The sequence below is a fragment of the Prunus mume genome, linkage group LG3, assembly GCF_029339155.1.
Source record: "Prunus mume cultivar Tortuosa linkage group LG3, ASM2933915v1, whole genome shotgun sequence".
Lineage (NCBI taxonomy): Eukaryota > Viridiplantae > Streptophyta > Magnoliopsida > Rosales > Rosaceae > Prunus > Prunus mume.
Window position 1 is genome coordinate 1,334,235 of NC_142700.1, and position 205,286 is coordinate 1,539,520.

General features: G+C 38.1%; 34 protein-coding genes, 1 long non-coding RNA gene and 7 pseudogenes across 56 annotated transcripts; 24 read left to right on the forward strand and 18 right to left on the reverse strand.

Moving 5' to 3' along the window:
- Positions 1–1,013: 1,013 nt before the first annotated feature.
- Positions 1,014–6,689, reverse strand: LOC103324503 (homeobox-leucine zipper protein PROTODERMAL FACTOR 2-like). Of its 4 annotated transcripts, none has more exons than XM_089048926.1 (12): positions 6,465–6,689; positions 4,758–5,096; positions 4,536–4,653; positions 4,091–4,279; positions 3,528–3,986; positions 3,328–3,429; positions 3,001–3,201; positions 2,741–2,915; positions 2,357–2,628; positions 2,165–2,260; positions 1,545–1,952; positions 1,014–1,459 (listed from the first exon to the last, which is right to left on the reverse strand). In XM_089048926.1, the coding sequence occupies exons 2-11, from the start codon at positions 5,015–5,017 to the stop codon at positions 1,572–1,574; spliced, it is 2,253 nt and encodes a 750-aa protein (XP_088905052.1). In that variant the 5' UTR covers positions 5,018–5,096; positions 6,465–6,689; the 3' UTR covers positions 1,014–1,459; positions 1,545–1,571. The 4 variants fall into 4 exon arrangements, with proteins under 4 accessions (XP_088905052.1, XP_008224792.2, XP_088905054.1 ...); XM_008226570.2 differs by having other exon boundaries at positions 5,767–6,689; XM_089048928.1 differs by lacking the exon at positions 6,465–6,689 and adding an exon at positions 5,357–5,730.
- A 3,705-nt stretch (positions 6,690–10,394) lies between these two features.
- On the reverse strand, positions 10,395–10,970 carry LOC103324556 (uncharacterized). Its single transcript, XM_008226628.2, has one exon. The coding sequence runs from the start codon at positions 10,968–10,970 to the stop codon at positions 10,395–10,397; it is 576 nt and encodes a 191-aa protein (XP_008224850.1).
- A 678-nt stretch (positions 10,971–11,648) lies between these two features.
- LOC103324555 (COBRA-like protein 10 pseudogene) lies at positions 11,649–14,005 on the reverse strand (annotated as a pseudogene).
- Positions 14,006–15,080: 1,075 nt separating this feature from the next.
- Positions 15,081–17,984, reverse strand: LOC103324502 (CRIB domain-containing protein RIC10-like). Its single transcript, XM_008226568.3, has 5 exons — positions 17,465–17,984; positions 17,029–17,171; positions 16,791–16,888; positions 16,519–16,630; positions 15,081–15,641 (listed from the first exon to the last, which is right to left on the reverse strand). Exons 2-5 carry the CDS (start codon positions 17,066–17,068, stop codon positions 15,439–15,441), a joined length of 453 nt encoding a protein of 150 aa, XP_008224790.1. The 5' UTR covers positions 17,069–17,171; positions 17,465–17,984; the 3' UTR covers positions 15,081–15,438.
- A 1,207-nt stretch (positions 17,985–19,191) lies between these two features.
- On the reverse strand, positions 19,192–21,193 carry PMEPCRA (methylesterase PCR A). The gene is made up of 2 exons (XM_008226567.3): positions 20,173–21,193; positions 19,192–20,035 (listed from the first exon to the last, which is right to left on the reverse strand). Exons 1-2 carry the CDS (start codon positions 20,762–20,764, stop codon positions 19,344–19,346), a joined length of 1,284 nt encoding a protein of 427 aa, XP_008224789.2. The 5' UTR covers positions 20,765–21,193; the 3' UTR covers positions 19,192–19,343.
- A 1,114-nt stretch (positions 21,194–22,307) lies between these two features.
- NTL (NTF2-like protein) lies at positions 22,308–24,681 on the reverse strand. The gene is made up of 2 exons (XM_008226566.3): positions 22,614–24,681; positions 22,308–22,504 (listed from the first exon to the last, which is right to left on the reverse strand). Exons 1-2 carry the CDS (start codon positions 23,022–23,024, stop codon positions 22,430–22,432), a joined length of 486 nt encoding a protein of 161 aa, XP_008224788.2. The 5' UTR covers positions 23,025–24,681; the 3' UTR covers positions 22,308–22,429.
- Positions 24,682–24,829: 148 nt separating this feature from the next.
- On the reverse strand, positions 24,830–26,060 carry LOC103324499 (putative dolichyl-diphosphooligosaccharide--protein glycosyltransferase subunit 3B). The gene has a single exon (XM_008226565.2). The coding sequence runs from the start codon at positions 26,058–26,060 to the stop codon at positions 25,023–25,025; it is 1,038 nt and encodes a 345-aa protein (XP_008224787.2). The 3' UTR covers positions 24,830–25,022.
- A 227-nt stretch (positions 26,061–26,287) lies between these two features.
- LOC103324554 (Tetratricopeptide repeat (TPR)-like superfamily protein) lies at positions 26,288–28,261 on the reverse strand. Its single transcript, XM_008226626.3, has one exon. The coding sequence runs from the start codon at positions 28,101–28,103 to the stop codon at positions 26,343–26,345; it is 1,761 nt and encodes a 586-aa protein (XP_008224848.2). The 5' UTR covers positions 28,104–28,261; the 3' UTR covers positions 26,288–26,342.
- Positions 28,262–29,733: 1,472 nt separating this feature from the next.
- XTH8 (xyloglucan endotransglucosylase/hydrolase 8) lies at positions 29,734–31,861 on the forward strand. The gene is made up of 4 exons (XM_008226564.3): positions 29,734–30,392; positions 30,549–30,649; positions 30,757–30,959; positions 31,318–31,861. Exons 1-4 carry the CDS (start codon positions 30,197–30,199, stop codon positions 31,718–31,720), a joined length of 903 nt encoding a protein of 300 aa, XP_008224786.2. The 5' UTR covers positions 29,734–30,196; the 3' UTR covers positions 31,721–31,861.
- A 571-nt stretch (positions 31,862–32,432) lies between these two features.
- On the forward strand, positions 32,433–33,945 carry LOC103324497 (postsynaptic protein-like protein). Its single transcript, XM_008226563.2, has 4 exons — positions 32,433–32,591; positions 32,777–32,894; positions 33,439–33,530; positions 33,612–33,945. The coding sequence occupies exons 1-4, from the start codon at positions 32,576–32,578 to the stop codon at positions 33,674–33,676; spliced, it is 291 nt and encodes a 96-aa protein (XP_008224785.1). The 5' UTR covers positions 32,433–32,575; the 3' UTR covers positions 33,677–33,945.
- A 372-nt stretch (positions 33,946–34,317) lies between these two features.
- Positions 34,318–35,384, reverse strand: LOC103324496 (MYB-like transcription factor ETC1). Its single transcript, XM_008226562.3, has 3 exons — positions 35,063–35,384; positions 34,725–34,809; positions 34,318–34,573 (listed from the first exon to the last, which is right to left on the reverse strand). The coding sequence occupies exons 1-3, from the start codon at positions 35,118–35,120 to the stop codon at positions 34,486–34,488; spliced, it is 231 nt and encodes a 76-aa protein (XP_008224784.2). The 5' UTR covers positions 35,121–35,384; the 3' UTR covers positions 34,318–34,485.
- A 1,796-nt stretch (positions 35,385–37,180) lies between these two features.
- LOC103324495 (ubiquitin) lies at positions 37,181–39,358 on the reverse strand. Its single transcript, XM_089048614.1, has 2 exons — positions 39,316–39,358; positions 37,181–38,728 (listed from the first exon to the last, which is right to left on the reverse strand). The coding sequence occupies exon 2, from the start codon at positions 37,587–37,589 to the stop codon at positions 37,356–37,358; it is 234 nt and encodes a 77-aa protein (XP_088904740.1). The 5' UTR covers positions 37,590–38,728; positions 39,316–39,358; the 3' UTR covers positions 37,181–37,355.
- Positions 37,181–39,358, reverse strand: LOC148918369 (polyubiquitin-like). The gene is made up of 2 exons (XM_089048615.1): positions 39,316–39,358; positions 37,181–38,728 (listed from the first exon to the last, which is right to left on the reverse strand). The coding sequence occupies exon 2, from the start codon at positions 38,726–38,728 to the stop codon at positions 37,688–37,690; it is 1,041 nt and encodes a 346-aa protein (XP_088904741.1). The 5' UTR covers positions 39,316–39,358; the 3' UTR covers positions 37,181–37,687.
- A 2,698-nt stretch (positions 39,359–42,056) lies between these two features.
- Positions 42,057–43,096, reverse strand: LOC103324494 (ubiquitin-like protein-NEDD8-like protein RUB3). The gene has a single exon (XM_008226559.2). The coding sequence runs from the start codon at positions 42,977–42,979 to the stop codon at positions 42,125–42,127; it is 855 nt and encodes a 284-aa protein (XP_008224781.2). The 5' UTR covers positions 42,980–43,096; the 3' UTR covers positions 42,057–42,124.
- A 504-nt stretch (positions 43,097–43,600) lies between these two features.
- On the reverse strand, positions 43,601–48,541 carry TDP1 (tyrosyl-DNA phosphodiesterase-like protein). 3 transcript variants are annotated; one of them, XR_513590.2, is made up of 16 exons: positions 48,303–48,540; positions 48,033–48,215; positions 47,666–47,950; positions 47,352–47,549; positions 47,054–47,114; positions 46,793–46,869; positions 46,446–46,703; positions 46,199–46,288; positions 45,961–46,095; positions 45,445–45,604; positions 44,976–45,079; positions 44,734–44,787; positions 44,518–44,608; positions 44,168–44,242; positions 43,884–44,034; positions 43,601–43,792 (listed from the first exon to the last, which is right to left on the reverse strand). XR_513590.2 is itself a non-coding variant. In XM_008226558.2 (16 exons), the coding sequence occupies exons 1-16, from the start codon at positions 48,315–48,317 to the stop codon at positions 43,695–43,697; spliced, it is 2,025 nt and encodes a 674-aa protein (XP_008224780.2). In that variant the 5' UTR covers positions 48,318–48,541; the 3' UTR covers positions 43,601–43,694. The 3 variants fall into 3 exon arrangements, 2 of the variants coding, with proteins under 2 accessions (XP_008224780.2, XP_008224779.2); XM_008226558.2 differs by having other exon boundaries at positions 45,455–45,604; positions 48,303–48,541; XM_008226557.2 differs by having other exon boundaries at positions 43,601–43,795; positions 45,455–45,604; positions 48,303–48,541.
- A 1,849-nt stretch (positions 48,542–50,390) lies between these two features.
- LOC103324492 (Chaperone DnaJ-domain superfamily protein) lies at positions 50,391–53,405 on the reverse strand. Its single transcript, XM_008226556.3, has 10 exons — positions 53,183–53,405; positions 53,022–53,084; positions 52,860–52,926; positions 52,669–52,728; positions 52,374–52,424; positions 52,162–52,242; positions 51,734–51,846; positions 51,464–51,581; positions 51,174–51,300; positions 50,391–50,789 (listed from the first exon to the last, which is right to left on the reverse strand). The coding sequence occupies exons 1-10, from the start codon at positions 53,299–53,301 to the stop codon at positions 50,686–50,688; spliced, it is 903 nt and encodes a 300-aa protein (XP_008224778.1). The 5' UTR covers positions 53,302–53,405; the 3' UTR covers positions 50,391–50,685.
- Positions 53,406–54,201: 796 nt separating this feature from the next.
- On the reverse strand, positions 54,202–59,317 carry GA2OX8 (gibberellin 2-oxidase 8). 9 transcript variants are annotated; one of them, XM_008226555.3, is made up of 6 exons: positions 59,025–59,317; positions 57,366–57,481; positions 56,871–56,921; positions 55,747–56,253; positions 54,668–54,989; positions 54,202–54,527 (listed from the first exon to the last, which is right to left on the reverse strand). In XM_008226555.3, the coding sequence occupies exons 4-6, from the start codon at positions 56,247–56,249 to the stop codon at positions 54,297–54,299; spliced, it is 1,056 nt and encodes a 351-aa protein (XP_008224777.2). In that variant the 5' UTR covers positions 56,250–56,253; positions 56,871–56,921; positions 57,366–57,481; positions 59,025–59,317; the 3' UTR covers positions 54,202–54,296. The 9 variants fall into 9 exon arrangements, with proteins under 9 accessions (XP_008224777.2, XP_008224774.2, XP_088904743.1 ...); XM_008226552.3 differs by having other exon boundaries at positions 57,354–57,481; XM_089048617.1 differs by lacking the exon at positions 59,025–59,317 and adding an exon at positions 58,704–58,751 and having other exon boundaries at positions 57,354–57,481.
- A 2,444-nt stretch (positions 59,318–61,761) lies between these two features.
- LOC103324490 (putative pyruvate, phosphate dikinase regulatory protein, chloroplastic) lies at positions 61,762–63,592 on the forward strand. The gene is made up of 3 exons (XM_008226551.3): positions 61,762–62,248; positions 62,334–62,973; positions 63,102–63,592. The coding sequence occupies exons 1-3, from the start codon at positions 61,790–61,792 to the stop codon at positions 63,203–63,205; spliced, it is 1,203 nt and encodes a 400-aa protein (XP_008224773.2). The 5' UTR covers positions 61,762–61,789; the 3' UTR covers positions 63,206–63,592.
- Positions 63,593–64,435: 843 nt separating this feature from the next.
- LOC103324488 (uncharacterized) lies at positions 64,436–67,653 on the reverse strand. The gene is given in 7 exon segments (XM_008226549.3): positions 64,436–64,904; positions 65,006–65,219; positions 65,985–66,003; positions 66,006–66,098; positions 66,535–66,717; positions 66,914–67,070; positions 67,218–67,653. Coding segments are annotated over 6 exon segments (618 nt in total). The 5' UTR covers positions 66,935–67,070; positions 67,218–67,653; the 3' UTR covers positions 64,436–64,816.
- Positions 67,654–75,366: 7,713 nt separating this feature from the next.
- On the forward strand, positions 75,367–76,799 carry LOC103324487 (peroxidase 27). Its single transcript, XM_008226547.2, has 4 exons — positions 75,367–75,615; positions 75,695–75,880; positions 75,974–76,139; positions 76,251–76,799. The coding sequence occupies exons 1-4, from the start codon at positions 75,391–75,393 to the stop codon at positions 76,658–76,660; spliced, it is 987 nt and encodes a 328-aa protein (XP_008224769.1). The 5' UTR covers positions 75,367–75,390; the 3' UTR covers positions 76,661–76,799.
- Positions 76,800–77,230: 431 nt separating this feature from the next.
- LOC103324486 (NDR1/HIN1-like protein 26) lies at positions 77,231–78,108 on the forward strand. Its single transcript, XM_008226546.3, has one exon. The coding sequence runs from the start codon at positions 77,264–77,266 to the stop codon at positions 77,942–77,944; it is 681 nt and encodes a 226-aa protein (XP_008224768.1). The 5' UTR covers positions 77,231–77,263; the 3' UTR covers positions 77,945–78,108.
- A 1,101-nt stretch (positions 78,109–79,209) lies between these two features.
- On the forward strand, positions 79,210–79,922 carry LOC103324553 (protein NDR1-like; annotated as a pseudogene).
- A 1,621-nt stretch (positions 79,923–81,543) lies between these two features.
- Positions 81,544–82,257, forward strand: LOC103324552 (protein NDR1-like). Its single transcript, XM_008226623.3, has one exon. The coding sequence runs from the start codon at positions 81,628–81,630 to the stop codon at positions 82,204–82,206; it is 579 nt and encodes a 192-aa protein (XP_008224845.1). The 5' UTR covers positions 81,544–81,627; the 3' UTR covers positions 82,207–82,257.
- A 349-nt stretch (positions 82,258–82,606) lies between these two features.
- On the reverse strand, positions 82,607–85,276 carry LOC103324485 (putative UDP-3-O-acylglucosamine N-acyltransferase 2, mitochondrial). Of its 3 annotated transcripts, none has more exons than XM_089047670.1 (10): positions 85,091–85,275; positions 84,791–84,998; positions 84,603–84,679; positions 84,325–84,374; positions 83,947–84,008; positions 83,768–83,819; positions 83,624–83,694; positions 83,390–83,456; positions 83,078–83,149; positions 82,607–82,942 (listed from the first exon to the last, which is right to left on the reverse strand). In XM_089047670.1, the coding sequence occupies exons 1-10, from the start codon at positions 85,215–85,217 to the stop codon at positions 82,874–82,876; spliced, it is 855 nt and encodes a 284-aa protein (XP_088903796.1). In that variant the 5' UTR covers positions 85,218–85,275; the 3' UTR covers positions 82,607–82,873. The 3 variants fall into 3 exon arrangements, with proteins under 3 accessions (XP_088903796.1, XP_008224766.2, XP_088903797.1); XM_008226544.2 differs by having other exon boundaries at positions 83,947–84,011; positions 85,091–85,274; XM_089047671.1 differs by lacking the exon at positions 83,390–83,456 and having other exon boundaries at positions 83,947–84,011; positions 85,091–85,276.
- Positions 85,277–86,053: 777 nt separating this feature from the next.
- Positions 86,054–88,973, forward strand: LOC107880091 (cysteine-rich receptor-like protein kinase 10). Of its 2 annotated transcripts, XM_016793318.2 has the most exons (8): positions 86,054–86,232; positions 86,333–87,016; positions 87,105–87,206; positions 87,296–87,468; positions 87,594–87,804; positions 87,891–88,128; positions 88,236–88,386; positions 88,478–88,973. In XM_016793318.2, exons 1-8 carry the CDS (start codon positions 86,193–86,195, stop codon positions 88,775–88,777), a joined length of 1,899 nt encoding a protein of 632 aa, XP_016648804.2. In that variant the 5' UTR covers positions 86,054–86,192; the 3' UTR covers positions 88,778–88,973. The 2 variants fall into 2 exon arrangements, with proteins under 2 accessions (XP_016648804.2, XP_016648803.2); XM_016793317.2 differs by having other exon boundaries at positions 86,054–87,016.
- An 805-nt stretch (positions 88,974–89,778) lies between these two features.
- LOC103324551 (cysteine-rich receptor-like protein kinase 15) lies at positions 89,779–92,783 on the forward strand. The gene is made up of 7 exons (XM_016792920.2): positions 89,779–90,655; positions 90,865–90,981; positions 91,068–91,258; positions 91,351–91,561; positions 91,685–91,922; positions 92,057–92,207; positions 92,310–92,783. The coding sequence occupies exons 1-7, from the start codon at positions 89,872–89,874 to the stop codon at positions 92,604–92,606; spliced, it is 1,989 nt and encodes a 662-aa protein (XP_016648406.2). The 5' UTR covers positions 89,779–89,871; the 3' UTR covers positions 92,607–92,783.
- A 5,888-nt stretch (positions 92,784–98,671) lies between these two features.
- Positions 98,672–102,079, forward strand: LOC148918370 (G-type lectin S-receptor-like serine/threonine-protein kinase At1g67520). Its single transcript, XM_089048622.1, is given in 8 exon segments — positions 98,672–99,975; positions 100,104–100,214; positions 100,325–100,533; positions 100,660–100,870; positions 101,002–101,057; positions 101,059–101,237; positions 101,362–101,512; positions 101,612–102,079. Coding segments are annotated over 8 exon segments (2,430 nt in total). The 5' UTR covers positions 98,672–98,771; the 3' UTR covers positions 101,921–102,079.
- Positions 102,080–102,865: 786 nt separating this feature from the next.
- LOC148918371 (G-type lectin S-receptor-like serine/threonine-protein kinase At1g67520) lies at positions 102,866–106,381 on the forward strand (annotated as a pseudogene).
- Positions 106,382–107,430: 1,049 nt separating this feature from the next.
- LOC103325783 (G-type lectin S-receptor-like serine/threonine-protein kinase CES101) lies at positions 107,431–110,486 on the forward strand (annotated as a pseudogene).
- A 2,785-nt stretch (positions 110,487–113,271) lies between these two features.
- On the forward strand, positions 113,272–117,280 carry LOC103324564 (cysteine-rich receptor-like protein kinase 10). Its single transcript, XM_089048013.1, has 6 exons — positions 113,272–113,640; positions 115,273–115,429; positions 115,541–115,915; positions 116,033–116,270; positions 116,578–116,728; positions 116,813–117,280. The coding sequence occupies exons 1-6, from the start codon at positions 113,272–113,274 to the stop codon at positions 117,140–117,142; spliced, it is 1,620 nt and encodes a 539-aa protein (XP_088904139.1). The 3' UTR covers positions 117,143–117,280.
- Positions 117,281–119,712: 2,432 nt separating this feature from the next.
- On the forward strand, positions 119,713–123,172 carry LOC103324566 (cysteine-rich receptor-like protein kinase 25; annotated as a pseudogene). The gene is made up of 7 exons (XR_016125293.1): positions 119,713–121,029; positions 121,190–121,271; positions 121,352–121,480; positions 121,615–121,825; positions 121,923–122,163; positions 122,256–122,409; positions 122,524–123,172. The product of XR_016125293.1 is annotated as a cysteine-rich receptor-like protein kinase 25 (transcript).
- A 3,558-nt stretch (positions 123,173–126,730) lies between these two features.
- Positions 126,731–135,164, forward strand: LOC103324571 (uncharacterized). The gene is made up of 14 exons (XM_016792843.2): positions 126,731–127,767; positions 127,960–128,094; positions 128,202–128,323; positions 128,472–128,682; positions 128,800–129,037; positions 129,351–129,501; positions 129,586–129,914; positions 131,660–132,654; positions 133,371–133,508; positions 133,615–133,742; positions 133,911–134,121; positions 134,214–134,454; positions 134,543–134,696; positions 134,786–135,164. Exons 1-14 carry the CDS (start codon positions 126,924–126,926, stop codon positions 135,086–135,088), a joined length of 4,200 nt encoding a protein of 1,399 aa, XP_016648329.2. The 5' UTR covers positions 126,731–126,923; the 3' UTR covers positions 135,089–135,164.
- A 2,678-nt stretch (positions 135,165–137,842) lies between these two features.
- LOC107880641 (cysteine-rich receptor-like protein kinase 10) lies at positions 137,843–139,958 on the forward strand (the record flags this gene model as incomplete). The annotated part of the gene is made up of 6 exons (XM_016792656.2): positions 137,843–137,967; positions 138,100–138,220; positions 138,379–138,589; positions 138,795–139,032; positions 139,332–139,482; positions 139,585–139,958. Coding segments are annotated over 6 exons (1,053 nt in total), but the record flags the coding sequence as incomplete, so codon positions are not given.
- A 1,767-nt stretch (positions 139,959–141,725) lies between these two features.
- LOC103324572 (cysteine-rich receptor-like protein kinase 29) lies at positions 141,726–144,559 on the forward strand. Its single transcript, XM_016793045.2, has 7 exons — positions 141,726–142,659; positions 142,738–142,872; positions 142,977–143,107; positions 143,197–143,407; positions 143,519–143,756; positions 143,848–143,998; positions 144,112–144,559. Exons 1-7 carry the CDS (start codon positions 141,846–141,848, stop codon positions 144,427–144,429), a joined length of 1,998 nt encoding a protein of 665 aa, XP_016648531.2. The 5' UTR covers positions 141,726–141,845; the 3' UTR covers positions 144,430–144,559.
- A 979-nt stretch (positions 144,560–145,538) lies between these two features.
- Positions 145,539–145,943, forward strand: LOC103324573 (putative cysteine-rich receptor-like protein kinase 9). Its single transcript, XM_008226643.1, has one exon. The coding sequence runs from the start codon at positions 145,539–145,541 to the stop codon at positions 145,941–145,943; it is 405 nt and encodes a 134-aa protein (XP_008224865.1).
- Positions 145,944–153,094: 7,151 nt separating this feature from the next.
- Positions 153,095–158,581, reverse strand: LOC103324568 (cysteine-rich receptor-like protein kinase 15; annotated as a pseudogene). Its single transcript, XR_016125292.1, has 6 exons — positions 156,635–158,581; positions 156,398–156,526; positions 156,195–156,322; positions 153,925–154,455; positions 153,653–153,803; positions 153,095–153,566 (listed from the first exon to the last, which is right to left on the reverse strand). The product of XR_016125292.1 is annotated as a cysteine-rich receptor-like protein kinase 15 (transcript).
- Positions 158,582–162,897: 4,316 nt separating this feature from the next.
- On the forward strand, positions 162,898–165,751 carry LOC103324579 (cysteine-rich receptor-like protein kinase 26). Its single transcript, XM_089048625.1, has 7 exons — positions 162,898–163,871; positions 163,980–164,108; positions 164,184–164,311; positions 164,392–164,602; positions 164,684–164,921; positions 165,043–165,193; positions 165,280–165,751. Exons 1-7 carry the CDS (start codon positions 163,046–163,048, stop codon positions 165,607–165,609), a joined length of 2,013 nt encoding a protein of 670 aa, XP_088904751.1. The 5' UTR covers positions 162,898–163,045; the 3' UTR covers positions 165,610–165,751.
- Positions 165,752–173,355: 7,604 nt separating this feature from the next.
- On the forward strand, positions 173,356–174,080 carry LOC103324576 (uncharacterized). Its single transcript, XR_001677537.2, has 3 exons — positions 173,356–173,454; positions 173,493–173,647; positions 173,756–174,080. It is a non-coding gene; the product is annotated as an uncharacterized LOC103324576 (long non-coding RNA).
- A 3,300-nt stretch (positions 174,081–177,380) lies between these two features.
- Positions 177,381–178,610, forward strand: LOC103324569 (cysteine-rich repeat secretory protein 38-like). 2 transcript variants are annotated; one of them, XM_089048628.1, is made up of 2 exons: positions 177,381–178,237; positions 178,310–178,610. In XM_089048628.1, exon 1 carries the CDS (start codon positions 177,412–177,414, stop codon positions 178,222–178,224), a length of 813 nt encoding a protein of 270 aa, XP_088904754.1. In that variant the 5' UTR covers positions 177,381–177,411; the 3' UTR covers positions 178,225–178,237; positions 178,310–178,610. The 2 variants fall into 2 exon arrangements, with proteins under 2 accessions (XP_088904754.1, XP_008224861.2); XM_008226639.3 differs by having other exon boundaries at positions 177,382–178,237; positions 178,329–178,610.
- Positions 178,611–183,206: 4,596 nt separating this feature from the next.
- LOC103324570 (cysteine-rich receptor-like protein kinase 29) lies at positions 183,207–186,040 on the forward strand. The gene is made up of 7 exons (XM_089048624.1): positions 183,207–184,160; positions 184,269–184,397; positions 184,473–184,600; positions 184,681–184,891; positions 184,973–185,210; positions 185,332–185,482; positions 185,569–186,040. Exons 1-7 carry the CDS (start codon positions 183,335–183,337, stop codon positions 185,896–185,898), a joined length of 2,013 nt encoding a protein of 670 aa, XP_088904750.1. The 5' UTR covers positions 183,207–183,334; the 3' UTR covers positions 185,899–186,040.
- LOC107880642 (cysteine-rich receptor-like protein kinase 10) lies at positions 186,016–194,297 on the forward strand (annotated as a pseudogene). The gene is made up of 9 exons (XR_016125090.1): positions 186,016–186,067; positions 187,108–187,325; positions 192,230–192,548; positions 192,656–192,784; positions 192,859–192,985; positions 193,073–193,283; positions 193,394–193,631; positions 193,723–193,873; positions 193,985–194,297. The product of XR_016125090.1 is annotated as a cysteine-rich receptor-like protein kinase 10 (transcript).
- Positions 194,298–198,303: 4,006 nt separating this feature from the next.
- LOC103324577 (cysteine-rich repeat secretory protein 38-like) lies at positions 198,304–200,344 on the forward strand. Of its 2 annotated transcripts, XM_089048629.1 has the most exons (3): positions 198,304–198,441; positions 198,582–199,990; positions 200,089–200,344. In XM_089048629.1, the coding sequence occupies exon 2, from the start codon at positions 199,187–199,189 to the stop codon at positions 199,955–199,957; it is 771 nt and encodes a 256-aa protein (XP_088904755.1). In that variant the 5' UTR covers positions 198,304–198,441; positions 198,582–199,186; the 3' UTR covers positions 199,958–199,990; positions 200,089–200,344. The 2 variants fall into 2 exon arrangements, with proteins under 2 accessions (XP_088904755.1, XP_008224867.2); XM_008226645.3 differs by lacking the exon at positions 198,304–198,441 and having other exon boundaries at positions 198,456–199,990.
- The last annotated feature ends 4,942 nt before the right edge of the window (positions 200,345–205,286 follow it).

A 205,286-nucleotide genomic window follows, 5' to 3' on the forward strand; every position in this document is an offset into this window, starting at 1 on the left:
CTTCTACATTTTAAAGGGGATGCGCTGGGCGCTGCCCCGGGGGTGGGGAGACCTGGTGTGGTTGTAGATGGCCCTTGAAATTTTCTGCTACGCATTGAATGATCTCAACAACCATTAGGTTGGGTTAAAACTATAAATTTATTTGGCCTCATAAAAATCGAGTTCGTACGTGATTTCAGTGAACTTTTATAGTCATTAGGTTAAAAACCATAAATTGTAATAATATTGAACATCTCTGAAACTTCCAATTTCAGTCATTTCTGCGAATATATAGAGAGTGAGTGAGGAGATGATGCTGTGATTTTATTACTCGAAATATCTCAACACAAACAAGCAATTTATATATGGCATCAAAAAGGCAAGCTATAACCGATGTTGCTGTCACTTCCTAAAACGTACGCGGTTGCATTAGTAAAATATTGCTGTATATATATTGTTAATCAATCAAATCAGCAAGTACACAGCCTTTTCAGCACGTGGACGTTTTCTTGCAAAAACACTCACTTATAATAGGAATATCATTGTTTTGCTATTTCCAACTAATAATACACTAATACGTGAAAAAGTTCTCTTATATGTCATTGCGTTATTGGCCGATGATAGAAAAAAGTGATATCCCGTTGCATGAGAGCTTCTCTCATTGACTTGGAGAACTCAGCTTTATTTATTATTTTTTTCACATACAACGAAGGATGCGCTTGCTTGTCTTATCCCCAAGGAACTTGAACTAAAACTCATGGGCATTTGCGGATAATTTATTTGTGTAGGTAACTTAAGGGGCTGGTTAAGATATTATGAGTGTTCAAGAATCAAATTGATCTTTCATTAATTCATATCCGAAGTAATTGGAGTTGGCAACGATGATCATGATACGATGTCGTGCCCCAAATAAAATCTTAGCAAGAAGATTATATGCTCATTTTTCCTTAATCCAGCATCCATGATTTCTGGATATGATAATTAATTACCACATAAACAAAAATAACCCTAACAACTCTGGAAGTTACAAAACATGTGAAATTGAAACCATTGTTAATGTGATATCAAAAATCCAACTAAACATTACCTCTTTTAAACACATACATGACAAGGAAAGTAAGACGCTTAAACAGTTATAAACTTACCACCCTACTACAATGAACCCTAATCTCCTAACCCTACCCCCCTAATCCTAGGGCAAAACAGTAAATTTAAGGTGAACAGAGTTATTCTGAACTTTATAAACTAACAATTAACAAGGGATGAGAGTTTACTTTCCTCTTTGTTTAGGGAAAGTCAATACCCGAACCCACTACCCTTGTGAGGTGGTGATTTGCGTCTTTTTGGCTTCTGCCTCACCAAAACACCACGACACAAGGATATTACAAAGGTGCGTTCTTGACTTCTTCCCCTTGTAACGTTCAATTTCTGAGTAAACCCACCACACCATTCTTTCCTTTCCTTTTCTACCTCTTTCCCACTGCAAAGACAAAGAAATTTAAATGTAATTAGTCAAGTGAAATTCCTTAAAAACCAAAAATTAACTAATAAATAAGTGAGCTCACCATCTATAAAGGCTATCTAGCTAATTGTCATGCGTTCTGTTCACATGTGACCGCAGCCCTAATCCGCTCAACCGTGCACTTAATTAGATTGTTAACAGTGGCCACAGATCCCAGAGAGAGTTTGGCAGTAGGAACTGAATCTACCAAGATCTGAAATGCGACGGTGAGTAGGGACCCACCAGACCCAACATCAAGAATTCCTCCTCCTCCTCCTCCTAAGGGCCCAGTAGGCCCGTCTGGTAGGATGGCAAAACCAGATGGCAGAAGTGCAACATAATCTGGATCTCCACCACTCAACACAACATTCATGGCCACAATATCAACTGGAGCATAAATCACGTATGACCCTGTTGAATCTGTGCAGCTCTCCTGAAGTATCAGCATGTTGCTTTGGCTTGAATTTGCACTCTGCAACACGAAATTAATTAGCTTGGTCACTATTGTTTTTAATTAAATACTAAGGTTAGGAGGATATTTATATATTTATGATGATATTTATACTATCACACGTATATTTATCATGTCATACTATAAATTTGAACCGCACAATCATTCAATAATTAACTTGACCAATAGTTTAAATTCACACTCTCGATGCATATATGTTCTAGGAGACTTACATTAACCCTCAGTAGGGAGACACTGTTGCCTGGATCACGACCATTAGCTATATGTGCCATCTCTTGCACTAGGCCACCGTTTGAAAGTATATCCCACTGAAGATTGTATGACACAAATTAAATGAATATGTATGTTTAATCGGAAATGCCCTAATATTTGGGATGCATATCATGTTTAATTAATATCTATACCTCAGTACGAGAGTTCTCATCTCGCAGGAAATCAAAAACTCTCTTGGGAGGGACTGGAATCCAGAAGGAAGTTGCAGCACTAAGCACAATCCCAGGAGGCCTGCCAGGATCATCCATACTTTTTCTGGTCATGACCCTCACATCATCTGAACCTGTTGCTGATAATGTTGTCCATGCATGGGCAGTAGAAGCACCCACACCAGTGCAGAAGCTCATCACCATTCTTTGTGCCAGCTTCAGCATACTTTTCCTCCCTTCTGGACTAGTTATCACTGTATATATATAATTTTATAAGAACTGGAAACCCATGAAGTTGATATAAAGGAAAATATATACCATTAGTTAACAAAGGGAAGTAAATTATTAAGATTAATGTGTGTGTACCACAGAGATCTCCAGCAGGAATGTTACTGGCCATTGAACTCGCAAGACGTTCGCATTGCCTATCAAGTGTAGCCACCCAACGCTTTGCCCCAAAAGCAAGACCAGAGTTAACTAGAGGCCTGTATATGTTGTGAACAGACCTATCATCCACTTCAACGTGTTCCACCCATATAACCTACACAATCATACAAAGTAAACCATGAGGAAAAAAAACACATGAACTATATAACTTAATCAGAATAGTAGGAAACATTGTGCACCTTGGAGTAACCATTTGGCAATTCTTGGATTAAGCAACCGGATGGCCTTCTTCGACTCCTTGAAATTGGACTTGGGCGTAGGTTGTCCAAGGAAACATCAACCACTGCCCAAGTTCCATCAACATGCTGCTTGCAGTACCTTACAAAGTAATTCTCACGGGTCGGAACCAGTGGCGAGGGCACTTGGAACTCAGCTGTCATCTATACATTATAGAAAGAAAATGTAGCCTTTTAGCATACATAATATATATGACTTTTGCTTTGAGGATGTTTTACAAGTTAATTGTTTGAGTCATTGCAAATTCAGATTAATTAGTGTGTACTAACCACTTGTAAGGCTCCATTGTAGTTCCCAGCTACTCCAGTTGATAGGATATCGAGGGTCATTGCTCTTGAAACAATACCACAAAAGACAGTAGACCATTGGTTCTGAAACGCATCATGGATCATGAAAAATTTAGAGATATATAGTCAAATTCCAATTAAATTAGAAGTTCAGTTAATGTTCAATTATATATGTTAATTACCACATCCATGAGAATCTCAACAAGGTTAACATGATTCATGATGACCAGAGCTGATTCTCTTGAAGCTTCAGACTTCAAACCCAATGGTGTGGGGCCAATTCCCCTAGGAAACGTCCTCAAGTATTCATCTTCATTCAAAATTTCATGATTATGAGATGAGTTATGGTCACCAGGAACCCATAAAGGCTCTCCAGCCTGAGCCATTCTAATGAGTTCTTCCATGGCTGCCACGGCAAGCTCAACAATCATCGGCTTATCTGCGTCGGTGGGTACTGAAACTGACCTGAGAAGATCACTTGATGATCCATACATCTCTCCCACAAAACCCGATTGAGCCCCGAAACTGCCAACCCCGAGATCAAGGGAGCGGGAAGGCACATGAGGTGGAATGTGAGAAGAAAATGAGCTTGACAAAGGCTTGCCAACATATTTGGCAGCAATTGAAGATATCCTATCAATCTGTATAGGTCAGGCAATAAACCGAAGTCATTTATAGTGAAAAAGGATTATAAAAAAAAAAAATAATTGAAAATGGAATCAATTAATTGTGTTTTGAGCATCACCTCTTCACGCAAACGAGCATTTTCGATCCTCAAATGCTGCTCATCAAATGACATCTCACCAAGAGCAGCTGGTCCTCCACAGTTGGGGCATGTGGCATTGCCGAGGGCTTCCTTGTACCTGTTGTTCTCGGCGCGAAGCTTGTCGTTCTCTGATTTCAAAATTGAATTCTCATGGCGTTCATGTTGAGCCTAAGAATAAATATTATAGTTAATGTCAAAACATATACACAAAAGTAAACCAAGTTATTGGAGAGAGCTTAATGTGTACAGAGATTGCATAAAATTAAAGTCCTTAGTAACTATTACAAAGTCAAATAAAGTCTCAAAGATAATAAAGGATAATTCCTCGTCTGTGGAACATTAGTTTGGAACTAAATGACTTTAAGGAAACGCATATTGAATTGTTTTTTTTTCTACATACATAAGTGTGTCTGTAATTTTCTACCTTCATTTGGGTGCGCTTGTTTTGGAACCAAAATTTGACTTGCAAAGGCTCTAACCCTAGTTCACGGCTCAGCTCCTTCCTTTGCTTGTCGTCTGGGTGAGGACACTCCTTGAAGAATCTGATAATTTTGATAGACAAAAATTGTGTTCACGATGAAGTTGATGATCTCAAAAACCCTAAAAGCAAGATTGAAAAAACAACACAACACAACAAAACGCTTACGCTTCCATCTCTTGGATTTGGCGCTGGGTGTGGCGATGGTAACGTTTTCGTTTGGGGCGTGGACCGGTGTTGTTAGGATCTTGCTCATCGCCGGAGGGAGCATCAGTAGTCGTTTCGGTGCCGGATTTGGTCTCGAAATCATCGTCCAGCAGTCTGCTCTTTCCTAGTACTTCAGTACTTTCCGAGGTTTTGTGGGTGCTGCTGGTCGTCATATGATCTAGGATATGGTGGTGATTCTCGAACATGCTTGGCTGATACATTTTTCTCTCCTCGTCGAATCCCTAAAATTTAGGAATATTGTTCTAGATATATACTTATCTCTCTTGTCTTAATTTCAATCTGCCAACACAAAGAATTTATCATTAAAAAAATAAAAGGCACCGCACACTGAGAAACATGTTAAAGAACTCAGACCAACACTCAGAGAGGTTTTTTTGGAATTAAGACTCTTACACTAGTTAAAAATATATATAAGAAACAGTGAAGAAAAAGAAAAACATTTACAAAAAATAAGAAAATATAAATAAACCATCTTACTTCGACCCAATCCATAGAAAGAAAAAACTTAGAGGAAGAGAAAATTAATTTGTAAGAAATACCGAAGCTAAAAATCTGAGAGCTACAGCATAATAAATGGTAGGTAAGTTTATAGGGCAAGTGATCTGTATTTCCATTCTGGAAGTATAAATAAATTTCTGTACAGGATAAAGCTGTAAACCATGTATCTACATACATTCAAGTCTTCCCCCCAGCCCCACCTCTCTCTCTCTCTCTCTCTCTCTCTCTCTGAAGATTTACCGTTTCGACCTAAAAGGATTTTGCTTCAAATGCATCCCATAAAAACCTATATATGCTAATATATTTATGATCCCTATATAGAATGAAGGCTTGGGATGACAAAATACACGCATATATACTCGTGAATGTACATGTATCTAGAAAAAAAATAATTCCCAAAATCTCAAAAGTTATATTATACAAACCCCACACCGCCTAAAAGAATACTGACCTGAGATGCGATGATATTAGCTGGGAAGGTTACAACTTTCTTCCCCTAAATGAAAGTTTCATGCACTTATCCCTTGCCGGAAGCATGTTTCCGGCTGCCATATACATATCTCACTCTCAAAGAAACCCTAGACTAGACCACACACCATTCATCTCTCTCTCTCTCTCTCTCTCTCTCTCTCTCTCTCTCTCTCTTTGACTCTGAGGAGGTAAGAGGTAGTTGCTGGATATGGTGTTATTGGGGGTTGACTCTTTGTGCGGGGTTGTTGGGTTTTTGAACTTTTAATAGATTGTCTGGCAGTGTCTGAGCAAAGCTAAATAGGATTAGTTCAAGTAACAAGCGGGCAGAAAGGACTAGAACTACGGTTTTGGGCCTTCAGAAAGTCATTAGCCTTTTTGTTCTTACGTGCTAAATGACTGGGATAATACTTAATGAGTTTTCAAACACGCTAAACAAGGATTATAACGCCCACTAAACTCGATCTCGGTTTTCCCAACCCCACCCCTCTCTCTCTCTCTCTCTCTCTCTCTCTCTCTCTCTCTCTGTGCTGAAAATAACGGAAGTTTTTTTTTTCTTCTAGAAATTAAAAACGGGGACTTAGGAAAGAATATGACAAAATCCGTTCGACTAAAGCATATATATTACTTAGGAAAAAAAAATGGTGACTTAATGGAAGCTTAAGGGTCAAAGCAGCTGACCCTCTGATCTAGCTAGGCTACGGGGAAGAAAGATCTCCGTTCCCGTTGTGATTGTTTTGAGGTTTGGGGAGCAGATTGAAGATTTCTGTAGAGTTTGTAAAGGGGTTTAAGAATATGAATGCGGTGATGAAGAAGAGAGAGAGAGAGAAAGAGAAAGAAACGGACGAGAAAAAAGAGGAGATAGAATCCAAATAGCGAAAGAGAGAGAGAGACTTTAGGGAAGGGGAGAAGAAAGAGGAACAGGTGGAGAGGATGTGACAGCGAAGGAGTTAATGCAGAGCGTATTGAGAGGGTGCGATAGCATTTATGGAGGGAAGGAGAGGTGTAAATGCGAAGCATGCATGAGAGAGAGAGAGAGAGAGAGAGAGAGAGAGAGATATCGTCAGGGTTTGGCACCTCATCGTCCTCATGTTTTAAATTTCGTATAGGGAGTATGGTGAAATGAATTACGTCTTCTTAACTGCCCTAACTTAAGTTTCAACGTTCACTCCCTCTGCCATTCCCTCTGTATTGTAATTTTTATTTCTTCTTCTTTTCTTTTAGATGAACAGCTTCCTATGTTGGATATATACTCAACTAATGCCATTCTAATCAGTAATCATGTTGATATCGAGTTCGGCTCATCTGAGTTTGATGGCTTCGTAAAAGAAATAAAATTTATTCGGATTGTTAAGAAACAAGTCAAATTTGAACTTTGGTATGCACAATTTGTAAACAAGTCGAGTTTGAAAGAGATAACAAGCTTTTCATTGAAGTATTGATTTCCAAGAACATCTTTGTGATTAGAAAACAAGGTTATAATTTTTAGTTAAATTAATTTCCAATAACATGTCTACAATATGCATATGAGTTTGTATTTGCCTAAGAAAGCAAGCAACACGTAGATTACAAATGATTCATTGTACATAGTCATTTTCATTTCTTATCTCACTGAAAATTGAAATCTTAACATTTCAAATACATTGCATTCATAAACCAAGTCAGGTTTATTATGATATTCTTCTAACCAAATGGACCCTAAATAAATTTATAGGACATAATATTGAGTGCTGCTAAACGAACTCTAAAATTATCTGAGTACATCCTACAACCAAACTATTTATTGAATTACTAATTTATCCTCATATAAAATAACCAAAAAGAATATATTGATGTGAAATAAATATAATTTTAGTAAGTACACCCTACTTACCATATTCTGCTTAATCAAATGTCAGCCATCATTATCAATTGAAGAATAAACTTGGTTGTCTCGTCCCAAACAAAAAAAAAACATGGATGGACTCACTGTTTACTCCTTTGTTCAACACAAAGAGAAGAAAACAATATTTGGTGTCATAAAAGAAAACAAAATTGGGATGATTCATACAAAAATTGCATATAGAATCTTTGTATGGACATTGAAACATTTTCTTTGTTTTTATTTTTCCCCCTACTATGAAGTTGCCCTATTAAATCTACTCCCACAACAACTTAAGAAATTAAAGATTTTGATGCAAAATCAAAATCTAAAAAAGAGCACGAATTCATATAAAAAGACAAACATGGTTTAAGATTGGTATTAGAGTGTTGTGTGATAGAGTGTATTAGGGTGTACTATGGGTATTTTTGATAGTTAAATAGGGTGTACTTAGTGAATTTTACGATTTGATTAAAATATTAGGATGTACTTAGATCATAGGGTGTACTCAGTTAATTTTAGGGTTCGTTTAGCAGTACCTTGTTAAATTTAATTGATGTGAAATGTACTCTTTTATATTATTTGTTTCTTAAATTGTTTCAACTTATCTATCTATTTTCATTTTTCAAAGTGCAATACATAAGAGTAAATTTCACAATCTCTCCATAAATGGTAAATTGACTTGAATTGAAGAAAATCAAATGGTTCTAAGTTTATTTTTTGTTGTTGATAAGAACAAATTCCTCAAATTGGATATGTCAAATCATCACACTTGTATTTACATGACAACATCAATTGTCGAGTACGTCTAGCTTCCAAGTTATCAAATATTAAATTATTAATATTGGTAATGTACTGATGTGAAACACATACACACATATACATACACACTCACACACACATATATATATATACTATATACACACAGTTAACTTTGTTGATGAATTTTTTAAATAAGCTTATCTAAAGGACACCTTTGTAGAGCCTACCACACATTGTATTCCATTAATCCAAACAATCTATTTTGTAGATATTTATTCGAAGATCATCTCTGCAAAAAAATCCATTGAATCTGATATCATTTAGCCACTCAATTAAATTATTGAAATTTTAGTACTTTCTTGAAGCATCGTGTTCATTGATTTTGTATGACACAATTGGATGTTTAAATGGTTTCCGATTTGTCTTTTTTTTTTTTTTTTTGGTAAGGATTTTTAAATGAAGACCTAAAAAATAGATGGTTTGGATCATTGGGGAAAAAATAAAAATTATAAAATACCCTAAAGGGCGTCTTTCAAATAAAATTATTAGAGTGATATATATATATATATATATATATATATATATATATATATACACTCCTATTGAGAGATCTCTAAAATATTAATGTATTATTGTTGTTGAATCGTTGATGTGAATTGTTCCAGATCGAATTATTCCAGATCAAAGGAATAATGTCCTGTCTAACCCTCTCTGGCCCATTGTTTAATTTGTTCTTAATTGAATATATCCTTCAGATTTTCTGGTTTGGTAGGATGAAGGAAAAGTTGGAGGGAAGGGGATTCTTCATGGTTGATCAGTTAATTGAAAAGGATAATTAAAAAGGAAATACAAATTAATAGTCTAAATGAGTTGTCTTAGTGGGAGAGTTTTCAATAAGTATTTTATTTTAAGGATTAGTTTCATATATATTTCTAATTTTGGCCGTTGGATTGTATTCATTAAATGTGTTGGTAGTCTTTTAAATGCAATCCAACAACCGAAATTAGAAGTATGTAACCAATCCTTAACTTAAATACTTATTGAAGAATGCCCCGTGAACTTCTAGACTTACAAAATTTTCTATTATTATTTTGATTGTGTTGGGTGGGGTTGGGTTATCAATCAAAAAAGAACAATCAAAATTCGAACAAGAATAATATTTACTTTTGCAAGGCTAGCTATCTGTGGCAGGTGATTTGTTGACAATAGCAAGAATTTACATTCCTTGTTTTTAAATGTTCACCCACCATATTATTATAAATTCAAATTTGCATTTATTACATTTTTCAGTTTTAGTGAAAATTAATATGGTGGGTCACAAATTTTACTTCTGCTTGATATTGTTTTAAAGATCATGTGTCACTGATCAACTAGGGCCTTAGCCAACATTAATATTGGGAATCCCTCGTCTTGTTTGATTTGCTTGGTGGAACAATAAATCTTCATCATCATAGGCCCTACAGTTAGCTTTTATGTAAGGAACATTGCAATCTGGATGTGTCGAGAGCAATCGCAAAGGAATAAATATTCCAATAGCATGTAACTTTCAATGAATTAGTTTTGCATTAATATATCATACATACATTATAAAACTGCTCAACCTTCTTCAAGGTGGCATCGTCCTTAGTTGGGGAGAATCACCAATTGGGAGTTGAAAAGATAAGTGCTTAGAATAAATTTACACCAATACTTATATTAAGGGGTTCATCTAATAAATAATATTGAAAGCAATACAACAACTTCCTTTATTTCCATGGCAACAATCAGTTGGTAAATTCCACAACACTAATTTTTATAAATCAAGTTCAAGACCCAAAATAAAAAAAACAAACAAATGAATCATTGGTGTGTAGTACACAAACTACATATTTATCATCATTTATAATCTCCATAAATATATATTATCCTATACCTAGAATACTACATAAGTTGATTGTAAATTTATTCATCATAATGTGTGGTTTACATTAACAGTTTGTCAACGAACTTTATTTCTTCAATTCTACCCTGGATTTACAAACGGAGTCAGCGCTCTGGGTTTTGATCGTGATAGAGATGTTGCATTCGCTATAACTAGTTGCCTTCATCTTAAAGACCTTCAACAAGCTCACCTTGCCATGCAGGGTGGTTTCTGAAGTAAAATTCAATACCCCAACCAAAATCACATCACCCATAAAATGGGTATCAGTAACCAATTTATCAGCTAAAATACTCACAGAAGAGGTGATGTTATGAGTCGCACGAGCTGGAATTGTGTCTTCTTCGATCGGAGCTTCAGCGACGACATTCCCACGATAACTGATATGAGCTGTGCTGTTTTCATACTTAAAGCCTCCATAGTTTGGATTTTTCACTGTGATCAATATTCCAATTGATACATTCAACCTTACCACTGGAGTAACTACCAATTCAAAGCTTTCTAGGGTCACCGGCTTGGTGAAGATCGAAGGTTCTTTGGGTTTAAAGATTGTAACGAACAGAACAACTAGAACAACTAAGATGACAATGAGGAGAATGCCAGTGACAGCAGCAAAGATTTTTAAACCTTTGCGAGAGCCTGCCATGGTGAAGGAGTTTAGATTAATGTCTAGTTTGATTTGGATGGATGAAATCAAGACATGTGTTTATGTTTGCTACAAATCTTTGTTTCACATGGTAACGGTGTTGTTAAGGCCGGTGGTTGTGATTAAAACAAGAAAAAAAGGCATTATTGTTTTTTGTTTGAGTTGTATGTTTTTTATTGATGGAGACAACAATGGAGGAGTTTGTTACAATGAGTTTGGAAGACGGTTGTTGCCATCACTTTCGTTCTTGTTTATGTGAATACTATAGATACAATCGAGGGTCTTTTTGTTTTGTTTAAATAATATGGAAAATAGTTTGGGCCATAAGCCATAACATATAACAAGAATTGGGCTGGGCTATTTTGAGCTTTGGAGAGTAGGGCCATGCCCAAGTCACCCTTCTTTTTTCCTTTTCCTTTTTTTGGTCTGAAGTCTCCCACAAAATTATAATATTTCCCAAGTTTTGGACTCGATACGAAATCAATTAGTGAAAGAAGTGGGTCACATTAAGTTTCTACACAAAACGGGAGTTGTAGGAAATTGCATAGTTTCTTTGACCCTTTTTCTTTCTTTCTTTTATCTTCTTGGTAAATTTAGACAAAGATCTTGGTAAATACTTCTACTACTGTTCCTACTACTACAAAATTAGATAGAAATTATATCATACAAGGAAGTACTCTAGATTTCTGCAGCTAACTTAATTTGTGTCCTAGGGCATAAATGAAGAACAATATGTTTTAGCCTAAGATTAATTAATTACATAACAAAACTCAGAAGTGAAAGGAAAATTGCAACTACAAAATTTACATGAAGACAGTTTCCGTGTGATAGTGGAAGTTGAGTAGGAAGAGAACATTCTTCTCCATTGAAAAACACCCTTGTAGGAAACCCATCTCCTTTAGCTACTTCTATGTCTGGTGTATGCTTCTTTTTAAAGGAAATCACAGATTGTTGCTTTCCAGGTACCTTGGGATCTTTTTCCGGCTTCGTTCCATTTTTCTGAGCCACCAAAAAATTCAAGCCCTTCAAGCCTTGGAGGAAGATGATGTTGTCCAGCTTGGGAATTTTGGTCCCATTGAAAGAGTACGCCTTTTCATAACCAGCGGTAGCTTTCTTGAGCTGCACGGCAGTAAACCAATCTTCAAAGTTGGTTTTGTCCCAATTGAATAATGTGATTCTAGCTGTCCAGCCATCCTTGTAATCTGATAAGAGATGCCAATTTACACTAACTGAACAATGGTCACCACAAGGCAGTGGCTTGGGCACATGATGGTGCTTTATGCTTGCCCAAGCTATGGCCTTCTTTGTCCTATTTTCAAAGGGAACAAGAAGTGTTTCTGGAGGGAGAAGAAGGGCAGGGGCTTTTGGGTTGCATTTTTTTGTGTCACTGCAACCACAGGCACATGTGTTGCAGGGGATCACAGACTCATTGTAATAAGCAGAGAATGAAACACAACACTTTGGCTTCCTGGTTTTGGCCCTTGTTATGTTGCATACTATTTGCCAGCTTGCAATGGCTAAGCTTGTAGCCTGAAGACCACTTGGGTCTGGAAATTGAGCAGGATCTACCCTTATAGGTTGCCCACATTTGTATTCTGGATTGAGCACCCCATCCACTTTAAATCTTTCGGGTGGATACAGAGCGGTTCGATTCAAATCAGGAGGTAATTTGAACACCTGCATTTGGAAAGCAGATTTGGTCTTGCTTTGGTCCATTATAGGAGGCAAAATGCTACCATTTCTGCAGCAGTTGGGTATCTTCCCAACTTGAGTATCGTTTGCTTTCTCTCTAGGTAGGTCTCCGATGACCGGTTTCTTTTCACAGTTCAAGACCTTGGAAAAATCCATCTGTTGATAGTATTTTCCAGCATCACCATATATACAATTCAAATAATCAATTGTACGCGGATAAGCGCCTTTCATGTTGTATATGAATTCCCCTCTCATCCATTCCCAGGTCAAGTTCCAATGGTCCAAACGTCCCAAAGGGCTGCAGTTCTCCATTGTTACCTGAGCAAGGTAATTATTTTCGTAGGCTTGAATAACATCATATGCTATTGTGAGATCGCCCTTCTGCCGAGGCAAGAACTTGGTTTTTGTTACATTGGCCTTAAACTTTGGGTTCCTAACACAACATACATACATAGACCCCTCTGTATAGCCATGACCAAATTAAGAAAGAACAGAAAACCAAAAACCAAATATTAGAATGGTAAACATATATGTTCATGTAAGAATCAACGCAACGAATGATTCAGATTGACAATATGACAAGAGAACATTTCTCAATGAATTAGCACTTACTGCGATTGGTCGGTGAGGGGCACTTGTATCCATCGTTAACAAGCCGTATTGTTTTAGGCATGGGGACCCCAGATGGCTTGACACCAAACATGGTTCCACTGAATTGAATTTTGGCTTGAATTTGGGTGTAATCTCCTGCAGTGCTAATTGAGGTTTTCAAATCTGTCTGTCCTGATCCAGAGAGGTAAGTCCCATTCCCAACATCAGCCGGGAAATCATCACCGTTCATCAAAACTGCACCAGTTGCACCAACTAGAATCTCCTTGTGTTGAAACCCAACATAAATCTTCCAGGCCTTGAGCTCGTATGTGCCTGTGTTGACTATGTGTGCGGTGGATTTGAAGGCCCATGCCTGCTTCTCCGCATTCTTGAGGAAAGGGTAGATTTTGCGCCGAGATTCAAAGTCATAGCTCATGTAAATCCCATCACAATCTTGTTGTGCTGGGGTTGGTGCAGCTGGTTGTTGATCTCCTCCATCGCCATTATCTTGAGCACTGGTTAACGAAAATGCAAAACCAAACAAGGCAAACATGAGTGTAATTACAACCCACCAAGCCCTTTTCATGTCTTTTGTTCACAATTACAGGGAAGATGTTACAGGGTGGTATGTTTTTTAATATGAAAATGTGACATGGGTTGATTTCAAATTAGCTAACTAGCTCTCTCTGATTAATGGAGGATATTTGATTTGATTGATGAAACTTGGTTGGATTGCTAAGTTTTTGTTTGAAATTGTGGAGTGAATGGTGAACAGAGCAAAGGGAGCAATTGAGAAATGGGTGCCAAAAGATAAAACTCAAAAAAGTTGAGAGAGTGATAAACTTGTGGAGGATAAGTCGGACGAAACCTCATCCCCTGACCTTACCGCTGTATTAGGCAAGGTAACGGTTAACGGTCATTTGAATTTTGCAACTCTCGAAATAATTGAATGACACTAATATCTCCAGGGAATTTTTTTTTGGGAAGAATACAGTGTTTTCCCGCCAACATCTCATTGTCTTTATTTTGTATTTTTATATAAAAAATTATCTAAATTACCCTAAATTAATCTAAATCAACAAAGGAATGACTCGAGCTTGAGTGTAAAGGGGTGGACTCACTGCCTGGCTAACCCGCGTATGCCACATCTCAATGTTTGTTACACAAAAAATTTGTATCTTTTTATTGTTTTGTTTATATTTATTTTGGTCAAGAAACAAGATACATAAAGCCGAAAAAGGTGAAGGCCCAAAGGGTAGCTAAAACCCAAATTGCCAAAGGAAGAAAGGCCGAAGGCAAGACAACAAACGGAGAACAAAAAACCCATCAAGTTTTTAGCTAAGAGCATCATGTCTGCCCACTAAATTGGTTGAGTTCAAAACCCTATGTCCTAAACCTTATGTCTTCCCACTAACCAGGAAATTGAATCCTTTTCCTTGATGGTTTGGTGTGAAACCGATTATAATTAAATTGGATTGGATTGAATTGATCGACTTAGGCGGACTAGATTGGATTTTGCACACCGCTATAAAAAGGTAATTAGTGAGCAAGAATTATTGACAACTACTCCCAAAACACATGATCAGTTTGCTGGTAATTTGGTTTCCCTTTTTTAATCCAATAGTTTTCGGATCATGATAAAAAAAAGGCCCAATTTGCTTGCTGGTGTACAGAAAAGCTTTCCTTTACCTTCACATTGCTTTATTTTTATTTTTATAATAATAGTCACAATTTGCTGGTATAACATTTTTTTTATTATAAAAAAAACTTGAGAATCGTTAGTAAAAGTGAACATCTTGTATTCTTGTTAAAGTTCAATAATCTGAATGAGCAAACCATCCACCAGCACAACTAAATTCTTAACCTGACTGCATGTTTTATTACATTCATGTCAAAACAAAAACTTGGTGTCTTCCTAAATTGGCTGTCACCCTTTGCACAATGATCATCCACTTTTCAAATTCACATAAGTTCCAGAGTTTCTCCGACCACATAATTTCCATCATGCTTTTCTAAAAATTTACATAAGCCATGTCCAAATATTTGGATCTTAACTCCTTCTTGGCCTTGTGGACATTGCAGAGCAAGCACAAAATATGGGCACCCAGAATCCTTTTCTATGCACATTGACAGTTTATCTTTAACTTTGATTGACCAAATTTCATAATCTTGCATACCACTCTTTCTATATTAGCAGGTTTTGTGTTGCCTCCATTTGGGTGTATGCAGTCGCCTTTGACTTTGTTGCTCTTGAGGATCTTGATGCCGAGGGAGACGAAGACTTGACCTTTTTCCGCTTTGGTTTCTTGGGCACATTAGGAAGTTCACTACGAGGAAGGTCTCTGAATATGTCTGGGGACGGTTGGTGTCCCATCGAATGCTCAAAATCTGTCACAAAAGATTACAGAAACAAAAGCAAAAGAGAGGTTAAAGTGTCTTCTTCAATCATGGAAAGCGCCACAATCTAAAATAAATTGGTGAAAGCAACACACCACAGCAAGATTTGACCACTTCAACCACACCACAATACCACGGGAAATGATAGGCACACACAAACCTAACAATCCTAAAACCTCTGTAAGATGAAATTATTGCTCGATTTAAGACAATTGATATAATAATCCCAATGATAATGTTCAAGCAACCTTCAAAATGCCTTGACCATCATCGAAAGTAGCTAAAACAATCACACCAGACCAAAGATCAAAATATTGACAGTGAAGTAGTATTTTATCAACCAAATTAAAGTAATGGTACAAATCTCAAACTTAGCAAAGCCCTGTGGACCACCAAGAACAAGCTAGCGTTTCCTTTCTAGAAGGCCAAGGCCCACGAGCTATCATATTTCTTCTAGGTAGGAAAGTGTGTTGCCTCGTGACAGAAGAGCCAAAACCTTGCAGTTGGGGCAAAGAATCTTGAAAACTTTTGCGCACCTCATAAATTTATACCAATAAACTAAAACAGACATTAATCACATATCTCCTAAACCTATTGACCCCGTGAAAAGACCCTGCTCAAACTTGTCTGGTTAGAACGATACTGTTGCACAACTGCACATGATACAAGGCGTAGTTTAATGGAACAAATTGACAAGCTAAGCTAGCCTTAAAATCATTCATATGACACTCAGGTCCCAGCTATCAGTTCTGCATTATTTTACCTAGTACGCACGCATGTTCTGGCCTAAGCATGCATAAATTATTTCATACATACATACATAAATGAAAATCTGCATTATAGTGATGATCAAAGGCTCAAAGCATACCTTGAGAGGACCAAGGAGAATAAGCCATAGGATTAGAGGAACCCATCCGATCACCAGCGTTACTACCAAGCGAGCTGGTTGAGAAATCTGGTCCATTTTTAAATTCGTTCATCTGCATAATTACTCATAATTAACAAACAATTAAGTAAATCAGCACATGTTTTGGTTGGTAGGTTTGAATAATCAAACATGGGAGCCACGAAAAGACAAATTAATAACAAGAGGGATAGAAGAACATTGTTTTGCAGGTTAGCCTAGCTAGCTATACGCACCCAAGTGGGAGCGCTATCAGATGGGCCTTCCCAGCCAATGTGTGCTACATGTTTCACATCTGTTGGGTACCCAATTTCCATTTCACGCTCTTTCACAACTGCAGCAACCAAAAAAAAAAAAAAAAAAAACCCATTTTACAGCTTAGCCATCAAATCATCAAAATCCAAATTGATTTGATATACAAGGTAAATAAACAATAGATATTGATACATCAGACAGAAAGTGAGAGATAATTACCAAACATTTGAGAGAAGTACTTGAAAATCTTGGTTGCCATGGTGGTAGAAACTACAAACCCAATGAAACAGCCTCTTTGGAGAGTGCAAACAACAGGGAAGCAAACACCAAAGCTAAAGATTGGGAGATATGGATCCTTTTGCCTGCCAGAAAGTAAATATGTACTTAGACGGAATTTTTTCTTAAAATATTTCCAAAGGAGAAAAAAGGGCAAGAGCAGTGTGAAATAAGGCTCTCATTGCATGTGATTTGGGAACTTTTCTTTTTCCCTGTGAATGAAGATTGGTATCTGACTACGGATTTTGTAAAATATTAATACATTTATAGAAGATACACGATTCTAAGAGTTCCACAAAATAAAAAGCAGTTACAAGCCCTATTGTTATTGATTATATAAGAAATCGTTTCACCAAAGAAACAATGAAAAGGAGCGCACCTTCAGAGGATGATTATGAAGGTACGAAGAGGTAGCCAAGTTTCATGCTTCATTTTTGCACAGCAACTCTTGATGGATTGCAGAACATGTAAAGCTCTTTATGGAATGAAGAGCTCTTGGTGTAATAACAAAAACCCAGAAACCACTGATTGAAACAAATTAAACAACCAAAAACAATGATAGGAGAAATTTAAAAGGGGCAAAAAAGAAGAAAAAAACTGGAAAGAATGGTGTAATGGGATTTATCTACAAATGTGGGCAGGCAGAGAAAAGAGAGTCAGAGAGACACAGAGAAAGAGAAGAGACGGCTCAAGAGGAAAGGAGGAAAGGTGGACGAAAAATGAAAACAGCCAAAAAAACGAAAGGTGAGAGAAGGGTGTGAAAGACGGGACAAATTAAGATGGAGAGAGTGGAAGACAATACAAAAGAAATTGGGTGGTGCTGGTTTTACTTGGTTTCTTTCAGAGGCTCTCTGAAAAATGCAAGAGGCCAGAGCCCTCCACACAATAATGCAAGAAAGAAATACTTAAATTGCGGGCTAAATATCTGATACACACAGAAAGAGAAGCTGTGTTTGTTTGTGCAGTGTGTTTGACTAGACTGACTTTTAAGCCTCTCTGTTTAGGCCAATAGAGTATCGCTCAGCGGAAAATGATATTGACTTGCAAATCAAAAATGATATTGACTTGCAAATTAAAGGTTTCATGTTCGTACTCCCATGACATTATAATTATGTATGTGAAATAAATTCAACCCCCATTTTGGGTGTTTTAGTGAAACTCCCTTATAATTATGTATGTGAAATTCCCTCATTTATAGTTTAGACTATTGATTGTACATATACAAAAGCGCCTATGTTCAGATTTTAGTATTAATTAAGCCAATTGGTAGATTAAGAGTGAAAGGGGAAACTCTATTTTTTAATGACAAAATGGCCCTGTGACTCTGTGATTTAAGGCCTGCTTTCATGACGAGCCTCCAGGATATTTTAGTATTTTGGCCAATACCCTAAGCAAACTTGGTAAGAGAGTATCATTTTGTTTATTTATATCTAGTAAAAAAAAACCATTAATTAAAAAACAGAAATAGAATTTTAAGACAGCAACAGGTTAACCCATTTCCCCAATTGAATTGAATCCTTCTCTATGCAGACATTATTTAATTCAAATTTGCAATCCAGCTCTCATTAATTTTTCAGCCAGCTGGTATGAGCCCTTCCCTTTCTATCAAAGCTAGCTAAAATGAATACAGATTACGTATGACATATGTATGGTTATAACAAGCAACAGTGACCTTTTCTTCAGCCTCTCATGCCAACTGTTGGACATGGATGATTTCTTATTGATGAAAAAGGCTTCAGCATTTGACATATGGTTAGAAGGACTAGTTTTCATGTATTAGTTTATATGTCAACTACTTTTTGTAGCGTATCATCTTGCAATCATGCTGCTCTGGCTTAGCTGTTTTCAGACATGACATGTAATTAGAGCTTTTGATCATTGTTGGAAGCACGTTTTGTTGCTTCTTTCTAGGTCTGCAAATTATGCAGCAAAATCTTATTTCCTTGTTTGCCTCATATGGGAATGTGCTGCTCACCTAGAGACCACTTTTGGGGTGGGAATTTGCAATGAAGATCCTAACATTATCCTCCAGATGCTTTGTATATTCAAAACATGGATTGCATACAACATTTTTTTTAAAACATTTTCTGATTGGTTGACAACTAATTATAAAATGATTAAAGTCAATACTGATTGGTTGACACCTCAATAAATTAAAACAGAGCAGAAACAGAGAGAAGTCCACAGCAACACGTTTATTGAAACAGAGCATAAACAGAGAGAAGAGGCCCAAGTCATGTTATAATGGCCCCAAATGATCACAGCCCTTCTGTATAAGCAACCCCTGTAGACTTTAACCATGACCCTCCTTGGATGAGCTGAGCAACAGTGAAATTTTGGGCCTCAGTTGGGCTTGTGATGACATGGTAACCAGCCCATTTGACTCTCTTGCTGGTCCCAGCACCAGCTCCACTATTTGCGTATTCTCCATAGTACAATGTCTTCAATGCAAAATCCCCACTCCAAATAGACCACCCAGTTGGGTCAATGTGGTCACCAATCTTCGACTGCATCACAACAGTCCTAGAATACTCCTTCCATGGCCGACCTAAGTAGGATCGGATCGTCCCTTTCACAGGCTCCAAGTCCGAGCTTGCGATTATGTCGCATTTTTGAATAGAAGTTCCAGTGTTTTGGTTCGGGTCTATGCGTCCTTGGGCGGTGACCATGTTATTTTGTCCAGTCATGGGCTTTCTGGCCACAAGTTGGCAGTTTTGAAACACAACAGCTGCGTTTCCAAATATGAAGTCCACTGTGCCTGTTATGTAGGAATCTCTGTAGAATTGCCTGTTGGAATGGGTATAGAGAGTGTCTTGGTAAGCGTCGATACGACACCGGTTTATCACTGACTGGTCTGCCCCAACACGCAGTGCAACAGCCTGGTGCTTTACTGCCCCGGCTGTGTTTTGGAACCACATGTCCTGGGCTATAAACCCATCACCAACGGCAGCTGCATTGGCACAACAAATTCAATGGAAACACCCACAAATTATTTTTGATGCTAGAATATAAAATAAATATAATTAAGATCGTCTTTTTTAGTACAAGCAATAATTTAGACTACTTTAAATTAAGCTTGTTAATTACCTAGAGTTGCAGATTTGAAAGTGGTTGATCCATCAACAACATTGAGGCTGCCAGTGATGACAGTGTTATCCATGCCATCTCCAACAATCATCAAATTCTTCTTGTTCTTTCCAACTTCAACATTTTCCTTATAGGTGCCTTTTTTCACATAAATAATGTACCTGGTTTTGCTATTGTTTGGGGCAGCTGCCACTGCTTCCTTCACAGTCTTGTAGTTTCCACTCCCATCCTTCGCCACCACAATATTGGCCTTAACTTCCTTTGCCAAATTATAATCCTGCAAAAGCCTTCTGTCCCTGCTTGTGACCCAACTTGGAAACTCCCCATTCAGTGGCTCATGGATCTCTGCTTTCAGTTTCGATGGGTTCGAAATTGCAACCATGATGGCTAGGGAGGCTCTTGACCTTGAGATCAAGTCATTGAGCCTTGGCTCCATAATGGTCCTGGCTGGTCCTTGTAGACCATCCAAGCATGTGACATGGTTAGTGAGTATGCTACTAAGCCAAGCATGAGCATCTTCAAGAGAATTCTGCAGAGTAAAATTTTGGAGAGCTATTGTAGAGTGCATAACTCTGTCTATGGACACATCCATTAGCTCCACACAATCAGCAATAGCTGCTTGATCTTTGGGATTGTTAATCCTAGAAGAAGCATCTTTGGCAATCTCAAGGGCTTTTTCTATGCGTGGTGTGGATTTTTCTAGGAGCGTAGCAGATCAACATCACTCACTGGCTTGGTTTTGTCCCCTGCTACTTCAGTGACCATGGCTAAGCATGATTTCTGATCATGGGCATGGTCACATATGTGGGTTGGTGGAGGATAAGAAGATGATGAGGATATTTTGGTCATCACTTGGATGCCTACAAGTGTGGTGGAGCTAAGAATAGCAGCTAAGCATAGAATTAGATAGAGGGGTTTGCAGTGAGAAGTAGAAGTTTTGGGAGATTCAAGGAGAGGCTGTTGGATTGCCATATTCTAGTAGCTAAGTAAAGATCTCTCTCTTGCTGCTTGCTTTAGTTTCTCTTGTCCTATAGTTCTTAAATAGACCAGAACTTGTACTAGAATAATAAATTAAGCAATGATGATAATGTATTTTAAAGTCAAGAAGTTGCATCATGATTCTGATAAACCTCATATTTATTAATTACCTAATAGTCATTAGCATCTCAATTTCAATTTTTGTACGTTTAACATCATTAACCTAGCATGCGCTGTTAGGTCAAAAGACCGTGACTTACATTAAACGTGTATGAACAATGCTACTTTGTAGGACTCACAATACTCAATAGAAGAGTTAAAATTGTGCAGAACCTGTGACTAATTGTAGCAAAATCATTCCATCCAATGTGAAACTGACTCCAATTTAGAATTGTACAGTGACTGACGGCTAGATTGAAGAGGTAGTAGTGAAACTCTTTTTGTTTTACAAGTTGACTCTGTTTGGATAAGGGTTTGGGTTGGAAAGCATGGTCATGATTCATGGGTGTTGTTTTTGGGTCATAATTATGGTGAGGATATCTTTGCCTTTGAGACTTTAGAGGACATTCTAACAGTCTTTTCTCATGGGTGTTGATGAAAAGACGAAAGTGATGCTCATCATTTGTAGAAAAAGCAACAAACCAAACCAGTGCGCATTCTTTTTTCGAAGAAACAATGAAACAGTGGGATCTCATTCTTTAATCTTCAACACTAGTGGGAGGAGGGGAGTCCCCACAAGTCATTCAATAGAGAGGGGCACTTAGGCGGGGCTTTCAAAACGCGTATGATTAAGACAATGACACTATTCTCTCACCCTTAAACAAAGAAAACAAAACCATTATTCTCACCCAAAGATTGGCCCAAATTTCATTTCTTGGGCCGTTACATTAATGGTTAAAACGGGGCCCAAAAACCAAAACCAAACTGAAATATAAAACAAATGGAGCCTAGCAACTCGGGTTTCGTCTATTTGATTTCCGTCCGTTAGGTGCATAGATAAATGCTCTGAATTACTACGAGTCTCTTGTTTTTGGTATTTTTCTTCTCGGGTTTGTGGTTTAATAATTAAGGTCATTGGATTTAAATTTAATTCAATAGTTATGTTAAAAAGCTGGTAAAGAAACTGAAAAACCATATGACGATTATACATCAAGGAATGGAAAATTAACAAGAGAGAAGCATATTTATTATTCCGTCAAGACTCAAAGAGTCACAAGTACAACAATATTTAAGCAAATATTTGGGAAGGCCGACCAGAGCTTGAGTAATAATTTAGAAATTAACCATAATTGAGACGAAATATGTCATTCTGCAAAAAGAAGCTTCCTTGTGGCGTGGGAATCAAGTGGAACATCTGCAACACGACAAGAGCATTTCAAAGTGATCGATCTCCCTTTCTTATTTTTCTTTCCATGTAATTGCAAACAAACTAAATAATGTGAATGTTTCCATTAAATAATTACCTGGCTGAATCTTAGGTGGTGTTCTTCCCCTGGTAATTGGAGGCTGCCACTGACAAAGACCACAATGCCACCAGTTGGGGATGATGGCTGTGAATCAACGGTGCTGATCAAATGTTTGCATTGATCAAACGGCAACTGGTTAAGCTTTGAAGTTATATCATCCACCCCAAATATCTTCTGTCCCTCAAAGCTCAACATAGAGGTTGGTTGGTAGAGAGAAGAGAGGGAAGCTCTTTCGGTGTCAAAAAGATGGTAATAATGATCCACAAATGCCCTTCCCACCATTTCAGCTTGTTCTTCCATTTCTGCTTTCCTCTGTTTGATCTCGCTCTCTCTCTCTCTCTCTCTCCTCACATTCCAATTCTGGCTACGAATATAAGGAAGCTGGGTTTGGCAAAAGGTGCCTAACATGTGCACTAACACATAAAAGAAAGAGACGACACAAGATTTGTTTGCTTAATTAGCACTAGATGGGCCATCATGCCCCTGAGCATTTTAGCCTCCAGAAAGGGATGCTCATAAAAAATTGAGGGATACAAGGGTAATTAGCCAATCCAAAATGGGGAATCAAAGACTGCTGCAATTTTACGGTTTGTGGGGTTCTTTTTTGTAGTGCCGAAAGTATATGGAATATATACTTTCCTCGGCGACCACCCATTCCAACAGGGGTAAGCTTTACCGTCTCTGGATTCTAATTCAAGAAATATAACCCAAGAACGTATTTTCCAATAAATTACAACTACACCGATTATGGATCTGCCTGCATCATTCAACTTTAAGTCGCATATAATTATCATGTTACATTTCCTTTTACAAGGCACGTCACATGGGAAGTTGGGAGTGCAATATTTGATGTCACATGGTCAATACATACACTACAGAAACAAATATGCATGGATATTTTGACTCACCAATGCACACATTCAACCCAGCATCCTCGGCAGGCCAGTGTCAAGGTTAAAGATGCACAAAAGGTTGCAGAGGTTTCGAATGTGCGTGATTCAATCCACAAGCCTGTGAAATTGATTGAGGGACTAATATGACCAGATTATGAATGTTGGCATATTACAGAGAACATTTTGCCTTCTGCCTGCACCACAACATGCTTGGCTAAACAGAGTGCAGGTTCAGTTTCATGAATGAGAAACTTTACTAGACAATACCTGGGTAAGCAGGGGTCCTTCAACTTAACCTACGAACCTAGTCAGAAGCCACTGGGCATCCCTTCCTGGCTTCAGATTCTAACCACTCAAGCCAAGAGCTTCTCTCTTCACATTGTCTTTCATACAAGAGCTGAAAGCATCTCTTCACTAGTGCCCTTGGCATTTAACAAACCTGTCCTTCAGCTTGAGTAAAGATTTTATCCTACCATAAACTCCATACCGGCAATTCCCACAGATTGCAATACGAATACCAGTATTTCCATTTGCTATCGTTAATCTTGATGCCTAGTCATAGTCAGCCAGTGGATAGGGGTATTCATGCACATCAAAATGTGAATACCCACCATATACTGAACACTAAGTTTAATAATCAACCAGTATGAGTAAACAGACGATTGACAAAATGAATACATAATGTCTTCATCCATGAACCAAAATGTCACTTCACATGTAGACCAAGTCGCAGAAAGACTAAGGCATCAGCTACTTGCAAACCCTGTATATATTCTTAAGCATGAAATCATCTGATGCTCACAGGTAAAGACTAACAACTGAGAAATATGACAGTAAGGATATATTGTCATCGAGCACAGCCAGTAACACAATTCATCAAGTTTTTGCATACATTGTCCAACAACATAAATTGTTCTCTTTATGACATATGATGGCACTGATTGTTTCCCACAAATCCTAAAGCAAAACTGACTTTTCAAACATCTTGGCAAACACAGGTCATGCGGTTGACATTTCAGTACATAGTTACATACAAAAACTTATGCACCAAAATAAAATTGCATACAACTAGTTAAGTTATAACCAGGGGTAGAAAGATCTGGATGACAGTGTTCATAAGGAGAGGAGATTGCAGCTTGCAATGGTCTCCAGAAGTAGCAACAAGCATACTTGTAACTCGTCCAACACAGAAACAAGATATTGACTAAAATACTTGCTTTAACAAGGAAGGCATACAGCTTGGTTGCAATGAGGAGCTTAATATAACATAAATAACTTGGTGTGCCCACGAAAGCTCCAAACCAGATATAACCAACATCATAAACACAAAGCATGTAATCATAATAGAAATTTTCTAACACATAGTTCTCAATTTTCAAACATAATATAAGCCAACTGTCAAAAAGTACACATCTTTCTCAGGATAAATTCATTATCAAAGTTTTCACTAACACAGATCTATCACCTTTATAGAAGCTCAAGTGGTGAGTTGGCATCCTCATCCTCACCAAGCTCAGTTCCAACTCGAAGGCCAAAAAGCATGCACTCCATAACCGGTCTTCCAATTATCCAAGTAGACCACCTTCTTCACCGCCCAAAACGAAACAAGGAGCGCGATAATCATAACAATACGCTGCACCTTGACATTGCGGACGGTAACAAGCACGCGGGTGAGGAATGCCAACAACAACCCAACAATGGTGTACAAGAACCCAACTGTGAAGCCTTCTGTTCCAAGCTGCATTCCGGAGCCCTGGTAGAAAAATATGAGCTTTGAAGGGTCATTTCTATCAACCAAGAACATGGGCATTTTTCTAATGATGTTATGCATAGCGCCCGAGACGCTAAAGAAGTAAATGAAGACAGCCCCAGATAACCAAATTCTTGTGTCGTGAAGCAAAGTCTTGCCACTGATGATCTTCCTCCCAATAAAGGGTAACCAAATCAACCACGCGATGGTAGCGAACATAACTTGCTTCTTGGATAGCATCGGAGGGCGCTGAATCGGACCCACGACGAGTTTGGTCTTGGACTCGATGAACTCGGACATTGACTCAGCCAATCTCGAGAAATCGCCCTGGTCCATTTGCTGGGATTCTTTGAGGCTGTGGTTGGGTCCGATGAGGCGAATGTGAGGCAACGAGTTGACTCCGAATTGGGCAAAGCTGTGCTGCGAGTCTTGAAACTCGATGTCGCAGAAGAACAACTTGGCGTGAGAAGAAGACGATGGGTCTTCATTGTTCTCGATGAAAGACGAAGCGACGAGAGCGAACTCGCTGCGGAGCTCCTTGAGATGGAGCTCATGCTTGTCGTGGAGCTTTGCGGCGTCGAAGAAGATGAGAACCCAGTAGGGCCTTGGGGTTTTGACGGAGGTCAGAAATCGAGAGAGTGAGTGGTCGTCGAGGCGGATCACGCCAGATTTGGATCGGGCTTGGAGGGAAAGGAGTTCGGCGACCTGGTCCGAGTTGGATTCGGATAACCCAATGAATGTGGTGAGAAAGAGGAGGGTGGTGATGAGGAAGACAAGGGGCAGTTTCGGAATTGGGCCCATTTTCACTTCTTACAGAGAGCAAGGGGTTTTGCTTTGTGGGAAGAGGAAGAAGAAGCCTCAAGGGCAAAGAGTTGATTTTGAGTCTTGAGTGTTGACCTTTTCGTGTGGAGGACGAGAAGCCTATTGGACGTTAAAATGAACGACATGTCGTTTTGTCCAATTGTATTTGTACATCTTTTGTTCAGTTGGCTCGAGCCACATTGATAGAACGAATTGGAAATTGCCACAGAGATTGAAAGATTCTCTTTTTAATGTCCAAAATTGGGAATACAAAAACAAAACTCACTTTGCTTCATCACCCTCATTTCTAGTTTCTAAGTTTGATAAGGTTACTTGGAACCCAGATATCAAACGCTTATAAGTTGCTGCATCAGGTTTCAGCCTCATCTTCAACATTTCATCATGAATTTTCATTGCCTTTCTCAACTCCTTCACACCACAGAGCCCACGGATCATGATTGTGAAGCTTGCACTGCTCATCAAGTTGTGTCTTCTCATGTAATCAAACACTCTCATTGCTTCTTCAATCCTCCTTGCTGCAAACAGCCCACTGAGAAGTACATTGTAGGTTGTTACATCCAAGCTGCCATTCAATTTTTCCATCTTATTATGCAATGCAATAGCTGAATCAATCTGTCTTCCAGAGCAGTATCGCCCCACTAATGGGGAACAGCAAATCAAATCCGGTAGCAGCCCCTTGTCTAGAACAACATTCAACAGATACTCTGCTTCTCTCCATCTACCCCTACGACACAGAAATGATATAAAACTGGACAGCTCCGATGCAGAAGGACTACACCCTCTACTTATAACATCCATTAACAACTCAAACCCTTCCTCAGACCGCTCTTCCTTGCAAAGAACATCTGCAAATGCATGATAACTACTGCCATCCACTACAATACCCCTTTCAGAAATCAGACGATAAACCGAAATTGCTTCTTTTGTTCTCACTTCATTAGTCAATGCCTTCAACATGAGCCCATAGGTACCATCTTGGAGTCCAATTTTTTCATGACATGCTTTCTTAAAGAACATTTCCGCGGCATGTGTTTTGCCCAAGTCACAAAGCTTCTCAACTACTGAATCATACTCAGATAAAGGGCAATTGGGAAGCAATTTCTTCTCTACCATAACACTTGTTACCCTTTCAACCACTTCCACATTCCCAAGTTTACATGCTCCATCAAGAATAGAGCTATAAGTACTAAAATCAGGATCCACTTTTCTATCACACATCTCGTTTAAGTGGGAAAATGCAGCATCAAAGTTGCCACTTTTGCTATAACCATCAACAAGAAGATTATACACCATAGAATTATAAATGTTCAAATCCAAAAGTCTAAGAATTCTTTCAAATTTCCCATCTTTACAAAGAATTTGAGCAACCAGTGACCATGTAAATCGATCTGGTAAAACCCCATTCCGGATCATAAGGCCATAGAAACACCACGCTAATCTAATCTCATTTTCTCGTTGTATAGCATTAAGCAGAGCATTGCAGGCAACAACTGAAGGAACACAACCAAGAACATTCATTTTCCTAAATACTTCCAAGCCTTCCCTAAACAAACCCTTTCTTGAATAGCATCCAAGAACAAGACTTAACGTAGTGGATTGAGAATCTGTACCTTTACATGCTAGAGTAATGCACTGTACAAGCTCTGATACAGGATGAGTTTGAATTAGAGAATCCAAGATGGGTTTCACGGGTCGAACAAGGCCCGACCCAAGTGAGACTCGGATGATTTGGCAGTTGGATTTGAGGTCCGGTTCAAACCTCAAATTTACTTTGGCCCAATTGAAGAACTCCAAAGAGACTTGTGGGTTGTTCTGGGTTTTATGGAGGATTTGGAGAAAGAAAGAAGGCGACAGTTTGGGGAAGAGACTGAGGTTTCGGAGGAGTGGTACCCAGTTGCGTCTTTGTAAGAGAGCGTAGGAGATTTGGGAAGCTAGCTGAGCTTGTTTGATATTGGCTCTCCAACACAGAGATGAAGCTGTTGAATACGCTCTGCGAAATTGGTGAGCTTTGTGAAGAAGCATTTGGTGCTGAAGTGGTTTTCCTCTGTTTCAACATTTTCCGGCAAAGAGGTGTGAATTTGACATTGTTTAAAATTGGTTTTTGCTCGAGGGTAACAAACGAGTCGAGTTTTGGGCTTCTGGTTCTAACAGCAGGAGACTGTTGGGTTGGGTTGGCTTCAGTGGAAAGGTAAAACCATAAAATAAAAATACAAAAGGGAAACCCGGTATGCCTCAAAAATATTATAGCCGACCGGCTATACTATTTATAATTAAAAATATATAAAAAGGATGGCCCAGAGCTGGCCACGTGTAAAACTAGTATAGCCGGGCGGCTATACTCTTCATCTTTTTTAAAATCTGTATTATATAATTACAAATAAAAAATTAGCGGCGATACTCTTTTTAAAAAAAAAAAAACCGTAGTACAGCCGATCGGCTATACTATTTAAAATTAAAAAAATTAAAAAGACCCTCTAGCTCCTACGTGTCAAAAATAGTATAGCGCGTGGCGATACTCGTTTTAAAAAGTTGTATCGCAGCTATACTATTTATAATTTAAAAATAAAAAGGAGGCCCGCTTGTTTAAAGGGCTGTAGTATAGCCTGGCTATACTATTTATAATTTAATATCGCCGTTCGGCTATACTATTTTTTAAAAACCATAGTATAGCCGCACGGCGGTACTCTTTTTTGCCAGGTTTCTTTGCAGACTTCCCAGTTTCCCTTTAACCTGTAGAACCATTGGCTGGCTCCTGTTTTTGTTGCTCATATTTGCTTCTTGGGGCCTTTTGTAATAAATGCATATGATGTGTTCCTGGGGTGGCTTTTGCAGACTTGTTAGTTCTTTTTGGTTCTCACCAATTTTTGCTTACCAGAAAAAAAAAAGCCAAACTTTTGTCTCCAATGTCAATGTAAAAGTCAGATATTCAAAAATACCCAGTAAAAGAGAAAGGAGTGCTCGGGGGAAATGGAGAAAAGTGATGTTGCTGCTGACCCACATGCATATTCCTACGTCGACTGGTCCATAGGAGACCCAGTAAGACACCGGAAAAAAGGTATTTCCTATTTTTCTACCATTCAAATTTAGCAGATCAATCCAAAAATAAGATGGCATTGCTTTGCTGATAAACAAATGAAAAGCTTGACTTATTGCTAGCCCTTGATATCACCATCAATCCATTAATAATCTCCTCAATTATTCAATTGGTGGGTTCCTCATGACCACATGATCTGGCTGCATCTCAGTTGCCTGGCATATGGATGCAGCTCAATGTTTCAAGTTTTTACTCAAAAATCTAATGTTAATTATTATAAAACTTCTTGCTTGGCTGCCCACAGGACTCATGAGAGAGAGATGGGTACATTGTTTTATTCCTGGTTTATTGTTGTTTTTAATTTTCCATGTCTTTTTCTAGGATATCTTCCTTCTTTATTGGTTATGGTGTTTAGCATGTTGGTCATGTTTTATTACCAAGAAAAAGCAACCATTGTTTTGGGGGAAGGAAACTAGACTGGAGAAATCTCAGGCTTTACAAGGTACTTTTTCTTTGTTTGATTGACCAAAGCAAGTTTAAGTTAACTTTAACCTTGTTTAATCCTTTATGCTCACTCTTAATTACAGACACAATACTAAATAATTTGCTGCATTTCTCGACAACCAAATCCAGTTGTCTAGATCCAAGAACTTCCGATTATTGTAAGACCAATCACAATCTATCACGTTCCCACAGGCAACACATGGACCCCACCCCACCTCATCTCTGTTTTCTGCCAATTGCCAAAGACCATTGGAGGGCAGCCTGGCTTCTTCAGTCCTAATTCTGAGCTTCTTATTTTAGTCATTTTCATCTAGACATATTCCCCAATGACCCTGTCTTGAAAATTTATAAGTCATAAGCAGGACTGTGCTGTGCAGAAGTGATATAAATAATAACCAAATAAATTAACCAGACACGGAAATGTGACTCGGTTCCAGTCTTAGCCTTTCCCAAGTCATTTTCATATTCTGATCATTTAATGCACACCTCCTCCTCCTCCTGGAGATCCAGCTGAAACAAGCTCCCATCCATTCTCACTTTCTTCAGATTCTCTGCCTCCAAAAGTCTTCCACCCAAAATGGAAAGAATGGCATCTCTGATGCCTATTCTTCTTTACATTGCACTACTCATTGCTGCTTGCTCTTCTTCTTCATCTGAAGCGGCTGCCCCAGCCACTTCTTTCGAAGACAATTTCGACATAATGTGGTCTGAGAACCATTTTAAAACCTCTGCAGATGGGGAGATCTGGTATCTTTCCCTGGACAAAGAAACAGGTGAACATGAACAAGATTTATCAGCAACAAAGATTGATTTCTGTTCAATACTTATGTGTGAATCTTACTTGAGAATTTGCATCAGTTTCAGTACTACTTGAAACTTTGCTAGCAATCACATAACTTTCTTTTCTTGGTTTCTTTGTAATTGAATAGGTTGCGGGTTTCAGACAAAACAGAAGTACAGATTTGGATGGTTCAGCATGAAGCTCAAGTTGGTTGGAGGTGACTCTGCTGGTGTAGTGACAGCTTATTATGTAAGTCTTTAAGCTTTCATGAAAGCCAATCACAATCCCATGTCTGTCTTTTAGTTTCTTTTTTGTACTAAGTTACATGTCTAAGATTGAAATCGTACTTGTTGCAGATGTGCACAGAAAATGGAGCAGGGCCAGAGAGGGATGAGTTAGATTTTGAGTTCTTGGGAAATAGGAGCGGGCAACCTTATCTCATTCAGACAAATGTTTACAAGAATGGAACTGGAGGCCGTGAGATGAGGCACATGCTTTGGTTCGACCCCACCGAGGACTTTCATACCTATTCAATTCTTTGGAACAATCATCAGATTGTGTAAGTTTAGTATATATCTTCCTTTTGGCTCTTGGTGTATGACCTGAGTTACCAAGTCTCTCTTTTATATCCATCTTCCTTTTATTTTATATCTGCTGACACATACTGATTGATCCCTCATGCTAAAGAGATGTCATTTGCCACATTGTCACATGCTTCTGGTTCCATGAGACAGCAAAGTACGGCATACGGACGAATCGTTAGATCAGCAAAACAATTGGTGATCTAACGGACAACTGTATGTCATACTTAGTTGTACAACATAATTTCCCAAATTCTATTTATGTAACACCATTGCTCTTAGCATGAACAATACTGAAAACTTACCAATCTTGCACTTGATTTTTGTTGCATACAGGTTTTTTGTGGACAAAGTTCCCATAAGAGTGTTCAAGAACAATGGGGAAGCAAACAACTTCTTCCCCAATGAGAAGCCAATGTACTTGTTCTCCAGCATATGGAATGCAGATGAGTGGGCAACCAGAGGTGGGCTTGAGAAGACAGACTGGAAGAAAGCCCCATTTGTGTCCTCTTACAGAGACTTCAATGTTGATGGGTGCCAATGGGAAGACCCTTACCCTGCATGCGTCTCCACCACAACAAAGAATTGGTGGGACCAATATGATGCTTGGCACCTCTCTGATGCTCAGAAAATGGACTATGCTTGGATACAGAGAAATCTCGTTATTTATGATTATTGCAAGGATTCCGAACGCTACCCAACTTTGCCAGTGGAGTGCCCATTGAGTCCATGGGAATGAATATAGTAATGTAAAGTTTTGTAATCACAATTTGGGAACACACCAAGATGTGTTTTTGTAGGTCATCATTGTCTTTGGCTATTGGGTTTTTATTAAATTTATTAAATCAATTTTGTTCAATAAAAGGTTTAATTTAATGTATTCATAAACATATATAAAATAATCAACGAATTCCGAATCTTTATATTTAGAAATTTTGCATATATTCAAATTTCACAATATCTAAAGCATTTAATTAATCTAACAGTTAAACACATGAGCAAACTTCGGAAAAATACTTACAATTTATCCTCTTTCACTCTTTATGAAACCCTCTCTCATTCGTTGACCAAAAAAAAAAAACCCCTCTTTCATTCTTTAATTCAAAACAAAAATCCTCAATTTTTTTGGTTGGAAAAACAAAATAATAATCCACTAATAAGTTAATAACAACGTTACCATATGTCAATATAATAATATTTCCTATTAAAAAAAGTAATAACATACTAAACTCACACCGACACGAATATTGAGACTCAAACCATGAGATTTCCTATTAGCTTTTGAATAATCTTTTAATGTCATAAGCTTTTAAACGTCGAGATCAGCGAAAGTTTCTATTTGATGAGCCAGCTCAAATCCAACGGTGGATATCGGCCAACTCAAATCCAACGGTTTGAATGACTTTTTTAGTCGGTGGATGGATGGTATTAGTCAATTAATAAATTCACGAGGTGTCAAAGAAAACACCAAAACGGTACGTTGAAACGCCAGACCAACGAACAGAAGACTCCCAATCCAAACCCAAACCCAAAGGTACAATTAGGGTTTTTCTTTTCCAGAGTGAAATCGCAATTCATAGAACAAGAATAAAGAATGGTGTGCGAGAAGTGTAAGTTTCTTTGAATTCATTATCAACTTTCTGCAAAATTCTTTTCTTTTCTTAAAAATAGGCGAAAATAGAGATTGGACGCAGTTTCTGAACTCTGATTGATACTTTTTGCCTCAAAGAATTCGGATTTTTAATATTTTTGATAATTTTCTGAATTTCTTTAAGTGAATTTGTTAAATACATAGGTGAGAAGAAGCTTTCGAAGGTGATTGTGCCAGACAAGTGGAAGGAAGGTGCCAGTAACACCACCGAGGGCGGTGGCCGTAAAATCAACGAGAACAAGCTCCTCTCCAAGAAGAAAAGGTCCGCTTTTTTTAAATTTATATAAATATATTTTTTGTATATGTGTATTCAGTGAGGTTTTTACTTGATTTTAGCATTTGAAGTAGAATTTTTGTTTGATTTCAGCATACCGTTTTTTATCAAATTTCTATGTTGGCTTTTGCTTGTGTTACTTCTTGGCATACGGTCATGAGTTTTTTATTTATTTACTAAATTATAAGAGTAGACTGCGATCAAACTTTAGATTAGATAATATAGAGAAGGGAATTAGACTTGAAGAAATTTTCTATTTACTTACCTGATAAAGAATAAACAGAGGTTTTTCGTAGTATATTTTGAAATTGAGGTATTGCAATAGAGGAGTTGTGTGGGTTATTGCAGAGACCAGAGATACAGAACATATGTACAGCTTCTAAATCATATAGTTGCAATGAGTTGTTATGTCAGTTGATGATTCATGTGTACAATAGCATTGCCATTTATTGAGTTTTTTGTGTGATGTATCACATGTGATCGCATCTCGCACGTAAGTTGTTAACTTCAATCTCATTTGTTTTGCTTGTAGGTGGACTCCTTATGGAACTACCAAGTGCATGATTTGCAAGCAGCAAGTGCATCAGGATGGAAAATACTGTCACACCTGTGCTTACTCCAAAGGTATTATTTCTAATTGTTGATCTAGCTGGTTTGTTACCTTTGGTTATTGCTGGAAAGTCTAATGTATGTGATGTTATGCAGGAGTTTGCGCGATGTGCGGTAAGCAAGTACTCGACACCAAGTTCTACAAGCAAAGCAATGTATAATGCAAGTCAGATGTTGTTGGTTGGCATTGTCTATTTGGTGTGCTGACTCATAGCTAAACTGTTGATTCATATATTTGGTCCCTCATCCCTGGACCCCTGGTCATCAAGCCAGAGCATACCATATTTTTAATTCAGGCTGTGAATGTTAACCTTTTAGTTATAACATGTACTTTGTTTAGTTTTATTCTTTGATCATTGATATTTACTCAAAGAAGCTAAGCTAAATGATTACCTCTGAGCTTTTGAATGCAAGTTATTTATTCTGAACATGCTTTTTCTTTCAGTTTTTGGATACTGAGATTTTCTTGGACATTGATTGATTTGCTGGAATCTGAATCTTATGCTATGGTTCATAGCCTGTGGCTCCTGATCCTGGCCTGAAGGCTATGGTTTGTGGTTCGCGAGTCACAGGTAGTCACCGACATAGGGCGAGTCACAGGTGGTCATTGACAGAGGGTTATTATCCCAAAGCTGTCCTTGTTTTGGTTAACAAATGTCAATATCAAACAATTTTAGATTAGCCTTATACAGTTTACAAACATTCTAAAACATTCGTTTTCGGTTACGATTCTCATGGGTTAAATGGGTCATAACTCAATGAAGATTTCTTTTGAACGTAAATAAAATAAAGAACCAAGACAAGAATGGAATATGTCGAAGAATATTATTAGATTGGCAACTCTTGGAACATTACTTTGTACATTGATCTTATGTTCAATATTACAAATTGGTCCAGTTCCAACCGCAAATTCTGCAATGCAAGCTTGGGAAAGTTGAGATAGAGTCACACAACAGATTGACCTAATTGTTTATTGACTTGTCGAGTTTGTAGAGGACCAGTACTTCTCAATTTCTTCTGCTGTTCTTCCAGGAATCCTCCCAGCAATCAAAGCCCACCTATTCATAATGAGAAAAGAGAAGGAAAAAAACCTATTCATAATGAGAAAAGAGAAGGAAAAAAAAAAAAACTAACCTTGAGATATGCAAGCTCTTTGTTTTGTGCTCAGAAAGAAAATTACAATGCTAAAGAAGAAAAAGAAGAACCAACCTCTCTCCCACTAGATTGTACATTCTTATAATAAGTGCTTCCTCGTCCTCGGAGAATTGAAGCTCAGGTTCTTGTCTGCTTTTCTCTGAGATAAACAACTCAAAATCAACCACAGGAGTTCATGAAAGCCTTTCGTTTTCTCTTTCAAAACGAACTTGCAATAAACATCTGAAAAGCAGAGTCACAAAACCCTATTTGGCAGGCTACAAACAAAAGGAGAAACACAGATGGTAGGGAACAAATCGAAGGGAAAACAGTTTAAATCAAAACCCTTTGGTTAAAGAAAACACAGTCGAGAACATAAATGCCTATCCCAAACAGTTGAGACAAATAGGTACCTGTAGCTGGAGAGTCCGAGAAAGAGTCATCGGAAGAAGAGTGTTCGGAGTCGGCCATTTGTCATAGAATTCTGGGGAGGAAGTCAACAGGGTGCTGCTACTTTGAGGCAATGGAGCCCCTTAAGTAGTGATTTGCAATGCTAAGATATTTGGAAAGACAGGCTTGAGAGTTGAGACCAATAGTAGATAGATGGTGAATGGTTCTCAAGAAGCAAAGAATGGTAGTTGAAGGTAGGCATCTGTAGATGAATAGGAAATCCGAAGAATATTACGAGTCAAATTCATGACAGATAAATCCATATCTTCTCACTTTATTTTATCGGATGTCAATTCACCACATTATTTGCATGGTTCGAAATTAGCCTACCCTTGAATATTAAGTTGTCGGATTTGTATTAACAATTGGATGATCACTGTCATTACAGACCAGCAGGATTGGATCAGATTCAGAACGAAATCGGATCAAAATTGGATCCATTGACATACTAAATTGAATGGAAGTTGTGGCCGCAGAACTATAAAAGTATCTTAACCCGAATCCCTGACGTACGGTACGGAGAGAACGTGACAAGAAAAAACCAACACGGAACATGAGAGGGGAGGGTCCGGCAAAGCTTGCTTTGAAGTTGAACCAACGAAAGAGAGCCTTTCATTCCGATCTAGTTTCCAGAAAACATGTGGTTTCTGTTTGGAGCTTAGCAGGGCCGTCATTGTCTGACAAACAAAAAGGAACATGATGCCAGAGACTAAAATCGAATGACATTGACAACTTAATAGCTTGGTCCATTGCATTACTAGAATTCAGATTAGAAGAGAGTGAAAAGTAAGTAGCAAACAAACGGATTGAGGCTTCCTTGAAGCATAGATTAGTTGTAATTTGATGGATCATGGAACAAAATGCAGAGATAAAAAGGAAAAGACGCTTTATCTTGGATACACAGATGCAGCAGATAGCCAAAGCACTGTGTTCATAATCCAAGCTGATACCAAGTAATCAATGTGTTGTGGAGAAGTACAACGACATATTTATTTTCAAGTAATCAATGTGTTGTTGAAGAACAAAAAAACCACACAATTCGTCCAAATCGGATATGGATAATAGACATAGACGAGAGTTCCCAAGTGTAGAGAACCCACCCATTTTGTTTTCTGATCTGTCTAAGAATCATTTGGATCAAATACTCAAGATCCAATATGTGTATCTGTCATCCTCCTTCTATCGACTGTTATCTTACATGAATGGCAAGCAAGAAAAGACTTGTTGATCTCATAGGAAGTCAAATATATTATGAGGTGATATTGCAAACTACTATCAAATGATATGAGAACGGTGTTGACACACAGAACATACCCAAAAACATTACGAGTCTGCAAGTCGAGTTCATGCCTAAACCAAACCTTAAAAATTTGAAGTCCCCAAGTGGCTTATTGCGTAAAACTATTTAATCTATTAGATTGGACTTTTTCAAAAGATAACGGAAGGAAAACTACCAAATAATAATCAATGAACGAGAATACTACTATCAACGGAAGAGGAAGAGTGTATTGCCAGGCTAATCATAGCATAGTTACCAAACATAGCTACTTTTAGTAATCCTGCAGTAATATTTCAATCTTCTGATCCCTTCGCCATTCCTGTTTGCCCTGGGTGCATAGATAACCACTTCAAAGCAGAAAGCAATCTAAGCAATTTTGAAGGCAGCGTTACACATCGGTTTCGGTGGAGAATAAAGAAGGGTCAGGGCATTGCAGAGATGAGGAAACATTTTATCCAAATATTAGATGGATCATCAGCAACATCATCATTCGGATCAAATTCGTCGGGAAGTTCCCATCAGGCAACAACGGTTCTGCCTGACCTACTTAAGCACGCATATTATGTCAGTGAAGACTTGGTGTGAAGCCATCGAGCTTACGTTAGAAGAGCAAAAGGCACGAAACACTCGGACGCAACATTTCTGAAACAAATAACTCCCATAGTACGCATACAAACAAATAATTCAACCACTGCAAACGATAAACAGGAAACAACATGCTACCCAAGTAGCCTTACCATCTGCAAATAGATCATGCAAACAACAGATTTAACTCGGACAAACAACCACCACAGAGATCAAATTATTACGCAAGAACAAATTTATTTATTAAACAAAAAGTACCAGGAAACCAAACTAGATAAATGCCTCCCCAAGAGGCAGAAACAGTACCATGAAACTTAAAACTTAAAAACATTGTTTAAAGGGAACCACAGAAACATTCATAAAAGCAGGGTGACACCAGAGACTTCCACTTCCTAGAAACCACCACGGAGACGGAGGACAAGGTGAAGGGTAGACTCCTTCTGGATGTTATAGTCGGCCAGAGTCCTTCCATCCTCCAACTGCTTACCAGCAAAGATCAACCTCTGCTGGTCTGGGGGAATACCTTCCTTATCCTGGATCTTGGCCTTAACATTATCGATTGTGTCCGAGCTCTCCACCTCCAAAGTGATGGTCTTCCCAGTCAAGGTCTTCACAAAGATCTGCATACCACCCCTCAGACGCAGCACAAGGTGAAGGGTAGACTCCTTCTGAATATTGTAGTCAGCCAAAGTACGGCCGTCCTCCAGCTGCTTCCCTGCAAAGATCAACCTCTGCTGGTCTGGTGGGATCCCTCCTTGTCCTGGATCTTCGCCTTCACATTGTCAATGGTGTCCGAGCTCTCGACCTCCAAAGTGATAGTCTTTCCGGTCAGGGTCTTCACGAAGATCTGCATACCACCACGGAGACGAAGCACCAAATGGAGAGTGGACTCCTTCTGGATGTTGTAGTCAGCAAGGGTACGGCCATCCTCGAGCTGCTTCCCTGCAAAGATCAACCTTTGCTGGTCTGGTGGGATACCCTCCTTGTCCTGGATCTTCGCCTTGACATTGTCAATGGTGTCCGAGCTCTCGACCTCCAGAGTGATGGTCTTTCCCGTCAGGGTCTTGACAAAAATCTGCATACCACCACGGAGACGAAGCACCAAATGGAGAGTGGACTCCTTCTGGATGTTGTAGTCAGCAAGGGTACGGCCATCCTCGAGCTGCTTTCCGGCGAAGATCAGCCTCTGCTGGTCTGGTGGGATGCCCTCCTTATCTTGAATCTTAGCCTTGACGTTGTCAATGGTGTCGGAGCTCTCGACCTCCAGGGTGATAGTCTTGCCGGTGAGGGTCTTGACGAAGATCTGCATACCACCACGCAGACGGAGCACCAAGTGGAGGGTTGACTCCTTCTGGATGTTGTAATCTGCGAGGGTACGGCCATCCTCCAGCTGCTTGCCGGCGAAGATCAGCCTCTGCTGGTCTGGGGGGATACCTTCCTTATCTTGAATTTTGGCCTTGACGTTGTCAATGGTGTCGGAGCTTTCGACCTCAAGGGTGATGGTCTTGCCGGTGAGGGTCTTGACGAAGATCTGCATGCCACCACGCAGACGGAGCACCAGGTGGAGGGTTGACTCCTTCTGGATGTTGTAGTCAGCGAGGGTACGGCCGTCCTCGAGCTGCTTTCCAGCGAAGATGAGACGCTGCTGGTCTGGAGGGATGCCCTCCTTGTCCTGGATCTTAGCCTTGACATTGTCGATGGTGTCAGATGACTCCACCTCAAGGGTGATGGTCTTGCCGGTAAGGGTTTTCACGAAGATTTGCATCTACAGGAACCAAAATCACATAAGAATTGGCTTCACAGTTTAAATAAAAACTTTTAATTTCGGTAAACAACTAGCAAATCCGCAAATAGATGACGAAAAAACGCCCTAATTTGGAAATGAATAAATCATAAATAAAAGCACAATCGAATAAAACACAAATCAACGGCACAATTTTTGTTCCAAAATCAAAAGACTACCAGGAAAAAAGTAGAAACTTCAACATCATAAGTAAAATTGACACATGGGTTTCAAGTTCGATATATCAAAAATCTTACAAATCCCTAATTCGCTAAATCAATAGATCTAATCGCAAAGACTTCAAGATCCGTGAGACAGGATACAGAAAAACCCCTAATTTGTGAAACAGAAACATAGATCGTAGATTCAGGGCAAAATTATCATACCAAATTCCGATTTCCATTCCCAAATAGTCAAAAACTATAACTAAACACGCAAAACTATCAAAGGTATAAGGATCCAATCGATCGATCATAAATCTCAAAGATCAAACAAATGAAACACAAACTAAGCATTTAGATCTAAAATTTTAAAACAAATTAAACAGGGAAAGGAGAGAGAGACGATACCTTGACAGGCTGAAAAAGAGGCTTCGAGAGAATTGAAGGGAATTTCTTAGAATGTTGAGAAACGAAACAATTTCAATTGTGAAGAAAAGAAGAAGCGGAGGCCTCTTCTTTTATAGCAAAAGAGAAGGAGACTTCGTCACGGATCCGGACTAGGCGTGACGAGGAGGTCCACTGATTTGGCGACACGTATGGGAAAGGAAAAGATGTGCCGCTGGCGCGGTTTAGACGGCAAAGTTTGGTATCTAGTCTCCTTTTGTGAGCTAATTCTGAGGTCGATGATGACGTCAAATGACTGTATCATTGGCTTGTATTGGTGCGTCACGGGACCCTCACGGCGCTATCTTCCACATTAATTATTATTACTTTTTTAGCCCTATGTTTTCCGATTATTACGACGACTAAACCGCAATCATTCGGTAGGAGTATTTGTTTTTCTGTTTGCTTTCTCATCACGTAATTTTTCTTTTTCATTATCTCACCAATTCAATTTATTTCTGTTTACCAAAACAAATGGCGGCAATAACATACATTGTATAGAAACACTAAACATGATTATCAAAGTTATATTTTATTTGCTTAATTAATTAAAAATATATTAAACAACATTACCCATTTTTTTTTTCCAAGTTTACCCTTATTAAATGTATTATTATTATTTTAATAACAAGCTAATTTTTTTTTACAACTTTCTTACCACCTTGTTAAAAAAATAAAATAAGAAAATAAAAACTAATTTTTTTTTGCAAAGAGAACGTGTGTTTTGTTAAAAACAAAATAAAGATGATAACAACATCAAGTTGGGTGGCTAAAGAAGTGAAACAAAATTTGAATAAATTGAAGGAAATATAAAAGCTAATATATTTTAAAAGGGTAAACTTGGAAAACAAAAACTAACTTGTGTGATGCATTAATGACATTGTGGGGAAATATATTTTTATATTTCAAGTGGGGTGGGTGGCTCTTCGTTCTATGAAAGTGGGGAAATTATTCTCTTTTTTTGTTATGACTAATTTATTGTTTCATTCCTTGTAGTTGTAACTCAAGATTGCCCCTTCCACTTAACCATTTGGAACGAAAATTTCCTCACTCTTACCTCTTAAATTTTTAAAAATTGTTGAAAAATTTTCTCACTTTACCACTTGTATCCATTCCGTTCACAAAACCGTTAAGTGTGTTGAAGTAACATAAGCATTTTAGTAATTTTAGCCCCTTTATCTTCTATCTTTTCTCTCATCCCCTCCCCAACCCTCACCCCCTCCCATATTCTTTCTTCTCTATGGGCCTCTTTGTAATTCCATGAAGGGTTAGGTATGCGGTGAGGATTGGGTCTGGCAAGGAGAGAGGAGAGAAGAGAGAAGCGGAGAAAGTGAGAGTGGCAAAGATAAAGAGAGAAGCATAGGGAAGGAATGGGTTGGGTGCAATAGAGGTGCGTTGGGAGTTGGGTTGGTGAGGGGATGGGATAGAAGAGAGAGGTAGAGAGAAAATAAAAGATAGAAGAGAGGAGAGGGGAGGGGGTGTGGTGCAATGAGGGTTGGGTTGGGGAGAGAGAGAGGTCAGTTTAACGGGAAAATGAGACGGCGTTGGGGATGATGTAGATCCACAATGATGGCTAAATTTTGGCTAAGAATATAAGAAAGTTATTTTAGGAGCTCTCTAAAAAAATTTAACTCTAACCATACTCCATAATTTGGAGAGTCATAAATGTTTTAACTCTTTTAATTGGTCCATCTCTATTATAAAATAAAATAAAAAATAGTTAGCATTAAATAAAGGTTTGAAATACTCATTAAATAAAGCAGCATTAAATTATAAGAGTCATTAGAAATTTGAGTGGATTTAGTTGTTTTTACGATTCCTCCCTAAAATTTATCTAAGGAGATGGTTTAGGGAGCCCATTGTGGATGCTTTAACATTTGAGACGAAATGGAAGAATGAGGGATAAAGTGAGGAAATTTGAGTTCTAGGTGGTTCAGTGAGAGCGAATTCGAATTATATGGGTGAAACAATAAATAAGTGTTTTAATAATATTTGCCTTTTATTTTTTAGGAGCAAAGCCCTTTGGATTTTTTGGGCCTATACAACCCTTTATAAGTGGGCTTTTGTTCCTACGGTCCTACGGAGTTGGTATCGTTTTACGGTTTATTGTCTATATTGGTCCAACGGAAATGGAACAACACATAAGTTTTTTATTTTTGTTTTTGTTAGGGGTAATGAAATTTACAACAAATTACGAGTCTCCACACCCTAGAATGTTTAGTTAAACGCTGAATTTTCATTATTTCCAATTAAATTTGGATATATAAATACTTTAAAATCGAACTGAAAAAAAGGTTGCACATGAGGTGACACTATAGTGGAAAAGTAGGTCAAACTCTCCTCCTCCTCTAAGTGCACTCGAATTCGATTCACATAGGAGACAATTTTGAGGCAACCCAATATAGTACTCTCCATCCCCAGCGAATTACCCACACAAAAAAAACTAAAAAACTAAAAAAGATCAAGTTGTACAAAGCATTTTTTGTTGAAAGTACTTTTATTTTAAGTATGTTCAAGTTTTTATTAAAAATCCAAATGCACCAAGAAAGCATGCACTTCCAAGTTCTTTTGTAAAGTTAGAGACGCTTTTGATTATCTCAATGCAGTAAAATGGAAAAAGAAATATTAAGCAATGGGATTAGGAAACTCATACTTAAGATTAATTTGACATATAATCACAACTTATTCCCCATGCATAAAAATCATGCTACCTATCGAAATTGCACAAAAAAGATTACGAGACAAGTTAAGGAAACATGTTCTAACTAGCAATCTAGGATCCACCGGTAATACTCCCATTGAAAATCTCTATAGTATCACCCTGCCCAACTTGATGCCACCGAAACGACCTGTCGTCCTCCATCACATTCTGCTTATAGATGAAGAAGTAGCTCTCTTGTGGCAAATGAAAGTGTAGCCTTTGGTGCAACTTCTGAAGCTCCTTTCTTAGCTCCCCTACATTATCTGATGGGTTCATTTCCACCGGAATTTTCTTCGTCCCGCACTTGGGCAACACCATCAGCTTTAACTTATTCCTTGACACCGCCACACCCGCACCCCCGGTACCACCCATTGCCACCGGTGAAGCCACCGCTGCCACTGCCGTTGGGGACGGTCTCAAGCTCACCTCGATCTCCGCATTGTCTGAAAGCTCATAATCACGTAAGGAACGATGATCTTGCAACTCATTGCCAAGTGAATGGAGCACCAAACGACCAACTGGGACAGCTTGATCCATCGCTTGAATTTTTTCTTTTAGTTTTGTAACGGTGTCGTTTATGTCCATTTCAACAGGGACATGCATTTTGGATGTGGGGATCTTCACGTTGAGCTGGATTTTATTGGAGGGCGACGAGTCTTCCACCTTGACATTGTTGTTGTTGTTGGTGGTGGTGGGTTTTTCGGATTCGGAGGCAACGATGAGTTGAACGTGAGAGTTGTTGAGGATCTCACAGTAGGCAACGTCTTTGTCGTCTTCAAGGACTTGGCCATTGAAGACAAGGGTTTGGTGGGGAACAGAAATGCCTTGGTATTTCTGGACCTTTTCTTTGATCTCCAGGACTGTGTCAAAGTAACCCACTTCAATGGTGAAGGATCTTCCTCTTTGGGGCTCAAAGATCACATCCATTTTCAATTTGTTCTTCTGTTTGTGTGTGTATATATGTGTGCACGTAAAAGGGTGGCATAAATGAGTTGTAACTGTATCCGATTTGCATGTTGTTTTTAAAACTTAAAGGGATTCAAATTCTGGATTAATTAGAAAGAATCAAAGAACGTTATCCATTTATTATGCAATCTCGGATTTTCAGGTTTTAATCTTTCAAGGCTGTTGTTATCTACTTCCCCCCTCCTCCCTGCTCAAATCATTTCAAATTAAATTGTATCAATATAATTATTTCGGTTTAAATGCACTTAAAATATTATTAAAGACGGTCCTGCAAAAAATTAGAGTAAAAAACTTCGAAATTGAAAAATAAAAAATATATTTATATATATTGTGTACACGTGATTTTGAAGATTTATTCAGTCAAAGAAATTAATTACCTGTGGTTCCTTATTCCTCTTCTTTTCAACTTCTGATTACATTGATTTAAGGCAGATCATCGGAATAAACAGGTCGGTATAAGTTTGATGAGTAGATTAAGAACGTGTTTGGTATTTTCATTTTTATTTTTTTTAAACCGCGTCGTTGAAGCCTAAACCTGTTTCTGCAATTTTGTCAGCTATGAGCCTTAGAAAGGAAGAAGGGGAACACAAAAGCTCAACATGCTTGAAATTAGAATTAAACAGAATGAGCTGACGAAAAATAAATAAGTACATGGTAGTCAAATAAACACAAAACTTCATGACTCTTGAGTAGCATAGAGCTGAACATGTCGCGGCCAAACTTGACCATAAACATCTTTCTTGTTATACCGCCGGTCCCAAGACCAAGGCACATCTGCTAAGGAGATGAGATGAAAAGACATAAGATGAATGAAATATGCGAATGGAAGGGTAATATAAATGTAAGAAACAGCAAGTTGACTGACCTTCAGTGGTGTATGGTTGGGGAGGGAGTTCATAAGGCACAGGCAATTTGATTACTTCAGATGATGAATCTGAATTCCTGTTTCCATGCCAATTCAGAGTCACAAGTGTTGTTCTCGATGCTTCCGAAGACTCTGGCCGTCCGCATTTATCCTGAAACTCGAAGGAATTAATGTCTTTCTACTTTAATTTTGTTCCATTTTCTTCCTTTATGTTAATCTCTCAAGTGTGATACTAATAAAGTATTTAAGTAGCGTGTGTAAAACGGTCAGCATGTAGCTGTTACCTCTGACGGAACCCCATTACTGGTACAAGAAAATCCAGAACTGCATGTTTTAAACGGCAGAAACAGCACTCCAAGCTGTAATGAGCCACGCAAGGTGAATTAAACATACAGAACCAAAGCTTTGGTAGGAGCAGAGTATAGCCACAAGACAAATAATTTGTAGAGAATGGGCAATATATATAAAGACATATTCAATTGAAATATATCGTTTGATGTATTGACATCCTCTAGGTCCTCGTATGATTTAGGACCTGCAGTAGCTCGTATTTGAAAAGCTTGACAAATTTCCCAACTCGGATGAACATCTCGAGTAAACCTCACAACAATGTATCTTCAACTGAGAAACTAACCTCATAAGAACGGATCATCAACTGTGAATTATTCTTCTGGAGAGCTCCCCAGGCAGCCTTGCTAAGATTTGCTGAAGTTAGCAAGAACCAACTGTTGGGACAAGGTAGAAATTCACAGTTACTGCTCAAAATTGACTATGAAGGGTATGCTACTAAACATTCTAAAAACATAAACCCAGAAAAACACAATCAATAGGGTCGGAGATGAACTCTTACGCAAGTTTTTGACCATTGTAACGAGTGTATGTCTTTATATGTGGCATTGCACGACTGAAATGAAAAGGCAGAACTGTTAATATCAATTTATAGGATAACAGAAAAAAATGAAAATAAAAGACAATATGTGTGCGGGTCTTTCTGCACAACAATTAATCAGTTTCTTTAGTCAGATTTTCTAGAAATTTTCCACCTAAGCATTTCAGGGTCAAATATTTCACTAGAGAAAGAGAGAGCGAGACCAGCGGCCAGTATGGCGTGCCATCCATCTTGCCCAGTACTTTCTCAAGAAGTCTTTCTCCACATTCTTTTGTGGACTTGGAACCGCATTTCCAGCCGCATAACCCTGGCAAAGAGTGTAACCCACAAAAAAGCAGCATTCACTTATAAGGTGCACAAATGAAAGCAAGATGCAGAATATATAATCTAAGTTACAACGCACATTCAAAGATTACGTGATAGACAGATGACTCTTTTGCCAGTTAATTGCTGAATTACCCCTATATAGTATTTCATTTAAATATGTCCAACATTCCAACCGTTTTGAAGAAATTGTATATCCCAAACCCAACTACATGAGGTCTATTGAGATTTATCCAGGTAAGGTCTTTTGGATTTCTTGCCCATGGTAAAAACCTATAAACTTTGTGGAAGATGACCATATAATAGTAAAGCAAGGTCTATTGGAAAAGGTTCACAACAATGACCTACTTGATAGTACCTCTAGAGAGCATCTGACATCTTCTACTGTAGGCCATATTATAAGTGGCTCCCCAGGACCGAGGGGAGTTCTATCGTCTGATAAACCTGACGACATTGAAGACGCAAGCTCAGCCATCCACTTCTCATCCAAAGATCCTAGGGAGGAGAACTGCAAAAAAGCAAAGATCCAACATAATTAGAAAGCTAGCTCAAAATTAGATTTGCTTTACTACTATTTATTTTTACATTCCACAAAGCAAAGCACTCGACAGCATAAAGTTTACCGCATTAGTCATTATTCCATTCTATATATCATGCAAGTAAAGAGACCAATAGATGAAAATCAATCGAAAATGCTAAGTCACGAATCCCAAAAAATTGGACAGAAATCAAATGCAATATATCTATACTGATAGGTACAGAATCTTGGAGTAAACACATTGCTCAATTTTTGCACCTAATCAAAGAAAAGCACTCAGCATTGACATCATACATTATATGAGTCAACCGCTTGTGTCCCTGTACCTGATAAGCAAGAGGAGATTTCTGAAACTCTTTATCAAAAGTGCACTCCTGGAGAATAGTGCGTAGCTTCATGTGTCCCCACTTTTTCATGTTCGTACTCGTATGATATCCAGGGACAGATGCAATTAACCTCACCTGAAAATTATACACATGGACGAAGATACTAACTTTGACATTATACAATCCCCAACAAAACAAAACCAATATATATATAAAGTTCAAGGAATAGAAAACACACTGCTGCATTGCTGTAATCAAACTTCTTGAAAAATGACGGATTGATTTTGAAGCTTCCCAAGTTAGGAAAATTAACAGAAAACTCGGGCCACTGTTGACAGTCAACCAACAAGATGAAGATTATTACGTTAAATTTGAATTAGCATCTTTAAAAATCAAAACTAGAGATATAAGGTAACAAAAAGGCAAGAAAACCAAAACAATAAATAAAATCAACCAATGATCCACATAAATTGTTATATTAATACCTTAAGTGCACTGAGATAATCAATTAAGTCATTTTCAAATCCGCATCCTTTGCTTGGATTATTTTGATCTTTCCATGGAAAATCTTGCATCCACAAACCTTGGCTTTTGTTGTTCCAGTCAACAAATATTAAGTTTGCTGTGTGTACAATAATTCTCACTCCTCGAGGATACACAAGAAGCATGGCCTTGGAATGGTGCGTCCCAAATGAAATGGGCAATGGTGGTTTGTGTAGAATCCAATTTGCAGGCTTCTTTCTCTAAAATTAGAGGTAACAACTTAAGGTCCAGGTTCCGGAAGAAAGCATAACATAGACAGAGATTAGGCATAAATAGAAATAATTCAGACCTTCATATAATCCAGTGTACCATCACCCTCACCATGAATAACCAAGACATGCGGGACTTTTGCAATTTTTGGGCATGCTAAAGTGGGAAGGGAAAGAAAAATAAAACAATCAGAAGCAATCAGGGAAGAACAGAAAGGATGCAACCATGAAATAGCTTATGCATGACGCAAAAGTAATATGCCATCAACCAGATTCAGAATATGCACAAAACAAAAAATATTTCTACAGGAAACACAATCAAGATGACAAGAACAACATACCAGGTATCAACCAATCGATGTCTACCATGTAATTTGAAAGGATAGCCACGACAATATCCCCCTACATCAACAAAAATAAAAAATCGAAGTAAATTAAATTCCCATCCAAAACCAAATATTCATAAAGTCAATCAATTTCTTCCAGAACGTTTGCATGCTGAATATGAACCTCATGCGTGCACTATTCATGCTAAACATGAGCTAAAGCTTAAAAATACTTCCACAAACAAATTGCCGCATCGAGCACACTGCATATGGAACCAACAAGTTGTTCCTTACAACAGGGTACAATGGTTACCTGAATCACGTCCCCTATAGAAACACAAGAGGTATTTGCCCATTGGGGAAGTCCTTGCACATTCAAAAGCCGAAAGGTCTGTGTTATTTTATCATTAGGAACACGAAAATGCTGTATGGCCTCCACTTGACCGCCATCTCTCTCAGACTGCAAATTCCCACGATTCTCAGCCCGCAAGCTGCTTCCTTCCACTTCAGCCTTCAAAGTCCAAAGTCGATAAAGAAAGCATTTTGTTAGCCTCTCAAAATCACATTTTCCATAATCATCAACAGCAGTTTAATCAATCAAACTATTTAAAATCAAAAGAGGGACACCTTAAAACTTGTATTGGAACCTTTCTCTTGGAGCACTAGCTGACGTGACCGTTTTTGGCTCAGCTCCTCAACTTCAGCACCCTTTCCTCTATCGTTTGAACCCCTCTTATGGTTATGGACACCATGCGCATCTGCATTTTCGTTACCAGACAGTGTCTTATACTTGAAAAGATAATGCCCCGGAATTAGCTCTATAACATCACCATGGTGTATAGTCGCATTGTCTTTGGGAAACAATTTCTTCCTAGTATTCTCCGATTTAACAACAATGGGATTGGTTCCCTCCTATAATTGCAATATTAACGTTAGCAATCTATCTACTTCGGTTAAACAGTGGACTGGTTTGGAGGTTTAATTACGGAATTACCACGGCCAAAACGGCGGAAGCATCAGGAGACGCAGTGAGAGTGAGGTGCTTGCGGCTAAGTCTTTTGTCGGAGAGGGAAGCTGTGGTGTGGCGGCCGATGTAATTTGGACCTTGGTTGAGGGGTATATTGGGGATTGAAGTGTCTTCCTCTAGCTTGTCGTTGAGGGGAACCAAATATCCTATCTGCAAAGAGCAAACATAAACATCTGCATCAGTAAAAATAAAATGATAGGTGGGAATTAGAAAGGGGTAAAAGGGTAAGGGAGGGACCAGAAGGCGAGGCATTGGTGCATGAGAGTGGCGAGAGATATGTGGAGGAGCGAAGAGGAGATGGGTAGATTTTACCGTTCAAGTCTTGAAGACAATGGAAGTGGAAAGCTGAAGAACAGTGAGAAAAGCTTGAAGCTTGAGAGAGATCATTTTGACTCGGTGGGGAAGAAGAACTGAGAGAGAGAAGCACGAATGTTGGCAAATTTGGAGGCAGCTCTCGGAAAATTGTGTGCTGTTTCTGTTTAGAAATTCGTCACATGACACTGATGACTTGTTGTTGGGCTCTTTGTTCATAAGCCCAACTTCATTTTGGGCCCTCTTTGTCAGGTCTCATAGGACCAAATACATTTTGACCCAGCTTAATTATCAATAGTCTCGCCGGACGGCTATACTATTATTAAAACTCGTATAGCCGCACGGCTATACTATTTTTACACGGGGTCACCTATTCGCAAGGAGCGTTAGGCGGGTCCCATTTTTAATTTGTTTAAAATTATAAATCGTATAGCCGCACGGCTATACTACGTTTTTTATTTTTAAAATAGTATAGCCGGCGGCTCTACTTTTTTTACACGTGGGCTTCTATTCGCAAGGAGCTAGGCGGGTCCCCCTTTTTTATTTTTATAAAAATTATAAATAGTAGAGCCGGTTGGCTATACTATGGATTTTTTTAATAAAAAGCGTATCGCCGTGCTATACCATTTTGGACACGTGGGCGCTAACCACTAAGCGCTGGGCGGGTCGTCCTTTTTTAATTTTTTATAAATAGTACACGGTTTTTGTTGTTAAAAAATTGTATAGCCGCTTGGCTATACTACGACCTTTTTTTAAAAAATATTATAGCCGCCCGGCTATCCTATTTTTGACACGTAATCACTAGCGGATCTTTCTTTTTATTCAGTCTTTTAATTATAGGTATAGTTTTTTGTTTCTTTACTTTTATACAAATTTATAAATAAACTCCTGTTTATACCAAAATGAACAGCCAATAAACATTTGACACGTGGACCAAGCTGGAGCTATGGGAGCCTTCGGCATCTTACCTACCGATCGCTCTATTAGGGCAACCTTGGCATCCGGAACACGTGGCAGTCTCACAATCAATGTCCACAGTCTCCACATCGAAACTCTAAACAAAATGCACACCTCCCAAGGCCTATAAAAGAGGGCAACCATCTCAGCTTGGAGGTAATCAATCAGAACTAACGGCATACGCCTATTGATCTGTAGTTCAAACTTACTAAATCCGTACTTACTTAAGCATCGGAGAGCCTTCGGCCGGTATCACACCGGTACCTAGGACTTACCGAGTGTTTGCTATCTTACATGTATAACTTACTACCGAAGTCATAGCATACCGAAGGTAACGAAATCACTAAGTTGCGCGAGAAAGTGCAGAACCATTTTTCTGCGTCAACAAACCCAATCATAGACATGTATTTATAAAAAAGCCCAAACATTATTTAAACATAGAAACACACCCAAAATCTACAATTGTATATTTTTTGGGTGTGTTTATAAATGAGTTTTGAGTGTGTGTAATGATGAATTTTGGGTGTGTTTATAAAGTGTTTTGGGTGTTGAGTTTTTTTTATAATTTCAGCCCCCATTTTGGGTGTTTTAGTGAAACTCCCTAATAATAAAATGAAAGCATGCAATTCCCCTACTTGGTGGATATTCAACTTGACATTGGGTATAGCCGCTCGTTTTTTATTTTTATAAAAAGAGTATAGCCACCCGGCTATACTATTTTTGACACGTAATCACTAGCTGATCCTCCTTTTTTAGTTTTTTAATTATAGATTAGTATAGCCGCCCGGCTATACTACGGTTTTTTGTTTCTCTACTTTGTAAGTAGTATACTCGAGCGGCTATACCCAATGTCAAGTTGAATATCCGCCAAGTAGGGGAATTGCATGCTTTCATTTTATTATTATTATTTTTTTCAAACTTACTGTGTCTTCCAAGCTAATCGGAATTTCTACACAAAGAACGTTTGTTGTAACACCAACTATTACACAAATAATTAATCCATATACAATCAATGAGCATCAAATGGGAATTAAAAAGTCGTGAGTTCAACGATGATTTTACCTCAAAGTCGCATATACGTACGTAGTAGTGTTTGTTATATAAATTATCCATATAATGAATCCCAACAAAAGAATCCATATCAACTTCGCCTTATAACTTTCCTCTGTAAAGGTTACAGAATACAATTTGCTAATATTTTGCAACTAGAGTCCTAATACCCTGCCTTCCATCCACCACTCAGCTATTTCAACAAAAATATGGGTTAACTCTTCCATGTATTGGTCTAATTTACCAAAAAGTGTCTTGTCGGTATTTCGAGAACATGAGGTAGCATGGGCAACAAAATTTGCTACCTTCTGCGCTTGGATTCTTTTCGCATCTCAGCAAGGTAGTTCTCCAAGTTCGATTTTTCCCATAAACGTTTATGAATAAGATCTTCCTTTCTTGAGTCGTCTGAAAAACAAACCAATAAACAATTGGGAACAATAAGTATGAAGAACCTTTAGGGTGTGTGTGACTCTGCAGGAGAGCATGCAGAGTCTGGAACTCGCAACTCAAAACCATAATTACTTTATCAATTAAGATCTGAGGTTGCAGCATCTTGTATGGAAGGTTTTGTGTAGGTTCATGGTGAAAGGTTAAAGCTTAAAACAAATAAAGTATGAAATAGTTGGTGCTCAGACATCCATCCCCCTTCACCCCGCAGTGATCTAATGGGATCGAAAGTTAATGACCCTCTTTCTCTGTTAAATCCATATATCAAGCCCCATTAACCTTGACCAAATTCATAATGCCAATATAAGGAAAAAAAAACCCCTAAAATTTAAAGTTATATACCAAGATTTCTCCATGCATCAAGAGGCGCATTAAGGGATCTCTGTGTCAGGTAGGAGGCATCATCCCATGAATATGGTGCTTGTTTCACCTTGTATCTCCAGAACCAACAGCCACACCATAATAATAGCTGGATCAACAAGAAAAAGAGTTAACATTACAGTAATAGTTAACGTAAAATCATCAATTCCATACACTACTAGATAGACAAGAAAAAGAGTGGAATATATCAAGCATAAAGTACACCCATGGCCATTATTGGTTAGTACTGCTTATTTTAAACTTCAGCATACCTTGCCAATAGTGTAGGGTAGGAGTATGAAGCGGACAACAAGAAGATCCCACATGGAGGGCTGTTCAGCTCCCTTAATCTGCAACTCGAGTTCGTTGCCGAGATCTTCCCCCACTTTCCTATGAAAAAAACATCCGCCTTTCTTAACGACAAATTCAGAATCATAGAATGCAATTCCATGTACAATTGATTAATCCTCATGGATACATTATCAATTTTTTACAACCATGCATTTCATTATTTCTCTTTGAAAATGACTAAGAATTCATACTTGTTCATCTGCTTGTTACTCTTCTTCTTATTTGTAGTCCCCCCACTACGCTCAAGTTCCAAAGCCCGTAGTCTATTTTTGTAAGCAGGAGTCTTCTTGACCATGTCGACAGCCTACATAGACATGAAACATCAAAAGTGTCACGAATGATATGCATTAGCAAGTCCTGTAAGAATCCACTAGAGTATACATGAGTCCTTATCATACTAAAAACATTTGCCATTGCAATAGCTATAGTACACTCCAAGAATACAACAAGGTAGACAATAAAATCTAGATTTGGGAGTGATGTCGGCAGTCAGGACATGTGTACCAAAGGCATGTTGTGCAACTTGTTTAAGCCATAGAGTGACATCTGCATTTCAAACATTACTGCTTTGATACTCTTATAAATGTAATGTACACATTATATTGATCTGCCACAGTACCTGATTATACCTTGTCCACTGATTTAGATACTGAAATGCTGAAAGAATCAAAAGAAGGCCAACCAGGACAGCACGAGGATCCTAGAATGCAGATACACAAACAGTTTTAGAAACAAATACATGAAATTGGAGCTTAACCTATCAACTCGCAGAATTGTTTCTGAACCAGACAGAATATTAAGTTATGATTTGAACAATGAAAACTCTCTCACCGTCTTGTGACCGTAATATGCTTGATAGTAGCGGGCTGTATTGTAAAATACCTAACAAGCAAAATACACAGCAACCTTATTATCTTTCACAAATATCTAAGCTCAAAGAATATGGAATCTTAACAACTGGAAGCTCACATTACCCATATAAATTGAAAAATACAGCATAATACTTACAAGAATTTTCTTCTTTCATGCAATCTCAATTCTTAAGTCCACGAAAATCGATAGAAAGGTTTCCAATTTACTTTTTAGCCTTTAATTCAATGTTCACTCAGTAGTTTATATATTTTACCTCCTCCGGATGTGCAATGGCGTAATCATACTGCTCCCGAGTGGCCTCGTCCTTCAGAATCTACAATTTAGCAAATTAAACTCCATCATCACTAGCACATGACAGCAAATGAAAGTCTAAAATAGCAATTGCATTCGAATCAATTTCCAAATTTGGCATCATTTCCTACAAAATTACATGATCCCAAGTACCTCATAAGCATTGGCAACTTTAACAAACAGCTTTTTCGATTCCGGATCCGGATTTTTATCCGGGTGACTGAGAATAAAACACCAACATGTCAAAGAAATAATAAAAATCTTGATTTAATAATTTCAGAGTAATTTACAAAGTGAAAAATGGTGCAGACTCACTGTTTCAAGGAGAGCTTGTAATAAGCTTTCTTGATCTCCGAAGAATTCGCGCTCTGCGTAACCCTAGAGAAGCAGGTGAAAATGTTAAGTAAATATGCGATCAAGAGAGGGGTAATTTGGGAAGCAGTGGGAAACTTATGAGGGAGAGGAGCGGAGCTGACCCTAGGAGATCGTAGCAGTCATCCTCGTCGCAGTAGATGGCCGTCGACGTAGTGATGAGATGGCACAGCATTAGAGCTGAAACAACCGAGAACCACCGAATCGCTGCCGGTGGCGCCATGCTGTACCAACGGAGCTCTAGATTTCTCTGAAATCGTTTCCCGAGAATTGGAGGGTACTCTGCGTGAAGTGTTTTGAGGAAACCAACCAAAAAAACAAACAAACAAAAAAATATATGAAGGTGGTCAACAGATCTGCATTTCAAAAACTATTAGCCGTCGGATTTGCATAAACTCATCTTTGTATAGATGAGTAAACGACGTGTCGCTGTGTGAGAGTTGGCTCGGTTTGACCGCGACTTTGCTTTTCTTTTTGGAGAGTATTTTCCTTTTTGTTTTTGGCAATAGTGACATTCAAAATTTCAAATACAATACAACTTTTTTTTTCTTTTCCAAAGTTAGAAAGGTAAAGGGGGGAAATTCACACATATGAGTATCATAGGAGCTTGAACTCTCAGGACCATTTGGGCGTACACCAAAAATTTGGGCCAATTCAATTAACACTACATTGATATATACCATTAAATTGCAGCTACATGTTAAGAAAAAAAAACTATTTCTTAAAGCTTTCCTACCCGAGGTTCTATGTTTAGTTCCCTTTCTCTTAATATCACTTGTATATATTTCTTTTAGAAGATGGAATACTATTTCTAAAGTTCACTTGGAGTTGGAGCGAGTTAAGGCTTTTACAACATGCTTGTGTTTCTTCTTAAGATTTCGTTAATCAACCTCAATCGACAATAATCAATCCTTCATATACTATTATAGCTTAGGGTTTAGCAATGCTTGAGGTTGATGTCATTGGATAAAAAACAATAAAATGATGATAAACAAAACTTGTTATATACTTAAAACAAACCCTTAATTAAAAGCAGAATAAAAACTATAAACCCCTAAATAGCCAATCAAAATTGACTAATAAACGAGCTTAATTTCCATGCCTAATATAAGATTAAGCTTAATTTCCATTGCCCCCACCCCAAATATATTTAGATAACCCTAATGATGTACTAGCAAAACTCATCTGTGCGGTACTAATGGCTTACCTAATTATTAATTATACAACAAACCTAGGAAGACCTATTTTGGAACCCAGCATTTTAACATCCTCTTGGACTTGCCGCCTATACTCCCCGAAGCTGAATTTTCTATACACCGAAGGCTCACGGCAGCTTTGTATCACAGTCTCATACGAAGGGCATAGGAAATATGCTGTCGAGAATCGTTCCACTGCCAAATTCGTGACAACTCGATGTTGAACACTCTTGTACACATTGTTGCTCCATGCCTAGACCAAAAAATAAATAAATAATAAAAAATGAATAATATTAAGAAAAATGACACAAGTGGGATAAGAAATGAAATCTTGATATATGTTTGTGTTATGTTGTCAGACCGAAAATATAAGTAATTAAATTGAAAGTGGACCTGAAATAAATCTCCGATGTTGATGATTAGGGCCGCAGGATTAGGTTTAACTGCGATCCATCTCCCATCCTTGACCAACTGCAGTCCTCCAACCTGGTCTTGATGCAAAATTGTAAGGAAGTCGCTATCAGTGTGTGGCATCAACCCACACACCTCAGAAGGGATGGGACATGGTGGATATCGATTCAATCGGAGATAGCACGTGCTGGGCAAACAATTTGCTTGGAAAAATGTCGACTTGTGACCCAATTTCTCAGCTAAAATTTCAGCCAAGTTCAGTGCCAGACTTGAAACTGTTGTAGCAAACTGTTCCATTGTCGAGCTGGACACCCAAAATCACAAAGTGCCCACGTGGCATAAATGAGTATGATGATGGTGAAAACGAAAAAACAATGAGAGGCAGAGAGAGGGAGAGAGGCCATGCATGCATTACGTACAGGGATTTGATATCACAAATCAACAACACAAGGAGTGAGTTCAATAATTGGCACTTTTCTGCAACACAAGGAAAGGTATGGTAGCTAATTGGGACAGCAAGGCTATATAGCTATCTGTAATTTTGTCCCATGACAGCAAGGAAGCAATTCTAGCAGAGTGTCCCTGATGGTTCCTACAATCTAGAATAAATGAGATGATGCATTGCAGACTCTAGGACGTTTCACTACAAATTGCAAGTACTGAGATCACAAGATCTCTGCAACTCATTTTGTGGTTCCTAAACAACTGCATGTGAAGCAGAAGCTGACGCTTAGCTACTGAGCAGTCTGTTTCATCAACTTTTCCAATTTCCATGGACAACCGGTAACTAAATGTGCAAAAAACCAACAACACAACATAAATTACCGATGCCAAAATATTGACATACGCAACCGCTTAAGATATTGCAGTATCACACAATAATTTCTCTTCGAGATACAGATAGCTGTATAGTATCCAATTGTTTATTGGGTCGTTGGTTCCTATGGTTTTAGTGGATTCCTATTTTCCTACGGTAGTTTTGAGGTTGTAACAAGTAAAAAGCACGCATTACAGTAATTAACATATAATTATGTGAATTAGTAAGTAATAATTATATATACCTGAGATTATAATCGAGACCAGCTGCTGAGGAGGTGGAAATGTCTTTCAGTGGAATGTGAAACGCTTCAGACCAAGCCAATTGTCTTAGGCATGTGGCTGAAGGCGTTCCCCAACGGTAATAACTACCGGCAGAGAAATTCAAGTGCTTGTCCTCCTGACTCTTCTTATCAAACGACTGCTTGAACACCTTCTCTTGCTCAATCTTCATCTTCTGAAGCAGCCGACCAGAAACCCCATGGTTCACAACCTGAAAGAAACCCCACTCTTGAGAAGCCCTAGCTATCTCTGACTTGCACTCTTCCCTTTCCCTTTCTCCGAGCTCCAACCTCCGCAGATCGATCAGCGGCAGGTCGCATTCCTCGACGATGACAAGCTGCAGCATCTCCTCATGGTCCTTGTTGTTGTTGTTGCTGTTGCTGTTGATTATATTGGCGGTGGCCTTGTCCGCGGTTTTGTCGAAAAGGGTCTTGTAGGCCTTGTGAAATGGTGGGTCCGAGTCCATGATGCTAATTAGAAATTGAAAGACATGGACAAAGTGAGAGAGAGAGAGAGAGAGAAAAAGAATTGAAAGGGAATGTTATGAGAGCCGGGAAGAGATTAAAAAGAGAAAGATGGACAGCAATTAACAAGTGGAGGGTTTTAGGAGATGGAGACAATGAGAAAAGAGATTGAGACAACGCCGCGTTCTATTGTTTCTTATGTTCCCTTCGTCGTCGATGAAAACGTTATGGCGTTTCCTTTTCTAAGTTTTGGAGTCTACACTGGAATTCTGTGTCCGTGTCTTTTTGCTATAGGCACCAGACATGGAAGTTATCTATTTCATTTTAATAAACTTGGTCCTTCTCAATTGTCTTCTCTCTCGGACCCTCTTTAGATTAGAGAAATTAAAATGGTCATCAAACGAGCTCTAAAATTACCATGTGTTTCAACTTTATGGACTATGAGCTATGGACAATCATATCAGCAATATATCGACAATAATATTACTGACTAATATCGGCATTTAAAAACAGACAAAAAAATTGTAGTTAATTAAACTTTTAATCACTATTTTCTATTGATTAAGCATGTCCCTTGATATATAATAATATGATGATAATTAATCTGAAGAATTTCAGCTTACCTTATTAAAGGCTGTAGCCACAGGGAGCTGTCACGTGGATTTTCCTCAGACCTAGGATTTTCAATCTTCTCATCAGAAACGATCCTAAAAGAAAATTGAATGCAAATATACCTTCCGAATAGAAGAAAACAAGATTGTGGTCGTACTAATGCGTCGACCACCGACTATACCAAATTCCTTGGGCCCATATATTTAAGCGAGGCATAAATAATTTGCACAAGATAATACTTGTTATCCCTCACTGACTACAGGGATATGCCCATATCTGGTTCTAATTAAGCAGTACAAAACAGTAGAAACCTTGGAAAATAACACGGTGTGTGATGAAAACTAGCTATTAGCGAACCTTGCTAGGAAATTAATCCTATGAACTACTAGTATTTCAAGACATCATCAAGACCATCAATGTGTGGGAGCGTACTCCGAAAACGGGATGAGAGCTCATTTAAGCACCATCAAAATAAAAAATTCGAGTTTACAAACCCCATTCTGCACCTGTTCTGGAACCTTCAATAACATCTCAAGACTCTATTAATAATATTCCTCCTTTTATCATAAGCAATGCGCCACCTCAAGCTAGCTACGGGATTCAGTGATATATATGAAATTGCCTGCATAAAAAGAAAATCAAGATTCAAGAGTCAAAAAGCCCTTTTTCTTTTTCTTTTTTAATCTCGGAATGACAAAGTTTAAAAATAACAACACTATGCTTAGACCATAGTCACGTGATCTGATCTGTGACCAAGTCCCCTTGGCTGTGGCTAACATTAATATAGGCCAAAGGTATATCAGTGGCCTGAAGAGGTTTTCTAGTAGTGCGCTAAAAGATAAAATGGAGGTGACTTGCATGGCAATATTAGTGCAGGGAGATGTTGACATCCCACTTGTTTGATAGATTATATATCACATAAAGACTATGACAAACATGTTGAATACAGTGGTTAATTGGGATGCGAAGAAACCAAAAGCAAGAGTACAAGGACAGTGAAAGATCCAAGCAAGAAAGATAAGCTCAAACTTGTTAGAAAGAAAGATAAAACACATAAATAGCATTAAAACAAAATCTATGTGATGCTCTTCTTACATGTATGTAGGATGGAGACGAACGAATTGATGCAGACGTTGGCTTTGAGAGAAAGAGAGAGGCAAGAGCTAGTGGTTGGTCCTATACAATATATATACATATATATATATATATTAAACTTTAAATATTAATTAGTTGGGAAGAGATGGCTTTTATAAGGAGGAAATCCCATCAATCGTCCTCACTACTTTTGTATAGGCTGCTAAGAGGATTGAGAATTTATGCCTAAGAGAAGAACACGCGGCTCATAGTGGCATCAGATAAAATATGTTGGACGTCGGCCCTCCTTTTTTTCATGCATGTCACAACCTGGATTCTCAACCACACCAAATAAATCTAAATGCATGATCGTCAACCAGCTACTTGTTCTCTTGCTTGTTCATAAGTTATGATAATAATTAGCAAGTCATGATAATAATTATTCTATTACGGCATTTAAAAACTCTAAGAATTATTCTTTAATAATTAGTTAAGGTCCTTAAACGAGGATTCTTCACCGTTAGATTACAATTTCTCAACTAATTGTTGAGAAGATCACATGTCACGATCGGGAACTTAATAATCTAATTCAATTAAGGCGCATCTCAACTTACCTCGTTGTTTACTTATCTAATTAATCAGTCATCCGTATTAATACACTGGTATTTGCTAAGAAAGTGTATTAACAATATGCATATAGCACAAAGGATTCTAGTTCCTAAGTCCATACCTTTTAACAATATGCATATAGCGCATAAGATAAAACATACTTATCTGAAGGTTTTTGTGTGAGTATACATGACAAGAGAGAATAATGCAACCTCAATTGAATGTTGAGAAGCGAGGATTCAATTCAGATGTAACTAGATTAGAATTGTATATATCAAAATTAACCTCTGTTTTTGTCAAATTATTGAAAAGATGCATAGAATTTATCTTGTCAATCAAATTGAGGATAAACACATTTTTCTAATAAAATTGAGAATCGAATCGACAAGATTCTATGCATCTTTTCAACAAATTGACAAAAATTAGATAAATTTTCATACATGAGGCCAAATATATTGAAACCATGATGGAAAACTACTTACTTATTTTAGAGAACCAAGAACCGGTCTTGACTTGAGCTTCGAAATTGCTAGATATGATCACCAAAAATCAATTGTCTATATACGTCCTACATTGTTCCACGTTTGACCTCTAATTCCAAAGCAACATCTCCTAAACTGTGAATACACACATATGGAAATCTATGGTCTTTTCAAAAGCTCGTGCATAATTTAGCACACAAATCTCAAAAGGAAAAAGAGTGAGTTGTGTGATTTTGTGAAGGTCGATCACTTATAATAAGGAAGAGTGCAAAAAGCTAAGAATGGTGAAGTGGTAGCCATGGTGCTCAATGCATTTATATACCTAATATGAGGTGGTTTCATGAAATCATGTAACGCGTTTCAATCAACGGTTTAGAGTTGTCTACACAATTGTGGTTGATATAACTTATAATTAGTCGATGAAAGTGACGCTTGCGTGACGAAACATATCTTAAAGTTGCTTTATTACATATATTCCATTTCAAAAGTTAAATTAAAATGATATTTTATTTAATATACGGAACATAGTACTATATAAGCACATGGAGATTTTGGAGTATTATAAAGATATTTTCCATTTATAGCGCCTTGGTAAAGTGAAAGAAAACCTATTTATAGCGCCGACATGATTTAAAGGGAACTGTAGACGAAAGGGACATGGAAGGAGAGACTTGGAGGCAGGACAACCAGTAATCAATTGAGAGACAGAGAGAGAAAGACAGAGAGAGTCGATGGATGGATGGATGGATGGATGGATGGGTGGATAGGATGGATGGATGGATGGGTGGATGGATATACACCAATTGGATAGTTTGGCTTAATCTTTAAATTTAATATATTATAAGAAAAATATCTAACTCTCTTCTCTCAAAAAGAAAATGTATAATTAAAAAAGAAAAAGAAAAAGAAAAAAGGGATGGAAGTGTAACAAACAAGACAGGCAGAATCAACTGGACCCAACCGTTCAACTGTATTTAACCTCTGATGATCATGTCGGCAGAAACGTGGCAGAATCTAGAGTCACAAGCTTGATTTCACCATTATTTAACGTCGACATATATACAAATTAGAATGCAGGCAGGCAGAGCAAGGCCATGCATGTGCAGTGCCTAATTACATATATGAATCGAAAAGGACACAGAAGACATATGCATGCCCAGTTTCTCCTCTCTCTCTCTCTCTCTCTCTCTCTCTCTCTTAAATACATACGAATTTCCAAAAAAGAAATGCCCTTTCGGCTCCTCCAACGGATCCAACAGTGCAAGGACGGTGATGATGCTGCACTAAATATCATATCAGTAGTGTTTAGGTTTGCTTTGCAACTGTGCATGATATCATTTGTACGTAGACAGTGGGATCAACATCAAAGTGAGTGAGCCAGAGGTGGGATAGGGGGGTCAAACGTCATGTCGTTTTTGGAGGCATTTTACTATCTAAGATTCGCTTCATTTCTTTCAATCATTACGACTTTTTGAGGCACGCCCAGCCCTAGGGTCTCAGATTTTGATATGTGATGTTGACTTTCCGCCACGTGGCATCATCATGTGTAGAGAGAGACGGGGACCCATCCTCAACTGCCCCCCATTATTATTAATGTCATGTTTGTTTGCCGTTGCTCGCCCTACTGCATTATTGGACTCTTCCTGCCTCCTTCTGCATGTTGCAGCGCTTCTTCACTGCTCCTCATCAAGTGTTTCCTCTGCACTCTCTCTTTCTGAGTGACCCTTGGCTTATCATTGGGACAGACATATTAATGATGATTTGTTTGTGGAAATACAACCTCTCCTTTTAATCACCCAATCAATGAAAGATAAGAGGCGCATCAGCTCGTGGACTTCAAAACTTTCCATCCAATCCAATATCTATCAACTTGTTTATACCATATCTGACCGGCCACTAGTTTCCTGACACGTAAAACATAAGACTCACAAAAGAGGCCCACGAAACTCAATTCAGATACTGAGGCCCATAAACAACCATCAACAGTAAGTTAATCTTTGATAACCTAACCTACTAATCCGGCTCAAGAAGGCACTTGCCACACCAGTTGAGTAAAGACAGGTGGCAGCCTCTCAGACGATGCTCACAATCCCACATCAAAATAATAACTCAAGATCCATCACTTTGGTCCTCTATAAACAGGGCTTAAGTCCCAAGAAACAATGTAGCAATGATTTTGGCAAATTAGGTCTGACATCGTCCAATTCATTACTCATTTCGTTCTTAAGCCAACTTAAGCATCGGAGAGCCTTCGGTCAGTACATGAGATTTTACCGTTGCTCTTTGTCTTGCAAATTATACTATATTTGTCGAAGGGCCTACAAGACCAAAGGCATCACACTTCTAAGTTGGGTCCAATAATGATTATTAATTTTTGGGCATCAACACAACTCACTAACTATTATAGCTTTCCAATTATAAAATCATCAACTTTAATAAAAATAGGTATATCGCATGAGATATGTGAGTTAAACCAATTAATTAAGGTAACATGTCCTACTCATTCATTCGAATTAGATCCACTCCCTCGAACATTAAAATAGTTTCGAATATCGCATTGTTAAAAGAAAAAAAATTCATGGACTATGTTAACCAAAGTAGCTGACTGCTAAATGAGACCCAATCACTACATAATTTATTTTATAGTCCACACAGGATACCGGGCCTCAAGCCACCACGTCAGCAGCATATTATACCCGCACACCCAAACAAAAATAAAAATCCAAAATGGAGAACGAATTAAATAATAAAATAAAAATAAAATAATGATTGCTTCTTCCACATTGAGCGTTCCGAATCTCGGTCTCGCACCCAGAACCAGTTGTGCAAATCACCAACCAATACTCAAAACTCCAAACGCCTCCGCTTCCTCCTACGAGCCGCAGGCTCGAAAACCCAAGGGTAGCTCTCAACTGACTCGATGGTCCAGGGCGCGGGCCATACGCTCGGGTCGGAAATTGGACCGCGCGGGCCAGCGGACCCAGTTGCTGGAACCAAATTCTCCGGTGCAGCCGAGAGAGCGCGTCTCGCTAGACGTCAAGGATGATACTTCAACAGGAAACGACAGCGAGGATGACGTTGAGATGACGGCGGGGAAGTCGATATACATGGTTTCTGACGGAACTGGGTGGACGGTCGAGCACTCCGTGAACGCGGCGTTGGGCCAGTTCGAGCATTGCTTGGTCGATCGGGGCTGCGCTGTCAATACCTATTTGTTTTCTGGGGTAAAGTTCAATGCTTTTTGGTTTTTAATGTTTGCTATTGCCTTGTACTGAATCTAATGCAAAATTGTCATGTGAAATTGGTCAGATTGATGAAGTAGAGCGGTTAATGGAGATTGTAAAGCAAGCAGCCAAAGAAGGTGCCATGCTTGTGTACACATTAGCTGACCCATCAATGGCTGAGTCTGCTAGGCATGCCTGTAAGCATTGGGGCATACCAACCACAGATATGTTGGGTCCAATTACAGAGGCCATAGCAACCCATCTAGGCGTGTCACCCTCTGGCCTTCCTCGTGGGGCTCCTGGCAGGAGCTTTCCTCTTACAGATGACTACTTTCGTAGGATTGAAGCCATTGAATTCACTATCAAGCAAGATGATGGGGCATTGCCCCAGAACTTGCACAAGGCTGACATTATACTTGCTGGGGTCTCTCGTACTGGGAAGACCCCGCTGTCGATTTATCTGGCGCAGAAAGGTTACAAAGTGGCAAATGTGCCTATTGTGATGGGGGTTCCATTGCCAAAGACCCTTTTTGAGGTTGACCCAGAAAAGGTTTTTGGTCTCACTATCAATCCTCTAGTGTTGCAAACAATTAGAAGGGCAAGAGCTAAGACTCTGGGATTTAGTGAAGGAATGAAGAGTAACTATTCCGAGATGGATCATGTGAGACAGGAGCTGGAATTTGCTCGAAGGATTCTTGCACAGAATCCTGTCTGGCCAGTAATTGGTGAGAATATTGCACTTTTCACATCTGTGCTCATATCAGTTTGGTTTTAGTATGATCTTGTTGGCCTGTTTCTTTTAAGCTTCAATTTGGTTGAGTTAATCATCCTGCTCATATTTGGTTGATTGCAGAGGTAACAGGCAAAGCAATTGAAGAAACTGCTGCTGTTGTACTGAGGCTTTATCATGACCGGAAGCACAAGTGCTCAATGCCAAGAATATCAAAACGTTACTAATGATAGAGGAGAGTTGATGCTAAATGGTGAGAGAGCTATCTCATATTAAACCAAGTGCTATCTTTTGTTTGAATCAAGCATGCACATATGCGTCTGAAGCAAATGCAACAAGTCGTTTCAAAGTGTACATGTTTGTTTGTCACCGTTTGCATTGTATCCTGATGAATTTGCAGTAAATAAATAAATATTTCCCATTGTGGCTTTCATCACCGTTTGGAGGTTAGAGCCAGATGCCACTCTATTTGTTTATTCATTTGGGGGGGTTTGGGTTCAACCAAGTTTACATTTACATGATAATGTAATATCTGAGGAAGACTTTGTTTTGTTTTATATTTGGGCTGGATGTTTGGACCATGATTTGAGTACATAAGAATGTAATGTTTTTTATTTGTGGGCTTGAGCATCCAATTTCTAACGTTAGATCTCTTAGCAAACCACTGGATTTCCAATGTGCCATTGTTTTATTTGTATGTCCTTTTCAATGGAATGCCTTTTTGGGTTGGTTTGTTTTGTTATTATATTTGATTCTTCATCTTAAATTCTAGATTAACCTCTAAATATGTCATTTCTATGACAAATAATTTTGTAGTTTAATATATCCTTGACTTACTGGAATGAGGGAGAGGGGGAGAGGCGCAATAAAAGCTGTAACTGCTACCATTCCTAGATGGCCTAAACAAACCAAACTCTTTAAAGAGGAGGAGGGGAGGATGGGAGGATGGGAGGATGGGAAATTACCTATTACGGTACCTAGGGGTAGATGAGGGCGGGTAAAGAAATAGACTTTGAGGGGGCAGGGCAGATCAACAAATCAACAACTATAATAAAAGACGTATTGCGAACTTCACACTTCAATTTCAAAGGTGCGTGTGGAAATAAGACTTATTGCCAACTTCACAAATCCAATGCTTGATTCTGTGGAATTTGGGATGGATGACCCTTCCTGTTGTTCTCATGACATGACTTGTTTTTGGCTTATTGATATGGTTTTCATGTCAATGTTAGGGAAAGAGCCTTCCACAACAACCCAATGCACTCCTGGTCCTGGACTGCGAAACACTTCAAGCGCGCATGCGTGACCCACTAAGTTATTATTATTATTATTATTACTATTGCTTGCAATCTAATCTCACATGGAAGCCACGTACAACAAACAAAAAGGGGCGGTTGAAGTTGGATTGCCAAAAGAGCAAGCAAAATAAAAGGCAAAGGGGAATGAACGGAAACGGATGAGGAGGAGGCCAAAAAAGTGACTTTCTTATCATCCACTAAAGCTGTGTAGAGAAACAATATTTTACAAAATAACACATCGTGTGTTTTGATCTCACCCATCTACATTAAAAAAAGAAAAGGAAGGAAGATTCCTTCTCCTTGTCACAATGCAGTACGACGTTGTCATCACTACTAAAATTCTGCAAAAAGAAGTTTGGTTTCTGTATGAAGACAAGAGTGGTGGGAGGTTGTTAGCTTTTTCCATCCTTGGAACTAAATCATCATCTTTCTGTTGTGTAATCTTGTCCCAAATCTCTCATTAGAAAGAAGCCGCTTTTTCGAGTAGCTACTTTCCCATGTCTTCCATCTTAAATTCTACTACAAAGTGCACACATTATGTCACTGCTGCCAATCTAGACTTTCATCTGCATTGTACTTGGCAATTGAAAGGGTGAAGTATATCAACAAGATTGTTCCAATGCTTGACCTGTCACCACAAAAACATACTTGCGTCATTGAGCCGAAGAGGGGAAGCTTCCGTTGTAAGTTGTAACTATAGACTATTTAGAGAGAGATTAGAAAACTTACATGGTGGCAAAGAAGAAAAGAACCCTCTTGGGGTCGATGGCCCAAGATGAAGAGCGCCGGAAACTATTTCTCCGAACAACACATCTGCCATCAGTGGTGGTGCCGATGTTGGCTGCTGTGACGGTGATTTGATGATGGACTTGCGGGTTGCTCGAATGATCTATGGTCCCCATAGCCAGTGGGGACTTAGGCGTGCTAGATCCTACAGGAGCAGCTGCAACTCAATAATTCCATACCAAATTGTGCACACATAATATGTTAGCTAACTAGATTTTCACCACCAAATTTCCCATAATGCTGGTTCATAACTGCCTACGGCCCCAAACAAGGAATTAAAACAAAAGGGAAAAGATATACAGTAATATGTACTTTTACAAAACATCAAACTGCACCATCTAGTTGACCCAGCACTGGTTGTATCTCACTGTCATAACTGCAATTTGTGATAAGAGTGGGTTCTACTTTGAATTATGGCTGTGGGTTCATGTTTATCCCAACTAATTTCCAACTAACAAGTTTGAATTTTTTAAACAAATCAGTCAGAAAACTTAACCACCATTTAAGAAGATGCTCAAGGGCACTCACATACATCAGCACATCAGATACAGTAAAAATATTATTAATATAAATAAATAAGAATATTTGAATGATAAGGCAGGCCAGGTGTATGGGAGTCACCCACCTCAATGTGAGGCTGGTACAGGTTGGTGATAACAATTATATATTACAACAACAAATGTGGCACACACTAAGGTATGGTCAAAATTTCCATTTTGTTCTTATTGGTTTTATAAGTGTCTCGCATTTTGTTTCCAGAGTCTCATAGATTGCAGGACCATCAAGCCCAGATGGGCAATTGAGCAATCACTCTCACACACAAAAATTATCAATCTTTTACCAAGCTTGTGATAGTTTATTACCTATAGAAAAAAATTAAACAATTCATGGTTATAGGTGAAGGAAATTAAACTATTATTACCTAAGGGTGAAGATGCTCCCCAGCCAAAACATCTCTATCAGTTGAAATGGCGTTGTAATTTATCTTCTTCTCCACATCACGCTGAGACCATTTCCGAGAAAGATTTCTCTGCATCTTTATCATCATCATAAAGAAATTGTCAACAATTACTCACCACCATCATTTTCTATTGATCTTTTTTTTTTTTTTTGGTGGGGTGGTGTGGGGCGCTTTAAAAAGATAAATACAAAGAAGTGTAAAAGCAGAGTTGCAATGAAAATTTAAGAGACCAAACTTGCAATGATGATGCTTGCTTGAGAAAGTCATTCGATTACAATGGCCGCAAAGTTTAATGGAGGGGGTATTATTACAAGGTTATCTCAGACATATTGGTTTTCCATTTCAAGAAAACCATGAGTAACTGAGAGATTAGCCATTAAAAATTGTCACTTTTATGATGTTAATGGAATGTAGGAAATCAAAAAGAAATAAAAGAAATGCAGAAGGCGCAAACTCTTATGAAAATAAAGAAATTAAAAGAATCCCATTAGATAAATGAGGAAGAACGTACCGAGACTCTAGAATTTGGAGTAATATCTTTATCGGTGCCGTGGGAGAAGCTTTCCATATCAATGACAAAGCTGTCAGACTTATCTGCTGTGTAATGAAAGCCGTTTATATGATCGGAAACTGAGATTTTCTGGGTACCCATTTTTTCTTCTAATCCATAAATCTCTTCAGTGGCAGCCGAATCCTGAACAAAATCAAGAACCCAATACAGAAACAGAGGCTCTGTAATTCAAAATTGTTCTGGAAATTTGAAAACATATGCCGAACAGTTACGAAGGACTCAGAGAGCCCAATGGAACAGTTACAAGAATTGAATGGAGCAATTTACAAGAAAGAAACGGAAATGAAAAATAAAGAAAGCCCAGAGAGCTAGTGCTTACCAACTTTGGATTTTCCGCCATTTTCTGTCACTTTTATAGGAGAAGAAAGCAGCCCGAATGAGAAAGAAGCAACGCAACAGAGAAATGGAGAGAAGAAAAGGTCGTATCCACAGCGTTATAAAATTGCGTACCGAATGGGACAATCACCAGCAACCACCTGATTGTCATATAAGAAAATGAAAAAACAACAAAGAAACACCCAAATAAGTCAAAACTCGAAGATTTAACACCAATAAAGAAATACCATATGAAACAAAGCCCGTGAATTGTAAGAAAGAAACTAACTTGGTACATAAAGACTGACTTTTGTTTATTGGGTTTTTTTCCTCCAACTGCCCCACCAATTGGTTCAAAGAAAATAATGTCTCAGCACAGAGCAGACGACGTAAACTCCCAGAAGATAAAAAAATGACAGTCTTTTCTTCTTTCTTCAACAAACAAGACCTTGATGAGGAGGCGGCCTGAAGGGCTTCACAATAATACAATTCTGTTGCCAAAAGCGGAAGAGAGAGAAGAATTTTGGGTGAGAGGGAGTGGGAATGTGATCATGTGGGACTGTTCTTAAGAAACTGGCTGGTGCTTTTATTTTATACGATCATCAGCCTGAGTTGGTGTCTGATTATAATTTATAATTGTAGCAGGAGGATACGTTTTGAGGATGCAAAATAAAATTTCATTTTCTTGACCAATTTGGATTTACAGGGTGGTGGGGGAGATCACAAGGGGGCCAGTCCATGGTAAATCCCCTACACCCACCCCCAAATTAATAGAACAAACATCCTGTCATGTTCCGCTAATTCTGGCTGTGTGGATTGCTTCATCATTAATTAAACCGGACAAAATGGTTTTAATTTATAGTCCCTTGTAAAGCTATCCATCTTTGATTTCGAATTTCGATGGAGATTTGCTAAAATTATATCAATCTGATTGTCCCTCTCAGCTCAATCAGTTATACACGACAAGAATTGATGATCCGTATAGTAAAGGTCACATGGATTATCCCACATTAAAATCTAAACTTTGGAAAATTCTAAAAGCCATAACTAAAAATATAATGATGAGTGACTTTCAATGTTATAACACAGGTGGAGGTCTAGCCATTTTTTTTCAAAGAGTCGACATTCCTAAACTACCTCGTGGGGATTTTTTATTTTTATTTTTTTTTATCAAAGAATGAACATTTCATTGAAACATCATTGTCATAATACAATTAAACAAAAAAATGGGATTTCGGTGATAGAAGAAGTGTGGCATGATTAAAACATTCCAAACGGAGGAATATATAGTAAAATCTACAATTTAAATTTTGAAACTTACTAGGAGGCGAGGAAATTAATAATTCTTGATAATTCAATATGTGGACAGCTTTTAATTGTCTTCCCAAGCTATAAGTTGATTAGAATATGAATTTATTTCAAAATTTACGACAATTCAACACATATAATCATTTATTTATTTATAGAATAAAAATCATTGAGTATCAATTTGTAACGTGATTGTGTATATAAAGACCGTAGATAAGATCAACATTCTTCTTTCCAAATCGACACAAAAAGAAAAAGAAGAAGAAGAGAAAAAAAGGAAAGAAAAAAGTTGTCAATTTACATGTGATGACGTGAATGAGACTCTTTTGGCATTGCATCAAAGGGAAGAAAACAAAACTATGGCTCTATAGTTTTTGTTTTTATTATTTTCTTTCTTGTTTAATTTTTTTTATACCATTGATATTAAGGAAGTAAATTTGAATATTAAATTTTAAGATAAGAATAACTGTTGTTAACTACTTGTATACGAGGCGGCACAAGCCGCCAAGACCAACTCCTCAAGTAAATGTAAATGTAATACACAAAAGCCTCATGCCTTTTGCTTTTGGTTAGGAAAGACGAAAGAGCACATGAGGATCGACATGCAGGCAACCTTCCCTAATTAACAAATGCAAATTAAACATGAAAGTGCATATGATGAGGCAAGCACGGTGCGGCCCCATGTCAGGAAGGCTTAAAGCAGCAGTATTATCTATTTCTTTAATAGAAATATAAAGCAAAACAGTTTTTAACAACTTAATTATGTTCTTTTAAAATTGAGAAAAATGCTTGTTAGCCTTTTTATTTTTATGGTCAGAAAAAAGTCAAAAAAGACGCATATGTGTGAGCCCCAAATTGTTGTCTTGTTTCTTTTATGTTCTTTGGCTTCTGCTTTCGTTTCCTTTCAGTTATTATGAGTAGAAAAGGAAATCATCACCAATTTGAATTTTGTTTGTGCAAAACCAGTAATGATCACAACATACATTCTATTCTGTTCTATGTGATCTTAGACGAATTCTCAGCAAAATTTGACCCCATATGTTCCCATTGCTTTCAAGTTTTGTATACCAACTTGTAGCAGTTGAGATGACAACGTAAGATTTCAGTTTTCTGCGATGCTGGCAGCCTCAGATAAAACAAAAACGGCTTCAAAATTATGTACCAAAATTTGACATGGAGCTCTGCAAATTTGAAGCAAATATCTGTGGTGCCTATAAAGCTACCACTGTGGCTGAAATAAACCAGCTGTATGCATCCTCATGCAGCTTTCACATTTTGTCATTTGAGATTAAATTCGCTTTGATTCTTTTTTGACAACTTGTAAGACTTGAGAAGGACGACCTTGTGTTTTTCAGTTCCACAAACTGCAGGCAATGTCAGATAAAACAAACACAGGATAAATCCCCCTTTTTCTACTTTGACATTTTGGGCAGCTGAACTTGATCCCTTGGAAAAAAGACGACATGGTGGTCACTATCTAAATTTAGAAACGTGACCATGAGAGTAAAACCACTACTTGATATTTTTCAGTCACTCTCCTTTATTTATTCTTTAGTTTGGTCCCTATATCTCTCTAGCTAGCATAGCAACTATCATTGACGGTTGTGATTTGCACCAGAACAATCTGCTTTTGATTCACTCCGACTCGTTAAAAGAATCGAAGCAACGCGAGGCAGAGACCGAAAAAGGACGAGGCTCTCAAACGTTTATAGCCAGAAGTGCAGAATCAAGGTCTAGCCTTAGGCATGCTATCCTTATCTCATTCTAAGCCATGGTGATGGTTTTTCAAAAATGATGCACACAAAAAATAAAAAGGGAGTTTCACTAAAACATCCAAAATGAGGGCTGAAATTATAAAAAAAACCCAACACCCAAAACACTTTATAAACACACCTAAAACCCATTATTACACACACTCAAAATCCATTGATAAACACACCCAAAAAATATACAATCGTTGATTTTGGGTGTGTTTCTATGTTTAAATAGTGTTTGGGTTTTTTTATAAATACATGTCTAGAATTGGATTTATTTATAAATTTGTAAAATAAAAAATCTACACTGTATTGAATTAAGGTATAAAGTTGCTTGTCATTACTCAATACCCAAATTAAGAGAATGAGGAGGGCAGATATTGGCCAAATTAGGACAGATATTGGCTTCATTCTTATGTTACTAGCAATCAGGTCCCCATCAATTTAAATCTGTGGGAGTTCTTATTTCTCACCAAATGGTCCATTTTGCAGAATGTGAAAACCGGCACTGAACTGAAATCTACAGTATAATTGACAAAGAAAGAAAGAAAGAAAAAGAATCATGCCTTGTTTAATCATGCATGCCTTCATTCATAGGATCAGAAGTGTTGTCCAATAAATATTTTTAAGTCCAGAATCGTTCTCTCTGGATTATCTTCCTAATTAATTTGGTTCTGAATCATAATGTACCAGTGTCCAAATATTCATATATCCAGGCCAACTATCTAATTATATGTTATCCTCAATGGTTGGTGGTGGAAATCCACCACCTGTCTATTGCTTGGTGATCTTAGCCAATCACAAATACACACATGGGGTTTTCCATTTTCTTTCCCAATTCATTTCTTTGTACCCTTTGGAATCTCCTCATAATGTGAATGAATGAATCATATCAAATCTGCTTTGCTTGGTGGATGGTAGAGAAAAGAAAACTTGTGTAATAAAAAATGGTCCTTGGCTGGATAATATTGGATTGCTAGGGTACTTCCATAAGCAAAAGGTTAAAATTTACATGATGTGGTGGGGTACAAACAATATCAGCAATCAATCAAAGTAATCGATAATTACATGACCAAAAGCATATTTCTTTTTCCTTGCTATTTACACTCCTATAGTTTTAGTGAAAAAATTAATTTCTTCATGTTAAGGAAAGAGGAAAATTTTAGCTGATCATGAGTTCTAAAGAAACAACTCCGTAGAGATGAGAGGAGGAAGAAATGTAAAGTGTGCTGACGTGGTATGTACATTTTAGGGAAGATGAGAATATGGAGGTGGGGACTGGTGAGTTGACGGGAAGGGAAGAAAGAGAAGATGGGGTTTGTTAACCCTAATTTTTCTTTTTAAAAAAAAAAAAAATTTAAAATCTGTTTTTTTATTTAATTTGGATTTAAAGTTTTTAATAGCTAAAATTACCAAAATGCACATGTCGCGTCAGCATAATTAACATGTTTGTTGATGGAAATCGATTGAAGAATTTCTGTTTCAGGGGGTAAAGTGAGACAGAATGCTCGTTTCAGGGGATAAAACAGTAATTAAGCCTTAATTTAATACATATGTCAAATAATTTAATATAATATATACCTATAATTACTATATTTCCAGTAGACCTAAATACACATAACATTATTATTAGTAGGAACTTGTCGAACTCGATGATTACAAGCATCAATAATAATGGAGAAGAGAAAGAAGATGGCCAAGTTCCATAATAATTGTCAAATCTTCCATGAATATATTGTAGATATTATCAGTACCTGGATCATATAATATATATATATATATATATATATATATATGTGATCCAATAAAGCAAGATCTCTCAAAAGATAAGAGCTATAGCCGTGGCCCTGCCTGCTCTTGGCGCTCTGGCCATCAAGGAACAGACAAATGGCTGGCGGTTGACTGATGATGACTCTACCATCAGCAGCAGCAGCAGCAGACTACATAATCATCTTCTTCTATACAAATGGTGTGCATATATAGACGTTTTCATCAAAGCTTCTTTGAAGCAACCAACCATATGTTATCCGCTCAAGAAAAAGAAACGTTTATGTTTGAAGTTATGCAGAAAAAAACAGACAAAATCATAGTTAGCTAGTTACCGACTCAGAATATCATGTTGCATGCAGACAATAAAAGGGACAAACATTCAGAAGTGACAAAGTTCCAATGCATTTGAAAGAGAAAGGGTATAATATTGGTGGGCTCCCGTACGATTTGTATACTGTTGAGTTGTAGTAAATTGACAGCTCTCGTGCGTCATCTTGGACATAAATTAAGGCCTGGACAGTATCTCACTAGTGGAAGTTAATAATTACCAGAACTGAATGATGAGCTTATTACATCAAGTTCCTATTAAATCATGTTCATGGGCTACCTTGTTTTGATTGAGAGGAGTTTGCTTTTGCTTTATGTTTCTAAACACTTAGGTCTCATTGATCCTATCATTGATTCAATACTGTTGCAAGAAACAAATGATTAATTATGCTAAGCTAACTCATATATTTTTATTACTTGGATTGTTACCACCCACCCACCAATGATGCGTACGCCCTTTGTTTTCGTACTGACAAATCACTTTATAAAGTTTGGGAAATTGGTAGCCCCTCACCACCACACAAAGGCTCCCTATGTGTCTGAAATTTGTACGAGTCATTTGCATTGCATTATTTATGGCTCCATTGCATTTGTATTTGCATGCAATCCATTCCAAACATGCATTTGAATAAAGTTGAGATACATTAATTGATAGCCATGTCGACCAATCTGGATCTATCTCTCTCTCTCTCTCTCTCTCTCTCTCTCTCTCTCTGTTGTGTGTGGGGTTTTAAGTTAACATATCAAGCTCTGTCTTTTGTTGCTTGCTACTGATCCCAAATCAAAAGATTAGTTAGATACATCCATTCTTTGCGTGTGTTGATGTAGACGGGAAGAAGATGCTCTCCGATCCTATCCCATCCCATTTTCGTCTCCCTCTTTTTTGAGGACACACGTATTCAAACTATGACCCACGGGCCATGGCTAGGCCACGGGCAGATCAACTATATATGAATTATTCATTTTTAAATTTTTTTAAAATTAATTATATTATACTTGAGCTACAAATGAAAGTATCTCTGAAGTTAAGTCAAGTGACTGATTCAAGATATTATAACAGAGAATTGAAGATTTTGAAAAGAATATGGTCTTGGCTGAACTTTGTTGGGCTTAAGTGTGGACCAAGCTTACTACTTGCTCAATACTGGGTCTTGCCTGAACTTTGTTGGGCTAAACTCCAACGGGCTGATGGATGTGGTCACATGTTTTCAGTCCATCAACAATCAAACCAAGCCTATCCAATCCCAATTTTATAAGATGAACAACATTAACGTTAAACCATGGATTCTGAGCTCTTGCATTTAGATATTGTACATTTACTTGTATTTCGCGACAACAATGTTAAATTATAGTTGATTAAATGGATGAATGTTAAAAATCGAAGTGTCTTACCTTGGATCGTTGGATTATTAGAATGGTTTAGATTTCGTGAAATGTAGATAAATGTACAATATTTAAAGAGAGTTGATTTCCCTACTCTCATTTTCTCCACTTACACTCCTTTTTATTTTTTAATATTTTTTAATTAATTTTGTTTTTTTTGGTCCTCTCTCTTTCCTATGCTATCCCTTACTCGACATTATTTTCTTTTACTACTTTTATATTATTTCTTCTTTTCTTTCCCCCTTCAACTTTAAAAATCAAAATAAAAAAGAGAAAACAAAATATATATATATAAAAAACCCAGCCCCTCCAGTGTTGTACCCAACTTGTGCCCTCCCTCGCCACCATCCCCAGCCACCACCTCCTCTTCCTCCATTTATCTTTCTTTCTTTTTCCATACCCACCAATCTCTCCATCTCTCTTTGAGATTTGGGTTTGTTTTTCAATTTTTTTTTACTTATTGATTTTGATTAGTTACTATTGTGGGGGTTTGGATGGGGAGATTAATCTTGGGTGGGTTTGCGGTGATGGGGTGAGGGATTGGATGGGGGTGGCTTTGATGGTGGTTGGAAGGATGTTGTTCTTGAACTGGGGGTGGAGGCTGCGGTGAAACTGATGTTGGGTGTGTAGAGGAAGTTGGGTGGCTGAAGAATGGTTGGGTATGATTTGGTTTGGTGGGTTGGTTTTTGATATGATTCTTTTGATTTTATTTTTTGGAAGTTGATTTTCTTAGTTTGATTTGATCTATTGGGCGAAAAACCAGAAGAAGGTAGTGAGTTGGGATGACGTTGGCTTGGGCCTCGCCGGAATCCAAAGAAAGTGAGATATATATGTGTGAAAAAGGAAGTAAAGTGAGACAAAATGAATTTTAGGGGCCAAAGTGAGACTCAAAATACTTTCAGGAGGTATATCAAAAAATAAGCCAAAAAAATATTGAAAAATGAGGGCAAGTGAAAATAAAGTAAAAAGGAAAAAGAAATGATATAAAAGTGAAGTGAAAATAAATTAATATAAGGCAAGGGTAGGATAGGAAAGAAAAACAACAAAAAAGAACAAAATTGATTAAATGATATTAAAAAACAAAAAGAGAGTGTAAGTGGAGAAAAATGGAGTGGGAAAATCAACTACCTATTTAAATATAGAGGCTCGGAATCCGTCTTACTATGATTGGGTTTTGAATCTCAATCTCAACCCAGCATGGTTAATACTAGCTGGCGTGACAAGAAATGCAAAATTTAAATATTGAGGGACACATTCAAACTGATAATAGTTAACGACATTCTAACATCCAAACCATGTGATGTGCTACTGGTCGTAAATCATAGGTTATTAGTAGAATGTGTCTAACTAACATTAAGGCGCACTCCAAGCACTCTTACGTGTCCATAAACTTAATTATCTATGATTTTATCACACAACCTGTACATGTCCTATATAGATAATTTAAGCAATTCTCTAATATATATTATCTTTCAGGACTTCAACTAGAGCAGGATAATAAGTTTGCCTCAGCAGCACCACTACTTAATTACTAATTAAACAAAGAGATGGACTTTGTTTAGCAACATCACATGCTTTGTATTATGTTAGGGGTCAACTGTTTTTTCGAGCCCTCGAGGAAGGAGTCATCCATCATGCAGCTTGATGCTTTTATTCAATGACAATGGACGTGAACCAATAGGGGTTTAACAACTTAATCTTGAAATATTAAGAATTAACCTTTTGCTAATTATAATTTATATGTGATGTGAGGCCGAACCGGCAGACATGTGAGGCACCATATAATAAATCAGTGAAATTAAACAATCAAAAGTCAGAAGTATGCCAAGTAATATGACATGATTAGCGGGTTCGTTAGGACGTCAAAGCTTATATATATATGTATAAGTTGGTGTCTCTGTTTCAGCACAAGAAATAATCACAAACCCTTGAGCTTGACATGGCTACTTCAAAGCTTTTGTCATATCTCTTTCTCCAGCTGACCTTTTTACTTTTCGTCCTTGACCTTGCAAATGCGCAGGGAGGGCTCAACGTCGGGTTTTATGCAAAGTCATGCCCCAAAGCTGAGGACATTGTGAAGAAAGTCATCTTTCAAACCATATCAACTACACCTTCACTTGCTGCTCCTTTGTTGAGAATGCATTTTCATGATTGTTTTGTTAGGGTAAGTGTATATAACCAGAGAAAGAATGTTATCTATTTCTTTTCATGCAACTGATATATATCACTGGTTTTTTCTGCAGGGTTGCGAAGGTTCGATACTATTGAACTCTTCCACCAACCAAGCTGAAAAAGATGCAGTTCCAAACCTAAGTCTGCGAGGATTTCAGATCATCGACAAAGCTAAGTCTGCTTTAGAAAAGGCATGCCCTGGAGTGGTTTCATGTGCAGACGTCTTAGCCATAACAGCTAGAGATGTGGTTTCCGCGGTACTAAATCATATCATTTTCCCTTCATTACATTCCATTGAATTTGTAAATTTTGCTTTTAAAAAGCTAATGTTCATGATGTGATGACCTCAGCTCAATGGAGCACACTGGAACGTTGAAACAGGACGAAGAGATGGTAGAGTTTCCAATATAACAGAGGCCTTTATGAATCTACTACCACCCACTGCAAACATTACTATATTAAAAGCAGGCTTTGCGCGAAAGGGTCTAAGCGCCAAAGATCTTGTAGTGCTATCAGGTACCTAAACAACGCAACGTATATATGCATAAAACTTCAGTTTTTACTAACTATATTATGTTCATGAAACAAATTTAACTAAGATCTTCTATGTGCATGCACTTATATAAGGCGGGCACACTATTGGGACGTCTCACTGCACTGCCTTCAGCAACCGCCTTTACAACTTCACGGGGAAGGGCGATACCGATCCCACACTGGATCCCAACTACATTGCAAGATTGAAGTTGAAATGCAAACCCAATGATCAAAAGACTCTTGTGGAGATGGATCCGGGGAGTTTCAAGACATTCGACCAGACCTATTTCACTCTCGTGTCCAAGAGGAGGGGTCTCTTCCAATCCGATGCAGCTCTTCTTGATGACAGCGAGACAAAAGCTTATGTTCAAAGTCATGCTGCCGCCGTTGGAAAATCTAGTTTCTTTAAGGATTTCGGTGTTTCCATGGTGAACATGGGTAGGATTGGAGTTCTCACTGGTAACGCAGGGGAAATCAGGAAAGTTTGCAGCAAAATTAACTAAGGTTTTATTAATTTGAACACCAAGTAAGCCAAATAAAAGGATGTATCATGATTATTTTCTTTCTCAAATAAATGTCTAGTTAAGATTTGGTATTTGTGGTGTGAACTTCTCCGGATCCGGACGCCATTATAAAAATGCATAGATAACATGTCAGTTCCTTTTTTTTTTTTTGGTGATAACGGACATTGGCACATTTGCCATTGATCTCCAGGACCACAGCAAGACCAATATACAAAGATACCTAAAAAACAAAAAAAGAACCAAGTGCAAATAAACAATGGATCACCAGCTCACAAGATTCCTTATTAGTTCGTATCTATACTTTTCACAATCCGTAGGAAACCTTTATGCCTTCTTCGGATACAAGCCTTCGTATGTAATATGGTGATGGATGATGCATTATTTGTACGTACATTTCATAAACCGATTGATACAATACATACAACAATGTCCGTTATATTCTTTTCTTTCTCCCTCCTAAAAGACCCAAAATGCTTTAACCTCCCTTCACTCTTCCCCGCCACCTTCTTCACTACATAAACATTAACAAACCTCTCCCTCTATCCTATTCATCAAATCCTCCCCAAAACTTCCCTGCCAAAAATGCACAACTCCCCCGACCGGTTGCCGATCCAGTACCCCACCCCGGAGCCCCAACGCATGAAGCGTCAGCACACCCCCCGGTACTACGCCCACCGGGTCCGTGAAAGCCTCACCACCCGGGTCTCCAAGCTTTTCTGCACCATCTTCTTGGGCCTCCTCCTCATTCTTGGCATGGTAGCGTTCATACTATGGCTTAGTCTACGTCCACACCGCCCAAGATTTCATATCCATGCATTTACGGTTCCGGGCTTGAACCAAGAAACCGGGTTTGAAAATGCTGAGATCACATTCAATGCCACGGCCCGTAACGCCAACCATGATATTGGTATATACTATGACTCAATGGACGGGTCGGCTTATTATAAGGACCAGCGGATTGGGTCAATCTCCGGGTTACTGCCCCCGTTTTATCAAGGGCCTAAGAACACGACGATCGTGGCTGGGTCGTTTACTGGGGCTACCTTAACGGTGAATAGCCAGCGTTGGATGGAGTTCATCAATGATCGTTCGAGAGGAACGGTCGTGTTTCGACTTGAATTTTCGGCTACGATTAGGTTTAGGATTCAGTCGTGGGATAGTAAGCGCCATCGGATGCACGCCAACTGTGATGTCGATGTGGGCCAGGATGGCTTGATCTTGCCCGTTTCTAAAGATAGGAGATGCCCTGTCTATTTCACCTGAATTTGGAGAATTATTTTGATTTTTTTTTTTTTGCATTTTAACTTATGTTTTTATTTCGTATGCTTTTGGGGGTTATAAAGGGTTTGGGTTTGCTGTGATTTCCTTGATTTGTTGTATAATCTTTCTAAATTGAATGTTCAAAATTATTATTTTTTTTGTTTTTACACAGCGATAGTTTAATATACGACCCACAGTCATGGCCAACTAACCTAACTAGAGTCTGCACCTGCATCTTTTAGGCATTTAAAAATAGTATTCTTTTTTCTTTTTAACTTTTTCTTCCACATATGCTTTCCATGTTTCCTCGGATTTAATTGGAAAGAACACTTCTCCTTTTGATGTTAATCTTTTGGACAGAAAAAAGTTACAAATTCTCGAGCTTGTTTTGCCAAATCATGGTCTGCATAGTCCTACAGTACTGTTCAAACCAGGTCGTGATGAAGTTTCTACAAATGGTGATTGCGTGGGGTCGACTGGTTTTGGGTTGTGAAGTTCTGATGAATGAATGCTGACCATTTGATTAGTCGTCCTCGTCCATATACTATCTTAGCACAGTAGCACTAAAGGCTTAACGAAAAGCTCATTTCAAATGCAACAGCTTCTGGTTTAACAATCATGTGAGATCCAAAACCCTAGTATATCAGAATATAGATATGATTTGTTATGATGAGGGGAAATCAAGATGGTAATCTTAGACATGAAATCATAATCATGATCAAATCCAATTCGGGTGATGTTTATTAATTGGGTTGCGCCAAATGATCATGTCATTCTTTCTTTATACATATGGGATAAATGGGGGGAAATCAAGAAAGTAATCTTAGACATTAAATCATAATCATGATTAAATCGAATTCGGGTGATGTTTTGCACTACATGATCGTGCCATTCTTTCTTTATATACCTGAAAAACCTTCGCATTCTATCGTTTTATTTTCGGCTTCTCGGGTGGAAAGTGAAATTAACCTAGGTTTCCAAGGATCAACTCGTGGGCAATCAAATGTACGAAAATTTCACAAACTCTAGCCTACTGCTTTAGTTTCCCACTTATTATTTTCTGCTCCAACAGCAAAGGCTGAAACTCCATTGAACTCACTCTAGGAGAGAAAAAAAAAAATCCTCTTGTAACTTACTACACAACTTACCACTTTTGCTCCTTTCTTACTGCAGAATTCACCTCTTTTCTCCCTTCTTCTCCTTCTCAAAGTGCAGCCCAATTCATTTTAAAAAATCACAAGTCAATATTTTATCAACAATTGGAAAAAATGTGCGAGAGCAAGAACTTCTACTGCTGGCTCCTAGAAATTTCCGTACTCCTCCTGCTCTCTGTCTATGGCTGGCCATACGTCCAGAATCCCCTAAGTATACCATTGTGGATATCACCATCCCAAAGTCCGATATAGACAGTGGGGGTCAAAATGGCTCTATCATATACGCCCTTGAAATTGAAAATTCCAACAAAGTCTCTAGTATTTACCACGAGGACACAATTTTGAGATTCTATTATGGGTCAGAGACTGTTGGGGAGAAAACCATACCTTCTTTTCATCAAGGAAGAGGTAAAACCCGTCAAGTGACTGATTCTGTGGATGGCAACCCACAAGTTTGGAAAGCTATTCGCAATTCCATATCCAATGCAACTGCAGAAACTGAAGGTGGCAGTACTAACTCGGGTTCAATTTAGAACATGGGGAGTGAAGAGTAAGCATCATGGATTAGACTTGCAAAGTCAAATATCGATTGGTTCAAATGGTAAGATTTTTGGTAAGATGAAGAAAATTAAGCTACGCCGTGCTTCCAAGAAATGGAGGAGGAATGATAGACGACGATTGTTATACTAGATGTTGCAAATTTAAAATATAGCTGCCTAAATTTCATGATCTTGTTTATAATTTACCTGATTATTACTGTTACTGTAGCAGAATATCCAATTCGACAATTTGTCTATAATCTTTAGACTCTCTGCAGATGATAATGTACATTGCAAACTCATGCAAGGGATCAGTATTAAAAGGTTGAATAAGTTTTTGGCTTATGCTTTATTAATATAAACCAATAGACCTGGCGCAAACCCACTCTAAAATCCCTCCAGAATTCCAGAACTTTTACTTTTACTATATTTTATAAGGATTAAAGAATGAATCGACTTTACTTCATACTTATCTGTTTAAAATCTTCACAGCTGATAAAATAATGTGAAGAAGTATCAGGTTAAGGTTGTTTATTCATGTTCGTTTCACATTCACACTTCTGAAAGTAGGAGATGCCCTGTCGATTTCACTGAGATTGGGGAACTTTTATTTTTACATTAACCTGTGTTTATATTTTCGTATGCTTTTGGGGTTTATTGGCTTTGGATTTGCTTACTGACCACAAGAGCTGTGATTCACTTCATTTGTTGTATAATCTTTCTAAATTGATTGAGGAATTTTAGTGCGATCATGGCTGACTATAATATGTGGACATTGCTATCGTGTATTATGATAAACAAAAGTTTAACTTTATATCAGGGTGAGCTAGGAAGCCCTTTTAAGCTTTTATTTACAAATGATGGTCTAAACTACTATAAATTAATTTAATCTACGTGCATAGCAACTCGAACTTGAGTGCAAGGACGGTCCACTGCCCTGGCCAACTAACCTGACCCACGTATTCCATATATGCTTTCCATGTTTCCTCGGATGCAAATGGAAAGAACATTTTTAAATGTTAATGTTAATCTTTTGGACAAAAAAAATAACAGAATCTTGAGCTTCTTTTTCCAAATCATGGGGCCTCCTGCATAGTCCTACAGTAGTGTTCAAACCAATTATCAAGGATAGCGTATATCCTAAACATGAATCTGATCATGCACAATCTCGCAATCTCGCAATCTCAACTCTCGATCCTGTTTTGGTTTCTACGAGTGGTGATTGTGTGGGGGTCGACTGATTTGGGTTGTGAAGTTGCGATGATTGCTAACCATTCGCAACTACTAGCCCCAGGCACAGATTCTGTTTCATTGAACAAACAATGTCGGATCCAGACCATAATATGGATCCAAAATCTGATTAAATCGGAATATAGATATGATTTAATATGGGATAACTGAGGGGAAATCAAGATAGTAATCTCAGACATTAAACCATAATCATGATCAAACCCCAATTCAGGTGATGTTTATTAATTGGGTTGCACTAAATGATCGTGCCATTCTTTCTTTATACACCAGAAAAACCGTCGCATTCTATCATTTTATTTTTGGCTTCTCTGCTGGAAAGTGGAATTAACCTAGGTTGCAAAACTTTGGTTGCAGGTTAGTCTCCCAAAGGAAAACTAACTCCAGATAAGCATTAAAGCAATTACATCCTACACAAGTAAAGAATCATGTTCCTTCTCTTCCAAGGATCAACTCGTGGGGAATCAAATGTATGAAAGTTTCACAAACTTTAACCTAACGCTTTAGTTTCACACATATTACTTTCCGCTCCAACAGCAAAGGCTGATACCCCATTCAACTCACTCTAGAAGAAAAGAATATGTCCTCTTGTAACTTACATGACAACCAAACACCCTTTGATATTCCCACTTTTGCTCCTTTCTTACTGCATAATTCACCTCTTTTCTCCCTTCTCCTTCTCAATTAGTGCAACCAAATTCATTTAAACAATCAGAAGTCAATATTTTATGTTCAGTCCTAAAAGATGTGCGAGACAAAGAATTTCTACTTATGGGTTCTACAATTCTTTGGCCTCCTGGGTCTCCTAGCCCTCGTTCTATGGTTGGCCTTACGTCCAGAATCCCCTGAGTATACCATTGTGGATATCACCATCCCAAAGTCCGATATAGACAATGGGGGTCAAAATGGCTCTATCTTATACGTCCTTGAAATTAAAAATTCCAACAAAGACTCTAGTATTTACTATGATGACACCATTTTGAGATTCTATTATGGGTCAGATACGGTTGGGGAGAAAACCATACCTTCTTTTCATCAAGGAAGAGGTAAAACCCGTGAAGTGACTGATTCTGTGGATGTCAACCCACGAGTTTGGAAAGCTATTCGCAATTCCATATCCAATGCAACTGCAGAACTGAAGGTGGCAGTACTAACTCGGATTCGATATAGAACATGGGGAGTGAAGAGTAAGCATCATGGATTACACTTGCAAGGTAAATTATTGGTTGGTTCAGATGGTAAGATTTTTGGTAAGAAGAAGAAAATTAAGCTACGTCGTGCTTCCAAGAAATGGAGGAGTACTAGACAACGATTGTTATGCTAGATGTTGCAAATTTACAATATAGCTGCCTAAATTTCATGGTCTTGTTTATAATATACTGATTATTGTCCCTACTGTTACCGTAGCTGCCTAAATCTCTGCAAATGATAATGGTACATTGCAAACTCATGCAAGGGACCAGTATTACAAGGTTTTTGGCTTATGCTTTATTAATGTAAACTAAGAGCTAAGAGAGCTGGCGCAAACCCACTCCAAAATTCCGGAACTTTTACTTTTACTATTTTTTATAAGGATTAAAGAATGAATCAAATTTACTTCATACTTATCTGTTTAAAATCTTCACAGCTGCTAAAATAATGTAGATTCAATCTTATCAAACACTGTTAAGAAGTATCAGGTTAAGGTTGTTTGTTCGTGTTAATTTCACATCCACACCCTGATATTGTAAGTATTAAACGTAGAAGACTTATCGTTTCTACTTTTGGTTTCTGTTGTTTGATTACAACAGTTCAATGCATGAAGCAAAAGGTGCTATCAGCAGTTCATGAGTATAGGAACACATAGTAGAGCAGTGAACAAATTGCATTTATGTCTACATCACAATCCCTGAGTAGTTATCTTTGCTAAGCGCAGTCCCCAGCAAAGCTCATAATAACAGTGCAAGGGTTTAATAACATAAGAGTGAACCTGAGTTTCCTTTCTGATGATTCTAACGGTTCACCTTTTTTGATGTTCGACAGTAGTTTGCAACTTGTCTTCGCCACTCATGGACCGGAACCTGAAACACAACCGAATTAAGCTATTTAGAATATCAATTGGATATCAACCAAACATCCAACAATCACCCTGCACCAACTATTGGTATGCAATGCATGAAAATAATTTCAGAAGAAAGTACAAAGATGGCACTTACAGCTGGGAAGCCACCATAATCTCCAGGTTCTGTAATATCTTTCGTGACACAGCTAGTAGCGGCAAGTCGTACCTGCAAAGTCCATGCAATAAGATATTCAACCATACTCCTAGTCAATTAAAAAATGCGAGAGCATGAAAAGAATGAGATAAAATAACAATGGAAAAGTGAAAAAGAACGTAAGATTCTCGGGCTCTTCGAACCTTCAAAACCGAAATGATATTTAAATAGAAGACCGAGTTCTTTCACAAGTGACAAGTCATTACTAATTTAGGCTACTAGTAGATTGGGTCATTTTATGTAAGCAAACACCTTTGATACAATGGAGACATGGTCACGAACTGCTACCCTTCCCCCCATAGTTACATAGTCTCCTATCCTACAAGACAAAAAAGAGAATAAAATCATTAGACTGGCAGATTTTTTGGAACGTTGACAAATTCATTGAAGTGAAACTGAATCATATTCATATACCATGGTGAACTTTATAAATCCACAATAAAAAAGGAAAGGGAAAGGAGGGGGGAAGGGAGAGAGAGAACGTACGTCACTGAGCCTGCAATCCCAACTTGTCCACAAAGCATGCAACTCTTCCCAATAACTACATTATGACCGATCTGCAAACCCAAGCAAACAGATAACCATATATTCCAGGAAATTCAGCCAACAATGCAAAAGGCAAAAGCCAACCTGAACTAAATTATCGATCTTGGAATGATCCCCCACAACCGTTTCTCTCCAACTGCATAAACCAAATTATGTTTTAATTAGTAGTCAAACTTCAACAGTATTAGAGTACTAACTGATTCAGAAACTATAATCATGCATGAAACATCAGTGTAAAAGATATAAAAGGCTGTATGTCTCACCTGCCCCTGTCAATGCATGTATTTGCACCAATCTCCACATAGTTCCCTACCCTAGCATTCAGCATCTTGAGTATGGAATGAAGAACAAGAAAGACATACAATAAGATGCTTGCATTCTACAGTTGCATGCATATGCATAGATAACCTGTATGGTCATATAAGCCAAACATATGAAGACTCTCACACCTACATAATGCAATGTGACGACCCAGTATAAAAATAATTATGTTGATTTTCAAACACCAAAGTTCCATAATTTCATTCAGAAATTCAAATTACACGAGAGAAATATGCTCAAAAGCAAAATGAAAGAGAAAGAAAACTAAAATGGACTTCAATTGAAGTACAAAATAAATAAATAAATAAATAATCACTAACTTGAGGCTTCTTTAACATATTCCCATGCTCATCCACCGTAAATCCAAATCCTGTAGATAAACAACATCGCCTGAATACCAGATGCCAATAACAATCGGCTCACATCAAACAGTATTCATATTAACTCATGATTCATATCAATATTCCCAATATGCTGTTGGGCACACTTATAATTCAGAATAATTCATCAAGATCAGATTCTAACCGAACAGATTTATATTCCTTTAGCTTTCATTAGCTGCATCAAATGAATCAAAGCCTACATAAAGTGGCCTTACCATCTTGACCGATGCATACGCCATTGTGGATTATACACGAATCTCCTATACTGCAATTACTGAGTGCAACATTGTAGCTGCAGAGATCAGAAACGTGGTAACTCCATTAACATCAAATAAATTTCAAATTGGCAACTCTAAGTGTAAACTTTAACAAGACAATGTCAAGTAAAAGATTTGATCACTACCCTATTTTTGTTGATTGCCCAATAGTAACACAAGGTCCAACGACAGCTCCAGAACCAATATGAGCGTGCTCGCCCACCACGGATTTTGAATGAACAACAGCACCAAACTCAATGAAAACTGTTGGGTCAATGCAGGCAGACTTGTGGAACGACCCACCGCCATTATGCCACTTTCGGAATTCTGGATGATCAGCGCCAACGCCGTCCTCTAATCTTGAAATTCAGAGCATGTGCGAAAATGGCAGTTAATTCCAAACAGATTGTATAAGAGACATTTTCACAAGCAGGTTCGGGACTTACCGGACGAGTCACACGACAAGAAGCAACTGTAACTATTTGCAAAGCGCAACGGAGACAAGGCTCGAACGCATTGGAAATGTGGCGGGTAGCCGAATGAAGCTGCAAATCTTCTAAGAGCGAGTGCCATTCACTGAGGAGTGAGGAGGTAAAGCGCGCGGTGTTGGCGGTTTGTGTCTGAACCTGAAGCCAACTATATATCACCATTGCTGCTTTGTTTTCGCGTGGAGCGTATGTTTATTGGGCCTAGGGACAGCCTGCAACTTGATCTACGTTTGCTGGCTTAAGTTAGATCAACACAAAGATTGGGCTTAAAAATGCCAACCCAAGCCCAATTCTTGGAGCAAAATTGGTTACGGAGCTGGGCTAATGGGCTTGTATAATCACGAAAGTGCTTTCAAATAATTAAAAACGATTTTAGAAGACAAAAGCAAGTCAAAATGATTTTAAATAAGAAATTCAGTGTATTAAGCGATTATGAATAAAATCACTCTGTCTGAAACATGTTATAATTCAACAAAATTGGTTGATGTAGTGAGCTTGTCAGGGATGAAGTTTGTCACTAGTTTTAGAGAAGTTAAAAGCGCGTTTATGTAATTAAAAGTGTTTTTAAGAGCGTTTGACGTTTACAGAAGCACTCCAAAACATTTCGATGTTTAATTGTAATGGATTTATGTTATAGTTATTTTATAGATTTATGATGTCCTTGTCATTATCTATTAGTCTCGGTCAACAAATCTTTTAAACTGAACAAATTCCAGGACACTACAGCCAATTGATTTGTCCTGGCTTTATTTTGTTTATATGTGAAGGTTGTTTCCTGGGGTCAGAAGTCAAGAACCTCGTGCCGCACAAAAATAATGAAATTCAAAAAATATGTTTGCCATGTGGTTCAGTGGTAATTACGTCTTAGGACGTTCATTGATGTGATTTTAGCTACTTAATTAACAACTCTTCCAAGAAATTACCTCTTAATTCAGTTGTCAAACTTGAGAGATAGCACAAAACTAACGAATTGCTTCTGGTAGTTGTAGCCAAAAGGTCAAGCAGGAAGGAGAAGACAAAGCTATTTAAAAGTGGTACCAATCTTTTGCTATGATACTAGATGATTATTGGTAGTGCAAGCAGAGACATACCAAAATATGGTTCAATTTCTGAAAACCATTCTGCCAATTTTGCTTTGTTTTCTCATCTCCCTCCTTTATGATCTAGCTTTTGCTGACCCTCCTTATTGGAAATGCTCAGGTAACGTTAGCAACTATGCAGATAACAGTACTTTTCAGAAAAACCTCCACAGCCTACTCATTTCATTACCTTCAAATGCTTCTGTTTTCAAGATGTACAATACATCCACTGGAAATGACACTGCAGACAGAGTTTATGGTCTCTACATGTGCCTCAACTATGTTACAAATGAGACATGTCACGATTGCATCAACACCGCGCAGTCAGCCATTGTGACGCTTTGTCCCAGCTCAAAAGAAGCCGTTGTGTGGGAGGAAATGTGTCAGTTGCGTTACTCTGATGCGAATTTCTTTGGCAAGTTGAATGTAGCAGACAACATTCCCTTAGCTAACAAGAAAAATATTTCAGACCCTGAAAAGTTTAAGTCTCTGGTGAATGAGACACTGAGAGGCCTGGCCAAGCAAGCGGCTTATAATCTTTCGGCTAAGATGTATGCTACTCGAGATGTGCCCTTTGAAGATAAAGTGGTGTATGCTCTTGTGCAGTGCACTACAGACTTATCTGGAGATGACTGTGGTCAGTGCCTTCAGAAAGCCATAGTAGACGTTTTAAGGGAGTTCTATTTCTCCATTGGTGCAAGACTTTTGAGTCGTAGTTGCTACGTGAGGTATGAGTTATATGCCTTCTATGATGGTGCAACTGAAGCTTCTATTCCGAGGGATCCGAATAATAACAATGGGGACGGTAAGTACTTGTAAAGTTTGTGTCTACTTTGTGTGGCGTTCTCAAGGAAAATTAAATATATACTGCAAATGCTTGTTCCTAAATGCAGGCAGAGGAAGGAAAATATGGGTGATCACAATTGTGTCAGCATGTCTAGCCATACTACTTTTGGGTTCTTGTGTCTGTATTACAAAGAGAAGGAACCAAAGGGGTAATATTATTGCTTCTGCAAAAGTTTAATTCGAAGCTCACCCTAATTTGTTTTCTGAAAGCAGTATTTTTCTTTTTCTCTCTGTTCAGGGAATAGTGAGAATTTAGGACCAAATGCATTGTTACCTGATCAAAGTTTTAAAGGAAGAAACCCGAAAGCTCAGGAGTACCCCTATATCAGTTTGGCATCCATACATGTAGCAACCGACAAATTCTCTGATTCAAATAAGCTTGGAGAAGGTGGTTTTGGCCCTGTTTACAAGGTAAAAACATTTTTTAAACAATTATGTAAAACAGGTTCACATGTCTGAAAACTAAATTGTTATTTGTATCATCTGCTTGGTAATTTCTGTGATTTGAAAAAGGAAATCTGGTCTTAATTTCTCAGGGTATACTGAGTGACGGAAAAGAAGTGGCGATCAAGAGGCTTTCAAGCTGTTCTGAGCAAGGTGCAGAGGAGTTCACAAATGAAGTTCTGCTGATCTTGAAACTTCAACACAAAAATCTTGTCCGGCTATTGGGTTTTTGTGTTGATGGAGAGGAGAAACTGCTTGTTTATGAATACATGCCAAACAGCAGCCTAGATGTCTTTCTCTTTGGTATGTTTTCTTTTTACTCTGGGAAATTTCTGTGTCTTTGGGATCTGAATCAATTGTTTTATGACTTCTCCTTTTATGATGGTTAGATTCAAAGAAACGTGCGCAACTTGATTGGAGCAGACGTATAAACATCATTAGTGGAATTGCAAGGGGAATTCTTTATTTGCACGAGGACTCTCGACTTAGAATCATCCACAGAGACCTCAAAGCTAGCAATGTATTGTTGGACAATGACATGAACCCAAAGATTTCAGACTTTGGCATGGCAAGGATCTTTTCAGGAAGTGAAGGACAGGCCAATACTGCTATAATAGTTGGGACTTAGTAAGTGCTTCATATCTAAACCCTTTTCTTTTCCACTGTACAGAAACTCTCATGAGAGAATGCTTTTGATTCCAACCATCATTTAAGTCGGATTTTGTTTGGAATAGCGGATACATGGCACCAGAATATGCAATGGAGGGAATATATTCTGTCAAGTCTGACGTTTATGGCTTTGGAGTACTCTTGCTTGAGATCATAACTGGGAGAAGGAACGCTGGCTTTCATCGAATAAAACGCGTTCCTAGCCTTGTGGCATATGTAAGTTTATGCACTTTCTCAAAGTGATCACATTGCCATAGGCTAAAACCACTGCTTAATGGCGCTTATCCAATTGAGTGATGATATGCAGGCATGGCAAGTATGGAATGAAGGAAAAGGGTTGGAGCTACTTGATCCCTTACTGCTTGATTCATGTGATCCAGATGAGTTTCTAAGATATCTCCACATTGGATTGTTGTGTGTTCAAGAAGATGCACAAGACAGGCCGACAATGTCTTCTGTTGTTGTAATGTTGAAAAGTGAAACTGTAACTCTTAACCGGCCTGAAAAACCTGCCTTATCCATGGGAAGATTTACTGATCATAATGTGGCAGCTACTGATAATAACTCCATCAATGGACTAACAGTTTCTGATGTCATGCCGCGATAACAGAGCCGATTCAGGGTCCATGAAATTTGTGATGCCTGGCCAATGAGGCTTTGTATATCTGCTTGTTATTGACTTGGCATGATATGTGAGCAAGCACGATTGTTTAATACAGAGGTCACAATTGTGAATATTGAACTGATATAGATTCCAAATTCTGGATTACAACTGAAGAATACATTTGCTTTTCCATCTTGAACTTCAAATTTTGTCCATAATCAAGTTGTGGGAACTGCACAGACATTACAACTCCTCCAGTTTGAGGGACCAATAAAAAATAAATAAATAATACTTGATGAGAATATACATACATCCTTCCCAATGGAGGATGAACTTTCAGTTGGATGATTGGAGGCTAGGAAATCCAAAGCCTTCAATAAGATTACATCTATTGGCTGCACTGCATTTGTCTTTTGGTCATCGATTCACTATTCAGATTCAAAGTAAACATAATAGACAAAATTAGTAATTAAAAAACAATATTTCAGTGTCACACAAGTTGCTGTCAGATTATATAATAAAGGATTAAAATTAGGGGCTGCCTAAACGCACATGCTGTTATTTATTTGATGTCACCTCAAGGAAATTTCGTGTAAAGTAAGCTCAAATTCTGCAGGTTCATGATTCACCACCAATTCCCTGCCACATTCAGTGCAAAGTCCAAATCCTTTACTAGTAATTTCATGACTTCTTCCCTTCATGTAGAAGAGTCAAACAAATAGTGCTAGAAACATCGCCTACAAAATAATCACACTTTTTTTTAATCAAGTATTTTAAACATGACTTATATGTGACCCAGGTGCAAAAGTCTTTGATTAATCAAGAATTCAATAAAATCTTCCAAATACAACAATAATCCTGGTCTCTATCACCATATGCAGCAGCATGACTTTATTCAGCCAGTTTGCATCCTAGCAAGAAAGTTTCTGTGACATAGTCATCTGAAAACTAGTGGCCAAACTTCATTGTCAAAATTGACAGGTCAGAGAGGCCTATCTCATTGAAATAAACCATCAACAGCCATCTTTCTGTTTTTCCCTTTTCTATTGGCCTAAATTTGTGTAAATTGGTGTTCACTGTGAATCCATTTCAGGATAATGGAAATGGACAAAGATAGGCTTCCTGTGATGCTTTTCATAATTATAACACTATTGATGCCGGCTAGCCTTTCTGCTGTAGACCCTCTTTCAATCTTTTGTTCAACTGATGCCAGAAACTACACTCCCAATAGCCAATTTGAAAACAATCTCAAGCAGCTCCTTGAGTCATTGTCTTTCAACACTTCCATCTCAGGCGGCTTCTACAACGACACGATCGGAGATGGCTCTAGCATGGTCTATGGACAATCACTTTGTAGATGGGATGTTAACTCCACAGTTTGTCAAAACTGTGTCAATGAAGCAAGCCAAGAAATCTTCAAGAGCTGTAAAACAACAGATGCAATGATATGGTATGAACTCTGTCAAATTCAATATTCTTACCAGATATCCTTTTCATTGATGGTTTATACTGGAAAATATCCAGACAAGAATAATGAGGAGAAGACTGTATCAAATCCACATCATTTCAAGGATGTATTGATGTATTTAATGAGAAACCTCTCCGGAGAGGCTGCGTTTAATTCTTCAAAGCATATGTTTGCAACTGGGGAAGTTAAATATTCAGAAAAGAATACTATTTATGGTCTACAACAATGCACTAGAGACATCTCTGAAAGTAACTGCAATAATTGTTTGAATTCTGCTCTTGCTGATCTTTCGGAATGCTGCTCTTCTCACCAAGGTGGAACTGTTGTTAGTAGGAATTGTAATGTGAGGTTTGAACTGTACTCATTTTTTAACGACACCTCGAGTTCTCTGTTAAATTTCCCATATTCCAAAGGTTAGGGACTTCAAACGTTTTTCTTTCTTTCTTTGGTTAATCATCTTATGTATGCATATTGTTGAAACATTGAGTATATACCTCTAGTAAGAGCCTTACTACATTATAGAACTTGAATCAAAAGGAGGTCACTGAGTTCTAACAATCTAAAATTTGTTAATGTTCATGGTAAATTGTAACTCACGGAAGTTCTTCCTATTAAAAAGCAGGGGATAAATGGAAGACTTGGAAGGTGGTGGCTACATGTGCATCCATCATACTATTAATGGTCATTTCATTTTGCACTTTCCATCATCGGATGAAAAAGAGATTAGAAAACATCAAAGGTACATGGATCGAAACTGGGAAATTCTTCTGGACTTATATAGGAATACAAACTAATATTTACTTTTTTACTTTTTTCTTTCTGCAGATGAAGAAAAAAGTGAGCAAGTACTATTACATGATTTGGCAAGCCCCACTGGAGTCACAATCACAGAAGAAGGCAAATTCGTAAGTTCTGAGGAGCTAGCCTTCATAGATCTAGCTACTATAAAAATAGCAACTAATGACTTCTCAGATTCAAACAAGCTTGGACAAGGTGGGTTTGGTACTGTTTACAAGGTAATACTATGTCCTATGGTTCTAATTCTAAATGAGTTTAGTATTGATTCACAGGCCAATACTTGTATCTGATTTGGGAAATATTTTTTCAGGGTTTGCTACCAGATGGGAAAGAAGTAGCTGTTAAAAGACTGTCAAGGAAGTCATGGCAAGGCTTGGAGGAGTTTAAGAATGAGGTCATACTCATTGCAAAACTTCAACACAGAAACCTTGTGCGGCTCTTGGCATGTGGCTTTGAGGGAGAGGAAAAGCTTCTGTTGTATGAGTTCATGCCAAATAAAAGCCTAGATGTCTTCATCTTTGGTTGGTTCAACCTGGCCTACTCTTCTGCTATAAATGTTCTTTTATCCTTATATGATTTCATCATGCAGACACATTTCAACTTGATGGCATGTACTGAATTTGATTAGTACCATTGAATTTCAGATTCGGAAAGACGAGCTGAACTCAATTGGAAAACATATTACAGCATTATTGAAGGCATTGCCAGAGGACTTCTGTATCTCCATGAGGACTCGCGGCTCAAAATCATTCACAGGGATTTGAAGCCTAGCAATGTCCTGTTGGACCATGAAATGGTTGCCAAAATATCAGATTTTGGCATGGCAAGGATCTTTTGTGAAAACCAGAACACAGCTAACACTAAAAGAGTTGTAGGAACGTAGTGAGTTTGCTTCTTAAATTGACATCTCCTTTATTTATATCTAGAGTCCTATAACTTGCTTCCAGCAAGAGCATTTCAAATCTAATTGAGAAGAGAACTTGCTAACTACTGCTAGCTTATTCTGCATGAAACAGCGGCTACATGGCTCCGGAGTATGCAATGGAGGGTCTGTTTTCTGTAAAATCTGATGTTTACAGCTTTGGGGTAATCTTGCTGGAGATTATTAGTGGGAAAAGGAATAGCGGGTTCTATCTCACAGAACATGCCAAGACACTCGTTGCATATGTATGTTTCTTTGTCTATTTTGATAACAGTCTTAGTTCACTAAGTTTGATACATATTAATTTCTTGAAAAACAAACATATTTCTTTCTTAATTAATTGATAGGCATGGAGACTATGGAAAGATGGAAAAGAATTAGAATTTGTGGAACCTTTGTTGATGGAATCTTGGCGAAAAGCAGAGGTTTTGAAATGCATGCACATTGCGCTTTTATGTGTCCAGGAAGACCCTGAAGAGAGGCCTACCATGTCAGCTGTGGTTGTATTGCTTGGAAGTGAATCAATAGATCTTCCTGAACCAAAGCAACCGGCAATATTTTCTGTAGGTAGAATTCAAATTAGCGAGTCTACAACTGATCCTACTTCAAACGGGCTCACTCTTTCTATCGTTTCGCCACGGTGAACGCAGACAAGATTGCGAATTCGCTTGCTCTCATGCTGCAAGATTGTAAATTGAAAACTGTAGCATAAGTGTCTTTAACATAGGAGATAATATGTGATTTGTATATTCAAAGTAATGGGACATGGAAAGGGAAGGCTTTTTCTGCAAATAGAAGGGGAGATTGAAAAATTCAACATATATTTTATGATATTCATGCCCCGTTTGATATGCCTGATTGGACTAATTAGGATAAGACTTGGAGTGTTGGAATGGATTGATTAGGATAAATTGAAAGAAACATGAAAGTCAATACATATAATAAAAGTAAACTTGGAAAACAAAAGATGGTTTGTATGATGCATTAATGACATTGTTTTAAATGTAAGGAGAGTGACACATGTCATAAGAAAAAGGAAGAAGGTCCAAAAGAGAAGGTTTGAGAGAATATTGCTAGCATTCCTCTTTTTTTTTTTTTTTTTTTTTTTGAGAAATTCTATGATTGCATTCATAATTCAGCCAAAAAAGCCACTAGCCACAAATGGCCAATACAAACTAGCCACAAAAGGCTATTACAATAACGGAGCGGTCTAATATCAAAATTAAGACAATCTGGTGCGTCTCCACTAACGATCAGGCAGGATCGAAGAAACTCTAGCATAGGCATCCCAACTAAGATTGCAAACTTAGAATAATAAAAAGCTTGACAAAACCAAGCCATAACAATACAAATAAAACTCTCACAAAAGAGAGATGAAGAGCTCTCACAAAGGAGAGATGAAGAACTCTCACAAAAAGAGAGGTGAAAACTACACAGAGAACCCAAAGAGTCTCTGCAACTTATTTCAAACATAAAGAAATTGCAAAAAAGATGGTGGTGGAGATCCGACGCCGAAATGCAAGTGAAGATCCGACGCTGAGCCACAGCCGCCTATAATGGTTGAATAAAAATTATAACAAAACTAAGACAAATAGGGAAAACCCTTTGTCTCTGAAAATGGGGGAAGAGGTGAAAGGAGGAAGAGAAGAGGGGAGAGGGGGGAAGAACAATGGCTTCCTCCCCCCTCAAAGTGAAAAAAGCTCTCTAAGAGTGTTTTTTGGGAGAAAAGGGGCTAGGGTTTTTTTTTGCTCAACTAAGATGAGCTTGATAACAAACAATAAATTATTGGATAAAATAAGTAGATTTTTTTTTTCTTCTTTTTTTTCTTTTTTTTGGGTCGAATGGATAAAATAAGTAGCTCCACATATACTTTTTTAAGGGGATTCTTAGTAGCGGACAAGAAATAGCGGTAAAGAGGTTATCAGAAAGCTCAGGACAAGGTATACAAGAATTTAAGAATGAGGTTGTATTGGTAGCCAAGCTTCAACACAGAAACCTTGTGATGTGAGGCTTTTGGGATTTTGCTTGGAAGGAGAAGGAACTTTACTTGTGTATGAATATGTGCCTAACAAGAGTCTTGATTATTTTTCTATTTGGTATGTGAGTATCAACTCATGAATATACTTGGTTTCTTACTTGTGTCGGTAAAAATAGATTTATGTGTTTCTATTCTAACTGTAAATAAAACTACTTTAACTTGGTAAATGTAAGTGCAGAATTGGCTAGCAGGTTGGTGCCCTTTTACCCCCTCTATCACTTAAACCGCAAGAAACGCGCATGTCTAAACAGAGAAAAGCTTCAAGAGTCAACCAAAGAAAAGAAGAAAACTAGATCGAGTTTGTTTTTATGAAAAACAAAACAAAAGCCCCATGTCTTTGAAGTGTGATTTGCCCATACATTTACATTCTACGAAGCATGGTGTCCAAATTATTTTGGTAAACGAAGCAACAACCGCACGAGACGTGGGCCGGGGGTGCTTCTCGAGACCGGAACTTCCTTCCTATTTAGCTTCAAAAGCTTGGAGTTGAGGTGGAGTTCACACAACAGAAACACAGATGCTGATACAAGAACAAATATAAAAGCTTAAATGAATTAGATTTTTCACTTGAGGTGGTGTAATATTTCAATTTTTTTTTTTCTGTCCTTTGGTGCGTTGGGTTTGGGTTCCTATGCAACAGGAGGAGGAGCCAAATCTTTCTTCTTTTTTTTTTTCTCTCAGCAAACAAGAGGGCATGATCAAATGTCAAAATCTATAACAGAAATGCAATATCCAAAGAATGAAAAGCAGTCCAACCAAGAAGAAACTAGCAAATATTAGTGAATCAGCAAAACTTATGAATTTAGCAAATAAAGATCCTGAAGCCAGTTTCAAGCAGAAAAAACTTACTTGTGTAATATGAAGAGCCTGCTCAAGGCCCTGAATTTGAATCCACTGTTCTGTAACAATGTCAGCCATCTGAAAGCAAAGAGAAAGAAGCCAATGGCAAAATGAACACCACACTAACAACATCACACACTCATAGCCATAGACCAAAGATGGATTGAGTACATCAGTGCATGACCTTTTGAGCCTGAGAGGCAGCCGTTTCGATTCTATTCTCGGAATCTTGTGCTTTAGACTCTAAAAAATGGTCCTAGGCGGGCGGCTAGGCGGCTAGGCGGGCGGCGAGACGGCTAGGCGGGCGCCAGGCGGCTAGGCGGGTGCTAGGCGGCTGGGCGGGCCTCCTAGGCGGGTTGGGTCGTTTATCGTTGCCGAACCTGGAGGAGGAAGCAGCCGAAACCGAAGAAAACAAATCGAAGCTTGAGTTAAGAGAGAAGCGAAACTTCGACTGCAACCTCCGTCCCCTGCGAGTGCAAGCTTCGTGTTCGTTTTGAATATATTAAAATAGTATAGCCGCCCGGCTATACACTTAACATATTCGAATATATTAACATTTACACTTTTAAAATATTCAAATGTATTTAGAAAGTATAGCCGACCGGCTATACGTTTAAAATTTTCTAATATATTTTGGCGAGTATAGCCGCCCGGCTATACTCTTGAAATATACAATTTTGTAATGTCATTTTAAGGTTTGGGGCTGAAATACCACTTTAGTCCATTGGACTAGAGCTATTTCTTCAATTATTTTATTTGTACAAGCGATATTAGGGAATGAGAATTTAAATTCTTTCCAATACCTCTCATTCTAATGATTTCCAGCTATTAGCCCATTTAGCAAGAATAAAAAAAGTGGATTTTATTTATAACAAATAGCACGGTTTGACCCAAAAATTCAACAACAAAAAATAGGATGTCAATGAACTCGAGGTCAATCCTTCTTCTAAAGCATTTTCAGCTAATGATGTCATAGTCCTTTTACACTAAGGGAGGCTCAATAAACGATATATATTTCATGTTGGTGTGTTAATTTAGTGCTTTTGAAGTCAGTTTGAAAAGTTAAATACAATTAAGAGATTCCCAACCCACGTGTTAGCAAATGCACCCTCTAAAGAAAACCTAGGTTTTATGCCTAACTATTTCCCAAGTTTTATATCAACTAGCCTCTCCACACGCACTTCCGCCCCTACATGATGCTTTTTTAAAAAAAATTTAAATTTATTTTAGATTTATAAAAGATAATGGGTAGTTGTGTTCCATAAAAGTAGAATCTTTTATCGGATTTTTCTTTTAATTCTTTTCAATGTGAAAAAGAGCGAATTTACCATATTATCCTCATTTAATTAATAATTTCAATTCTTAATGTTTGCATTAACCAAGAGTATTTTCTGGTATTTTGAATGTTGTACCATTCTCTACATTTTGCTTTATATATTTTGATTATGGTACTTTATCATTGATATGTCCTTTTATTTTTCCATTACTTATGTATAAATTTATAATTTATAATACAAAATAATTATAAATAAATAAAACGCCTAGTCGATTACTCCTCTAGGCGCTAGGCCCGTGCCTACCGCGTAGCTATTTTTAGAACATTGGTTAATCGACGCAATCTTCAATTAGTTACAACTTACAACGTCATCGAGTGTACAGAAACGACATGTCAACGACTTTCGTATAGAATCCAATAGAAATGTATTCTAATAACCCAAACTCCTAAACCTTGATCCAGCCATCCTTATTCTATTCTATTTATAAGTATGTATATATGCTAATGTAAGAAGAATCCAAAATTGGTATATCAAATAATATATGTACAGTATATATGCTCTATGGTTGTCCTCATCCATTCCATGCTTGCAATTACCCATATAGAGTCTATTTGGAGAGAAAAATTCAAAACTAGTCAATTGTCATTTTCTAATTAGTTTTAGAAAATTGTAACAGACTAAGAACCAATTGGAGTAGTTTTGAGCTTTTTCCTCCAAATGATAAGTGACTAGTTTTGAGTTTTTCCCTCAAAATAGGCTCTATATGAGTAATTGTACAATATGTCATGCTGAAATAGGCCTATTAATAAAAAGCCGTATTTAATTTATGTAGGTTGGGCTTCTACAACTAAGCCTAGTCTCTAAAATCAGCACTGGGCTTGAGCCACTTCTGCCCAAAACGTGGTTCCGCTCTTGAATGTAGGGCTGTCATGGTTTGGTACAGCTCTGGATGCTTTGGTTTCTTGATCAATTGAACTGCTGCCGCTGCTTGGATCGGGTGTCTAGTCATGCTATTAACATTAACCACTCAGCACACCCACAAACCCATCAGTTTAGTGAACACTTGATGTACCGTGTGTTGAGCCGTTTGATGAGTGATGCTATTGGACCCCCCAAATTATTTGAAAAAACCTTATATTCATGTTTAGGTTCCAAAATTTGGAAAACGAACGTCTTTAGGAACAAGGGTTTTAGGACCACTTTATTTATTTATTTTTAACCTAATGTATTAACAATATTTATATAAAAATCGCTATATTCACAATAAGTATGTTATGAATAACGGTATTTGTATATTAATCGCCACATGCACATATATAATTATAAATCTAAAAATTTCACATATGTTCATACGGATGGTTATAGTTACACATAATTAAAACATTAAAATGATGGGAAAATTACTGGCTAGATTATCTGAAAAGGGCATTTTAGGAATATACAAAAATCTCGAACTTGCTGACTCATCATGTAATGTAAGGAAATTTGATGGAGTTGAACATAAAGTGAACATACTTAATGCATTAAGATCATTTAATTTGAAACAAACACAATTTACAATCCGGATCTGGACAATAATAAAAACCGCATGATGAAACTCGTGAATTATTTCATCATACTATAAAAATATATGATTCCCAACAATCTACCTTCTCATATATACAATGGAAATCAAAAGTGAACAGGCTGAAAAAAAAAAATTACCTCTCAGCAGGCTTGATGAAACAGAAGGCTGAGGAAAACAGAGAGAAGAGAAGGATTGGAGACTTTGGTGTGAATTTAATATCAAGGGTTGAAACTTGAAAGTTAGGATTAGTTGGGGCTAAACAAAATCATAATTTATAAACATGATAAAATAAATAAATCGTTGAAGTCTTTTCGTTTCCGACTATGTGTTTGGCATTTCTTCATGATCACTTTCATATATTTGCATGACATATATACAAGAGTTGTTTGATGGACAAAGCTATAATTTATTAATTATAATACCCTAATATATTTTTATGTTGTTGAAATCGTGGGATGGGTCATTGACTCGTCAGACCATGCATAGGGTCTCCTCCCTCCCAGCAGGCCTGGCTTTCCTTGGTATTGGAGTGAATTAATTAGGTACGTATGAGTTGAGTTTTCAATCCTGCATATATTTTATATATGTTCAAGCCAAGACATAGGCTGACGACGAAAAACACTTCAATTTTTATCATGTTTTAAAAGCATGATACTGTTTAGCACCAACCCAATTGATCGTAAACTCTCAAGTTTTTCAATCCTTCACACTAATTCACTCCAACCCTTCTGTCTCTGTTTCTCGCTCTCTGTCCCCAACTATTCTGTGAGATCATTGCAGTTTCATGAAGTAAGCTGAGACTTGAGAGGTATTTTTCTCAACCAACTTTCAAGAAATTTCGTATTGCCTCGTTCTTTTTGTTTTTTGTGGTTTTAAAACATATCACTGATGGGTAATTTTTTGAGTACTTAATGAACTAGTGAAAGAGATTTTCTTGGTGTTTTGCATTTTGGGTCAAGAGAAGACTTTTTTAGCCGTAAACATAATTAAAGAGGCAAAATACAGAGGAAGAAAGACAGGTTGTCATGATCATCTAGGAGAAGGTAAAGTACTGTTGGCCTTGTGATCATTCAAGACTGCAGGCTTGATGATGAAGCACACAATTATCTTGATCATTCTTGCATCTTTGTGGACTTGTTATGATGCAATAGACACACTGAAACCAGGGGACACTCTCAATTCCACAAGTTCCTTGGTATCAGCATTAGGCAAGTTCACTTTGAATTTCATTACAAAACCTGTCGGCAATTCGGAAATGAGCTTTCTTGCTATCCTGCGCATCAAAACTGAAGCAAACAAAGCATGGGTTGCGAACCCACACTCACCTGTTTTATCCTCTTCATCCCCACTTCTTACCTTGGACTTCAATAACACATTGAAAATTACTCACCGAAATGGACACCCTTTTATCCTTTCTGCTCCAAACACTACTAGTATTACTAGTGTTGTGGCTACCCTTTTGGATTCCGGCAATTTTGTCCTTCAAGAAGTGAGCCCTGTCAATGGATCCACGATCCAAATCTTGTGGCAAAGTTCTGATTATCCAATGGACACATTTTTACCAGGCATGAAATTGGGTGTTGACCATATAAATGAGCACGTTTGGTCTCTTTTATCATGGGGGTCTAGCGACAACCCTGTGTTGTCGGGGCCTTTCAGCCTTGATTGGGATACCAATGCACACCAATTGAAAATTAAGAAAAGTGGGGTTATTTTTTGGACTTGCGGGGTCTTTGCAGAGGGGAGATTCGAATATATTAAGCAGAGGTACAATTTTAGCATCGTTTCAAATCAAAACGAAGACTACCTCACTTATACTAGTCTAGATGATCCAAATGATCCTGAGCCAGAATGGGCGCTATACACCAGAGGTGCACTTTATGAGTATGGTGCCCAAGTTGATATTATACGAGCACAAAACTGTGATGGCTATAACACTGTCGGAGGGTGTGTGAGAAGGGACCGCCCAAGCGATTGTGTTGGGAAATTAGGTGATGATTTTGAGATTAAAAAAGGTAACTTCACGATCATCAATTCTGCTAATGCTTCGAGACCTGCGAACTGGATTGGTACTGGTAGCGAAGATTGTAAAGTTACTTGTTGGCAAAACTGTGACTGCCTTGGATTCGACTTTCCATTTGGAAATCAGACTACTGGTGCAGGATGCCGATTTTGGAGTGTGGACTGTGCATTCATTGAAGACCTCAGTACTGCAACTCATAGTTTTGTTGTGCCAAACTCAGTAACGCTGCCACCAAAATCACCAGATTCACCACCTCGCGGAAAGATTAGTGAGTCAAGCTATTTACTAATCTTATTAATCTTATTAATTAATCAGCTAGACTTGTTTAACTATCACATCAATAGGCTAATACAAGCTTAACTTACTATATAGAAAATTAATTAAATGTTTTCCTAGATGCAACGCATAAGGGGTTATGGATTGGCACTTCTATTGCCGCTCTACTGGTAATTGGGTTTTGCATATTGTGCTATCGACTAAGAGGAACAAAATTTATGCTTTCAGCAGGTAAATTCCTTAAGCATAATGAGAGCAGTTGTTAGCCAAAATTTCACTTCTTCGATTATTATTGTGCCATAATGAGAGCAGTTCTAACCTTTCAATACCAATTTAAATAGGCAAGAACGGGACAAAGATTCAGAAAATATTGCTTAAGTTCATGAAATCTGAAAGACCTGCTGATCATGTTATTGCGATTGAAAATGATCATGGAAATATTAGACACCCTGATTTAAGCGTATTTACCTATGAATCTGTCTTGGCTGCCACAAGCAACTTCTCTGAAGCAAACAAGCTCGGCCAAGGGGGCTTTGGTCCTGTTTATAAGGTAAGTCTCTAAATAATAGAAAGTGTACATGTTTTCTGCTTACATCAATAGCCAAAAGGGATATATAAAATAGTTTTTTTCCTTTTTTGGAATAACTGAGAAATATTTTATGGGTTATAAATTCAGGGGAAATTGGCAACAGGACGAGAAGTAGCTGTGAAGAGGCTTTCAAAATGTTCAGGACAAGGCACGGTGGAGTTTAAGAATGAATTGATACTCATATATGAACTCCAACATACGAACCTTGTTCAGCTATTTGGATTTTGCATTCATGAAGAAGAGAAGATGTTGATATATGAGTACATGCAGAACAAAAGCTTGGACTACTTTTTGTTTGGTTGGGAACTCAAGCTACTTTAATCTTAGCACATTTCATTTTCTCAATTAATTGTGTTTACATTATTCTCTAACCTTTGAAAATACAAAAATTACGAATAAGACTCTCACTTGAATCTCTATGTTGGACAGATTCCATTAGATGTCTGCAACTAGATTGGAAGAAGCGTTTCGGTATGATTGAAGGAAATCACTCAAGGAATGCTTTACTTGCACAAATACTCGCGAACGAAAGTAATTCATAGAGATCTAAAAGCTAGTAACATATTACTTGACGAAAATATGAACCCCAAAATTGCAGATTTTGGAATGGCAAGGATTTTCACCCAGGAACTAGAAGCAAATACTGTGAGGGTTGTTGGGACTCGGTAAGTAAACACTACAATACATACAAGCATTTTTATCACGTGTACTTTTTCCTTTGGGTGCAAACATGCATTTATGTATATAGATGTACTAAAGAAAGTTTTTTTTCTTTCTCATTTTGTAAAGTGGTTATATGCCCCCCGAGTACATCATGGGAGGAAATTTTTCCACAAAATCTGATGTCTACAGTTATGGAGTGTTAATGCTTGAAATTATAAGTGGGAGGAAAAACAACAGCTTCTACAATGAAGATCGTGTGCTCAACTTAGTAGGACATGTATGTCAAAGAAATCGCTGCAGACTGCAGTAACCATTATGTTTTTCTCTTTTCATGTTTTTTAGGTGCGTGATTCAATAATTTTAATGCTTTCTGCAGGCATGGGAGTTATGGAAAGAAGATAGAGGGGTAGAAATAATGGATCCAACACTAGTTGAAACATGTATTAGTCATCAATTGTTAAGATGCCTCCAAGTCGGTCTACTATGCGTGGAGGAAAATGCAGCCGTTCGCCCTGCCATGTCAGATGTTATATCTATGTTGACAAATGAAAGCATGCAGTTACCTCTACCAACAAAGCCAGCATTTTACACAGAAAGAAATCCAGCCACTACGGGTATAGATAGAAGGGGACCGCCAATTATATCAATAAATGATTTGTCCAATACAGATTTGGAAGGACGTTGAAGGTATAGATGACGTTGGCTGTGCAAAACATTATACTGCAAATAAGCTTATTATGGCAAGCAAAAAAATGTAGTGTTATATGAAATACTTCACTAATACTTGGGAGTAGCTTCTAACTTAATAATGACCAATTTAGTCATATTTTTTCTTTAAATTAAACGTCTTGTGTCAAATATATATATAGCTAGGAGGTCGGATCCACGTCAAATCTATATTTCCATTGCAAGAACGAGATCATCCTCATCATGTTTCCATTTCGCAACGGGATCCTCTTTAGTGGCATGTCTATAAGAGCACCAAAGCTCTGTGACTGGAACTGGTATACGTCCTCAAAGCCCTAAGACGGGTTTAGAGAGTGAATCTTATATAAGGTAGTTGATTTCTGCTGGTAAATAGTGCAAGATACAATTAGAAGACAAATATGAGGCCTTGCACTTGCATTTAGAGGAAAACAAAATTTTGAACCTTGGAGTTATGTACCATTGGGCGGGCCTTGCATCTTTATTACAATTGAGGAGGTCTTGACAAATGCAAATAATCATGTACAATATAGTACAATTGAGGAAACTACTTGATTTCTTCTAGTAATGAGTACAAGACATATAATTCAAAAACAAGTGAGAACTAGCCCTTGCATGCTGCAATTCTGCAATTAGTCTAAGGAAAACAAATTTTGAATTCTTTGAATATTAATAATATTGCTATCATTCCTCCGGCCTTGTGCATCAAGTGGTTGACTATTGGTGTGTGCCTCTTAGCCAGTAAAGAGGAAAAATTAAGGAGAGAGATTATGACTCAAAACGCCTCTTCCATTCCACAGATGGTTAGTGCATATGCAGTATGAGTGAGTCGAAGTCCGCTTCTTGTATACATTGACCTTAAAGAGATTGTGGTTTAATTCTCACGTCTTTTAATACTTTTGCTTCTCTGCTAAGTTTTCCATTCATGGCTATCATAAGAAACTTAACTTTCTTGATCACTTTCGGATGCTTGTGGACTTGTCACTACGCTGCAAGCTTAACTCAGGACACGCTCAAACCAGGGGAGACACTCAACTCCTCAAGGTCCTTGGTTTCAGCCTCGGGGAATTTCACCTTGGCTTTCTTTGTACCTAATGATGGTTCCAAAAACAGTCAACTCGCAATCCTTCGCAGTAAAAAAGGTGTGAATCATGCATGGATTGCAAACCGAAACACACCTATTTTATATCCTTCATCCCCATTTCTTACCTTGGACTCAAACAACACATTGAAAATTACACACCAAAGTGGAGATCCTATTGTCATTTACTCCCCTCCACAAAATAGTACTAGTACTAGTAGCGTTGTTTTGGCTACCCTTTTGGACAACGGAAATTTTGTACTACAAGAAGTGAAATCTGTGGATGGCTGAACGAGAAGGTTTTGTGGCAAAGTTTTGATTATCCAGTGGACACATTTTTACCAGGCATGAAATTAGGTGTGAACCATAGAAAGGCCACATTTGGTCTATTTCATCATGGTCAACTCACTCCAACCCAGCGCCAGGGCTTTTCACCCTTGATTGGGACCCCAATGGACAACAATTGAATATCAAGAAAAGTGGGGTGGTCTATTGGACAAGCGGAATTTTTACAACAATTAAGGGAAGATTTGATTTGATTTTGCCTGACGAACCCAAGGTGAGGTATAATTTCAGCATTGTCTCGAATGAGAATGAAGACTACCTCATTTACACCGCTGCAGATGATCAAATTAAGGACAAAACAGATGCTGATACAAGAACAAATATAAAAGCTTAAATGAATCAGATTTTTCACTTGAGGTGGTGTAATATTTCAATTTATTTTTTTTCTGTTCTTTGATGGGTTGGTTTTGGGTTCCTATGCAACAGGAGGAGGAGGCAAGAGGGCATGATCAAATGTCAAAATCTATAACAGAAATGCAATATCCAAAGAATGAAAGGCAGTCCAACCAAGAAGGAACTAGCAAATATTAGTGAATCAGCAAAACTTATGAATTTAGCAAATAAAGAACCTGAAGCCAGTTTCGAGCGGAAAAAACTTACTTGTGTAATGTGAAGAGCCTGCCCAAGCCGCTGAATTTGAATCCATTGTTCTGTAACAATGTCAGCCATCTGAAAGCAATGAGAAAGAAGCCAATGGCAAAATGAACACCACACTAACAACATCACACACTCATAGCCATAGACCAAAGATGGATTGAGTACATCAGTGCATAACCTTTTGAGACTGAGAGGCAGCCGTTTCGAGTCTATCCCCGGCATCTTGTGCTTTAGACTCTAAAAAATGGGCACAGGCGGGAGGCTAGGCGGCTAGGCGGGCGGCGAGACGGCTGGGCGGGCCTCCTAGGCAGGTTGGGTCTTTTGTCGTTGCCAAACCCAGAGGACGAAGCAGCCGAAACCGAAGAAAACAAATCGAAGCTTGAGTTGATAGAGAAGCGAAACTTCGACTGCAACCTCCGTCTAGGCGGGCGGTAGGCGGCTAGGCGGGCGGTAGGCGGCTGGGCTGGGCTGGCCTCCTAAGTGGGTTGGGTCTTTTTTCGTTGCCTAACCCGGAGGACAAAGCAGCCGAAACCGAAGAAAACAAATCGAAGCTTGAGTTGATAGAGAAGCGAAACTTCGACTGCAACCTCCGTCCTCTGCGAGTGCAAGCTTCGTTTTGAATATATGAAAACTGTATAGCCGCGCGGCTATACTTTTAAAATATTCAAATATATTAACATTTATACTTTTAATATATTCGGAAGTATGTAGAAAGTATAGCCGTCCGGCTATACGTTTAAAATTTTCTAATATATTTGGCGACTATACTCTTGAGATATCAAATTTTGTAAATACATTGCTGCGAGATGATTTGAATTTTATGAAATGTTGCCAATAAGAAAAAAAAAAAAAAAAAAAGAATTTTATTGATTATAAAATCAATTGTCTTTTTTCTCTTGGGTTGAAAGTAAGATCAGTGTTCTTCCAACTGAAGGCATCCCCAAAGCACACGTTACATCCCATGGTTGTTTATGCGAAACTCAATAAATTGTAAACGTGAAATTTACAGCTTAAAGTCTTCACTTGAGGCGATAGGTATACAGCCTCTAGTTATTACACTTTGAATTGATATAGAACTATATATGTATAGGGGGTGGATCCATGACACTACATTTTTGACACGAGTCCTAACTCACGTGGATGGACGACCATGCCCTCTAAGAAACTGAAGACAGAACAAGGGCCATAAGTCAGCTGTATTTTTTTTCGCTGCTCTGTTTTGGTTTATGTCTCCTGCTGTTCTGGTTTTGTTTTTTAAAATGAAAGAGGTTTGTTAAAAAAATTGAGCTTTTAGACCACAAGTCCAACTTCATACCACCTCACATATATTAATTTTCCAAAAAGACAATTACTGTACAAACAAAAAACGAACATTAACAGCAAATTATATTACCCCTATATCTGCATGTCTGATGAAATGAATTTAGGGGGCCTTCTGAAACCAAGGCTCACTCCAAAAGCTCATACAAGAGGATATTGATTGGCACTACTTTTGCCGGTGCTCTAGTACTAGTAATGGTGCTCTGCATCGGGTTCCATCTACAACGAAGAAAAAAGTTTGTACTTTCAGCTGGTATATTCTTTAAACTTTATGTGTACATGTTAAACATAATTTTCGCATCTTTAACAATTGTGTCAAATTTAAAATCTTAATTGTCTACACGATGAATCTAAACAGGCGATGGCAGGACAAACAGTCCGAACGAATTGCTCAACTTCATGATATATAATAGACCTACTGATGATTTTGATGGGCTTCAAAATGATCATGGAAACATGGGACGTCATGCTTTAAGCATATTTAGCTTTGCATCTGTCCTGGCTGCCACCTGTAACTTCTCTGATGATAACAAGCTTGGTGAAAGGGGCTTTGGACCTGATTATAAGGTAAGGCTTAAAGTGATTAAAAAAAAAGTATACCAATAGCAGAGAAATATCGTAGTTTTTAGGTTTTTTTGGGGACAACTGAAAAATATTATGAATTGCCGATTCAGGAAAAATTGGCGACAGGAAGAGAAATAGCTGTAAAGAGACTTTCCAAATGCTCAAGATAAGGAACATTGCAGTTTAAAAATGAATTACGACTTATATATGAACCCCAACATACAAACCTTGTTCAGCTCTTTGGATTTTGCATCCATGGCAAAGAGAGGATGGTGATATATGAGTACATGCCAAACAAAAGCTTGGACTACTTTTTATTTGGTTGGGAAATTTGCCTTCGTTAATCTTTGTACTGGATTTCATTTGTTCAATTTGTTATATGAATTTTAATAAACTGTCATATATTGGACAGAATCAACCAGAGGTTTGCTCCTAGTTTGGAAGAAGCGTTTAAGTATAATTGAAGGAATCGCTCAGGGGTTGCTTTACTTGTACAAGTACTTAGGAGATTCAGGCATGGGAGTTGTGGAATGAAGGTGGAGGGCTTGAATTAATGGATCCAAATCTAGGAGATTCATGTATCAATTCTTAAGATGCATGCTTGTTGCTCTCCTTTGCGTGGAAGAGAATGCAGCCGATAGACCAACTATGTCAGATGTCATATCTATGCTGACAAGTGAAAGCATGGAGTTAGCTATGCCAACAAAGCCAGCATTTTACACAGAAAGAAACGTGGCCACTGCTGCTATAGCTAGATAGAAAGGGACCACAAGTTATATTGATAAAATTATTTGTTCAATTCCAATCTGGTGATGAGTTACTTGTGTAGAATTATGAATCTAATATAAGGAAGTTGTTATTGTAATAGGATGACGTTTATATTACAGCAACTGTGTGTGAGTTCACTAAAACCCATTTCCAGCTAAGAATGATTGGACATTTATCAATATCTTACTGTCTTTTATCAGAAACTTGACTTGGGTTCTTTTTTAATGAGCATTCTTTTAAGGTTTAGCTAGTTTGAAACTTCAGCTGTGACTCATTACCTACCAGTATGAGAAAACGACAGTGCTTTCAAATTCAAATCTCTCCTTCCCCTCTACATTTTCAAACCTTCAGCAAATGGCTTTGCACCTCTTAACCAGAAAATTAATATTATTCATCATGATTAAGTACAAGTGTTCCCTTATATATTTTATTTATTCCTTTTAAATAACCCTCGATGGTACGAGGAATTTGTTTAGTTATTCTTTTTGTTACAATTTGGAATTATCGTCTTCCCACAAATACGACTCCAACCAGGAGCCAAGTGCCTTGTGAAGAAAGAAAAGCAAAGAGAAAAGAAAGGAAGATATAACCTTCTCTCCAAGAGCACAGATGGATGATGGATATGGTGTGTCCATAAGTATAAAAAAGAGTGAGTCAAACTATTTCCCTAATTTTAAAATCAAATAAAAGAAAACAAAGTCTTCATGTCGAATTGTAAGAACTTTATTTGATGCCTAAACTATTTCAGTTAAGTGTTCATGATCATCTTGAGAAATTAACTGCCTGACCTGTTGACATCCATGGCTACCGGTTTGATGATGATCAGCTCAATTATCTTCATCATTTTTGCTTCCTTGTGGACTTACCATGATGCTGCAAGTGACACACTCAAACCAGGGGACACTCTCAATTCCTCAAGTTCCTTAGTATCTGCATCGGGAAAGTTCAGTTTGTATTTCTATGTATATATTGATGGTTCCAACAACAACAGCTATCTAGCTATCCTGAACAAAGAAGCTCCAAACAATGTATGGATTGGCAACCGAGACACACCTATTGTATACCCTTCATCTGCAGTTCTGACCTTGGACTGGAATAATACATTGAAACTGACTCACCAAGGTGGAGACCCTATTGTCATTTCCTCTGCTCCACAAACTAGCAATATTAGTACTAGTGTTGTGGCTACCCTTTTGGATTCTGGCAATTTTATACTGCAAGAAGTGAACTCTACAGATGGATCGACAAAGCAGGTTTGGTGGCAAAGTTTTGACTATCCATTTGGCACATTTTTACCTGGCATGAAGTTAGGTATTAATCATAAGAGTGGCCATCTTTGGTCGATGTCATCATGGGCTACTTACAACAACCCAATGCCAGGGCCATTCACTCTTGATTGGGATCCCAATGGACACCAATTGCAAATCAGGCGACAGGGGGTGCTTTATTGGACTAGTGGAGTCTTTGCAAGCAGTAGAAAAACGTTTGAATTTATTTCGGCTGAGGAGTCCAAGCTGAGGTATAATTTTAGTGTAGTTTCAAATGAGAATGAAGACTACTTCACTTACACTGCTGTAGATCATGATCAAAGTGATCAGAAACCACAATGGGTGCTAACCTTTATGGGGAGCTTTCATGACGGATCCTTTAATTTCGCACAAGCAGAGGACTGTGATGGCTATAACACAGTTGGAGGGTGTGTGAGAGGATCGGCCAAGTGATTGCATGGCCAAATTCGATGATGAATTTGAGCTCAAAAATGGTTACTTCAAGATCAACAACTCTAGTAATAGTTCGAGATCCCCGTCCTGGTTTGGCACTAGTAGTAGTGATTGTAAGGCTACCTGTTGGCAAAATTGTGATTGCCTTGGATTTGACGTTCCTCTTGTTAATGGGACTAGCACCGGGTGCCGATTCTGGAGTGTAGACTGTCAATTCTTTGAAGACCTCACTGCAAGTTACAGTTTTGTCTTGTCAGGACAAGCAACACCAGTAAAACCACCATCTGCCAAAAAAAATGGTAAGTCTAGCTGCCAATTTTGATATCTGTGCTTCACAAGAGACAGTTAATGTGCAATTAAGCAACAGACTTTAACCAGAAACAAATGAGCCAAATAAATAATTAATATATGCAGCTAATTAAATATTAGTCTATAAATTATGCAGGACATAAGTGGTTGTGGGTTGGCATTGCTATTGCTGCTGCAGTACTTGTAGTGGTGTTCTGCATCTATATGCTAAGAAGAAGAATAGTTTCAGGTATAAATAATCTTTAAGCCTCGTGCATTTGTTAGACAGAATTTGCACGTTTGACATTGTTGACCTAAATTCAAATATTTTCTCCACCAATCTAAATAAATAGGCAAGAACAGAGCAAATATACAGGACAAAATGCTTAGCTTCTTGAAACATTCCAACAGACCTACTGATGAAGAAAATATGGGACAGCATGATTTAAACATATTTACCTATGAATCTGTTTTGGCTGCCACTTGCAACTTCTCTCAAGAAAACAAGCTCGGAGAAGGGGGAGTTGGACCTGTTTATAAGGTAAGGCCTTGCGTACTAAACTGTGTAGTGATTTCTTTTCTTTTTTGAAACAATTCAGGATATTGTTGAGAATCTATTCAGGGAAAATTAGCGAATGGAAGAGAAATAGCCGTGAAGAGGCTTTCAAAATGTTCCGGACAAGGAACGTCAGAGTTTAAGAATGAATTGATACTCATACATGAACTTCGACATAGAAACCTTGTTCAGCTCTTTGGATTTTGCATTCATGAAGAAGAGAGGATGTTGATATATTAGTACATGCCAAACAAAAGCTTGGACTACTTTTTATTTGGTTGGGAATTAAAACCATTTTAATCATAGTGCTTGATTTCATTTGTTATTTGATTTTTCATCACTGTCAAAATATGTAGATTACAAATAGTGTTCTTCCTTAACTCTATATGTGACAGTTTCAATCAGAGGTGTGCTACTAGATTGGAAGAAGCGTTTCAATATAATTGAAGGAATCGCTCAGGGATTGCTTTACTTGCACAAGTACTCGAGAACGCGAGTAATTCATAGAGATTTAAAAGCTAGTAACATACTACTTGATGAAAATATGAACCCTAAAATTTCCGATTTCGGTATGGCAAGAATTTTCTCCCACGATGAATTGGAAGAAAACACCAGCAGGATTGTCGGGACACGGTTAGTAAAATGTCTGTGTGTTCACATTATTATCATATGTTCTACTTTTGGTTGCTAAACATGCATGTTTGAAATATATGTATTATGTACTAATTAAAGCCTTTTCCTTTTCACTTGGTGCAGTGGTTACATGCCTCCTGAGTCTGTGGAGGGAATTGTTTCTGTAAAATCTGATGTCTACAGCTTTGGGGTGTTGATGCTTGAAATCATAAGCGGGAGGAAAAACAACAGCTTCTACAATGATGACCGCGCACTCAATTTAGTAGGATATGTATGTCAAACAAATCTTTGCATTTATAATTTCTTCTTCTCAAGGTGTGAATTCAACCATTCTGATATCCTAAATGCTTATATATTTCAGGCATGGGAGTTATGGAAACAAGGTTCAGGGCTAGAATTAATGGATCAAATGGTAGGTGATTCATCATGTATTGAAGATCAATTGTTAAGATGCATCCATATTGGTCTGTTATGTGTAGAGGAAGATGCAGCCGATCGGCCTACCATGTCAGATGTGATTTCTATGTTGACAAATGAAAACCCACCATTAGCCTTACCTACAAAGCCAGCATTTTTTGTTGGGAGGAAATTGGTGGAAGCTGGTATAGGTGAAAAGCAACATGAAATTACATCAGTGAATGACTTGTCCATTTCCAATTTTGATGCACGTTAAGTTTGATCTTCAGAGGGTGCTAGCTTGTGTGTTCCTGTATTAAAAAGATTATTATCCTCTTTACACATATTTCTTGCGTATTAAGTTTTTATAATTTATTAAATTGGCATTATGTATAACAACTTCACTAGTTATTCATGTGTGCATTACTATGTATAAATCTTTATATCGGTTGCCCATTGAGAATATATGTATCGATCATGATGTTGACAGATGAAGTGCTATAATAGAATTGGAGAGTGACTTTCTTTCAATTAAAATTTCCATTTTATGTTTTGTTAGATACAGAACGACTAAACGACACTAAGTTTATGGAAAGAAATTTGTCTCAAATGTTGAGGCCTCGTTTGGTGGCTCAGCTTGGACTGCCTTGCACTGGAATAATAATATTGCTAACATTGGGCAGGCCTTGCATTTAGAGGAAGGTTTTAACTAACAAGTGGATGTGTTCCTCCATAGCCAATTAAGTACAATCATTCATTAATTTATCACTCTTTATTTATTAGCATTGCAAATTATTGTTTTTTTTCCCACAAACACCTCCATCTCTTTCCAAGTCTTCCATCCGGATAATAGGATAATAACATATGAACGTCTCTTCCATGCCACGGATAGATGGTGTGCAGTAGACTAGTATGAGTATGAGGCAGTCAAAGTCAGCTTCCTGTAAACATGTTAGAAACTTGATTTTAAAAATATTCTCTAGTATTGTCAGCCACTTGACCTTAAAGAGATGGATTGTTGTGATTGCTTCCATGTTTCTCAGCTAAGCTTTCATGATCAACTTAATTTTCTTGATCACTATTGAAGCTTGTGGACCTGTCATGATGCTGCAGCAAGCAAAATTAGGGACACACTCAAACCAGGAGAGACACCATTGAAACATACAATTTCGTAACATCATTTTAAGGTTTGGGGCTGAACTACCACTTTAGTCCATTGGACTAGAGCTATTTCTTCAATTATTTTATTGGTACAAGCGATATTGGGGAATGAGAATTTAAATTCTTTCCAATACCTCTCATTCTAATGATTTCCAGCTATTAGCTCATTTGGCAAGAATTAAAAAAATGAATTTTATTTATAACAAATAACACGGGTTTAACCCATAAATTTAACAACAAAAAATAGGATGTCAATGAACTCGAGGTCTATCCTTCTTCTAAAGCATTTTCAGCTAATGAAGCACAGTCCTTTTACACTAATGGAGGCTCGATAAACGATATTTCATGTTGGTATGTTAATATGGTGCTTTTGAAATTAGTTTGAAAAGTTAAATATAGTTAAGAGATTCCCAACCCATGCGTTAGCAAATGCACCCTCTAATTTATTTATTTTTCTTTGGAGTTGAGGTGGAGTTCACACAACAGAAACACAGATATAAAAGCTTAAATGAATTAGATTTTTAACTTTAGGTGGTGTAATATTTCTTTTTTCTGTTCTTTGGTGGGTTGGTTTTGGGTTCCTATGCAACAAGAGGAGGAGACAAATCTTTCTTTCTTTTTTCTCTCAGCAAACAAGAGGACATGATCAAATGTCAAAATGTATAACAGAAATACAATATCCAAAGAATGAAAAGCAGTCCAACCAAGAAGAAACTAGCAAATATTAGTGAATCAGCAAAACTTATGAATTTAGCAAATAAAGAACCTGAAGCCAGTTTCAAGCAGAAAAAACTTACTTGTGTAATATGAAGAGCCTGCCGAGCCGCTGAATTTGAATCCATTGTTCTGTAACAATGTCAGCCATCTGAAAGCAAAGAGAAAGAAGCCAAAGGCAAGATGAACACCACACTAACAACATCAAACACTCATAGCCATAGACCAAAGATGGATTGAGTACATCGTGCATGACCTTTTGAGCACGAGAGGCAACCATTTTAGTCATGTCCCTCGGCATCTTGTGCTTTAGACTCTAAAATGTGAAGGTCGGTTGTACTTTCTTGATGCAGCCCACTGTAAGCCGTACCTAAAAAGCATTGCAAAGCCCATTTCTCAAATCCAACAAACCCTTTCTGTTACTTTTTCATTGAATTGAAAATTGCAAAAAATAAATTGAAAAATATGCGAACCTCTTCTTCTAGAGCATTAAGCCTCTCATAAGTAGCCAATGGGTCTCTCTGTGACATACAAATGCAACCAAATATTGCGGCCAAGACCCTGCTCAATGGCTGAGGCTAGTCTAGCTAGGGCATCGGCATGGCTATTCTCTGAGCGTGGTATCTGGCTTATGAGATAAGCATTGAAGGTTGCAAGCATATGGTGTGTATGTTGGAGGTAGGCTGTCATGGACACGTCCTTGGCAGTGAAGTCCTCGTTGACTTGGTGCACGACGAGCCGTGGAGTCGCTGAAAATCTGAATTTGCTTGGCGCCCATCTCCTTGGCTAACCGGAGGCCAGCTAAGAGTGCCGTATTCGGCCTCATTGTTGGAGGCGTGAATTGAAGCGGGCGTACCTCCAGGGACAACCTTGTCAGGGAGAATGAGCACAAGGCATACCTTGTTATCTCCATCGTCCATGGTTGCCGGAAATCGCCTTTGGCTCCCAAAAAGCACCTTTTCCCGCCTCGCCGAAATCGCTCCGCCTACTAGATCTTATCGAAATCGCCTCTCGTTTATTTAAATCTTCGGAAAAAATCTCAAGTGCTCACTCCTTCAGCCCTCCTCACCCTTTTAAAGGCATATGAAGGACCCTTCGATTCTTGCTCCAAGCAATAACTCATCGATCGTTGGGATGCCTCGATTTCCACGCCAGACGTTTCCTTCACCTTCCCTTCGGAAGGCATGATGACGTCACACCTTCCATTCGCAGCTCCTTCCGAGCGTGCAAGCGGACCCTCGCAACGCGGTGACGCGTCACCTTCCCTTGGAAGGCATGATGACGTCACACCTTCCCTTCAGCTCCCTTCCTCAAGCGTGGAAGGATCCCTCGCGACACGCGGTGACGCGTCACACCTTCCCGGAAGGCATGATGACGTCTACACCCTTCCCTTCGGCGCTCCGCCCGGCGGCGTGCGGACCCCTCGCGACACGCAGGTGGCGTCACCCTTCCTTCGCCGAAGGCATGATGACGTCACACCTTCCCGGCGGCTCCCTTCCGGCGTGGAAGGAATCCTCGCGACACGCGGTGACGCGTCACACCTTCCCTTTCGGAAGGCATGATGACGTCACACCTTCCCTTCCCGCAGCGAGCTCCTTCCGCGTGCAGCGACCCTCGCGACACGCAGGTGACGCGTCACACCTTCCCTTCGGCGAGCTCCCCGAGCGTGGAAGGATCCTCGCGACACGCTGGTGACGTCACACCTTCCTTCGGAAGGCATGATGATGTCACACCTTCCCGGCAAGCTCCTTCCAAGCGCGCAAGGACCCCTCGCAACACGGGTGACGCACACCTTCCTTCTCTGGAAGGCATGATGACGTCACACCTTCCCTAAGGCGCTCCTTCTTCAAGCGTGGGGACCCCTCGCAACACGCCGGTGACGTCACACCTTCCTTCTAGGCATGATGACGCGTCACACCTTCCTCCGGCTCCTTCCGGCGCAAGACCCCTCCGCGACACGCGGTGGCCACACCTTCCCTTCGGAAGGCATGATGACGTCCACACCTTCCTCGGCAGGTTCCTTTCCGGCGTGGAAGGACCCCTCGCGACACGCGGTGGCGTCACATCTTCCTTCGGAAGGTACGTGACGTCATACCTACCTTACGGGCTATCTTGGCAGGCCACCTTGCACCCCGACGACCGGAAAAAAAGGTGTCTTCTAGTTTTCAAACTTTGGGACTATGGGACTACTTCGCACTCCGCCATCGCTGACGCTTGGTTGAAATACACAACCTCTTCACAAGTTCCCAAACCGAAGCCACTTCTTGATTGACAACTTGGGGACTACTGTTTACACCATAATTAACTAAGCGTGATTGAACACCAAGGTAGACATGTCTTCCTCCCGCCAAAGGGAGATGCTCTTCCGAAGGGACAACCACCTGCCGAAGCTCCGCTGCCAAACCTAAAACACAGGAGACACGTGTCATCATCACAGCAACTTGCACAAAGTCCCACATCGGAACTTTGTGCAAACCTCCTACCTTTACTTCCCTATAAATAGGAACAGTAACCAAGAAAATGGTGACTTCTCTCTCTCACTATTACTGCTACTTTGCAATAGTCACTCACCCTAGCTGACTCAGGCATCGGAGAGCCTTCGGCCGGCACCACACCGGTGTCCGAAGCTTACGATTGCTTCTCCTATCTTTGTCTTTGCAGGCTAGCCTTCACCGAAGGCCCTGTGCCCTTCTCTTGCTAAAGACAACCCCCTCTCTCTAAGTTGACCCTCCCCGAAAAGGAGCATCAACAATATATTTGCTTTCAATTTAGCATATACTTGGAAGTGAAGATTTTAAGTCTGAAACGGGAAACAAACCTAAGAGTGAACAAAACAGATTGCAAATGATGGATCTTCTGCAAATGATGTATCTGGGTTTAACAGAAGTATGGAACTCAAGGAATGTGAGATGTTGTGCATGAAGAACTGCTCCCGCGACACTTGTGCAAACTTGGATACCAGGATGGAGGAAGTGGCGTCCTGCTGGGCCTCTACCTCCTCCTCTGCCGCCTAAAGGTCAAGTGAAGTGACCAGCTTTTCAATTCAAATTATGTCTTAAAATAGTTGGGAGGAATAGGTATCTATGCTAACTATGGTGGACTTTGGATTGGAACAGGGGAATATGGTTTTGGGATTTGGCTGTTCATTTTACTAATTTCTTCATATTTAGTTTGATGTATCAGTGTAGATTCTTATTGTTTATTATGCAGGAAAAAGCAAAATCCCTACAATTGTTGCCATTGTTGTCCCAATTGCCGTCTCTGTGCTACTTTCTGTTGTGGGCTGCTGTTTCATTACTAGGAGAGCAAGAAAGAAGCGCAATGCAGCAGCAGAGGCACCAAGCGGTAAAGAATATATATCTGAAATGAATTCTAGTCTGTCATACAAATCAAAAGCATACTTTTGTTTCCTCATCTTTATACATGAATGCTTTTCTTGTTTGTTTGTTTGTGTAGGTGTGAATGACATTACTAGTGTAGAGTCTTTGCAATTTGATTTTAGTACCATTGTAGTGGCCACGAACAATTTCTCTGATGATAATAAGTTAGGGGAAGGTGGATTTGGTCAAGTTTACAAGAATGTACATTCCATCGATTCATTGATTGAAGGTTGTTCTCAGGGTATACTTTCAAATGGTCAAGAAGTAGCTGTGAAGAGGCTTTCAAGGAACTCTGGCCAAGGTGCAGAGGAATTTAAGAATGAGATGGTATTGGTAGCCAAGCTTCAACACAGAAATCTGGTCAGGCTATATGGATTTTGCTTGGAAGGAGAAGAAAAGATACTTGTTTATGAATATGTCTCCAACAAAAGCCTTGACTATTTTCTATTTGGTTTGTGCCCTGGAACATCTGATAGTCTTTTCTACTGCAAAAACAATGTTACTTCAACATGTATTTGAATCTGTTTCCTTGATGATAACTTGATTGCTCAATTGTGATGATTTTCAGACCCTGAGAAACAAGGACAATTGGATTGGTCAAGACGTTATAAGATTATTGCAGGGATTGCTCGAGGAATAATGTACCTACACGAAGATTCCCGACTTAGAATTATACATCGTGATCTCAAGGCTAGCAATATATTGTTAGATGGGGAGATGCATCCAAAAATATCTGATTTTGGCATGGCCAGGATTTTTGGGGTTGATCAAACTCAAGCAAACACAAGTAGAATTGTTGGAACATAGTAAGTTCTCTCATTCATCTTTTCTTTTCTCATCACCACTTTTGTTCTGCATTATCTGGATTGATGAATTTGAGAAATGGTCCCATCTGCACTCAACAGAAAGTCCACTTTGACCCTTGATAATATCTGTATGAACTCAGACAGGGATGATGTAATTTTTTAATCATACTTCATGCTCTATAAATAATGAAAGCCACTTAGTCTTACACGAAATTGAATGGATTAAATTATTGACATGAATATGATAAGTTTACTCCTTAAATTTTGCTACAATTTCTATACCGATGAATGGTTGTGCTTCTTGCAGTGGCTATATGTCTCCAGAGTATGCAATGCACGGACAATTTTCTGTCAAGTCCGATGCATATAGTTTCGGTGTTTTACTGCTAGAAATCATAAGTGGCAAGAAGAATAGTTATTTCTTTCAAACTGATGCAGCTGAAGACCTCATGAGTCATGTAAGCTTAAACTGAAAACAATGTAGTTTTGTTCTTCTGCACTAACACCACCACAACATAAATAAAACTGTTCAATTTATGCAGGCTTGGAAACTATGGAGAGATGGGACGCCTTTGGAATTGTTGGATCCGAGTATGAGAGATTCTTATTCCCGGAGTGAAATTATAAGGTGTATGCATATCGGCTTACTTTGTGTTCAGGAAGATCCAGCGGACAGACCTACGATGCAGTCCGTAGTTCTCATGCTTAATAGCTACTCTGTGACTCTGCCATTACCTGAACAGCCAGCATTTTTCCTTCGAAGTCGAACGGAGGGGAACATGCCAAATATAACTTCGGAGTCTGATCTATCTATCAGTAAGTCAACTCCATCCGTTGATGAAGCATCTATCACTGCAGTATACCCTAGATAGCGTGAATGAACAAGATGTTATATCTTGTATTATCTGTTTATATTTGTAATCACAAATGTGAAACTTGTACTCTTGGTTTCATACGACTCTTGTTAGGATTGAAAACATCAAATGGTATTTCTGTCTTGTGAGTTTCAATATCTTTGATTTTGAGCATAGATTTACATCCACATATCGTGATTCACAAGGTTTTAAGTCTTCACATCTGTATCTTCACATCTTTATCTTGGAAAGATCTCTCCTTTGTGGGTCTGGGTTGAATCTTCTGCAGTTTTGTGACGTCAATACCAAATAAATTTACAACCGGCTTAATAAGGTAGTTGTGCTTGTGGTCGCATCACTCTCTTGTATTGATGAGTAAAGTTATGATGGATAGGATACCATCTTCTTTTCTGGTCAACCATGTTATCGATTGTTCTAATGTTCCCCGTTGAGTCAGATGACAATTTTAATCTTTGCATTATGAAGTTGGAGTTGGCCTTTGATAAAATGCTAATTTGTGGGTAATTAAAATTAAACCCACGTTTCAATCCTCCATTAAATTTCGTCAAACATTGTGTTAAGGCAAAAAGTCATTTTTGATCCTCAGTAATTTGTCACTTTTATCACTTGCTTCCTCGTGGTTTTCACTTTGGTGAATTTTGTCTTGTAGCTTTTGAATTTAAACAAGTAATTCAAGGACAATCTCTCATTTCTGTCAAATTAGAGTAACTTATATTACCCTTTGAGGGGCAATTCGGTCAAATTATTAAAAAAAATCATTCATTCTAAAAATAAACGATACAAAATGAAATTTTTAATTTATAAACATAAAAATTAAAAAAGGTCTCTTCTTCTCCCTCTCTCTCCCTGTCCTCCCCCTCCCTAACTTTACCATCAAACCATAACCACCCCCAACCTAAAGCTACCTTCACCCCACCATTCCAACCCCACCCAACAAGCCACTGGCCAACATCACCCACCCAGCAACCACTCTCTCTCTCTCTCCCAAGCCCAACCCCGACACCCACACAGTCACCTACTCCGCCAAGACCTCCCCTCCCTCGCCCCTGTTCCGAACGCACCCCTTCTTTCCCAGCACAACTCATCAACCCAAACCCTTCATCCACTCCTTCTAAACACGGATTCCATCAACGATGGATCTGGATCTGGCCATTTGGGAACCTCTGAAATGCATTTGTAATATCCATTTGAAATGTATTTGCAAACTGAAGGCAACCCTCTATTTATTTTTATTTTTTATTGAAGGAATTTAATTGGGTGAGATGATGAATTTTCAAAGCAGGTAGCTAGGTCATGAGTGATGTGATCCCAATATTGGTCAATAAATTCCATTTAAAAAGCAAAAAAAACTATAGAAGACACATGAAGATGCAGTCAGCAAGAGAGAGATGAGAGGGAAGGGGTTATGGGTGATTGGGGTGGCGTGAACGAATTGAAATGAAAAGTAGACGAGAGAGTACACGATCTTGACGCCATAGCAGATGTTGTAGAGTTGTAATGGGTTTGGAAGATTGGGGCGGAGTGTGGACAGGTTGTAGTTTCGGTGAGGGCTTCTCTCTCTTTTCTTTTTTCTTTTCTTTTTTTTGTTTTTCCAGCCTTTGTTTTAGGACCGAAATACCCCTCAAAATTGACAGAGGTTACTCTAATTTGACAGAAATGAGAGATAGTCCTTGAATTGCTTCAAATCAAACCACATATAAAATTGACCAAATCAAAATCCACATGAGGCCAAAATGATAAAAGTGACAACTATATGATTAAAAGTTGATTTTTGTCTTATATTAATATGCCTAGCTCTAGCTAATTACTAAAACGAAGCCCAACGGCACTTCACAAACTGTAACAGAATAGGGCTAAGCCCACAGAAAAAAAAAAAAAAACAAGTATCCAAAGCAAATGAACAAAAGTAGGCCCAATAGATACAGAACAACAAATTAAGACCCAGCAGACAAAAAAAGCCAGAAACTCAAACAACAAAATCACAGAATTATGGCCCCTTCTCCTCCTATATTATATTGTTTGTTTTCAGAATTGATTCGAGATGTATAAGTGATTACTCTTAGTCTTGAGAGCAGCATTGCTTATTTGGGGTGATAAGTGATTTTTAAAAATTTTGGAAGCCCAACCCTTTGTAACTTAAAATCACATTGTTAAAAATTACGAGAAAGTTGCTGAAAGAAGTGATTTTTTTCTCACATTATGTAAGAATGCCAGTTTGAGAAGTGTTGAGTTTAATAATTATACAGCAATCATTTTTACGACATGCGTAAAATCAATACCAACAACACTTTTAACAAAATTTTACCAAACGCAAACTGCTTCTCAAAGTGATTTCTCTGTAAATCTGACAATGATTATTTTAAAAGACAAAGAATACCAAACTTCTAATCATTTGAATTATAAATCGTTTACTATTATATTGTTTGATAAATTAAGTCCATCAATGTGATGCGTTCTTGTGGAACCTTCCGATGAACTGGGTGGAGAAATAAATAATCCCTTTGGGCACTTCCGTCTCCATCGTCTTATATTTGATAATATTTTTTATATTTTATATAGTTTCTTTGTCATTTCGTCTCCTTTCTTTTCTTCAACGAATTTGAGTAAGATGGTTTCATGGTGACAGACGGGTGAATTTATTCATGAAACCCAGGTCGATTTGTTAGAACTTTCTTCTTGTAATATTCTTGCGAATAATAATAATAATAATAATCAATATCAATATGATAATATCTCCCTCTCTCCCCAAACGAGACTGGCCTCACTCCCGTCCCCATTTTCCCCTGTTTCATACTTTTGTTTTTTGTCTTTTTTTCATTGCCTCTTCTTCCTCTTCTTTTTCTATGAATTTGATGATAAAGACAACCACCACTGAGATAATATAGTTGAGAAATAGAAACAGGGAGGCTACTAGCTAGCTTAATTAGCTAAGCATAGGGGATGGCCTGGGCTGGCTTCATCAAGATCAAAATGCTTCCCATGGCTAATCTCATGCTTGTTTCCATTCTCTCCTCCATATTTGTTGTTACTCTGCTCAGCTTTCCCAGCCCAGCTGAAGCTGATTATCTATACCATGTCTGCCCAAACACTACCACTTTCACCCCGAACTCCACCTTCCAGTCCAACCTCAACCGCCTCCTCTCCACCCTCTCCTCCAACGCCACCCGCCCTCCGCTTCTACAACGCCACCGCCTCCTCCTCCTCCCCAGAACGACCGCGTCTACGGCCTCTTCCTCTGCCGCGGCGACGTCGCCGCCACCGACGCTTGCAAAACCTGCGTCTCCAACGCAACCTCCGAGGCCGTCCAGCGCTGCCCCACCGAGAAACAGGTTGTCATCTGGTACGACGACTGCATGCTGCGCTATTCCAACGAGTCCTTCTTTTCCACTGCAGCCGAGTCTCCTGCCGTTTACATGTGGAACACACAGAACGCCACCGAACAGACCGATTTCAACTGGGTCCTGGCCACCGTTATGAGCGAGGTGGCCACCGAGGCTTCCAACGACGCCAACAAGTTCGCGACGAGTCAGACCAATGTTAGTAGGTTGATTTCGATTTACAGCCTGGGGCAGTGCACGCAGGACCTCTCCTCTGGGATTGCAACCGGTGTCTCAGGGGTGCCACGCCAAACCGACTTGTTGCACTGAAAGCAAGGGGGACGAGTGATTTGTCCCAGTTGTACCGTCAGGCGAAGTCTACCCCTTCTACCTCCTTCCACGTCCACCTCAGCCTTCACCGGGGCTCTACCTCCTCCTCCTCCTCCCCACCCCACCCCACCAGGATCCATCAAGGCCAGGCCTAAAGGTAAAGTCCCTCGCACTATCTTTTTTTTTTTTGCCAACCCCGCACTATCTAATTGAGTCTCACTAAATTCAATTCAAGTAGTTTTGAATTTTTCTCTGTAAAATAAAATTAAAATAAAATTCAACCAAAAGATCTTAATTGAAATTTAATAACGGTTCTAACTTTTAATTGTTCATACAGGAGGAAGAAGCAGAGTTCCACCTTCCATATTCATTGGCGGCAGCATTGCTATCTCTTTAGGTACTTGTTGCTTCGGGCTACTTCTTCGTACGCAGAAGATCAATAAGAAAGAAGTACAATACTGCCCCAAATCAAGAAAACGGTACAATCTAGATAACCTCATTATTTTGTCACCAAGTTTTTCGAGTTCTTTACATGTAACCTCATTATTTGCTTGCTTAGGTAGGAATGACTATGATACAAAAAGTGTTGAGTCCTTACAATTTGACTTGGGAACTATTGAAACTGCCACAAACAAGTTTTCTGAGGAATAACAAGTTAGGTGAAGGCGGATTTGGCGTAGTTTTCAAGGTATGAAGATATGAATTTATTTATACAGAGTGCTCACTGCTTTGTTCAATTTGTACAAGTCTAAACTTAACTTAATTAAGATGACAATTAACATGTCAGTGAGTGGATAAAGTATACCTCGTATACCTTTTCAGGGAACACTTGCTAATGGCCAGGAAATAGCAGTGAAGAGGTTGTCGAAGAGCTCCAAACAAGGTGTACAAGAATTTAAGAATGAGGTTGCATTGGTAGCCAAACTTCAACACAGAAATCTTGTCAGGCTTCTAGGATTTTGTTTGGAAGGAGAAGAAACCATACTCATCTATGAATATGTGCCAAACAGAAGTCTTGATTGTTTTCTTTTTGGTATGAATACATCATTTTAATAAAAACACTTTGCAATTTCTAACTCAAGTACAACAATATTTGTGCTTGTATTTACTGAATTGAAGGGCGTTTGCAGAATACAAAAAACGAGAACAACTAGATTGGTCGCACCGTTGCATGATAATAGGAGGAATTGCTCGAGGAATTCTGTATCTTCATGAAGATTCAAGGCTTAGAGTTATACATCGTGATTTGAAAGCAAGCAATATCTTGTTAGATGGTAATATGAATCCAAAAATATCAGATTTTGGCATGGCAAGAATGTTTGGAGTTGATGATCAAACTCAAGGAAACACCAAAAGAATTGTCGGCACCTAGTAAGTTCCATCCTCTATCTAATTAATATTTTACTTCTGTATATAGTTGGACTTTTAAACTGACATGTAAATCATTTTGGCCTTGCAATTAGCGGTTACATGGCTCCAGAATATGCTATGGAGGGATTGTATTCTGTAAAATCTGATGTCTTTAGCTTCGGAGTACTTTTGCTTGAGATCATAACGGGGAGAAGGAACTTTTTAGGCTTTCATCGAACAAATTCTGCACCTACTCTTATAGGCTATGTAAGGTCTTTATTTGGGTTAAGTTATACAAAAAGTTTCTCAAACTAGCTAATACATGTATGTAGCTATCAATGTAAGAGTTTTACTTACATGCTTAAAATCCACTTACTGCAGGGTTGGCAATTATGGAACGAAACGAAAGGGTTGGAGTTGATGGATCCGTTGTTGAAAGATTCGTGCAGTCCAAATGAATTTTTGAGATACCTCCATATTGGATTATTGTGTGTTCAAGAAGATGCAAACAACAGGCCAACCATGTCATCGATTGTTCGAATGTTAGACAGTGAAGCTATTAGTCTTCCCCGACCTGAGAGACCAGCCTTCTTTACAGGAAGATCTATTGAACAGCATGATCAAAAAAATGCTCCAAATTGCTCAACCAATAATTTTACAATTTCTATTGATGTTCCCCGTTGAGACAGATGACAATTTTCTAAATATAATCTTTACAATATGAAGTTGGCCTTTTTTTAAAATGGAAGAAAAAATTACATGGTGGAATCCTCCATCTAAATCCCTTTTGGCACTTCCGTCTCCATCGTCTTATTTTATATAGTTTCTTTGTCATTTCGTCTCCTTCCTTTTCTTCAACGAATTTGACTGAGATGGTGACAGACAGGTGAAGTGAGATATGCGCACTTCAACACACGGAAACATTAAAACTAGTTTGACTTTAGAGCCGTCGTGGTGACTTTTCTTTTGTTAAAACTTTCTACTTGTAATATTCTTGCGAATAATGATAAGTAAGAATAATCAATATCTATCACTGCAGTATACCCTCGATAGCGTGAATGAACAAGATGTTATATCTTGTATTATCTGTTTATATTTGTAATCACAAATGTGAAACTTGTACTCTTGGTTTCATGCGACTCTTGTTAGGATTGAAAACATCAAATGGTATTTCTGTCTTGTGAGTTTCAATATCTTTGATTTCGATTTGTGAGCATAGATTTATCATCCACATAACGTGATTGGCAAGGTTTTATGTCTTCACATCTGTATCTTGGAAAAGATCTCTCCTTTGTGGGTCTGGGTTGAATCTTCTGCAGTTTCGCGAAGTCAATACTTAATAAATTTACAGCCGGCGTAATTAGGTAGTTGTGGTCACATCACTGTCTTGGATTGATGAGTAGAGTTATGGATACCATCTTCTTTTCTGGTTATCTTCGTATCCACGTAGGAGATAATGTGTAAAACGTACAATTTGTGGAGCATACTAAATAATGATGGCCGCCATCGCGAGGAAGACATGAGGTGGTGGCAAGAAATGGAGAGGAACTTCCCTATTCCTGTTTCATTCTCCTTCTCTCCACATGTCACCTATAAGAGGAGGGGAGAGAGAGAGAGGAAGACAATTGGAGGAATTTTTCGAGGAATTTTATATCTCCATCATTAACCACTGAATTGTCTAATCAAACTGCTAGCAACTCGTCGCCATTTTCTGTTAACGAAGTATCAATTACTGAATTATATTCGCGTTAGTGTATGTATATTGAACAAAGCGTGATCAATCTTTCAGGACTGTACTTTGGAAGTACTATGATTTTGTTTCATTTCTCTATGCTTTTATGGTTGCACTAGCTGTTCTGTTTCTTATTAGTCTCTCCTCCATAAGGGCGGTTGTACCTTTTCCCACAATCAAGATTAAAGGCAAAGTTAATCCATCGGTTAAGATGTAATCAAATAGGTTTTTTTTTTTTTGGTTGAAAATTAGTGATAATCAAATTTATTAATTTGGGTTTTTTCTCACTCACCCAATCCCATGATATTATCACTTTTGCAATTTTTGTTTGAAATGTAATTTTTTTCTCTCCTCCCTCACTTGAGCCCCAAACAGCGTACACATTGCCATGAATGTGCAAGATGCATACCATCCTCATCCCATTTCTCTCTTGTTACGCCCAAACCTTTCTGAAATGATAAGAAGTTGCGGCCATTGACCCAAAAAATAAAAGGTCAAGTTCCAATGAAATAAAAAATGCTTTATAATTATTCTTACAAAAAATATTGTAAGCTCAAGCATTTAAAATTGCTTACCCCTACATCTATGGTCTTAGGTAGGGGTGGGTAAACCAGACCGGTTCAACTCAATTTCTATTTCAATTTAACATCTCAAAAACCTGGTCCACATCAAACCAGATCAATTGTGTAAATATATATTTTTTTTAAAAGCCTAATATTCAATCATTTAAGGTCCTATCCCAACTAAAAAGCCCAAATCAAACTCCAAGTTCACCTTCATTGGCCCATTCCACCAACTAAAAAGCCCAAACGTCCATAGCTGCCCAAACACAGCCACTTTCATCCCCGCCCAAGTGTGGGAATCCGACCCCGACTGCTGGAAGAAGCGAGCGGTCATCCATTAATATCATTTCGCTGCTCTTCTAGTGGTCTCTGTGGTGCTTGTAGCTTTGGGCTACTGCTTTCTACACAGGAGAGCAATAAATAAGTACGATGCGGCCCTAAGACAAGAAAATGGTAGATATATTTAGAATTAAAATGTTGGGATATACTTTCATGTCTCTGCCATATACCTTTTTGCGAAACTCTCATTAGTTGCCTTTTTTCTTTTGCAAAAGATATGAAGACTGCTGAATTCTTGTAATATGCTATGGAGAGACTGTATTCCGTAAAATCTGATGTCTTCAGTTTCGGAGTGCTTTTGCTTGAGATCATAACAGGAAGAAGGAGCTTTTTAGGCTTTCATCCCACAAAATGTGCACCTACTCTTATAGGCTATGTAAGGTTAAATCATACAAAAGTTTCTCAAGCTAATATCTCAATGTAAGACATACATACATGCTTAAAATGTAATAAATGCAGGCTTGGCAATTATGGAACGAAACCAAAGTGTTGGAGTTGATGGATCCGTTGTTGAAAGACTCATGCAGGGCGAATGAGTTTTTGCGATACATCCATATTGGATTATTGTGTGTTGATCGAATGTTCCCCGTTGAGTCAGATGACAATTTTAATCTTTGCATAATTTGTGGGCAATTAAAATTAAACCCACGTTTCAATCCTCCATTAAATTTCGTTAAACATTGTATTAATATGCTCAGCTCTAGCTAATTACTAAAACGAAGCCCAACGGCACTTCACAAACTCTAAACATAAATAGGGCCAAGCCCAAAAGAAAAGAAAAAGATATTGAGTGATATACCTATAATTTATACTAATATTATAAATAAACCATACACTATTGATTTCTATAAACAAATCCAAAAAAAAAACCCAAAAAATGATAGCTGGTATTATTGAATTTAATATTGATTATTAAATTACTTTGATGCCTATTGAGTGTTTTGAGTATTTTTATGAGATTTTGGGGTTGAGCTTATTTTAAGAAATTGATTGCAGTTTTGTAATTTATAAAAAGTTAAAAGCCTCTTTGTTATGTTGTAAATGGGCTTTGGGTGTGTTTCTAAAATCCATTTCATATAAAATTTTTATAATTTAAGTTCCTATATTAGATATAATAGTGAATCTCAACCAAAAAAAAAAAAAAAAAGTATCCAAAGAAAATGAACAAAAGTAGGCCCAATACATACACAACAACAAAATAAGACCCAGCAGACAACAACAACCCAAAAAACCAGAAACTCAAACAACAAAATCACTTTGGGCACTTCCGTCTCCATCGTCTTAAGTTTGATAATGTTTTTATTTTATATAGTTTTTTTTGTCATTTCGTCTCCTTCCTTTTCTTCAACGAATTTGAGTAAGATGGTTTCATGGCGACAGACAGGTGAAGTGAAATATGCCGTGAACACACGGAAACATTAAAACTAGTTTCACATTGGAGTCCTGCCGTGACTTTTCTTTTATGAATTTATTAATGAAACCCATTTCGATTTGGTAAAACTTTCTTCTTGTAATATTCTTGCGAATAATAATAATAATAATAATCAATATCAATATGATAACAACAAGAGATATTTAGTTAAATACCAATTCTTAACACTAAAATTATAAATAATCTTTATACCATCTAATTTTAATTTTTATAAACAAACTCAAAAAATGACAATTGGCCATATTGAATTTAATTTTAATTATTAAATTACTTTGATGTCCTATTGAGTGTTTTGGACTTTTTTATGAGGTTTTAGAGTTGGGTTCGTTTTAAAAAATCAATAGCAATTTTGTAATTTAAAAAAAGTTAAAAACCTTTTTGTTATGTTACAAATACACTTTAGTGTATTTCTAAAGTCTATTTTATATCAAATTTTTTTTTATTTGACTCTAATATATATTAGGTATAACAGTGAACCTCCTGAAGAAAAAAAAGGCCACTGCCCTCTCTCTCCTTCCCACTCCCGCCTGCCATTTTCTTCTGTTTCAAACTTTGTTTTTTTTGTCTTTTATTTCATTGTCTCTTCTTCCTCTTCTTTGTCTATGAATCTGATGATAAAGACAACCACCACTGAGATAATATATCTTTGAAGTTCAACTTGGCTTGAGAAATAAACAGGGAGGGATTTGCTAGCTTAATTACCTAAGGATAGGGGATGGCCTGGGCTGGCTTCATCAAGATCAAAATGCTTCCCATGACTAATCTCATGCTTGTTTCCATTCTCTCCTCCATATTTGTTGTTACTCTGCTTAGCTTTCCCAGCCCAGCTGAAGCTGATTATCTATACCATGTCTGCCCAAACACTACCACTTTCACCCCGAACTCCACCTTCCAGTCCAACCTCAACCGCCTCCTCTCCACCCTCTCCTCCAACGCCACCCGCCCCTCCGGCTTCTACAACGCCACCGCCTCCTCCCGAACCCCAAACGACGCCGTCTACGGCCTCTTCCTCTGCCGCGGCGACGTCGCCGCCACCGACGCTTGCAAATCCTGCGTCTCCACCGCAACCTCCGACGTCGTCCAGCGCTGCCCCACCGAGAAACAGGCCGTGATCTGGTACGACGACTGCATGCTACGCTACTCCAACGAGTCCTTCTTTTCCACCATGGCCGAGACACCTCGTCTGTTCATGTGGAACACCCAGAACGCCACCGAACAGACCCGCTTCAACCAGGTCCTGTCCACCGGTATGAACGAGGTGGCCACCGAGGCTGCCAACGACGCCGACAAGTTTGCGACGAGTCAGGGGAATGTTAGTGGGTTGGTTTCGATTTACAGCCTGGGGCAGTGCACGCAGGACCTGTCCTCAGCGGATTGCAACCGGTGTCTCAAGGGTGCCATAGCCCAATTTCCGAATTGTTGCAGTGGAAAGGAAGGGGCACGAGTGTTGTATCCGAGTTGTACCGTTAGGTACGAAGTCTACCCTTTCTACCAACAGAACTCCACGTCAGCACCTCAGCCTTCACCGGGGGCTCTACCTCCTCCTCTGCCGCCTAAAGGTAAAGTGAAGTGACCAGCTTTTCAATTCAAATTATGTCTTAAAATAGTTGGGGAATAGGTATCTATGCTAACTATAGTGGACTTTGGATTGGAACAGGGGAATATGGTTTTGGGATTTGGCTGTTCATTTTACTAATTTCTTCATATTTAGTTTGATGTATCAGTGTAGATTCTTATTGTTTATTATGCAGGAAAAAGCAAAATCCCTACAATTGTTGCCATTGTTGTCCCAATTGCCGTCTCTATGCTACTTTTTGTTGTGGGCTGTTGTTTCATTACTAGGAGAGCAAGAAAGAAGCGCAGTGCAGCAGCAGAGGCACCAAGCGGTAAAGAATATATATCTGAAATGAATTCTAGTTTGTCATACAAATCAAAAGCATACTTTTGTTTCCTCATCTTTATACATGAATGCTTTTCTTGTTTGTTTGTGTAGGTGAGAATGACATTAGTACTATAGAGTCTTTGCAATTTGATTTTAGTACCATTGTAGCGGCCACGAACAATTTCTCTGATGATAATAAGTTAGGGGAAGGTGGATTTGGTCAAGTTTACAAGGTATGTATGTATATCAACGTTTCTGCATTGGAAAATCTCAAGTCTTAATATTTTGAGAAACTAAGGAGGTTTTAATCAGTACTGGGAATTGTAAAAGTTGTGCAAGAATGTACATTCCATCGATTCATTGATTGAAGGTTGTTCTCAGGGTATACTTTCAAATGGTCAAGAAGTAGCTGTGAAGAGGCTTTCAAAGAACTCTGGCCAAGGTGCAGAGGAATTTAAGAACGAGATGGTATTGGTAGCCAAGCTTCAACACAGAAATCTGGTCAGGCTATATGGATTTTGCTTGGAAGGAGAAGAAAAGATACTTGTTTATGAATATGTCTCCAACAAAAGCCTTGACTATTTTCTATTTGGTTTGTGCCCTGAAACATCTGATAGTCTTTTCTACTGCAAAAACAATGTTACTTCAACATGTATTTGAATCTGTTTCCTTGATGATAACTTGATTGCTCAATTTTGATGATTTTCAGACCCTGAGAAACAAGGACAATTGGATTGGGCAAGACGTTACAAGATTATCGCAGGGATTGCTCGAGGAATAATGTATCTACATGAAGATTCCCGACTTAGAATTATACATCGTGATCTCAAGGCCAGCAATATATTGTTAGATAGGGAGATGCATCCAAAAATATCTGATTTTGGCATGGCCAGGATTTTTGGGGTTGATCAAACTCAAGCAAACACAAGTAGAATTGTTGGAACATAGTAAGTTCTCTCATTCATCTTTTCTTTTCTCACGACCACTTTTGTTCTGCATTATCTGGATTGATGAATTTGAGAAATGGTCCCATCTGCACTCAACGGAAAGTCCACTTTGACCCTTGATAATATCTGTATGAACTCAGACAGGGATGATGTAATTTTTGAATCATACTTCACGCTCTATAAATAATGAAAGCCACTTAGTCTTACACGAAATTGAATAGATTAAATTATTGACATGAATATCATAAGTTTATGTTTACTCCTTAAATTTTGCTACAATTTCTATACTGATGGATGGTTGTGCTTCTTGCAGTGGCTATATGTCTCCAGAGTATGCAATGCATGGACAATTTTCTGTCAAGTCCGATCTATATAGTTTCGGTGTTTTACTGCTAGAAATCATAAGTAGCAAGAAGAATAGTTATTTCTTTCAAACTGATGCAGCTGAAGACCTCGTGAGCCATGTAAGCTTAAACTGAAAACAACGTAGTTTTGTTCTTCTGCACCAACACCACCACAACATAAATAAAACTGTTCAATTTATGCAGGCTTGGAAACTATGGAGGGATGGGACGCCTTTGGAATTGTTGGATCCGAGTATGAGAGATTCTTATTCCAGGAGTGAAGTTATAAGGTGTATCCATATTGGCTTACTTTGTGTTCAGGAAGATCCAGCGGACAGACCTACAATGCAATCCGTAGTTCTCATGCTTAATAGCTACTCTGTGACTCTGCCATTACCTGAACAGCCAGCATTTTTCCTTCGAAGTCGAACGGAGGGGAACATGCCAAAGATAACTTTGGAGTCTGATCTATCTGTAAGTAAGTCAACTCCATCCGTTGATGAAGCATCAATCTCTGCAGTATACCCTCGATAGCGTGAATGAACAAGATGTTATATCTTGTATTATCTGTTTATATTTGTAATCACAAATGTGAAACTTGTACTCTTGGTTTCATACGACTGTCGTTAGGATTGAAAACATCAAATGGTATTTCTGTCTTGTGAGTTTCAATATCTTGATTTTGATTTTTGAGCATAGATTTATCATCCACATAACGTGATTGACTAGGTTTTAAGTCTTCACATCTGTATCTTGGAAAGATCTCTCCTTTGTGGGTCTGAGTTGAATCTTCTGCAGTTTCACGACGTCAATACCTAATAAATTTACAACCAGCCTAATTAGGTAGTTGAATCTTCTTTTCTGGTCATCTTCATCTCCGCGTAGGAGATAATGCGAAAAATGAAATACGTACAATGTGTGGGCCTGTAGCCTCGCTTGGTTGTATAAAACCGTACTCTTGTATTATTGCAGACTAAAAGTCTCAAAACCCTCTGTAGGTGTAAATATTGAAAAACTGACGAAAAAGAAAAAGAAAGAATGCGGTTGGGCTGAAAGTTCTACCCAAGTCTCGACCCCCTTTGTTGACTTTTAGATAAGCTTTTTAATTTCCACATGATTCAACTCTAAGGGACATAAGAAATTGGCTTTAGAAATAGAAACAGGGACTGGGCTGATCTGTGATCAAAAGATCATGAAAACCAAAATGTCTTCCGTGCATAATCTGATGCTTGTTTCCATTCTCTCCTCCATATTTGTTGTTGCTCTGCTCAGCTTTCCCAGCCCAGCTGAAGCTGATTATCTATACAATGTCTGCCCAAATTGGGATCTAACCACCCCAATTGGTGCATATCGCTCTCAAATATCTGGAAAATTTATCATCAAATTCGAGTCAAGTCTGCAGATTTACATGAATGGATCCCTAACCAAATTGGGATAATTATATCCTATCAGATTGGCCTCCCGCATGAGAAAAGTTCCTGCTTATATTCTGCTGGCACGGGCAAAAAGTGACACTATGAAGTTGGCCTGTGATAAAATGTTGGAAAAGATTACATTTCTTTTCTGGGTATACGTAGCTGTGGCAACGACTTATCATCCTACAGCGTAGCGGTCCCATGCATTAGGAACGTGATTGACGAGGCATTAAGTCTTCACACCAATGTCCTGGAAAAGGTTTTTCTCATTTGTGGGTCTGTCTGGGTTGAATCCTTCATGGTTTTGTGGTTACCTACTCCCTTTAAATTCTGGCTTACAAGGCACTAATTCAGTCTATACGAAATTAACAACCGGCTTAATTAGGTAGTTGTGGATACATCTTTATTTTTCTGGTCATCTTCGTATGTCTCTACGTACAAGAATATGTAAAATGAAATACGTACAATTTGTGGAATATTCTTAATAATGACGGCCACCATTGCGACGGCAACATGAAGTGGTGGCAGGAAGGAAATGGGGTCAGCTCAGCTCAGCTGGTTATACGAATCAATCAATGTGTGAGTGTAATATAACAATGACTCTTGCCATATTCTCGGTCAGTTGTATAAAACCATACTCTTCTATTATATCAAGATGTAAAATATTGGAAAATTATTGAGGAAAAAGAAAAGGCAAGAACACAGTTGGGCTGAAAATTCTACCCCTTCCCTCTCCAATTCATCAAAGTCTTTTCAATAACTCTACTTTCCACATGATTCAACATCACAGGGGCTTCTTCACACCTTCCTTCAATAAAGGACAAAAGTTGACTTCGACCTTAACACTCCTGTCAATTTATGAGTACATCACCAGTGCAAACACGCCAAACTCGGCCTAAAGGCATATTAGCTCACCTAAACCTGTCTTATTTACACATTGTAGAAGAAGGTGATCGTGATCATCAGGAAGAGGTTATTGATTTGATTATCAAAATGCCTTCCTTCAATCTCAATGTGTTGATGACCCTTGTGCTTGGCTTACTTAGCCTTAGCAGTTTGAGTGAAGCTGAATACCGCTACCACGTCTGTTATAACACAACCAGTTTCACTCCCAACAGCACCTACGAATTCAATCTTAAACTCCTCCTCTCTTCTCTCACCTCCAACGCCACCCGTGAACTCGGTTTCTACAACACCACTGCCGGCTCCCAAGATCCCAACGCTGCAGTTTACGGTTCCTTTCTATGCCGTGCTGATCTCACATCCGATGCATGCCAAGATTGTGTAGCCACCGCAGCCAGAGAAACGGTCCAAGAGTACTGCCCCTTAAGAAAAGTCACTATAATTTGGTACGATGATTGCATGTTACGCTACTCAAACGTGTCTTTTTTCGGCAATATGGATGAAGCCCCAAGAGTTTATATGTGGAACAGGGAAAACATTACCGATAATTCAAACCGGTTGACTGAGGTACTGGCGGCAACAATCACTGCCATGGTGCATACGGCAGCAAATGTGCCCTCCGGAGATAAAAAGTTTGCAACAGGTTCTTTTGTTGTAAACTTTACAGCGTCTCAGGAGTTGTACACCCTTATGCAGTGCACGCCGGACCTGTCAAGCACCGCCTGTGATCGGTGTCTTCAAGGAGCTATTGCATCTCTTCCGGCTTGTTGTAATGGGAAGGAAGGAGGAATAGTTTTGTATCCTAGTTGTAATGTTAGATATGAATTGTATCGATTTTATACAGTTGTTTCTGCCACTCCTCAGCCACTGCTTCGTCCTCCTCCGCCACTGCTTCGTCCTCCTCCTCCACCACTGATTCTCCCTACTCCACCAGCTTCAGTTATAAGGTCTCAAGGTAAAATTAATTCAGGGAGATTCACTATTATATCCAATATAGGAACTCAAATTATAAAAAAAACCATATATGAAATGGATTTTAGAAACATACCCAAAGTCCATTTACAACATAAGAAAAAGGCTTTTAACTTTTTTTAAATTACGAAACTGTCATTGATTTCTTAAAACAAACCCAACCCAAAAACCTCATAAAAAAAAGCTCAAAACACTCAATAGAGCATCAAAGTAATTTAATAATTAAAATTAAATTTAATATGACCAGTTGTTATTTTTTGGGTTTGTTTATAGAAATTAAATAGTATATGGTTTATTTATAATTTTAGTGCTAAGAATGGATATAGGACTAAATATCTCATTAATTAATAGCAGCAGGGCTAGCTCATGTAGTTGGTCTAATTGGTTAATTATATATTCAGAAAATCAATGTTTGCATTTAGTGACCAAAATCGGTAGTTTATGTGACCAAGTGGCTGGCCACTAATTGTGAGTTTATGGGAGAAGAGGTTTAGGAAATTGTTGGTTTAGTGTTTAGGAATAGCTTGACTTGGAATAGAAAATTTTTCAGATTGAGGTTTGCTACCCAACCTCAATCTTTTCAGATTGTCTTGGAATAGAAAACTTTTGAAAGAGTTAAAAAGTAATTTTGTTTTGTTGTTGTTGTTGTTTTTTTGCTTCTTGTGCTGACCATATGAAAATGTATAATTGTTCATACAGGAAGAAGCAGACTTTCACCTTCCATATTCATTGCCGGCAGCATTGCTGTCTCTGTGGTACTAGTTGCTTCGGGTTACTTCTTCGTACGCAGAAGATCAATAAGAAAGAAGTACAATACTGCCCCAAATCAAAAAAAGGGTAAAATCTAGATAAAATATTATTTATTCTGTCACCAAGTTTTTCGAGTTCTTTTCATGTAACATTGCTTGCGTAAAATGGATAACCTCATTGTTTGCTTGCTTAGGTAGGAATGACTATGATACAAATAGTGTTGAGTCCTTACAATTTGACTTGGAAACTATTGAAACTGCCACAAACAAGTTTTCTGAGAGTAATAAGTTAGGTGAAGGCGGATTTGGTGTAGTTTTCAAGGTACGAAGATATGAATTTATTTCCTCATTTAATCTTGGAAACTATTGGTGCTTATAATATTGATACACAGTGCTCACTACTTTGTTCAATTTGTACAACTCTAAACTTAACTTAATTAAGATGACAATTAACATGAGTGGATAAAGTATACCCCATATACCATTTCAGGGAACACTTGCAAATGGCCAGGAAATAGCAGTGAAGAGGTTGTCGAAGAGCTCCAAACAAGGTGTACAAGAATTTAAGAATGAGGTTGCATTGGTAGCCAAACTTCAACACAGAAATCTTGTCAGGCTTCTAGGATTTTGTTTAGAAGGAGAAGAAACCATACTTGTCTACGAATATGTGCCAAACAAAAGTCTTGATTATTTTCTTTTTGGTATGAATACATCATTTTAATAAAAACACTTTGCAATTTCTAACTGAAGTACAACAATATTTGTGCTTTACTGAATTGATGTGAGTTTGTAGAATCCAAACAACGTGAACAACTAGATTGGTCAAGCCGCTGCATGATAACAGGAGGAATTGCTCGAGGAATTCTATATCTTCATGAAGATTCAAGGCTCAGAGTTATACATCGTGATTTGAAAGCAAGCAATATCTTGTTAGATGGTAATATGAATCCAAAAATATCGGATTTTGGCATGGCAAGAATGTTTGGAGTTGAAGATCAAACTCAAGGAAACACCAAAAGAATTGTGGGAACCTAGTAAGTTTAATCCTCTATCTTATCAATAATCTTAAATCCTATTTCGACTTTTAAACCTACATATAAATCATTTTGGCCTTGTAATTAGCGGTTACATGGCTCCAGAATATGCTATGGAGGGATTGTATTCTGTAAAATCTGATGTCTTTAGCTTCGGAGTACTTTTGCTTGAGATCATAGCGGGGAGAAGGAACTTTTTAGGCTTTCATCCAACGAATTCTGCACCTACCCTTATAGGCTATGTAAGGTCTTTATTTGGGTTAAGTTATACAAAAAGTTTCTCACTATATGTACGAGCAGTACTTACATCCTTGAGAGGTATTTAATGCAGGCTTGGCAAATATGGAATGAAAGGAAAGGGTTGGAGTTGATGGATCCGTTGTTGAAAAACTCATGCAGTCCAAATGAATTTTTGAGATACATCCATATCGGATTATTGTGTGTTCAAGAAGAAGCAAACAATAGGCCAACCATGTCAACAGTTGTTCTAATGCTAAAAAGTGAAACTACTAGTCTATCCGGACCTGAGAAACCAGCCTTCTTTACAGGAAGATCTACTGATCACCATGATCAAGTAAGGGCTCATGATTGCTCAGCCAATGGTTTAACGATTTCTAATGATTTGGCCCGCTGACTAGAGTACAATCAAGTAAATATCATTGGATTCCATTAATTAAGGGCTTAAGCTATAAGCTTTATATTTTGTTTCACATCACCAGGACATGTCATTTTACTGCGATCAACTATTTTCTTAGTACCTAATACGTTTGCTAGCCAATTTGGGATCTAACCACCCCAATTGGTTCATATCGCTCTCAAATATCTGGAAAATTTATCATCAGATTTGCGTCAAGTCTGCAGATTAACATGAATGGATCCCTAACCAAATTAGGATAATTATATCCCATCGGGTTCTCCTCTTGCATGAGAAAAATTCCTACTTATATATATGCTAGCTGCTGGCATGGGCAACAAGTGACATTATGAAGTTGGGCTCTGATAAAATGTTAGAAAATATTACATTTCTTTTCTGCGTATACGTAGTTGTGGCAACGATTATCATCCTACAGCATAGCGGTCCCATGCATTAGGAACGTGATTGACAAGGCTTTAAGTCTTCACACCAATGTCTTGAAAAAGGTTTTTCTCATTTGTGGGTCTGGGTTGAATCTTCTTAATGGGTTTGTGGTTACCTATTCCCTTAAATTCTGGCTCACAAGGCACCAATTCAGTCTATACCAAATTGACAACCGCCTGAATTAGGTAGTTGTGGTCACGTCACTGTCCTGTATTGATGACTGGAGCTATGGATACATCTTCTTTTTTCTGGTCATCTTCGTCTCTACGTACGAGATAATACATAAAATGAAGTACGTACAATTTGGGGAACATGCTTAATAATGATGGCCACCATTGCGATGGCGACATGAGGTGGTGGCAGGAAGGAAATGGGGTCAGCTCAGCTGGTTATATGAATCAATCAATGGTTGTATAAAACCGTACTCTTCTATTATTGCAGACTAAAAGTCTAAAGCCGTCTGTGTGAGTATCAAGGTGTAAATGTGGGAAAATTATTGCGGAAAAGGAAAAGGCAAGAACACAGTTGGGCTGAAAATTCTACCCCCTCCGTCTCCAATCATCAATGACTTTTCAATAACTTTACTTTCCACGTGATTGAACATCACAGGGGCTTCTTCACACCATCCTTCAATAAAGGACAAAAGTTGACTTCGACCTTAACACTCCTGTCAATTTATGAGTACATCACAATCCTGACCAGAGCAAACACGTCAAACTCGGCCTAAAGGCATATTAGCTCACCGAAACCCGTCTTATTTACACATTGTAGGAGGAGGTGATCGTGATCATCAGGAAGAGGTTATTGATTTGATTATCAAAATGCCTTCCTTCAATCTCAATCTGTTGAAAAATGATAAGATATTACTTAAATACTAAAAAGAAGTATAGCCGCGCGGCTATACGTAATATCTTATCATTTGCAGTTACTTTCATTTGTAATTATGTTTTAATTATTATTTCTTTAGTGAATATTACTGATCCAAGAGTTTCTTTGTTGAACGTGGGAAATATTAGGGCATGTTTGGTATTCAACTTGAATCCAACTTTTTAAACTCAAAAATAGAATTTGAGTTCAAAACAAAGAAAACCTGTTTGGTAGCCCTATTTTTAAAAACTCAAACTCAAGAACAACTAAAATACACCCCAATTATTAAAAACAAAAAATATCTGTTTTTTCAGTTTTTTTCTAACAACCCACAAGTTCTCAAAGTTTTAAGATTTGAAAACAGTTTTCAAATTACATACTAAACAAGTTTTTGAATCTTAAAAGTAAATTTAAGAACTCCTTGTTTTTAAGAAAAATCAAAGTTTTTGAGTTCCCTATTTGAATAGGATACCAAACACCCCCTTACTGATCCAAATCGGTTTAATGAGGTACTGGAGGAAACAATCACTGGCTTGGTGCTTGTGGCAGCAAATGCGGCCTCTGGAGCTAAAAAGTTTGCGGCAAAAGAAGCAAACTTTACAGCGTTTTAGGAGTTGTACAGCCTTGTGCAATGCACGCCGAACCTGTCAAGCACCGCTTGTGATCGGTGTCTTCGAGCGGCTATTGCACTTCTTCCGGCTTCTTGTTATGGGAAGCATGGAGGAAGAGTTTTGTATCCTAGTTGTAATGTTAGATATGAAATTTATCCATTTTATACATTTGTTACTGCCCCTCCTCCGCCACTGCTTCTTCCTCCACCTCCAGCTTCAATTACAAGCTCATGTATGACAGGACCCGCCCCCTATTCTTCAAAATTCGCGACGAATCATGTGGTATTTCTGGCATCAAGCTGATGTCGGGCCCACTTACTAGTGATATAGCCTCTTTCCCAAATCAAGTAAAAGATGGACGAGTCTTTTTGCCGAAATTTCAACAGAGTCTCCCCTCAAAAATGGACATTTACCAAATTTGTTTCACCTGTAAATATCACAGTTTAAGAAACCAATTACTAGCACACACAATGCAATATCACACAGTTTACACAATAGGCTTCTATCCTTCAAATAATTGAAACCAGAACCACCAGCAAAGTCAAAAACCAAACTCATCTCGACACGATTTACACAATAGTACCATTCAATTCCCCAAAATCCTTCCAGATTAAAAAGTGACAAAAATGACCTTATTCCCATGGGCAAAATTGTAATTTCATAATTTAATAAAATTAACGAATAATTAAATTTTGGGTCGGGATGTTACAATGTATTTGTTCTAATTGGTTAATTGTATGTTTAGAAAGCATGTTTGTCTTTATAGAACTTTTACACAAACATATGGATGAACCATTAATTTGTGTCTAATACTCTGTGCAGGAATTGATGACCAAATCTCAACTTTGATTATAGTGGTCATTGTGGTTCCAATTGTCATATTGCTCTTCTTGGTAGGCTGCTGTTTCTTAAGAAGAAGAGCAAGGAAAAAGTACAATGTTATACAACCACAAAATGGTAAACATTGAATTTATACCTTCCTTTCCAAACCCAACTTATGCATTCTCCTCTCTTGAACGATTTGATTTCTAATCGTGTTCAGTAGTTACTTAGTTCATAATTAATACCTCCTACTTCTTGATTGTGTAGTGGGAACGAAATTAATAGTGTGGAGTCATTGCAGTTTGATTTGCGTACAATTGAAGCAGCCACAGAAAATTTCTCTGATCAGAACAGGTTAGGGGGAGGTAGCTTTGGTGAGGTTTACAAGGTTGTGATTTTGGCTTACATATCTCATAAATTTTTTCTCCAAAAAAAAAAAAAAAAAATTTCTCATGAATTTAAGTCATGCCAGAGTTTAACAGAATGTATTAAATTCACGGAAGTTACTTGGATGTTTGTAAAGATCATTGGTTACAATATTTTCAGGGTACACTCCCGGATGGGCTACAAATAGCTGTGAAGAGGTTATCTAGAGGCTCTGGGCAAGGTGCCGAAGAGTTTAAGAATGAGATTGTTTTGGTAGCTAAGCTTCAGCACAGAAATTTAGTGAGGCTACTGGGATTTTGCTCTGAAGGAGAAGAAAAGTTACTTGTTTACGAACTTGTGGAGAACAAAAGCCTTGACCACTTTCTATTCGGTTTGTGCCCTTCTAACATCATGTGTGATACCATATGCTATTTGATTAGTTTTTGATACAATCACACTTCAATTTCTAATTCACAAACCAAGAACATTCCCAATAGTCAAAGCCACTGCGGAAAAGAAAATATCTTTCAGAATTCTGCATGTCTATTAATTTACTCATTCTAACCTGTATATTTTATGGACAAATGTGTGCATAGGCTCTGAGAACCAAGTAAAATTGGATTGGTCAAGCAGATACAAGATTATTGGTGGGATTGCTCGAGGGCTTCTCTATCTCCATCAAGATTCTCGGCTTCAAATCATACATCGTGATCTTAAAGCAGGAAACGTATTGTTAGATGGGAACATGAACCCAAAAATTGCAGATTTTGGCATGGCAAGAATATTTGGTGCTGACCAAACTCAAGGAAGCACAAGAAGGATTGTGGGAACATAGTAAGTAACAGAACTTTGTTTATGTTCACATCATCTGCATAAACGAGTTGATTGTTTTTCTCATCCTGAATATTAAATACTAAAAAGAAAAGATATCAGATTGATATCTCAACAATTCATCTCATCTCAGACAACATGAAGAAGCACTGTTAATGCAGTCTTCCCCCAAGTGTTATCATATATGCACTATTGGTTACCCTGTTTATGAATTATAAGTTAATTAAGACACTGATTGCTAGATGAGCTTCAACACTCTGTATTTGGATTTACATTACTTTGATGATGCTGCTGGTTTGTAGTGGTTACATGCCTCCAGAATATGCAATGTATGGACAGTTCTCTGTGAAGTCCGACATGTACAGTCTTGGTGTCTTGATCTTAGAGATTGTAACTGGCAAGAAGAACACTAATTTCTATAACTCGGACCGTGGCGAAGACCTCTTGAGCTATGTGAGTATAAGTTGAATATTTAAATTTGCATTTCATGGTTAATCTTTTTACTGCAACATTTTGAATGAGTCTCTTACTAAATTAAAAATTAAAAATTTGCAGGCTTGGAGACATTGGAGGGATGGGACACCCTTAGAATTATTGGATCCAAATCTAAGAGATTCTTATGAAAAAACTGAAGTAATTAGATGTGTCCATATTGGGTTACTCTGTGTTCAGGGAAATCCAGATGAGAGACCCACAATGCAATCCATTGTTCTCATGCTAAGCAGTGACTCTGTTACCATGGCATTACCTCAAAAGCATTAACCACTGAATCATCTGATCCAACTGCTAGCAACTTGTTGCCATTTTCTATTAACGAAGCATCAATTACCGAATTATACCCCTGTTAGTGTATATCGAACAATCTTGCAGGACTGTACTTTTGGAAGTTCTTTGATTTTGTTTCATTTCTCTATGCTTTTCATGGTTGATCTAGCTGTTTTATTTCTTGTTGGTTCAGTTAGTCTCTGCTCCATAGGCATAGGGCCTCTGTATTTGTCACGACCCGACTCCCTAGCACGATATTGTCCGCTTTGGGCCCCCCTCTCTGCCCTCACGGTTTTATTTCGGGAGCTCACGAGCAACTTCCCAGTGGGTCACCCATCCTGGGATTGCTCTAGCCCCAACTCGCTTAACTCGGAGTTCCTAAGAATCCGGTGAGCTCCCAAAAGGCCTCGTGTTAGGAAGAGAAGTGTCCACACATTTAAGCACTTCACCTTTCCCTCCCCGAGCGATGTGGGATTGCTCACCGTTCTTGCTTCCCCAAGACACGGGTCTTACAATCCACCCCTTGGGGCCCAGCGTCTCGGCACACTTCCTGGTCGCTCGATACCATTTGTCACGACCCGACTCCCTAGACGATATTGTCCGCTTTGGGCCCCCTCTCGCCCTCACGGTTTTATTTCTGGGAGCTCACGAGCAACTTCCCAGTGGGTCACCCATCCTGGGATTGCTCTAGCCAACTCGCTTAACTCGGAGTTCCTAAGAATCCAAGCCGGTGAGCTCCCAAAAGGCCTCGTGCTAGGAAGAGAAGTGTCCACACATTTAAGCACTTCACCTTTCCCTCCCCGAGCGATGTGGGATTGCTCACCGTTCTTGCTTCCCCAAGACACGGGTGTTACAGTATTGGTTTGGTTGCCGTTGTAGCGTTGTCTTTATTTGCTAGTGTTTGCTTCTTTGAAAATATTTAAATACTAATGATTTAGTAACTAAATAATAATTACAACATAACTACTAATTAAGTAATTAAAAAAAGAAATCCATATTATGCTATTCGACGGTATAGCCAACCGGCTATACTGTTGAAACTTTCTATTCAAAGGGAATAGCCGGCTATACTTTTAAAACTTTCTATTTAAAGGGTGCGGCTATGCAGTATATAGCCGCGTGGTTGTACTGTTGAAATATTCTACTTCTTAAGATTTAAAAGGGCAAGTAAAGTGGTTGACCCATAGCTTTGCACATGTTTGCGATGAAATATGTCAAGCCTAGGCCGTCTTAGATTTAAAATTAAAATGGCAGAGCTCAAATTAAATATGGTGAGCTAATTTGTATCTATCTTGCTCGTGCATAAGCTCAGAAGCAATATTTTCATATCAATTCAAATTATATTATTTATATATATTCATTATACAGGTAGCATTCACGCTGATTCAAATATTATATATAAAGAAGCCCCCTCCAGTAAGTTAACCATTATAGTTTCACTGTTGTGCCAGAAATCAAAGAAGAAGCAGAAGAAAAATGCTAAACCCTCAAGTCTCTTTACCTTATTTTTTTTCATATTTTTCTGATGGTCAAGCAATTCCTTGGCAGCATATGAAAATAAGACCCTGGGACGGCAGTGGGAGTGGGAGATAATATATTTTGATTGTTTATTGTCATTTGTTTATAATCAACCTTCACATTTCAGGGTTTTCTTCGTTGTACATGATATCTTCACCGACCATAAAATATAAAGCCTTTGTCGTTGATTGACAATAAGTTGTGGAGAGACGTGAAGTTGCAGATGAATTCTTATTTATCCATTTAATTTAATTGAAAGAAAAAAAAGCCGTGGACGCAGAACTCAGAGGAGTCCTTTTTATTTGAATAAGCCCCACAAATCTGTCCTTAAACAGAGGATTGGTCAATATTGTACTACAAACCCAAAAATAAAATTTAATTGTCCACCAACCATCTGGAGCGCAATAAATTGGATTGATGATACCAAGAATTGAAGACACAAGTTCTAACTAGTTTCGACACCAAAAAAGAAAAGAAAAAAAAAGTTCTTACTAGTTTGTATACAGCACTACTTTTGACGTCAGCAACAAGAAATGGGTTCTTCAATATTGCTCATCTTCTTCATTGCAATTCCTATTATCTTGGACCTTGTTGCTCCTCCTGCCGTAGCTCAAATCGATGACGGTGTGTGCACTTACACAGCTGACTTCTGCTGGAGATGTTCCAATACTGGCACCTACACTGATGGCAGCAGCTACCAACAAAACCTCAACAGCCTCCTCTCCTCCTTCTCCAACAATACACAAATCAATTACGGCTTTTACAATTCATCAAAGGGACAAGACCCCAACAAAGTGAATGCAATTGCATTATGCAGAGGAGATGTGTCCCTCAACGACTGTCACACTTGTGTCAACGAGTCCAGTCTCATCCTCTTCAAGAATTGTTCGAACCAAGATGAAGCGATCATTTGGGCACAGCGTTGCATGGTACGATACTCGAGCAACTTAATATTTGGTGTTGAGAAAGATGAACCTATTAAGTATGTCCCTGGCATAAGTAACGCAATTGACGCCGACCAGTTCACTTCAGTGCTTAATCTCTTCTTGGATACTTTGACTGTGAACGCTTCATTAGGGGATTCTCTTAAGAAGTTCGCAGCTGGACATGTGAACATCCAAGGAAGCACAAAAAATCAATCAATATATGCACTTGTGCAGTGCACTCCAGACATGGACAAGCAAAGCTGCAGCGATTGCCTTAAAGGGGCCGCCTCAAAAATTCCTGACTGTTGTGGCGGAAAGCAAGGAGGCAGAGTTCTTAAACCCAGTTGCAATTTGAGGTTTGAGTCCACTCTGTTCTATGAGTCTACAGCTGATTCGCTTGTAACTCTTCCACCTGTAAAAGGTATGGTACCCCTGCATATATATTTAAACTTAATCAATGCCTTCATTACAATTTACAATTGATTAATTTTTCTTGCAGGAAAGAAGAGCACCATATCAAAAACTGTCATCATCGTCATCATTGTGGTTGTGATTGTTTCTGTCGTTACACTTCTTATTGGCGTATTGATTTTAATAAGAGTGAGGAGACGAAGAGCAAAACTAAAACTTGAAAGTGAGTAGATTGAGATAAAGACACATTTGATTAGTGTTTGATGCATGCATCTTATTCTTATTAGATGTTTTGGAACATGTCCTGACTAATTTGTCCTGTTTCAGATGATAATAATTCGGATGAAATTAGTTTGGTTGAATCTTTGCAATATGACTTCGACACTATAAGATCTGCAACGGATGACTTCTCTGATGCAAATAAGCTTGGACAGGGTGGATTTGGAGCAGTTTACAAGGTAACGAAACACTATCACAAGGAAAAAGATTCATCATGAATGAATTGTTTTGCGTAATTAACTTTTCTAATTTTCTTATAAACCTTTAGGGTAGGCTAGCGAATGGAAGATATATAGCTGTGAAAAGGCTTTCAAAGAATTCTGAACAAGGTGATCGTGAATTCAAAACTGAAGTCACGTTAGTTGCTCAACTTCAGCACCGGAACTTAGTGAGGCTGCTAGGTTTTTGCTTGAAAGCAGGGGAAAGAATCCTCATTTATGAATATGTCCCTAACACAAGCCTTAATCACTTCATTTTTGGTATGTTTGATCTACGTTTTTGTCATAATTCATAATCATTTCTGCCTCGATTTATATTATAGAAAAACATATTAACAAAATCATGTTTCATTTTGATGGAATTGTATTTAGATCCGACTGGTCACGCACATTTGGATTGGGAAACACGTTACAAAATCATAGGAGGCATTGCTCGAGGGCTTCTTTACCTTCACGAAGATTCCCGACTTCGAATTATTCACCGTGATCTTAAACCTAGCAACATTCTATTGGATGAAGATATGAATCCTAAAATTGCGGATTTTGGCATGGCAAGATTGTTTATGATGGATCAAACTCAAGGAGATACTAAGACAATTGTGGGAACCTAGTAAGTATCTGCAAATTTCAAAGCTCAATTACATTGTTGTGCTTGTTCACACCATAACTAAATTTTTAATTTGATGAATATAATAATGCAGTGGATATATGGCTCCAGAGTATGCAATTCATGGACGTTTTTCAGTCAAGTCGGACGTCTTTAGTTTTGGCGTGTTAGTTCTTGAAATCTTAAGTGGTAAAAGGATTAGCAGTTTTCAAAACGGCGAGAATGAGGAGGATCTTTTAAGCTATGTGAGTATGAATATAAGGTTTTACATTACCAAACTCTTTTGCTACAAAAAAAAACCTAACAAGAGAAAACAGCATCATTTCTTCTTTAATTAAAGTGTTTATAAACTTGATAGGCCTGGAGGAATTGGAGGGATGATACAGTGGCAAATATCATGGACCCAAAGCTGGCGACAGGTTTAGGAGTTGAAATGATGAGATGCATCCACATTGGTTTGCTATGCGTCCAAGAAAATGTGGCAAGCAGACCATCCATGGCTTCAGTTGTCTCTATGCTTAACAGTCATTCTGTCACACTCTCACTACCCTCCCGACCGGCGTATTATTTGCAATATAACAGTGGATCAGACATAACAGGGTACGATGAATCCAAAAACTCTATGCATGTGTCAGGAAATAAGAATTCAAATTTTACTGAACCATATGCTCGCTAGTGGGGTGGGGCTGAGTAAGTATCAGTTTATTTTCTTTTCTTTGATATGCGTGTTTGATTGATATATTTGAACAACTCCAGCTAAAGTTAAATATTTTCTGTACATAAAGTAAAACCAAATTGTCGTTTAATTGAGAGTCCAAAATAAACTTGACGGGTGAGAAGCTTGGTTCTAGCCTTGAACTGAGGTCTAGCTGCTGCTACGTGGTTCGTGTAATTCTGGCTCAGTTTGCAATCTATCCTCTCTGGTTTCTTTGAAACCAGATCTTGAACAAAAAAAACAAAGTTAAGAGGACCATGGTGATGGTGGATCCAATTTGTTTTGGTTTCGATTTTGATATCAAATGCCAATCAGGACTGGAAACAAATTTTCAACAAAACCCAAATCCAGCCAACCATATAATCAAGCCAACACAAACCACCAATAAATTTCGGATTAATTTGGGTTTGGGTTTGGGTTAGGTTAATGGATTTGGCCCATATTAAAATAAAAAGAAGAACTAGAACCCAATATGACGGGCAATCCCAGCTAGCCCATTCTTTTGCTCCACTAGTGCTTTCAAATTCAATCAGAGACTCTTCTCCTCCAGATCTGCGACTATAAGCTTCCAAGAGATGACGAGAGAGAGAGAGAGAGAGAGAGAGAGAGAGAGAATGAGAGAGCTGCTGTAATTTCAACCCCCGCATATTATAGAAGCTCCCAAGAGATGACAAGAGTTCAGGCACATTCTTTTGCATCAACAGATTTTGGTGGACTGACTTGTCAGACGAATATACCTCGTACTTTACCTTGTTCTTTTTGGTCACATCCATTAGAGTCTGCATTCATCCATTCCATGCAGCTGCCTCTTTTAAAAAAAATATATATATATTTAGAAAAGTCACTGATTAAAGATTTGTTTACTGATTAAAGTCCTTTCCTCTTAACACTTGAAAATGGAAAATATCATATTCATCAAAAAAAAAGAAAATGGAAAATATCACACGCTATATGGGATTGGTCAATATCGTACCACAAACGTAAGATCGAATTAAGGGTCAGGAAACCGTCAAGGAACTAATGTCTTTCCTTTATAAGACAAGTTGCTACTTGCGAGTTGAGCAAGAAAAATGGGTTCCTCAAGATCAATGCTTTTCTTCATTAATCTTGCTATTATTATCTTAAACCTTGTTGCTCCCACCATTGCCCAAGATGATGGTATGTGCACAGAAAAAGCTGAGTACTGCTGGAAATGCTCTAATACTGGCACCTACACAGCAGGTGACAAGTACCAAGAGAACCTCAGCAGCCTCCTCTCTTCCTTCTCCTCCAACACCCAAAACAATTCCGGGTTTTACAATTCATCCAGGGGACAAGACTCCAACAAGGTCAATGCAATTGCATTATGCAGAGGAGATCTTTCACAGGACTCTTGTCAGGCTTGTCTCAACAAGTCTACTGATATTCTCTTGCAAAATTGTTCAACTCAAAAGGAAGCAATCATATGGGCAGAGCCTTGTATGGTGAGATACTAAGACAACTTGATATTTGGTATTAAACAAGAGGACCCTCTTGAGTATGTGCCGGGCGCGGCTATACTGTTGAAATATTCTACTTCATAAGGTTTAAAAGGGCAAGTAAAGTGGGTTAAATTTGTGGTACTCTACAATTGCAATATTCAACTGTATAGCCGCGCGGCTATACCCTTTAAATAGAAAGTCTCAAAAGTATAGCCGGCTATCCCCTCTAAATAGAAAGTTTCAACATTATAGCGGCGCGGCTATATAATATGAAGTTCTATTTTTTAATTACTTAATTAGTAGTTATGTTTTAATTTATTGAGTAAATTTAGGTTTTAGCCAAAAAAAAATTTTCACTTTTGGAAAGTAGAGCTCTGACCTCTGAGTGGTGCTGGTGCACACACCACCAAGTTAAATCGATGCTTCCAATTAAGTGGAAGACGAAGACGAAGACGAATTAGTGGAAGATGAAGTGGAAGACTAAGACGAAGACGAAGACATGGTTTACCTTAGTGGAAGACGAAGAAGAAGACGCCAGCATATTCTAATTATAGTGCTTGCACTTTTTCTTTTTTCTTTTGAAGCCACTTTGTCTGTGTTCCATGCATGATCATGATCCAGACAGAGAGCCCAATTATACATTTCTTGTTTCTTTCATAGCACATTTTTCAGTTGACCCAGGTAAGCTAGTCGATCGAACGAGGAAAGAAAGCCCATAAGGCCATCTCCAGTCATAGGGCTGAATGTAGTCCAAGACTAAAAATTTAAGTTTTAGTCAAAAAAAAAAAATTTCACTTTTGGAAAAAGCCAAAGCTTTTTCAAAAAAGACAGAAAAACCTCTCAACTTTCAAATCAAAGACATGCAAATGTAAAGGATTCCTTAGGAAATCCAAAAATAAATAAGGGCAATTTTGTCCATTTTGGCTTCTTTTACAAAATTATTTAGTTAGTAAATCATTAGTTTCTGAATTTAATACACGTTAATATTAAATTCAATAACGAGAAGCGGACATCAGTATGGCACGAATAACAAAAGGAAACGTATTAGATTCCAACATATCTTGTTCGCCTGGAATGCATTGGCACGTTAGAATCCAATGAAGGAAGCCATCTCATTGGATTGGTGGTCCTCGTGCCAAACATCTTTATTGGCTGCTTTTAGTTTATGAATTTAATTAAAATATTTAATACTAATTATTTACTAAAGAACTAACAATTAAAACATAATTACAAATGAAAGTAACTGAAAAATGATAAGATATTACTTAATTACTTGATGCGAATTTATGATAAATTTTCCAGATTACTTTAGAGTGATATGCACCAATTGGAGTGTCAGATCACAAACTGGATAGCAAATTCAGCTCCTAAGGAAACGTATTAAGTACTAAGAAACTAGTTGATCTCAGCGTGATTGAAATTAAGATTTAGGGCGAGTGCATAATTCACATTTAGCCTTTAATTAATGGAATACAATGATCTTTACTTAATTGTCATCTTCCTCAACGGGGCAAGTCATTAGAAATCGTCAAACCATTGGCTGAGCAATTATGAGCGTTTTCTTGATCATGGTGATCAGTAGATCTTCCTGTAAAGAAGGCTGGTTTCTCAGGTCTGGATAGACTAATGGTTTCACTTTTTAACATTAGAACAACCGATGACATAGTTGGCCTATTGTTTGCATCTTCTTGAACACACAACAATCCAATATGAATGTGTCTCAAAAATTCATTTGGACTGCATAAGTCCTTCAACAACGGATCCATCAACTCCAACCCTTTCGTTTCGTTCCATAACTGCCAAGCCTGAAATTAATACCTTCAAAGATGTAAGTACTACTCTTAAATTGATAGCTACATTGATTAGTTTTTGAGAAACTTTTTGTATAATTTAACCCAAATAAAGACCTTACATAGCCTATAAGAGTAGGTGCATGATTTGTTGGACGAAAGCCTAAAAAGTTTCCTTCTCCCCGTCATGATCTCAAGCAAAACCACTCCGAAGCTAAAGCAATCCGATTTTACCGAATACAATCCCTCCATAGCATATTCTAGAGCCATGTAACCATTAATTGCAAGGCCCAAATAATTGACATGTGAGTTAAAGCCGAAATATAGATTTAAGATTATTAATTAGATAGATGATCGAACTTTACTAGGTGCCAACAATTCTTTTGGTGTTTCTTGAGTTTGATCTTCAACTCCAAACATTCTTGCCATGCCAAAATTTGATATTTTTGGATTCATATTGCCAAAAATCTGATATTCTTGAGATGCGATCTGATTTGTTAACGATTGCAAGTATAGTGACGAAATTGGGAAAATTGAAATCACGGTGACTAAAATTGATTTCGAGCCAAACACAGTGACCAAAATTGTAATTAACCCTAAATTTTAATACATTAGCAATTTTTTCGAGATAAGAATTAAATCAAATGGGATATCTTATCAAAAGCCAAAACCAAGGATCAATCAAATGTATCGATCAAACACGCGTATTAAGAATCACATACACTTCCACAAGACCAAGCAAAAACACAGCAAGCTACAGATAGTAGCTAACCAAAATGAGTTGTTTCAACAGTATAGGTGCCCTGAATATTTCAACAGTATAGCCGTGCGGCTATACCCTAAATAGAAAGTTTCAAAAGTATAGCCGCGCGGCTATACCTTTAAATTGCATAATATGGATTTCTCTTTTTTAATTACTTTAATTTGTAGCTTTGTTTTGATTAATATTTAGTTAGTGAATAATTAGTATTTAAATATTTTATTGAAGAAAAAAATTAATAACTATTTATTAAGTAATATAATTTTAAAAGTGAATTAAAATATTAATACTAATTATTCACTAAAGAAATAATAATTAAAACATATTTACAAATGAAAGTACCTAAAAAATGATAAGTCATTACTTAATTACACCACAAGTAGAATATTTCAAACCTATAGCCACGCGGCTATGCTCTATTAGAGGTATCTTTCACAGGTATAGCCGCTATACGTGCGGCTCTACCTTTCAATAGCGTAATATGGATTTCTCTTTTTTAATTACTTTAATTAATAATTATATTTTAATTACTATTTTGTTAGTGAATAATTAGTATTTAAATATTTTATTAAAAAATTAATTAATATTTATTAAGTAATATAATTTATAAAGTTAATTAAAATATTTAATATTAATTATTCACTAACAAAGTAATAATTAAAACATAATTACAAATGAAAGTGACTAAAAAATGATAAGATATTACTTAATTGCTAAAAAGAAATTTTAAAAAAAAATTTATTGACCTAAAGATACTAAGTTTATATTTATTTTTTATAAACTACATACGATGTCAAAAGTATAGCTGCGCAACTAACTCTAGGGCCAATCGATAGAATCTATGCCGATCACAACACTACCCTGAGGTTACCAATCATTTGAGGGCAGTCAATTGGATACATGACGATCCTAATGTCACCTAAAAGTTGCCAATCCTTTGGGGGAAATCAATAGGATCCATGCTGATCCCAACACTACCCTAAAGTTATCAATCCTCTAGAGTTAGTCAATCGGGCCCATTCTAATTCCAAGATAGTCCTAAGGGAATTGAAGTACACTTAAACTTGCACACATTGTGAGAAACCAAATGGGAAGTAGAATCCTTCTGACCTTATTCAAAAACTCGAAGGTACAAGAAATCATAAGAGGCCATAGGCCGGAGCAAAATAAAACAAACGGATACTACGAAATAGAATATTAGACAACTAACTAGTTGGACTCACCCCACTAGAACTCCAGTGAGGATTGGGAATTGAAACACAACTTATTACTCCCTAACTTAATTTGTCTATCTCAGGAAGTTATCCCAATCAACGAACGAATAATCTGCTTTGGCTTTGTCACAAAAGTAGTTGATCCCTTACTGGAAGTTGTCACGAATCCCCTCAAAGTGAGCAAGAGCCACAACACATTCGGCATATACTAGATCCCTTTTAAGGCGAGTCAAAGTTTCCTTAAGTGAGTCTATTTCCCTCTCCATCTGATAATAACTTGTCCATGGAAAAGTCTCTTTGTCCCTATCAGAGTGCAGGTGACGATGTCTGAAACGTGACGGCCCAGGGTTTTCCCCCATTTAATATGAAGGGCCAGCATCACCTATGTTCAAGCGAGAAGGTCTAGGACCCTCTCTTTCTTTTCTGACACAATCTGGTGAGTCCCCACAACGAATCGAAGGATGTCAGCGCAAAGACAGAAATCAAGTTTTAGCCTACACTTGTGAGTCAAGATATCCAGGTACCTAAAACCCATCCTCAGACCCTTATTTTATAGCGTTAGTCAGAATAGCTCTGTTGGTTCAGATAATTGTGCAGAATTTCAAATTCAAAAAATAGTTTTATTTGAAGAACAGAAACTCCAATCCTATTTTAGTTTTGAAAAAAGATAGTGTTATCCCGATGAACTCAACTAGTAATACAAGATAGGATCGGAATAGATTTGAAACTTGGAATGACCGGACAAATCACATCTAAGAGAACCCATAGCAAAGGTGGTTGTACTTATTTTAGTACTCACCCAGGTAAGACAAGTAAATTAAATATATAATCAGAATAAACCCAAGCTTAGATATCAAAAGGAAGCAAGACAAGTCCAGTTAAGTCATGTAAATCCACATAAGGTTCAATACATAAGGTTCTTCACATGTGGGGGTTCAGTTCTTGGCCGAACCAAATCGGCTAGGTTTCTTGTTTCGCAGACTTTTGGGCAAGCCCAATCATAAGTTTAGTCAAATTTAAACAAAGTACTGGAAATTTAGGGGTAAGTACCAATTTATATATTTTTCCCTCTACCACTCACAAATGACATGGCAAGAGAAAAAAAAGGGCAATGTGGGAGCAAAATAATTTGCTACCAATTCGCCACGTCATGGGATTGGATTTAGGCATAACCCAATACGGGTTTGGATGTGCATTGGCCTAATGCAGGTTCGCATACGCATAAGCCCAATGTGGGTTCACGTGCGCATAAGCCCAATGCGAGTTCAGATGTGCACCATGAAGGGAATATTGTGGGAATGATGTTGTGTAAAGATTTCTAAAAACTATAGAACCAAACTTTGAGAGTATAAATCACCTAGCTTGCCATATCTAATATGAATCAAAGTAAGAGCGGAAGCATTAAATAAACTAGGGATTCATGCAAGTCTCATTTGGTCCCAATCTTTATAAGTCTATGAAAGTGTGCCCCAAAGACTCTCTAAATCCTATTTGAGAGAAAGATAAGATGTTTACACCCTTGGAGCGAATCTTGAAACCAAGAATGGTGTTCAAGTAGAGGGAGTGGTCCCTTTGTTGTTGGCTCTCTAGTTAATGTTGATTTTCCACCTTGTAGCTCTCCAAATAGGTACAAAGATATGCACCTCCCCAAAGCTCTTCAGTAAGGATTGAATAGGATGAGAGAATGAGTAGACAACAAGTGAAGAGTGTTGCTAGCACTCTCACTTGATGTGATAGATTCAAGGGGTTAGGGAGAGAGAACTTGATGTTTTCTCTCTTCCAATTTCACCAACTTGAAAACCCTAAGATGATAAGATTTCATAGCTACACACTTATAGGATCAAAAATGCCTCCAAGCCCTAGTGTAGCCACACCCCCCTTTTGTGTGTCATCTTTTGCTATCTTGGTCCAACACATTAATCCTATAATGTGTCACATATGTGCCTAAGTTTATATCGTCAAATTCCTTTTGAATTTCATATGGGTCCTTTAATTAAAGTTTCATAACTTTAATTGAATAATTAATTAATCTAATCAATTTAATTACTCAAGTGACTTGATTAATTCAATCACTCACTTGTCTAACGAGTGTTGGTCCCAATCATCCTTAGTTGACCGTGTCAAGTATCAGGTCAATTGTTTGACTTTTGACTTTGATCTTTGACTTTCACATTAACTTTGACCAAGTCACAAAATCATTCATTCTCTTCATAATTTCCCAATCAATTCCTTTTCGCTGTGCAATCTTATAGGTTCTAATTAGCAAGGTAATGGGTATGAATGATTCACTCTGAATCAAGTGTGAATTGTATCCCTTCATACAATTCTCCCTATTGGCGAAGGCTAATTATAATTAGTCCTTACAGGGCCTCCACAAGCCATGAGTGACACCTAGCAGTATGTCATGGCTACCCAAGCTAAAAAGAATTCATTTAGAGAACCTAGTCAGTTTGTGATTACAATGCAATTCGATCCTACCAATAGACACGCCTGACAAAGGTCATGTGAGAGGTCTCCTCTGCATAATGCAATTGCATTGACATTGTTGGGGTGTTTTCCCATGAATGAATTGTTTGGGTGTTCGAGCAGAAGGAGGAGAGGAGGCTATTGAGGTTCTCTTGGTACATGTCACCTGGTGTGTAGGTGGCATCATCAGAGCATTTCCAGCAGTACTCAGCTCTTTTTGTGCATAAGGCATCATCATCTTGGGCTATGATGAGAGCAACAAGGTTTAATAGCAAGATTAATGAACAAAATCAATGATCTTGAGCAACCCATTTTTCTTGCTCAATTCACAAGTAACAACTCGTCTCCACTTATAGCTTCAATTGAATAGCTAGAATTTATTGCACCCTTCATAACTTTGAAGAGGCCATGTGGGTCTAGCATAGTGTCGGCTGATATCAGCCTCACTTTACATTCCCTATGCTCTACGGCGGGTCTGTACCAAATTAATCCAAAATTTATTGGCTTGTGTTGACTTGTTTATTTGGTTGGTTGGATTTGGGTTGATTTGGTTTTGTTGAAAATTTGTTTCCAGTTCGGATGATTAGTTTAGTTTGGCATTTGATACCAAAACGAATTCACTCCACCATGTCCCCTAACTTTAATTCTACAAGTACTTTCTTAATTTTAATTTGACCTCCCAAAGAAATGACAACTGGTTTTATGTGGAGAAAACTTTTAACTTCAGCTGCAGTTATTAAAAGATATCAAGGATCTCATACACTTCCACAGCAAGCCATAACGTTGTAATATGGCTGATATATACTCAGCCCCACAAGCAAGCATATGGTTCAGTAAAGTTTGAGTCCTTAATTCCTGACACATGCACAGAGCTTTTGATCAAAGTAACTTCTGTTGCCGCTCGAAAATAGAGAACTGCATGAAGATAAACAGCCATAACAGTGAAGCTAGGGTAAGCCATTTTATTAACGATGAACATACCAACTTGAAGCAAGAAGACACCAACTATAATGCTAACGTAGCAAATAAACCAAAATTTAAAGCCTAAATTTGTTACAGAATGGTTGGTACTCAACCATTAGCGAGGATATGGTTCAGTAATATTTGAAGGATCATTTTCTGTGACATAGACAGAGAGGCTTTTGGATTGGTCTGACTCAGTCAGTGCAGATATGTCTGATCCAGTGTTGTGATGCATATAGAATGCAGGTTGTGAGGGTACTGGAAGTGCGAGAGACTGGCTCTTAAGCATGGATACAACTGAAGCCACGGTTGGCCTGTCCACCACATTCTCTTGCACACACAGTAAACCAATGTGGATGCATCTCATCGTTTCAATTTGTGAACTTGTCGTCAACTCGGGATCTATGATGTTTTGAATTGTATCCTCCCTCCAATTTCTCCAGGCCTATAAAATACATCAATATATTCAAAAAGAAATTTTACCAAGGCAAAACAGAGAATATATAATGACTTTAATGTATTCATACTCACATAGGTTAATAGGTTCTCTTCATTCTCGCCATATTGGAAACTACCAATCTTTTTACCACTTACAATTTCAAGAACTAACACCCCAAAACTGAAGACATCCGTTTTGACAGAAAAACGACCATGAATTACATACTCAGGAGCCATATATCCACTGCATGAATTATATTCCATCTATTAGACATGCTAGTTTTTTTTGTTTTTCAATGAAGCTTTCTGTTGTAAGGAGAGCTCAATATGAAAGTATAAGTTAGCCATATTATCACAGTACTTACTAGGTTCCCCTAACTATCTGTGTATCTCCTTGAGTTTGATCAATAACAAACAGTCTTGCCAATCCAAAATCAGCAATTTTGGGGTTCATATCTTCATCTAACAAAATATTGCTGGCTTTGAGATCGCGATGAATAATTCGAACCCGAGAATCTTCATGGAGGTAAAGAATCCCTCGAGCAATGCCTCCTATGATCTTGTAACGTGTTTCCCAATCCAAATGCTCGTGATTGTTTGGGTCTAAATACAATTTCATTAAATAAAATATGAACTTTTTTAATCTTTTAAGAAATTACTATAAAATATATGAAATAAAATGTACCAAAAATGAAGTGATCAAGACTTGTGTTAGGTACGTATTCGTAAATGAGAAGCCTTTCATCTGTTTTCAAGCAAAATCCTAGGAGCCTTACTAAATTCCGGTGTTGAAGCTGAGCAAGTAACATGACCTCATTCTTAAATTCACGATCACCTTGTTCAGAATTTTTGGAGAGCCTTTTCACGGCTATAGGTTTCCCACTTAATAGCCTACCCTGAATGTTTAAAACAGAAAAATAAGGAAACCATACTTAGATTAATAGATTTTTTCTTGTGAAAGCGATTGTTGTGTGATATATTCATATTTTGCATATATAATCTGTCTTTATTTGCATTGTTTTCATGTGAAATTGGTTAGTTTAATGTGCTTGGTGAAGATTTTGTAGGAAATCATACCTAGCAAGGCTTTGGAGCAAAAACTATAATTTTGGAAGCTTAAGGGATCAAAATGGGTGGAGTTATCATCTCAACAAAATCTCAAGAAGTCACTCTGTCATTTCATCAAACACCTGGGGTGCATCTGTGCAAGTGTCAATTTATATCCACAACTGGTCTCAGTGACCAGCGCCAGAGAGATTGAATTAGAGAAGCTTACCATCACATTAATGCCTCTCTCATGAAGAAGAACCCAACGTAAATTGCTGATACTATAGAAATGGTGGGTTGCATCATCTGAGCAATTGCAAGAGATGCTAGATGACAAAATAATGAGATGGTCAGTATGAATGAATTGCACTATTTTCATCATTAAAAGCTGATTGGCTTAACAATTGTGAAACAATTGTTGGTTAACTTTTTGATTGAGCCACCATGGTCAGCTACTTTTGGAGCAAAGCGTGGGTATCGGCTGGACCCTTGAGCATACTTTCCTATTTTTCCTTTAAAACCCCAAAGCCAATTCCCTCTTTGACTTGAAGCCGCATGTAACTTCCTTTTGAGAATAGGTATTGGTTTTTCTCATACATTCCTATTTTTCCTTTCCTTCCTAAATAAATATTATCTTCCTTATTTTTGGAGGAGTCCCTTGGCCTATAAATACAAAGCTTTAACCTAATAGCCAAAGAATCTTTTTCCACCATCGTTTTCTCTACCATATTTTTCCACCAACTTTCATACAACCAGAGAAATATCAGAGGAAGCCAAGAATTTGCTGCTGCATTATTTGAGGAGCTTTTGAAGGTGTTCCTATGAAGATTCTGAAGATCAAGTCCATCGGCCAAATTGGTTTTATGACAATAATTCTCTTGTTTATATTTTCTTCTGTCATGAACTAATTTCCCTTGTTAGGGCTACGATGTAGCCTAACCATGAATACTCAATTTTTATAGTTATATTAATTCCTTATTATTATCCCATGTTGAGTATTTGTTACTGTTCTTAATGATTTAAATATCTAGCTAATATTTAATTGATGATCCAAGCGGAGACCGAGAGGAGATGTTTGGTGTTTGCTTCTTGTAACAAATACCATGACTTGAATGAGTGCCCGAGAGGGACTAACATGACTCATGCAGTTTTCTTGTAGGTTCTCATAGAACTTAATGGGTTATTGGTTTTCTAAATCCGTTGCTCGAGAGAGAATGGGTTGTTAATTGAGAATACTTTTGGTTGAGCCCGAGAGGGGATATCGAATGAATTAGGAGAAACCAACTGTCAACAGGGATAGTAATTAGGGTTAATTGGCTATAAGAATTAAGTAGAATTGGTTATGGTGAAATCGGATGCTCTAGTGTCTCATCATCTTAATTTTCTATCGTTAATTAAATTGTTATTTTTCATAATTAGCTTTCTTGAATCAATCAATCTTCTTAATTAACTGTTCAAATAAACTTCTAAATTAATCATAATTGGTAGTTAATAGGAAATTACAGTCTTCGTAGGAACGACACTCTACTTATTTCTATGTTACTTGTACGAATTGTGCGCTTGCAATAATTTCACAACATTGTGTTACCTTGTAAACAGCTCCGAACCCACCTCGTCCAAGCTTATTTGCGTCAGAGAAGTCATCTGTTGCAGATCTTATAGTTTCAAAATCATATTGCAACGATTCCACCAGACTAACGTCTTCCAAATTCTCATCTGAAAAGGGAAAAATGAATTAGCGAACAGAGTTCCAAAACCTCAGATAAGATAAATAAACAGAGTTGAACTTACCTTGTTCAAGTTTTACCCTTCGTTTCCTTACTCTGAAGAAAAAGCATATGCTGCTGACAATAGTGACAAAAACAACCAAAACCACAACGATGATGATGACAGTTTGTTTTGTGTTACTCTTCTTTTTTGCTGAAAATCAGATGGGATATCTTATCAAAAGCCAAAACCACACCACACAACAGTAAGACATGGATCAAATTGAAGATATGCGGGGTAACCATACTATACCATACATACCTTCTTCAGGTGCTGGTGCTGGCGGAACTGGAGCTGGAATATCTACTAACGAATTGGCTGTAGACCCAAAGAAAAGACTAACCTCATACCTTAAATTGCAGCTGGGTTTAAGAACTCTTCCTCCTTGCTTTCCACCGCAACAGGTTTGAATTTCTGTGACGGACTGTTTAAGGCAACTGCTGCAATTTTGCTTGTCTATGTCTGGAGTGCACTGAGCAAGTGCGTATATTGTTTCACCTCCAGGGACAGTTGCATGGCCTGCTGCAAATTTTTTAAGAGAATCCCCTGACGCAGCTTTTTCACTTAAGATATCCAACAAGGGGCTAAGCACCAGCTCAAACTGTTGGGGATTTTTAGCAGGGTTTGGGCTAGGCACATACTCAAGAGGGTCCTCTTGTTTAATACCAAATATCAAGTTGTCTTAGTATCTCACCATACAAGGCTCTGCCCATATGATTGCTTCCTTTTGAGTTGAACAATTTTGCAAGAGAATATCAGTAGACTTGTTGAGACCAGCCTGACAAGAGTCCTGTGAAAGATCTCCTCTGCATAATGCAATTGCATTGACCTTGTTGGAGTCTTGTCCCCTGGATGAATTGTAAAACCCGGAATTGTTTTGGGTGTTGGAGGAGAAGGAAGAGAGGAGGCTGCTGAGGTTCTCTTGGTACTTGTCACCTGCTGTGTAGGTGCCAGTATTAGAGCATTTCCAGCAGTACTCAGCTTTTTCTGTGCACATACCATCATCTTGGGCAATGGTGGGAGCAACAAGGTTAAAGATAATAATAGCAAGATTAATGAAGAAAAGCATTGATCTTGAGGAACCCATATTTTAAATTGATTAAAATATTAAAAACCAAAAAAAATAAAAATCTCTCTCTCTCTCTCTCTGCGCGTTTTCTCTTTGCAACGATTTCAAAACCCAGCTCTCTCTTCTCCCTGCTCTCTACCCCATGACACCACCACCAGCTCTCTCTCTCTCTCTCTCTCTCTCTCTCTCTCTCTCTCTCTCTCTCTTTCTGTGTTGGTCTTGAAAAAACTGGAGGTTGCTGGGTTCTTGGGTTTGTGTGTATTTGGGTCAGTGTTTATTTTGTTAGATGAAGGCCATGCCCTTATCCTTTGAGCAGTTTCAAGGGAACGGGGTGTTAGATTTCTCTTCTTCAATTTCAGAGCCACAGCCCCCGCAAAATCAACATCTCCACCACCACCACAATCAGCAGCAGCAGCAGCAAAAGTGGAATCAAAACAGCAACAAGGAGAATTGCTATGTGGGCAACACTGAGCCCACCTCTGTTGTTGACACCAGAAGAAGCCCAAGCCCTTCCACATCCTCTTCAGCACTGTCTTCTTCTCTCGGCGGCGGCGGAGCCAACGGCAGTGGTGGTGGCGGTCCCCGAAATCTCCAAATTCCCCAATTTATCGGTCCCGTCACCGGCGAAGTTTTGACGAAGTTCCGCTCCCTTCTGAAAGAGAGTGGGATGAGCACCCACGGGAGGGAATACGTGAAGGGGTCTCAGTGGCTTAGCCCTGTTGAGTAGCTGAGCACCCCCAGAGCCATCGAAGCCTTGGAAGCCCGTAAGGCTGAAGTTGCCATCGAGCTCAGTGTCGTTGTTGGGCGTTGACAGCAACCGAGTCGTTGGGAACTCGACGCTCGAACTCAATTCGGGAGTACCCATCTGAGATTGAGAATTGATGGCTGTGAAACCCATCAAAGCAAAGGAATTGGAAGGTTGGTTTCCCTGGAAGGAGCTGAGAAAGCCACTGTCGCAGCCCAAATCAAAGCCATTGTCAAAAGGGTTGGTGGAGACGACGTTGAGGAGAGAAGAGAAGCAGGATTTGGAGGGGAACATCCAAACAGCGCTGCTGGACATCGGTAGAAAACTGAGAAAAGGGTAGAGAGAGAGAGCTGGGTTCGGGGTTCGTTGCAGAGAGAGAGAGATTTTATTAATTTTTTAGATTTTTTTAAATATTTTTGGTTTTTAATATTTTATTCATATTTTAATCAATTTAAAATTTAAAATTTTTAAAAATGTGGACCCACCGTGCACGTAAAGAGAGATTTGACAAAAACCTTAACAATGAACCACATTGTAATAAATTTTAAAGACCAAGGTATGTGATTGTTAAAATCGAAAAGAGATGGACTAACATGCCTTAAGGATGTAACCATATGGTACTAAACTGTAATTAACCCTTTAATAAATCAAGTAGAAGTCAAAACATCAAAATATCGGTAATATTGAGCTGCTCATTGTTCAAAAGAGTTTGGATAGGTCTTTATATATATGCTACTAGGTGATGGAAGAGGATTTTTCAACCTTGATCTCTGTTAGAAGGGATTCTTTCTCTTGTTAGCTTTGCTGTAGAGGTGGCTTATGTTCTTTCTTATCCTCTGCGGAGGTTTTAACTATGTTGGTACAAATTTGGAAAATGACAGGTGTTAGTGTAGATAAATGAAAAATTTTGAGTGAAGACAATAATTATTATCACATAATTAAGTTCAAAAATCCAACAAGACAACACAACAATTTAGGTACATCAAGCATTCTATTAATATGATGGACAAAAGTATAACCCCAGTCTATTTAATCAACGGCCGCCAAAGCATCTCTAATAGTGAACGCAAATCTTCCATCACTGCCCCAGCCAACCAACTAGTTCAAATCAATCGAAATGAACTCCTTCTCGAGCGAACGAAACGCGTTCGCAGGGAAGAAAGACAGAAGGAGAAGGGGCAAAAAGGGAATAGCAGAAAAGGTTAAGTGGAGAACATTTTCGACAATTCACTGTGTTGATGAGAAAACAAAATTGAAAATAATAGTAAAAAGAGGGCATTTCCGTCATTACACTGTGCTTAAATACAGCGTAGAGTTGGATTGAACTTTAGTATATGTATATATACATTTTAGCGAGGCTTGATGGCTTATGTGACAATTGTGTGCGTTAATCTATATCAATAATCCAATTCATACTACTAACAAAATCAACTTTTATGTTATTGATATACAGTGTCTATATGCTTCCAAAGTTTGTGATGCATGGACACTTCTCTATTAATAATCCAATTCATACTACTAACAAAATCAACTTTTATGTTATTGATATACAGTGTCTATATGCTTCCAAAGTTTGTGATGCATGGACACTTCTCTATTAAGTCGGATGTCTAATTTTAGCGTCTTAGTTTTAGAGATAGTAAGTGGACAAAGAAAGAGTTTTCGTCATGGAGAGAATGTGGAATATCTTCTGAGCTATGTAAGTAAAAAGGAAAATAACAGAATTTTTTTTTTTAATCTCTGATTATATTTCTACAAATTTAATTGACAAATTAATGGTTGCAGGCATGGAAAAGTTGGAGCGAAGGGACAGGTTCAAATCTAATAGATCCCACAATGGGGACTAATTCAAGAAGTGAAGAAGTTATGAGATGCATCCACGTTGGGTTATTATGTGTGCAGGAAAATATAGCTGATAGGAAAACCATGGCTTCTATACTTATGATGATCAATAGCTCCTCTCTCACTCTTCCAGTGCCCTGAAAACCAGCTTTCCTTTTGCACAGTAGTGTTGGATCTGACGTGTCTTCGGGATGTCAACGTAATTCAGAGGTGACAACCGGGTCAGATCTATCCAAGGGCAACTCTGTTGTTAAAGCACCAGAAGATGAGCTTTCACTGATCACCCAAGTATATCCTCGATAGTGCCTGCAGATAAATGCATGCATGGAAACTACATTTATGAAATTATATATAATAATGTAATTTAGCATTCATTTTTGACGCAGCACTACATCAATTTTATTCAATTTTCTTCTAAATAATTTTTGTAATTTACCAAAAAGTAAAAAGGGCATCGCAAACCAAAGGAGTAAAGACTGAGAATGAATATTGGCTTGTTGACTTGAGAGAGAGTATATAACTTATAAGAAGTGTCAATGAAGCTAGAGATGCTGGTAACGAAGAAGCGTCAATCAAGCTAGAGATGCGAACTTTTTAAGCGTGGAATAAAGTATCGTGGAGGACTTTAATTTACTTCCAGATAATCAAAGTCTCCTCAAAAATCAAACCAGCTACCAGTCCCTTCTTTGTCAGCGTCTTAGTTTCAACCGTGTTTGAAACTTGGGCTTGTCCAATATAGATCCCTACATTTTCTATTTCCTAGACATATACCCATCGCTCTATAAATCTATGTGTAAAACCCAAATTCAAATTTAAATGACTAGTATGATATAAGAGGTCGTAGTATTTCTATGTTTTTACATCATTGCCACTAAACTTCATATTTTATTTATAATTTATTTCAAGCATTTCATTAACTGCCATAATTGTAATTAATATACTCCCTATTAATAGCATATCAATCACCCCATTTCTTTTAGTTGTCATTCCCTCTCACATCTCACCCCCTAAAATTACAACAACAACAACAACAACAACAAAAAAATCTGTAAATTACATATCCAATAATGTACCTATGAAAAATATAATATAAATATATACATATAAAATATAGGTATATTATTTACCAAAAAAAAAAACAAAGTCAATTACTTTGTAATTGCGTATATTTTTCATAATTAAAAATAGGTACACAATAATTTATATAAAATATAGGTACATTATTTACCCACAAGTAAATTATTTTACAAATACCTGTAAATGTGTATAGGTACATTATTTGGAATAGATAATTATGTACACTTTTTATACTAGGTAAATTATGTTTTTCATAAAACAAACAAGTAATAGTTACATTATTTTTTCAACATAATTAGTATGTACAGTTTTATTCATAAACAATTATAAAGTGGAGTATTAGTCATGTATAATTCATAAAAAGAAAATAACATAAACATTTTACTGAAGGGTTTTAGGAACAAAAAGTGAAGGGTTTTAGGTATGGCAAATTGAATTTGAAGGGTGTAAGCCAAATTTACTATTGAAACTTAACCAAATCCAAGAATTGTTTACCTTAACTTGTAGAGGTCGTTCCAACGATCCTAATGGCGAAAACAGCGCAAGAATTGGAGTTGTAGAATGAAATTAACGGTAGAAAGAAGTTTGAAGGAGGAAGAAGGCTGGGCGGGCTGGCTGTCTCTCTCTCTCTCGCTCTCGCTTGTCCAGCCCAAAAAACCATCCTTTCCCCATTCTATACTCTTCGGAAACACCAACCCACACATGGGGAAAGAAGAGACCAACACGTGTCCTTTCAAACCTATTCCAGCGACACCTATGCTAAGCTGGCAAAAGTGGTCAACATTCAGCATGACACGTGTCCCTTACCTGGCCCAAGGATAGTTGCAGGATCAGATTACCAGTCAAGAATCTGACGCCCAAAATTTAGCCACATCATTTCTTGATTTCCAGTATTTCTAGATCTCCAAAAATTCACCGAGCACTGAAAAATACTACAAACTCATAAACACATGTACTTTCCTTTAATCACATCCAAATAACCATTTGATCTCAAGAAAAAAAAAGAAAAAAATTGTCTTGTACACTTCTAACAAACCCAAAATAATTCTCCAAAATTTTATAAATAGTTTTTAAGCACCATAAAATTTCCTGGGTGTCACACGTACACATACTGTAACATAACATATTTAGGTTTGAGATTTTGTAGCACCTGGTATCTTCTTGCTTCAAATTCAAATGACTAGCTTCTCGTGGCTTCATTATTATGCCTGTTTATCCCCATGCAGTTCTTACACTCAATTATTTCTTAATTTCCTATCACCTTTTGCACAAAAGAATAATTGGATGAATTGTCTATCCTCGGTTCAGTTTGAGTGATGAAGTGGGTTAAAAGTAGGCAGATTCCCATTGCTTTCAATTCTGGATACATTGTTATCTGACAGTTTTTGCTTGATATGCGTGCTTGATGTCTTTGAACAACTGCAGGTCGAGTTAAATATTTTGTGTACACCAATTGTCGTTTAATTGAGAGGCCAAATTAAACCAATTTGTTATGGTATCAATTTATCAAATGCCAAACTAATCCAGACTGGAAACAAGTTTTCAACAAAACGCAAATCCAATCAAGCCAACACAAACCAATAAAATTTCGGATTAATTTGGGTTGGGCCCATATTAAAATATTAAAATAAAAATACATTTTTGCATGAGATTTTGATTGATGGACTGACGGAAGAATATACATCGTAATTGCTTTGTTCTTTCCGGTTGGCCCACATCAGAATCTTCCAATCCAATGATAAAGAAGACGATGTCAGAAGAAAATTCAAAGACAAGACTTGAAGAAGGAAAATCTGGGATTGGTCAAAATTGGACCCCAACCGCTACCTCAAATTAAGGGTCAGGAAACCATATAGACCTAGTATATTTTTAAGTCAAGAAACCATCTTGTCTTTCCTTTAAGATAAAGTTGTTTGTACTTGTCAGTTGAGCAAGAAAAATGGGTTCCTCAAGATCAATGCTTTTCTTCATTAATCTTGCTATTATTATCTTTAACCTTGTTGCTCCCACCATAGCCCAAGATGATGGTGTGTGCACAGAAAAAGCTGAGTACTGCTTGAAATGCTCTGATACTGGCACCTACACAGCAGGTGACAAGTACCAAGAGAACCTCAACAGCCTCCTCTCTTCCTTCTCCTCCAACACCCAAAACAGTTCCGGGTTTTACAATTCATCCAGGGGACAAGACTCCAACAAGATCAATGCAATTGCATTATGTAGAGGAGATCTCTCACAGGACTCTTGTCAGGCTTGTCTCAACAAGTCTACTGATATTCTCTTGCGAAATTGTTCAACTCAAAAGGAAGCAATCATATGGGCAGAAGATTGTATGGTGAGATACTCATACAACTTGATATTTGGTATTAAACAAGAGGACCCTCTTGAGTATGTGCCTAGCCCAAACCCTCCTAAAAATCCTCAAAATTTTGAGCCGGTGCTTACCCCCTTGTTGGGTATTTTAAGGGACAGAGCTGCGTCAGGGAATTCTCTTCAAAAATTTGCAGCAGGGCATGCACCTGTCCCTGGAGATGAAACAATATACGCGCTTGCTCAGTGCACTCCAGACATGGACAAGAAAAACTGCAGCAATTGCCTTAACAAGACCATCTTAGATATTCCAACATGTTGCCGTGGAAGGAATGGAGGAAGAGTCCTTAAACCCAGCTGTAATTTAAGGTATGAGAATTATAGTTTCTTTGCGTCTAGAGCCGGTTCGTTAGTAGATATTTCACCTCCAGTTCCGGCAGCACCAGCACCTGAAGAAGGTATGTATGGTATAGTATGGTTACCTCGCATATCTTCAATTTGATCCATGTCTTACTGTTGTGTGGTGTGGTTTTGGCTTTTGATAAGATATCCCATCTGATTTTCAGCAAAAAAGAAGAGTAACACAAAACAAACTGTCATCATCATCGTTGTGGTTTTGGTTGTTTTTGTCACTATTGTCAGCAGCATATGCTTTTTCTTCAGAGTAAGGAAACGAAGGGTAAAACTTGAACAAGGTAAGTTCAACTCTGTTTATTTGTCTTATCTGAGGTTTTGGAACTCTGTTCGCTAATTCATTTTTCCCTTTTCAGATGAGAATTTGGAAGACGTTAGTCTGGTGGAATCGTTGCAATATGATTTTGAAACTATAAGATCTGCAACAGATGACTTCTCGGACGCAAATAAGCTTGGACGAGGTGGGTTCGGAGCTGTTTACAAGGTAACACAACAATCGCTTTCACAAGAAAAAATCTATTAATCTAAGCATGGTTTCCTTATTTTTCTGTTTTAAACATTCAGGGTAGGCTATTAAGTGGGAAACCTATAGCCGTGAAAAGGCTCTCCAAAAATTCTGAACAAGGTGATCGAGAATTTAAGAATGAGGTCATGTTACTTGCTCAGCTTCAACACCGGAATTTAGTAAGGCTCCTAGGATTTTGCTTGAAAACAGATGAAAGGCTTCTCATTTACGAATACGTACCTAACACAAGTCTTGATCACTTCATTTTTGGTACATTTTATTTCATATATTTTATAGTAATTTCTTAAATATTAAAAAAGTTCATATTTCATTTAATGAAATTGTATTTAGACCCAAACAATCACGAGCATTTGGATTGGGAAACACGTTACAAGATCATAGGAGGCATTGCTCGAGGGATTCTTTACCTCCATGAAGATTCTCGGGTTCGAATTATTCATCGCGATCTCAAAGCCAGCAATATTTTGTTAGATGAAGATATGAACCCCAAAATTGCTGATTTTGGATTGGCAAGACTGTTTGTTATTGATCAAACTCAAGGAGATACACAGACAGTTAGGGGAACCTAGTAAGTACTGTGATAATATGGCTAACTTATACTTTCATATTGAGCTGTCCTTACAACAGAAAGCTTCATTGAAAAACAAAAAAAACTTGCATGTCTAATAGATGGAATATAATTCATGCAGTGGATATATGGCTCCTGAGTATGTAATTCATGGTCGTTTTTCTGTCAAAACGGATGTCTTCAGTTTTGGGGTGTTAGTTCTTGAAATTGTAAGCGGTAAAAAGATTGGTAGTTTCCAATATGGCGAGAATGAAGAGAACCTATTAACCTATGTGAGTATGAATACATTAAAGTCATTATATATTCTCTGTTTTGCCTTGGTAAAATTTCTTTTTGAATATATTGATGTATTTTATAGGCCTGGAGAAATTGGAGGGAGGATACAATTCAAAACATCATAGATCCCGAGTTGATGACAAATTCACAAATCGAAACGATGAGATGCATCCACATTGGTTTACTGTGTGTGCAAGAGAATGTGGTGGACAGGCCAACCGTGGCTTCAGTTGTATCCATGCTTAACAGCCAGTCTCTCGCACTTCCAGTACCCTCACAACCTGCATTCTATATGCATCACAACACTGGATCAGACATATCTGCACTGACTGAGTCAGACCAATCCAAAAGCCTCTCTGTCTATGTCACAGAAAATGACCCTTCAAATATTACTGAACCATATCCTCGCTAATGGTCGAGTACCAACCATTCTGTAACAAATTTAGGCTTTAAATTTTGGTTTCTTTGCTATGTCAGCATTATAGTTGGTGTCTTCTTGCTTCAAGTTGGTATGTTCATCGTGAATAAAATGGCTTACCCTAGCTTCACTGTTATGCCTGTTTATCTTCATGCAGTTCTCTGTTTTCGAGCGGCAACAGAAGTTACTTTGATCAAAAGCTCTGTGCATGTGTCAGGAATTAAGGACTCAAATTTTACTGAACCATATGCTTGCTTGTGGGGCTGAGTATATATCAGCCATATTACAACGTTATGGCTTGCTGTGGAAGTGTATGAGATCCTTGATATCTTTCTATAACTGCAGCTGAAGTTAAAAGTTTTCTCCGCATAAAACCAGTTGTCATTTCTTTGGGAGGCCAAATTAAAATTAAGAAAGAACTTGTAGAATTATAGTTAGGGGACATGGTGGAGTGAATTCGTTTTGGTATCAAATGCCAAACTAAACTAATCAATCCGAACTGGAAACAAATTTTCAACAAAACCAAATCAACCCAAATCCAACCAACCAAATAAACAAGCCAACACAAGCCAATAAATTTTGGATTAATTTGGTACAGACCCGCCCGTAGAGCATAGGGAATGTAAAGTGTGGCTGATATCAGCCGACACTATACTAGACCCACATGGCCTCTTCAAAGTTATGAAGGGTGCAATAAATTCTAGCTATTCAATTGAAGCTATAAGTGGAGACGAGTTGTTACTTGTGAATTGAGCAAGAAAAATGGGTTGCTCAAGATCATTGATTGTGAAACTTCACCTTTATACCTGACGACAAACTTGGGATGCAAGTTCCACTTTGCACGTCCTATGCCCACTTTCCCCATTTTCGGTTAATGAGAGTTGTGCGTGATCGACCCCCAACCGTGTTCATGTTATCCCACAATTCATGTGGATTGGGGAGTGCGAGTGTTTGAATATATCCACTAACCCACATCGGGCCTATTGTGTATGCGTGCATGTGTGGACCCACATTGAGTGGTGCACATCCGAACTCGCATTAAGTGGCGTGTTAGATATTTACCATAGAAGCCAATGTAAAATAGATATTTCTAAGAAAATAATATATAATAATCAAAAGGGCAAGAACGTTGCTTTAAATACATAACGTATACAAAGTAACAAGTCTATGGATTAAGATATAAATGGAAAGTGATCTAAAGAAGTTAGATGCACGAGACCTTTCCATACATATAAATATCATATCCTAAAATGTTCTTGGTCATAGGATCACCAATTGGACAATGGTGACCCGCAAAAACTGGTACACATTATGTCTGCTCAATTGGGAGATGACTAGTCTCAAGTCATTCGTGTAGAGACATTGAGACAGATGTGTAGGTGCTCTATAAAAGATAGAGTCCACTGAACGCGATCAACTCTAGAATTCTTATATGGAAGTCTTACTCACAAGTGTTAAACAAAGAATTCTAAGTTGTGATCATGCAAATTAATCCTTAGACTTGAGACATCACAGTTGTCTTGTGTATATGTTGTTTCTCTTTGAGAGCATTATACTGTCGTATCAAAATGATGTGACTTAAAGGTGTTCCTCATGATTCTCAGTGTGTACGTAGAGACAGGTGAATGTACAACAAGGAATCTCTGCTTTTAGTAAGAAGAGAGAATAGTCTAAAAATATGATTCATGAATCTTTGGCCAAAGTATTGGATGGAAATTGAAACAAGAACGTTTGCAATTTCATCAAATTAAATAATATAATTAAGAGATGTCATATTAGGGATTATGACACAAGTTTAACATATCCCGAGAATATGACATAGAGTATTGAATTAGAGAATGATCGAATTGCATTGTAATCACAAACTGACTAGGTTCTCTAAATGAATTCTTTTTAGCTTGGGTAGCCATGACATACTACTAGGTGTCACTCATGGCTTGTAGAAGCCCTGTAAAGACTAATTATAATTAGCCTTCGCCAATAGGGAGAATTGTATGAAGAGATACAATTCACACTTGATTCAGAGTGAATCATTTATACCCACTGCCTCGCTAATTAAAACCTATAAGATCGCACAGTTAAAAGCAATCGATTGGGAAATTATGAAGAGAATGAATGATTTTGTGACTTGGTCAAAGTTAATGTGAAAGTCAAAGGTCAAATCTAATGTGAAAGTCAAAGGTCAAAGTCAAAAGTCAAATAGCTGACCCAATACTTGACATGGTCAACTAAGGATGACTAGGATCAACACTCGTTAGACAAGTGTGTGATTGAATTAGTCAAGTCACTTGAGTAATTAAATTAATTAGATTAATTAATTATTCAATTAAAGTTATGAAACTTTAATTAAAGGTCCCATATGAAATTCAAAAGGAATTTGACCATATAGACTTAGGCACATATGTGACACATTATAGGATTAATGTGTTGGACCAAGATAGCAAAAGATGACACACAAAAGCGGGGTGTGGCTACACTAGGGCTTGGGGGCATTTTTGTCACTCTTATGACATTTTTGATCCTATAAGTGTGTAGCTATGGAATCTTATCATCCTAGGGTTTTCAAGTTGGTGAAATTGGAAGGGAGAAAACATCAAGTTCTCTCTCCCTAACCACTTGAATCTATCACATCAAGTGAGGGTGCTAGCACCACTCTTCACTTGTTGTCTACTCATTCTCTCATCCCATTCAATCCTTGGTGAAGAGCTTTGGGGAGGTGCATATCTTTGTACCTATTTGGATAGCTACAAGGTGGAAAATCAACATTAACTGGAGAGACAACAACAAAAGGACCACTCCTTCTTCTTAAACACCATTCTTGGTTTCATGATTTGCTCCAAGAGTATGAACATCTTATCTTTCTCTCAAATGAGATTTAGAGTCTTTGGTGCACACTTTCATAGACTTATAAAGATTGTGACCAAATAAGACTTGCATGAATCCTTAGTTTATTTAATGCTTCCACTCTTACTTTGATTCATATTAGATATGGCATGCTAGGTGATTTATACTCTCAAAGTTTGGTTGTATAGTTTTTAAAAATCTTTACACAACATCATTCCCACAATATTCCCTTCATGGTGCACATCTGAACTCGCATTAGGCTTATGCGCATGTGAACCCACATTGGGCTTATAGGCATGTGAACCTGCATTGGACCAATGCCCATCCGAGCTCGCGTTGGGCTTATGCGCATGCAAACCCGTATTGGGCCAATGCACATCCAAACCCGCATTGGGTTATGCCTAAATCCAATCCCATGACGTGGCTAATTGGTAGCAAATTATTTTGCTCCCACATTGCCCCCTTTTTTCCTCTTGCCATGTCACTTGTGAGTGGTACAGGGAAAAATATATAAATTGGTACTTACCCCTGAATTTCCAGTACCTTGTTCAAATTTGACTAAACTTATGATTGGACTTGCCCAAAAGTTTGCGAAACAAGAAACCTAGCCGATTTGGTTCGGCCAAGAACTGAACCCCCACATGTGAAGAACCTTATGTGGATGTACCAGACTTAACTGGACTTGTCTTGCTTCCTTTTGATATCTAAGCTTTGGTGTCACACCCCAATTATTTTTTATTATTTTTTTTATTATTTGGGAATGTGAGGTAAAAGAAAAAAAAACTAAAACTAAAAATTTAATTATCAAGAAACATGAAGATTGAACGTAAACTTCCATTTAAGTCAAAGTAATTTACATTGTATTATTACAAGCAAAATAACAAGAAAGTAACAAACTTTCAACAAAACACTCAAAACTATCCATAATCCGTTCTTCTTGTCCTTACCAAAAACTACACTTCAGGTTTCAAAGCCTGCAATAGATTCAATAAGGGGTGAGCATTACATGCTCAGTAGGGGTCCTATGTTTTATGTGATTAGTGAGATTTATAATGTACAATTTATACAATGCATGAATGAACTTCAATTCTACCCAACCCGTTAATCTATATAATAAGGCAAGCAAATCTGCATGTCCCATACCATGCATTTTACCACTGTGATTCCGAATGCCCCATTATATAAACTAACACCCATTTCAATCATCCCATAATTCCCCTTTTGCTAGTCATCTTGTCTACACCATTGATCTCCAAGCCCAAATCACCCAATCGACAATTATACCGCCGATTTCCTAATTTACTGTACACACGGGCTCGCCTGAACTTGGTCCCTACAATGGTTAGACTCAACTACACAAAAGATACTTCCCATTATCCTTTTTTCCATAATTTCTTTATCAACCCAAAAATTCCAACCACCACCGACAACATATGAATATGTCAAAATTCATCACATTATAATGATAATTGACAACATGTATATATCTAATATCAAGGATAACAATCAAACAATATAACCAAGCATAACAACAATCAAATATTATCAAGCATAATTTAGTATTTACAATATTTAATTATCTCAATATATGCAAAACAAAACTTCCCCAAGAAAAACCCCTACCTCAAATCCAAAGCTATTGTACACTTCCCAGTTGAGCTTTTTCCAAAATCTCACCACACTTCACTCTTTCTTTCTTCTGTCTATGATTTTTAGGAAACTAACACACTTGAAGTACCTATGATCAAAGAACTATTGAGTAGACCTATTTATAGTAAGCTAGAGTCGATTAGATGAAGCTTAATGTTGTGCCACCAAATTAGTCTATAGGTTCCTAGACTCTCAAATAGCCTTTTGTGTTGGCTTTGTAGAGTGCTTAGTGAGCACTCTCCTATCAAGTTTACATATATAGGAATAACTATCATTCTTACACCTCATGCTTTAATTGGTTTTGAGGACACTACATTGCAACACGTCAGTCTTCAACAATGCTTAGTAAGCATAAATGTCTTTCTAACCGTTTTTGTAAAGTAAGTATATATATATATATATATCTATATATAATAATAAAAAATAAATAATGCTGAAATGAATTGAAATAATTAAAGCCATGCAATAACATTTGATAGGCTATACTAGTTAATAGCTAACTTCACGTAACTTGCCATATAACTTATATTTGTATATATAGATATATTATTAATTATATAGTTTTGAAGACTAATAATTGTAAATATTTAATTTTATGAAATATTAATATACGTATTTAAAAATATGGGGTTTCACATTGGGCTTATTCTAATTATGTATTGAATTTACTTGTCTTACCTAGGTGAGTACTAAAATAAGTACAACCACCTTTGCTATGGGTTCTCTTAGATGTGATTCGTCCGGTCATTCCAACTTTCAAATCTATTCCGATCCTATCTTGTATTACGGGTTGAGTTCATCGAGATAACACTATCCTCTTTTCAAAACTTAAATAGGATTGGAGTTTCAGTTCTTCAAATAAAACTACTTTTTGAATTTGAAATTCTGGACAATTATCTGAACCAACAGAGCTATTCTGACTAACGCTATAAAATGAGGGTCTAAGGATGGGTTTTAGGTACCTGGATATCATGACTCACAAGCGTAGGCTAAAACTTCACTTATGTCTTTGCGCTGACATCCCTAAGAATGAATGCTCTCCCAAGAGAGGAGGTGCTACAGGAATAGATATCCACTATGGTGGAAGCTCTTCATCAGGTTCGCCTGTGAGGTTATTCGATGACTCCGAAGTTCCGAACTCGTTGCATAGTCACTAATGTAAATCCAGGACTCGATCGAGATTTGACAACATATGCAGACTTCATTCTGGCGCTCATTCGATTCGTTGTGGGCACTCACCGGTGTCAGAAAAGAAAGAGAGGGTCCTAGACCTTCTCGCTTGAACATAGGTGATGCTGACTCTTCATATTAAATGGGGGAAGACCCTAGGCCGTCACGTTTCAGACATCGTCACCTGCACTCCGATAGGGACAGAGAGACTTTTCCATGGAAGAGTTATTATAAGATGGAGAGGGAAAGAGACTCACTTAAGGAAACTTTGACTCGCCTTAAAAGGGATCTAGTATATCTCGACTGTGTTGTGGCTCTTGCTCACTTTGAGGGGATTCGTGACAGCTTCCAGCAAGGGATCAGCTACTTCCATGACAAAGCCAAAACAGATTATTCGTTCGTTGATTGGGATAATTTCCTGAAAGAGACAAATTAAGTTAGGGACTGATAATAAGTTGGGTTTCAATTCCCAATCCTCACTGGAGTTTTAGTGGGGTGAGTCCAACTAGTTAGTTGTCTAATATTCTGTTTCGTAGTATCCATTTGTTTTATTTTGCTCTAGCCTATGGCCTTTTATGATTTCTTGTACCTTCGAGTTTTTGAATAAGGTCAGAAGGATTCTACTTCCCGTTTGATTTCTCACAATGTGTGCAAGTTTAAGCGTACTTCAATTCCCTTAGGGCTATCTTGGAATTAGAACGAGCCCTACTAACTAGCTCTAGAGGATTGATAACTTTAGGGTAGTGTTGGGATCAACATGGATCCTATTGATTTCCCCCAGAGGATTGGTAACTTTTAGGTGACATTGGGATCGTCATGTATCCAATTGACTGCCCTTAAAGGATTGGTAACCTTGGGATAGTGTTGCGATCGGGATGGATCCTATCGATTGGCCAAAAGGGATTGGTAGCCTATGGGTGACGTTGGGATTTGGCTGGATCTAACTGACTGCCCTATGAGGATTGGAAACCTTGGGGTAGGGTTGCGATCGGCATAGATCCTATTAATTGCCCCTAGAGTTAGTTGCGCGGCTATACTTTTAACATCGTATGTAGTTTATAAAAAATAAATATAAACTTAGTATTTTTAGGTCAATAATTTTTTAAAAAATTTTCTTTTTAGTAATTAAGTAATATCTTATCATTTTTAGTTACTTTCATTTGTAATTATGTTTCAATTATTAATTTTTAGTGAATAATTAATATTAAATATTTTAATTAACTTTATAAATTATTTTACTTAATAAATAGTAATTAATTTTTTTTAATAAAATATTTAAATACTAATTATTCACTAACAAAATAGTAATTAAAACATAATTAATAATTAAAGTAATTAAAAAAGAGAAATCCATATTATGCTATTGAAAGGTATAGCTGCATGTATAGCGACTATACCTGTGAAATATACCTCTAATAGAGCATAGCTGTGCGGCTATATGTTTGAAATATTCTATTTGTAGTGTAATTAAGTAATATCTTATCATTTTTTAGGTACTTTCATTTGTAAATATGTTTTAATTATTATTTCTTTAGTGAATAATTAGTATTAAATATTTTACTTCACTTCCAAAATTATATTACTTAATAAATAGTAATTAATTTTTTCTTCAATAAAATATTTAAATACGAATTATTCACTAACTAAATATTAATTAAAACAAAGCTACAAATTAAAGTAATTAAAAAAGAGAAATCCATATTATGCTATTTAACAGTATAGCCGCGCGGCTATACTGCTGAATATTCAGGACAGCAACTCATTTTGGTTAGCTATTATCTGTAGCTTGCTGTGTTTTTGCTTGGTCTTGTGGAAGTGTATGTGATCCTTGATACGCGTGTTTGATTGATACATTTGATTGATCCTTGGTTTTGGCTTTTGATAAGATATCCCATCTGATTTAATTCTAATCTCGAAAAAATTGCTAATGGATTAAAATTTAGGGTTAATTACAATTTTGGTCACTGGGTTTGGCTCGAAATCAATTTTAGTCACCGTGATTTCAATTTTCCTAATTTCGTCACTATACTTGCAGTTGTTAACAAATCAGGTCACATCTCAAGAATATAAGATTTTTGGCAATATGAATCCAAAAATATCAGATTTTGGCATGGCAAGAATGTTTGGAGTTGAAGATCAAACTCAAGGAAACACCAAAAGAATTGTTGGCACCTAGTAAACCCACATGTCAATTATTTTGGCCTTGCAATTAGAGGTTACATGGCTCCAGAATATGCTATGGAGGGATTGTATTCGGTAAAATCGGATGTCTTTAGCTTCGGAGTACTTTTGCTTGAGATCATGACGGGGAGAAGGAAACTTTTTAGGCTTTCATCCAACAAATCATGCACCTACTCTTATAGGCTATGTAAGGTCTTTATTTGGGTTAAACTATACAAAAAGTTTCTCAAAAACTAATCAATGTAGCTTTCAATTTAAGAGTAGTACTTACATCTTTGAAGGGTATTAATTGCAGGCTTGGCAGTTATGGAACGAAACGAAAGGGTTGGAGTTGATGGATCCGTTGTTGAAGGACTCATGCAGTCCAAATGAATTTTTGAGATACATTCATATTGGATTATTGTGTGTTCAAGAAGATGCAAACAAGAGGCCAACTATGTCATCGGTTGTTCTAATGTGTTAAAAAGTGAAACCAGTAGTCTATCCAGACCTGAGAAACCAGCCTTCTTTACAGGAAGATCTACTGATCACCATGATCAAGAAAACGCTCATCATTGCTCAGCCAATGGTTTGACGATTTCTAATGACTTGCCCCGTTGAGGAAGATGACAATTAAGTAAAGATCATTGTATTCCATTAATTAAAGGCTAAATGTGAATTATGCACTCGCCCTAAATCTTAATTTCAATCACGCTGAGATCAACTAGTTTCTTAGTACTTAATACGTTTCCTTAGGAGCTGAATTTGCTATCCAGTTTGTGATCTGACACTCCAATTGGTGCATATCACTCTAAAGTAATCTGGAAAATTTATTATAAACTCGCATCAAGTAATTAAGTAATATCTTATCATTTTTCAGTTACTTTCATTTGTAATTATGTTTTAATTGTTAGTTCTTTAGTAAATAATTAGTATTAAATATTTTAATTAAATTCATAAACTAAAAGCAGCCAATAAAGATGTTTGGCACGAGGACCACCAATCCAATGAGATGGCTTCCTTCATTGGATTCTAACGTGCCAATGCATTCCAGGCGAACAAGATATGTTGGAATCTAATACGTTTCCTTTTGTTATTCGTGCCATACTGATGTCCGCTTCTCGTTATTGAATTTAATATTAACGTATATTAAATTCAGAAACTAATGATTCACTAACTAAATAATTTTGTAAAAGAAGTCAAAATGGACAAAATTGCCCTTATTTATTTTTGAATTTCCTAAGGAATCCTTTACATTTGCATGTTTTTGATTTGAAAGTTGAGAGATTTTTCTGTCTTTTTTGAAAAAGCTTTGGCTTTTTCCAAAAGTGAAATTTTTTTTTTGGCTAAAACCTAAATTTACTTAATAAATTAAAATATAACTACTAATTAAGTAATTAAAAAATAGAACTTCATATTATATAGCCGCGCCGCTATAATGTTGAAACTTTCTATTTAGAGGGGATAGCCGGCTATACTTTTGAGACTTTCTATTTAAAGGGTATAGCCGCGCGGCTATACCGTTGAATATTCCAATTGTAGAGTATAGCCGGGCGGCTATACTGTTGAAATATTCTACTTCATAAGGTTTAAAAGGGCAAGTAAAGTGGGTTAAATTTGTGGTTGACCCATAGCTTCGCACTTGTTTGCAATGAAATATTTCAAGCCTAGGCCGACTTAGATTTAAAATTAAAATGGTAGAGCTCAAATTAAATCTAGTGAGCTAATTCGTATCTATCCTGCTCGTGTATAAGCTCAAAAGGCAATATTTTCATATCATTTCAAATTATATTATTTATATATATTCATTAATACGGGTAGCATTCAAGCAAATTCAAATATTATATATGAAAAGGCTGCAATTAACTAGGAATGAATTGACATAAAATGCGACCCTATTTGTTCTGGGTGTAGGCTTATATAATCATATGGGTGTGGTCTCTCGATGAATAACTTGTAGAACAGTTCACAAAACCAGCTTTCTTTTTGCACAATAGTGCGGGATCTGACGTGTGTTCAGAATGTCGAGTAATTGAGAGGTGAGAACCGGGTCGATCGATCCAAGAGCAACTCTGTTGTTAAAGCACCAGAAGATTAGCTTTCACTGATCACCCAAGTGTATCCTCGATAGTGCCTGCAGATATATGCATGCATGGAAACTACATTTATGAAATTATATATAATAATTTGATTTAGCATTCATTTTTGACGCAGCACAACATCAATTTTATTCAATTTTCTTCTAAATAATGTTCGTAATTTACCAAGCCTAATATTCCTCCTATATATTCCAATTGTAGAGTATAGCCGCGCGGCTATACTGTTGAAATATTCTACTTCATAAAGTTAAGAGGGGATAGCCGGCTATACTTTTGAAACTTTCTATTTAAAGGGTATAGCCGCGCGGCTATACCGTTGAATATTCGTCGCAATTTTATTGAAATATTCCACTTCAAAAGGTTTAAAAGGGCAAGTAAAGTGGGTTAAATTTGTGGTTGACCCATAGCTTTGCACTTGTTTGCGATGAAATATTTCAAGCCTAGGCCGACTTAGATTTAAAATTAAAATGGCTGAGCTAAAATTAAATCTGGTGAGCTAATTCATATCTATCCTACCCGTGCATAAGCTTAGAAGGCAATATTTTCATATCATTTCAAATTATATTATTTATATATATTCATTATATATGAAAAGGCTGCAATTAACTAGGAGAAGGTATTGAGAGGAACAAGAGGGAGTCTGAAAAAAAGGGAGAACGCGTGAAAAAATTGGAGGGAGTGTGAAAAAGTTGTACAGCTGTTTAGAAAGGAGGGAGGAGAGAGAACAAGTTGAGGGACTCATTCTAGTACTACCGTTTACAGCCCATTCCTTTGTCGAGGTGACGTCTCCCCTGGAGTCTGCGGTGACTTGGGGCAATAGACAATTGAATATGAGAATCTTGCTCAACATTTCAATGAGATGCGGTGGAAGTGGGTGCCAAGATCAGCAAATCGTGCAGCTCACATGTCTGCGACGATAGGTTTGAGAGCTATGGAACTGCAAAGTTGGGTCATCCGACCACCATTGTCTCTTGTTGGGGTCCTGAACTCTGATGGTTTGCCTTGCCCCCCAGTTGGGTCATCTCTCTTGAACTAGATTTCTTTTCTGTTTTTTGGTTGGGCTTGAGACAGTTTACTAAACTCCGACGGAGCTTTAGATTTGTCTAACCCTTATTGTATTTTGCTTCTGTTCTGTGTTCTTGCTGGTTCGGCCAGCTGTGTTGTATTTGCTTCCCGTTTTGGGCTTTTTTAATACAACAATCTCTTTCAGACCAAAAAAAAGTCAAGTACTTTAGTTTGGTTTTAGTTTAGAAACAGAGCAGCTTTCTTATTCATATTAAATTAATATATATCGTAAATTATATAAAATGGATGTGTTGAATTGAATGAACCAGTTTTTTATTTCTTTTTCTTTTCTTTTCCTTTCCTTAAATTTGTGGCACCAAGTAATTACTGATGTAATTGTTTGATTACTTGATTGGTAAGTAGTAATTAACTCGTTAAAACAAATTAACAGTGGTTCTTGAATCTTGCTCATGTCCGCGTGTTTAAGGGGACAACCCGATAACAGTGAGTGTCCAGGCACCACAGGTCAGGCCTTCTCTTTGAAATGTCTAAGGAGAAACAAAGAAAGAAAAAAACCAAAAGCAAACGTACGCAAAACGAATTCTTGACTTTTGCTACTCCCTTTTGTCTTCCCAATATCCATCCGCAGTCAAGCAACCCTCTGGACCGGGGCAACAACTAGAGTCAAGGTCTTCTCTTAATGTCCTATATACGTCTAAGGAGGAAAATAACCCTATTAGTCAAGGTCTTGTAATAACGTAACTAGTGGCTATGAGAAGAAAGCCAAGTCAGTGAACTTGGACAAAGCAGTCACCAGTTTTTGCTATAAAAGCCCAAGTTATTTTCATACGGAGGAACAAACAGAGAAATGGGTTCCTCAAGATTGCTAATTTTCTTCGTTCTTCCTATACTCTTGGTCTTGGCCCCTCTTGCTCCTACCATAGTGGGCCACCATACCAGGGGCGCTTGCACGGAAAAAGCAGACTACTGCTGGAGCTGCGTCGACAATGACGACATGCAGACTTTGAACAACGCCTCCAACAATGGCGGCATCTACAGACAAAACCTCAACACCCTCCTCTCCTCTTTCCCTTCCGACCCCAAAATCAATCCCATATTTTACAGTTCTTCTCTGGGACAAGCCCCGGACACAGTGAACGCAATTGCCGTATGCAGAGGGGACGTTGCACCCGAAGATTGCCGCATCTGTTTCAAAAACTCTGTTCCCATTCTCCTGCAGTATTGTGCTGATCAGAAGAAAGGAATCATATGGGCAGAGCGCTGTACGGTTCGATTCTCGAACATCTCGATTTCCGGTGTGCTTAAAGATGAGCCTGTTCAGTTTGTGGATAGCCCAAATGAAATATCAAACGCTGAACAGTACAAGCAGGTGCGCGATCCCTTATTTGAAAATTTAAGTGAGAAAGCTGCAGCAGGGGACTCTGATTTAAAATTTGCAGCAGGGAATGCGTCGGTGCCTGTAACAAATGAAACAATATATGCAACTGTCCAGTGCAGCCCTGATTTGAACAAACAAAACTGCAGGGATTGCCTTAAAGAGTCCATCTCAGAAATTCCAGAGTGTTGTGGTAGAAAGGGTGGAGGAAGAGTTCTTAGACCCAGCTGTTATTTGAGGTTTGAGTCCAATCCTTTCCTTGAGAGTCTGGAGCAGATACCCTAATAAACCTTCCAAGGTATAATAATTTATTTTTGTTTGTTGCTTAATTTCTTGTTTGAGCCCCCAATTAGTTAACACCAACAAACAGAGCCTTGTGATTTTTGCAGGAAATAATATGAGGGGAAATAATACGAGTAACATTACAATAATAGTGTCGCCACCGTCGTACTTACGATTGGGATTGTCATTATGCTTATTAATATTATCAGCATTTGCATTCTTGTGAGAGTCTGGAAGCGAAGAAGGGCAACAAAGTTTATTCAATTTTGTTTTATTACAATTTGGAATTTAACAAGGGCACTCTTCGTTTGTTAGTGCTTGAATTTGTCAAGACCCATGTAATAGGGATTACTCCCTTTTTTCTAATAATAAAAATAAGGATTATTCTATGTTTTTATTTATTTATTTATTATTTTACAATACGATAAGCCCAATTCAAAATGAATGCGCATGCCAATTTATAAACGCCAATTAGATTAATTTATAATAATTTAAAATATCCCAAGCATAAACTAAAATAAAATAAAATAAAAGAGGGTACATTGGCACCACGCAAGCGGCATGAAGTGTCTTTGACTGCTTTTGTATTTATGTTTGCTTGAAATTGAAAACCATGTCATTGTCTTAGGCTTGAGCAATTAGAGCATCCACAGTGGGAGGTTGTATGTTAAATATACACCCCGAGTCATTGGAATCGTCTCCAATAGGGAGATGTAAATGGATGTAAATATACATCACCACCATGGGGATGTAAAATAAAATGTATATTTACATCTATTTTTACATCCCTTGTAGGCGGGACCCACCGAGAAAAGAAGAAAAATGAAGAAAAGTCAACATAAAAGGCTGGGACCCGAGGCTACACCTCAATTTACACCCTCACTAGAGCAAAAACATATTTACACGGAGGTGTAAAGAAGATGTAAAGTGGTTTTACACTCCAATTTACACCCCACTGTGAATGCTCTTACAGACTGAACCAATCAACACCATTCTATATACAATATGCATGGAAATGTCATTGTCTTAATAGATGCAAAAATAAACCCCAAGATTTTAGCATGGCGAGGTAATATATTAGATTTTAGCATGGCGAGGTTGTTCGTGCTTGATCAAACAGATGGAAGTACCAATCGAATTCTGGGGACCTAGTAAGTACTAGCAATGGTGCCCACGCAATGCTATGGGTTTTAAAACCTTGTGAAATGTATACAAAGTTGTGAAAATATGTAGGAAAGATGGTACTATTTATATAAATAGTGGCATCATGCTTTGTTTAGCAAGTCTAAGTTACAAAAAATAGGATAATAACATGTTTTTTATGTTGTTTGTCATGTTAAAATACTGACCATATTTTAATAAATGGTTAATTACAGTTTAGTACCCTATGGTTACATCCTTAAGGCATGTTAGTCTCTATATTTTCAATTTTAACAATCACATACCTAGGTCTTTGAAATTTGTTACAATGTGGTTCTACCGTTAGGGTTTTTGTCAAATCTCTTTGTTAGTTGCCTGCGTGGCACGGTGGATCCCACATTTTTCAAAATTTTTAATTTTAAATTGATTAAAATATTAAAAACCAAAAAAATAAAAATCTCTCTCTCTCTCTCTCTGCGCGTTTTCTCTTTGCAACGATTTCAAAACCCAGCTCTCTCTTCTCCCTGCTCTCTACCCCATGACACCACCACCAGCTCTCTCTCTCTCTCTCTCTCTCTCTCTGTTGGTCTTGAAAAAACTGGAGGTTGCTGGGTTCTTGGGTTTGTGTGTATTTGGGTCAGTGTTTATTTTGTTAGATGAAGGCCATGCCCTTATCCTTTGAGCAGTTTCAAGGGAAGGGGGTGTTAGATTTCTCTTCTTCAATTTCAGAGCCACAGCCCCCGCAAAATCAACATCTCCACCACCACCACAATCAGCAGCAGCAGCAGCAAAAGTGGAATCAAAACAGCAACAAGGAGAATTGCTATGTGGGCAACACTGAGCCCACCTCTGTTGTTGACACCAGAAGAAGCCCAAGCCCTTCCACATCCTCTTCAGCACTGTCTTCTTCTCTCGGCGGCGGCGGAGCCAACGGCAGTGGTGGTGGCGGTCCCCGAAATCTCCAAATTCCCCAATTTATCGGTCCCGTCACCGGCGAAGTTTTGACGAAGCGCCGCTCCCTTCTGAAAGAGAGTGGGATGAGCACCCACGGGAGGGAATACGTGAAGGGGTCTCAGTGGCTTAGCCCTGTTGAGTAGCTGAGCACCCCCAGAACCATCGAAGCCTTGGAAGCCCGTAAAGCTCAGTGTCGTTGTTGGGCGTTGACAGCAACCGAGTCGTTGGGAACTCGACGCTCGAACTCAATTCGGGAGTACCCATCTGAGATTGAGAATTGATGGCTGTGAAACCCATCAAAGCAAAGGAATTGGAAGGTTGGTTTCCCTGGAAGGAGCTGAGAAAGCCACTGTCGCAGCCCAAATCAAAGCCATTGTCAAAAGGGTTGGTGGAGACGACGTTGAGGAGAGAAGAGAAGCAGGATTTGGAGGGGAACATCCAAACAGCGCTGCTGGACATCGGTAGAAAACTGAGAAAAGGGTAGAGAGAGAGAGCTGGGTTCCGGGTTCGTTGCAGAGAGAGAGAGATTTTATTAATTTTTTAGATTTTTTAAATATTTTTGGTTTTTAATATTTTATTCATATTTTAATCAATTTAAAATTTAAATTTTTTAAAAATGTGGACCCACCGTGCCACGTAGGCAACTAACAGAGAGATTTGACAAAAACCTTAACAACAGAACCACATTGTAATAAATTTTAAAGACCGGGGTATGTGATTGTTATAATCGAAAAGATATGGACTAACATGCCTTAAGGATGTAACCATAGGGTACTAAACTGTAATTAACCCTTTAATAAATCAAGTAGAAGTCAAAACATCAAAATATCGGTAATATTGAGCTGCTCATTGTTCAAAAGAGTTTGGATAGGTCTTTATATATATGCTACTAGGTGATGGAAGAGGATTTTTCAGCCTTGATCTCTGTTAGAAGGGATTCTTTCTCTTGTTAGCTTTGCTGTAGAGGTGGCTTATGTTCTTTCTTATCCTCTGCGGAGGTTTTAACTATGTTGGTACAAATTTGGAAAATGACAGGTGTTAGTGTAGATAAATGAAAAATTTTGAGTGAAGACAATAATTATTATCACATAATTAAGTTCAAAAATCCAACAAGACAACACAACAATTTAGGTACATCAAGCATTCTATTAATATGATGGACAAAAGTATAACCCCAGTCTATTTAATCAACGGCCGCCAAAGCATCTCTAATAGTGAACGCAAATCTTCCATCACGCTTCACCAGCAACCCTAGTTCAAATCAATCGAAATGAACTCCTTCTCGAAGCGAACGAAGCGTTAGGGAAGAAAGACAGAAGGAGAAGGGGCAAAAAGGGAATAGCAGAAAAGGTTAAGTGGAGAACATTTTCGACAATTCACTGTGTTGATGAGAAAACAAAATTGAAAATAATAGTAAAAAGAGGGCATTTCCGTCATTACATTGTGCTTAAATACAGCGTAAAGTTGGATTGAACTTTAGTATATGTATATATACATTTTAGCGAGGCTTGATGGCTTATGTGACAATTGTGTGCGTTAATCTATATCAATAATCCAATTCATACTACTAACAAAATCAACTTTTATGTTATTGATATACAGTGTCTATATGCTTCCAAAGTTTGTGATGCATGGACACTTCTCTATTAATAATCCAATTCATACTACTAACAAAATCAACTTTTATGTTATTGATATACAGTGTCTATATGCTTCCAAAGTTTATGATGCATGGACACTTCTCTATTAAGTCGGATGTCTAATTTTAGCGTCTTAGTTTTAGAGATAGTAAGTGGACAAAGAAAGAGTTTTCGACGCAGCACTACATCAATTTTATTCAATTTTCTTCTAAATAATTTTTGTAATTTACCAAAAAGTAAAAAGGGCATCGCAAACCAAAGGAGTAAAGACTGAGAATGAATATTGGCTTGTTGACTTGAGAGAGAGTATATAACTTATAAGAAGTGTCAATGAAGCTAGAGATGCTGGTAACGAAGAAGCGTCAATCAAGCTAGAGATGCGAACTTTTTAAGCGTGGAATAAAGTATCGTGGAGGACTTTAATTTACTTCCAGATAATCAAAGTCTCCTCAAAAATCAAACCAGCTACCAGTCCCTTCTTTGTCAGCATCTTAGTTTCAACCGTGTTCGAAAAAAGTTGTCTTGTACACTTCTAACAAACCCAAAATAATTCTCCAAAATTTTATAAATCGTTTTTAAGCACCATAAAATTTCCTGGGTGTCACACGTACACATACTGTAACATAACATATTTAGGTTTGAGATTTTGTAGCACCTGGTATCTTCTTGCTTCAAATTCAAATGACTAGCTTCTCGTGGCTTCATTATTATGCCTGTTTATCCCCATGCAGTTCTTACACTCAATTATTTCTTAATTTCCTATCACCTTTTGCACAAAAGAATAATTGGATGAATTGTCTATCCTCGGTTCAGTTTGAGTGATGAAGTGGGTTAAAAGTTTTCAGATTCCCATTGCTTTCAATTCTGGATACATTGTTATCTGACAGTTTTTGCTTGATATGCGTGCTTGATGTCTTTGAACAACTGCAGGTCGAGTTAAATATTTTGTGTACATAAAGTAAAACCAATTTGTTATGGTATCAATTTATCAAATGCCAAACTAATCCAGACTGGAAACAAGTTTTCAACAAAACGCAAATCCAATCAAGCCATATTAAAATATTAAAATAAAAATACATTTTTGCATGAGATTTTGATTGATGGACTGACGGAAGAATATACATCGTAATTGCTTTGTTCTTTCCGGTTGGCCCACATCAGAATCTTCCAATCCAATGATAAAGAAGAGGATGTCAGAAGAAAATTCAAAGACAAGACTTGAAGAAGGAAAATATGGGATTGGTCAAAATTGGACCCCAACCGCTACCTCAAATTAAGGGTCAGGAAACCATATAGACCTAGTATATTTTTAAGTCAAGAAACCATCTTGTCTTTCCTTTAAGATAAAGTTGTTTGTACTTGTCAGTTGAGCAAGAAAAATGGGTTCCTCAAGATCAATGCTTTTCTTCATTAATCTTGCTATTATTATCTTTAACCTTGTTGCTCCCACCATAGCCCAAGATGATGGTGTGTGCACAGAAAAAGCTGAGTACTGCTTGAAATGCTCTGATACTGGCACCTACACAGCAGGTGACAAGTACCAAGAGAACCTCAACAGCCTCCTCTCTTCCTTCTCCTCCAACACCCAAAACAGTTCCGGGTTTTACAATTCATCCAGGGGACAAGACTCCAACAAGATCAATGCAATTGCATTATGTAGAGGAGATCTCTCACAGGACTCTTGTCAGGCTTGTCTCAACAAGTCTACTGATATTCTCTTGCGAAATTGTTCAACTCAAAAGGAAGCAATCATATGGGCGGAGCCTTGTATGGTGAGATACTCATACAACTTGATATTTGGTATTAAACAAGAGGACCCTCTTGAGTATGTGCCTAGCCCAAACCCTGCTAAAAATCCCCAACAGTTTGAGCTGGTGCTTAGCCCCTTGTTGGATATCTTAAGTGAAAGAGCTGCGTCAGGGGATTCTCTTAAAAAATTTGCAGCAGGCCATGCAACTGTCCCTGGAGGTGAAACAATATACGCACTTGCTCAGTGCACTCCAGACATAGACAAGCAAAATTGCAGCAGTTGCCTTAAACGGTCCGTCACAGAAATTCAAACCTGTTGCGGTGGAAAGCAAGGAGGAAGAGTTCTTAAACCCAGCTGCAATTTAAGGTACGAGGTTAGTCTTTTCTTTGGGTCTACAGCCAATTCGTTAGTAGATATTCCAGCTCCAGTTCCGGCAGCACCAGCACCTGAAGAAGGTATGTATGGTATAGTATGGTTACCTCGCATATCTTCAATTTGATCCATGTCTTACTGTTGTGTGGTGTGGTTTTGGCTTTTGATAAGATATCCCATCTGATTTTCAGCAAAAAAGAAGAGTAACACAAAACAAACTGTCATCATCATCGTTGTGGTTTTGGTTGTTTTTGTCACTATTGTCAGCAGCATATGCTTTTTCTTCAGAGTAAGGAAACGAAGGGTAAAACTTGAACAAGGTAAGTTCAACTCTGTTTATTTGTCTTATCTGAGGTTTTGGAACTCTGTTCGCTAATTCATTTTTCCCTTTTCAGATGAGAATTTGGAAGACGTTAGTCTGGTGGAATCGTTGCAATATGATTTTGAAACTATAAGATCTGCAACAGATGACTTCTCGGACGCAAATAAGCTTGGACGAGGTGGGTTCGGAGCTGTTTACAAGGTAACACAACAATCGCTTTCACAAGAAAAAATCTATTAATCTAAGCATGGTTTCCTCATTTTTCTGTTTTAAACATTCAGGGTAGGCTATTAAGTGGGAAACCTATAGCCGTGAAAAGGCTCTCCAAAAATTCTGAACAAGGTGATCGAGAATTTAAGAATGAGGTCATGTTACTTGCTCAGCTTCAACACCGGAATTTAGTAAGGCTCCTAGGATTTTGCTTGAAAACAGATGAAAGGCTTCTCATTTACGAATACGTACCTAACACAAGTCTTGATCACTTCATTTTTGGTACATTTTATTTCATATATTTTATAGTAATTTCTTAAAGATTAAAAAAGTTCATATTTCATTTAATGAAATTGTATTTAGACCCAAACAATCACGAGCATTTGGATTGGGAAACACGTTACAAGATCATAGGAGGCATTGCTCGAGGGATTCTTTACCTCCATGAAGATTCTCGGGTTCGAATTATTCATCGCGATCTCAAAGCCAGCAATATTTTGTTAGATGAAGATATGAACCCCAAAATTGCTGATTTTGGATTGGCAAGACTGTTTGTTATTGATCAAACTCAAGGAGATACACAGACAGTTAGGGGAACCTAGTAAGTACTGTGATAATATGGCTAACTTATACTTTCATATTGAGCTGTCCTTACAACAGAAAGCTTCATTGAAAAACAAAAAAAACTTGCATGTCTAATAGATGGAATATAATTCATGCAGTGGATATATGGCTCCTGAGTATGTAATTCATGGTCGTTTTTCTGTCAAAACGGATGTCTTCAGTTTTGGGGTGTTAGTTCTTGAAATTGTAAGCGGTAAAAAGATTGGTAGTTTCCAATATGGCGAGAATGAAGAGAACCTATTAACCTATGTGAGTATGAATACATTAAAGTCATTATATATTCTCTGTTTTGCCTTGGTAAAATTTCTTTTTGAATATATTGATGTATTTTATAGGCCTGGAGAAATTGGAGGGAGGATACAATTCAAAACATCATAGATCCCGAGTTGATGACAAATTCACAAATCGAAACGATGAGATGCATCCACATTGGTTTACTGTGTGTGCAAGAGAATGTGGTGGACAGGCCAACCGTGGCTTCAGTTGTATCCATGCTTAACAGCCAGTCTCTCGCACTTCCAGTACCCTCACAACCTGCATTCTATATGCATCACAACACTGGATCAGACATATCTGCACTGACTGAGTCAGACCAATCCAAAAGCCTCTCTGTCTATGTCACAGAAAATGACCCTTCAAATATTACTGAACCATATCCTCGCTAATGGTCGAGTACCAACCATTCTGTAACAAATTTAGGCTTTAAATTTTGGTTTCTTTGCTATGTCAGCATTATAGTTGGTGTCTTCTTGCTTCAAGTTGGTGTGTTCATCGTGAATAAAATGGCTTACCCTAGCTTCACTGTTATGCCTGTTTATCTTCATGCAGTTCTCTGTTTTCGAGCGGCAACAGAAGTTACTTTGATCAAAAGCTCTGTGCATGTGTCAGGAATTAAGGACTCAAATTTTACTGAACCATATGCTTGCTTGTGGGGCTGAGTATATATCAGCCATATTACAACGTTATGGCTTGCTGTGGAAGTGTATGAGATCCTTGATATCTTTCTATAACTGCAGCTGAAGTTAAAAGTTTTCTCCGCATAAAACCAGTTGTCATATCTTTGGGAGGCCAAATTAAAATTAAGAAAGAACTTGTAGAATTATAGTTAGGGGACATGGTGGAGTGAATTCGTTTTGGTATCAAATGCCAAACTAAACTAATCAATCCGAACTGGAAACAAATTTTCAACAAAACCAAATCAACCCAAATCCAACCAACCAAATAAACAAGCCAACACAAGCCAATAAATTTTGGATTAATTTGGTACAGACCCGCCGTAGAGCATAGGGAATGTAAAGTGTGGCTGATATCAGCCGACACTATACTAGACCCACATGGCCTCTTCAAAGTTATGAAGGGTGCAATAAATTCTACCTATTCAATTGAAGCTATAAGTGGAGACGAGTTGTTACTTGTGAATTGAGCAAGAAAAATGGGTTGCTCAAGATCATTGATTGTGAAACTTCACCTTTATACCTGACGACAAACTTGGGATGCAAGTTCCACTTTGCACGTCCTATGCCCACTTTCTCCATTTTCGGTTAATGAGAGTTGTGCGTGATCGACCCCCAACCGTGTTCATGTTATCCCACAATTCATGTGGATTGGGGAGTGCGAGTGTTTGAATATATCCACTAACCCACATCGGGCCTATTGTGTATGAGTGCATGTGTGGACCCACATTGAGTGGTGCACATCCAAACTCGCATTAAGTGGCGTGTTAGATATTTACCATAGAAGCCAATATAAAATAGATATTTCTAAGGAAATAATATATAATAATCAAAAGGGCAAGAACGTTGCTTTAAATACATAACGTACACAAAGTAACAAGTCTATGGATTAAGATATAAATGGAAAGTGATCTAAAAAAGTTAGAGGAGATCTCTCACAGGACTCTTGTCAGGCTTGTCTCAACAAGTCTACTGATATTCTCTTGCGAAATTGTTCAACTCAAAAGGAAGCAATCATATGGGCAGAAGATTGTATGGTGAGATACTCATACAACTTGATATTTGGTATTAAACAAGAGGACCCTCTTGAGTATGTGCCTAGCCCAAACCCTCCTAAAAATCCTTAAAATTTTGAGCCGGTGCTGTTGAATTATAAGCCTTAAGCTGACTTAAGAGTTAGTTAATCAGTTTTTTCCTTTTATCCTTGTTTTTTGACAAGTGTATGTTCTCCATTGGTTACCTAAGTGAACGGCTGAGATCATCTTGTGATGTAAGAGATCCAGCTACTGTGCATAACAGATATATTCCTCACACTATGTGTGTGAGGTTATTAGAGAGAAAATATGATGAAATGAACTCTCTGCTGCTACACGTATAGCAGACAGATTCTCTGCTAAATTTTCTTTCTGCTCCTTCTTCCACTTAATTTTTCCTTCTGCAAAATCTGAATACACTAACATGGCCTCAGAGCCAGGTTGGATTGTCTAAAGAGTGGGCGTTCAATCTGTGAAATAAGAAGATATCATCGGGAAATTTGAGTTTTCTTCTAAATCTGAAAGCAACTCGTTTTTGGAAGAATCAGAGATCAACCATGGCTGGATCTGGAAGCTCAGATGTGATAACTCCAATTTTCTCTGGTGAAAATTATGAGTTTTGGAAGATTAAGATGGTGACCATATTCAAATCATATGGGCTTTGGAATCTGGTAGAGAAGGGAATTCCAGTTTCAGATTCGAAGAAGAAGGAGAAGGCAAGCGAGGAGACTTCAGAGGAAGAAGATGATGAGAAAACAGCTGCAATCCTCATGAAGGATGCAAAGGCTCTGGGTATTATCCAAAATGCAGTCTCAGATCAGATTTTTCCACGAATAGCAAATGCAGACTCTGCCAAAGCTGCTTGGGAGCTATTGCATGGAGAATTTCATGGTGGAGATCATGTTAGATCGGTAAAACTTCAAAATCTTAGACGTGAATTTGAATATACTAGGATGCATGATAGTGAGTCATTGTCTACTTATCTTACTAGACTGAATGATCTGATTAATCAAATGAAAACATATGGTGAAGTGCTCTCGAATGAGAGGCTTGTGCAAAAGGTTTTGATTAGTCTTAGCAAGGTTTATGACCCCATTTGTTTAGTGATTGAAAACACTAAGAGTCTAGAGACTGTGGAGTTGCAAGAGGTAATTGCTATTCTGAAAAGTCAAGATCAACAATTTGAGTTACACAATGCAGATGCAACTGAGAAAGCTTTTGCCTCATTCACAGTGAGTTCAAAAGGTCAGAATAAAAATGCAACTAATTCTGGTCCATCCAAGGCTCAGAAAAATTGGAATCCTAAAGGCAAACCTTGGGAATCGAAAGGCAAGCCTCAATGGAATAATTCTGCACAGACTCACAGCTCATCTAGAGGTCAAGAAGCTGTAAAACCCCAATGCAAGGTGTGCTCCAAGTATCACTTTGGAGAATGCAGGTATAAAGGCAAGCCAAAGTGTTACAACTGTGACAGGTTTGGTCACTTGGCTAGAGAGTGCATTGCAGAGAAGGTGTGCAAAAGGCAAGTGCAAGTCAAAAGGAGGTGGTGGAAACTGTTTTATGCAAACTGCACTACCATGAGTCAAAACCGAATGGGGATTGGTATATTGACAGTGGCTGTAGCAATCATATGACAGGAAATGTGGATTTGCTTGTTGACATAAGGACAAATGTGGCTGGAAAGGTGCAGATGCCAACTGGTGCTCTTGTGAATGTGGCTGGCATGGGTTCACTAGTTATTGACACAACAAATGGAAGAAAATACATTAGGGAAGTAATGTATCTTCCGGGCTTGAAAGAGAATCTGTTAAGTGTTGGACAAATGGATGAGCATGGATATTGTTTGGTGTTTGGAGATGAAATGTGCAAGGTGTTTGAAAGCTCTTCAATGAACAGCCTCATTATCAAAGTCCAAATGATGAAAAACAGATGCTATCCCCTGTCATTCCTAGCTGAGAATCAACTGCTCATGAAGGCTAGTATTACACATAGCACATGGATTTGGCACAAAAGGCTAGGACACCTACACTTTAGAGGACTGAAACAGTTGAGAGACAAATATATGGTACATGGATTACCTCAATTGGAAGAGCAAAATGTTGTGTGTGAAGGCTGCCAGTTTGGAAAACAACACAGGGATGTTTTTCCAAATAATCAAGCTCAAAGAGCAATCTCTCCACTTGAGTTAGTCCACACTGATCTTTGTGGGCCTATGAAAACTGAATCTGTGGCAGGAAATAAATACTTCATGTTGATCATTGACGACTGTACAAGGATGAGTTGGGTGTATTTCTTAAGAAACAAATCTGAAGCTTTCAATTGTTTCAAGAAATTTAAATCTATGACTGAGTTGCAATCTGGACACAAAGTGAAATGCTTGAGAAGTGACAGAGGTGGAGAATTTCTATCTTCTGAGTTCATAAAGTTTTGTGAAGATCATGGGATTCAAAGACAGCTCACAATGGCCTATACTCCTCAGCAAAATGGAGTGGTAGAAAGGAAAAACAGGACTGTGGTTGAAATGGCCAAGTCTATGCTACATGAGAAGGAAATACCTTATTCTCTTTGGGCAGAGGCTGTACACACAGCTGTATATATCTTGAATAGATGCCCTACCAAGGTGTTGAACAATGTCACACCTTTTGAGGCTTATAGTGGAAGAAAGCCAGGCATTGCTCATCTGAAAGTCTTTGGCTCTTTATGTTATGTTCATGTGCCTAATGAACTAAGACATAAACTTGAGCCCAAGAGTGTGAAAGGAGTGTTTGTAGGATATGCAACCTGTGAGAAAGGCTATAGGATCTATGATCCAATCTCCAAGAAGCTCACCTTATCAAGTGACATTATCTTTGATGAAGAGAAGTCTTGGAACTGGTCCGAGCACTCAAATAAAGTTGTGACATCATTTCCTGATGAAAGCCTAAGTGAGCATGACTTTGATATAGGAGATGGAGCTGAAAATGTTGCACTAACACCTCAGACTCAAACCCGATATGAAAAGAGTCCATCATTCTTTCAAGCATCATCACAACATATCTCAAGTGACACAAGTAGTGAAGAAAGGAACACTCAAGCTTATGATCACTCACCATTGAAGTGGAGAAAGTTAGATGATGTGCTTGCACAGTGCAATCTCTGCATCATTGAACCAGAAAGATATGCAGAGGCAGCTCAAGACAAGGCATGGCTAAGAGCTATGGAAGATGAACTCCAAATGATTGAGAAAAATGGTACTTGGGAATTGGTTGACAGACCAACTGAGAAACCAGTTATTGGAGTCAAATGGGTTTACAAAACCAAGCTAAACTTGGATGGTTCAGTTCAAAAGAACAAGGCAAGGTTAGTTGCAAAAGGATATGCTCAGAAACCTGGACTGGATTACAATGAAACCTATGCTCCTGTGGCTAGATTGAACACCATTAGAACCCTCATTGCCTTAGCTGCTCAGAAAGAGTGGAAGCTGTACCAGCTTGATGTAAAATCAGCGTTTCTAAATGGTGTATTGCAAGAAGAGGTCTATATAGATCAACCGGAGGGTTATGTAATCAAAGGCAAGGAAGATAAAGTTTATAGGCTGCACAAGGCTCTTTATGGTTTAAAACAAGCACCTAGAGCTTGGTATGGAGAGATAGACACCTACTTCATGCAATGTGGTTTTAAGAAAAGCCTAAGTGAAGCTACTTTGTATACTAAGTCAAGAGGAGATAGAGATATTCTCATTGTCTCCATTTATGTTGATGACATTGTGTATACAGGGAGCTGCAAAGAATTGTTAGATGAATTCAAGGAAGAGATGATGATGAAATATGAGATGACAGATTTGGGCCTTCTACATCACTTTCTTGGCATGGGGGTGGTTCAAACGAATTCAAGCATATTCATTCATCAAAAGAAATACGCAGGTTCTCTATTGAACAAATTTGGCCTAAATGAGTGCAAGTCTGTAACTACACCTCTTGTAGCAACTGAAAAGCTAGTTAAGGATGACGGAAGTGGAGCAGCAAGTGAAGAGCAATATAGAAGCATCGTAGGTAGCCTCTTGTACCTAACTGCCACCAGACCCGACATTATGTATGCCTCTAGTCTGCTTGCTCGTTTCATGCATTACCCCACAAATAAGCACTATGGAACTGCTAAACGAGTGCTAAGGTATGTGAAAGGGACTCTAGACTATGGTCTAGAGTATGTAAAAGGAAGGAATGCAATGCTGATTGGCTTCTGTGACAGTGATTGCACTGATTGGGGAGGATCAATTGATGACAGCAAAAGCACTTCTAGATATGCATTCTCCTTTGGCAGTGGTGTCTTCTCTTGGGCTTCAGTCAAGCAGAATTGTGTGGCGCTGTCCACAGCAGAGGCAGAATATATAAGTGCATCGAGGCTACTGCTCAGGCCATTTGGCTTAGATTCGTGTTGGAAGATTTTGGAGAACTTCGACAGAAGCAACCCCATTGCAGTGTGACAATACATCTGCGATTGCCATTACAAAAAACCCTGTGTTCCATCAGAAGACAAAGCATATTGATCGAAGATATCACTTCATCAAAGATGCACTTCAAGAAGGCATCATTGACTTGGTGTACTGTCCTACTAAGGAACAACTAGCTGACATTTTCACCAAACCTTTGGCTAAGGATCCCTTCAATTATCTCAGGAGCATGCTTGGAGTTAAATCAGCTCAAGACTTAAAGGGGAGTGTTGAATTATAAGCCTTAAGCTGACTTAAGAGTTAGTTAATCAGTTTTTTCCTTTTATCCTTGTTTTTTGACAAGTGTATGTTCTCCATTGGTTACCTAAGTGAACGGCTGAGATCATCTTATGATGTAAGAGATCCAGCTACTGTGCATAACAGATATATTCCTCACACTATGTGTGAGGTTATTAGAGAGAAAATATGATGAAATGAACTCTCTGCTGCTACACGTATAGCAGACATTCTCTGCTAAATTTTCTTTCTGCTCCTTCTTCCACTTAATTTTTCCTTCTGCAAAATCTGAATACACTAACAGGTGCTTACCCCCTTGTTGGGTATTTTAAGGGACAGAGCTGCGTCGGGAATTCTCTTCAAAATTTGCAGCAGGGCATGCACTGTCCCTGGAGATGAAACAATATACACGCTTGCTCAGTGCACTCCAGACATGGACAAGAAAAACTGCAGCAATTGCCTTAACAAGACCATCTTAGATATTCCAACATGTTGCCGTGGAAGGAATGGAGGAAGAGTCCTTAAACCCAGCTGTAATTTAAGGTATGAGAATTATAGTTTCTTTGAGTCTAGAGCCGGTTCGTTAGTAGATATTTCACCTCCAGTTCCATGACCTGAAGAAGGTATGTATGCTTATTATGGTTACCCTGCAAATCTTCAATTTGATCCATGTCCTACAATTGTGTGGTGTGGTTTTGGTTTTTGATAAGATATCCCATCTGATTTTCAGCAAAAAAGAAGAGTAACACGAAACAAACTGTCATCATCATCGTTGTAGTTTTGGTTGTTTTTGTCACTATTTTCAGCAGCATATGCTTTTTCTTCAGAGTAAGGAAACGAAGGGTAAAACTTGAACAAGGTAAGTTCAACTCTGTTTATTTATCTTATCTGAGGTTTTGGAACTCTGTTTGCTAATTCATTTTCCCCTTTCAGATGAGAATTCGGAGGACGTTAGTCTGGTGGAATCGTTGCAATATGATTTTGAAACTATAAGATCTGCAATGATGACTTCTCTGATGAAAATAAGCTTGGACAGGGTGGATTTGGAGCCGTTTACAAGGTAACGAAACACTATCACAAGGAAAAAGATTCATCATGAAAGTTGTTTTGCGTAATTAACTTTTCTAATTTTCTTATAAACCTTCAGGGTGAGCTAGCGAATGGAAGATATATAGCTGTGAAAAGGCTTTCTAAGAATTCTGCACAAGGTGATCGTGAATTCAAAACTGAAGTCACGTTAGTTGCTCAACTTCAGCACCGGAACTTAGTGAGGCTGCTAGGTTTTTGCTTGAAAAAAGGGGAAAGAATCCTCATTTATGAATATGTGCCTAACACAAGCCTTAATCATTTCATTTTTGGTATGTTTGCTCTACTTTTTGTCATAATTCATAATCATTTCTGCCTCGATTTATATTATGGAAAAACATATTAACAAAATCATGTTTCATTTTGATGGAATTGTATTTAGATCCGACTGATCACGCACATTTGGATTGGGAAACACGTTACAAAATCATAGGAGGCATTGCTCGAGGGCTTCTTTACCTTCACGAAGATTCTCGACTTCGAATTATTCACCGTGATCTTAAACCTAGCAACATTCTGTTGGATGAAGATATGAATCCTAAAATTGCGGATTTTGGCATGGCGAGATTGTTTATGATGGATCAAACCCAAGGAGATACTAAGACAATTGTGGGAACCTAGTAAGTATCTGCAAATTTCAAAGCTCAATTACATTGTTGTGCTTGTTCACACCATAACAAAAATTTTAATTTGATGAATATAATAATGCAGTGGATATATGGCTCCAGAGTATGCAATTCATGGACGTTTTTCAGTCAAGTCGGACGTTTTTAGTTTTGGCGTGTTAGTTCTTGAAATCTTAAGTGGTAAAAGGATTAGCAGTTTTCGAAACAGAGAGAATGAGGAGGATCTTTTAAGCTATGTGAGTATGAATATAAGGTTTTACATTACCAAACTCTTTTTCTACAAAAAAACATAACAAGAGAAAGCAACATAATTTCTTCTTTAATTAATGTGTTTATGAACTTGATAGGCTTGGAGGAATTGGAGGAATGATACGGTGGCAAATATCACGGACCCAAAGCTGACGACAGGTTTAGGAATTGAAATGATGAGATGCATCCACATTGCATTGCTATGCGTCCAAGAAAATGTGGCAAGCAGACCATCCATGGCTTCAGTTGTCTCTATGCTTAACAGCCATTCTGTCACACTCTCACTACCCTCACGACCGGCATATTATTTGCAATATAACAGTGGATCAGACATAACAGGGTCCGATGAATCCAATATAAGTGTCAGGAAATAAGAATTCAGATTTTACTGAACCATATGCTCGCTAGTGGGGTGGGAGTGAGTAGGGGTGGTTGCGGTTCGGTAACCGCGAATTTTTACTCAAACCATAAACCGACCGACTATTTGCGGTTTGGTGATTTTTGAAACCGCAAACCGACCGCATTTTGCGGTTTACCGCATTGCGGTCGGTTACAATTAGCGGTTTAAAACCGCGAGTTCTCAAGCATTCACAAAAATATAAATTCACAACCTAAATAAATAAATACACAACCTCAATTTCTCAAACATATATAAATTCACAATCTCATCAACTTCTCAAGCATTCACAACCTAAGAAAATTAAAGTTACAATTTCAAGCATTCCAATTAAAGTTAAACTTCTCAAGCATTCCAATTCCAAATCCTTTAAAGTTATAAACCAAAAGGAAAATGCAAAGCAAAATGAATTAAAGTTACAACAAAAAAGAAAAATTCAATTCAAAGTTAATTAAAGTTACAAACTAAAAGGAAAATGCAATGCACCAATGTTACAAACTAAAGTTATAAACTCAAGTGTTGGTGGTGAGTGGATTTGAAGAACCCCGTTGTGTTGTTTGAGCACCAATGTTATTTACAAATAAAACAACATAGTGTAGTACATTTTATTATAAGAAGAAGCATAAATAACATTAGTATAAATAAACTAATTACTTACAAGTTGTCATATGTTCTATTTCCTTGTAAAATTCAACTTCATCATCCGTGTGGCTATACTTTGCGATTTGCGGTAACCGCAAGTTTTGAAAATTAAATACCGCAACCGCAAATGCAGTTCGGTTCTTAATACCGCAAATGCGGTTCGGTTTACCATGATTGCGGTTTCATTGCGGTAAATTATCGGTTGATTTTTTGGTTTTTCGGTTTTTCGGTTTAAAATGCCACCCCTAAGAGTGAGTATGTATCAGGAACAATTTATTTTCTTTTCTTTGATATGCGTGTTTGATTGATATATTTGAACAACTGCAGTGAGTATGTAAAACCAATTGTCGTTTATTTGAGAGGTTTATCAAATGCCAAGCTAATCCGGACTGGAAACAAGTTTTCAACAAAACCCAAATCCAATCAAGTTAGCCAACACAAACCAATAAATTTCGGATTAATTTGGGTTGGGCTAATGGGTTTAAGCCCATATTAAAATATTAAAATTAAAATAAATTTTTGCATCAGATTTTTATTGATGGACCTCGCAATTGCCTTGTGCTTTCTGGTTGGACCGCATCAGAGTCTTCCAATCCAATGATAAAGAGTGAAGAAAATTCAAAGAGAAGACTTGAGGTCAAATTAAGGGTCAGGAAACCATCTAGACCTAGTATATTTTTAAGACAAAGTCGTTGTTACTTGTTGTGAGTTGAGCAAGAAAAATGAGTTCCTCAAGATCAATGCCTTTCTTCATTAATCTTGCTATTATTATTGTTGACGCAGAAAAATGGTTTAATACTTTCCCGCGTAACTTAGTGATTAGGTCTCTTCGGTATCTGATGTCCTCGGTAGGGTGTGCGATCTGTAAGATAGCAAACACACGGTAATCCTAGGGCACCGGTGTGGTACCGGCCGAAGGCTCTCCGATGCTTAAGTAAGTACGGATTGAGTAAGTTTGAACTACAGATCAATAGGCAGTATGCCGTAAGTTCTGATTGACTACCTTCAAACTGGGATAGATGTCCTCTTTTATAGGCCTTGGGAGGTGTGCAATTTGTTTAGAGTTTCGATGTGGGACTCTGGGCGTCAATTGTGAGACTGCCACGCGTCCAGAGGGGCGAGTTGCCCTAATGTTGCGATCGGTAGGTTTGGTACCGAAGGTGAGTGCCGAAGGCACACGTAGCCCTGGTTTGGTCCACGTGTTTGGTATTCATTGGCTGTTGACTTTGGTATAAACAATTATCTTAAACCTTGTTGCTCCCACCATATCCCAAGATGATGGAATATGCACATTCACAGGTGATTACTGCTGGAAATGCTCGACATCGCACCTACACAGCAGTGGCAAGTACCAAGAGTACCCTCACAACCTGCATTCTAGTGGTTGAGTACCAACGGTACAGTAACATATTTAGGTTTTAGATTTTGTTTATTTATTTAGCACCAAAGTTTTGTTGGTAACTTCTTGCTTCAAATTCAAATTGGCATTGATAAAATGTCTTCCCGTGGCTTCACTATTATGCCTGTTTATCTCCATCCGGAGAGGATGTGGAATATCTTCTGAGTTATGTAAGTAAAAAGGAAAAAAACAGAATTTTTTTTTTTTTTATCTCTGATTATATTTCTACAAATTGACAAATTAATGGTTGCAGGCATGGAAAAGTTGGAGGGAAGGGACAGGTGCAAATCTAATAGATCCCACAATGGGGATTAATTCAAGAAGTGAAGAAGTTATGAGATGTGTGGGAGCAAATTTCGTCCCACTAGAATATTCGCCTAAGATTCCTTCGTCTTCTCTACTTTTCTTTCTCCCTGCAAAACAGATCGGGGTAAGAGGACCACACCCAGCAGGTGTTGGCCAAAGGCCCTCCGATGCCTAAGTTAGGTATGGTATTTCAAGGAAAACCGGGTGGCCGGAGCCGTGTGTGGTAGCCGGAGCCTATTTATAGTGGTCTCGGAGGCTAGAGTTTCAGAGGAATGATTCCATAAATGGAAGGGAATTATTCCTCCCCTATTTGGAATTGATTTGATTAATTGGGGTAAATCAAATCCCTAATTATGGTAGGAATCAAATCAATACCTAATTTAATTAGGTAACTCCTCATTTAATTAGGAATTGGGGTAGGAATCAAATCAATTTTCTCAATTTAATTAGGTAATCCTCAATTAAATTAAGTAACTCCCAATTAGGTTGAGTAATTCTCAATTAGGTCAAATAATCCCCAAATGAAATGAATTATTTGATCTAGGGTCTGATTTAATTCGGTTCCCACAAGATACATATCCACATTGGGACTAATTAACTCACATCACCTGCGCTTGTAAACTGACGAGGTTTTTTTTAGTTTTCGTACGAAATTGGCAAGTTGCCTAGAAAAGAAAACATGTCGTTGGGGTTGGAATGGGTTTGGAGCTTAGGCCATCTCCAGTCATGGGCTATATCCCAAATATAGCCCTAAAATAATGCAAAACTCTTCTCCGGCATGGGCTAAATAAAATTTTATAAATTTGGAAGCATTGGCTTTAGCCAATCGGGCAAGCTATGTAGCCCAGCTTTAGCCTAGGCCAAATTGGGCCCCATGCATTCGCTTTTTAACAACCAACATTAAAGCATATATATTTTTAAAAGCCTTTTTAAATGTTTCAATTCGTGTTGTTTAAGAAAAAAGTATAAAAAATTATTGGTCATGACCATTGGTAGTTAGACCATTGAAACCCATCCTTTATTTATTTATTTATTATTTTTAATTTTTTTATATTATAATTTTACTTTATATAAATGTGGTCACCTTTTTAAATGTTTTCAAGTGTTGTTTAAAAAAAATTACATAAAATTCTTGGTCATGACCGTTGGAGATCAGAATATTGAAACCTTTTTTTTCTTTTTTAAATGTGGTCACATATATGGAATATTTTCTCTAAATAGTAGTTTAATTAAATTAAACAATATATAATTGTGGAATGTATGAGTGTTGTACTATAGTTTTTCTCGAAATAATAAAATATGAAGGCCCCTAAAATATAGCACTGCATGGCTGGAGATGGAAAAATTTAGCCATGCACTATTCTTTAAAAAATTAGTATTTTGGAGGGCTAAATTTTTAGTCTTGGACTACATTCAGCCTTATGACTGGAGATGGCCTTATGGGCTTTCTTTCCTCGTTCGATCGACTAGCTTACCTGGGTCAACTGAAAAATGTGCTATGAAAGAAACAAGAAATGTATAATTGGGCTCTCTGTCTGGATCATGATCATGCATGGAACACAGACAGAGTGGCTTCAAAAGAAAAAAGAAAAAGTGCAAGCACTATAATTAGAATATGCTGGAGTCTTCTTCTTCGTCTTCCACTAAGGTAAACCATGTCTTCGTCTTCGTCTTCCACTAAGGTAAACCATGTCTTCGTCTTCGTCTTAGTCTTCCACTTCATCTTCCACTAATTCGTCTTCGTCTTCGTCTTCCACTTAATTGGAAGCATCGATTTAACTTGGTGGTGTGTGCACCAGCACCACTCAGAGGTCAGAGCTCTACTTTCTGAGAATAAAAAGCTCTAGCCGAAGCTTTTATATATTCTTATTTCTTGTTTGAGAAGCACCAGCACCACTCAGAACAAACACATCAATTGAGATCCTTAACCTTATCATATATACCTCTGCAGGTTTCACCTTGTACAACGAGCCAAAAGAAGATGTCTCAACTTCTATATTCATTTTCAAGATTAATGACAATTAGAAAGCAAGAACCCTAATTGCCAATTGGACATGGTGTTCAACTGGGCAGGCAAGGAAACCCTAATTGCCGAGCCGACCGGTAAAAATTGACCACTCAGTCTCCGCGTGCACGATGACATATACATAGGGGTGCTCAGATTTGATCCATCTTAGTATCTTTCATTACAAGTTCTATTCTTTTGGAATTCATTTTTAAATATGGACCGGTGATACAAAGCATTCAAGATCAGAATAATGGATTTTCTTGCTAATTTTTTTTCTGCTTTTCAAGACAAACACACAAGGCACAATATTACTACAGGATGGCCACCGATCCACAGTATCAACATGAGCATGACATAAAGAATTAATATCGTATCAACTTAATCTATCTGGATCTTCCACTTTTTGCCGATCAAACACTGCCACAATTAATTCTTATTATTATCCTGGATTTGAGAAAAGCATCTACATGTAGAGTCTACTTCCTGTATCGGGATAGTTTTTGCTATAAAAGCCGAAGTTATTTTCATACAGAGGAACAAACAGAGAAATGGGTTCCTCAAGATTGCTAATTTTCTTCATTCTTCCTATACTCTTGGTCTTGGCCCCTCTTGCTCCTACCATAGTGGGCGACCATAGCACCAGCGGTGTTTGCACGATGAGAGCAGAGTACTGCTGGAGCTGCTTCAATACTAAAAACACCAACAATGGAAACATCTACAATCAAAACCTCAATACACTCCTCTCCTCTTTCCCTTCCAACCCCAAAATCAATCCCAGATTTTACAGTTCTTCTCTGGGACGAGCCCCCAACAAAGTGAACGCAATTGCCGTATGCAGAGGGGACGTTGCACTCAAAGATTGCCGCACCTGTTTCAAGGACTCTGTTTCCATTCTCCTGCAGAACTGTACTAATCAGAAGGAAGCAATCATATGGGCAGAGCGCTGTACGGTTCGATACTCGAACATCTCGATTTTCGGTGTGCTTGAATATGAGCCTGTAAAGTTTGTGCCGAGCCCAAATAACATATCAAACGCTGAACAGTACAAGCAGGTGCGCGACCCCTTATTTGGAAATTTAAGTGAGAAAGCTGCAGCAGGGAACTCTGTTTTAAAATTTGCAGCAGGGAATGCGTTGGTGCCTTTAACAAATCAAACTATATATGCAACTGCCCAGTGCAGCCCTGATTTGAACAAACAAAACTGCAGCGATTGCCTTAAAGAGTCCATCCCAAATATGACAGAGTGTTGTGGTGGTGTGGGTGGAGGAAGAGTTCTTAGACCCAGCTGTTATTTGAGGTTTGAGTCCAATCCTTTCTGAGTCTGCAGCAGATACCCTAATAAACCTTCCAAGGTATAATAATTTATTTTTGTTTGTTGCTTAATTTCTTGTTTGAGCCCCAATTAGTTAACACCACGTCGCTAACAAACAGAGCCTTGTGATTTTTGCAGGAAATAATACGAGTGGAAATAATACGAGTATCATTACAATAAAAGTGTCGCCACCGTCGTTCTGACGATTGGTATTGTCATTATGCTTGTGGGAGTCTGGAAGTGAAGAAGGGCAAGAAAGTTTATTCAATTTTGTTTTATTACAATTTTGAATTTAACAAGGGCACTCTTCGTTTGTTGGTGCTTGAATGTGTCAAGACCAATGTAATAAGATTACTCCCTTTTTGTTTAATAATAAAAAACAAGGATTATTCTATGGTTTTGTTTTTAATACAATACGATATTCTAAATTATTTTAATATACAAGCTCTGATGCAAAGGGCAGACACTGTATGGTATAATCTTAATTTTGCTTTTGTAATGTCTAAGTGTATATTCGTGCCAAATCTAAAGGTCTTAGTAAGATTTTGGTTGAAGGAGATTCTAAGCTCCTAATTGATTCTGTTAACAAAGTTTGTGAAGTCCCTTGGCGTCTCCTACACTTTGGTTAAGAATATTCATTTCTTGGCTTGTTTTGAGGAAATTTCCTTTTAGTGTGTCCCACGTGAGGCGAATTTTTCTACAGACGCTTTGGCTTTGGCTGATCATTTGTACATGTCTCCCCATGTTTGGATTCATTCTCTCCCTCCTGCTGCTAAATATAATTGTTTGTTCGATTTAGTTGGTCAGGGAGGGTTGTAGGCTGTAGCAGTGGTTTTGCTTTGTAGTGTTCCTTTTCTGTTCTGTAAGATGTGCGGACTGGACAACTCCAAAAAGCCCAATTCAAAATGAATGCGCATGCAGAAATAAACCCCAAGATTTTAGCATGGCGAGGTAATATATTAGATTTTAGCATGGCGAGGTTGTTCGTGCTTGATCAAACACAAGGAAGTACCAATTGAATTGTGGGGACCTAGTAAATACTAGCAATGGTGCCCACTAGGCTTGAGCTTGGTTTGGGTTGGTTCGATTTTGGGCTCAACCTGAATACCGAATCGTAGGTTTTGGTTTGGCTATTTTGAAAACCGAAACCAAATCATAATTGATGAAAACCGACTACTTCAGTTAACCAGACTAGGTGGTTTGGTTTGGTTTGGTTTCAGTTTTTTGGCTTTCTGAGAGAGAGAGAGAGAGAGAGAGAGAGAAGAAATAAAGCGATGGAGAGGAGAAGAAGAAAAAAAAAGGGAGAGATGGAGAAGAAGAAGAAGAAGAAGAAGAAGGAGAAAAAGAAAAGAGAGAGAAGAAGAAGAGGGAGTGAAGACTAACATAGGAAGGAGAAAAAAAATAGAGAGAGTGGGAATGATGAAGACAAGACAAACAGAGAGATTGAGAGAGAAGAAAAAAAAAAGATTGAAACTATGTATTATATATATATATATATTTCTTATAATAATATTATATATATATATTAATAATCTTCAGTTTGGTTTGGTTAAACTGTGGTTTTGAATATTGCAAACTGTACACCGAACCATATATTTCGGATGGGTTTGGGTTCAAACCGATGACCAAAACAAATTGAAAAAAAAATCAAACCAACTCAAACCATCGGTTTGGTTTGGGCGGTTTGACCGGGTTACCGGTTAAGGGTAGGAAATCATAATCGGGATAGCAGACCTAAAGCTATGGAATTTGGGTATTCCCTAAATGCCTTTCTGGATATTCCTCAATGTCCCGGCGATTCAAGGTGCGGGCCACGAGAACGGTACTAAATCGAGGCAAACTCTAAATACTAAATATGACCTCAAAATAACAGGGAATAAACAGTGCAGTAGCAATAAATGCGAGAATATTTACTTCCATAATCTCATTTGTTTAATTTTAAAACCGTGTGAAATACGTACAAAGTTGTGAAAATATGTAGGAAAGATGGTGCTATTTATATAGACATGAAGATCTAAATATTGGCATCATGCTTTGTTTAGCAAGTCTAAATTACAAAAAATAGGATAATAACATGTTTTTTTTTATGTTGTTTGTCATGTTAAAATACTAACCATATTTTAATAAATCAAGTAGTAGTCAAAACATCAAAATATCGGCAATATTGAGCTACTCATTATTCAAAAGAGTTTGGATAGGTCTTTATATCTATGCTACAAGGTGATGGAAGAGGATTTTTCTACGTTGATCTCTGTTAGAAGGGGTTCTTTCTCCTGTTAGCTTTGCTGCAGAGGTGGCTTATGTTCTTTCTTATCCTCTACGGAGGTTTTAACTATGTTAGTGTAGATAAATAGAAAATTTTGAGTGAAAACAACAACTATTATCACATAATTAAGTTCAAAAATCCAACAAGACAACACAACAATTTAAGCATTCTATTAATCTAATGGACAAAAGTATAACCTCAGTCTATTTAATCAATGGCCACCAAAGCATCTCCAACAATGAACGCAAATCTTCCATCGTTGCCCCTCAACCAGGCCAACCAGCTAGTTTGAAATCAACTGGAGATGAACTCCTTCTCAGAGCGAACGAAACATTTACAGGGGAAGAAAGACAGAAGGAGAAGGGACAAAAAAGGGAAGAACAGAAAATGTTAAGTTGAGGTCATTTCGGCGCTGATGAGAAAACAAAATTGAAAATAATACTAAAAATAGGGACATTTTCGTCATTACACTGTGCTTAAATACAGTGTAGAGTTGGATTGAGCTTTAGTATATATATAATTTAGCGAGGCTTGATGGCTTATGTGACAATTGTGTGCATTAATCTATATCAAGAATCCAATTCATACTACTAACAAAATCGACTTTTATGTTATTGATATACAGTGGATATATGCTTCCAAAGTATGTGATGCATGGACACTTCTCTGTTAAGTCGGATGTCTAGTTTTAGTGTCTTAGTTTTGGAGATAGTAAGTGGACAAAGAAAGAGTTTTCGTCTGAGACTATGTGGAATATCTTCTGAGCTATATAAGTAGAAAGGAAAATAACAGAATTTTTTTTTTTTTTTAAATCTCTGATTATATTCTTACAAATTGACAAATTAATGGTTGCAGCCACGGAAAAGTTGAAGGGAAGGGACAGGTTTAGATCCCACAATGGGGACTAACTCAAGAAGTGAAGAAGTTATGAGATGCATCCACGTTGGGTTATTATGTGCGCAGGAAAATATAGCTAATAGGCCAACCATGGCTTCTATACTTCTGATGATCAATAGCTCCTCTCTCACTCTTCCAGTGCCCTGAAAACCAACTTTCTTTTTGCATAGTAGTGTTGGATTTGACGTGTCTTCGGGATGTCAACGTAATTCAGAGGTGACAACCGGGTCAGATCTATCCAAGAGCAACTCTGTTGTTAAAGCCCCAGAAGATGAGCTTTCGTTGATCACCCAAGTATATCCTCGATAGTGCCTGCAGATACATGCATGCATGGAAACTACATTTATGAAATTATATTATATATATACTAAAACCCAATGCAACTAAACACTGTAGCTAAGCACAGTGAAATGACGAAACGACCCTCTCTTTTTACTGTTTTGCAAACTCATTTTCTCATCAGCACAGTGAAATCACGGTTTTGCCCTTGATTAATTAGTTTCTTCTCTTCCCCGTTTTGCCCCCATCTCTTTCAATTGTAAAGACCACAGCCTTCGTTCTATCAGATGCTTCGTTCGGTTATGACGTTGGTTCGCTTTGCGGGGCAATGATGGAAGAGGACGATCTACTGTTGGAGATTATCTGGAGGCTTCGATTTTTATTTTGTTGAACATCTTCAAGGTTAGTCTCCTCACCTCTCTCTCTCTCTCTCTCTCTCTCTCTCTCTCTCTCTCTGATTCCCAATTTCATATAGAGAAAAAGGTATTCCAGAGTTAGGGTTTCGATTTATTTGGGCTGTGGAAATTTTTTTAGGGTTTGCCAGATGGTCTTGATTTGATGTTGTGTGGTGAAGGATTTGAAAGGATTGGCGGCTTAGTAGCCAAAGTTGGTCTGTCTGAGACGACATCGAATCGTCGCTGCCTGAGTTTCAATATTAGTTTGTTTCAGCCGCTATGATCTTATTGCCTTCCTCCGCCTCAACAGGTTTGGCGCCGTCAGGAAACGATACTTGAATCCCATTTTTCTCTACCGACCTTAGCCGCTCCTTCTCCTATCCGGGCCCGTCGCCTCTTCTTCACTCCACACTCAGCTATGCCTACCGAGGATAGCGGGACTCAAGATCATACCCCATGGGGTACCTCAAAGACCTTCAGATGCCAATCTCCGTGCTGGAAAGTCTCCGCCAAGTCACCGGATGTCCGAGAAATATGACCATCTTCATGCTAAGAACGTCGAGCTCGAGCATGACTACCGCACAAAGGCGTGAATCGAGATGAATCGGCCCAAGGCTCCCAACGCAGCCTTACTCAGAACTTGAGCGCATACCAAACCAGCCGAGCACTCCCACCACAATGTCCCAATCCAGCCTAGGCCCGGCAAAGGGTACGTAAAGGTCCCTCCATCAGATTTACCAAGTCGCGGGCTTCTCCATCTCCCGCCGAAACCGCCCCATGAACCAACAAAGGTCTATAGGATTGCAGGGACCGATCCTCGACCGTCAAATGGAACCCCTCTTATCTCCGTTAATCTCCAAGACCCAAAGATGACACACCTAGGGCCTCGCCAAGGCCTACCTAACTACGCTGAGAAGGTATAGGGACTCTGAGAATCAAAGGGGGATTACTCGTAAGACTACGAGTCTTATCACAAGGCGTCCAAGAATTTACCCACCCCATGGCCACCCACACACTGCACCCAAAGACCCGAGACTCTCCTCATACCGACTCGCAATAAGGCTTCTTCGAGAAGTCCGGTGCACGAGAGCAACAGCAAGAACCACCAACCTCTCTGGGGCAAAGCCACGACTGGCCCTTTATCAACGCATCCTTAATTACCACCAGAAAATGACATCCAGCCACCCGATCGCCTTCTACACCGCACGGAGGATCCTCTCACCCACATACATTCTTTCCACCTCGGGTGCAGGGCTCACCGACGAAGGCATGTGCCTCCTCTTCCTTCCACTCTGGCGCGACCCTAAATCGGTTTCTGTGAACCCCGCACTATCAACACATTTGACTAAAGCAGCCTTCCGACCATTTCATGATCCGACGACGCTTCTACTCCGCAGACGACCTATACATGCTTAGACAGGTGAGGACGAGCCCGCCGGAGTATGCAGCGTGTTCAGCCACGAATACTCCCGCCGACATCGATGATCGTGCGCTGGTGC

Bases quoted from the DNA above. Each gene is read 5' to 3' on its own strand.
- LOC103324503 (XM_089048926.1), bottom strand. From the start codon at position 5,017: ATGTATCAGCCAAGCATGTTCGAGAATCACCACCATATCCTAGATCAT. The intron at 4,654-4,757 runs GTAAGCGTTTTG...CAAAATTATCAG, and splicing joins CAAATCCAAGAGATGGAAGC to ATTCTTCAAGGAGTGTCCTC. The intron at 3,202-3,327 runs GTTAGTACACAC...TATAATGTATAG, and splicing joins ACAATGGAGCCTTACAAGTG to ATGACAGCTGAGTTCCAAGT.
- LOC103324556 (XM_008226628.2), bottom strand. From the start codon at position 10,970: ATGGCAGGCTCTCGCAAAGGTTTAAAAATCTTTGCTGCTGTCACTGGC.
- LOC103324502 (XM_008226568.3), bottom strand. From the start codon at position 17,068: ATGGCAACCAAGATTTTCAAGTACTTCTCTCAAATGTTTG. The intron at 16,889-17,028 runs GTAATTATCTCT...TGGTTGCTGCAG, and splicing joins GTACTTCTCTCAAATGTTTG to TTGTGAAAGAGCGTGAAATG. The intron at 15,642-16,518 runs GTATGCTTTGAG...CTTTTGTGACAG, and splicing joins TTCTCCTTGGTCCTCTCAAG to ATTTTGAGCATTCGATGGGA.
- PMEPCRA (XM_008226567.3), bottom strand. From the start codon at position 20,764: ATGGATGTGTCCATAGACAGAGTTATGCACTCTACAATAGCTCTCCAA. The intron at 20,036-20,172 runs GTAATTAACAAG...GTGCCAATGCAG, and splicing joins TTTCAAATCTGCAACTCTAG to CTGCCGTTGGTGATGGGTTT.
- NTL (XM_008226566.3), bottom strand. From the start codon at position 23,024: ATGTTAGGCACCTTTTGCCAAACCCAGCTTCCTTATATTCGTAGCCAG. The intron at 22,505-22,613 runs GTAATTATTTAA...GTCGTGTTGCAG, and splicing joins ACCACCTAAGATTCAGCCAG to ATGTTCCACTTGATTCCCAC.
- LOC103324499 (XM_008226565.2), bottom strand. From the start codon at position 26,060: ATGGGCCCAATTCCGAAACTGCCCCTTGTCTTCCTCATCACCACCCTC.
- LOC103324554 (XM_008226626.3), bottom strand. From the start codon at position 28,103: ATGCTTCTTCACAAAGCTCACCAATTTCGCAGAGCGTATTCAACAGCT.
- XTH8 (XM_008226564.3), top strand. From the start codon at position 30,197: ATGGAAAGAATGGCATCTCTGATGCCTATTCTTCTTTACATTGCACTA. The intron at 30,393-30,548 runs GTGAACATGAAC...GTAATTGAATAG, and splicing joins TTCCCTGGACAAAGAAACAG to GTTGCGGGTTTCAGACAAAA. The intron at 30,650-30,756 runs GTAAGTCTTTAA...TACTTGTTGCAG, and splicing joins GTGTAGTGACAGCTTATTAT to ATGTGCACAGAAAATGGAGC.
- LOC103324497 (XM_008226563.2), top strand. The intron at 32,895-33,438 runs GTCCGCTTTTTT...TTTTGCTTGTAG, and splicing joins CTCCTCTCCAAGAAGAAAAG to GTGGACTCCTTATGGAACTA. The intron at 33,531-33,611 runs GTATTATTTCTA...GATGTTATGCAG, and splicing joins CACCTGTGCTTACTCCAAAG to GAGTTTGCGCGATGTGCGGT.
- LOC103324496 (XM_008226562.3), bottom strand. From the start codon at position 35,120: ATGGCCGACTCCGAACACTCTTCTTCCGATGACTCTTTCTCGGACTCT. The intron at 34,810-35,062 runs GTACCTATTTGT...TGTTTATCTCAG, and splicing joins CTCGGACTCTCCAGCTACAG to AGAAAAGCAGACAAGAACCT. The intron at 34,574-34,724 runs GTTGGTTCTTCT...CATTATGAATAG, and splicing joins TACAATCTAGTGGGAGAGAG to GTGGGCTTTGATTGCTGGGA.
- LOC103324495 (XM_089048614.1), bottom strand. From the start codon at position 37,589: ATGCAGATCTTTGTGAAGACCTTGACTGGGAAGACCATCACTTTGGAG.
- LOC148918369 (XM_089048615.1), bottom strand. From the start codon at position 38,728: ATGCAAATCTTCGTGAAAACCCTTACCGGCAAGACCATCACCCTTGAG.
- LOC103324494 (XM_008226559.2), bottom strand. From the start codon at position 42,979: ATGGATGTGATCTTTGAGCCCCAAAGAGGAAGATCCTTCACCATTGAA.
- TDP1 (XM_008226557.2), bottom strand. The intron at 45,080-45,454 runs GTACTATCAAGT...ACTCTTTGCCAG, and splicing joins ATGTCAGATGCTCTCTAGAG to GGTTATGCGGCTGGAAATGC. The intron at 44,035-44,167 runs GTAACAGCTACA...TTCGAGTTTCAG, and splicing joins GTAATGGGGTTCCGTCAGAG to GATAAATGCGGACGGCCAGA.
- LOC103324492 (XM_008226556.3), bottom strand. From the start codon at position 53,301: ATGGCGCCACCGGCAGCGATTCGGTGGTTCTCGGTTGTTTCAGCTCTA. The intron at 51,301-51,463 runs GTATGCTGAAGT...TTGTTGATCCAG, and splicing joins TACCCTACACTATTGGCAAG to CTATTATTATGGTGTGGCTG. The intron at 50,790-51,173 runs GTATATAACTTT...TTTGTTTTTCAG, and splicing joins TGATGCATGGAGAAATCTTG to ACGACTCAAGAAAGGAAGAT.
- GA2OX8 (XM_008226552.3), bottom strand. The intron at 54,990-55,746 runs GTATATATAATT...TTGGGTGTCCAG, and splicing joins GGTCTCGATTATAATCTCAG to CTCGACAATGGAACAGTTTG. The intron at 54,528-54,667 runs GTCCACTTTCAA...TTTTTGGTCTAG, and splicing joins ACATCGGAGATTTATTTCAG to GCATGGAGCAACAATGTGTA.
- LOC103324490 (XM_008226551.3), top strand. From the start codon at position 61,790: ATGATTGCTTCTTCCACATTGAGCGTTCCGAATCTCGGTCTCGCACCC. The intron at 62,249-62,333 runs GTAAAGTTCAAT...GAAATTGGTCAG, and splicing joins ATACCTATTTGTTTTCTGGG to ATTGATGAAGTAGAGCGGTT. The intron at 62,974-63,101 runs GTGAGAATATTG...GGTTGATTGCAG, and splicing joins TCCTGTCTGGCCAGTAATTG to AGGTAACAGGCAAAGCAATT.
- LOC103324487 (XM_008226547.2), top strand. From the start codon at position 75,391: ATGGCTACTTCAAAGCTTTTGTCATATCTCTTTCTCCAGCTGACCTTT. The intron at 75,881-75,973 runs GTACTAAATCAT...TGATGACCTCAG, and splicing joins CTAGAGATGTGGTTTCCGCG to CTCAATGGAGCACACTGGAA. The intron at 76,140-76,250 runs GTACCTAAACAA...CACTTATATAAG, and splicing joins AGATCTTGTAGTGCTATCAG to GCGGGCACACTATTGGGACG.
- LOC103324486 (XM_008226546.3), top strand. From the start codon at position 77,264: ATGCACAACTCCCCCGACCGGTTGCCGATCCAGTACCCCACCCCGGAG.
- LOC103324552 (XM_008226623.3), top strand. From the start codon at position 81,628: ATGTGCGAGACAAAGAATTTCTACTTATGGGTTCTACAATTCTTTGGC.
- LOC103324485 (XM_008226544.2), bottom strand. From the start codon at position 85,217: ATGGCACTCGCTCTTAGAAGATTTGCAGCTTCATTCGGCTACCCGCCA. The intron at 84,999-85,090 runs GTAAGTCCCGAA...TTTCAAGATTAG, and splicing joins CTTGTCGTGTGACTCGTCCG to AGGACGGCGTTGGCGCTGAT. The intron at 82,943-83,077 runs GTAAGTGCCATC...GTTGTGTTTCAG, and splicing joins ATTATGGTGGCTTCCCAGCT to GTTCCGGTCCATGAGTGGCG.
- LOC107880091 (XM_016793317.2), top strand. From the start codon at position 86,230: ATGGTTCAATTTCTGAAAACCATTCTGCCAATTTTGCTTTGTTTTCTC. The intron at 87,017-87,104 runs GTAAGTACTTGT...TCCTAAATGCAG, and splicing joins GAATAATAACAATGGGGACG to GCAGAGGAAGGAAAATATGG. The intron at 87,805-87,890 runs GTATGTTTTCTT...TATGATGGTTAG, and splicing joins CCTAGATGTCTTTCTCTTTG to ATTCAAAGAAACGTGCGCAA.
- LOC103324551 (XM_016792920.2), top strand. From the start codon at position 89,872: ATGGAAATGGACAAAGATAGGCTTCCTGTGATGCTTTTCATAATTATA. The intron at 90,656-90,864 runs GTTAGGGACTTC...ATTAAAAAGCAG, and splicing joins AAATTTCCCATATTCCAAAG to GGGATAAATGGAAGACTTGG. The intron at 91,923-92,056 runs GTGAGTTTGCTT...TGCATGAAACAG, and splicing joins AAAAGAGTTGTAGGAACGTA to CGGCTACATGGCTCCGGAGT.
- LOC103324564 (XM_089048013.1), top strand. From the start codon at position 113,272: ATGACGTCACACCTTCCATTCGCAGCTCCTTCCGAGCGTGCAAGCGGA. The intron at 113,641-115,272 runs GCATGATGACGT...GTATCAGTGTAG, and splicing joins CACACCTTCCCTTTCGGAAG to ATTCTTATTGTTTATTATGC. The intron at 115,916-116,032 runs GTTTGTGCCCTG...GATGATTTTCAG, and splicing joins CCTTGACTATTTTCTATTTG to ACCCTGAGAAACAAGGACAA.
- LOC103324571 (XM_016792843.2), top strand. From the start codon at position 126,924: ATGGCCTGGGCTGGCTTCATCAAGATCAAAATGCTTCCCATGACTAAT. The intron at 129,915-131,659 runs GCGTGAATGAAC...TCAATTTATGAG, and splicing joins TCTGCAGTATACCCTCGATA to TACATCACCAGTGCAAACAC. The intron at 134,455-134,542 runs GTAAGTTTAATC...CCTTGTAATTAG, and splicing joins AAAAGAATTGTGGGAACCTA to CGGTTACATGGCTCCAGAAT.
- LOC103324572 (XM_016793045.2), top strand. From the start codon at position 141,846: ATGGGTTCTTCAATATTGCTCATCTTCTTCATTGCAATTCCTATTATC. The intron at 142,660-142,737 runs GTATGGTACCCC...TTTTTCTTGCAG, and splicing joins AACTCTTCCACCTGTAAAAG to GAAAGAAGAGCACCATATCA. The intron at 142,873-142,976 runs GTGAGTAGATTG...GTCCTGTTTCAG, and splicing joins AGCAAAACTAAAACTTGAAA to ATGATAATAATTCGGATGAA.
- LOC103324573 (XM_008226643.1), top strand. From the start codon at position 145,539: ATGGGTTCCTCAAGATCAATGCTTTTCTTCATTAATCTTGCTATTATT.
- LOC103324579 (XM_089048625.1), top strand. From the start codon at position 163,046: ATGGGTTCCTCAAGATCAATGCTTTTCTTCATTAATCTTGCTATTATT. The intron at 164,109-164,183 runs GTAAGTTCAACT...TTCCCTTTTCAG, and splicing joins AAGGGTAAAACTTGAACAAG to ATGAGAATTTGGAAGACGTT. The intron at 164,922-165,042 runs GTAAGTACTGTG...TAATTCATGCAG, and splicing joins CAGACAGTTAGGGGAACCTA to TGGATATATGGCTCCTGAGT.
- LOC103324569 (XM_089048628.1), top strand. From the start codon at position 177,412: ATGGGTTCCTCAAGATTGCTAATTTTCTTCGTTCTTCCTATACTCTTG.
- LOC103324570 (XM_089048624.1), top strand. From the start codon at position 183,335: ATGGGTTCCTCAAGATCAATGCTTTTCTTCATTAATCTTGCTATTATT. The intron at 184,161-184,268 runs GTATGTATGGTA...TCTGATTTTCAG, and splicing joins AGCACCAGCACCTGAAGAAG to CAAAAAAGAAGAGTAACACA. The intron at 184,892-184,972 runs GTACATTTTATT...AATTGTATTTAG, and splicing joins TCTTGATCACTTCATTTTTG to ACCCAAACAATCACGAGCAT.
- LOC103324577 (XM_089048629.1), top strand. From the start codon at position 199,187: ATGGGTTCCTCAAGATTGCTAATTTTCTTCATTCTTCCTATACTCTTG.